At 38.7% G+C, this 288,358-nt stretch overlaps 8 protein-coding genes across 18 annotated transcripts in view; 4 read left to right on the top strand and 4 right to left on the bottom strand.

Moving 5' to 3' along the window:
- Positions 1-4,923: 4,923 nt before the first annotated feature.
- On the bottom strand, positions 4,924-96,736 carry mboat2b (membrane bound O-acyltransferase domain containing 2b). Its single transcript, XM_034018973.3, has 13 exons — positions 96,501-96,736; positions 44,504-44,649; positions 40,103-40,180; positions 27,524-27,619; positions 26,194-26,249; positions 15,809-15,863; positions 14,819-15,002; positions 12,740-12,932; positions 10,774-10,877; positions 10,607-10,671; positions 8,953-9,085; positions 6,920-7,071; positions 4,924-6,351 (listed from the first exon to the last, which is right to left on the bottom strand). The coding sequence occupies exons 1-13, from the start codon at positions 96,582-96,584 to the stop codon at positions 6,162-6,164; spliced, it is 1,536 nt and encodes a 511-aa protein (XP_033874864.1). The 5' UTR covers positions 96,585-96,736; the 3' UTR covers positions 4,924-6,161.
- A 477-nt stretch (positions 96,737-97,213) lies between these two features.
- e2f6 (E2F transcription factor 6) lies at positions 97,214-118,710 on the top strand. Its single transcript, XM_059025803.1, has 8 exons — positions 97,214-97,752; positions 107,090-107,208; positions 114,447-114,499; positions 115,023-115,239; positions 115,805-115,964; positions 116,387-116,500; positions 117,019-117,181; positions 118,081-118,710. The coding sequence occupies exons 1-8, from the start codon at positions 97,405-97,407 to the stop codon at positions 118,134-118,136; spliced, it is 1,230 nt and encodes a 409-aa protein (XP_058881786.1). The 5' UTR covers positions 97,214-97,404; the 3' UTR covers positions 118,137-118,710.
- Positions 118,711-154,483: 35,773 nt separating this feature from the next.
- LOC117411049 (arf-GAP with SH3 domain, ANK repeat and PH domain-containing protein 2) lies at positions 154,484-225,464 on the top strand. 7 transcript variants are annotated; one of them, XM_059025800.1, is made up of 30 exons: positions 154,484-155,075; positions 175,158-175,230; positions 195,679-195,824; positions 196,051-196,125; positions 201,080-201,129; positions 201,973-201,999; positions 203,319-203,448; positions 204,235-204,320; positions 204,405-204,480; positions 205,212-205,298; positions 207,124-207,227; positions 207,643-207,712; positions 207,829-207,924; positions 209,335-209,422; positions 210,769-210,817; positions 210,968-211,137; positions 211,842-211,975; positions 212,659-212,753; positions 213,612-213,801; positions 214,686-214,771; positions 215,640-215,755; positions 216,483-216,550; positions 216,663-216,770; positions 217,080-217,329; positions 219,137-219,295; positions 219,837-220,005; positions 220,356-220,411; positions 221,400-221,500; positions 222,257-222,376; positions 223,257-225,464. In XM_059025800.1, exons 1-30 carry the CDS (start codon positions 154,950-154,952, stop codon positions 223,329-223,331), a joined length of 3,180 nt encoding a protein of 1,059 aa, XP_058881783.1. In that variant the 5' UTR covers positions 154,484-154,949; the 3' UTR covers positions 223,332-225,464. The 7 variants fall into 7 exon arrangements, with proteins under 7 accessions (XP_058881783.1, XP_033873975.3, XP_058881784.1 ...); XM_034018084.3 differs by having other exon boundaries at positions 217,077-217,329; XM_059025801.1 differs by lacking the exon at positions 201,973-201,999 and having other exon boundaries at positions 217,077-217,329.
- Positions 225,465-226,066: 602 nt separating this feature from the next.
- On the bottom strand, positions 226,067-236,214 carry LOC117411487 (integrin beta-1-binding protein 1). Of its 2 annotated transcripts, none has more exons than XM_034019084.3 (7): positions 236,079-236,214; positions 231,345-231,464; positions 230,626-230,704; positions 229,404-229,534; positions 228,051-228,143; positions 227,094-227,243; positions 226,067-226,670 (listed from the first exon to the last, which is right to left on the bottom strand). In XM_034019084.3, exons 2-7 carry the CDS (start codon positions 231,414-231,416, stop codon positions 226,599-226,601), a joined length of 597 nt encoding a protein of 198 aa, XP_033874975.1. In that variant the 5' UTR covers positions 231,417-231,464; positions 236,079-236,214; the 3' UTR covers positions 226,067-226,598. The 2 variants fall into 2 exon arrangements, with proteins under 2 accessions (XP_033874975.1, XP_033874977.1); XM_034019086.3 differs by lacking the exon at positions 236,079-236,214 and adding an exon at positions 235,788-235,876.
- Positions 236,215-237,631: 1,417 nt separating this feature from the next.
- On the top strand, positions 237,632-249,105 carry cpsf3 (cleavage and polyadenylation specific factor 3). 2 transcript variants are annotated; one of them, XM_059025799.1, is made up of 18 exons: positions 237,632-237,749; positions 239,647-239,710; positions 239,915-240,012; positions 240,119-240,247; positions 240,537-240,714; positions 241,281-241,370; positions 241,863-242,013; positions 242,132-242,307; positions 242,569-242,727; positions 242,942-243,088; positions 243,493-243,645; positions 245,980-246,088; positions 246,207-246,305; positions 246,534-246,628; positions 246,837-246,924; positions 247,242-247,311; positions 248,102-248,198; positions 248,593-249,105. In XM_059025799.1, exons 1-18 carry the CDS (start codon positions 237,727-237,729, stop codon positions 248,692-248,694), a joined length of 2,028 nt encoding a protein of 675 aa, XP_058881782.1. In that variant the 5' UTR covers positions 237,632-237,726; the 3' UTR covers positions 248,695-249,105. The 2 variants fall into 2 exon arrangements, with proteins under 2 accessions (XP_058881782.1, XP_033873167.1); XM_034017276.3 differs by lacking the exon at positions 237,632-237,749 and adding an exon at positions 238,803-239,028.
- Positions 249,106-250,711: 1,606 nt separating this feature from the next.
- On the top strand, positions 250,712-255,783 carry iah1 (isoamyl acetate hydrolyzing esterase 1 (putative)). 2 transcript variants are annotated; one of them, XM_034017839.3, is made up of 6 exons: positions 250,712-250,841; positions 251,234-251,286; positions 251,937-252,088; positions 253,713-253,874; positions 254,355-254,476; positions 255,217-255,783. In XM_034017839.3, exons 1-6 carry the CDS (start codon positions 250,779-250,781, stop codon positions 255,403-255,405), a joined length of 741 nt encoding a protein of 246 aa, XP_033873730.1. In that variant the 5' UTR covers positions 250,712-250,778; the 3' UTR covers positions 255,406-255,783. The 2 variants fall into 2 exon arrangements, with proteins under 2 accessions (XP_033873730.1, XP_033873731.1); XM_034017840.3 differs by lacking the exon at positions 251,234-251,286 and having other exon boundaries at positions 250,734-250,841.
- A 540-nt stretch (positions 255,784-256,323) lies between these two features.
- On the bottom strand, positions 256,324-278,128 carry LOC117411384 (disintegrin and metalloproteinase domain-containing protein 17). 2 transcript variants are annotated; one of them, XR_009328964.1, is made up of 20 exons: positions 277,545-278,128; positions 276,088-276,223; positions 270,232-270,365; positions 269,930-270,018; positions 269,600-269,765; positions 268,077-268,213; positions 267,334-267,420; positions 266,548-266,661; positions 265,681-265,825; positions 265,344-265,432; positions 264,662-264,814; positions 263,554-263,753; positions 262,836-262,939; positions 262,394-262,537; positions 262,081-262,208; positions 261,585-261,663; positions 261,099-261,187; positions 260,705-260,761; positions 258,950-259,969; positions 256,324-257,789 (listed from the first exon to the last, which is right to left on the bottom strand). XR_009328964.1 is itself a non-coding variant. In XM_034018810.3 (19 exons), the coding sequence occupies exons 1-19, from the start codon at positions 277,729-277,731 to the stop codon at positions 259,619-259,621; spliced, it is 2,589 nt and encodes an 862-aa protein (XP_033874701.2). In that variant the 5' UTR covers positions 277,732-278,128; the 3' UTR covers positions 258,028-259,618. The 2 variants fall into 2 exon arrangements, 1 of the variants encoding a protein (XP_033874701.2); XM_034018810.3 differs by lacking the exon at positions 256,324-257,789 and having other exon boundaries at positions 258,028-259,969.
- A 4,359-nt stretch (positions 278,129-282,487) lies between these two features.
- ywhaqa (tyrosine 3-monooxygenase/tryptophan 5-monooxygenase activation protein, theta polypeptide a) overlaps positions 282,488-288,358 on the bottom strand; it is a 14,960-nt gene continuing 9,089 nt past the window's right edge. The window contains exons 4-6 of the mRNA XM_034018974.3: positions 285,120-285,283; positions 284,617-284,712; positions 282,488-283,539 (exon numbers count right to left, since the gene is read on the bottom strand). Of these exons, the coding sequence (XP_033874865.1) occupies positions 283,471-283,539; positions 284,617-284,712; positions 285,120-285,283 (329 nt within the window). The 3' untranslated portion in view covers positions 282,488-283,470. The remainder of the gene's footprint in view (positions 283,540-284,616; positions 284,713-285,119; positions 285,284-288,358) is intronic.

The raw sequence follows: 288,358 nt of genomic DNA, 5'->3' as shown, positions 1-288,358 counted from the left end.
TCATAAACAGAGCACCTCTCAACTGTCGCACTCGGCCATGGAACCCTAAGTGCGTCATTGGCTCGATGCATCAGGGGTATGAGCTCCCCAGGCAAGGGAATCAGAGGCAGCGAGTCCAACGCTGGATCCTCTGAAAAGAACACCTCACGCTCCTCAGCTCCTTCTGAAGCGAGGACAGAGAGAGCGTCCTCCATTTCCCCCCCCCCCCAACTCAACCTCTGCCAGTTCCGGTGGCGGAGGGGGGGAGAGAGAAGCCGCTTGTGAAGGTGGAGCAACAGGCGCTCGCATCACAACAGGTGCTTGCACCACAGCAGGTGCCTGCACTGGCAGAGACCGCACCTGCAACAACTGGGTCAGAGTTGACTGCTGTTGCTGGAACATCTCACACATATACCGCCAGCGGTCCGATGATCAGGACCTGTGCCTCCTTTTCTTACCCCTTGGGGAAGGAGAAGCAGGAGAGGACGAGGATGAGGAGGAAGAGGGACTCCACCTCCTGTGCTTCCTGGACTCCTTGGAACCCCGTGCCCAGGCACTGTGCTCAGCGGAGCGAGGCCTCTAGCTAAGCTCCCTGGAATGGCTGGAATGGCGCTCCGTGGAGCAGCGCTCTCCAGAACTGCGCTCCCTAGAGTGCCCCCTGCTACTACCAGCTGCCTCTGCAGGAGGTAACTGCACCGGGGTAATTGAGACATCACTGGACTGGCGCATTGTGTGCAGTGCGCTGAAAACAGCGCACTGCACACAAAAGGCAGGGTCTGCCAGAGCTCGCTCTGCGTGTTCCTGACCTAAGCAGCGCACACATCTTTCGTGGCCATCAGCCACTGGCAGCTTGGCGCCACAGTCAATACAACCGTGAAACATAGTAGTGTAGGTACCAACAGGCTTAGTAAACTAGTGTGGGTACCCAATGTAAAGTACACCCAACAGTTAGCTTGGTACCGAACCTGGTACTGAGCGTTTGTTCTAGGTACTGAGGGAGTAGGTACCAACAGACTTAGTAAAACTAGTCTGGGTACCAATAAAAGCCTGGTACCGAACGTCAGTTCTGGGTACCGTTGGTATCAACAGACCTGGTATGAACCAGTCTGGGTACCAAATACAAATACCTACCGTCGGTACCGAAGCGTATGCTAATGCGGTAACGTCCGTACCGAAGCGTCAAGGTACAAGAAGAGAAAACGCTAACCTTGTGCTAATGCACAACAGCAGCCAGCAATCCTACAAAAAAGCAGGAGATCTCACGAAGAGATGCACGCTAGCTAACTGTACAGTCAAACACTCAGTTACAGGTTATTCTCAAGCCTGAAAATAACCTCTGTACTACAGCCGTAATACAGTGTCCTGTGAGCCCACAGAACTGAATCCCGTTTTCTGTAAGAAAAAACAAGGGAAGGGGTATACAGTAATGTAAACAACACTGAATACACAAAATAATAATACAACAACAAAACTATCTCACGGGGATAGATTTTTTTTTTTTTTTTTTTTCTGGAACAGAGCCCTGTCCAGATGAGAGTTATCTACCGTAATAGTGAACTAGACCCGGGGGAGGGCGAACGCAAGTCGCAGGCTCCCGCTGGCGCACTGCCAGGTCGGGCTGACTAGATCAAAAACTAGGCAATAATATAATATTTTAAACAACGGTAGCGACCGTAGTAAAAACACTGTTAGAGACAGAATACTGCAAAACAGGTTAAACAAGGCAATACTACTAAGTAATAAGAAATACTTAGCTCACATGCTTTCACTCTTAGTGAAAAAGGAAAAAGAGAATTTGCAAATGGCTGCAATGTGCTTTTGTCGGGGCAACTCACATTCATGCACTCTCGCAAGAGTTTGTTGGCATAATGCTTTTCAGTTCTTGGGTTCTTAAAGGGGAATAACCCATTGGTGATGGTTAATATTTCGTACTTGAAAGAGAACTGCATCTGCACAGATTACTTTTAATACAAAGGTCATTAAGCAAAAAGCTTGACTGGAATAAGTGGCTTCTATTAGAGAAATAAAGTATAAAAATGTTGCTTACTCTGTACATTTTCGTAGTTGTGGTGCTGTATGTTTTAATGTGTTTGCACCATCCCGTCAATTCAGAATATCTAGAATTTTATGTTACATTAAAAACATATTCCTACTGTACATAAGCTTGAAAACCAACAAACATTTCGACAAATCATTTGCACCCGTGTTCTAAACTAAGTTTATTACAGTATTTTATCTGGGGAGTATTTGTAGAAAATGATTACTGAACATCTCTCTTTATAGGTATCTGCACAACACTGGAAGTGCACTGTTCTTCTGATGCTAGTTGGCACTGTGCCTCATGCAGAGGAGTATTTGCAGCCGGTCTATTTGAAAACCTCCCTATATCTGGTTTAGAACCATCTCTCCATTCCTAAACAGATTGTGTTTCACGACTTTCACCATAAAAAAAAAGCATGCAAGGGTTTTCAAAAATGCAAACAAAACCAGTGTATTCTATTTGCAATATAATGTCTCCCTTTTTGGTGGGGGAAAAAAACAGGCTCCAAACATAACACAATTGTTATGTAACATCAAAACAAACACAAAACAGGTTTAAGTAATTGATTGCAGGTTAGTTCAAGAAATGTCATTTCCAATTAGTCTTTGTTTACTCTTCTAGTAAAGAGTGCACAAAGCCACAGTTTTGAGGGTTATTATTAGGCTTTCAAGCCCATGGCTGGGAAGCTTATTGTTGTTGTTAAGATTATTAGGCTTCCTAGCTAGAATGGCTGGGGAGCCTATTGTTATTGTAAAGATTTTTATTACTTTTTTATTCTTCTCAAGACTTCAAACTGCACCTGCTCAAACATTGTGTAACCAATCAACATCAAACTTAGCAGGTATCATCCCGGGTTGAATACAATTCAGATGCAAAAACATTGTGCTCCTGTGTCAACCAAGATGGTGCCCTGACGCATTTTCTTGAAAAACCTTTCAAAATCTTCTTCTTGGGAACCGGTGAAGCGATTGATTTGAAACCTGGCATACGTCATCAACAACCAAACCAAACTTCCAAGTTTGCGAAACAGAAGTTGCTGCGATAAATTCTAATATCAAAATGGCTGCCAGCAAATTGGCCGAAATGCGCCCCAAACATCAAACTGCTTCTGTCTGAAAACCATTTAACCAACTAAATCTGAACTTGGTAGGCATCATCCTGGGGACAATGGAATTCAAATAGGGAAACATGTTGTTCTTTTGTAAAACAAGATGGTCGCCAGACCTACATTTTCTTGTTAACTTTAAAACCGCTTTGGTTTAAAAAATTTGCTTAAACTCCAAAGCTGACAAGCATTATCCCTGTGTCAATACAATTGACTTTTTCAAAAATGGTGTTTGTGCGTAAACCAATATGGCCACCTGACACATTTCTTTAAAAACCTTTCAAAATCTTCGGTCAAATGTAAAACTAGCTTATAACTCCTTAAAGTGCACATAGGGTTATGGTTACTATGATGTTTAACCCTTTGCGGTCCTATGTCGGACCTGGTCCGACATTACAATTATTCCTATCCGGTCCAATGTCGGACCCTGTCCGACATCATCAAAAAGACGCAAAAAACGAGTTTCTAGTCGTTTTTTCTCTGGAAAAAGCCGAGAAAACCATTCAATGGCTGAGTGGGAGCGACAGGAGCCGAGACAAGCCGAAAAAAAATAAAAAAATAAGGGCGTATCTCATGAATAGTCATACTTGCCCCTGGCATCAGATAACGGCGGTCATAAGGAAACAAGCTGCCTGTGACTGCATCAACGCTCAGAGAATATCACGGACATTTGCAGAGCTTTTTTGAGATGTTATAGTAATAAAATAATGACTTGGATCGCATCATTGAGGCGTTTGGTGATAAAACGAGTGATCAGGAGATGATTGATTGATCGGTATGTACGACTATTATTATTATTATTATTATTTATTTCTTAGCATATGTGAAAGCTATAGCGAACGAAAGGGTGGGGCTGGGCTGGAGATGCCTAGTGAGTGCTTTGTTGATATGCAGTGCCTTTTAAACCTGTTTGACTGTGAAAAAAAAAAAACTTTTAAACAGTGCGTCTAAAATTAACTTCACGTGTGAAAATGAATTGGACCTGACGCGCCTGACACGCACTTAATAAATGGACTGCAAAGGGTTAAAGTTATAGAGTATTGTGAGACAATAAACTAATGCAGTATTTTGAATTGAAATTGCTCCATAAAACTGATCTGTTGCTGATACTTGTGCTGCAATGCTACATCTTGGCAAAATTTCTAACTGGTACTGAGCTTGGAAGTCGTAAAACTGCCTGGCAGTTCTAGTTATTATTTTTCTTTCCACCAACAAAACCTCAAAAGTTGCATAAAATGAAAAACGTTGCACAAAAACTTGAAATTTCACAGAGTTGTTGACGCCAATGGGAAGTAATGTCCACAGCTGAATGAACGCGACTGGTCACATTGTTTGGCAGCCATATTGGATTTTACGACAAATTTTAGACAATTTACAAACATCTTCTTGTTGGAAACCACTTATCGCAGAGTTCTTAAACTTGGTATACATGGTTAGGGATTGTCCAAGGTGCACAGTGCTCGAAATGAAGCTTATTGGTTCAGTGGTATGGCGGCCATGCTGGATAACCTAATTAACACTCAAATGTCTTCTCCAAAACTGCTAATCTGATCAAAGCAAAACTTGGCATACGTGATCCAAGTATGGTTTTCTTTAAAGTTTGCCCAAATGAAGTTGCTACAGTAAAAAAAACATGGCTGTCGTGCCAGTCAAATTCCAGCATTGCTCTAGTTGCATATATTGCACATAAAATGAACACTGTTGAACAAAAACTTTTCACAGAGTAATGTCTACAACTGAGTGAATGGCAACCAATCAAAATGCCTAAATTTCACAATAACTCCATAAAGCCGTAAAGTTGCTAGTTACTATTGTTTTTATTAGAATTACTGTATGTATTTTAAGGATCACAAAGTATATATCAGCATAAATTAAATGTGTTTTTTTTTTCTGGAGACACTGCTTGCCACACAGCTTCAATAGATAGTGTTTATTGTGTTACCTTGACCCCACTCCCCACTTTGTGACATTGAACAACCTATCAAACTGCAACCTAATTTTCCTGACATGCAACCCTGGGTCAGCCTGCACTTAATCTCATTGGGACTGAACACTTCAGGAAAGCATCAGTGAAAGGACATGGTTGCCTTTTGATAGGGTCAAGATGGGCTGGTCATGATAAACTCCATTCGCTCCGACGCTTGGTCAGCTAAAATTGTTACAACCAACGCTTCCGACCGTGAAGAAACCTGCAATGAATTTTAAAACTGCATCTGCGAATAACTGATTAATATATAGCCAGGTATATATATCACAGATTTTAAAAAAAAAGAATAATGAGCCCTTAAAATGTATGAGGGGAAGGACTGGCATGAACACTATACAGTATACTCATACAGTTGCACACACGTTTGTAATAAACATACATTTTTGTGGAAATGTAAAAAAAAAAGGCAAAAGACAGATACTACCTAGGCTTTAGAACAGAAAATGGATTTAAATCAAAATGGCATGTACATTCGCCAAGACTAAAAATAGTAATACATTTTTTTTTTTACAGGAGAGCTTTTACTGTATTTTCACACAGACAAAAACCCTCTAAATACTGTTATCTGTCGGAGATGGCTTGCTTTCAAAAAACTGCTGCTTGTGTATGAACCTGAAAAGCTCTGCTACTGTCGACATCCCAACTTAAAAGGAACCTTATGATACTGTAAATGAATGTCAATCCGAGAACCGGTTAAGTAGATAGAGGGTTTAAGGCAATTTAAAAACAATTTGCATACTTCGGCATACTGGCTCTTTTGATTAGACCACATTAGTATTATCTTTTTATTTATGGAATTATTTATTTATTATTTTATTTTCATCGTTCCACGTTACTCTCTTTTTCAGTTGCAGTGATCTGTGTCAGTTTCACTCTATTATTTGATTTCTTTTCTTCAAGCAATTATGATCCCTCTCCATAGTGCTACTTACTGGAAGGGTTTATTATTAGAATTTTTTTCTTCTTAATTTCTTAAAAAAAAAAAAAAAAAAAAAAATATTCTGCACTTGTCCCAGTGTTCTCGTCCCCTATCGAAAGGGTCCTTATCTTCATGTGGCTTTCCGTTTCTGGTTGCTGTTGTTGTCTGTGGCAGAATGGCTATTGTTTCCGACTAGTCCTCCCTGCAGATGCTCCTGGTGCAGGCTGTTCTCCGTCGGTTTGTCTCGTATTTGTCTCGGCTTCAATGACAACATTGTTATCACCAAGAAACAAATGATGTGCAGGCAGAAGTAACATGACCTGGAAAAGAAAATGCACAGTGGAGGGGGGGGGGTGTATGTTTTCACGTTCCTACTACAAAGCATTCATATTTCAAATAATCCACACCAAATAAATGGATTTCAAGTTTTTCACATAGTCCAGCATATTATATTGGCATATTCAATAAGCTTGAAGTTTGATGCACAACAACATTTTGAAATGCTAATTTCTTATAAAGAAAAAAAAAACAAAAAAAAAACAACTGGAGACACCGTACAGGCACTTACACATGCAGAATTCAATTGTAATATAATTTTGATGTAGCACTGCAATTGTAAAGAGCAGGAGCGTTTCACTAATGTTTTGAGAGCATCTGGTCGCTAGCTAGGTTCGTTTTTGAAGGTCGTTTCTGTTTTATCCCCTCTAGGTGGATCTTTGATGCCTGTTTCTCCATGATCCTGCTGCTGGTTAGTCTGACCATGAAGAGAACTGTTACTGACCCACCTGCTATTCAACGCTGTTTAATAATTCATCCATGACATCAAAATACTCAAGCATGCATTCTTAGGAACCAAATTCTCTAGCTGAAATAAAGCGATGTACTTACTTGTAGAACTTCAGAGAGGGTGGCACAGAGAGCAATACGAATGGTACCACTGTGTAGCTTATAGCAACTTGAGTCCCTGCCCCTGTTATGACATCATAGATTAATTTGTGTGTAGAAGAGCCAAGGAAGTACTGCCTCACGTTGTGCCTTATCTGGAACAGCAAGAGAAAAAAACAACTTACTGTATGTTATTATTAGTTTATTTAGCAGACGCCTTTATCCAAGACGACTTACAGAGACTAGGGTGTGTGAACTATGCATCAGCTGCAGAGTCACTTACAATTACGTCTCACCCGAAAGACGGAGCACAAGGAGGTTAAGTGACTTGCTCAGGGTCACACAATGAGTCAGTGGCTGAGGTGGGATTTGAACCGGGGACCTTCGGGTTACAAGCCCGTTTCTTTAACCACTGGACCACACAGCCTCCTGTATGTTTGTAAAAGCATTTACTGTGTTCATTTATACACCTAAAAAAAGGTTCAATGATGTACTGTATTGTTGACTTTAAATCTAGTAAACTTATCATACTGTCCAAACAATTGCGTAAGGGATTTCTGTGTTCTTCTCTTTTGGATTGAGTCCAGGTCACAAGAGATTGAAGGTATTTTATAACTAGTAGCTGTGGAGGCCAATGTGAAACACTAGTGTGACAAAATACTGGATGGCACGGAGATTGCATTACCCTATCGGACCCTTAAGCTACATTTTGAACTTTTCTCTGCTTTCCAAAAGAAGTTTATGATTTTGACCCTTGATGTCTTTTCCTGCATGGCTGCTAAACCTGCCCCAGAATGCTATTCTCTGAGAACGGAATGAATCTGCTTGCAGAGGGAAGGGAGGGCAATGATTGGAACAGTGTGCTCATTGAGAGTGCGGTTCAGAATGGGCTTCATGGCAGTGAAAACATCAGAAGCAATCCCTCACACTGTCAGGGCAGTGTGGCAAGCTCGGTCCAAACAATCGGTTCATGCAGCTCTACTGCTGCCCTTTCTGTGCCTTCTCAGTGGCTAAACTGTGCTGTCATTCCCTTGCTGCAGAAAAGCTGGGCTTTACTCCCTTACATCTGGACTGAGGTGGGATATGAAAGCAATAACACAGGATAGGGTGTTCAAATAGTATACAAAATCCTCATGCCTAGAGGTGTCAGGCGAAGACAAATTCAAACAGCAAGGCCCGCCTTGCTCCCTCTGTTCTTTCTGTAAATATTTTATAATAATATATTTGGAACATTGCTGGCTTCCAGTTAGAGCTCTGAGTGGCAGTATCATCTGTTAAACACAGAGTGGTTTAATATTTACATCAGAACACCATGATTATGCTTTGAAATCTGTTTTGTCGGATTTAACTGCCGTAGATGGGCTACAGTAGGTGCATCATCACAGAAAGCTTACGTCATTCTGTAAAAAGCTGATAAAGTGGCCTTTAAACATCCATGTCTTTTAGCACTTAGTTGGGATGCAGTCAGGAGATTGCAGAATTACTTTAGTAACATTATTATATTAACTCTAGTATAACCTCAGTGGAAACAGAAACCAAAACAGCCAAACTTCATTAACCCTTCTCCCTCTTTTCAATATCCCACCAGGTATCAACAGTGACCATCTAAGAATGCTAATGGACAAGCAGTCCTCACAGACAGTTGCAGACTCACTGCAGCTCAGCATTTCTAAACAGATGCCAACTCTGAGAGGAGAGGGTTTTTGTTGTGCAACTGTTTTTGAGAAAAAGGAGCTTAAACCCTTGACCTTCAAAACATTTACAGTATGTAGATAATCACAATTCTGATCAAATGTAATTATAATTTGATACAGGTGGTTGCTTATAAAACATAACCTTCATATATTACTGCAAATACAAAACTACCCAGCTCCCATTTACAATAGTTATCACTAGCAGAAATTCGATTAATTTAGCTATTGTTCCAGTTGTTGTGGAAAATAAAACTGAAGAAACAATCTGAAGGTGCTGCTCTTTTTCCTGCAAACAAAGAAAGCCCCAGCAGATGTGTCCCAGCATCTCTACTGGTTACTTACTGCCCGTGCTGTTTTCGTCATTACGATCCCCGTTAAGAACGTCAGGTAATATCCTGGATACACTCCGTGCCAGATCGCTGACAGCAAGAAGGTTGCTGCTGTTGGGTTGTAGGGACATCTCTCGTAACAGACTCTGTACGGACAAGAAAGCAATGGTTACAGTTCTTCTTTAAACAATGGCAGAGATAGATAACGGCACTTTATTTCACTGTAAAGCACTACTTCAGTTTTGCGCAGAATTTACAGATTAAAACACTGAGAACAAACACATATTGACATCCTTGTCCCATTTTTATAAGTGGACATTCACTAATAACATCAGTAAGTTATAATCTACCCAACTAGTGAACTCCCAACTCGTGAAGGACGGCTGTACACAATTGCCAAACTTGAGGGTAAAAGGTGATGAATGACTTGAGTTGGAGTCTAGATCTGGTTGTTACAAGTAGTTTTACTGGCAATTAACTGCATGGGAGCATAGACACAATCGAGGGGCAGCTAACCTTTAGATGCATTTGTTTGTCATCAGTGTATAAGTGAAACCCACATTGATGGAACAGATTACCCAGTGGAACCATATACAGTGCTCACTCGCTATAAGGCTCTCAGTTATAACGAGCCTCGGATATAACGCTCCTACAGCATGTCTCCCAATTCTCTACACTAGTGACTCATGCAATATTTCTACAGTAAATACAGTACCAGTGTTGTTCAAATTGTAAACAACTTCTCAGTCTAACTTCCATTTCACTCTCTTTTGATACAGTATCTGAACTGTAGAAAAGCTGCGCTGGCACTTTATAACAGACATCTTATTCAACATTATTTTTATAACTAAATAAATATTAGGCCTATTATGTGGTTATCTTTCCTAATGTATTTACTTTTTTGCTGCGAGAGGAGCTGCGGCTTTCTCCGGGAGACGAGACGCTTCAGCCCCGCTCCGGCAGCCGAACCTGGGGAGAGCCCATTCCCTCTCCCGACCCGCTCTCCTTCTCGCACTTGGTTTGCTCGTCTGTCGCTTCGAACTGAACTCCTGACCGCCGTTTAGCCAGGCTATTTATAGTTTAAAAACTGCTAATTAAAATGATCCACGAGTGGGAATGTTACGTATTTTTTTTTTTTTTTAATATAGCGTTGATTACATGGTGCTTTATGCATGGTTAATTCAAGGAAAGTTACATTTTTTGCTTCACTATATGTGCATTATAGAGAGGGAGTTATTTTATTTTGTATTTTAGTCAGATGTGTGTTGTTATGTGTCCCGCGGCGCCCCCCACCCCCTCCCCCATTTATAACGCTCTTCGGTTTAACACTCATGTTGTGTGTCCCCCGAGATCTGCGTTATAGCGAGGGAGCACTGTACAGCAGACATTAAAAAGAAAAGATTGATGTTCAAAGCTTCTCTTGAACAAACTGAATGATTGTTCAATAAGCAGTAGGCTGTCCTGACTTGTAAAGAGATAAAACGCTGGCTTATTCGACAACCACAATTCTCTAAAGAGACCCTAACGGCGTATTCGGTCATATTTTATCAGGACAATCAACATAAGACATCAGAAATACTATCTTTCAAGAGTGGTATATAATATTACTACAGAGGCTATATGAATAAAGCTTTCCATTTTTACTGTTCTTTTTTTTTATGCCATACCTTTTAAGCCAGAGTGCTGTCTGTATATTCCAGTTATCAAGGAACGTCTTAAAACTTGTGGCGAACTGTAAATAATAATAAAACAAAAAAATATATACAGTTATCTTAATTGACTTGGCTCTGCAAGTCAGAACAGATACAATAACACTGTGCACGTCTGTCCAAACCTCAATGTTTGCTATTCTGATGTTTGAAACCAGGTCCCAGCGAGGTGTCCCGTCCTTGTTGTATCCATTAAAGCCGAATCCTGCTGCATTGTTGATAGCGTCCGCTGCCAAAAACAAAGCAAGCCACGAAAATGAATCATTGATGGGAATCAATTAATCAATGAAGATTCTGATTAGAAAAGTCATATAGAGAATCAAGGGCAGCAGTGTGGAGTAGTGGTTAGGGCTCTGGACTCTTGACCGGAGGGTTGTGGGTTCAATCCCCAGTGGGGGACACTGCTGTTGTACCCTTGAGCAAGGTACTTTACCTAGATTGCTCCAGTAAAAACCCAACTGTATAAATGGGTAATTGTATGTAAAAAAAATTATGTGATATAAGTATAATGTGAAATAATGTGAAATCTTGTAACAATTGTAAGTCGCCCTGGATAAGGGCGTCTGCTAAGAAATAAATAATAAAATAATATCATCACGGGAGACTAACTATGTATTGGGTGCCTAAAAAGGAAGAAAAAAAATAGTGCAGATTTACATTCTCTATCAGAACAACCAATCATTAGGATCTAAAGCAGATACAGTAATAGACCCATCTGGTAGTTGCAAATTAAATCTGTTGTGGAATGTTCATACCCAGGTACACATAAGTATTAATTTCCAATTAATCTTAATTGAAATAAAAGCTGTCTGCAAATCCTTTTCTAACCACATGGGAGCACTGTAATGCAGCACTACATTATCTATCCACACCACTGTTGAACAGGTACATCATGACTGCATTCAGCTCAACACCACTGCTTTTTTAAAGGGCTTAAAATAGATGCTTAAAAACAGATAATACAACTATGGCCAAATGTCTTGCATGACCCTATAGAATTAACTAATTTTGCTTCATAAAATCGAATGAAACCTGGTGAATAATGTAATATTAACATGTTGAATAATGTAAAATTAACATACTGAATTATATACTACTTTGTAGTTTACGATATATTTAATGAAAAACTGACAAACATTTAAAAGATGTGACATTTCAAAATTCAACATGAAATATTTTACTACTATTATGACTTTCGCAATATAATTTTGTAGTTTCTTAGATTGATCTAAATTATGTTCATATAGTTGTTTTTTTTTAATCCTAAAATTGTACAAATTCTGGCCTGAGCTGTAGTAGTAATTCAGTTACGAACCATGTCAGAGTCGGGCTTTAAGCTTTCTTATGTATATTTTTGTGATACATACAATGCACATTATTACTACTCTACCACAAGGCTGTCATAACAATGTCAAATAAAAATAGCGTTTGCCTGACACCCCAAATCACACCATGTGCACTCGCAAGTGATTGTGCTCAAACGAGATCTAGTAATAGTGGGTGTGTTTTGGGGATTTTTTGGGGTAGTGGTTTGTTTTAATCAATCCAAGAGGGAGATCAAAAGTTATAAGCTTCAAGATAATAAGAAACACAAGAAAACCTGAAAAGCAGCACGTGCACTGAGCATGCAGCTCTTGCACATAATAATGCTTAATTTATATTTAATTCTAGAAGTTTTAAAAGCTAGATAATGAAAGATAAAGATAAGATAATGAAACTGATGAGTGCTTCATTATCTATACCATTACCAAGGACACATGCTATTACTATATGTAACCAGGATTCAAGCAGCCTACTGTAAACACACTATCCTGCACAGTCACTGGAAGGGGCTGTTTTAAAACTGCTCTCTTCATCATTTCTTCAATCGGGAATATCAACTTCAATTTGCACATGTTGAGATTACAGTGGTACCAAAATGCTAAATGCAAAGGCTTTGACTACCCTTGTGTTTGGAACAGATTCCTTTGCTGTGACTGGGCTCCTACTGCTTGGTAAAGTTACATGTAGAGCGTTTTTACAGCCCGACTCCACCTTCCATTGGACCCTAAAACCAAAACCAAATGCTGTAACCCTGGAACAGTCACTTACCTAGTGTCCATGCAAAATAGTACTTGGGTCTGGTGGTCAGCATGGACAAGTACAAGTAGATGACCCGGGTGTAAAACGGCGTTGATGCAATGAAGGCGTCGTCAACGTTGCGTTCCACAGAAAAACTTTTCGAGACAGTCAGGTAAACTAGCAGAGATATCGCACAGACTGCTAGCTTGTGAATCACTTCCATCTGAAACATGAACAAGTATGAGCTATTCAGGATGGGTATAGGGGTTTTGTTGAGACACCATTTCTAGCATTTCCATTTACGTCATTCTCTATTACAGACTGCTAAGCCAAAACAGTGCCTTGGGATTAACAGAATACAAAATGACAGACAATTTTAACTAAGAGAGAAAGCTGCTCTACAACACACTGTAAAGCATCAGTTGGACAGCTGTGCTATAACGTACACACTTTTATGGAAAGTAGTTGGCTCTGGTAGAAGGGACTGTTCACAGCTATTCAGAAATGTGTAAAAGCTGCATCTCCCTGTCAATTTCCTGGACAGGCATTGATAAGCATTGCTAAGTTAGCAGATGCGTCTGTATCCAATTACACAGAAGAGTTTCAAGTCACAACACAACAGCACTACAGGACTATACTGTAGACTCCCACCCCCAAACAGGTAATTAGATATGAATAGACATGTAGCCATACACACTATTTAGACAGTTATGGCAGATGTTTTAGCCCATCCCCTGCATATTATTTTGAAAGCAATACTAAGAATACTTTAAGTATATTCCAAAGTTTGTAAAAGAACGCTCTGCCGCTCTCAGTCATAATGCAAGCAAACAGCACAGGGAGGAAACAGGCTCCAGACTAGCTTTGCACTGCAGGTACAAGACATTGTAAACATTACATAAAAGGACAAGGAAATACAAGCAGGTACGCTTCAATATTCTCTGTTTATTCTCTCTATGTGTACTAATTTGTTTTGGCTCCGCCAAAATCGAGATTAGTATCTTACTGTGTTTAAAAGTCACGTGTGCTCCGTCTCAAGCCTGTAAGGATTGTTTTTTATAGGTATGGGCCAGCATCTTTTTTTTCTTCATTAACCTACGCTGCTTGGTTATATACATAGATTTGTAACTGGGGTTAGGTGGCACAGTGGCAAATCACTGGACTTTCATCTCTGGATCTCAAGCCACAACTTAGCCCAATTCACAAAACCTCAAAATAACTGGACGGAATGGCAGGGGTAGTTAAGGTCAGGATTAAGGTGCACTCAGAGATCTAAGTGGCCCTGTATCTTGCAGCAGACAATGGGAAAGCAGTTTATATGCTATCCTGTATTTGTGGAGTTACCACTAGGCTAAGAAAATCTAACATTACATTTCCTCTGACAAGGATACAAGAATAGAACAACATTAAAAGACCATGCAAAGTTTGACTCTGAAAACACAGGAGCTTCTATTCAAATGATCTGAAAGGTGGCAGATAAAAAGAACACCTCCAGATCAGAAATAGCGGTCCACTCTTGTACCAAATTCTATGGAGAGCTCTATTTTATTTATTTCAACAGCGTTAGTATGCAGATCCACAGCTGTTCTGGCCAAGTGAATAGACTCCTTAGTCATCTCTGGATCAACCAATAACTATACTATGATGCTCTCATGAACTTGTGCCAAATGTAATGACAGTTGGATGAGCAGTTCTGATATAAATATAAGCGTGACACCCATTAAGTGGGTTGATTTATAGGGTACTGTAATCCATATGTTCAAGTCCACTACCTGGCTCCATTGTAATATGAAGATGAAGAGGAATAGATTAAACAACTAAATGCTGACACAAAGAGCTCTGACACATTGGGGTAGAAATGGTTTTGTTTCTTTTTTTTCTATGAAGTTATCGTGCCTACATTTCTGCTGACCCTGTTTGCACATTCAGAAACAAACCCTGACAGCCTCAGTCTGCGTAGTTACTGTATACACCAACATGTATGATCTGCACAGTTTCATAGGTGCACAGCACCATGAAATAGGGAAGGAGATTCAGGATGGTAGTCAGTCTGCCCTGTTGTCAGAGGAAGAATTTAACTTCATGGATCCGTTAAGAAAGCCTACCTACCTTCGGTGAAGGTTCACTCTGCTTATACTTTCCATTCTCTTTGCCATTGGTCTCGGAGTATTTCGAGTGATATGCTGTGCCTTCAATGAAAGCTATATAGTCCTTGTAGGAGCTTGTAGGCCCAACCAGGATACCCATGAAGTTGCAATTGTAACTGAAATACTCCAGCAGGCTTGGCATCCTCCTGAAATAGAAACCAGGAGATACCTCAGCCGACAGAAAGCAGAACAGGAAAAACCAAAATGATCACAATGAGCGGGTCTAGTGAAGAAAAGAAGAAAAGTATTTGATAAACTGAAAACTCACTAATTTAATAGTCAAATAATTAGCTGTAACTGTTGTTATCTGAAGAAGGCAGAAGCCGAAATTTGTAGCCAATTACTAAAATAGTTTTCTTCTTCATTAACCAGGCTATCCTCTTAAACACACCCTTGAGGTCTTGTGACATATAATTGAAATGGAGCGCCCCGAACAACAAAAATCTGCCTGACACTGAAACAGGCTATGGTTAGAGTTGTGTTCCTTCAGAGTTACTTAGTGCTAAGTTTTAGTAATTTAGTAACTGGTTTGATACGGTTAAACACCATTTGTGTTGATAAAGAATAAAGGAACTTACCTTCCTTGCTATTATCCAGCTTCCCATTTAATCTATAACTTGCCTCTTTGAGCTCATTGTCTTGACATCATCTTCATGCCTGGGTGTTTCACATTTGTCTCACTCTTTCTGGCACTATGCTGGTGTCTCACTCCCTCCCACTCTCACTCCCTCCTTTTTCTAGCAGATTCCTGTTTAAACCATGTCCCATTTGCACACCTGGTTTCCTCAGCTGATTTGGGCTTGATGATCTGAATCAGTAACTCGGTACATTTAAAATGTCCTTCAATCAGAAACTCCTCTATTTTTGGTTCCTATTAAATCATATATTGTTAATCTATATTTACTAAAGCTTTAACTTTACCCCCAAAAATAAACATACCTTTAAAACATACCTTACAGCTAATCTTCTCTGACTTGGTGTCAGCTGCTCGTCTTTCCGTGCTAGTCCTTTAAACATAACGTAAAAAATAAAGTGGAAACTTGGCTTTAGAAAGAACAAAGCATGAATTGTTCTGTCCTTTAGTGTTACTTGTTTTAAAAGACATTAAGAGACAAGACGTTATCCTTACTTAAGTTGATGTATTACATAGAGGAGTCAGAAAATCCTGGGCAGGACTAAGAAAAGATATAACAGTAAGGTAGGCATACTGGCTAGCATGATCAACTTTAACATGCAAATGTGTACAAGTGATCACAATGAACTTTTACGGGAAGGATATATATAGAAATCTGCTAAATCACAGTCAGTGACAACATTCAATCATACAGTTTGTATCCTTAACCTTAAACAAGCAAAACTAAACAGAACAGAATACAAAAATGTATTTTTGCAATAGAAACATCACGTTATGGAAGCACAAACAATATACCTTCCTAGTAAGTAAAACACTCATGCCAAAACATACAACTCATCTGTGTTTGTACAGAGCGACAGACTCTGGAATAATGCATGTTTTTCTGTTACTCTAGTGAATACAATAGTGTATGTTGCTTTCAGTTTTAAAGGATGACATATAGACTCAAGTAAAAGCCCAGTTTCTCTGTATAAAAAATATAGGAATTTAGGACTTCCTTCTCCTGAATACTGGAAACTGGCTGAGATATAAAACTGAACAATAATAATGAACACAGCATGTTTACAGTATATAGATGCATTGAGATCCACAGGGTTGCCATGTGTTAGTGAGGGGTTTAAGGGAATAAAACCTGTTGTTTTCAGACTGTTTTTTTGTATTATTGTTATTTACATGAAATAAGAACACCAGCTCTCTGTCTAAGTTTTTCAACAATACAGACCTGTAAAGAGATTTTAGGTATCTGTTGAAAGAGTAGACCAGTTAACTGGTCCAGGTTTTAGGTATGCCCCCTTTATCATTTTTGTCCATATCAGACACAGACTATTTAATTAGTTTTACTGGGCTTGTTTGTTCCCATATTGCCCACCATTTTTTTTTTTTTAATTTTACAGAACTGGCCAATCTGTATAGCATCAACTACTGTACCTCTCAGTGGTTATTCAGGGATTAAATGGTAAAGAAAAATAAATGGTTGATGCAATCTGGGGTGAACCACTGATGCTATAAAATGAAAATCTACAGCAGCTTTGGTGAATTAAATGATCAAATCGACCTAGTGCAACGGTAACCACGTAGAAATCAGTTACTGACACAGGCTTACAAAGTTGCTATTCTTTATGTGGCAATGTGGTGTGATAGGAACCAGCCAAACAGAGGTCCTGTCTACTGTGTGGACATTAAAAATCGCCAGCACTGTTTTGAAGATGAGCAGAGATGTCTTGAATTAGTCCCTTCCCTGTTTATTTCTCAAACAAGTCTTAAATGTGAATAAGGGCTTGACACCGTAATCAAGATGTTGCATCTGTGGGTCTATCCAGCTTAATTATATTCAAATAATCATAAACAACACAGATCTAACTTGATAAGAATGAACTGTATTCCCCATTTCACTCTCAACCAGTCCTCCAAGAGACTAGGAGGAGTAAGTCTCAAACCTTTTTTTTTGTGATGATGATGGAAAGGCAGAGCTGAACATTTGCTTGAATCTGTATATCTTCCCCCCTTTAACACCAAGTTAAGCCTAAAGCATGTAACCTATAGAAATAAGAGATTGTCGGCAAGCTAGTTGTATCTGTCTTGTTTCTTAATGCATTACCAGTCTAAGATGGCTTTCAAACAAGGCTGATGCTGTCAGGTTTTAGTTATTTTGGATAGTGTTGACAAAATGTGTAGCCAGTATGCATATGGCCTCTTTCATATTTCAATATAATAAAGGTCATGTTGAAAGGTGTGTTGCCAGAGTCTCTTGTACAGGTAACACCTTTGATGGTAACAGAACATTAGCTACGGCGCTGCTAGAAATTGTTCATATATGAATGATGATGTAATGGTGACGTTAGATGCCCATTTTAAACCTTTTTAAACAATCATTGGTTGCTTACCAAATGACTGACATCTCCAAAGGCTCCAACAACCAATCAGGGATGGTTTTATATACTTTCAAAACGAAAGTAAAGTTAGATAAACAAAAAGCTAGACGACTGAGTTTTATTTTTCTATTGGGAGATTTGGCGATCGAAGTACAAGCTTACCAGAAATCATACTAAATCTTCCAAAATGTTTATAAACCCCAAAATAAAATTAACAAAATATTAACTGTAGTAAAATATTCACAGGATAGACTTCAGGGATGACTTTCCAATCAAAATGCATTTCAGTAAAGCCCCAGGCCAATAGAGATGCCTTTTATTATGAGGTGCAGTTTTTCAGTATCTTTGGTTTTGATTACTGTATAGCACAGCATTACCGGAGAGCATACTAAATTCCTTTACATAACCAAGAATGCTTACTGATCCAAAAGAAAAAATATTTGTGTTGATGAGTTGACAGATCTATCTTATGGCGAATTTCTTCACATTATGCACCCGTCAAACAATTTGGTGTCAAATGTAAACCAGACACAGTATTTATAAAATTCTTTCTGATCCTAGTTCCTGAGAGTTGTGGCTATCAATGATGCTGTTACAGTTGTTAGGTAGGCGATCACTAAATTACAATAATACTTTCTCTGATACACAAGACGAAAGTCACAGTCAGTCAGACCTCAAACAAGTAAAATGTTCACCGGAGTGGAAGGATTAATAGGGAGTTGCCACGAAAAATGTATGGTAGGGTAAGGCAACAATAAACATCACTGTCAAACAGTTATTTTGTTGAATAAAGTTGAAGGCCTAACTACAGAATACAACACATTCAATTGCCTAGAACCAATTACTGCCAGAGACTTTTTTTGTGCGTCTCTGTTTCATATCGAGGGGCTAGTATGTACTTTTGCGTTATTTTATACATTTCTGCACATCATAGAGACATTTATTTAACATATGATCTGTTCTGAACAATAACTGTTCAAACAATCTTGTTAGGCTTTAATAACATCAGCTTACAGCTGCAAAGTATATTTAGAGTTGTGTCGAGTCACTTATCCAATGATTTAAAGGTGTTATCACAATTGTCTTCAACAGAGGCCATTCTGTAATGATTCCAGGCTTTGACATTTGATTTGTGGTGTGTCTCAAAACACCACCAGTGTTCCTATCATAGTCTGAAAAAAACTTGGGGGCTGCAGGCTACTTAATAAAACATGGATGCTTAGCAATTGAGAAATGGTGAGTGAAAGTATATATCATTTGAGATTAGTTTTAAGACAGATTAGAAATTTACTCTTTGCATATTTTGAAACCTTGTGCAAATGTGATAATAATCTTTGAAGAGGAGCAGTCATTTATCACATTCTGGTAAATGGAGCCGTTTTAACAAATGATTCGCATGATTTTACCATACAGGAACGGATTCCCATGACTTGAAACACTGCAAAGGGAATAGGAATTCTAACCTAGCTTTATGAACGATCCCATGTGTGTTGTATGCGCATGTGTGTGTGTTTGTCATTGTTACAGAGGCAGGAAGACAGACAAGGGTTCAAACAAAGCATTTTCCTGGACAAGCAGCAACAGCCGGAGTTTCGACGTGTAACCTCTAACATATTCTTAATTATTTATACCTACAAGCAGATGGTCTTTATCCTTGAGATAATCTTTCCCATTGATACTATTGACACCGATGCCTTAAAATAAAAAAAAAAACATTTCAAGTACAACAGTTCTCTTGAAGTCACATGATGTAGTTTTACAACACAACACAACTCTCGAACATTTGTCCCTAATGAACATTCGCTATATTGCCTAAGACATTTGACACAATAAGCACATAAGGGTCCATTTTCGAATGTCCCTAAAAAGCAACCTACAGTAAAACAGCTCCAGCAACTGGACCCGTTGTGGACTAGCATGGCTATAAGATGCAACCACAAATGACAAAGTGGTACTAGATGATCTCAAAGTTGTCATCATGCAACTCATTGACCCAGCTTTGATTCAGTGTATGCAGTAGGCTTTCTCCGACAGTAGAAAGCACCTAAGAAACGTTTACGCCATGAGCTCAGAGATGTACACCCACAGAACCTGTGGAAATGCTCTGAACTGGAGATCAATCCTGCTTTAGTTCATTGTATCTGTATGAGAACATATAAAGGCACTGCAGGGAGTTCAGGGGAAGCTCAGTTCAAACGCAGGAACAGAGGCGTTGATGTCAGAAGATTGTGACCCAACAGAAGCTTCTGATTAACATGTGGATAACTATGGCCTGATTTAAAAGCTTACTTCCTGCACTGACCACTTCTATCTCAAACAAACAATGTCAGTAACATGAATATTCCCACCAAGGCCACAACACATTCCTGATGTCAGCGAGTTTCAGGTCCTCATTACCGTTGAAAGGAAACATATGATAGAAAAAGCTCATTCAAAGGAGACTCTCAGAATGGTAGAAACCCTCAGCTTCCACCAGCAGCAGCTTCCAGTTGACTATGGAAGGAACATTAAAACAAGTGTCTATGCTTCTGTCTATTTAGTATGCAATGTATAACAATATGTTATGATATGTGATGCAGTTTGTACTTTAAGGAAACATTGCATTTGTCTCCTCAGAGATTTCATTCTGCGATTGCCTGCTGTCCTCCCGAGACATCTCTTACAAATAAGAGGTTTTGTCCCAGAAAGTGTAATAAACATCGTTTGGTATTTGTTTAATCTTTTTTTTTTTCATAAAAAAGGTATATGGTATATGGTATATGGTATACCGGTATATGCTAATTAAATAGTTATCTTCACGCATGGAACCCTGTAAGCTGATCTATAGACTGTAAATTCTACCGTCAATGAAATGTTCATTTCTTGGTGTTTTTGTTTAATCTTCTGGTTTAATGTTTTGGAGATCATAGGCAATTATTCTGTTATATTTTAACTCTTATGGATGCTGCATTATAAATCAATCGCATGCCTCTCAGCTAACAAAAGTGTGAGATTAGCAGACATTCCGCATCAGATTTTATAAGAGGCACATACTGTACCATTTTTCAAAGATGGGTGGAAGTAAATGTCTTATGACTCTCATTTAAAACATGGCTCTTATATAAAGCATGCACTAAGAAAGCCAGAGAGACCAAACCACTAATGATTACCAACCAGTTTTATAAAAAGTTAAAGGTCTATTCATACCAACTGGCTTGTAATAACTGGCAATTACGACAGAGAACATACTTTATTGTGTTATTTGCCACGTTACAAGGTCTCATTTACTGCCAAGGATTGTTTTCAAGCCAATAAGAGGTCAAGATTTTTGGGTCCATCAAACCAATTCACTGTATTCTCTTCATCACCTCAAATTCCAGTCTAAAATATAAATACTATTGTTTCCATGTGGCAAAAGCAGAACAACCTTTAACGAGTTATTCACGTTTTCAGCATCCATTCCAGTGCCTGGTTATTACGCTTCATATCTGATCAATGTGACTACAATGTGTGTCAGGAAGCCAGGGGTCCCCTATAGCATTCAGCAGTGTGAAAGCAAGGTCTTCAGCTAACAAAGTGAGGGCACAGCTCTCCTGGCTTATAATTAGAGGTTTGTTTGTTTTTAGTTTTTTATGAAAGAGTTTTTTGTTCTTATTTTGTAAAAAAAAAATAAAGAGGTAACCAATTGCCTTTTTGTGCCAGTTCTATCCATAACAATATCCTACATGGAGACAGCTGTAATTGGCTGATCTTTTTTAAGTTAATGTTTACATTATTTGCCTTGCTAAAACAGAAACAAAATCTTTGGATTAAAAAAAAAATAAGAATAATAAATAAATAAATAAATAAATAAATAAATAAATAAATAATAAAATCAGATTATTTAAGGTGTTGGTGGAATTTGCTGTCCCTTATCTTTTAATTGAATAAAAAGCACTAATGTTTGTATTAGAAGGCAGTATGAAAGAGCCAGTATCACACCCATAAAAGTTATACCTGTAAGATGTATCTGACCTTGCTGTGCTGTTTCCTTTTCTTCCCGGATCACTTGAAATAACTTGCAGTACTTTTTTGGCATTTATGAAAGGCTTCTGGAAACTTAAATCTATCCTGAAGCTTGGTGGTGTGTTCCATTTTTGGCTTCTGACCTGGAATTAGTCTTCATTCTATCTGGTCAGGTTGCAGTAGGTGTACCACAATAAAAGTCAGTAGATGCACTATTATTCTCACACAATTTCCTCCGAGATATCCTTAACAGAGAGTAGCTTTTCAGGTTCCTAGGATACGGTCTGCCCCTGGCATCATGTGTAGCAGGGTCAACTAGGATGAATGAACTCAATGGCCTATCGGTTTTAAACATTATTTTTATTTATTTTAGACGCCATTAAAATATCATTTTTAAATGTGCGTAAAAAAATGCCTACAGCAATGGCAATTGTATACAGTAAATTAAACACCAAGACCACTATGGTTGTATGCGGAGGTCAGAACCAGTGTTTGGTTGTCATTCCTGTCCTTTTCCAAACCAGAAGCCTGGTCATTTCAAACTGTCATTCTGGCATTTTTTTGTGTTACGGTAACGTTACTAGTGTTGGTCACGTTACTGAACAAAAAGTAACTTATTACTTGTTTCTTCAGAAAAATAACTAATATAATACCCTTACTTATTACTTAATAAGAAAGTAGCGTGTTATATATTACTCATTATATTTATTTATTTTGTCTGCAAAACAGTTGCGACTATTGTTTAGTGTTTAACTGCATGTCTGGTAATTCAGGTATTACGTGTCAAACAGGTTTTTAAAATGATTGTAGTATAACAAACAAACAACTTATAATAACTGATTGGATATAGAAAATAGTAAATTGTAAGGCTGAACACACTGAACAAAGCAGGGGCTTGACTATCGATAGTGTTCAAACGATACGACGCATCGCCTCAGCCTCAGTAAATTGTAATCATTACAATACATGCGAAAAAATAGTGAAAAAATAAATTAAAAAATAAACAAGTTAGATAAAGACTTTTTATAAGAATAGCGCGCGTTAGTTGGGAAAAAACTGACAATGTATATATTGTGTTAGATAAATGTACATAATAGATACACATGTGTTTTGAAGATGCATATTTATGCATCAATTATACTGTATTATTTTTCATATGCATGCAATTCAAACTATTTTAAACGTTTTGTTCATAAATCTAAATAGTTCTTGTTGTATTTCATCAAAAGGAGCTTAGGTTACTGAAGCATGAGTTGTTTATGTACCTGTCAGGATTTCTGTTATGCGTTTATTAAACTCAAGCCAGTTAATCCTGATTGTGCGCACCTCTTAAGTAATTTGCAAATGTTTACAACAAACAGGATTAAGAACTTATATTGTTGCTAGTCATTACTTGAATGACAGCTTACTTCTACTGAGGGGAGCAGGTAAATCTCGATTCCTGAGATCATTTGAAAATAAGGTAGGTAATATTTAAGTAGCACTTGACGGCTGGAATTTTAGTTCTGGGATTGAAAGTGAAAATGCATGAAGGATTTACTCAGCTAACACAACAAGGAGGTGTGTCTCTCTGAAAGGGGAACACGAGAAAACGAAAAAACACAGCACAGAAAAGTACAACAATATGAAGTTTAAACTATAAAACTGGATCTTTAAGTAGAGTCGAGTGAAGTTTGAACATCCTGGGGAGATGATTCAAGCTCATATTTGAACATTTTACACACATCAACTATGTCAATGCTCTTTCTCTCTGCTCCCACTACAGATACAAAGAAATGATTGCTGCACAGCACGGGGGAAAAAAAAACAAAGTGAACTGTGATCAAAAGATCATTAGTGACTGTGACATGGAATTGAAACGGATGCCAGAGATCAAAGCTTACAATTCCTTTTTTTCCTCCCACGTTATGCTCAAAATGTACATTCTGGCTTTCAGGGTTAAGCTTTGATGATCTTGTTTCAATTTAAAAAATCCAACAATTCAGATGAAATCGGTATAAATCTTAACCCCTTTACAGCCTTCATTGGCTAGTGGTCTTGGGGTAGCTGCCATCAGCTATATTAGATTATACACTCTGCTTGTACGAGGATGGGGCTGTCAATTAATCGCAGTTAACTTCTGCAATTAACGCGTTAATTTCTTTGGAGATTAATGCATGTCAAAAAAAATAATCACGCGTTTGTCTTTATTATTCTGTTTACTTGTTATTAGCATACTAAAACATAACTCCTGTACATATTGATAAAATGTGACTATTTTGTGGCCCACCTTTATCGTTTTTTCTGTGTACTTTGTTTGTACATTAGTTGGCCATCTGTAATGAAAAAACGCTGACATTGTCTCCGAGTATTAGCCTTTCCTCCACTGTTCCCGTCACATTGACGAAATAAAACCAATAGGCTAAATGTATTAAATGCAGCTGTTTTTATTTATTTAAGCAGTTATTGGAAGATATGTATATGTACGTATTAGTAAACTGTTATTATTAAACTGTGTATTGATATGATTGTGTGTTCGATGGGAGTGGTTTTGGCATACAGGTATAGTGTTCTGGTCTTCAAAGGAAGTGTTTTCAATGTGAACTCAAATTCGAAGTTAGTTATGTTGATTATTATAACTATAGATTCAATCATTAATGTCCCTAAAATCCCTTTAGTTTACCCCAACATACACAAGGTAGCAATTTCTGTTGAAATCCCTCTAGATTGTGTGTGTGTGTGTGTGTGTGTGTGTGTGTGTGTATATATATATATATATATATATATATATATATATATATATATATATATACACACACATTTTTTTAAGTTTTCATTTTGTAATCTTACAAAAAAAAATGTTCTGGCAAGGGTTTGGATTTTTTTTGGTTTTTATTTGTACTACTGTCTCAAATAAGTCTTTTTAAACCACTTCAAAAGTGTGGCAAAAACGGTCATAAAATGCTTGGTGACATGTCAAAACACACAAACGAGATTGTGCAAGACATTAAAAGAAGCAACCAATCATCATGGTTACAGCACATCACATGTTAACACATGCTCCAATGGGTAAACAGCACACTACAGCACATTGAGAACCCACTACACGATATGGCTTTGTTTCACTTTGTTTGAAGCTTGTTTGCTGATGGAGTGTGCCTCTTCACAAAGCAACTTGATAAAGTCTCTCCCTCCCTGTCTTTCACTGGAGTACTGCTTACAGGTGACTGATGACTGATGTGGTGTAGTGTCAGTAGTTATAAAAAGGGGTTACAATCTTGATTTAAAACCAAGTACAGGAAATGGAAAGATTTGACAATTCTCGTATATGGTTTTTATCTCCACTGCTAATCTGTATACATGTCTATGAATGATAATTCAACTGATAACTGCAGGCAGGTCTAGTTATAGGGGAAAGATAACTTTAGTCAGAATGACAGATCAGTACAGTCATTGAATACACAAATATGCATCAATGACAATTGTTATTCACAGGTTTTGTTGAGTATGAGACAAACTACTTAATAATTTATCCTAGGGTAGTATTTCTGTAAAGTTCGGTTTAAGATTCCTAAAGGCTATAGTTTAAAAAACGTTTCCCTATTATGTTTCTGAAAACCATTTGCAAGGGTTCAGTAGATGTGATAGAAGCAAGCAAAACCTCAGCTGGTTTCCTCATTATCAGAGGTTCTTTCAAATGGCACAGCGAGATAAAGAATGGCTCAGATGTCATACTTGGACCAGAATCCCTGCGGTCTGGTTGCTACACCTGATATAAGTAACAGTACAGTACATAACCCACAAAATAGCAGCTGGGAAGACTGTGTTGGAAGCCAGCCTCAAACTGATAATGCAATGATGGGAAGAGACAGCAGAGTGTAAGTGGTGAGACCATCTTTTGCAATAACTGGACATCAGCGTTTGAACTCCTGCTGATTTTGAATGATCTTTTCTAGACCTATATAAGTAATAGTACCTACGAATGAAACTGCATTACTTCAAATAGATGTTTGCTGTTCTGTATCTTTAAGGAGATGTTTTTGTGTGGTATAACTGCATAGTATAAACCTAGCATAAAATATTACAATCTTAAAGACATTTTCAAAGTAAACTTTTATATAAAGCATTGAAGAAGAAAACAAATACACCCTCTCTGCCTAGGCAGTTGGTTAGTTTATACTGATTTCGTAAAATCTAGTTTAGCATGATAAGCGTCTGCTAAGAAATGAATAATAATAATAAATAATAATAATAATAATAATAATAATAATAATAATAATAATAATAATAATACTCTAAGACATACTGAAAATGTGCTCCAGATTGTCCTTTGTTCTTAGGGTTTTATTTTTTTCAAATCTGCCTTACCATCGTGAATTTCAAATGCCAGACTTGTGATCTTCTGTGTAATTATCATCATTGGGCTATAAAAAGAAATAGAATATCCTTAATTCTATCTGTACATGAACAATGAAAACTAGTATAATGCAAATCAATGCACTTTCAAGTTTCAGCCATACAAGATAGAAATACCTACCTATACACTCCCTGAACAAGATGAACCATTCCATCTGCAAACTGACTTACTTTATAAGTGAAACCAACAACAGTAATACATTTTGTAGTGCGTATGTTGCTGCAAAATCCCACGCATACTAATGGTACTGTGATACTCTCATGTGGAACCCAGCACAACTGTTGGGGCATCATGCTGGCAGAAGTCTCTGTTGTAATGTTGTAAAGTGTTAGCAAATGTTAAGGAAAGAAACATTTGGCATTTATGGTTCAGTTGCAATATATTTTACAATTCTGGTAACAAGTACATGTTAGGACAATTTATTCATTATAATAATTATTCTACATGTTTTGCTGTGTGTGATTATCATTGCCACGGGCCCCTGGTTGTTCTGTATTTCACTGGAGTTTTCAATATAGTGAAGCCCTAGCAATCTCCTTCAGTCTTCAGGTGTCTCTGTAACCCCAGTGTTTCAGTGCCTTGATGCTATTGTACAATTAGTCAATGGAAAGAAAAAAAAATAATAATAAGCATTGATTTAACTGGCCCAGGGACTGTGGATGTGGCATTAAACATACCTGCGTCCAAAAGCTTAATCTATCTGAAGAACGATCTCTACTTTTGTAAGGTTAAGGTACAGAATGCCAACAGCTTGCATATATAACTAATTTCGTATTTTGCGAGCCAGTCCAAAAAAAAAAAAAGGGGGTATTCAATATGGATAACTAGCACAGGATAGCAGCACTATGTGATGATTCAACAAGGATTTCTGAAATCATTTTTAAGTAGAGTGTACGAGCACGCAATAACTCACAAGCAAAGGTGTTGACCCCAGCCCGAATTAACTATGAAAGCTGTTGGCTTTGGACTTGTACAGCCCGAATAACAAAAACATGGTGATTTATATTTATATCTATGCTCTAGGTATGGAGAACTCAACCAGAAATGTGACATGTCATTCCAAATATTAAATTTTAGTGTGACGAGTCCACCCCCCCCCCCCCCGATGTTAACAATACCAGGTAAATGTGTGTCAAGAAAGATAAGCCTGTTTCACATCCAGCAGCTGCTTTGGGTCCATGCTCTCATGCAGTAATGTCAAAGCACACCATGGGACGTCACACAGCAAACCTATTGCAGCCAGACTCCCTGATCGAACGTGGAATCAGCTAAAGACCTTACCCGGTGAAGTCAGCTGAATACATCCCATAATCAAAGATGTAGACTCGGGTGACCTGGCAAAGACTGAGGTACCCCAGAGCAACCACAAAACAGTACCTGCAAACAATAAAGAAAAGCATACTGTAAATGATGGTAATTGGGTTATGCAGCAGTTACCTTTAAAAGGTTCCTACCCAGCCTATTTAAAATAATTTACTCCCTTTCTGTTGACTGTAGTGCCAACCGTCTCAATCCTTGACATTTTCTGGATAAATGTTCAAATGTTTAAAAAAAAAAAAAAAAAAAAAATTATAAATTTGTCACAACCCCAAAAAAGCAATACACATAAGAACACACAATAATCTGCTCTGTGGCTGAATGGGGTGCTACAAAGCGAATGGTAAAATATATTTACAGAAGATTTTTCAATGTTAATTTACAGGAACTCTTTAAGCACGATAAGTCTCATTAGGTGATAACTTATGGTTTTAACTAGTGTCCTTGAAAGTTTAATCCATACCAATTGCAATTATATTAAATATTGTTACATTACAAATCAAGTATTTATAAATAAATAAATAAATAAAGCCAATCCTTTAACACTTGCATTACAAAAAGACATATTCCTTTACATTTCTGGCACTCTGGTGTGTAGTGATTATTTGTTCACTACAAAATTAGTTCACAAACCAGAACTTTCAGCCACTTGGGGACCTGCACGTTCACGGGCATTCTATGGTATTGCTGAGAAAACATTCATATATGTAAATGAGACAGACAGGGCATCTTCATATACCAGATCATCATGGACGTCCTTAGCAACTTTCATTATAATTGGGCAAGCAGTTCTTTGCATATACAGCATGGGGGAAAAGTTTAATACTTACAGCTGTCTCCATATACGCAAGTAATTAACAATAAAAAAAGGCACAAATGACACTAGTTAAAACAAATCTGTCTGGAACTTATTCACCTTTAATTAATGCAATTACATACCTTGTAAACATCTGTTTTGTATGTATTCCTTGATTTGGTTTAAATTAAAAACATTACCAACTGGTTAAATCATTTTAATTACGAGTGGGTGTTTAGAAAAGCTTGTGTTGTTTCCATGCGAGGTCAGTTTATTACTGTGCCCTCCAATCGCTCGGGCTTGTTTGTAGAAAAGCTATCGACACAGTGTGAATCATAAGCAGTATAAAGCCAGTCTTCACTGTAATGACCTGGGAACTCCTTCTGAAGTGGGCAGCTTATCATCCCAAACACACCAACGTATGGGTGTGTTTGTTAATTTGTGTGTCTAAGTATCACGACAAAAGCAGGCATACAATTACTCATCCAGAAACACCACGTACTGACATGCATGTTAAACCTTCCAATTTTCCATCTCACAACAAACAAACAAACAATGAAAAAAGCTTTCAGGTGCTGTCATTTATCTGTTGGCTTTAAGGATGTCACATGACTGAAGATTTAAACCAATGAGGACACACTTTCAATTCTAACATCACTGGTTTATGAGCATTTTACAGGGCGTGAAAAAAACAAAACAACGCTGACTGGTCAGGTTTGAAAAGACTAGGCTTATATCTGTTTAAATGAAACCCTCTGCTAAAATATCGAGGCAAAAATAGCCAAGAGAAACTACATAAACAGTAGTATTAGTAGTATTTGTTATGTATGCAATAAGCCATGACAGGGTGTTCAGTAAGACACAGTGATGGGCAGGGTAGCATTCAATGATAAGGGAAGCAATGAAAATGGCAGAGGTAAGAACATTTTAAAACCTTAGCAACACCTTTAACAAAGAACAGCGCCACTAAACAATTCTGATTTAGATTTAAAAGCTTTACCTAATACATAGTTTGAAGTAAGGCCAGATGAAATTCATTATTTAAAATGTACACTGCCTGGTGACTTTTTTAGGACCTGCACCGAATATCGGGTTGTGCCATTTGCCCACACTGACATGGCAGATGTGCGCAGTAATATCTTGAAAGCAGCCATCGCCATTAGGATACAAGTGTAGCATTGTTGGGTGGACTTGATACACAACAATGCTCAAGCACACTACAGCAGTGTGACAGGATAGCGTCACGGCCCAAGATTTAGAGACTCAGAGACAGAAGCTGCAGTTTAAAACCGCACATTTATTAAACAAAAAGACACAAAGAAAAAGGCACAAGGGCCATGCAACAGAAATAGAATGATTCTTGGTGGTAAATCTCTCTCCCGACCCATGAGGGCACTAAGTACAGGGAACAGAGTACCCTGGACCGGATGGCCTGACAATTCATTCCCAGGGTTAAAAGGAAGTCGGTCATCTGGAAAGTGGGCGGAGCTCCAGTGCACTAACTCATCGATCCGGAGGGGAAACGATGTGGCAGCCGCGGATTGGAGGAGTGGCTGCAATCGTTTACCAGGGGGTCATGAGTGACGGTACAAATAGGGGACGGAACAACGTGATCTGTTCCTTCGTTTATGGTTAAGGAAACGACCCGGAAGGACCTGTGTTAAAAATATTGTACGTGAGTGTTTTGTTTGTTTGGTCTCGTCTCTAATTGTTACTTCTTGTTATTAGTAGATGGCTAACACGTTCCAGAGCTGTCAGCAGAGGCCAGCACGAACCTGGACATCACAACACCCGTGTCACGATAATTATTTTATTAGCACCACGAGCACTGCAGCACCCACCCAGGACTGGTGACCCCCCCCCCTTGCAGTTCATGTGCAGATATGACCTACATAAGAATATAGATATAACATCAACCTAGCAAATACACACATCATACCTACAAAGCAAATGGGAGTGCATCTATGGAATTGTAATATTTTACTTAAACCCCCCTGTAACAGTACAGTAATAATCACTGCCAGTTGGGTGTTCATCTCATATATAAAGATACACAATCACTCTGCATATACTCTTCAATAAAATCCAGGTTACAGGATTATCAGGCTGTCCGATTTAAGGGCTGGCTTATCTCGCATATAAAATAAAGGGCTACCATTAAATAGAGATATCATTGATCTTCCTTTTTCATCAGAATCTAGCCTAGACCCTCAAACAAACTAGTGTCAATGTGTGCACAGCTGGGTTTGTTGACCAGAAAGTCTTGTTATCAATTCCAAAACCTCTTTGTTCAAAAGGCTTCACTTAAGCATCTACAGAAACTAAAATGAATGACATTGAAACTAATTGCACAGTGTTTAACTTTGGGCATTATAGTCTGCTTATTGTAAAGCCCCTACAGTATAGGCACCAGGCAGTGACAGGGCTCTTCTCTCTCGGTTAGAGAGTGGGTCAGGCTGGTACTAAAGGCCACCAGTTAGGCAGGACTTACAGTACCAAATGTGGGCATTTTTTTAAGTCATTATAAGACACAATAATTTGTTTCCATCATGCCTCTACTGCAATTATTTTTGAAGATTTCTTAATAAGGAACATAAGATTAACTTTAAAAGTAGTAATTCGATTCTCTGAACAAACAGACTTCACAAACATCTCCCAGTTGAGTACTAGCTTACATGTCACACAGACATAGAAATATTCTGGCCAGCAGGGCAGTGCACCGACAGGTTACTAGGAATGGATGTTCCTGCGAAGTTAGACCCTGCTTTTATGTTTTGTTACTGGCCTGAGCATGTTGGTTACAGGCAATGGACGTATAATATCAAGCAGCAGGGATAGCTAAATAGTGGCAAAGGAGCGTCCGTTCTTCCAGTATGGCTTTGAGATGAGTAAGCAGCTGCCATGCCCTATAGACCTGTGTTAGAAGTTAGGACCACTCCGAACCAGTCAAATACTTGTTTGTATTTAAACACTGCAACGGTTTCATTAAACCAGGATAAGTGTTTCCATCTGGTCCCCTAAGATAACAGTGTATAAGCATTTATTTGTTTAATTATTTTAACTTGAATTCACAAGTCCAGTCCAACCCAGCTTTATTGACTTGTGGATATGTTGCTTCATTTGCTTGGTGCCTCTCACCCACGGCTGGGAGTATTACTAAAGGTAATTGAGGAACTGGTACACACAGTTTATTAATGCCCTGACTTTAGCTTTTTATAGAATATTTAAACTGATTTGTCACAACATTACATATCTCACCAGACCACAAAGCTACAGTAGCAAAATCCAGTAGCATTATGTAAAATTAAGCAATAGGCTGAGGAATTTGCTGGATCATGCTAGCTGAAGCAAATGTCAACAACACAAACTTCTCAGCCAGAAAGAGACCCGTCCAAATGTATCTGGCAACAACGTGCAGTGCACCCAACCCAACAAGAATAATGCAACACCAGGGTGCCGCGTTAGCCAAAGTGTAAATTAATCAGAATGTGGGATAACACTGGCTAAGAAAATAGTTTTATATAACATGCACAATGTACTTTGCAGCAGCTGAAAAGGGCTGTCTTAAGCATTGCACACGAGCGCTGACTTTAACCACACCTGTCAGTGAATGCATGCAGCTCTGTGGGAGAGATAATGTATTCACACTGTATTTCAGTCTGTCGCTATGTATGTGTGAAATTGCTTTTTAACAGCATAGACAAAAACGTCATAACCCCATGTACCTCCTGACCAATTTTAAATAAAAAATAATGATAAAAACAAAAAAAACTTAAGACACTGAAGTATCAGATTGTGGTGTCAGTTACACGCCACTGAGAACATTGGGGGCTCAGGAATGCCTTAAAAATAAGCACAGCAAAGCAGCGAAAGCTGGCAGGAGCAGAAGCCCCAGGTGTAGCAAGATCCTGGGACTCTGTGTTTGTCCAGTGAGGCAACCTAAATCAGGAGTAATGCTGACAGAGGGGATGCTGAGGGATCTGCAATTGTACACTGAGATGCTGCTCAGAGGAGGAGGGGACACAGACCTATTCTGTACGGTTAGGAAATTACTGACATGAAAAGATCCTCTCAGCCCATCTGTCTAACTGTGGCACTGTTTTATTGCATCACAGCAGACTCTGACCTACCCAGCAAGCCAACGCTCTGGGCTTTTAATTGTGACTCATGTATCACGCTGTCAGGACCCCAGCCCTAAGCTCTCAAGCAGCCGGCACCCATTCGACAGGACAGGACTCGCATTCCCAGCTTTCTGGGGCAACACATACAAGACATCGTAACACAAACACACACACACACACACACACACACACACACATACATACAGTAGACATATTGTATGGAACTACAGTGAAAAGAATCCTTGCTCAATCTGGAATGTGCTTATTTACAGTATGCAATCCATTTACCTATTTACAAACATTACACTGTTGGTGTATATTCTAGACACCTGTTAAATAAAAAGCCACTGAATCTAAGAATCCGCCATGACTGTTGGCTACTGCTGCTTCCCTTCAGAAGTCTCCCTTTAGCAACGCCCCTTATCAATGTGCATTAATCCAGAAATACTTGCAGCCTTTTATAGTACTGGGGCCCCTTGCCATCAGACACAGCTGTGGCTGCTTGAAAGAAAGCTTACATCAGTGCACATACCCTGCAGTTTAAAATAATAGTCGATGAATCAATGACTGCTTCATCCTAAAAGCTTTACGCTAAGCTTTACGTTGAGTTTCACGAAAGCAAATGTATATTTATTGTACTATCACTTGCACACTTCTATCGCCACATTTACCTACACACTGCATTGAACGTATAGTACATGCAGTATTAAACTCTGACCATCCCAGGCAATTAACCAGTTAGAGCCCAAATCTGACTTCATTCAGAAAGGGACCAGCATGCACGCTATTTAAAATCAGGAGGTAAGGGTTTGGTTTAGGGTTCTTGTTTTGACTGGATGTGGATGGGAGGACTACGGAGAACTAGTTGCTAACTATATGACTAGCCTTGCCTGATATTTCTATATTTTTTGGAGGACTGCACACGTATTTAGACAACTTTTCAAAAGATAAATAATAAATAATACAAAACAAACAAAAAATCTACTCTGAACAACAATTGATCTGCAGCTTCTTTGAATATTTCTTCTTATAGTTGCAATTGCTTAATTGAGGGAATGAAACTGTCTCCACTGTCCTCAGAGCAGGTGATTGTTCCTCTGTAACCCTTGCCTCTGAAGCCTGTATTAATGCTTTGTTGAAAATCACCATAAAAACCGTTAAAGCTGCTGTGTCTTTAAATTAGCTACAGTTTGAAGCCTTATTCGTTGCTAGCTGTCTGTTTAAAGCAATTCCAATATTCCTATTTCTGGCTGGGCACGAGTGAGCCCAATAGACAAGCTCTAGCCACTACAACTGCTTAGCTCTGTTTGAACACAGAACATAGAAAAGAATGTGCCTTTGTACTTGCTTTCCAAGTTTACATAATTTTAATAAAATATAACAAAAACAAATTGCCAAGAAAAAGTGCCATTAGCCATGACCCATCCCACAGCAAGCGTATTTAAGTTTCAGCCTAATGTCTAGAAATTGATTAGAGTTTAAATTAAATTTTGTGTGGTCATCAATAAATCCACAAGATTTGGCAGCCATGCACACAAAGTATATTCATTCTTCAGCTCCTTTTTCTTAGGACTGTTGGAATGAATTTGGTGCAATCTTTTCTGCTGGACAGTACTGCTAATAATTCACTGTGGCTGGGCTCAAAACGAGGCTCTGTGCAGAAATCTTCAACTGGCACATTTCTATAATTTTACATCATGATCAGCCAATAGCTTTCGGCTTTACGAAGAACTGGGCAGGACGGAAGCCGAGTGAGAAGAGGCTGGACTAAGGGAGCAGAACGCAAGCAGGAAAAGAGAAAACAGGGGAGCTCTGAAAAGTTTCACCGCACTGCACGCATACAGTTTAGTTTAATTTAAAGGCTGCTTGAGTAGGACAGCTGGCACAGAAATAATACATTTACTCATATTTTCAATTTAATTTCTGTATGTGTGTGGGCCCCCCTCTGGCATCAGGGCCCACGGCGGTTGCTGAAGCCGCTCCTGCATGGTATAGCGAAACCTATATGTTAATATACCATAGCGGACAGACACTTACGGGTAATTAAAAAAAATAAAAATAACCCTTCATTTCATTGTCAGATCAGGGGAGAGTTTGAATTTATCCAATCACCAATTTAATCTCGAGGGTGAAGTGCAAAATAAAGCAGGAGGAACTACCTGATCAAACCTCTACTTACCTGTGTGTGATGCAGTTCAAAGGTTTTCGTCTTTTTTATCCTAAAATATGCAGTGCCACTGAAAAGGGTTGAGTCATCTAGAACGGTTTGGTTTATGATTTCAAAAAATAAAAACATTTAAAAACTAAATTAATTTTTAGTACAACTGTAAGACAAACATTCAGCAGCTGATACCAAGGGTGTGAAGACATGAAAAACATTCACTTGTGAAATTAGTTTTTAATAGATTTATTAAAAACTATCCACCCTTTTTATATAGCCAATACAATCCTTGCTATATAAAACACAAATTAACTTTAGTCCACTACTTTATCACAAAGCCCACAACACACCTTCATCACAGAACACACCCAGTCATTACAACGCACACACACCATGCTTGGTAGATTTAAAAAAAAAAAAACACTAAGAAGGGCTGTGACGGGGGACTGCCCCGTCTTTATGAACGTGGTTGGGACTGGTAGGGAGGGGGTTAAATTCCTCCCTGCCAGGAAAACATGTGAGAATGTGGCTGGAGCCCTAATTGAATAATCAGCAATTACTGATTAATTGGGCTCCAGCCACAGGGGATAAAAGCCAGGGAGAGGCCCTGGCTAGAGAGAATGTTCTGGAAGGAGAAGGAGAAGGAGAAGGAGAAGGAGAAGGAGAAGGAGAAGGAGAAGGAGAAGGAGAAGGAGAAGGAGAAGGAGAAGGAGAAGGAGAAGGAGAAGGAGAAGGAGAAGGAGAAGGAGAAGGAGAAGGAGAAGGAGAAGGAGAAGGAGAAGGAGAAGGAGCCAGTGTATTTCTGTGTATGCTGTTTTTCATTTTGAATCCAGTGAAGGCGTTGCCCAGCCGGGAAGCTTTATTTGTAAGTTTTGTGTCTATTTTGTGTTTTGAAACCTTTTTGTTTGGCCCTTGTGCCTGTTTATTTGGTGTATTTTGTTTAAATAAAAACTTTATTTTTGAACTTTCAAACTGTCTCTGAGCCTCACCCTCTACCAATCCTGCCACAAGGGCAGATATATTTAGGCATGGAAACTTGGACTTTGTTTCATCTATGAGCTGGGAGTCTAGCTGTGGGAGTCCAGCGAGGAGAGACCTGCCAGGAGAGGCTGTTGGAGAAAATCCAAACCTAGCAGCGCTCTGGAAGACGCCAACTACTAGACAGGTCTGTACCCTCCACCCACCGCTCCTGCTCCCACTACTACTGTACCTATCTGTCTCCTGTCCTGCTATGACTGTCTCTCACATCCTTGTTCAGTCCTCACTCCCGTCCCCTATCCTTTCTGTTCCTGCTCCCCTAATCCCTCTAACCTCATCCCTCTGCCTCGTTCCCCCACCCCTCCCACTCTCTCCCCTCCCACACTCTCTCTGGTGCACTCTGGAACTGTCACTCTTCTGCTAACAAAGCTGATTTCATTTCTGCCTTTGCCTCCCACCTCTCTCTCGAGTTTCTTGCTCTCACTGAAACCTGGCTCTCTTCTGATAACACTAACTCCTGCTGCCCTGTCCTCTCTCCACGTCCTGTCCCATACTCTGCGTCTCACTGGACGGGGAGGTGGGACTGGTCTTCTCCTCTCTCCCTCCTTACTCTTTTTTCTGTCCCTTCTGACGTCTCCTCACTCTCTGTTAACACCTTTGAATTTCACTGTCAAACTAACCTCTGTCAACTCCTGCTAATTGTGCTGTACCATCCCCCTGGACCTCTCGCTCACTTTCTCAATGAACTTGATTTATCTTTGATTCTTGATGTATTTTTGGTTTACGACTAAGTTGCCCTGGGTAAGGGCGTCTGCTAAGAAATAAATAATACACTCCTCCCTCCCCTCTCTGTCTACCTCGACTGTCCTGTTAGGTGATTTCAATACCCATCTCTCCAACCCCACCCACTCTGCTGGATTCCTTTCTCTCCTTCAACTTCTTTCTCCTTTCCCTCCTACCCACAAAGCTGGCTGTCAACTGGACCTCGCCTTCTCCAGGGCCTGCTGACCCTTCACCCTCTCTATCATCGCTCTGGACCTCACTGATCACTATTTCATCTTTCTGTCTCCCCTCTCTCCCTACTCCACCTACCCCCCACTGTCGCCTACCGCCACAACCTCTGCTCTCTCCCCCTCTGTCCTTGCCTCCACTGCTCTCACCAACCTCCTATCTACTCCTTCTCTCAACTCTCTGTAGACTCTGCTACCTCCACCCTCTTCTACTCACTCGACTCCCTCTGTCCCCTCACCTCCCGACCTGTCTGCCCCTCCCCAACACTAGCTCTCCTCTGTGCTCCACTCGGCAAGAACCAAACTGTGCTCTGCTGAAAAGACATGGAAGAGAACCAAACTCCCTGCTGCCCTAGACCTCTACCGCTCCCTCCTGTCCTCCTTCTCTACTCTCTCCTCTGCTAAACGCCCCTACTTCCAATCTATTAACCAATCCTCCACTAACAACCCCCGGAAACTATTCTCTACCTTCTCCTCTTTCCTCCTATCTCCTCTGACAACTTTGCCTTTCTTCTTCTCAAATCTGATATCCGCAAACTCTAACATCTCTCCCCCCCCCCTCCCTCCCGCTCCAACCCAAACACCCTCGGTCTCTCCCACTAACTCGCACTCCTTCTACTCCTTCTCTCCCCTCTTAGACTGACATTTCCTCCCTCCTTCAGGACCACAAACCCACCACATGCACCCTGGACCTCCTCCCCACACACCCCTTTCAGGCTGCTGCTCCTGCTCTACTCTCCTCCCTTAACACCTCTCTCCTCTCTGGCTTCTTTCCCTCTGCCTTCAAACAAGCCTCTATCACCCCACTCCTCAAACCTACCCTCGACCCCACCTCCCTCCAGAGCTACTGTCCTGTCTCCATCTTACCCTTCCTCTCTAAAACCCTTGAGTGAGCAGTACACCGGCAGCTCTCTGCTTTCCTGTCTAACCACTCTCTGCTCGACCCTCTCCAATCTGGTTTCCGCTCTGCTCACTCCACTGAAACTGCTCTCCTGTCTGTCACTAACTCGCTAAACTCTGCCCGAGCTGCCTCTCTCCTGTCCTAATTCTCCACGACCTCTCAGCTGCCTTTGACACTGTTGATCCCTCTTCTACTATCTTCTCTCGCTGACCTGGGAATCTCTGGCACCAGACCCTCATCTCTCCCTACACCCCCACCAGACCTCTCTGCTCCACCTGCACTAGAAGACTGGCTGTACCTCCTCTACGCTCCCCTGCCTCCAGAGCCCACTCCTTCTCCACCCTCGTCCCGCAGTGGTGGAGCAACCTTCCTATAGATGTCGGGACTGCCCAATCCCAGACCACCTTCCAGTGTCTCCTCAAGACACACTTCAGACAACACCTGTAAAACTCAACTCTTCCCTTCTGGGCTATATAGCACTCTGCCTTTTAATGCACTTTAACTTGCACTTATCCACTCCCTATTTTACTGTATTCAACCCTACACTTAACCCAATCTGTAGTATTTTGTATTTCACTTGCACTCGTATCTAACCCTGGTGTAATTATCAATACTGTTCTCTGCTCTTTAACTGCCCAATATCAAATCGTACTGTGTTTTGTATTTGCTTTTACTAGGACTGAAGTCATTGTATTTTGTATCTTGCTCTTAATTGTATTGTAATGCTTTATGTATTTTTTGTATATAACTGTAAGTCACCCTGGGTAAGGATGTCTGTTAAGAAATAAATAATAATGATAAAACCTAGCATGGTGGCACTACCTGGTAGAGAATGCAGTCCTTTACATTTAATATAGCATGTGAGGTTTTGAAAATGAACCTAATTTCAGCCCACAGGAGGCAACAGATACTAATAGTGTCCTTACTCTTTAGTGCCCAAAAGTAGTATGGCTTATTGCTTAACAGGATATTAATTTCACTGCCTGTAGTGAGTTTTTATGACTACAATAACAGTTTGATACTCATGACAAATTGTTACTGTTAAAAATGCCACTCTAAACAGTTTGTGAATTGGCTCATTGTGTTGGATGTATCAGTTAATTTGTATCTACTTTAAATGTAGTTATTGGTTTTGTATTCATTAACAGAGATATGGTTCCTTGGTCTCAACTACCTCTGTGGACTGGTACTAGCCATGTATGAAATGCGATTCAATTGCAAACTCAAAAGTGACAGTTTTTCCAGTTTGGCCCTGTGCCTTTTACAACATGTATTGGAACATCTGGATATTTGTTCAGTCACATCAATTCAAACTGAACTAAACTGCATTGCATTAATTATTTTCTTTACCTTGAAAAATCTTAAGATAAAAGTAGCCTGTTTTCACATGAGAAGTTACCAAAAGCACAATGCATGGCAATGCACCTTGTTCTTTCAATCACTTGCTTTGTGATATTGTAATATGCTGAGAGCTGCTTCCGTTGTTGAGTATGAGCTTCAGTACTGGTTAGATAATATTTTTTTCAATTCACCAACTCATTGCACTCTTGCACTTTACCATGCTGCACTTCTCGATGAAGGAACGCATCTGGCGTTTCCTTCCTTAGCATTTCCTTCCTTAGTATCTATGTTTGCTTTTACCATCATGTTTTATTTAATGTTCTGGGGTAGAAATCTACACAGCTACGTTATACAACAATCTATTTGTTGCACAGAATAAACATAGCATCATTGCCTTGATCACGAGTCCCACCCAAGCAGAGGCCTGAAAAAAAAAACTCAAATTCCAACTCTCAAATAGAGCTTTGAATTCTGAATACATACAAGAAACCATTGCCACAGCTTTTCCAGATACTAGATTAAGAGATCAAGGCATTAACATCTGATGCAAAAACAACATTTTAATACTATCCAAGCACACCGCAAAGTCCTTGTGCAAGCAAATGTGTGTCACCCTCTGGCACATAGCAACAATCGCATTACATTTAAATCAAGGCTTTAAAACGGTTATAGTAACAACCCATAGGTCAGCTGCCAGGCTTGTTTAAGAGAAAACAAAACTATATGAAATAGCAATCCTCTTGTTTGTCCATTAGTATACTGTAGATAGATATGGTTGCATTAACATTACACTTTAATGCTGAGGAGTCTACCCCATGGCTTGTTAAAGAACTGATGTGTGTGTTCTGTAATGTTATCTATTATTGTTTCTGCTTAGATGCTTATTTGCCATGTTTACTAACTACTCCAGCAAAGATTCCTTATTTAAGAACTCCTCAAGGCTGAGTATGCAGGATGCTTCACTATGAGCTTCACAGCACAGTGCTGGATCTTAGCTCTTAGGTACAGTGAATTCAATATAACCTACACAATCCTATTGTATTTGTAGCATTCTACTAAGTATACACAAATATTCTTCACAGTTCCCTTTTGTATGTCTCTCCTTCGTTCCGGTTATGGGAAGTTAAAGGGCAACATCTTCAGCGTCTAGAAAACACAATCTCTACCTACAAGAGGATTTGGATTCCTTACATCCCTGCACAAGCAAACATGAAAGATTTCTCAATGACTCTTACTTGTGCATGTGCTCCGCTCCTGCTAAGATCATGATGGTGTATGTAATCCCACTTTGAAAAACAAAATGTAAGGCATACCTATGAAAAACAGGAGAGAAAAAAACCAAAAGTTTAAATGTCATTTGTGGAATACAGAAATGCACTGCAAGCTGATTCACATGTTGCTAACCCATGCCCACAGGGATACAGTGGAGGTGTCTGTACATCTGGGGAAATCTACGGGTATAAGGAGACACCTACCCATCAGTCTTAATGCATATGTCACATTTAACATTTTTACAAGAACCGTTTTGTGATGAAACTTGGTGAGGACATTCTTCAGCATGTTGGTGAGTTACTGAGGGTGTATGTCATGTTAGTGGACCTTTTCACTATAAAGGAAGCTAGTTGTGTACAGCCATAGCAGGGAGCAATGTTACAAACATATTTGTTATATTAGGTTAACCCATACGTGATAAGGAATACAGTTGTCTCCACATATAGGAACACCTCCTAAGAGAACACTTCGGCTACCAGAACACCCTTGTAGTGAAACAGATTTTTCCCATTATAAATGCTCCGGCTAAAGGATCAGGAACTTCACTTAAAAGAACACCTTTTTGGCACTGATAGAGATTCGTTCACAACGGATACAGTACTGTTTTGTAACCTGACAACTCATTGTCAGACTTAAATTTAAATAATCTATTCAATCTTTTTAAAACTGACTTGTCATTGCGAGAGTGTCTTGAGGAACATGGATTAGTTTATTCAATCTTTCAATTAATCACTGAATTGTTTTGTATTCAGATTTCCACGAGTGCACCTCATCGCTACAAAATGGCATGTAAACAAACGGCAAAACGCGCTGCTGTTTCTCTTGCTCCAAAATGGTTGAAATTGTTTGAGCTCTTGAAATCAGACACAAGTCGCCGAGCAATTTGGTGTTTCTCGGTCTGGCGTGTTGCTTCACCATTCTGTTAAATAATAATACAAAACATGTTCGTGTCTTGAATATTGGTCCTGTACAGGTATTCATAATTAATCTAGAGCTGCTGCTGCATTTTTTTATTTTATTTTTTTAACGTGTGTAGGGGTGCTGTGTTAATTTAGTTTGACAGTTAATTTATTAATGTTAGTTTGTCTGTTACTTTATTATTGTAGTTTATTAAGATACACTAGATTCTGTTCATTTCATATGTTGATGCACGTGCAACGATGCAAGTAATACATATTTATGCATTTATTGATTCATATTGTGTCTGTGGTCAACTCCGTCTAGAGAACACTTTGGCTAAGAAAACACTTCACTTGCTTCCCGGGGGGTGTTCTCTTAGCCCGAGACGACCATACCAGGTAAGATAGCAGGTGCCATCAGTCAGGTATTTTTTTTATAGTATTTTTTATAATTTATTATAGTTTTATCAGCATTAGCTGTACTAATATACAATTAGTGCATCTTTATCAAACATTGGGTAATAATTAGAGGAGACCCTGTGACTTATCCCTGTTGCCTCCTGAGTATTACAAATTGAGGAATTTTATTCTGATTGTTTTTAATTAGTTTGGTATCAATGTCTGACAAAATGAGATGGAAAACAGAGGTCCTATTGCAAGTGATTCTGCAGCAGCAGTTGTGATGCATAGTTCAATCCCAAGTCTCTGTAAATCGCTTTGGATAAAAGCGTCTGCTAAATGACTAATTAATAATAATAATAATAATAATAATAATAATAATAAATCAGTGCTGCTTCCGTTAATTATTAGCAACACTGTTTCAATCATTCATACTGTCAAAGTGTAACAATTACAACTTTAGGTCAAAGATGTTTGCCTTGCTGTACTGTAGGCATGTTTGTTTTATCTCCTTCTTTGCAAACCACAGTTCCTCATCCTATCTATCCATTCCAGCATGGTCAGGTTTGATTGTGGCATCAGCAAACTTCACTCTAGGATTTATTTTCCTTTCCAACCAAAGGTGTGCAGGGTAACCACGTCACCACCTACTAACTATCTCTTTTTAAGGAAGCTTATGGGAACCAGCTTAAGTGAAAGGCTAGTGGTGTAGTGTTAACCTTAAGTAGACAGCATGGTCCACCTTTGCCGGCAGTCTCAAAGACAGGAGTTGAATGGACTGGAGCCTTTGTTCTGTCTTTAATAAGCCTGACACAAACATTCCCCCACATGCCAATTTTGCTTCTAAAGCCTGATTCGCACAGGGCTAAAACTGATCATATAAAACGAACGCCTGCGTCACGGACACCCCTGATAAATGTACCATGCCATGTCAGTTTCTCTGAGACATTTCACACCACTGCTAATGCTGCTTTTCACAGGACTCCTGCTACATTGACAACTCAGTTATTCTGTGATTATTTAATCCAATCCCATCAGGGAAAGCATATTGAAAAATGAACTTGTGAACACTGAGGAGCTGAGGCTGCCTAAGTGTACTGAACAAGTGCAAGGTAGTTGAATTACTACTACTAATTATGCAAAGATAATGGCAGTAATGGTTAGTTACGTTGGTTTTAAAACAGACCAGTGTGCAGAATTAGAAAGTAACAAGAGATCCCTGACACATTGTAGGTATCAGACAGACTATTCCACATGTAAAGAGATATCTAAGGCTGCCAGTGGGTACATATGAGCATGTTTAATCTGCCAACGGAATTTGGGGTAAAGTGGAGCTAATTGGCAATCTGAGAACTAAAGCCAGAAGCACTGGGCCCTGCTTGGGGACTAAAGAATTAAAACGGGCCCACAAGCATGCTGTTGTTAGACAAGAAGTGTTACAGTGAAACTATCTTTAAATTTGTTTTCTTTAAAAAGGAGAAGCAGCAGTCCTGTCACTAGGAGTATGATTAAATGGATGCAGTGCAAGGTTTTCTAGTCTGAATTTGCTGAAGCAACATGGCCAAAAACAAATCAAAAAAGGAGAGAGAGAGAGAAAAGAGAATATTCCAGCTGGAGACATGCCATAATTAGTGGCTTAGGAGAATGACAGGGAAGATACAAATGCCTGAATAAGCCATTTACAGTAACAATTCCCAGAGACTGCAAGTCACGTGAAATTATGAGCTTCGCAAGACAGAACCGAGTTACTGCTCCGGCAGATATACGCATGTGCACCAGAGTGAGGAACAGTTAGAGCGTGACTCTTCCAATCAAAGGCTCTTGTCTCTGCCAGAGCTGCTCCCTTGCTTGAAGAGTAAGCTATAAATACAGTATCACATCACTGAACACAAGTTACAGCCACAGAAGCATAGATGATGGAAACAAATCTTCCGATTTAAGCGGCTGTGCTTTGCACTGGGTTGCTGTACCTCAAGAGGCCTGCATTTGATTTATCAAAGTGAGCTTGGCAGTCTCGCATCACAAATCAGATGCACAGTATATGGGTGTATATTGTGTAGATGAGAAACTTCAATATGAGATTTTATTACTGTTACTGTCCCAACTTACAGTGCTGTTACATAGTAATGTGCTGTGATATTAGACCAATATTTTACTGTTAATTTTAGTTTGGGATATTTACTGTATGTCGTGACTCAGCAGCATTTACTGTTGAGGGAGTGCCCAAGTCTTCTACAGTATATGTCAGCACATTTGCATTTCTCTAACCGGCACACTTGCTGGTATAGTATATAAGCATACTCTTAAAGTGTTACAGAACACCCTGCAAAGGGTACAAGAAAAGCATTACATTATCCTTGCTGTGTCCCGTGTTGTCAGTATTGCAGCAGTATATTTCTAAACACATCTTTTGAAATTTGTAATTACACTGCGTGGGTTATTTAATCAGCTGGGCAATACATTTCTCATCATTCACTCGGGAGCGTTCCGAGAGAAGAAAGAAAAATCTTTTAAGGTTTGCTGTGTGCACCCAAATCACACTCCCTTCTTGCAACAACGCTTGTTTTCTGTTCCCACAATACACCACTCATTTCCATCTGGATACACTGCCATGTTTAGAAGAAAAGAAAAATCTCTCTCTCTCTCCTGGTAAGCATTCCCAAGTAAAAGATTGAAAAGCAGATCCCTCGCGTATTTACCTATGATGTGTGAATACAAACTATCAAAACTATGAGGAATATATGTTAAAAAATGGTTTTAAAAAAATAAAGCGCTATGGACAACAGTGGATATAGCAAAAGGTACAGTCACATTTTTCTTGTTACCACTGCAGGGGTTCTGTAGCACTTGAACTGGTGCTTTTAAATGCCAAGTGCCACTTAAAATCGCTTTATGAAACACTATGCAAGAAGATTTTGAAGGAATACTTTATCTCAACATTTTTAAATAATATAATTCATACACTACCAGTTTAATACCATTACAAAACACACAATACTATATTGAACACTTTGAAGTTAAATATGATGTAAAGGCAGATATTATTACAAAAAATACTGTACTTACCACCCAAAGCAAAATAGTGCAAAATAAAACCCCAGAAGAGTTGCCACAAAATGTCTGACAAAGGTGCTGGTTTTGCTTGGATGGAGATAAAGTCGGAACCAAACTGCTGTGAGCAAGGCGAACAGCTGACAAACTACGAAGTTAACCTGTAGAGGAGACAAAAAAGGAGGCAACGGTTATCATCAAGGTACATTCCCGCTCATAATGAGGAGGAAGCTCAACAAGCCTAGGCACAGTGCAGACAATATGGTGAAAGGCCTACTCCTGAGATATACAGCAGCCATGGAAAGACTTCCCACAACATACCAGTAGTTCATGTAATTCTGTACAGTTCCTCCTATAAAAAGCCTGAAATATGCAATAACAGGCTTTCGGGTTGCTGAAAGAGAAACCTGTGTTTTCACAAATTAGATTAAAATATGTAATGGACACAACAATGCTGTAGTTTAATCTCAGTAATCAAAAAGGTAAGGTAGAGCTCTGATGAAAGCTATGATTCATCCCAATAGGCAGAGTCACTGTAGCGGTGATGACAGCCTCGCCACGGCCTAACAGAGAAGTTGTGTGAACAGTGCAGATTGGGCTTGCATTCTCGGATCTTACAGGCAGGATTCAGGGAACACTGCTTCATTTGAGCAGTTTGTGATGATCCCCTCTAGTGGCTTGAGGAACAGCGGAAAACACAAGCTATACAATGCAGCGTGACTATCTGCCAAGCTTTATTTTGGAGTAGTAACTGCAAACCATGAGGACAGCGGTGGTTCACCTCACAATCCTGGCCAAAATAAAGGTGGTAGTAAAATATGATTTCCTTGTACAGTGTAATTGTACAGGGCTTCCAATTTATTGTTTTCATTCATTCCTTCAAGGACGTGCCTGTGAGGGCAGGCAAGGAAAGCATAGGACTCCAGTTGAATATAAAGAACACCAAATAAGAAAAAAAAGCAAGGGGCACATCTTGAGAAACTGATGTGGTTATGAAAAAAAAGGAGGAAATGAAAAATGGTAACAACAAAATCCAAGTTACTGGAATTAACACACTTTAAAAATATATATATTTCACAGAGATAGAGTTGGTTAATAAAATTTAACTATGCATTATAAGCTACAACTCAGACTAAATGGAGTCCAATGGAAACTATGACTAAGCCAGGAAGCACGAGATGTTCAGCTTGGAACATCTATAGAGGGTGGTGTGATTCAGTTTACTTCAGAGTGGGGTGATGCCAAGGCAGCTGCTTTATGAAAACAGGATGAAACATTTAATGTCTGGCTCTGCATTTACTCACAACAGCAGAAAATTACAAGAGGAAGATAAAAACGTGCCACGATAACTAAACTTAAATTATATCAAATGTGTACCATCGCTATGAATTATTGTGACGTTGTTACAAACTGCACATCACAATTATACAGTCTTTAATAGAGTTAGGAATTTGAAAAGTTTAAACAAGTGGTTAAACATTGAATAATATGCTAGACGTATAACTGGTCACTTTATACATCTTCAAATTTCACCAAACGCATACTTTTTAATGTATTAATTTTTGTAATTGATCACCAAATACAGCAGTCCGTCGCGTATACAACGGCTGTTGTGCCACAGTAAGGGCAGATATTACAAAAAGGAAGGGGTTTGGCAATTGCCACCAAATAGTTTTTCGAATTGGTCTAACAGAAATAATGACCCTGGGGCGGGTTTTATTTTCGGTCGATCTGGCACTTCATTGGTGCACTCTGTGTTCATGCTGTAGTAGGCGTGGTATGGTATCCAGTCCACGCTGTAATAAAGTTAATGACAAGCGGTTTTTTTAAAATATATTTTTAATAAAATGGCATCTCTAAACAAAGGAATGAGGTGAAGCTACGTTTGAAAGTATTTTGATGAACCGGACAAGAAAACAGTGATATGTACATAATTCTGCTCAATGCTCCCCCATTTGAAATATTCAGAAATTACTGTGGATGGAGTTACCGATGGCAGTAAAAAGCAAACATTAATAATAAACAGAACGCTGTAGATGGCGACTGACATTTATTTAGCCCTTACATCTCTGCGAATACGTATAACATGATTTTAAAAGGACTTTTTTTTTTTTTTTTTCATTACCGGTAATTCAGAGAACGCATGAGTGCAAATAAATTATGTATAGGCTTTACTTTACCAGTACACTTTTACACAAAACATTTGTTTAAAGACAAAGAACATGTCCTTGATATCTATGTAATCTGTCAACAAAATGGGATACTTAAAAATAAATAAATAAATAAATAGATTTTTTGTTTGTGGCACCGATCCCTGAACAGTAGCGTTAATATAACAATGTATTGGAATCTGTGCATTTGATAGATTCTGTAACAGCTGTGTTTTTATTATTATTGGTTTTGTTTTGTTCTTGGAATAAAAAAAATAAAAAAGGCTTAGTTTAGTTTATTCACTTTGTGCCCACTGGGCCAGCACAGGTACATCTCAATAGTGCAGTACAAATACAAAGACAGCCATTTACTAAGATAAAAAATAATAATACAAATGCTTTTAAAAAGACCAAATTCCCATTTTTTTAATTATTTTTTTTTTTTTTATACTACTGATTTTTTAGTATTACATGCAGGACAGCCGCTATAAGATCGTTACCTTTATTAAAAATATTCATAGATGAATCTACCGATTAATCTACCGGTTAATCAACTAATGCAAATTAACTGATAAAAAATTACATGTTTTTTTTTGTTTTGTTTTGTTTTTTACTTTGTAGTTAAGTCTTTGCGATGTTAAAACGTTATTTGCTTATTTAGGGTTTCTTTGCTTAGAAAATACTAACCAGGGCTGTGGGTATACATCAGAATGTAATATAAAGAGTGTGTGTGTGTGTGTGTGTGTGTGTGTGTGTGTGTGTGTGTGTGTGTGTGTGTGTGTGTGTGTGTGTGTGTGTAGATATGGTTTAAACATTTTTAAACGTCCATAAAAATGTACCAAAAGCACATCCCTAGTCTAACTGTTGAACCAGAAGTGCTGGAATGTCCGTGGTCATGTTTTTGAGCCCTGCTCTTAGTCATGTGAGAATTCTACAAGTTTGTTTATACCCTTATCATTTTCAAGGGAACGAGACATCCATAGAGATTCAGACTACAAATCACGCTACAGAGAACTTTTCAGTTAACCATTTATTTCACCACTAATTCTATACAAATACACACATTCTGCAATATTAGGGTTTCTGGACATCTGTTACACTTGCACTTCCTGCATGATTTCACCCCAAAGGTCTTCTGGAACAAAGCACTTTGCTGGCTGAAAGCATGTCAGTAAATTGGGGAAGCAGCTGGTTGGTAAATAAAAGGAAAGAAGCCATTGAAGGGGTAAAAACACTAAGAGATTTCTTTAACAAAGTGGCAACAGATATACTGACAACCTTTTTTGGCATTACAGTGGAATCCCAATGACATAAACCAATACATACTGCTAACCTACTGCAGACAGTTCAATACCATAAGCATGACACAGGTTCTGAAAACGATAGGGTTTCTTCAGGGTAATACACTGGTATTATCGTGGTATCTATATGGTATTTTTCTCGAAGGAATCACCACGATGCAGCCCATGCAGAAAGTCCTGTACTATTCAAATGCAAGAAAAATTACAATTGGCTTCAATTATCAATATCAGCTTCATGTTAGAATTGTCATGCTCTCTGCATGTTTTGATTATTCAATGCAGCAGTATAGGCTAGAACTGCATAGAGTCCATAAGCAGAAACAAGGCCATCTTCTACAAGCGATCAAACTGACAAGGCTGGGGCCTCGTTTAATAATGTCTGATGCATTCATTATTCCTTAGCCTGTATTTAAACAACTTAATGCTTAAATAAGCCTCTCTTGTCAGCCATGTCACTTGAGCCAAACATCCCAATTATCAAGGCCATTTGTTTCCTGCAAACATTTCTATTTTCACACACAGATCAGGCAGTGTTTGCCCTTGCGCTGTCAAGAATGATGGCAGTTTAACAATTAGGCCAGACTTTGAAGCCCTGAAAGTGACATGCTGCCCACTCCAAATGTTTGTTTTTTTTCTTTGGGGATCAAAGCCAGAGTCTGGAGTGTAAGCGACGGTAGAATTACAGATCAAAGCATATTTAAAGAAAAGCACCTGCAGTAAAATGCAAGTCAACAGATCAGACTACATCTGTCGCTCGTACACTGTACTGATCACAGGGTGGCTCTGTGCGTTCTCATTCATCTCGCACACAAACCAATCCACCAGCCTCACACATTCTTTACTCTGTTTTAATGGGAGCAATGAAAGTGTAAAGAATGTACACAGATACAGAAACAAAATTTCTAATGGACTAATAACAAGGGTGTTAGATTTTAATAGATGGAAATGATAACAACTGTCACAGTGGGGAGAGATGTTTGCAATGCTGTGGAGGGAATTCAAATGTAATTTGTTGTTAAACAGATAAAATAACCTTGCAAACTAATTTAAGCCCATTTTAATCAGATCAGATATATTTGTTACACCCAAGCATGTGGCCTCAAGGACAACTTACAGGCCCGTTTGCATAAACTATTAATACCACCTATGAAAAGGATTTAAAGGTTCCTTTTTTCTTGGAGAAAACAGTTTACTAACAAATACAGACTTATTTATGACATGCTTACAAAAATCAAATGTAGGAGAAACAATGGCTGGTCAGAAGTCATGCTTACCAGCTGTCAAAATAATTACTGATGCAGGGGAAAGAATATTATACTGAACTGTACATACTAAATTATTTAAAGAACACACACCTTCAAAAAATGTAATTAAAATGTATTGTGTTACCATACTGCAGTGTATTATATGTAGGCTTGCTACTTTTCATTATTAAATCAGTAAAGCTCATTAAAACGCCGAATCCCCAAAATATGAGAGTACTGAAATAAAATTTATATAGGATAAAACCTTGGTAAAACAACCTCGCTATTTTTTATTTTTGTACCAAAAATAACAAAATTTAGAAATCACATCTAGTTTGTTTAGTTTTTATACTTACTGTCTGTCCTGTCTCCGTTCGGCTTGGGGTCGCTGTCAATCACCTCAGTGATCTGTTAGTATAGTTTCACTGTCACTGTCATTTCACTCAGTTCTGACAGATCTCATTGACTGAAGCAGTGCCAGAATGCTCTCATTCGTTTAAATGACTGTCAATCATAAAGACCTGTACCGAATGTGCACTTTCATTTGCCAGCTCAAGCGCCTGTCATTTAATGCGCCTACTTTTGAAATTAGCGGGTTAAGGTGTAGGTAGGCTTTTGCTAGGTATACGTGGACAGTTACTAGTTTGATTTGAAAATGGGGCACAAGAGGAAAACACTTTGACTATTGTGCACAATTCCCTGACCGTGGCAGGACGAAGCGGCCCGTCTGCCTTACCTTCCAGTGACTCCAGCTGTGCTGAAGAATAAGGGCAAGTTCGTTCTGTTCAACTGTCTAATGTTTTGCTCTGTGCATATTATTTTTACTCTTAAATTTATCGAACCGGCGACGTCCAGGCTATAGAGCGCATCCTGCACTCCACGCGGAGCGCCTTTACCGGATGCGCCACTCGGGAGCCCCACCAAACGTTATTTTAATTAGAATGTTGGTAACCATGGTTTTGTTGCATGTTGAATATGAGAAAAGGGGCTTTTCTAAATGAGACGTTTCTCAATGGCATAAAAAGTCTGTGGTTTTATTTTTTATTTTTTTTAAAGCATAAAAGGTCGATTTCACCCATTCTCTGCTTGAATTGAAAAATAAAGATCGAAAAAAAACGTAGTAAATTCTCTCTAAAATAAACATTGATATTAATCATCGATTTGGTGAAAAAATAAAAACAGAATAGTAGCAAGCTTAATTATATGGAGGGACGGAAAATGTCTTTAAGCACAGCCGAGAGCTCTACCCTCGTATAACAATCAAAGCATTACTGTAAAGGTGCCATCTCTGCATCAGCTCATCTGAATTGGGTCTGTTTAAAATCCTAAAAATTTAAATCAAGCCTGCTCAATTAACAAACCATGCAAAGAGACTCCTATGGTGCACAGCAAAGGAAAATATTTGCCAGTATTACTCCTTGAGTTGTGAGTGACTTGTGCTTCTTAGCACAAAGCTTCACTCTTTGTCTCTCCCACACTTTTAAGAGGTTATTCTACCAGCATTAATCCTCATTAACACACTTCTGCAAGTTCTCTTGTGTTTAAGCCTCCATCACTGCTGAGCCTTGAAAAGAAAACACATAATTACCGTTTTCTGCATAATTATGTGTTAGCTGAAGTTTGGGAGGAGAAACCATCTAATTTGCAACAATAGCGGCAAGTACTTTATAGTTTCACTGCACAGGTCTTAACCCTTTTTACTTCCTGCATGAATAGTAGTGAATATTTACAGTGCAATGCTTCCTGCAATGGAGAGCTCACAAGGTTTGATCTCCATCTGTTGTGAAGAGCACTCCAGTACAGAAATCCTTCATTCTGAAACATGAGGATCTCTGCAATGCTGTCCGCCAGTACTGGGGTGGTGTTAAAACAACTGTGATTACATAGAAAAATCTATTACAATAAGACATGGAGCACAGCACTACAGTGTGTTCTCACACACTTTAAGGCGGCTCCAGTTTTGGTGAAGCAGTAGGCAAAGCCATGGTAATTGATGCAGACATTGTTTCCATCAGAGTTTTCCTGCAAAACCATTCCTGAAGGATGTCACTCCACGTTGTAATGACCAAGCCTTTTTGCACCTGCTCGCTTATTAGAGACGCTGCCCAGTGCTGCTTGCTGTCCCACTTAGACCAGAAAAGATTATGTGCCTTCCAATCTGAATGACTATCATTAACAGATTACAGCTATTTCAGTTTCAGTGGTTTCCCTTATAAAATTTCCCATAGTAAAAAGTATAGCAAAGTGTAATAAAGCATAGTAAAGTCCACAAAGGTATGGTAAAGCATATTTAAAAACCTGGCAATCTATGATAAACGCATAGTAAAACTACAGGAAAAGCAAGGAAAACTGCAGAATTACCATGGTCAACTTTTATAATGGTTTATTAATCCTGGAGGTCTTTAAAGGTTTTTGAATATTTTTTGTGCCGAATAAAACGAAGATGTGTCTAGGAAATACTGTTTGCCGTCTGCTCTGTGGGGAATAAGCCTTCAGAAACGAGAGACAAAAAAGATAAATTAGCTTTGACATGTGCTGTTCTGTGGTTTCATTTGATGCTTTTCAGAATCAATATTCATATGAAAAGATGAAATAAGGAAACCAGACACCAAGTGCTGATGCTCTGAATGTGGTCCATCCTATTTCTTCTCCTCAGCTTTCAATACTTTCATCCGTAACCTCTTCTCTATCGCTTTGTTTAAGTTTTAATGGATCTCGGGATCTAGAAAAAAAAAAAATGTATTCCCTACTGGCCAACACTTTGATTTTTAAAACAACCATGTGTTCTGCAGGCTCCGTCAGCAAAAAAATGCGCAAGATCCACTATAAAACTGGATGGGGAAAAAATAAATTAAAAAAAGGGATGTTTGTCTTTTATAAGCCAACGTTTCCAAAAGGCTTATCTAAAAGTTCTATGCCTCAACAATGCGTTTAACAATGCGTTTAACAATGCCCCAATGGCAAGTGAGGTCTCAGTAAGTTTCGACAGGGCCAGATTATCAGATTACATGTACTACAGTAGTGGAAGTGGGACTTTATTAACTGAGACGGCTGTTAAGATTTGCCTTGCTATGCAGTTGCTGCGATTCATCGTCCCCGTCTCATGTTAACATGTTTAAATCAGTTGCTGTTGAGAGAGATGCCTGGCTGAAAGCTATTCATGAAAATCGGTTATTGAAGCTGATGAAACACAAGGCTGAATATTCCCCGTGAGCAATGTTATAACAACGCCATCGTGATCTCCAGGCTATGGCAGGAGCTGCTGTACTGAGCAACTGCTACTATTGAATGTATGTGGGATGAGCTACCATTGGGAAACTTGACAGACTTCAGGTGTCGCATTTTAAAAATGCTGCTGTTCTTCTTAATGATAAATCTGATGAGTACGCGTTGATGTGCGTGGGCACAGAGGATTGTTTCTGAATTGCTTCTCAGAATGCTGTGCTTCAGGACTGAAGTATTCATTATTAAATAAGGAGGTGTAGCAAAACTTCTTTCTACATGGCTAGACTGGAGACAGCAACCAAGAAGTGCACTGATCAAATTATTTCCACATTACCTAACCACACACACACACACAATAACAATTAAACAAACACTTGGCCTGATAATTCCTTAAATTCGTTGGTAACCACCTCTCTAAAAGGGGAACTTTACTGCTCCACCAGACATCAACACAACCTCTCCTAGACAACTGCATCTAACAAACAAATACTCATTACAACTGTAGGTTGACACAGGCCCAAAAATATTACCACTATACATTTTTTTTTTCTTTTTGTTGGGAGAACTCCGAATCTAAATCAGAAACAGCCAAGAACAGTCCTGAATATCAAACCTTTATTTTATTAATTGAGGCTTCCCTGAGTGAAAAGAATCACTTTTACAAATATGTGATGCTGATAGTCTGCAGTGTACTTTGTACTTTGATACTTGAAGCATATTTACCTCAGCAGCATACGTTATCAAATTCAACAGACGCCCTTAATAAACCAGAATACAATAGCAGAATGATAGCACCAAAAAGTGGGGGCCACTTGCAATACAAACCACATTTATCATCACAATCAAGTACAGATAAACCCGCTTTATATCATGATTGCCGTGCAGGCATAATCCGCGATAAGCAGGTCATGATATCAACCAGGGTTCACGTTTGCCTATGAGAGATCATTATGAGAGTGAGAAAAAAAGAAAGAAAACTAATGGTGAATTAAAGAGCAGTGTTTTAATACTGTTCATTCAGTCATTCTTTACATTTAAACAAATGCTTATAGTTAACTACAGGACAAATACGTTTTGTATCATTAACTGGAACGAAAGAGTTTGTGTCATTATCTAAAAAAGGCATGAATTGTCGACTCATGAGAGCTATAAATTAGGCATTGCACTTGGTGTTTTTTTTGTGTGCATTTGTATAAGGCTGACTATGTTAAAGAAGAAACATTTGTTGAGGTTGGTGTTTTGTAATTGTAACTGAACTGTATCCCGTTAAGACTGCCCACGCAGCAGTTGATAGGCTGCACAAAATGTCAGTTCATCAGCCGAGATGATTATTGGTTGTTAGTTGCGTTGGAAATTAATTACATACTGTGAATACTTAGTTAAGCCCAGCCACGCACCATTTGACAGGCTGCACAAAACGTGACAATTAGTGGGTTTCTGAGATGATATTAAGAGAGGTCATTTTTCAAAAGAACCTATGGTGCATGGCGAATGGTTTTTGAAAAATCGTGAATTACAGTACTGTGCAAAAGTTTTAGGCAGGTGTGAAAAAATGCTGTAAAGTAAGAATGCTTTCAAAAATAGACATGTTAATAGTTTATATTTATCAATTAACTAAATGCAAAGTGAGTGAACAGAAGAAAAATCTACATCAAATCAATATTTGGTGTGACCACCCTTTGCCTTCAAAACAGCATCAATTCTTCTAGGTACACTTGCACACAGTTTTTGAAGGAACTCGGCAGGTAGGTTGGCCCAAACATCTTGGAGAACTAACCACAGTTCTTCTGTGGATTTAGGCAGCCTCAGTTGCTTCTCTCTCTTCATGTAATCCCAGACAGACTCGATGTTGAGATCAGGGCTCTGTGGGGGCCATACCATCACTTCCAGGACTCCTTGTTCTTCTTTACACTGAAGATAGTTCTTAATGACTTTCGCTGTATGTTTGGGGTCGTTGTCATGCTGCAGAATAAATTTGGGGCCAATCAGATGCCTCCCTGATGGTATTGCATGATGGATAAGTATCTGCCTGTACTTCTCAGCATTGAGACAAACCATTAATTCTGACCAAATCCCCAACTCCATTTGCAGAAATGCAGCCCCAAACTTGCAAGGAACCTCCACCATGCTTCACTGTTGCCTGCAGACACTCATTCGTGTACCGCTCTCCAGCCCTTCGGCGAACAAACTGCCTTCTGCAGTTTTTAAGTCCAAATACTTCAAATTTGGACTCATCAGTCCAGAGCACCTGCTGCCATTTTTCTGCACCCCAGTTCATGTGTTATCGTGCATAGTTGAGTCGCTTGGCCTTGTTTCCACGTCGGAGGTATGGCTTTTTGACCGCAAGTCTTCCATGAAGGCCACTTCTGACCAGACTTCTCCGGACAGTAGATGGGTGTACCAGGGTCCCACTGTGTTCTGCCAATTCTGAGCTGATGGCACTGCTGGACATCTTCCGATTGCGAAGGGAAGTAAGCATGATGTGTCTTTGATCTGCTGCAGTAAGTTTCCTTGGCCGACCACTGCGTCTACGGTCCTCAACGTTGCCCGTTTCTTTGTGCTTCTTCAAAAGAGCTTGGACAGCACATCTGGAAACCCCTGTCTGCCTTGAAATTTCTGCCTGGGAGAGACCTTGCTGATGCAGTATAAATACCTTGTGTCTTGTTGCTGTGCTCAGTCTTGCCATGGTCATGATGTTTGACAGTAAAATGTCTTCAGCAACCTCACCTTGTTAGCTGAGTTTGGCTGTTCCTCACCCAGTTTTATTCCTCCTACACAGCTGTTTCTGTTTCAGTTAATGATTGTGTTTCAACCTACATATTGAATTGATGATCATTAGCACCTGTTTGGTATAATTGTTTAATCATACACCTGACTATATGCCTACAAAATCCCTGACTTTGTGCAAGTGTACCTAGAAGAATTGATGCTGTTTTGAAGGCAAAGGGTGGTCACACCAAATATGGATTTGATTTAGATTTTTCTTCTGTTCACTCACTTTGCATTTAGTTAATTGATAAATATAATCTGTTAACATGTCTATTTTTGAAAGCATTCTTACTTTACAGCATTTTTTCAAACCTGCCTAAAACTTTTGCACAGTACTGTATAAAACGGGTATTATAGTAAGCAATGTGATATAAAACAGGTTAATCTGTACTTTTGAATCCATATGGCAAAACATTTAATTTTCTGCTTACTCACAAGAAATAAAGGTCATACTGGGAATCCTTCATGACAGCCCCCTTGTGGTCATACTGGGAATCCTTCATGACAGCCCCCTTGTGGTAATATTAAGATGAAGTTCCGCTCTCGCTCAGCCCTTGATACAGCCCTGCCAGACGACACACGTCCGTGGGCTGGATGTGGCCCACAGGCCGCCATTTGCTGGCCACTGCATCCAGCAATTGAAAGTTGAAGCACCCCATACTGCTGGAAATAGTTTTCACATAGGAAGGTTGTTACGTTATGTGTCCATTTTAAAAATAGCAGTTCTGTAGCTTTTCTTTTTCTGTAAAGGGATTTCACTTTCTAGTTATACTTTCAAAGGAATCACAAAAAGTTTCCTTAAAATATTTTGCACAACTCATAAATATGATACACTGAATATGTTATTCTTTAGAATTGATTCTCTAAAGTTGGGGTTTTCAACCTTGTTTTGAAACAGTACCCCTTCTGTCGTTTCAGCTAAAAGTACCCTTTACAATTTTCGCTCACTGAATGGTACCACAGTTGTAATAAAAGGCAGCATAATCTGGTTAAGACATTTCTTTTTTCTCCCATTTATTTAATATATAATTTTACACAAGAGTCTGGGACTGACAAATTGCTGAAACAGAAAACCAAACAGCAGGCTTCATTCTTAAAACTTAATTACATGTCTTTGGATGCAAAGAATTAAAAGGTAGTATTTAGGAATCTTTAGAAAGACTCATATTCGCTTTCTATTGAGAAAAGTCATTATAGATAATACAAAATAGTCTGCACTGTAAATGTTTATCACGTTACTATTTACTTCCCACCTCAGCATGATTATGTGTGCCGTTTAAAATGTTTACAATATCAAAAACATTAATCTCAAGACAAAACTATAATTACTATAATGTATAAAACACTGAACACATATTCAACCAGCCACTATTACTGTTAATAAAATGCAGCCGCAGTAATAAACAAAAACTGTCAAAGTATGAGTATTGTGATGACTATTTATGTTTACCAGAGCATTTATACTTCTAAAAAACGCAGAAACACTGCTTCACTGATATGACAAGTTGAAAACAGCAAAGATCATGAGCAGCACAGAGCGCTCTCCAGGCACAATCACCAGACGCCTGCTTCATCTATATATCAGAGTGGAAATCCACGCAATCGAAATCGCGTATGCGTACAGGTGGAAAATGTGGATGTGATAGATTCTGTGTTTTCTTTTGTTGAGCTGCTAAACAAAGATTAAATAAGTATACACCGTGATTTAGAGAATATATAATATTGTTAAAAAATATTCAAGATCATTATTTTTTCTTACTTTCATTTTTATTTGTGCATTTCTGAGTCATCCTGCGTACCCCCTATGACCCTTGGAAGTACCCCCGGTTGAAAACCCCTGCTCTAAAGTACAGACCTACAGTACAGTACAGTACAGAATGTGAAAGATTGGAAACATAATCCATAAGACTGAGACCAGAAGGGTCCCTCATTTATCCATCCTGACATCATTCACAGACAGAAAATAACAACAGACCCTCTTTAAAAGAGGAAGAATCATCACGCCTGCCCCGTTTGATCAATTTCAATTGCTAATAAATATGCATGCAATAAGTGGAATCACCGAAATAAAGCAATAAATTTACTTTGCACATTCTTTTACAACTGCATAAACTTCACTAACAATGCACTGCCAATGGTTCTGTCCTAAGAGGCAGATTCTACAATGGTATAAGCAGTTGCACAATTTTCAGAATTATACATTCTAATAGTACTACCATTCTGTGAACCAATACACACTGGTGCCCCATTGCACTAACATGGTCCCATATCGTACTGGTGTCATACAGTATCAGGACCAGTGTGCAAAATCGTGTTCTAAATCCATTGCTGGTGATGCTGTGGCCTGCACATCAGGAAACAGCTCAGAGCATTCTGCTAAGAAATTCAGATGCCAAATAGAACAGACATGTCCTCGACAATCACTTTAATTTGATATGGCATGATGTTGCTGCATGTCTACAGAACAAATCTGTGGTCTATTCTGGAAGTTGAGCTGAACAACAAATTTAGATTGATGGGGTCAGGAGACAAAGTCAATGTTTCTAAATATAGGGGTTAAACCTTGTGTAGTCTGCACATAGCCCTCCTTGAGGCACAGAGCTCTTCATTGTAATTACCGCCACAAGAGTTCAACCAACACTCAAACTCATGTATTTTCTCACAGACCTTTATAAAGCAGGTCAGTACAGAATATAATCCGGGGAAGATGGAGCCAGGCGTTGAGAAACTACATTTCGAGTTCTGTTTCCATGGTTGCAGATGATGCCTTGGCAAGAAGCTAATTTAGGTGACGTCAATTACTGGCGTTCTCTACCCAGTGTAGATCAGCTGAATGCTGTGTACATGTACTGGATTAAGCTGTCATGAACAAATATTTATTCATATTTTCCCATTACACCCAATGACAGCTCAAGTATTAGCGTGAAGACGCCTATTTCTTCTAAAATGTATTTGCAACACTGATGCAGAATTCCGTGTCTAATTCTTTGTTAGCGGGGCTATTAAAAGATTCATATCAATGGTGCTCAGAACAGAAACAGTTGGTTCCTAGGAGCATCTGTTCAGTATCTGACACTCTGGGCAATCAATAAATAAACAGGGAATCAACACATTATCCTGCGGCTCTGCCTTTGACTCATCACCAGCATTCATCTTCCGTGTGGTGGGTAGAAAATAAACTGAAGCATGAGCAACTGAAATCTACACTAGCCGTTGCCCACACTGCAGGGGGGAAATCAGATGTAACCCACCCTACCGCAGGGGATTATCTTTGTGCCTTCAAGGAGCCTGGGGCTGATTTAGTCAGTATTGTATTATTATTATTATTATTATGTATTTCTTAGCAGGCACCCTTATCCAGGGCGACTTACAACTGTTACAAGATATCACATTATTTTTACATACAATTACCCATTTATACAGTTGGGTTTTTACTGGAGCAATCTAGGTAAAGTACCTTGCTCAAGGGCACAGCAGCAGTGTCCCCAACCTGGTATTGAACCCACGACCCTCCAGTCAAGAGTCCAGAGCCCTAACCACTACTTCACACTGTCCGTGCAATTGTCCATGCAATTGGAAAGAATGAGAGGCCTTTCTCAGATTTTGTCTGGATGTGTGAGTAAGTACTGCATTTTTATAACATTTGTGTTGTGTACAATGCTGTTGTGTAGAGTTTTTAAAAGATGCAGTTCCTGATGCAGATGGTGCTGTTATGGAAGAGGAGATAGTATATGTGTGATTGTTTTTGCAGTTTATTTTGTTCCCTTATTTAATATATTAAAAAACACATTGCAACACATGTTTAAACTGCATTTTTAGTGAACTATCAACAAACATTATACTGGGCCGGTAAAATGTCTCTGAGGCCGATGAATTTTTCCATCCACTAGCCCTGGTGGCTAGTGCATGGAAAAGTTAATTTCAAGCCCTGTATTCATCTATGTCTTTTTCTAGTCATCTCAGTTTTTCCCTGCTAGATTTGCTAAACTACCATGTCTGTCCAGTCTATGTACTCTGCCAGCAGAGTAAAGCCATCCATGCTGTATTGAAAAGATTAGACACAATCCTACAAGACCAGGTCAAGCTTCATTTTCATAATGTTATCAATAAAAATGTGCTTTCTAATAAAACAGCGTCCTTGGCAGATGAAGCACAAACAGGTAAGCATTTTTAAAAGCGACCAAAGAAAGGAATTAAAGGGCTGAGCAGCTTTAACAAGTTTTGTGATTAGTTCTGTCCTCCCTGTTTTCAAATGATATTGCTTCACACGGTTTGTGAATAAAACATAAACACTCCTGCATTCTTTGCTACACGTTCAGTCAACTTTTATCACTTTCATTTGATCACACACACCTCATCTCACACATACTCACAAGGGGTTTCAGAGTAACAATGCCGTTTGATGACAAGGCTCATATGTGTAATGTGGATTTGACCAAAATGATGGTGGGATGTGTGAAACAAAATCTATAACGAGCTAGAGGTGTAAAGCTAAGGAAAGGCTATATTTGCACAGTGTGGAAACAGAATATTGTGCAGTAAGTGACATCATGTCCTGTCATTATTCCCTGTGCTAAGTAATAGCCACAGATAAATCAACACAAATAACATAAAGTAACCCTTTTGTCCCATCAGCAAAGTTTGTTTATTCTGAAGGAAACTGAAGTACGAGAGGGAATGCATAATTGCTTTCCTGCTGATGAGGACTGAACTGCAATAACACAACAGCAGATAAAGCAGGAACTCGAAAGTGAACTTCTAAAAACTCCTTACTGTGCACCTCGGCTGCCCTTCGAAACTGTTACTCCAAAAGTGACAATGAAAAGATCCGAACTTCTGCTTGAAAAGGCTGGCCAAACAGTGGCAGAAAAAAACCTCAGCAAAAAGTCACATGAAAAAAACTAAAACAATCCCATATCTGGTATTCAACAATGTAAACTATTATTTTTGCATGTGCTGCAGAACTACATCCATTAGGCCTTCATTTGAGTGGTAAGATAGTGGGTTGGCATGGCACTTTCACACACTAAAAGGGATTTAATGCATGAACCCCCCTACTCTCTGGAAGTAAGAGGCATGAGATTTTAGTGTGCATTCTGGCTTTGAAGATATCTTTCATGAGCTTTCTAGGGCTAAATCAATAATGAAAGAACTGAAGGGGCATGATTTCGCATTAACTGTGGTCCATCGTCCCTGCAGAAGGAAACACATGAATAAGATACAAATACACTTGACAACCCTGCAAAACATTTTTCTCTGTTTAATGTCAAAACCTGTACAGCAGGGACATGCAACCCGCGGCCCGTTTATAGTCTGATTGCGGCCCAGTGTATTAATTCCATTTCACTTATGAATATATATATATATATATATATATATATATGTATATTATATATATATATATAATAATTATTATTATTTATTTCTTAGCAGACGCCCTTATCCAGGGCGACTTACAATTGTTACAAGATATCACATTATTTTTTACATACAATTACCCATTTATACGGTTGGGTTTTTACTGGAGCAATCTAGGTAAAGTACCTTGCTCAAGGGTACAGCAGCAGTGTCCCCTACCAGGGATTGAACCCACGACCCTCCGGTCAAGAGTCCAGAGCCCTAACCACTACTCCACACTGCTGCCCATATATATATATATATATATATATATATATATATATATATTTAAACTTTGTTGACTTGCTTTTCACATTTTTCGCATAAAAAGCAGCACACCGTTTTAATTTGTACTGCGGAGGGTAATTGCCAATTGCCTCTCATCAGCTTGTCTGCAACTAATTTTATGAGTCTTCCTCTCCTTCCTTAAATGCACAAACACGCTGCATTGAAAGAACCCATTCCCAACATAGAAGGCTAGTTGCTTGGGAAGTGACGTCACTGTCGTGACTTTTGCTACACTGCTGCCTGCTACAACTGAACAATTTGTCTGCTAAAATAAAAACTGCTTCAGCAAGCAGATATTTTAATTGTATTATTGTACAATGTGTGTGTATATGGTATAACAGTACGATATTAATGCTTTGTTTTTAATTGGTTGTACATTTTTGTTTGTGATGTGTATCGTGCAGTACAAAATAAAATTAACAGTAATCCTAATGGAAATCGCCTATATTATATATATATATATATATATATATATATATATATATATATATATATATATATATATATATATATATACACATACATACATACATACAGTGCCTTGCAAAAGTATTCAGACCCCTGACCAATTCTCTCATATTACTGAATTACAAATGGTACATTGAAATTTCGTTCTGTTTGATATTTTATTTTAAAACACTGAAACTCAAAATCAATTATTGTAAGGTGACATTGGTTTTATGTTGGGAAATATTTTTAAGAAAAATAAAAAACTGAAATATCTTGCTTGCATAAGTATTAAACCCCTGTGCTGTGGAAGCTCCCAGTTTACACCAATGAAAGAAATTGCCCTAACGAGGACACAATTACCTTACCACTGGCCTCCACCTGTGAACCATTGAAGTTGCTGTCACATTTTCTGGATAAAAACCCCACTGTTGAAGGATCATTGGTCAGGCTGTGAATCTGAAGGAAAATGAAGACCAAAGAGCATTCTACAGAAGTTAGAGATAAAGTAATACAAATGCCTAGATAAGGGAAAGGGTACAAAATAATATCCAAGTGTTTGGATATCCCAGTGAGCACAGTTGGATCAATAATCAGGAAGTGGAAGCTGCATCGCACCACCCAGGCACTGCCAAGAAAAGGCTGTCCCTCAAAACTCAGCGCTCAAACAAGAAGGAGACTTGTGAGAGAAGCCACAGAGAGGCAAACAATCACTTTGGAGGAGCTACAGAGTTCAGTGGCTGGGATTGGAGTAATGGTGCACCAGTCAACCATATCAAGAGCTCTGCATAACACTGGCCTGTATGGGAGGGTGGCAAGAAAGAAGCCGTTACTCAAAAAGTACCATCTGAAAGCACATCTAGAGTTTGCCAGAAAGCATGAGAGTGACCCAGCTGCGATGTGGGAAAAGGTTTTGTGGTCAGATGAGACCCAAGATAGAGCTTTTTGGCCAAAACTCAAAGCGCTATGTGTGGCGCAAACCTAACACTGCCCTTGCCTCAAGACACACCATCCCTACAGTGAAGTATGGTGGTGGCAGCATCATGCTGTGGGGATGCTTCTCATCAGCAGGGAATGGGCATCTTGTTAAAATTGAAGGAAGAATGGATGGAGCAAAATACAGGGAAATACTGCAAGAGAACCTGCTTCAGTCTGCTAAAAAACTGAAGCTTGGGAGGAAATTCACCTTTCAGTAGTACAATGATCCCAAGCACAAGGCCAAAGCAACATTGAAGTGGCTCAAGAACAAAAAGGTGAATGTCCTACAGTGGCCCAGTCAAAGTCCTGATCTCAATCCCATTGAGAATCTGTGGCACTATTTGAAAATTGCGGTCCACAAGCGTCGTCCAACCAACCTGAACAACCTGGAGCAAATCTGCCAAGAAGAATGGGCCAAAATCACTCTGACACTGTGTGCAAAGCTGATACATATTTACCCCAAAAGAATTAAAACTGTTATTGCAGCGAAAGGTGGCTCTACCAAATAATAATGTGTGGGGGTTGAATACTTATGCAAGCAAGATATTTCAGTTTTTTATTTTTCTTAAAAATATTTCCCAACATAAAACCAATGTCACCTTACAATAACTGATTTTGAATTTCAGTGTTTTAAAATAAAATATCAAACAGAACGAAATTTCAATGTACCATTTGTAATTCAGTAATATGAGAGAATTGGTCAGGGGTCTGAATACTTTTGCAAGGCACTGTATATAGGCGATTTCCATTAGGATTAATGGTAATGAGACACGCCAATGCTTACAGCTAATGCAGCAGAATTCCAGCGACACATGCATTGTAAAAAAAAAAAAAAGCATGTAGGCTATGCCTAAAAACATCAATTATTTCTCCCTTATTTTTACAAATGCACATATTATAAATTGTATTACAATATCAAAAAGCCAAGACAGACAGACATAAGAGTGGCATATTTTCAAGAAAAGTAGTTCCACTGAATTACTGGCTGAGACAGACTTATTTGGGCTGCAAGGCTACTGTAAAATCTGCCCCAACAATGACCCAGATAATTTCAGTGAACATCTGAGAACTGATCTCAGCATTTAAACTGTGTGGTAATGTCAATTAGAGAATGAAAGCAGTTTAACCCATACAAAAACCCTTGTAATTAAAACAAATTTGGCTGATGATTTTTTTTTTTTTTTTTTTTTTTTAAATATGCTGCAAAAACTGAATCTATAGGTTGCATACTGTATACATGCTGCCCTTAACACTACCACTCATCCCAAATAATTACAATTATTACATGCTGACTAATAACCCCTATTCTCTCATTCTCTTTTTTTATTCTGCTTTCAGAGCCCTCTATCCTATAATGCTTCTCTTTTTTATACAGCTTTCACTATGGGGTGCCATGTGTAAAAAAAAGATTTAACAAATCTTGTATTGTTTCCCAGATTTAACTTAAATCTTGTATTTGTTCCCCAGATTTATAAATGTTGTGAAAATATATATATTTTTTTAAATGTGTACATTCAGATATAATTTATAAATCTTAAAATATTTAGCAAGTTTTCAACATTTAAATGCCAAATCTTTGTTTTAAAAATAAATATATATTTTGTTATGAAATATTTATTTTGAGAATCAAGACTTGGCTGTTTGCAAATAAATCTAAATTTTGTGAACTTAAATATTTAACTAAATCTCTAAAAAAAGATTTAATATTTAACTAAATCTTAAATCTCTTAACAAGATTTGACATTTAGCTAAATATTTAACTGGCCAGCTAAATCTGGAGTTTGTATGCAAATGCGCTCCACCCGTTTTGTGCTTTACGTCAGCATTCTTAGAAGGGGCGGGAGAAATACTGTATATCCATGGTCTTCGGTCAGGTTCACGTTCAGACAGACATCATGGCCAATTCCAATAATGTACATGACATTATCGAGCGTGCAGTTGCTGCTGGTGTAAAGGCCACCATACGCAGGGTGATTTTTCACAGCCCTCTATCCTAAAATGCTTCTCTTATCTTATACAGCATTCACAGCCCCGTATCCTATATTGCTTCTTTTTTAATGCCCCTTTGGTAAGGCCGATTTATTAGGATGTGGAGTTGGGCCTTTTGTTACTATGCAACCAGCGTGTTGATCTCAAGCTTAAAGAACACCTGATGCTTCAACAGCTGTTTAATTTCAGGCTGAAAACCTTTCCATTTTGTACAAAGCTATAGCTAAAGTGCCTCTGTTCCTGTGTGATGTTTCAAAGTACATGAAGTACTTTGGTATGCATGTTCCCGAATGGTGTTTTAGGAATCCCAACTGAATCACAGAGGACAGTCAGGCAGGTACAGTATATATTGCTGCAGTGCTTTGGGTCTCACCCAATTGATTGTTTTAAATGTTTTACATTATTTATTAATAATAATAGTATTTGTGGGTCCATAACCTAAACATAATGGATTCTTCAGGTTCACTTCACAACAAATTACCAGTACTAGACTCCACACTTGGTCACAAGCTGATCACAGTCAAGGGTATATTTCCATAATGACATAATTACTGAAGGTCATAAGGGCATCCTATCAGTGAGCTATATCAGCAATATTTACTTTTTTGCTTATAACATAATATCATAACTTGTTTTACATAGAGATTATCATAGATTACAAAACTGGTTTAACAGTGTGGTCATGAATTCTATGAAAAACAAAAACATGAAATACGAAATAACACCTGAAGATTGGATGTCGGTGTTCTGGGTGCTCAGAGTAAGTAACCAAAGTCAATTAAACACAGGGCTGGCATATTAACTGAAGGAGAGACTGTGACAGAAATAGAATGATTCTTGGTGGTAAATCTCCCTCCCGACCTGTGAGGGCGCTAATTAACAGGAACAGAGTACCCTGAACTGGTTGGCCTGACAATTCATTCCCAGGGTTAAACGAAGGTCGGTCATCTAGAAAGGGGGCGGAACTCCGGTCTACTAGCTCATCGACCCAGAAGGGAAACGATGTGGCAGCAGCGGATTGGAGCAGCGGCTGCACACGTTCACTAAGGGGTCATGTGTGACGGTACAAAGAGGGGACAGAGAGACGTGATCTCTTCCTTCGCTTTTGGTTAAGAAACAACCTGAATGGACCTGTGTTTGTGTAATCGTATCGTGACTGTTTTTTTTTTTGTTTGTTTTGTCTCTAATTGTTTCTTGTTGTTATTAGTAGACAGCTAACACGTTCTGGAGCTGTCACCAGAGGCCAGCACTAACCCGGAACAGCACTGCCTGTATCACGATTTATTGTATATGCACCACTAGCACTACAGCACGCACCCAGGACTGGTGACCGTGTTTGTTCTTTGTGTGTGTCAATTGCCTGTGTTTATTATTTGGGACTGCAAACCCTTTATTTGGGACAGTGCAATACACATTGCTGTGTATTGCCTGGGATTTATTATTTACGGTCACCAGACCAGGATTATAATGAAACCTGCTTGCACTTGGATTCTTGCTGTCACCGCATCACTGCTGCACCTGCAAGCCACTTTGCCACAGAGACATATCAGAAATAGAATGGCCAAAGGTTTGCATCACCTAGAATTTTAGGACTGAGACATTTTAAAACTGTATTTGTTTTTATTTTTTTTAACGTGAACATAATTTAAGTATTTTATTTAACACCATGTAAATCAAATAAACTAAACTTCAAAATGATATCACAAAAGGCTACCAGAAGCCATAAAAGTACTACAGTATTTCAGCAGTATGTAATTAAATATGTTAATGTAACATTATTCAGCAGGTTTTCAGCAAAATATCTCAATATCTCTCTCTCTCTCTCTCTCTCTCTCTCTCTCTCTCTCTCTCTCACACTCTCTCTCACACTCTCTCTCTCTCTCTCTCTCTCTCTCTCTCTCTCTCTCTCTCTCTCTCTCTCTCTCTCTCTCTCTCTCTCTCTCTCTCTCTCTCTCTCTCCACAACCTACCGCAAAGCAAACAGTTTCAGTTTGCTCATCGTAAACCTCAATATTTCACACTTGTACTGTATGTCTGCCAATGCACAAAACTACTGTTAATTTTCATTGTTGTTGGTTTATACATTTATTTATTTTTGTAATTTCCTATATACCTCTCATTGAATTTTAATTACTATCCCAGCTATACAAGCTAGGCCAAAGCTTATGTAACTTCAGTTGCTAGGCATCCAGACAATAAGATGCAGTTCACCCATGAATCTGGAAATAGTTGTATTGGGTAAAAGGTTTTTGGGTACAAATAATTGCACATTATATAGCCTTCCATGTGTTATTGTCTCACATGATACCTCACTGTTTTGGCAGGAATCAAAAAACAGGAACAGTCACATTACATATTTGTAAATCGCAAAGATATTTAGTTAGTACATGATAGCTTCAAAAGGGGAGCTAGACAGAAGCACTGTACAGTGTAGTGGTGTAAACAAGGAGGGCATACAACCAAAGGTTCAGTTAAAAGAAACAAATACTTGTGAACAAAAGACAACTTTCAACAAATAACTATTTACACTAAACCTGGATAAAATAATAATAATAATAATAATAATAATAATAATAATAATAATAATAATAATAATAATAATAATAATATTGGCCAGAAGACACATACCTAGGCTACCACAGAGGTCAGGTACTAACCTCCAGCCCACACACAGAGCTCCTCATACTGACCTCTTTATACCTCATTTCAGGTAGGTCCCTCACCCAGCAAAACCATTACTAGGCAAATACCAATAATAATAAACGCATAAATCCAGGTCCAGATTATTATTATTATTATTATTATTATTATTATTATTATTATTATTTAAGCAAGACTTGTAAAACTAACAGTCAGCCAATCAGGTAATAGTAAACTGAAATGCTTTGACCTTCAAGATAACAATGAGGCGAAATGACCTAGGAAGTGAAACAGAAATAAACTCGCTGACAGAAAGGTAAACAATCTGTTTTATTTTGTATTTATTTTTTGTATGAAGTTGCGTGTTTGCTATAACGTGCTTCTTTCTACATCGTGAATGGAAGTGCACGACAGGTAAGAGTTATGGAATTATTTTGTCAGCTACAACCTCTTTTAGACAGTAGATAATTGTTTGATACATTGGTTGCAACTTACTGATAGGTCAACAACTCTGAGTGTGCGAGCTGGTATGAGCTGTGAGTTTAAGCTGTTATTTAACTTAAGCTGTATGAAAGTAAAGTATACAGCTGGGAGTTTCTTTGATGCAATAATTCCCTTGATGAGTTTGATCAATGACAAGGTTTTTAAAATCAGTTTTAAGAGAGTCTTTAACAGGTTTTAAGTAATAGTAAAATGTTTTCTAATGTACATTAAAAATACATTAGCACAATTTATAATCCTTGTTTTACATTAGCTGGCACACGCTTACAGCTGAAAACTTGCTGTGCTACTGTAGATGAGTTCAAATCAATTCCTAGCAGTTTTACATATTTAGACAAACTGTTTCAAAAGTTCCTGTAATGTGTCTCTGGGTTTCCTGTCCACTTATAGGCTGTTAAGTATCTTGCAGTTCATCAAATCACATCTAAAATGAGCTTTAAATTACTTACAATAAGCACAAATCGAACAAGATACAGTAATATACACCTTGTTATGAATATTTCAAAAGCAAGCTGTTTCAGTGCACCTTCGGAGACACGGTCCTTTACAACTGGCTTAAACGTGAAGGAGTCTCCCCTAAACCACTTATTCTCTATCAATGTCCCCAAATGGAGAAACTCCATGGGATCATCTCAGCTCTGCCAGCACACAGAGGTACAACACTGTCACCCTCGCCGCCTCCAGCACCTGACTGAACCATCAGGCTGAGAGACGAGCTAGCTGTCTGAGCAGACATTGCAGCGAACTAAGCTGTACTTTTGCTTTATATCACAAGGGGAACTCTCTAGAAGAACATTTCCTGTCATATAAATTGTCACACTACCAGTCTGTTGCTGGTAGTAGTTAACACTGCGGAATGAGGAAAATCTCTCATGTCCCCATAGCTGAATACAACTTGCCTTCAGAAAATTGTTTTAAGCAAAACTAGTTCACTTCCTGCACTTAATAATAATAATAATAATAATAATAATAATAATAATAATAATAATAATAATAATTTCTTAGCAGACGCCCTTATCCACATGCAATTACCCATTTATACAGTTGCAATTACCCATTTATACAGTTTTTACATGCAATTACCCATTTATACAGTTGGGTTTTTACTAGAGCGAAATTCAGTTATTCAGAATTCAGTTATTATTATTATTATTTATTTCTTAGCAGACGCCCTTATCCAGGGCGACTTACAATCGTAAGCAAATACATTTCAAGTGTTACAATACAAGTAATACAATAATATGGACACAAATATGCTAGGGTAATCTGTGTAAGAATAACTGAATTTCGCACAATATTGCTAATATTACAGAAACTGTTATTGAGAATTATTATATTGAGAACTTCAAAGTAATATTTAGAATTGCTTTTTACAAATTACAAAAATATGTATGTCAGACAGACATCAATTTTCAAGAAGAGCTTTCTCAGAAAAATTGGACTGTTAAAAAAAAGGGGAGGTATACACCTCAAATACCCACACTGACACAGGAGGAGAAGGGATATACTCACCACTTCCAAAAGTCAAATTATGAAAGGTATCCGTGGCTTACCGGTAGCTGACATTTAAAAAAGTGGTACTGCTGGAATTGTCTTTTGTTCAGTACAGAAAAGAGGATAGGGAACAGCACTGGCTACAGCAATCTAGGATGTCTAATGAAGTCAACACAAAAACATGAGCATTCCCAAAGTCACTTGTGAGCCACTGTAACACTCAAAACCTTCGGACAAACCCGGATTGATGTTCAACTGGATGAGCAGAAATGCAGGGATAAAATACATCACAATGAGCAAGTAAGAAAAAATTGTGAGGTTCTTAAACGCTTGACTGATTCTGTTGTTTACCTTGGCAAGCAAGAACTGACATTCAGAGGGCACGATGAAGGCACCAATTCCTCAAATAAAGGTAATTATGTGAAATTACTTTCTCTGATTTCTGACTACGACAGCATGTTAAGCAATCGCTTGTCAAGAGCCACAGTATTATCGGGTGCCTCTAACAAGATTCAGAATGAATAAAAGCAGAAGTAGAGGAAGCCAAGCACGCAGCTGTAATGGTAGATGAAACACCCGACCATGGAAACGCAGCTCAGCTGTCTTGTGTTTTCAGGCATGTGGCTGACAGTGGCCGGAAAGAGTGGTTGTTCTGTGAAAATGTATTACATTTACTAAAATAAAAATAATAATAAAAATGCTTTTAAAAAGACCAAATTCTCACTGGGCTTTATTTTTTTGTTTTGTTTAGATTCTATTGAGTTTTTATTATTACATGCAGGACAGCCGCTATAAGACCGTTACCTTTATTAAAAATGTGCAGGGATGAATCTACCGATTAATCAACTAATGCCCATAAATTAACTGATAAAATTTTTTAATCAAGTGACAGCCTGAATACTAAAGTATTTAAGGCAGAAGAAATTGCTTTGCAGAAGAATTACTTTATTTCTGTTCGATATTAGGCAGGGTTTTTTTTTTTATGTGCAAGTCTGATTGTGAAACAAAAGTGCACTGTACTAGTACAGGAACAAAATTACATTTATAATGCGCCATCCCAAGGCAATGCAGCAGTAGGCAATAGTAAGCATGGATTGCATCTATGTTCAACATCATTCATTACAGCTGACTGCAGTACATCATCATACAATTCCCAATACCCCTCCCTCCAAAAAATACTCATGCTTACTGAAATGCAATGCACTCAGATTTCATTTTATTCACCCATTACACACACACACAAAAAAACCCTCAATGTTTGAAAGCAAGCAGCTCCTTCATCATACTCATGCAATTCCCAGCACAGCTCCCCACCATACCTAATTACAAGAAAAAGTACTGCATACAACACTGGTCTTGACGCAGGTATAGGGCAGAAGCTCAGATTGCAACCTCTGCTGTTCCCATAGCCTGCTGTACAGCGGGGTTTGTGCATTTGAGAAAGGAAAGGAAGAAAATCGTTGGAAAATTAAGTTGATGAAAAGCAATTGCCCTTCGCAGTATGAATTAAAACAATGTGCTGCTTTTTATGCAAAAAAAACAAAAAACAAAAAGAGAAAAAGAGCGTCAACAAATTAAAAGAAATATTTAGGATACATCTGTAAGTGAAATGGAATTAATACACTCGACTCTATCCTTTTGCACATAGGAAACCAACGATACAAGGTAACACTAGTCAAAGTAAACATTTTGCGTGTAGTTTAGTTAATATCTGAGGAAACAAGTAGAGCAAAACCAGCCTTCATTTTTTGTCCAGGTCGGTAATAGTAAAATTCTTAAATTGTCCCGGTTTTGCGATTGTAAAACTGCACTGATGTGCTCTGCAAGATAATAGCAGTCGTTTATTAGGTTGTGTTCACACCACTCAAAAATAAAATAAACAATCTTTGGATAATTTACTGTCAACACATTTGTTGTGTGTAAATTTGGAGTGTCTCTTCTTGTATAAAGGACATCATCTCTTGCAGTTTGGCTTCCCTCTTCTCAAATGATGTCTATCGTGTTCTATGCAAGGGGTGACAACCATTTTTTCTACACGTGATTGCTTGATTTCTCACATTGGATTTCAAATAGTCCATTGAAAAGAAGGCACTCCACACCATTGATCGTAAATATTGCACAAACTACAGTCATATACCAGTTGTATCCAGGGCAATACAAGGATTAAATGAACACCCCTAATGAGCAAGCATCCAAGGAAGAAATCTTACCCTCTTGTTCAGAGCTTAGCATCCTTCATTCATGTTGTAAAACATGTATTCAGGCACACTCTTCTATAAAGCTGCCAATATTTACTGTGGGGTGCATTACTGCATTCCAATGTGCTTGTCAGCCTGCTATTGAGAGCTGCAGAGTCTGTAATCCTAGCAATTGCTAGGTGTCTGTTTACCTTTAGCCGTTTGTTCACTAATATTACATTTCTCAAAAGTATCTGCAAGAGACCAAACCGCGTCCCCTCTGTAAATGTATTGCCAATTCCTCCCCCTGCGAATCAAATAGCCAGGTTACAAAGGACGGCAACAGACATTAAAGGGGCTTCTGCCTTTTCATTGATTACACTTACATTTAAAGCAAAGTATAAAACCATTTCAGCTGTTTAAAACTAGCCAACACAATTTAGTAGCAGTTTAATTATAAAAAAGCTGCAGAGGTACAAATGTTCCAAGTGTCCGATATAGACTCCCCACTGACAGAGTTATACATAAAGAAAAGCACTGTGGGGTAAAGGCTTGTTTTCCTGTTCCAACATGTTTTTACCAGAGCTACTGTACCGCATACACTGCAAAGGCAACCTTCAGCTTCTGACTTACCACTCAGTGAAGCAGCACTTTAGCAATTAAACATACAATGACAAGCCAACACTGTGACAGAGACCAGAGTTATGCACAAACCACTATCTCCAAATACCAGCTATATTTTAGTGCATCCTAATTTGCGATGCAAATCATTTTACAGAGGTGTTACATTTAATCCAGATAAAATATCCAGTTAAACTCAAAACCTTTTAAACTGAATGTTAAGATAGAGCAGACGTTCACAGAGAAGGACAAAGTTTGAACCAATTTCAATGTTTTTGCTATCCAGGTTCATGGGGTGTTTAACTGTTTCAAATCCCATTGTGGTACAGATTCCAAATATCGTGTGTGTTACACACAATAGCATTTAGCAGGGAACTGAAATGTAATATTGGCCATTTGTACAAGTTTATTAAATGTTAAATTAACTGCAAAGCTACAACAAATGTATTACTACCAGCATTCTATGAAAAGTATGGTGTTAGGTAAACCACTGTACAGAAAGACAAACAGAAAGACAAACAGCAAAACACGCATTTGCCAAAAATGATGAAGGATCACCAGGTGTATTAACCAGTGGAGGCTCCAGAGGAGGCAAGGGAGACAGTGTCTCCTCAAAATTTCAAAGTAAAAAAATATATATTGTGGTGTAGCATTTTAATATTTTAATGTTCAATAAAACAAAATAAAATTAATTTAAGAAAAAAATTGACATTTAAAACCTAAACCCTAGAGTCAACATTCCTATATTAACAGCAATTTTGGAGCCCAGAGAGGTTTTTTTCCTCAGAGGAGACAAGCCTCCGTTATAAACTCCTATCTGCACAGTACAGTACTAGCAATGGCAGATGATGTGGTCTGATCCCCACCCCCCCACCCCCCCGAGCGCAGATAAACTCTTTCACTTTCTTTTCGCCTGTACGGTATACAATTATTTTGTTAGTTATTTAATTATATACCTTTCTGCTGCTGTAGTAACTTTGTTTAGCAAATATTTTATGCAAAGTATGCTGGTTACGTGGTCTTGAAATCGAAACGCTATATTAAATGTTGTCTACAGTGCATTATTAAACGTACGCTGGCAGAATGCAACAGCAAAGTATATTAGAATAAACTATGTATTTAAATATTAATCTTGCATTGTAATCCTGTAACAATAAGTCGCCTTGGATCAAGGCATCTGGAAGAAAGAAGAAGAAGAAGAAGAAGAAGAAGGTTGTCAGTCAGAATACAATAATAAGATTCTACTGTTGCTGGGGGCTTTTCACCCTCCCGCCCACCCCAACAATACTTTAAATATTTTGTAGTTTTTTACGGTTTTCAGCTAGTGTTTATTTGTCAGTTTCTATTCCTTGCTGGTTTTAAGAAACAAGCTTTACGGCATGCCTGCCTGCACACACAGTTACATATAATCTCTTCTGCTGGCAGCAGTGTGGAGTAGTAGTTAGGACTCTGGACTCTTGACCGGAGGGCCGTGGGTTCAATCCCCGGTCTGGGACACTGCTGTTGTACCCTTGAGTAAGGTACTTTACCTAGGTTGCTCCAGTAAAAACCCAACTGTATAAATGGGTAATTGTATGTAAAAATAATGTGATATCTTGTAACAATTGTAAGTCGCCCTGGATAAGGGCGTCAGCTAAGAAATAAATAATAATAATAAATAATCTTAAAACACAGCATTTGAAAAAGCTCCAGGGAGGCATGAATGTGAAGTAGGGCTCTCTCTGGGCAATTAAAGAGTTCCCAATGCGAGCCAAGGGGATTCTTAAAGTGTAGTGGGAATCGATGCATTAATAAAACAGCAAAGCTAATGAAACCTGCTGTAGCTGCATCTCATCTGTCTTCAATATTGCAGAAGTTATACGTCAAAGGATGTCTGAGTGCGGAAATGTGAGCCAAGTTCCTGTGTAAATGGTACACTGTAAAGCCCCCTCACAGGCTGTAACCCAGAACGATGTCAAAAGCCTTGTGCCCAGCTTCACCTTTTCCCCATTATTGTTGACAACAGAAGGACAAACAGCCTCAGCTTCTGACAATCCACCAATCAGACTAGGATGAAGCTCCAGTGGCCCTACAGAGGTGCATGCAAGGACCGCAGAAGAGAGCAGTGAAACAGAGAAGAATAGAACTCTGAAAAGTTTAACGTACATAACAAAACACTTTTTTTTATAGCTGTTGCTACAACAAATGGTTATGGGGGTGTGCTGAACTGCCAGTTTAGTCCATAATGAGGTTTTATAGAACGGCCCCATCGTAGCATAACCATTTTATTTTGATCGCAAATATTCACACAATAAACGAAAAGGTCAAAACAATGGTCAATGCTGGAAGTGACTTCTTGAAGATATCCAGGAAACTCGTATTTTCAGGGGCATACAGACATGCACAACATGTAAAAGTCACTACTGACAACAGCTGTTTAGATTAGTCAGGATTCGGTTACCATCACAACCTGGGCAGGCCTTGCTATACCCATAATGCAAGCCAGTTTGCTTTAGCAAGAAAGCAGCAACAAAACAAAACAAACTTGTTTCCTGGTTCGCTCAAACAGTCTTTGCAGGCATTTATTTACATATTAACGGATTTATTTATTTAAGAAATGATTGGTATCGAGACACTGTTCTCTCATTGTCATCCAACAAGTAACTCTGTGCTGTTTAAATCTGAACATATTTGGAATGAAACGCTTGTTACAAAAATATATGTTATACCCTTAGCAACAACATACCTCCAATAAACACATAAAAAGGGAAATGTGGTGTTGTTATTATTATTATTGGTTGGGAATTCACACACTTTGATCCAGCAACAAACACAGCTCCAGTGAGCAAGTCAATGGCAAGGAGTGGCACAGAGACTTGAAGGAGAGGGAGAGCTTGCGTGCCTGCAGCTGCAACTACCTTTCTTAGACATTACCAATCCAGTGTTGTGCATAGAGGAGTAAACCGACAGTGATGAGTCCTATTTTAATATAAAAACTGTAAACACACACTGGTTATAGGGGGTTAAGATTTATTATGCTCAAGGCAAGTATGAAAAATATAATGTCTATTATACTGCAGCTGATAAACCCTTATGCTCCCTACCAATTAACTCAATTGACCACATACTGTACTTCAGCTGGTTATTATCCCATGCATATAATATAAAAAACACACAGTGAAAGCAGTGGTTGGAAACCCCCATGTTACATAATTTGTATTAAAATAGGAAAAAAATACAAAATCAGCAATTTCACAATGGTCCCTTGAGCCACACTCTCTTCCCTCCCTCTTTTTTGGTACAGCTTTACATTTCAGTACTGTAAAGCATAGCTTTGACTGTACTTCTTCAAATAAACTAACGCCAGGCAGTGAGGTTTTAGGAAGTGAAGCTAAAGAACTGAATGCATGTGTACCATGCATGCGTCACCTTGCAGCTGTGGCCCTACTGAAATGAAAGCTTTAGATTTAAAGTGAAAGTTCCTATTTCAGTACAATAGGCCTATAAACATCTTTGCTTTTCTGCCGAGCACACATTTTTAGGGTAGATGCATTGGATGGAGAAAAAAACACTCAATATTAAAATTGGTTTGCTTTTTCATTTTTACTGAGGTATGCTTTTGCAACACAGATAGCCAGTTTACCCTGTTTAAAGCCTTATTCTTAGATCCGTCAGTTGCCCTCATCTGACCATCACCCACTGTTGTGGCAGCAGAGACGAGGATTGTCGTTTTTTGTAAGTAACTTTCCATTCTTACTTTAGAAATAAACAGACTGTGCGAAAACACTTGAATTGTTTGGAAATTAAAACTGAGCTTCCCCCTCACTCCCCAAGGGGTGGTCTGATGCACTGCAGGCTTCAAGGCATGTTTGCAGGGCAGTATTGGGAAGCCCTCGACTCCAGTGCCAACAAGCTACCGAGAATCCCTATTACAGTAAAGAAAGATGCAGTAAATACAATTCAATCAAATAGAGGAGGTCAGAGGTCACTGTTAAGCAGCAGGGTTTCCTGCAGTCCTACCAGGAGTGTAGTTGCAACAAGGAGATTCGAGCAACAGTAAAGAACCACACAAAGATTTGGTTAAAACAAAGACAAGCCTGTGATCATGAACTGTAGCTATGTATTTCTTTTTAATACAATGGTAATGTTTATAGCTAATGTAATATATTATGGACTGTAATTATTATTAGTTTATTTAGCAGACGCCTTTATCCAAGGCGACTTACAGAGACTAGGGTGTGTGAACTATGCATCAGTTGCAGAGTCACTTACAACTACGTCTCACCCGAAAGACGGAGCACAAGGAGGTTAAGTGACTTGCTCAGGGTCACACAATGAGTCAGTGGTTGAGGTGGGATTTGAACTGGGGACCTCCTGGTTACAAGCCCTTTTCTTTAACCACTGGACCACACAGCCTTCTAATGAAAAATATTACTTTTAATATCTCTAAGATAACGGTTTTAATATATTATAAGGGTAGGGTGGGTATTTATTAAGGGAATTAATTTTAGTTACATTTATTATGCTGACAACAATATTAGTATTTGGTAGCTGCTATATTTATAATTATAATACAGTATGTGGGATTTTGTTTTACATGAACTAATCTATTAATCTTGTTGTATTTATTGTAATGTGCTGTTTGTGTTGGTTGTATATTATTTTTTTTTGGTTTCTTATGAGCCCAGGGACTTCTGATGTAAATTACTTTATAGCTAAGTCTGGGTACAATACATCTTGTGACTTGTCATGGATGTTAAAAATTGTACATTGACCCTGTTCAATAAAACATTTGAAACACACACACACACAGACATATATGTTTGTCAATGTATATGGTATCATCTTTTTGAATAGCTAGGCAATTCTATTTCTTCTTTTGGCTGAAGCTCACAGAGAAGTAGATGATTTATAGCATTTCGCCCAGTTCAACTTTGAGTAGAAAAGCCCTTGTGGTGTTCACATACTCCTGGCTGTCAACACAGAAACTGACCACATGAGGCATTTTTGTTGGCTACTTGTACAAAAATGACTTGAAAATAATTGTTTTTTATAGACAAACTTCGAAGCTGATGCAGTATGTGGTATCAAGAAGGCGCAAGACAGTGAACTTGTTGTGTTTTAAACAAAATCGGCTTTCATAAGTACACTCTACATGCTTTTACAATGTAGGCCTATTTCATACAAAGCCAAAGAAAGAGCCAATTAACACAAAGGAACAATTAACTCACAATATCCATATCCTTATTTGTTCAAATGTGCACATTTATTCTGGGATTTTATGGATTTTTTTATTTTTTTTAATAGTTAAAAACTAAAATTGTGAACCAAGTTTAGTTTAACCACCAAAGTGATTTATTTAGTATGTTAATTTTAGTTTAGAAATGGTGTAAATAACGGAAGCAACCTTTGAAAATCAGCCATGAATGAACCCCTTTACCCTTAGAATCAGCTACAAAAAATAAACCTGCGTTAGAAAGACTAAACAATGCACCATCTAATAACCAGTAAACACAACATTTTAGTGTACGGTGCAGTACAATTGCATTACATTTCCAGCTGTACAAATACATTCATTTTGTTAATCAGAACTATAACCATACACATGCTTTACAAGTGTACCACTGCATTGCACTGACATGTAGAACACATTACAGTATGTATTAAAGTCATTGAAAGTACTCCATACAAACAAAATGTTTTCTACATCGGGCCATAAACACTTTCCTTCTCTATCAGCTCGTTTTTCTTTGGCCATTTTAAGTTGGTCTTTGTTTCGTCTCCAGTCACGTACTGTTTCTTCAGCATTGCGATTAACATGTATTTGGCCAAATTCAACAACGCACAATTTCAAACCTGTTAAGTAGCATTTTCTTTTTTTTCTTACTGTCCTACTTTAAGCAATATAACTGATCATTCTCTAATTGTGTTTACCACCAGCTGAAGAAAGTACTTTATTTATTTTACACTATACCATTTATTTTTAACAAACAGCTGCACCACGTTGTTTTGAGCAAATTCATACTGTGTTATATATTGTGCAACTTTAGAGTTCTTTTAAAATTATAAAATTCAGTTTTCGCCCTTTCGGTGGGCCCCTCCATGAGAACTCATAATGCGAGCAGTGCTAACACAAAAGAAAATATGACAGACGCACATGGAGATTTTGAGCTGCTTAAATTCTGCAAAGCAAAGCCACATGTCTGGAATTATTTCTAATAAAACAAATCTAAAAAAGGATGGCTGTATCAATCAATCTTTATTTTATATAGCGCCTTTCATAATGGACCACCATCACAAAGCGCTTTACAAGATGCAGTAACAACAAGAAAATCCAATCAAATGTTGTTTATGCAAGGCTGAAGTAAAATATGCAGCGATGTCATGGCAAACTTCGCCCCTATGCCAGGTCCCATTTCGTTATATATATATATATATAATGTGCATTTTTTATTGCCATTTAATCGTAATGTTGACACTTTGCTTGCTCTTGTTCTTTATCATCTCTGGATGCTTTACATTACATTGATCTGCGTGTGGTACCACCAGCCGCACATATCACATTTGCCGGTATCACCCAGGGTCTTACTTGCAGAAGGAAATTCAAGTCCCAGTTAACAGGTTAAGGCTAGTAGGTTGCTTGGGTCAAATTATCCAGCTAATTCAGCAAGGGCAAAGATGATAACAGAAAAGTGCAAGTTTTTTTGTTTTTAATTAAAGGCCATACAGAATGGTTGATTCTGCAGAGTTAAGAGGCTTGGTGAACATCCTGGACCCATGTTACCATGCACCCAGCAGGAAACAATTCTCAGAGGTTATAATACCACAGACGTACAACAAAGTCAAGGCTGAAGCGAAAGCTGAAGTACAACTGCTGAACAAGTGTCAACTTATAATGACTGGCATTTATTCATGTGTCGAGTTCAGAAAAAAAAACATGTTTAATATAAAATGAAAATAGAGATATTATCTATAATACAAATTAAAAAATTACATTTACTTCATACTTGTCACAGCGTTGTGTGCAATTACTTCATCGATCAAATTCAATCTAAATTATAAAGGGCCGTCTGCAGAGGGCTAAACCAGGGTGCAGTGAACAGGAAGTGTTCAAGGTCCACTCACTCTTTCTGCTTTCAGATGGTTTAATGCTTTGAATAACTCACACATACTGGATAGTTTAAAGAATCGGAGAGGGGCTCACACCTTAAATACATTTTTATTTTGTTTGACTAAGCATCAGGTCCACATCTTGTTAAAGAAACATAAACTACAGATGAGACTGTACTTTGGGCTCAGAAATCATCAATAAATTAATTTATAACCTGGTCAGATCATGCTGCAAACCACCTGACCACCAATTACATGTAATTTGCATTCTAAAATAGTACCTGCAAAGAGAAAAGCGTACAGTGCATCTTTATTAGATGAAGTCACTGAGCTTGCTAAGAAACATCTCACGGACAGAATTGTGACAACACGCTCTCAGAATGAATCTGAAATGAATATGGACATCTCCACTGAATTACATGACTCAGACAGCAGGGGACTCTAAATGTTAACAAGTCCAGACAGCACTGGTCGTGAACACAGCTACAGATATTAAAAGCTGTGAGGAAATTACTATTTGTATTTAGACCAACAAAAGCAACCCCAGTATAACACATGGATTATTATTAGGGGTGGGAATTTTTAATAAATTTAGTGCTCGAGTACTTGAGCGTTAAAAACTTCGAGTACTCAAACCTAATGCCAGACAATATTATTCTACTACATATGCGCCACAAAAATGACCACGTTAACACTAGAACCGCTGTCACTATGACGGTACATTTTAAACAACATCGAATATTAAAATGAAAGCACGACATATCAAACATCTGCACAGTTGAAACGCCGTATTTAAAATGAACAATTAAACATAAAAGGGTTTATTTTCTAACTTACAACATATAAAGCGCTATTTTAAAAAATGAAAAAAATATAATAAAATAAACATTTCAAAATAAACTAGTGTGTAAACAAGTATATGTACAAACAAAACTGGTACATGTACATACAAAACTGGGCAAAAGACGCTACCATTTTCATGTCCTTACAAAAAAAGTGATACTCAGAGAAATGTTGAAAAATGTATTGATCTGTTCCATATAACTACTCACTATGAACTATGAACTAACTAGATTATTCCTGATTTGATTTTTTTTCCCCAAAGGCATATAGTAATAAAAACTCTCAATAAGTTGATCTTTAATGCTTCAAAAATGCTAGATAAGGTTCCTAAACTAATTCTACATGGATATTCTGTGCTACTATCAGATACAGTGTTCGAAAATTCATATTTCCAAAAGTATTTATTTTAAAAAATGGTGTCACCAAAATCAATGTCCAATGGTGTGATGACGAATTTTCCATGAAATTCAGGCATTTTTGAAGACCACCACACTTCATTTTTGACATCAGGAAGTCAGCAAACCTTAGGAGGACCCCCTGCATGTGCATCAAGGCACATTAGTCTCTTACAAATATAATTTATGTCGCTGTCTATGCCTCCCTGGACAGGTACATTTTTTGTGTCCTTTGGTGCGACACATAGAAAACGAATTTATTTTTTTAAAAAAAGCTCATCTTACATTGAAAATAAATGAATATCAATAGGTTCAAGGTTATGAGATAATGTATAGGCGACTTCTTAAGTGCCTGTTTAGAATCAGAAATAGAAAAAGTCCTATGGTGTGACAGGTATTTGAGCCAAGACCAAGAATTCCTGTAGGATTTTAAGTGATAAATGTATCATTTTCAAATATAGCTTATGCTTTGCTGGAAAATGTTTTACGAATAGAACATACAGTATAATGATACAGATGTTTTTCACCAACATCTGTTAACCTTTATTTATTCTATTTGCTTCCAGATGGCCACTAGCAAAGAGAGAACAGCAACGTACCGAGCAAGGATCAATAATGATCCTGCTAAGAGAGAGTCCTTGCTGGCAAAAAGGCAAATGAGGTATATTATGGAAGGTTTCTCATAGACATAGCCAGAGCCAAAGAAGTAGTCTGTTTTTTTAAATTGTATTTCTGTATCATAGGCCTAATTGTTATTAACCATAATTAATTAGGCTTCCAAGCCAGAATGCCTAGGGAAGCCTATTGTTATCTATTCATTTTTTTCCCCCAAACTTCAAACTGCTCCTGCTCGAACGTCGTGTAACCAATCAACGGCAAACTTGACATTTATTATCCCCGGTAGAATACAATTCAGATACTAAAAAAAACTGCACTCCCTCGTCAACCAAGATGGCAGCTTGACGCATGTTTTTGAAAAACCTTTCAGAATTTTCTTGGGAACTGGTGGAGTGATTGATCTGAAACTTGGCATATGTCATCAACCACCAAACCCGCTTCAAGTTTGCAAAGCAGAAGTTGCTTGTTCAAAACCGTGTAGCTAATGTAAGATAGCACATGGGTTGAATTTAATTATTTAATTTAATTTAATTTGTTAATTGTTTTATTAGTGATTATCTCCTGCACCTGGTGATCATTGTAAAGTACAGGGTATGAAAGGAAAGCAGCCAGTCTGTTCTGGGCTGCTGTGTGAAGAGCCCGCTTGTTAGTGTGCACAAGCGAATGACAAGAAAAGGTAGTGTAAACCTGTTTTGTTTTGTTTGAATCTTTTGTTTTTGTGTTACAGGTAAACAGCTTAGCTGTCCTGTTTTATAGTTAGGTCCTGTGTTGTGTTTAGTTAGTGCTCAAGAAAGAGCTAGGTGTTTTGTTTATTTTGTTTTTGTTTGTTTATTAAAAATAGCGCGTCAGCGCTTTACACCTCCATTTCCTGTGTCCTGGGTCTGGTTTTTAAAGGGGCAACGAGCCGCGAGTGGGTGAAGTTCTGTTACACTTGGTGGCAGCGTGCGTGTGTGTGCGCCCCTACGACCCAGAGAAAATGGATCTGAAAGAGTTGATTGAAAAGATCAACAGAAACACCGTTACTCAAGAGGAGCAGACTAAGAGGTGGAGAGTGTAGGGCTGCCGGAGCCTACAGAGCTGGACCTGCTGCTCCAGAAATGGGAGGTGGAGCTGCCGGTGGAGGCACTCCCGTGCTATCAAGTGTGGTCCTGTGCTCCAGCTACGTGGACACCAGCCCGGAATGCCTCGACCTCCCTCCACTCGACCTTGTGCCCATGTCGCAGGACGGCCAGGCACAGTCGCTTGCCTAGTCCCTTACTCCACTTCCCTTTGGAACCCAGACGTTGCTGTACAGGAGGAAGACGTCCCTGCGCAAAAGGCAGACGTCGCTGGCGCTCCCCCTGCTGGTTGCTCAGTTTCCCCTACCTACTGCTCCACTCCACAGACACGTGCCTCTGCCTGCCAGTCCTTGCTCCTGGTCACCGGCCTGCGCTACAGTCGCCCAGGGCAAGCTGTCCGGGTCCCTTCCTGAGTACGCCGGAAGAAGGACTGACCCACACTCAAGCCCGCCCGTGGAAGAGGGCGAAGATTAAAAAGATGGGACTTGAGGGTGGGTGGTCTTTTAAGGGTGGAGGGAAGTGGCCGTCGAATGGCCGGTGTCTTGGAAAGACAAGGGGGAGGATGTGTAAGATAGCAGTTTTATAGTTAAGTCCTGTGTTGTGTTTAGTTAGTGCTCAAGAAAGAGCTAGGTGTTTGTTTGTTTGTTTGTTTGTTTGTTTGTTTGTTTGTTTATTAAAAATAGCGCGTCAGCGCTTTAAACCTCCATTTCCTGTGTCCTGGGTCTGGTTTTAAAGGGGCAACGAGCCGTGAGTAGAAGCAGCTTTATTACACTAACTAACTGCAAACTTGTTATTAATGTCAATTGTGATTGGGATATTTATTTATTGTCATTAGGGACCACACAATCATTACTTACACTGGGGAGGGATTGAATTATGGATACAATCAGGCCAAAAATAAGACCAAGGTCTCTGAAACCAAAAGAATAATTTTGAGTTTCTCAGGCTCCGTCCCTTTTATATCACTAAACCCAAAAACAGCAACCGTAACACTTGTTGTCCCAAACACAAGTACTTCTACACTCTTATCAATAATCATCTGTAATACTGACAACACGAAGTGCATGTACAGAATGTGTAAACATTGTTGTTACAATGAGGTAGATCTAGGGCACTATGATCCAGAAGAAAAGGTCACCTGGTATCAGTGGGTGAAAGAAAGAAGATGTCACTGTTGGTGAGTATACTTACAAAAACGAGGTAAAAAAGCACAGGAAGGAAGCATGCAAGAGCTTGTACAAAAGTTTAATGACATGTTTGATGACCTGGCACAGCACCAATTCAACTGGATCCACCAGGCAAAAGAGTTCAGGATTCTCAAAGGAAATTCTAGAAATAATGAATTAGCTCTCCATGTAGGTTTTTCTGAAAATTATGCTTGTAAGCGGAGTTCATAAATACAGGCCTTCCACTTTGGGGGCAGTCGACAGCAAGCCACTATCCATACGGTAGCAGCTTACACATCAGATGGATGTCAGTCTGTTGCAACAATCTCAAACTGCACCCACCATGATGAGAGAGCTGTGTGGGCTCACATTGAGAGACAGCCATGGAAGAAACTTCAATACTCTACATGTGATGAGTGATGGTCCAGTCAATCGGTACAATAATAAAGTTAATTGCTGCCTCCTCAGCACTCTTCCATTCTCATCTGGCTTTAAGTCTGTCACCTGGAACTTCGCTGAAAAAATCACATGGGAAAGAAGCTCCTGATGGAGTAGGGGGTGCAGTTAAGAGAATGGCAGACATCCATATCAAGCAGGGCCATGAGCAAAGTCCTGAAGATCTGTACACTTTCTTAAGCAAGAAGTCATCCTGCAATATCAAGTTCTTCTGGGTTACTGAACCGCAAATCCTGACCTGTGATGAAAACCTACCTGACACATTGACGAAAGTACCTGGCATAATGAAATCACATCAGGTCATCGCGACAAGTCCTGGAGTGATTTATCACAGAGACAGAAGTTGCTATTGTGAAAGACCTAACATTTGCCGTTGCCATAGTCCAAAAACAAGTAGAGGTGAACAATGTGACAGAGGTGACGGAAAGAGAGAAATCTGAAAGTATCATCTCTAGCTGCAGTGTCAAAGATGAAGTCAATGTGGCATCAAAAAGCTCAAGTTCAGAAGCTAGGAAGGTGGACGTTGGTAGATTTGTTTTAGTCAAATATGACAACCATCCGTACGTCGGTCAAATTATGAAGAGCTATGAAGGTGAAGTGGAAGTGAGCTGCATGAAGCAGCTTGGTGTCAGCAATGCGTTTGCATGGCCACAGAAACCTGCTCAAAGTAAATACGTGTAAGTTAGACAAGTTTTACGAAGTGCCTTAAAAGAAAATCATTTGTTCCTAAAAGGGGCTGGCTGTTGCTATCCATACGTACTGTACTTTTATGTTCAGCATGTGTTGCTTTTAAAAATAAAACCAAATTAAAAAGCTTGATTTTATATAAAAATGTTTCACGTTGTCTACTTTGTATTTGCCTCATTTGTTATTTCACAAATCATTATATCATCCAAACGTAAGTGTAGCGTCCTATGGTGTGACGTTTAAAAATTGGTATGAAAAATGTAATGAATAATGCTTTATTCGGTAAATTTGCACAATATCAAGGAAAACAGAATAATACAAAGCTATTCAAATCATTGTCTTTCAGGTTGGAAGAGTTTTTGATTTAAGAAAATTAACTGATAGGTGTCAGCTATGGAAAAATTGACCACCTTTAGACCACAAATGTCATGTAGAAGACTTTCAAAAATGGAAAAAAATGTTTTGGGCAAGGTAACAACAGTTATACATATAGATTTGATAGCTACAGTTTTTAGCTTCCCAATTTTTTTTTTTATAAATTACAGTTTTATCTATTGTGGACAAATGTATTTTCAGAAAGGTAAGACCCTAAACAATCCAAAGGAAGGGGAGTTGTGGTGGTTTTTTAAACTTGAATTTTTTTTTCAGTTTTGAAAACCTCATTCGTCTTTTACCCAAAAATGAAAGTAGTTTTTAATTTAAAATGAAAGTAACATGTGCTAGCTCTTGTGTGTGTCACTCGGTGCAGCACAGAATCCAGGCTGAGCTGCTGCAGTCTGCAGGTTTGCAGTTTTCTGATCAAATTGTTTCTGCTGAAGCGCTGTGGCTAGCTGCAAGATTAAATCACTCCTACGGATATATTTCCTGGTGCATTCCTTGTGCAAAACAAAGGAATTGATGGCTGCCAGGTCCAGTAGAGATAACAGGATATTATTTCTTAGCAGACACCCTTATACAAGATATCACATTATTTTTACATACAATTACCCGTTTATACAGTTGGGTTTTTACTGAAGCAATCTAGGTAAAGTATCTTGCTCAAGGGTACAGCAGCACTGTCCTCCACCTGGGATTGAACCCACGACCTTCCGGTCAAGAGCTCTAACCACTACTCCACACTGCTGCCAGCTACACTGGATGGTATGTGTATGTGTATATATAAGAATATTGTAGTTTATATTCAAAATAAAAACGTATTAAAGTCAGTCAAAATTATAGCTTTGTTGCCAAGTGGGCGGGCTTTCAGCCTCCTTATTTTCGTGATCCTGCCTCTCAAACGCCATCAAGGTATTTATTCAGGAAAAGTCATAAATAGACAACCACATAACTTTCAGGCACGCAGAGTAATTTAAATTTGAAAACCTCAACCCGTCAAATTTGTAAAGAAGTTATTCACCAGTGAGAAGAATGGCACACTAAAAGCATCTAAGGTTGAGCTGGAGAGATATTTGGAGGAAACACATACAGATTCAAAAAGGCAGGAGCCTATGTAAATTCCGTCAGACATCCCACCTATCAATCTACCAGAATACCAAATGGAGGACTGTGCACCTAAGTGGAAAGAAGTAGAGCAAGCTGTGAAAAAAGCAAGGGCTTCATCATCTCCAGGGCTTAATGGAGTTCCGTACAGAGTGTACAAGAGTGCTTCAGGAGTTCTACGAATTCTGTGGAAATTGATGAAAGTGGCATGGGAAAAACAGGTTGTACCAAGAGCATGGCGCCGAGCAGGTGGAGTCTTTATACCTAAAGAAAAGGATTCTACAAGCATCAGTCAGTTTCGTCCTATTTCCCTATTAAACGTAGAAGGTAAGATTTTCTTCAGCATTATTGCTCAGAGATTGTCAACTTACCTATTAAAGAACTGCTTCATTGACACTTCAATACAAAAAGCGGGCATTCCAGGTTTCCCAGGATGCTTAGAACACATCAATGTGATCTGGCAACAAATTCAATCGGCTACAAAGGATAGGAAGGAGCTCCATGTGACATTCCTGGATTTGGCTAAATCATATGGTTCAGTGCCACATGAACTTCTTTGGGCAGCATTTGATTTTTTCAGTGTACTGATGACAATAACAAATTTAGTGAAAGCCTACTTTGGAGATTTGCAATTTAGTTTTTCAACTTCAGAATGCAGCACTACATGGCAATGCTTAGAGGTTGGAATAATGGCAGGATGCACCATTTCTCCACTGGCTTTTACCATGGCAATGGAAGTAATCATTACGGCATCAAAATGGGTAGTAGGAGGAGAGCGCTTCGAGCATACATAGATGACATGACAACCATGACTACAACAGTAGCCTGCACTAATCGGTTATTGGGCAAATTAACCAATAACATTGAATGGGCATGAATGCAATTCAAGCCCACTAAATCAAGGAGCATCTCTATAATTAAAGGCAAAGTAGTTGATAAAACATTCTTCATTAATGGTGAGGCAATACCAACAGTGTCTGAGAAGCCAGTGAAGAGTCTTGGGAGATGGTACGACGGGGATCTAAAGGACACAGTTCGTGTGGGAGAAGTTAGACAACAACCAGTGGAAGGGTTGAAGAGCATAGACAGCTGCACTCTACCAGGTAAACTAAAACTCTGGTGCTTTCAGTTTGGTCAACTGCCAAGGTTGCTGTGGCCACTGACTGTGTATGAGGTTTCTTTGACAACAGTAGAGAAGCTGGAAGCTTTGATCAGTTCATACATCAGGAAATGGTTGGGAGTTCTACGCTGCCTCAGCAGAGTGGGACTTTATGGTAAAGAAATACTGCAGCTACCAGTCTACGCTCTAACCGAGGAGTTTAAGTGCACCAAGGTCAGACTGGAAATGACATTAGTAGAGTCACGCGACAAATGCGTAAGGGAGGCAGCACCTGTGTTGAAAACTGGAAGAAAGTGGGGCAGCAAAGAAAGCTGTGGAAGATGTAAAGGCTGCCCTTCGAATTGGTGATATCATGGGGCAAGTTCAGCATGGAAGAGGGGGTCTTGGTCTCAGTTCAGCTCCTCCTACATGGCACAAGGCAGCCCCAGCTCAAAGGAGGAAGCTGGTAGTCAACAAGGTGCAAAAGCAGGAGGAGAGGATGAGGTGTACAAAGGCCATTTCCCAGGCCAAGCAGGGAGAATGGATGAGATGGGAGAGTGTGGAACAACGCAAGATTGGCTGGCAAGACCTATGGTCAGTGGAACAGAGCAGGATCAGTTTCCTCATCAGGTCAACATATGATGTTCTCCCATCACCACAGAACCTAAACCTCTGGTTAGGAGAGGATCCCTCATGTCCTTTGTGTTCATCACCTGCAACATTAAGGCACATTTTGACAGGATGTAAGGTGGCTCTTAGCCAAGGACGGTTTACTTGGCGCCATGACCAGGTGCTGCGATGTTTGGCATTTGCATTGGAAGACAAGTGTAACATGACCAATAAATTGCCACCTGTATCATCAAAACAATACACACAAAAGACAACATTCCTCCGCCCAGGAAAGAAACCACCAAAAAAAGGTGTAAAACCAATCCTCGCCCAGGACAACTGGAAGCTGCTAGAGACTGGAAAATGCTGGCAGATGTTGGTCAACGGCTTATTTTTCCACCTGAGATTGCCACCACTAACCTTCGACCAGATATTGTCTTGTGGTCTGGATCAGCACGCCTTGTTCACCTGGTAGAGTTAACAGTGCCATGGGAGGATGTTGTAGATGAGGTGTATGAGAGGAAGAAACTGTGGTATGCTCAACTAGCCACTGAAGTGGAACAGCGAGGATGGAGAGTCAGGGTTTACCCAGTGGAGGTGGGTTGTCGAGGATTTGTGGCACACTCTACAACCCGGTTTCTCAGAGACATCGGATTCAGTGGCCAAGAGTTGCTTCGCACAGTGAAGAACTTAGCTGAAGCAGCAGAGAGAAACAATAAATCAACAGGTGTTTTTTTTTCAAGATTCCATGTAAATCGCGTATTTTTTCGTAAATCACAAAAAGCCTAGATTTACCTAAATACTTTGTATTTTGTTTACACTTTGGCAAGTCAATATTTAGCAAACATTTCTAACAAATAAATCAGTGAAAAAGTACATGTAACTTCATTTTTTTTTTAAACTTGACGATTCAACATTTAACCTGACAGATAAATCTGAAAAACATTATTATTCAGTAACTAAATCTTGGGTTTTCACAAAATAAAGCATGCACACAGGGAGCGAAGCGAACGACACGAATACAGCACGAGTACAAAACAATGATGTAGCAAGTCATGAATAGAAAAAAAAACTGTCTCCTTTTGCAGAGACTAAATATAATCAATAAAACATAAAAGAGCATGGGTACACCACACACTTGTTAAATAGCTAATGTGATTATTATTATTGGTCAACATTATTAAAACAAAGAAGCGTCATTTTACAGAAATACGAAACCAGTGTGTGCTGCTCCCCGTAACTTTGACTAAAATTAAGGTGAAATAGAGAGATAGACATACTAATTTCCAATTGTTCAGTTATTTCTTGACATGTGGCATCCTTCTTTTTATTGTCTTTATCTTTAACCACGGACACTGGCATCATAAAGAACATTATATTTTTCGACTTTAATAATTAAATTATCATTGATGTCATCTTTTTTTTTTTTTCTGTGGTAATGTCTGCCGTGAGCACGTGAGCAAGACACTGACAGTCTGACAGCCACTACCTTTGACCTTATTTCTGATTGGTCCATTGCGATGCGAACAGCGCATAGCAAAATACAAATAAAACAAATGTATTTCTATATGTGTTCGCTTCATTCGCGCCTCTTGCTTTGCTTGCGTTGTGCATTACTCCATTTAAATCAATAGTTTTAATTTGGCATTGTATGTATGCTGCAGATCTGCGCTTACATTCCGACTTTTAAGAATGTGTTTGTTAACATTTATGTATTTAGGGTTTTTTTTTTTTTTTTTTTTACAGAACTGCCCCTTTAGTCATAGTCACGCCCCCCGTGACTCTCCATGCCCCCCAGTTTGCGCACCACTGCTCTAACCCACCCCTAATTATTATGTATCCGTATTCTGACATGCTCAGTAACCGTCCTCACTTCCTGGCAAGCTGTAAATCCACTATTAGATATAATTAATGATTTATTTACTTTCCTGTGGATGTCATGCAGCTATTACTGTCTGTACTTTGCTCTGACAACCTGGTTCATTCACCCATAACTTCAAAACCTGAATAATAAATAGGCTGAGTTTAAACAACTGAAGCTAAAGTAGTTAACCTGCTCCTTACCCACCAGTAATTGTGTACAGATGTAATTATAGCATACTTATACTGGCCTAAATAAGGTTGTTTAATTTTGGTTTAATAATGGTATTACAAGAAAGTATTGCACAATACCCTGCGATAAGTACTGACACACGATCAAGGTTAGACATTAACCATGACACGGAGGCCAGGGGCCGGTAGAGATTGCAGTTTGGCCTGTACTAGCTATAAAGCACCACAGGCCCGATTAGGCTGGCTACATTGAACTGTTAGGGCTCCGGGGTATTGACTGGAGGGTTGTGGGTTCAATCCCAGGTGGGGGACACTGCTGCTGTACCCTTGAGCAAGGTACTTTACCTAGATTGCTCCAGTAAAAACCCAACTGTATAAATGGGCAATTGTAATTGTATATAAAAAATGATATGACATCTATATAATGTGAAATAACGTATAATGTGAAATAACGTGATATCTTGTAACAATTGTAAGTTGCCCTGGATAAGGGCGTCTGCTAAGAAATATAGAATATAGAAATATTATATATATATATATATATATATATATATATATATATATATATATATATATAGTATATATATATATATTAGTATAGTGCACATGGCTTTCGTTTTCATGAACCCAGGAAAATGACCAGTATGCCAAACAGCTGAAAAAACTCATTTACAAACTATTTTTTTAAAGCATAACTACTGTACGCCCCCGCTTCCTCCCCCACGATAACAGCGTAATTAAACTAATCCGAACGTTCCCGCCGCACGTCATATTTAGTTAGAATCTGAGACTACGTACCAAAGTGCTGTTGGTAAGACTTGTTCCCTCGACATGGCACATTTTTACCATTTGGGTTTTCTACAACTAAGCAACCAACTGCACCAACAAGCCAAAAGGAAAGCGCTAAAATCAATAATGATGAAGAATTAAATTATTATAAGAAAGACTTGACCTGTCATGTTCGGCCTTGTTTGCTGTCAGTTTCACAGACTTGCAGATAAAACAACAGCTTTTTTTGTTGGGAATTGAACATTTTGCTTACATTATATCCAGTCTCGCACAGTAATAGTTCACAACATAGCAGGTTCGTCTGCTGTGGCTGCAGCGAAAAAAGATGCACCGATGGATACCCAGATCCGCCACATGGAAGCTGGACAACGAGGTCAAATTGTCAAACGTTTTTATTTGAATCCAGTGTGTTCAGGTCAGAAATGCAGTTCACAGTCTTTCATTGGTATCAGCAGTAAGATTAGTGCCGACTTTGGAGAGCCTACACAAGCGACAACGCTCCGAGAAGGATTGTTATTATTTAATTACTATTGTTTTCATAGTGTTTATTATTAGGATTATTATAATTCAGCTAACCTTTCAGCGTTGCTGTGACCACATGGTAACAGCTCGGTTGCGGTTTTGCTTATGAGAAAAGGAGTCATTTGTCCACATACATTTTCAAATCTTGAATACAGTATTTTCTGACAAGCACAACAATGTGTGCATGTTAAATGGCTGAAATAATGCAATAACGTATATTGAAAGGCCTCACTTAGCCACTGTTGAGAGATGTGAGATTTTCAGTTACCGTACACAAACATAAGGAAATTAAAAACCATGATAAAAAAAAAATGAAAATAAATAATAGTTTTTGCTTAAAAAGCCAACTTCCCAACGTTTGACATACCTTTATCAAGGGAAAGTGTGTTTGAAAACAAACATTGGAGGTATTTATAGGCTTTTTGATGCCATGGTAACCACACATTTATTTCTCTTTAATTCTAATGTCTTTATGATGTCACTCACTATGTAGCTAATAATGTATATATATCTAAATATATTTTAGCTCAAAGAGCTTCGATATGTTGTACATATCTTTCTCAAGGGAGCATGTGTTTGAATCAAAACATTGGAGGTATTTATAGGTTTTTGACGGCATGACAACTACTTGTTATTGTTTATATTCAAATCCATGATTTATTCTTACATGATGTAATGGTGTTCTATATATTGTGACATCATTTTTACTTCTATCTTTAAATATGTACTCATTCTAATTAACATTATTTTATATAAATTTATATTTATATTATCATGCAATACTGGCTCTGAGGATCAGCCTTGACTTGGCCTCATCAGCATGCACAACTTTTGAATGAATTGTGTTTGTTTATTTATTTAAATGTTATATATTTATTGGAGTTAATTACTGTAGTTCATTCTTTTCTGTTGAGTCCCGCTGGCACAATTGTGTTCAGTCTATTTATCCATTTACTTTCTACTATTCTTCTATATGTCGCATTGTCTCATTTCAGCTGTTCTAAGACTACAAACTTTACATCATTTATGTCATGTCTTTGACTGGTGAAGTGCTGTACTACTGGTTCATTTATGCTTTTATTTCTAATTAATGAAAGGTGGTTCTGAATTATTTTATATAAAGTTGTTCCAGTCTCTCCAACATATTTTATTTTATCACATTTTTCACAGGCTATTCCATAAACAACATTGCTATTTTTACAGTAGGTATTAGTTTTTAATGGATATGTGTTGTTCTTATGTTTAATTATATTTTTACTTGTGTCCATGTATTTACACACTTTAGATGTACTAGTGCACATATTTGTAGAACCTATTCTGTCAATTATTCTTTTATGTTTACTGTGAACTAAAATATCACCTAATTTGCTTCTCTTTGACAATCACATGTAGCGTGCAGCGACATAGTTCTTATGCTGCCACTTTTAAGGTGTGTTGTGGGAGGTTGATGGTGTGTATTTTGTGTCTGTTGGGGATTTCAGATTTTCTGAATGAAGCTATGGAACGGGTTCAGAAATTGTGGGCTCTGAGGATAAGGGTGCAGCTGATGGTCAATGCATTAATGAAAATGCTGCCCACCCACATGCGATTTAACAAACACAGTTGCTGTTCGGATTTTTAAAAAGAAATTCGAAGAAATCCAAAAAGATGTATACAATTTGGTGACAAACATTCTGAACGGACATTGAGAAAGATTCAGTCAAAACACTGGTTTACGGGTTTCTTTTAGTATCACTGTTAACTGGCAGTTCTTTTTAAATTATTTTACACACAATACCACTGAGTGTTTTTGCATACTACTGTTATATTTAGTATATTGCATCTAGCCATCACAAACATAAAAAAAAGAAAAGAAAAATGCACACTTACTCACAAAACAGTTCTCAGAAGTGGAGATTTCAAACTATTTCAAGTTATATATGTGATATCGGTACAAAGCCAAGAACTAAATAATAACCTCTATGATACAAAATATTTTAATGACAGCAGGCACTGTGTAACCAGAGAATGAGCATCCCTTTGCTTCAATACAAACGCTGTTGGTATGGTAAAGAACAGGCAGCACAAGCCCAGTTTGGACTACCAGGAACCATTCTATACTCCCCCCTTGGGGCTCCAGAAGGTTCCCAATTGTCATAACTGATATTTCAGCCTTTTTGACCTTCCCATCAGTATCTCAGTAAAAATCCTTTCTAAGACGACTTAGGATTTAATCTCTTTTCCATCTCTTTGTCTGTTTCCCCTTGAAAAAAAAGGACCATAACAAAATGTGAATATTAATGACAATACTATAACACTGCCAGGATATCTGTTCGCCTTTAACAAGTACATTGCTTTTCTAATAAATGACACATCAGTACTCTGTCACCGACTAACAAATTGAGTGGCAAAATATGTCCCACTAAACTTGGGGTTTTAGGATCCCAAGCAGAAATGTGACACCCATTGCATGGGTTTATGGAATACATCCGTGAGAACCCATAGCGTGCGACGTGGGGAGTGCAAAGCTTTCGGGTGCTTGTATAATAAGCGTAAAAACAAGACAAAGAAGTTATTTTGTGTGCCAAAGCCTATTAATTCAGAACGGGCGAGAACAGCAAAAAAATGGCTACTTAATTTGACGACTGGGCATACAGAAAACCTTTCCATTCGGTTGAAATTCTTTCGTGTGTGAGGACCATTTAGAACCTGAATAAAACTAGGAACATGCAGACACAGCTTCTGACAAGACAAGACTAAAACCAGATGCGATGCCAACAATATGTGCCCACAACAGCAAAGACTGGCATCGTCATTTATCACAATGAAATCATCAAAAGGTAGGTAATGGTATGTAACTCAATTGTACTTATTAACAGTAAGCAATAAACTACATCAAAGTGGGCAAGATAAATGACGAGACCAAAGGTCAACGTCACCAGAAGCCCAAGATACTAGTATTACAGGCTTTTTATTGGCCACCTTGATGTACTTGATTTGTTAGTTGTAGCTGTTTACAAAAGCTTGAAAAAGTAGAACACTTCTATGAATTACAGAAAAAAAGAAAAGTACTCTGCTTTCTCTTTATTATCAATTTCCAGTTTGGAAATGGTTACGCTTCAGTTTTTCACTGTTTTTGTGTTATAATTATTTTCTGTGGATACACTCCACACAACAAGAAGGTAGGGGGGACGTCTTACATGGCTTCCCAGGAGCTGCTCACGGTGGATGTATCTAGCAAACATACGATGGGCCATTAGCCTCTACTGTCTGAAGGGGGGAAAAATGTACTGTAACATTTGTCAAACAGTTAATATGCAATTAAGCCTATATTTTTATGACACTTGATATTAGCACATTTATACCGATTTGATCATTCCCCTCGGGTGCAGGTCCCTTTACTTGCAGCTTGATAATGGTGTCAATCCATTTCAATTCCATTGCTGGTTTGTGAACAATGTAGGTGTCCAGGCCAACCTTGTCAGTAACATTTACTACAAGTGCACCAAGTATTTGGAGGCTTCTTGGTTCAGTGTTCTCGGATTAGGCTGGGAGTGGTTGCAGACTCCTTGTTATTCTCGTCTGAATATTCACTATCGCTGTCTGACGAAGTTAAACTGGTGCACTCAACGGTTCATATAAGTACTCTTCTATTTGACTTTTTTCATCATTAATAAATCAGATAAATGTTGTTGCAAATGATTTTGTTAGCTGGAGCTACAGACTAGCAGTGTTCGGAAATAGTGAAATCAACGACCGGATGTCATATCCTGTGCGCCATGCGAGAGACTCAATAGAAGCATCACATTGTTTTAATGCTTTTATATTGTGAATTGGCCGAACAGGAGCTTTAAATTGTGTCAGTGGTTTTCAGCCACATGTTTCTATTGAAATTATTCTATATTCACTACCACTACAGGTACCCTTTAATGTACATTTTTACAGTGTAGGTGTTTTTAAAACAACAGGTGGAACTAGGGTTGCCAACTTTCCATTTTATCAAAACCACCAATGCGAGCAAAGCGATGCTCAGTAATCAAAGTGATGCGCTAAGCAGTGAATGATTGGGGGGGGGGGGGGGGGCTTATTTATTTATTTATTATTTTAAAAATAGATGCTCAGTAATCGTATCGCGCTAAGCAGTGAATGGCAAAATAACGCAGGATACATTTCAGTGTAGTTCTCGAACTTAACGGACCAATGATAACACAAAAAAGCAACATTGAAACAGGACTGGCTTACCAAGAATGGAAATACCAACGGCAATGAACAGTGAGTAAGCAAAATTCGCAAAAACCAGACTTTTGCTGTCCGGTTCTTACCGGATACTGTACAAACTCCCTTAAAACCGGATGTCTAGCTGAAAACCGGAAAGTTGGCAACCCTAGGTCAGTCCTTCAGGGTGTCACTGTTTTTCTTCACAGATGTAGTATGTTTATGGTTACTAATCTCTTAGACATTGCAATGCAAATGCATTTTTAAAATGTTATTATAAGATTTTATACCTAATTTAATATTACAGGCCACAGTGAAAATATCCTATGCTCGTTAATTAAAAACTGGGTAATTTTAAAATCATATGGTAAACTCTAAGACTGTGCCTGAATGCAATGTTACATATTACAGATGTATTGTGTGTGTGTGTGTTTAATCATGCCAATATGTTTATACATGTATTTACCTTGACTGTGTTTCTGAAATAATCTGTTCCATAAAAAAAGAAAAAAAAGGGTCAAAAATACATGCCACTGACTGATCCTAGATCCTGTAATCAGCTGTACTGACATGTTTTTATGTGTACTACATTAAGATGTGTTTCCCGGCAACTTGCTGAGGCTCTCTGCATGTTTTCTAACGGGTTATGATTTATAATAAATAAATTGTCAAGGAAATCATTATCAAACTAATAGTGGTAAATGCTATAAACAGTAAGTATTGCAAGTCCTAAAACGATAAGCGTTACGTTTGTCAAATATTTGCACACGTTGTTTTCCCCCCAGTGGCAACTTATGCTACGCATCTTTATTAAAAATAAATAAATAAATAAATAAATAAATAAATAAATAAAAGGCGTTTTACAGTTTTAAAATGTTCGGAAGCCACTTTTTAAAACCATACAGACAAATACAGTATGCAATTAGAGCTGAACGGAACACAAGTTCATAACAATGTGATGTAGAATACAAATTGCAAATACGTAATTATATCAATGTCAATTGTAACTGTGCGTATGAAAAGTTTGTCCAACTGAGATGTGGGCATTAGTAACCCAAATCCGTTGAGATGTGCAGTACACGTTTCAACATGCTCTTGAGTTTGGAGGTACAGTTCTCCTAGCCAGCCACAACCACAAATGCAATCACGATTCATGTTACAACGTAACAATCTGATTCACATTTTCACAATGACCGACATCGCAGGAGAGAAACACAGATTCGGACTGGGAGGAGAGACTATCTTGCATTGCAGCCAACTCCTACCCCTGCGACACAGCACTTCGGAAATCTGTAACTTTGAAGCCCCTTTATGGTAAATACAAAGTCAACTAATAGGGGCGTTTTCACATTAACTTCAGCAGTCAAATTCGTTTTAAGATTCGAAATCAAAGACCTATTTATCATACACTGAACCATTTCCACAAGAAACAATTCATGAAATCCCCAGCAAATCCCTGGAACTACCGTACACATTTACGAAAAACAAAAACATGAAAATGCACCCCATCCCGCATTACTATTACATTACCAAATCAGTTATGATGCAAATTACAAAAAGAAAAAAAGAAAAATAAACAAAAAAGGGATCGGTATGCATTGATACGGCCCTAATATATTACAGCATTGTTAGGGTATTGCATCCCACAAATAATCTCCCGTAACTAGATAAAAAAAAAAAAAAATACACGTATAATGCGAATTTAAAAGAAACCAAAGTTGTTATTTTTATTTTACCTGGTCTATGGGGAGGTTGATGAGATCGCTAATAGGCTGCAGTAGCGTAGAGCCAGTACATGGATTTATTTTTGCTGTAGCCATGATTCCGATAGCTGTGCTTCTGCGCTCGCTCCTCCCTTCTATCCCTTTACAGCAGACTCCTTATTCTGCCACCGACTGCCGCCGCTCACTTCACAGCCAGACTACAGCACCGCCAGAAACACACCGCCTTCACTACAACAAACCCTGCGAAGGCGGAGATTGCGGAGACACACAGCCCATCCCATCCAATGGTTGGCTGCGTTTTTTGTACGTCAACAGCAGTTCGCCCCAATAAGGACACAAATAACGGGCGCTTGATGTTGATTTATGGTTGGAACGTCTAATTGCTGGGTGCAACTGAGAGCGCCCTCGTCCTGTAATACCTGTGGGTGGGGTGGTAATGGGGCGGGGGGCACATCCAGATGTAGAAAGACACACAGCTGGTTTGTACAAACGAAACGTAGTTAAAATAAAGTCAAATTTAAAAAATATATATATATATATATATACAAAAAACTGGTGTGAATGTGTTTGAACTGCTTCCACATTTCAAGTTCATTTCTGCACATTAATCTGACAAAAATTGTTAGTGAAAGCTGTTTTGAGGCCTGCTTGTATATTTTGGGATGATGGGAAATACTCCGCTAGACATCGCTGCATCAATAATAAACCCCACTCCCCGCCTCGCTTTCCACTCTGAGCTGCGAAAAGGAAAAGGTGTCTGCTGTGGGCTGTCAGATTGGCTGCTGGGCTATCACATGCTATATTGCGGTTCCGGTTTGGACCCCCCCACCCCCGGGATAGCAGCTAACCAGCCATTGAAATCAAAACACTGCCGCCCTGCTGCGAGCTGCTCGCTGAGAAAAAAAAAATCTTCACCATGGTGCAATGCATGGTTCAGGGCTGCCCCAACAAATCTTACCCGAAAGCGGGCTTCGCAAACCGTGCTCACAAGCGCTTTTTCAGCTTCCCCAAAGACGCCAGCCGAGTCAAAGTGTGGCTGGCAGCGTTAAGGGAGACGGAGCGTATTTCTACTCTTAGTGATCACCATCGGATTTGCGAGGACCACTTTCTGAAGCACCACATAACGCGGTTTGGTGTCAGTAAAGATGCCATCCCCATCATGCCGCCCTACTTAGACGGACCGCTGACTGCCGACGAGGGCATAGATGCAGAGCTCGACGCGGAAGAGCGTGTAATATCACCGGTCGAGGAGGCGGGAGAAGAGGTAAGACAGGGAGTTTCTCAGCTGTGATTGTAAACACCAACTAAGGGACACATAGTGTAGTACTTGGGTTTTGTTTTTTTTTACTAGAGATGCTCAAAAAACTGCTGAATAAAAAAAGGTGGGCAGGTCTTCGAGACCATCCATGTGTGTTATTTGTTTTTTTAGTTGTAGTTATTAATTGCAACACATGTTTTGGAGACGGGTATAATTAAATCACTCCTACGGAGTTAATAGCTATTATTTTTTTTTTAATAGCTGTAGCGCAGCGTCCATATTGTAAACTTTACTTACTGCAACTGAATGTTGCAACACTACACTTGTACTAATCACATTTAAAACATAACCACTTATAATGAACAATGATCGCCGTTTAATAATAAATACAAATGTATTCCTGATATCTTCTTGACTATATTCAAACGACACCTTGCAAAAAAATAATACAAATCCCTCTGTAATACTGTTAAAACAGCATGCTATTCAATTTATTTGATTACAAATAGAAATCTTTGTTTTCAGAAAATGACTGCGCAGCAAGCATTCAAGTTTAATAGTTTTTGGTCTCTTACTGTATGTTCTCTCGCTGTTTTGTTGTATTGTCTGCATGTCTCTTGCTGTCTGGTGCTATTGACGTTGAATCACTCTACCTCGCAAATGTGTTTAAAATAAAAAGTATAATCGTGGTTCTTTAGATCAGTGGTTAACAAACAGTTGTTTTGGGTGGTCTCGGAGTGCTAATTGTTCCTAAAAATACTGTATCATACGAAAAATAAAGAAAATAGACATACACTTCTAAAGCTTTTCATTTACTTTTATAATAAAACCAAACTTTCTAAATTCTAAACATACAGCAGCTCCTCTCAACATCCCAGGCCCTTCTATAATAAACTGGAGACACAAATGTGGTGTTTGCAAGATTTATATTTATTTGTAGTATTGCTCTGACAACAGGTCAAACTTAATAGGTTAATCAATCATATACATTGATATAACTTACTACACCTAAGTTGAAGTACACTGCTAACGTATTTAAGTTAAATACAAAAACGACTTTCAGGTTCCTGTTCCAATCACATGCTGCACAATTCCCAGGTAAATCTAGCGAAATTAAAGCAGATTTCCAGTACTATTAAATCATAAAATGATATGTAAAACTGTAATATTCCAGAATAGGTTGTGAAGGCTTTATTTTGCTCCACTCAATTAACTATAAAGCAGAGGATGTCAAACTTTAAATTATAATCTTGTTTGTGTGTATTTCAGGCAGAAACAGAGCAAAAGTAGACATCGTTTGTGTTTTTCTTTCTTTTTTTTTTCTTTTTTTTTAGCCCTGCCATTGTAGTTTCTTCGCAATAAACAAAGTGGCAACTATGTCATTTATGGCGGGTACAGACGTGCATGGGGGGATGTGATATAATATACAGGGCAACCAAGTTCTGTGCTGGTGATGACCTTATAAAATAGAAATGAATACAAAAAAAACATGCATGATAAAAACAGACAAATCAAACAACCCCAAAGACAACATTTACCCGCTAGATGCTTTCAAAACAAGCCAAATTGGAAAACAGCCAATCAGGCAGCACTGATCAAGGGGGAGTAGCCTAAAAGTCGCATGCGAGGCGCATGCAAATGTTACCTTGAGTTCAATGCACAAATACAACGTGAATTAGTAATCATTTGTTTTAGAAAAAGCTATATTTTTAATGGGCATTCCGGTACTTTAAGATGTAGGACTACATGAGGTTGGTGGTACAGCCATCTTATTTTACTTAAGCCTTGCATAAACAACATACCGCAATGTTTGATGCTATACAGCCATCCTTTTTTAGATTTTTTTTGTATTAGGAAATGATTCCACACGTGACATCGCTTTGCAGAATTTAAGCAGCTAAAAATCTGTGTGCTTCTCCCATATTTTGTGTTAGCACTGCTCGCATTACAAATTCTCGCGAGATAATAGCCGACATTTTCCAATAGACGTTTCCCTGAATTGGGCAAGGATTACATAAAGATTTATATAATCATTGGAATCCGTTAAATTGTCTATCCAGCGAATAATATATAATTACTTTCACCATATGTTCCCCGCGGGTCCCAGCCCAGTGGGCAAAGTTGGTTGCAGTGACGTTGTAAAGACGTCAGATTCTGACGTTGGATATTGGTCAGAATAAGGTTCTATATGGAATCACAACGTCATATCAACGTCACAATATGACGGAATCACAACGTCATATCAACGTCACAATATGAACGTCAGAATCAGGTCAGAATCTGACCTAACATTCATATGCAAATATTATTATTATTATTATTATTATTATTATTATTATTATTATTATTATTAATGATTTTCTTAGCAGACTTACAATAGTATACAGAATTACAAGTGTTACAATAGCTTTATTATTATTATTATTATTATTATTATTATTATTATTAGGTTCTTTAGCTGACACCTTTATCCAAGACGACTTAACTTACGTTAAACACACAACATTATTAGATGTTACATTACAGTGAATAAAAAGAGTAACTTAAAGAGCAGATTAAAATGGTCAACAACTGTCTCAATATTTCAATATCTACAACAAATACAAACCGCATACCTTGTATAACTATAGCAAAGGTTATTTAACTGTGGGCCAGTATCATTATTAAGCATAACTAACATTTTCTATAGACAAAGTACACACAGATATATCAATTCAAAGCGTCATATAAAAAAGGACACTATTAGTAGATTAGTAGAAGTTTATTAAGAAATAGTAAAAGATAATTCATGTTACAACAAGAACAAGTACGATTACAGTGCACTGGAAGAATAAAAAAGAATAAATTACGTTTTAAATATAGTATCCCCCCCCTTTACCATTAACATTCATAGATATTCAAACCCCCATTCTATGTTTAGGAATACAATAAAACATCCTTTCCCATCTTCTACTCCTATAAACATCCACCATTCCCTCAGTTCCCATTGTATACATGAAAGACCCCCTCCTTTTTAGCTTTCTGAAAAAACGAGTTACCACCTCCCCAATTAAACACAATAACAAATAATAACAATAATACTGATAACAATTAAAAAATAAATAATAATGACTCCCCTACCAAAAACAGAACACAAACAACACCCCCCCCCCCCCCTTCTCTATCACTTATATTTTTGGAGGTTGTGGCTTTCCTCCTCCACCTCTTCTGTCTGGAGCATACTTCAGTACTTTAGACAGAGCTTGAGTGCTGTCCAGATCTGTAGATTTGTGGGTTTTCTTCACACTATCTGTAAATTCAACAGAAAAAAGAAAAAAAAAAGTTAACAGATTATAAACTATAAATTGTGGCAAAAACACTAAGTCTAAATTTATTTGTCAGACACCTATATACATAATGATTAACTTAAAGCTAAAATACCATTATTCATATTTTAACTGGTAATTAGAAATAGTTATGTAATGCAATAAGAATAATGACATGAAATTAAGAAATAGAATGTACAGAATGAGTCGGTAGTGATTTTTGTAAAGCATTAGATTTACCCTGCTTATTTATAATTGTAATTAAGAAATAAATATAGGGTAATTCCATATGATTGATTTTGATAAAACTTTGTTATAGATATTTTCACTTAATATTATGTTGATTACATTATGAAGTACAAATAAAAAAATTTTTTTAAATCGCACGCACACATTTATAGTGCTTAGTTTTATTTTAAGTGTATAACTCATTGTGCTTAAGACCTATACAGTACACAATACAGTAGTAAAATCAAATGAATACCTAGCGCACTTTCTTTTGACTTTTTAGCCTATAGGCTACCGGTAACACAGAATAAATCCTGCATTGTAGAGTTCTGAATAATAAAGGATTATTTTAAATTGAAACTAAATGATTTAAGCAGATTCTTTTTTTTTTTTTTTTTTTTTACCGTAGCCTACTTAGTACACAATTAACACAAAATAGATCATGGTGCCGCATTGACACATTATGATACTCTACAGTACCTTACATATACTGCACACACGTTCTAGAAATAAATCACTTTTAAATGTGCATTGTACATTTTACAGTGTAAGCCTGGTAGCAAGTAAACACATAACCTACCTGCTGTGTTTGTTTTCTGTAGGTAAGAGTCAGACTTCCTTTGCAAAAAGCCAATAGACGTCAGAATTCACAATTCTAATTATTGTTGTCCATATCTTATGTTTCGAACCACTGTATTTCTGAAAGCTTCTCGCCGTTTTCCAACCATTCAATCACAGTTAGTTTAAACTGTGTAGAGTATGAGTTTATTTGCCCTCTTTTAATCCTGTTGTAGCGATTTAGTAGCTACTTCTATCTGTTCTACCGTTTTGTTTTCATCCTCTCTCTGGTGTCAGTATAACAGACTTTTTTCCAGTGTTTCTCTTTGAATCATACAATTCACAGTGCCCAGCGTCACACTTAATTAGTCATTACTGGGACACATATGCTGTGTCTGGCATATCCGAATGTACAGCATAACAGTGTCTGTATTAGCGAGGGGCTACAGCAAAGGATTTCTTAAAGAAAATGTTGCATTTTAAGACAAAGAAATAGGTCATTTATCCTTCATTCATCACGTTTGAAATTCTAGCAAACCCAGCACTACTGAGAGCAAACCAAAGAATTTGAATTTGAAGACTTGGTAAGGTTTCTAAGTTAGGACAGGGTTTTTACTTGTATTTCTATACGTCCAGATCACCAAGGTTAACACCATAGGATGGGTCTATTCTATTGATTTAATGCCACCACCAGTTAAAACCTTCACGTAAGTGCTGTGCTTTGCTGTGTATATGAACCGAATGAACATGGCTTTATCCTCAAAATAGACGACCTGGAAATACATCTCATTCGAAAGTCTACACTTCCTAAAGCACAGCCACCAACACCTGATATGCATCAAGCACTAACCATGCCCTGATCTCACAAGATAGGAATACCAACTGGTGTGACTGTATAATTAATTGAGACTGAAAATGTTAAACATTCACGAATGAGCCTAATTAAATATGCAGGGATGGAAATAAGACTTCCATTACATAGGGGTTTGATCCACTCCCTAAACTTGTTACCTATACACTGTAGCAAATCAAGCTCCTATTAAAACCTGGAATGGGTGAAACTGCTTTGCAGTAGGAGGCTGATATTTATTTTAATCTGGGTAATCCCTGATTCTGCATCTCTGTTCAGATAACATGTTTTTAGTAGGATTCATGGAATTTAACAGCACTTCTGAGTGCATGATGTGGAAATTTAGAAATGAATATACTTCATATTTATTCCTACGCAAAGTGACTCCATTACAACGCACTGTTCAGTGGTGAATGTCAGATATGTGCGGAAGAAGAAGGAGCTACATTATGCTACTCTCTGGAATGTGATGATCCAGCATCTCGAAAGTGGGTAGGTCCATAATTATGCATTTCTTGGAGTCCAGCCATCTTTTTTGTAGGCATCCCCACCAGTTTCACTTCAACTTTACAAGCAACCTCATGTCTTTTAAAGGGGATTTAAATTAAATAAATAAACGCACAAACACAGATGCACACAAACAAAATGAAATGAGAAAACCGGAGAAATATGCTGTATTTCTTAATATATCTGTGGCAGGTAAGGGAAACAAACAAGGCCTCTGGCTTTTCATGAGATCAGTCCTTCCTTGGAAAGTGTATACTAGAGTACAGTTATGCTTTTTGTTATGTATTATTTTTTGTATACATTTTTCATAGATGATTTTGTACTGCAGAGCCTTGGTTGTGTGAGCCTTAGTAGTTAGAAGTTCTCAATATACACAGCCAACAACACAGCAGCTATAAACAGCCCCCAGAGCCAGACTGGCCTGGATTGTAGATCACAGTATGTGTGTTTTTCTTTTTGTTGTTTGTTTTTTTTAATTTAGAGGATACCAAATGATTCATTAAAACACATATTTCACTGAACTGATGTAGTAGTCTGTAACAGGTCTTTGTCCCACATTCCCCATTGTAGCTGTTCTGCTCATAAGGAAACAATTTAAACTGTACATTCAATGAAACTCACATTTCAAGTATTTAATATCCCTCCGTGTATCCTGGGACAAATTAAGTCATCTTGAATATGGAGTCTTGAGTTTCTTTAAGGAGCTTGTGTTTTCTAATTTCAAGTTGTGATATATACCATAACTCTGTCCCCAGCAAATGGATCCTACAGTAATAGCAGCTCACCTCTCTCTGGGGTAGTATTTGTCTGAACCAGCCAGTCAATATCATATTCCATCTATAAAAGGTTCTAGCAACAATGCAGTGTGAAAAAACCACAATAGCAAGATATCTTGGCACTGTACACTGAGGTCAGATGAGAACGTGAATTTGTCAGTTCATGCCAACTCAACTTACATCTGTTCTACTACCATCATGTATTTATTTACATACCTAACTGTATAATATTGAAAAATGTGAGATATTTGCCGTAAGAGTCAAAGTTGAGCGCTCCCATTCGTGTCACTTTAAAGTGAACTGAAAACAGTTGGGTTATGCATTCCAGTTTTGTAAAGATTTCACGACCTGATCTTCAAAACAGTTCCATGTGATCTCTGTTCTTCGAGTAGAACACGCCCCTGTTTAATCACACAGGACAGCACTTGCTGCTGCAAGTACTGACCAGATCCTTGTGGTTTCTGAGAGCTGGCCAGAACCAGATACTGACAAATTGAAAAAATGCCTTGCCCTATTCTGCCACAGAGAAATTAGGGCATGCATTCTTGGTGTAGAAATTGGAGAAATGGTCACATTTATATTTCTTGAGAAAAAGCTCAGAGAACAGCAAACCCCCCTTGTAAGACCGTTTCTGCATGCTAATGGTAGTTACCCATGGCATATTAAAAATGTATGTATCAGTAGAAGAGGCGGCAGTGGGGATTGGAATTTCAGAAAAAAATGCAGCCCTTTGGAATGCAAGTGCAGTGCTCTGCAGTTGTGTGTTTTGTATTGGAAGTCAGTTCTCTTGCTTTTTTTCGAGTTGACTCAGTCATCCTGTTATGGTCAAAAAACATGAAAACAGTGTGTGTATCATGTGGCAAGATAGCGCTGTCGGCCCAGATGTTTTTTGGCAGATATGAGAAAATAAGCTGCAGTTCAAGCACTAGTGTGCACATTTATTAAAACAAACACATAAATAAACAGGGCACGAGGGTCAAACTAAAAGGTTTAAACAAAAACAATACTACATAGGCTGGGCAATCGCCTTCACTACAAGTAGTCAAAATACATATAACAATACAGGTCAAAACACTTGCCAAACTCCCTTATATACAGGTGGTCATTCTCCAATTAGCACTCACCAAATTGGAGAATGCCCACACCTGTGATTGTTGGCAGGGACAGAATTAACCCCATCCCTGCCAACCTTACATTCCTCTCGTCACTATGGCAAGGCTTCTGCCCTGCCACAGTACGTGTGTAGAAGAAATAGCTGCTTGGATTTGTGATGGTTGCTGCTTTTCTAAGACTGTGTGTGTACATTAACCCAATCAACACCGTCAGAACTTGATTTCTGTGGAAAGCTTAATCTGAATAATCGAAGAAAACTTTCATTTTAAAGAGCCATTCAGGTTGTTTAAAATAATAATAATAATAATAATAATAATAATAATAATAATCATGAGGAAGCATAGCATACCAGGGATGGAAATAGGTCTTCCCATTGCATAGCAGTTTGATCCACCCCTGGTTTCACTATGACTTTGACGATACACCTAAGCTTGTTACCTATTCGCTGTGGCTAATCAAGCTTGTATTAAAACCTGGAATGGGTGAAACGGCTATGCAGTAGAAGTCATATTTCCATCCCTGCATACTATGTTGTGTGTTTTTTTTTTTTTTTAAACTGGCCAGTATCGTGACCTTGTACAAGTATATGCCTCAAATAGACATCATAACATTTTTATGAATTAAAATAAAGTAGCATGCAGGCCATGTCAACCATTTCTGTTTAGGATCATTTATATATTCCTGCGATGTGTTTTCATTTTCTTTTTTGGTCGATAAACACATCAGTGCAGAACCAAACACACATTGTGTTTCATCAGTATTGCAGCCTGTTCTGACGTGAATTTGTATTTACCTGTAACAATTTTAGTTCCCAGCAATTAATCTGAAATAAGCCCCTTTGTGCTTTGTCAGTTTCTGGATGGTTTGTAAAAGCACATCTAGCAAATTTACTACAGTATTACGGTAGTTCAAAAAATCCTAATGTGGCATTCTGCAGCAATATTCCAATTAGAAAAGCTTTATCTCTTCTGTGAATTGTTTATTTTTCTTTTCTTAGTCATTCCAAAACTGTGGGCGTCAATGATGTGACACTGTTATCAAGACAGGAAAGGGCATAATGTGAAAGACAGTTAAAACGCTTGTCTATTGTTTACTGTGGCCTAATACAAGATATGTTAAGATAAATCCTCAACGGGTTTAAGTACAATGTTGTAGGTGTAAGAAAGTACAAGGAAGTAGATCATGTACATTCACAGCATATAGAACAGCATCTTCTAACAATTGATCAGGATAGTTCCATTAAAACCATACACATGTTTCTCAAGATGCAGAGTTCAACAGCTCAAACAGTCAGGTGACTGTGGTGGTCACTGGGATCTCCATTCACAGTATGTGGAAGTAACAAACGCCCATGCAGTGTCTCATCACATTTGGGCAAGTGGGTCTGAAGATCTTGATATAAATGTATGGCTTATATTGGGTCAAGCTTGCAAAGGATAAACAGAACCATGGCAAGCTGAAGAATGCCTATGGTAAGTTTTTTGTAAAAATGAGTTGAGTGCAGCTAAAAGTTAACGTGTAAAGTACATATACAATGGACGGGGGCCTCTGCTGCATTGCCGACAGCAGGGACGTTTCTAACCAGGAGTAGTGTACAGCTATAAAGATGATTAAAAATCCTAGGGACAAAAACTTAACGTCAGAGATGTGATTCAGGTGTCTGTAGAGACCTTATAACTTGAACATGAAGAAACATCGTCATCCCCCATGATGTACTGTTTTTATTAACAACACAGCAAATCCCCATCCCTGCTTTACTGAAATTGAATGAGAACGGGTTCAATCCTCTTAAGCAGTGAGAGCATTTGGGGAATGAGATGCACTGTATACCACCACAGAGGAGAGGGTAGGTCTGTGTTGTACCTTCAGAGATCTGGCAAAGTTAGAGAAACCTAGAATTTTGATTGTTTAAAAATATTTTGTAGAAAATGGATCTTGAAACCGTGTTTACCAATTTTTTATTTTTTTTTTAAATGTAATGCTGACATTTGCCATTTGTAATGCAGGATAGAATGATGACTAAAGTATCCAGTGGAAGCAGCACTGAGAAAGACACTGTGCCATTGACATTCAGCTGGGAGACTGATGCTGAGCTTCCAGGGACCTCTAACCAGGAGTTCACAGAGTGAGTGGCATGTGGCTGTTGCTATACTTTAATATTGATAGCTCATTACTTGTTAGAACATTCAGGATTAGAGAAGTTAACCTGATCTTGTATTAGTACATTATTACTAATAGTAACGTAGTTCAAGTTTTATTTTATTATTTATTTGTACAGCATTCATGTGGGAGGAAAGAAAGGAAGGAGGGGTAAAACAAAATCCCTGATGTTTACCCTTTGACCTCGATGAAATGGTAAACAAGGTGGCATTAATAATTCTATTGGGAGTGCATCCATTTAATAATAAAATATAAATTAGGCATTTTCATTATTTGGTGACATATGAGGTCTTGATCCAGTAGATGGCGCAGATCAGAAACATCTCCCGCTGTTGGTAAAAACAAAAAACAAAAAATTAAAACGGAAGGGGGTCCACCTAGCGGGTAACTTGAGAATGTCAATCCACCGTAGTGGAGTCGTACAGCGGCCTGTGCTGAAGACAACATATCAAACATATCTTTGCTAAATGGAGTGTCGCTACTGTCTCGACTCGCAAACCACCAGTTACCGGCTTTTAAATGATGTTTGTGCACAACCAGACTGAACTCTTCACAAAACCAAAACGGGCTCCATTCGGATCTGAACTGATTTGAGTTTCCCCACACGAGTCTGATACAAGACTTCCGCTCCAGACAAGGAAGCAGCAGCCTACTGCTCTGTAGTGTAGGTTTGTTTGGGTGGAGATCTGTGTGGCATGCTGGCGTTATTGTACGATAAAAATTGTGCTTCGAAATGTAAAACGAGCAATGTATTGCATTTAACTAAGCAAAAGTATAACGCCCCGTTTGTGTCACTGCCTACGTTAAAATAAAGCACATTCCTTCGCAATAATCACATAGAAAATATAGGTTGTTTTGTCTACTGCTCTATACCTATACTTTTTTTTAACTAAACAAGTGTGTGTGTGTGTGTGTGTGTGTATATATATATATATATATATATATATATATATATATATATATGTATAATATATATATATATATTATAAAATATATATTATAAAATATATATATATATTATAAAATATATATACACACACAGTACTGTGCAAAAGTTTTAGGCAGGTGTGAAAAAATGCTGTAAAGTAAGAATGCTTTCAAAAATAGACATGTTAATAGTTTATATTTATCAATTAACAAAATGCAAAGTGAGTGAACAGAAGAGAAATCTACATCAAATCAATATTTGGTGTGACCACCCTTTGCCTTCAAAACAGCATCAATTCTTCTAGGTACACTTGCACACAGTTTTTGAAGGAACTCGGCAGGTAGGTTGGCCCAAACATCTTGGAGAACTAACCACAGTTCTTCTGTGGATTTAGGCAGCCTTAGTTGCTTCTCTCTCTTCATGTAATCCCAGACAGACTCGATGATGTTGAGATCAGGGCTCTGTGGGGGCCATACCATCACTTCCAGGACTCCTTGTTCTTCTTTACGCTGAAGATAGTTCTTAATGACTTTCGCTGTATGTTTGGGGTCGTTGTCATGCTGCAGAATAAATTTGGGGCCAATCAGATGCCTCCCTGATGGTATTGCATGATGGATAAGTATCTGACAGTACTTCTCAGCATTGAGGAGACCATTAATTCTGACCAAATCCCCAACTCCATTTGCAGAAATGCAGCCACAAACTTGCAAGGAACCTCCACCATGCTTCACTGTTGCCTGCAGACACTCATTCGTGTACCGCTCTCCAGCCCTTCGGCGAACAAACTGCCTTCTGCTACAGCCAAATATTTCAAATTTTGACTCATCAGTCCAGAGCACCTGCTGCCATTTTTCTGCACCCCAGTTCCTGTGTTTTCGTGCATAGTTGAGTCGCTTGGCCTTGTTTCCACGTCGGAGGTATGGCTTTTTGACCGCAAGTCTTCCATGAAGGCCACTTCTGACCAGACTTCTCTGGACAGTAGATGGGTGTACCAGGGTCCCACTGTTTTCTGCCAATTCTGAGCTGATGGCACTGCTGGACATCTTCCGATTGCGAAGGGAAGTAAGCCTGATGTGTCTTTCATCTGCTGCAGTAAGTTTCCTTGGCCGACCACTGCGTCTACGGTCCTCAACGTTGCCCGTTTCTTTGTGCTTCTTCAAAAGAGCTTGGACAGCACATCTGGAAACCCCTGTCTGCCTTGAAATTTCTGCCTGGGAGAGACCTTGCTGATGCAGTATAACTACCTTGTGTCTTGTTGCTGTGCTCAGTCTTGCCATGGTGTATGTCTTTTGACAGTAAACTGTCTTCAGCAACCTCACCTTGTTAGCTGAGTTTGGCTGTTCCTCACCCAGTTTTATTCCTCCTACACAGCTGTTTCTGTTTCAGTTAATGATTGTGTTTCAACCTACATATTGAATTGATGACCATTAGCACCTGTTTGGTATAATTGTTTAATCATACACCTGACTATATGCCTACAAAATCCCTGACTTTGTGCAAGTGTACCTAGAAGAATTGATGCTGTTTTGAAGGCAAAGGGTGGTCACACCAAATATGGATTTGATTTAGATTTTTCTTCTGTTCACTCACTTTGCATTTAGTTAATTGATAAATATAATCTATTAACATGTCTATTTTTGAAAGCATTCTTACTTTACAGCATTTTTTCACACCTGCCTAAAACTTTTGCACAGTACTGTATGTGTGTGTGTGTGTGTGTGTGTATGTATATGTATATAATATATATATATATATATATATATATATATATATATATATATACATACAGACGTGCTCAAATTTGTTGGTACCCTTACAGCTCATTGAAATAATGCTTCATTCCTCCTGAAAAGTGACAAAATTAAAAGCTATTTTATCATGTATACTTGCATGCCTTTGGTATGTCATAGAATAAAGCAAAGAAGCTGTGAAAAGAGATGAATTATTGCTTATTCTACAAAGATATTCTAAAATGGCCTGGACACATTTGTTGGTACCCCTTAGAAAAGATAATAAATCACTGGATTATAGTGATATTTCAAACTAATTAGTTTCTTTAATTAGTATCACACATGTCTCCAATCTTGTAATCAGTCATTCAGCCTATTTAAATGGAGAAAAGTAGTCACTGTGCTGTTTGGTATCATTGTGTGCACCACACTGAACATGGACCAGAGAAAGCAAAGGAGAGAGTTGTCTGAGGAGATCAGAAAGAAAATAATAGACAAGCATGGTAAAGGTAAAGGCTACAAGACCATCTCCAAGCAGCTTGATGTTCCTGTGACAACAGTTGCAAATATTATCAAGAAGTTTAAGGTCCATGGAACTGTAGCCAACCTCCCTGGGCGCGGCCGCAAGAGGAAAATCGACCCCAGATTGAACAGAAGGATAGTGCGAATGGTAGAAAAAGAACCAAGGATAACTGTCAAAGAGATACAAGCTGAACTCCAAGGTGAAAGTACGTCAGTTTCTGATCGCACCATCCGTCGCTTTTTGAGCGAAAGTGGGCTCCATGGAAGAAGACCCAGGAGGACTCCACTTTTGACAGAAAAACATAAAGCCAGACTGGAATTTGCTAAAATGCATATTGACAAGCCACAATCCTTCTGGGAGAATGTCCTTTGGACAGATGAGTCAAAACTGGAGCTTTTTGGCAAGTCACATCAGCTCTATGTTCACAGATGAAAAATGAAGCTTTCAAAGAAAAGAACACCATACCTACAGTGAAACATGGAGGAGGCTAGGTTATGTTTTGGGGCTGCTTTGCTGCGCCTGGCACAGGGTGCCTTGAATCTGTGCAGGGCACAATGAAATCTCAAGACTATCAAGGCATTCTGGAGTGAAACGTACTGCCCAGTGTCAGAAAGCTCTGTCTCAGTCGCAGGTCATGGGTCCTCCAACAGGATAATGACCCAAAACACACAGCTAAAAGCACCCAAGAATGGATAAGAACAAAACATTGGACTATTCTGAAGTGGCCTTCTATGAGTCCTGATCTGAATCCTATCGAACATCTATGGAAAGAGCTGAAACTTGCAGTCTGGAGAAGGCACCCATCAAACCTGAGACAGCTGGAGCAGTTTGCTCAGGAAGAGTGGGCCAAACTACCTGAAGTCTGATTTCTATTAAATATGGAATAAACAATGGTGGATGCCAATTACTTTTGTCAGTTTCAAGTTATTTCAGAGAAAACTGTGCATTCTTCGTTTTTTGTGGAGGGGTACCTCTGTGTGTGTATATATATGTATATATATATATATATGTATATATATATATATATATATATATATATATATATATATATATATATATATATATATATATATATATATATATATATATATATATAAAAATTACATATACATACACACACAATGTGCATTTACTTTCTTCTCACAGTACAATAATATATACGTCATTCGTTGCGAATAGTACGATGAGTTTTACTTTAGGTTCAACTTCAAAATCTGTGAAACTTCAGAAACGAGAAGGAAGCGCTTTGGATCATTGCTGTGTTCCACTGTGTTCAGCTTCGGCGCGTTACAACTCGGCTTTAAGTTTTCACTCCTTCCCTGTGAATGAAGAGGTGAGAGAAAAGTGGATCCACAACATCCGGAGAGACTGCTTCACGGCTACCAGATACACTAAAGTTTGCAGCAGACATTTTATTAAAAGTGATCTGATTGAAGCAACATATGGAGGGCGGCTTCGGGTACGACAGGGTGCGATTCCATTTCTGTTTCAGTGGAATGAATATAGTCTACTGCAACCAAGACCTAGTACTGTGTGCGAGAGGAGAGAGAGAGAAGCCTGAACCTATCGCCGAAGACGACGCAATGGATTCAGCATTACTGCTATTTGCAGGCTCAGATGAGGACATCCGATTTGACACAAGGTAAGTAAACATGCGTAGCTATCCTTATAATAAATCACGTTTTGTCTGTTTGGATAATCAATCAAACTGTAAGCGAAAGTGCATTATATCTATCTATCTATCTATCTATCTATCTATCTATCTAGTACGTTATTGCCAGTCTTAATGTCCGTGACACACACACACACACACACACACACACACACACACACATTTAGCGTCAAATTGGACAACAGTAACAGTGATGACAGTGGCAGTGAGGAAGCCTGTGGAGTCGACGCCAAGACAGCAGCGCTACAGATGCAAGGATTCATGTCTTGGTATGAACAGCAGAAGAATGCCGATTTCTGTAAAATTAGTTCTCCTAAGGCAGTTACTTAGTGAAGCCCAACAAACATATTTTGCCTCATTGAAACAAGACTATTATGGACTTTCTCAAGGTCCGAAAGAATGTAATTGTAAGCTATTTTGGTAACAGAAAAAGCTGTAGGGAAACAGGGTTGGAGGTGTATCGCATTTTGAAAAGATTTTGCTAAGAGACCCTGTCAAAGTAAACTAATTTTAAAACATTCTTTTGTCTTTGTAATATATTGTATTGCATACATCTTCAGTAAACGCTAATTTGGTTTACATTACTAGTTTCAGTATTTTATTCATGCATTCTAGTCACACGCAATGACACATCATTTATCCGTGGATTTCACACAAGGCACTTCCAGCTGCACAAGAACAGTGGCAGTGGACCAAGATCACTGGGCTTAAAACAAGAATACAAAATATAGGATCAAATTACCATTTAAAAAATGAATAAATACATTTAAACACTCAACACTTCAAAAACCATTATAAAAGATAATCATATAAGAAACAGTAGTGTTAGTCTGTTTTAGTAAATCACAAAACAGAAGGATTTGTCTTTTTATACCAGTATTAGTAAAGTCTTAGTAATGAAATTTGTATTTTCAAATATTCAGCACACCAAAAGAAACAATATGACCACAACTCTTAAACTGCTTGACTTTCTTTACAGGCCGTAATGCTGACTTCCCCGGTCACCTTGGCTTTGGTTTACACTGGTGAACGACTGATTTTTATTACATGAGAGTAGTTGTTATTTATTTCAAGCTAATATTGGACTCCGCGTTTTGCCCAGATAAAATGAGATCACAGTGGTGGGTACCAACCAAGACAAAGCTTTGCTGTAATATACAACCCTTCCGCGCTTCTCTGGTGGGTAATGTGGATTTCTTATTGACCCGGTGTTGATGGCTCCAGGAGTCAACTTTCCTTCCCTTGGCCGTCCATTCCTTTTCAATGATGTTAACTTCCTCCATCTCCTCTTTTTTGAGGTCCCCAGTCAGCCTCATTGCTCCTCGACCAGAACCAGTTGCTACTTCTCTGTGCCTCCTCGGATAGAGCCTTCACTGTACGCCGCAACTCCTGTCCACTGAATCCAGTATCTCAGAGGTTGGGTCATGCAGTGCGCGACAAATCCCTGACAACCCACTACTGGATCAACCCAGACACTCCATCCTTGCTTTTCCATCTCAGTGGCTAACTTGGCATAACAGAGTTTCTTCCTCTCATATGGCTCCACCAGGAGAATAAGGCATGCAGAGACTGACCCCAGTACAATGTCAGGTCAAAGGGTAGTGTAGCAATCTTAGCTGGGATCAAACCAACCCCTTGGTACTGACAGCATATCATTGTTGCACAGGCACCAGTGCTTCACCTATGGATGTATGTAGACTGCCGAACTTAAGGTAGTCTTTAGCAGACAAACATTTCTTGCCATCCACAATTGCAACTTTGAAAGTCAGCAGTTACTGCTGTAAAACTCAACAGCTTGTTCACTTAATAAAACAGTATGGGGCTGATTCTTATCAAGGTATTTACACCAAAATACAATTGATGCATTTTATTTTGTGTGTCTGTGAAAGGGATGTTCCAAAACTGGTAATCGATACTTTGTCGTGCATTTGTCTCTCTTAAATTTAGTTCTTGTTACTAATTTTGGTTTAAATGTCATGTCATGCATTTTCCGGTTTAAACAAAGTTAATGACTTGTGATGCCATTACATACAGTTTAAGGGTGTGGCCATTACAAACATAATACAATTGTTTGAATAACATTAGTAGGAATTGATAAAGTAATGTACTACTGTGCACATGTATTCCACTCCACAAATACAAACACCTTGCATTGTGACATTTTAATACATGTCTGGCTATTAAAGTTTTAAAGGGTATAAGGCAATGAGGAAAACAGTATTAGTCTGGTCTGCCTGCAATCCATTATTTCAATTGATATTGAAATATTAGGGGGCATGAATTTTGTCAATTTAATTCTGTTCCCAGTTAGTTCTAATGTGTTTTTTTTGTTTGTTTTTCTTCTCAAAAGCATTGTTTCAGTCATGGATGATGACCCCATGGATGGCACATATCTGGATCATAGTAAGTTTCTTAAACTTATGGCTCAATATATCATTTAGTAATAACCAGTGATCTGTGCTTTTTGGGGTACATTATTAACTTTTTATAACCAGGTCTCCAATTCCAGTCTGCGGTTTATCTGAGTATAGCATTTTCTTATTAATAATAATGAAAGTGACCTCCTTGGTCGTCATGTTTTCACTCCTCTATACAAGAACAGCTGTATAACAACAGCATATAAAACTGTATATGACAAAAACAGATCAAAGTATTACATTAGTCAAACATAGGAACAGAAAACTACTGCATTAAGAATTTAGATAAGCATGGATTACGTTGCCACTTTAACTTAATCTAGTCTAAGCAAATTAACTTAAACTATTGTTAGAAAACATCAATGATTGTGGTTTGTGCAACTGCTCTAATGTTAACTTGCAGGGAAACTTTAACTGAACTATGAGCACTGTCTGCTTCCTTTATTAGAGGCTGATGGTGTCCGTGTTCTTTGCTGACCAGCTGTTATAAAATGTTTGTTTTTTCCTAGGTATGGACAAACACCCAAAGGCACGATTTGATGCATCTCTTGTCCATCTAACCAAGAGGTTTATGGATATGGTGCGGGTTGCTCCAGAAGGCATTTTGGATTTAAATAATGTAGCACGGACTTTGGGAGTACGGAAGAGAAGAGTCTATGATATCACCAATGTATTGGATGGAATTCAGCTCGTTCAGAAACGAACAAAAAATCAAATACAATGGGTGTAAGTCAAAGTTGTTCTTTGTTTCTTTGTTTTTAAATTGCACGAAAACACTTTTTTTTTCAATTTTTTTTTTTTTATAAATTTAGTAGTTGCCAATTATTTATTATTTTCTACCAATTTGGAATGGCCAATTATTTTATTATGCTCAGCTCATCGCTACCACCCCTGCGCTGACTCGGGAGGACCAAGATGAACACGCACTGTGCCGTCAGCCGACCGCTTTCTTTCACACTGCAGACTCACCATGCAGCCACCCAAGAGCTACAGCATTGGAGGACAATGCAGCTCTCGGGCAGCTTACAGGCAAGCCCACAGGCGCCCGGCCAGACTACAGGGGCAGCTGGTGCGCGGTGAGCCGAGGACACCCTGGCCGACCTAGTCCTCCCTCCCGCCGGGCGATGCTCAGCCAATTGAGCGCCGCCCCCTGGAAGCTCCCGTCCTCAGTCGGCAAAGGAATAGCCTGGACTCAAACTCGCGACGTCCAGACTATAGAGCACATCCTGCACTCCACGTGAAGCGCCACTCGGGAGCCCCCTAAACCTTGTTTATCATTGTTTTGTTGCAGTGGTTCAAGTCTCAGCAGTGGTCTAAAATGTGAAATGAAGCAGCATGAGCTGAAAAATGAGCTGATGGACTTAACCGCAATGGAAGAAGCTCTAGATGAACTCATCAAAGACTGCGCTCATCAGTTATTTCAATTAACAGATCAAAATGAAAATGCTAAATATCCTTTTTTAAAAAAAAAAAAAAAAAAAGCATGTGTGGAATCTTTGCTAAAGCTTCAAATATTAAATGCAAACATTTTGATGCCTGTATGAGTATCAGGATGCTTCTGATTGGTTGGCTGGTTAAAGGCTATTGTGGGTGGGATATCTGTGCAGGGCAATCTGCAATGCAGAAATATTTAATTATGCAATTAGGGTGGTTCTGTGAGAGGTGTGTGGTGGGCTGCAATATCTATTGGTGTCCACTGGGAAGCAGCGCATACCCACAAATAATTTATTTTAACTCCGCTTTATTACAAGATGGCATTTTGCTCCTTTACATTGTTCAGCAGACTCAAAGTCGATTAATTCAATTTATTAGTGTCCTGGGAATAATGGAAAGTCCTGAGTTCTGCATTTCTTTTCCTTTACAATTCAATACAGCTGCTTATGTAACATATCAGGATATCCACAGAGTTCAGGCGTTCGAAGAACAGGTTGTAATTGCAATCAGGTCTCCAGAGGAAACAAAATTGGAGGTTCCCCATCCTAAAGAGGTATACATTTTTAAAATAATAAATACATGGTTTGTTTAATATTTCAACCTTTTTGAAGATTTTTAACTGAAGTTTTAACAAGAAAAGTATTTAAAAGGGGTTCTAGTTATTCATTATCTTAGAAGTCTTCTATGTCATGGACTTCCATTAGCTCTCTGATCTTGCATGCACTTTCAGAATACCAAATTGAATTTTTCCTTACTAGCATGTCTTTCAGGTCACCTGCTACTGTTTCACATACTGGGTCACTTCACCTCAGCAGTGTCTTCCGGGTCAAAGCATGTGTTTCTTTGTTTTAGATTAAATGACTTAGGAAGTACAAAACCACCCTCAGTTATGCAAGCCAAGCTTGGTTAACTTCTGGTACCAGATAGCATGTTTAAAATGAAAATGCATGTTTGCTTTAACATGCGTTTCTTTTAAAAATAATCATGCGAGACCTGAACAGAGAATGGTGCCTCGTGAAAAACTAATACTGTTTTCTGAATGTAGTTATTTGCTGTTCATTTTGATTTTAGGACAACATTCAGATTCACATAAAGAGTTCAAAGGGTCCCATTGATGTGTTCCTGTGTGAGGTAGACCAGAGAGATGAGTCCCAGCAGTATAACTCTGATGCCAAGGCCTCAGGGACCTTTTTAACACTAGAGAGCAGCATACACACACTGCCCGCTGACAAAGGTAACTTGGGATCCCATTCCTAACCCTTGCATAGCAGTGTAATAGATTTTTGTTTATTTATTTTCTTGAGGTTTTTTTTTTCACTTTGAATTATAGTTCATTTTAAAATTGACGAGTCAAGAATTACTTTTCTGAAGATCCCCATAGAGCCAGTATATTACTATGGAGCGGTGGTTGGTTGTGGGGGGGGAGATGAGCAGGCCACCATTGTATTTCAAACTAATTGAACAGTTGAGTTAGAATGCACATTCATCTGTTGAGATTTGGACCATGACCTTTTGAAAATCCAGGATCTATTTATTTATATTAAGGCTACAGGAGTGCTTTAAAATGCTGAGTTTTACAAAGTTACCAGTACTGTGTGTGTTGATGAAAGCAGAAAGTGATACAGTGTGAATCTAAACCACAATAATGCATCACTTTAGATAACTTATATAAATATATAATAATAAGGATCGCTGTGGTTAGCTAATTATGGAGCTGTATCAAGATACAGGATTAACCTTACTGTGCATGATCTTGCCAAGAGCCAAGAAATGGGCACTCAGACTGAAACCCAAACCTTGTGCTTTAATTAAAAAAAAGTACATATTAAGCCACAAACAGGGTCTTCTGATCGATCTTTTGGGCTGCTGAGAAGCATTTTTGCCGGAACTAGTTTTAAAGATAAAGGATTTTAGCTGGATCAAGGAGCTACATTCTAGTAGCCAATGAAGATTCACGTATCCTGGAAAGAAATAATTTTGTATTTCCACATTTTCATTTACTGGATTACCAATAGTTGGTTTCTTCAATTTGAAAATGCTGTAATGGGTTTTCAGGAATATTAATATTATCTTGATTTCAGAATTCCGGAGTATACATTTACATGCAGTCTTTTTTTTTATTTTCTCTTTTAGATCTGCCAATAAAATCATTAACTATAAAACGAGTGTGCTTGGAAAATTCAGAGTAAATTGTTTTCACCTTGCAAATGTTTACACATGGATCTAAGAAGAACCACAAGAAGACTATCGAAAGACCCCTGGACCCTGCGAAGGTTGGCACTAAAATGAACATTTAATCATTTGAGATGACCGGAAATCAATGACATTTTTTTTTTTTTTTTTTTTCTTCATGATGGGACGATCCTATCTCAAAATATAAAACCACAAGGACCTTGCCACAAGGCTGTTTTATTTGTAATATTGCTGTAGTATCAAAATAAGTATCCCAACACTTGTGAACCTAAATGTATGAATACGATTTATATATTATATTAGGAAGGATTATTATTATTGATAATAATAATAATTATTATTATTAATAAAGAGGTTTCCTGAAAGCAATACATCCCATTCTATCATTCTGCATCTTGGGCGTCGGGCAGACATGGCAAGTTAACCGATGAGGTCTCCACTAACCTTTTGACCTCAATACTGACGATCTGCTATTAGTTTACAATTAAAAAAATGTTGCAGCCCTCTGTTTGTTTCTGTCTTGTCGAGTACCTTGGTTCAGATTAAAACTGATTTCAGATTTCATTTTAATGATGCTTTTTGTTGTATGTCTGAACCAATTTGCATCCAAGGAACATGTAAATATGACACTGAAAACTTTATATTAAAAAATACATTACAAATACAAATACTCGTGTATATATATCCTGAGTTGTGATTACTGCTGTATGGCCATCATGTTTGTTGTATGTAGCTGTATTTACTAACTAATTTTTCGCTTCTCGCTCATAATGAACTGATACTGTAACCAGCTGCACGTGGTAGTTGCGAATGAATGAGGCAGAGGTCGGTCAAGTGAAAAGACAGTGTTGAGTTATCCACTAGTCTTTAATAGTTTTTATCCCTTCGGTACCGGTAATAAATGTCGAGTTAAAAAATTAAGAGGCAGGATGCATGTATTTTGTATGGAGAAAATTCGGGACCAAGACTGCCGAATTAAGCGAAGGTGTCCAGTCCACCAGTCACGTTATCCAAGGTTGAATGTAGATATTCTATGTTACCATGGCAACAGACCCCTAAACTGCAAAAAAAACCCTTATATTATTATTATTATTATTATTATTATTATTATTATTATTTATTTCTTAGCAGACGCCCTTATCCAGGGCGACTTACAATCGTAAGCAAATACATTTCAAGTTCCGTTCATACATATGAGCATGACTAATGTTTTTCATATTAGAAAAAAAAAAATATATATATATATACAGTACTGTGCAAAAGTTTTAGGCAGGTGTGAAAACATGCTGTAAAGTAAGAATGCTTTCAAAAATAGACATGTTAATAGTTTATATTTATCAATTAACAAAAGGCAAAGTGAGTGAACAGAAGAAAAATCTACATCAAATCAATATTTGGTGTGACCACCCTTTGCCTTCAAAGCAGCATCAATTCTTCTAGGTACACTTGCACACAGTTTTTGAAGGAACTCGGCAGGTAGGTTGGCCCAAACATCTTGGAGAACTAACCACAGTTCTTCTGTGGATTTAGGCAGCCTCAGTTGCTTCTCTCTCTTCATGTAATCCCAGACAGACTCGATGATGTTGAGATCAGGGCTCTGTGGGGGCCATACCATCACTTCCAGGACTCCTTGTTCTTCTTTACGCTGAAGATAGTTCTTAATGACTTTCGCTGTATGTTTGGGGTCGTTGTCATGCTGCAGAATAAATTTGGGGCCAATCAGATGCCTCCCTGATGGTATTGCATGATGGATAAGTATCTGCCTGTACTTCTCAGCATTGAGGAGACCATTAATTCTGACCAAATCCCCAACTCCATTTGCAGAAATGCAGCCCCAAACTTGCAAGGAACCTCCACCATGCTTCACTGTTGCCTGCAGACACTCATTCGTGTACCGCTCTCCAGCCCTTCGGCGAACAAACTGCCTTCTGCTACAGCCAAATACTTCAAATTTGGACTCATCAGTCCAGAGCACCTGCTGCCATTTTTCTGCACCCCAGTTCCTGTGTTATCGTGCATAGTTGAGTCGCTTGGCCTTGTTTCCACGTCGGAGGTATGGCTTTTTGGCCGCAAGTCTTCCATGAAGGCCACTTCTGACCAGACTTCTCCGGACAGTAGATGGGTGTACCGGGGTCCCACTGTTTTCTGCCAATTCTGAGCTGATGGCACTGCTGGACATCTTCCGATTGCGAAGGGAAGTAAGCCTGATGTGTCTTTCATCTGCTGCAGTAAGTTTCCTTGGCCGACCTCTGCCTGGGAGAGACCTTGCTAATGCAGTATAACTACCTTGTGTCTTGTTGCTGTGCTCAGTCTTGCCATGGTGTATGACTTTTGACAGTAAACTGTCTTCAGCAACCTCACCTTGTTAGCTGAGTTTGGCTGTTCCTCACCCAGTTTTATTCCTCCTACACAGCTGTTTGTTTCAGTTAATGATTGTGTTTCAACCTACATATTGAATTGATGATCATTAGCCCCTGTTTGGTATAATTGTTTAATCATACACCTGACTATATGCCTACAAAATCCCTGACTTTGTGCAAGTGTACCTAGAAGAATTGATGCTGCTTTGAAGGCAAAGGGTGGTCACACCAAATATGGATTTGATTTAGATTTTTCTTCTGTTCACTCACTTTGCATTTAGTTAATTGATAAATATACTCTATCAACATGTCTATTTTTGAAAGCACTCTTACTTTACAGCATGTTTTCACACCTGCCTAAAACTTTTGCACAGTACTGTGTGTGTGTGTGTGTGTGTGTGTGTGTGTGTGTGTACATACATACATACATACATACATACATACATACATACATACATACACACACACCTCACAGGGATGTCATTTAGTATTGAATTATCCAAAGTTTCGCGTTAACCACAGGTGCACTGAGCCATGGCATTAACATGCATATAAGTAACACAACTCACACGTTTACAGTATTTAAGGCCCCAGTTGTAGCATTCAAAAGAGAAGCTAATTATTATTTATTTCTTAGCAGACGCCCTTATCCAGGGCAACTTACAATTGTTACAAGATATCACATTATTTTTACATACAATTACATTATTTTTTTTACACTGTTTATATACAATTACCCATTTATACAGTTGGGGTTTTTACTGGAGCAATCTAGGTAAAGTACCTTACTCAAGGGTACAGCAGCAGTGTCCCCCACCTGGGATTGAACCCACGACCCTCCGGTCAGGAGTCCAGAGCCCTAACCACTACTCCACACCACTACCCAATTTAGGTGATATTTTAGTTCACAGTAAACTTGAAAGAATAATTGACAGAATAGGTTCTACACATACTTGCAACAGTACATGTAAAGTGTGTAAATACATGGACAAAAGTAAAAATATAATTAAACATAAGAACAACACATATCCACTAAAAACTAATACCTACTGTAAAAATAGCAATGTTTATGGAATAACCTGTGAAAAATGTGATAAAATAAAATATGTTGGAGAGATTGGAACAACTTTATATAAAATAAATTCAGAACCACCTTTCATTAATTAGATATAAAAAAAAGTAATGAACCAGTAGTACAGCACTTCACCAGTCAAGGACATGACATAAATGATATAAAGTTTGTAGTATTAGAACAGCTAAGACAATGCGACATATAGAAGAATAAAAGAAAGTAAATGGATAAATAGACTGAACACAAGTATGGCAGCGGGACTCAACAGAAAAGAATGAACGAATTAACTCCAATAAATATATAACATTTAAATAAGTAAATAAAATTAATTCAAACATTGTGCATGCTGATGCGCTGGGGAGGCCAAATCAGGCTGATCCTCAGAGCCAGCATTGCAAGATAATATAAATATAAGTTTATATAAACTACTACTATTAATTAGAATTAGTACGTATTAAAAAAAAAAAAAAAAAAAAGTAAAAATGATGTCACAATATATAGAACGCCATTAAATCATGGATTTGAATACAAACAATAACAAGTCATTGTCATGCTGTCAAAAACCTATAAATGCCTCCAATGTTTTGATTCAAACACAGGCTCTCCTGAGAAAGATATGTACAACATATCGAAACATTGGGCAGCTGGCTCTTTGCCTATGACAACATTGTGAGTACGAGAAAAAAAATTGAAAGAAAACTAACTGAATTATTATTTGTTTATTTAGTAGACACCTTTACCCATATGACTTAGAGACTAGGGTGTGTGAACTATGCATCATCTGCAGAGTTACTTACAACATCTCACCTGAAAGACAGAGCACAAGGAGGTTAAGTGATTTGCTCTGGATCACATGATGAGTCAGTGAGTGAGCTGGGATTTGAATCGGGGGGGCCTCCTGGTTACAAGCCCTTTTTTTTAACCACTGGACCACACAGCCTGCTCCAGAGTTAAATTGAAGAACAGTGTTTTAATACTGTACATTTAGTCATTCTTTATATCTGAACAAATGCATATATACTGATGCACAATGAAAACGCAACAGTAAGTTTTACATCAATAGCTCATTGGGCTCATACACAATGGTAGTTACATTTTAAATAGTGAGCAGATAGGTTTGTTGATTGTTTGTTTGAGTAGTATTGTTCCTTGGGATAACAAAATACTGAACTCAAGTCGTGATTTCATGAAAACGCCAGGTGCTCAGTGTTTGGTATTTGAGTTGAGTTAAAATTGCCAAAATTAGTTGATTAAGGGGCTCCCGAGTGGCGCATCCAGTAAAAGCACTCGCTAGGGTGCAGGATGCGCTCTATAGCCTGGACGTCGCCGGTTCGAGTCCAGGCTATTCCACAGCCGACCGTGGACGGGAGCTCCCAGGGGGCGGCGCTCAATTGGCCGAGCGTCGTCCGGGGGGAGGGAGGGTTAGGTCGGCCAGGGTGTCCTCGGCTCACCGCGCACCAGCAACCCCTGTAGTCTGGCCGGGCGCCTGCGGGCTTGCCTGTAAGCTGCCCTGAGCTGCGTTGTCCTCCGACGCTGTAGCTCTGAGGCGGCTGCACGGTGAGTCTGCAGAGTGTAAAGAAGCGGGCGGCTGACGGCGTGTGTTCATCTTCGCCCCTCCCGAGTCAGCGCAGGGGTGGTAGTGGTGAGCTGAGCCTAAAAATAATTGGGCATTTCAAATTGGGGAGAAAACAATAAAAACTAATTGGAAACGACTAAATTTAAAAAAAAAAAAAAAATAGTTGATTAAGAATCTGTATACCCATTCGAAAAGACATGATTTTAATTCACGCAAGAACCGTGAAAGATACGACCATGCCGTGCTTGAGTAATGAAGATCGCCCGGTTGCTATCGGCATGATTTGAAGGCGGCCTGTCTGTGAGAGAAGTTGCCCGGAGAATGAGATGTTCTACTTCAACAATCGGCAAACTAGTCCAGAGAAACCAGGAAGCCAGCTCTGTGAAGGACAGGCCACGTCCTAGGAGGCAGAGGGTCACCACATAGGCCCTGGACCGTTATGCTGACTGTTGTGTTCTTCAAGCCAACCGGTGGGGCGGTGGAAGTGTGATGATGTGGGGAGGAATCTCCTTTAACACAAGAACGGCTTTAGTGCAGATTGAAGGTCACCTTACTGCTCAGCGATCCATTGACAACGTTTTTCCATTCCTGGAAGCCAATCCGGAAGTGTCGATTTTCCAGCAGGACAATGTAAGACCATACAGTGCTAGGATTACAATTGCACGACTTCAAGAAAACAATGTCGAGGTCTTGCCATGGCCAGCTTTTTCTCCTGACCAATAGAACATCAGTGGGACCAAATCGCCAGTGCCATCCACAGGAGACAACCATGACCAGCAAACCTTTGCCAGCAGGCTGCAGCTGCACAGAAAGAGTGGCGGAACATCCCACAGCAGTCTATCCAGCTGATCAGGTCTATGTGTCAACGCTGCCAGGATTGTGTTAATGCTCAGGGAGGTCATACCCAATACTAACTTTGTAATGTTCATACTGAAAACTCATGATTCTTTGATCTGTATTTTAGTTCACATTTTCTGTGACTTTGTTTGATATCTATGTTTAAAATATTTGATTAAATAGTGTTGCGTTTCTTCTGTGCATCAGTATAGTTTACTACAGGACAAATACGTTTTGTATCGTTAACTGGAACGTAACACTTTGTGTCATTATCTAAAAAAGGCATGAGTTGTTGACTGATGAGAGCTATCAATTAGGCATTGCGCTTGGTGGTTTTTTTGAAGGTATTTGTATAACAAAAGACGTGACTACCTGAGTACACAAGCAGCAACGTGGCTGACTGCCGAGAAAAAACTACAAAGGCGTCTGCCCAAATACACAAGCAGCAACGCGACACTGCTGAGAAAAAACAAACCAAGCTTCCTGAGGAATACCAAAAGAAACGTTTACAATTTCAGCATTTCTAACAAACAGTACCAGCTTGGACAGATCGGAAATGCTGATTAGACCCCCATATTTTTTGACATGCCAAGCAATGTTCAATGCTGTTGTGGTTGCTGGGTTGTTACAAGCTCTGTGGTTAATCTACAACAACACTGTTTCATGTCAGTTTTATACGGTACAACAGTGTAACTGAGGTTGTGTCTTTGTAAATGCATATTTATTTGATTTATTTTTTCCTCAAAATGAGGGTGGTAAATTTGGGCTGCGTCTTAAATTCGAAGGAATACGGTAAGTTAAAATTTGGTGATGTTGGTGTTTTGTAACTGAACTGTATCCTGTTATGAACGCCCCGAAGCATTTGACAGGCTGCACAAAATGTCAGTTTATCAGCCGAGATGATTATTGGTTGTTAGTTGCGTTGGAAATTAATTATATCCTGTGGTTACTTACTAAAGCCTTTGACAGGCTACAGAAAACGTGATAATAAGCAGGTTTGTGAGATATTAAGAGCGGTAATTTCTCAAAGAACCTATGGTGAATAGCGAGTGGTTTTTCAAAAATCATGATAATAAACAGGGTATGATATTATGCGAGGTGATATGAAACCGGTTCATATATATATTATTTCATTTTGGCCTGTTCCAACCCTTGTCCGTTTTTCAGGGAACACAAAAAAGATACAGTATCAAAAAGATATAGCTGAATGGACTGTGTTTTAAAATAAGTAGGCTTCCATTTAGATGTACTGTATTTTCAACAGAAGTAGTAATTTATTTCAGAACAATATGATTCTAAAAATATAACTTGCCAAAACTAAAGAGACTGTTAGCTGTAATACAGTACATACTTTTAAATCCATACGTATTGTAGCGAATGTTCTCGTAAGTAGGATGTAGTGACTTAAGACTTAAAGGCAAACCATTAAAAGAAAAATTCAAGCCATACTTATTAAAACAATGGCGTGGTAACCGAAAAAGATCTTATGGTTTCAGGATGCAGTGAATCAACACGTACCTGAAAGGCAGACACAGGCATCGAAATTTGCAAAGGATTTAAAACATTTTGTGTGACCCGAGACAGGCAAGCATTCATTACTTTCACAAAACAATTTTTTTGTAAATGCATTATCTAAATGAATGTTGTTAAATTACATACTACCTTTTGTTCATATTACATCTGCTGGTTTTTACAGTGTATTATTATTATTATTATTATTTCTTAGTAGATGCCCTTATCCAGGGCGACTTACAATTGTTACAAGATATCACATTATTTTTTACATACAATTACCCAGTTATACAGTTGGGTTTTTACTGGAGCAATCTAGGTAAATTACCTTGCTCAAGGGTACAGCAGCAGTGACCCATGACGCTCCAGTCAAGAGTCCAGAGACCTAACCACTACTCCACACTGCTACCCTTATGTAAGACATACATAATTACAGGGAAGCATGTCGGAGAAAATTCATAAGTTATGAGCCCTCTTAAGAGAACAACTGTATTTGAGACCACTACAGATTGTCCCTTTAGTGGTCTCTTAATACAGGTTTGACTATATATATATCTATATATATATATATATATATATATATATATATATATGTATATATATATATATATAATGGGTCAGAATTAAGGCTGAGGCAATGCATCAATTTATCATATCATTTGACAACTATCGATAGTCAAGCCTGTGCATCGTTTTTGTGTAAAAGGTTTATGCAAAGGAAAGTGTTTTTTTTATTAAATTTGGAATTATTTTTTGCATTAAGCGCAGAGCTTCTCTGCCCCCTCTGGTCTGACACTCTGAATCTGCATGCGATTGAGCTCACCTTCTCCCCCCTACCCCGCCCCGCCCCGCCCCGCCCCCTGTGAGTGTTTACTGATGGGATTGGATCTGTGCAGGAGTCTTCAAAGTAACAGAGCAAGTTAAGAGCGTTGTGTTAGAATTACAAATACTGTATCGACCGAGCTACAAATACAATGCCTTCCGATGTTTGGCAATTATTTTCTAATAAAGACTGCGAGAAAGTAAAGAAAGTAATGTTTAGGATGCTCCGATAACACAATTTACACAATAACAACTACCCCTGAATAAAAATGAAGAAAAGCAACCAAGATCGTTCCAAAAGCTGCATCTCTGTTCAGAAGTATTAAGCACCCTGGCAACGTCATTCCCTACTGAGCAGTAATGCTGGGCAGAGTGTAAGCAAGTTAATTAAAACAAAATGTGGACACTGTCATGTTCCTTAACACAATTAAAATAAAAGCCATGGACAACACTCTTGTTACTAAACTGCTGTGGAGAGTGATATATATATTTTTTTAATTAGGTTTTTTTGTTATGGATTTAAACAACATTTATTTTTGGATTTTGCCTTGACCCCCAACTGGTACAAATCAACACGAATAAGAAACGAATACGAAAAAAAAAAAAAAAAGTTTCCTATATTTAATTACTATAGATAAACTGATGTAATCAATTTAATGTGCAGAATAGTTTTTAAAGCGATACTAGCAATGTTACACAGTAATCCAAAGCTCCTGTATTCTAGCACTGGAGGTTTTTTTGTTTTTTGTTTTTTACCCTTTCATAACATCGATGAATCAGATTTTTGGTAGAACAATATATTGATAGTGAAAAATTCGGCATTGCCCCAGCCTTAGTCAGAATATACCGGATTCTAACGAGTCAGTGCCCCGGTGTGAATGACCGCCCACCTAACTTTTAGCTGAAAAAGTCAAATTTTTACCATAAATTTCTGGTTTTTAATAACCATGCACAAATAATGCCTGAGGTGAAAAGAAAAAAAACTGCCTAGAAGTAGTTGCTCTGTGCATTAATGATTCAGACAATTGCTTGCATCATCAATGATGATGGTTCAGATAATGAAGACGTGGAGTTAGGCGGTTTTGGATCAGATGATATGACTCCATATTTTGGATATTTTTTTGGCACTGCAAGAGCTTGTAACTCAGGCACCATTTTTTTGTATTGAACAGTTTAATGCTGTTGTGCTACTTTGGATGTAAATGTATTATTTCTTGTAGTGTTTTCACACTGGACACTGCAATTTCTTACTTAGAGATTATGTAAAGCCCATTATTTCACAGGACCGAAAATTTCACGTGTTTATGTATTTTTTTAATGTAGCGACTTTTATTTTAGTGTTTTGTCGTGATGTGCTTTTGCACTGGACACTGCATGCTGCTTTAAAGTTTAATGTTTGTTTTGTAAAAAGATTTGAAGTGACAAAACAATGGACATACTGCAGCAACTCTGAATTGTATTTCACCAGTCATTAAACATGTTAACTGCACTTCTTGATTCTTTAGCGTGACTGTGTGCTGTGCTCTACCTTTGAATTTCAAGCATGCCTAATTGTAAACATAATATGTATTATGTATTTTGTAATATGTATTTTGCCCCTGCCTGAGTCAAACGCCCCTCCACACTACAAAACAGACAATACAAGAAAGTAAAGCATTTGTATAGTCGTTGGATTTTTTATAGTCATTGGGATTCTCCATTGCTGCTCAGCATTGTTCCCCCTTGTGTGCCAGGCCAGTTTTCTTTGGTGGGCAACTGATGTGAAATGCCTGCTGTGCAAAAAAAATAAATAAATAAATAAATAAAGTGTGGGAAAAACCCTGCTGGAAGCAGAAGTGCAAATCAGCTTTTCTTCTCTGTGACGAGCGAGTCACAGCCAAAGAGCTGGGGACTTTTTAAATCATTTACATTTTGAGGAATTTTAATTCAGAGTATTTTCAAGCATTTGCAAGAAATCATGCATGGACAGTTTATTCTTTTTTTTATTCACAAGTCCAGAAATTCTAATAATGGTTATTTAAGAATACATGTCATGGAATAATAAACAGATTTAAAAAAATGTAATGTATATTATGCAGATTTAGGAGGTACAAAGCATTTCATTAAAACAGACTTTACAATTACAGTAATCCATTTTTGTGTTTAGTGGCTTCTGCTGGTGATCATTTTTACAGAATGTACTATTTCCTGAAGGCTTACCGTAGCTACCTTTCCATTAGTTTACATTTCATCAGGTTTTCTATACGTACTTATCCAATTAACTTACAAAAGGGCCAAGACAAAAGGCTGGTATTTAAAACTATACCTGCCAACAGGGTGATTTTATGAGGCCAATTCATTTTCAGTGTTAAACAGTGTTGGAACATCTAGACCTCTCTCAACACGTGTGAGGCGAAGCCGAGCAAATGTCTTGTGTCGTCACTGTTGTTCCAACTTCTTGCTTGTGGCAGTAGCATGTAGTGGGAGTGTGGCAGTCAGCAGGAAAGGTTATGAGATGATTAGCCCCTGACTGCCTTTACATCTGCTCCACAAGGCTGTGATCTGGGCATTGTGTGGCTGGAAGAGTGCTTGCTGTGAATGGTAATGACTAATGGGATGAAGTTATTAATCATTTGCAGCCTTGGGGCTTTCAGTTAGAGGTAAAACCTCCTCGGATCTTCTCAGGTTTAAAGTAGATTGGCAATAATCCCAGCAGCGTTTAGAATCTCGAAACACTGTACTCATGATGTCTAATACGATCACAAACAGCAAAACATAACTATCACTGTGTTGCTTATTGAAATGTGCTGGGCTAACTGCACTAAAGACTGAAGCCACCAATTTACCTATAGTGCAGATACAAGCTCAACAGGACTATGTAATATTACCCAACCACTTTTCTGCCCAAAATATATACACTTTAAATTATACAATGGGTATATTTTTTACGACACCTGGATAGCTGTTCCAAAAGGTGCTTGGGAAGATCAACTCTTGAGTTTTTATTTAAATAAATAAATAAATAAATAAAAAACACATAACATAACACACAAAACAGTCTGCATTATTAGCATTTAATACAAATTGTAACAGTGTTTTTTGTTTTGTGGCTTCAGTTTCACAAAATATATTGTTGAAACCAGCAGAATCACATAGGTAGCAACCAGCAACATTCAAAATAACCTGTTTTATACAGGTCATCGGTCCACTTGCTCATGTACTCAAAACAACCTCAACAACTGGATATCCCTGGAAATTAGAATAAATACATATTGTTACTGACCTTTCTCTCTGGGGCTACCTTGGAAGCAAATTAACACACCAATCCCAGCAGTATGCAGTAAGTTTAAGCACAAATTACAGGGTGCATTGAATGTATGAGGAGATGAGTATGCTGGGTGGAGGAATCTGAGATCCAGTCAAGGAGGTCCCCTAGCAATAGCAATTTTAGTCAGTGCTGTTTTTTATGTAGTCGTCAGTTTAGTGCCTCTTCAACTGAATCAGTCACTTGTAGATAAGTTGTTCTGCTGTGCTTTCAGTGGAAACCTCTTTGTGATGCCCAGTGCATCAAAAGTGGACATGGTCCAGTATATCACCGGATACACAGATTTGTAATCCTAATAATAGTCAATGGCAAAGAGATACCACTTGCTAATCTGAAAAACTATTTAAAGAAATGTCATGTTGTGTTCTACAAAAAGACACACCATTCTAGAACATTATGTGTATCACCAGGTATTTTACTATAATACAATAAGATTTACTCGGCACATTTCTATTTTGGTTACTCTAGACCGGTGTACTAAAAAAAAAAAAGCAGACAGGACTTTTTATTAGTGAAGGTTTGGTGGCTGATTGCTCATGCTATAGTGCAATGTTGTTTTGCTGTTGCAGCACAATTGCTATTTAACAGCTAAGAAAATGTGGAATTCTACTGGCGTTCTTGAATATATTAACACTGTCAAATTATATTTATGACTTGGGACTTTTATTATTAGGAAAATAGAGATGGAATGGTAGTGTTTCATAGCAGAGCAAAAAAGTTAGTCACAGCACTTTGCTAAATTCCATACCCTGGGATAAGGGAGTGTAACTGATCTATCCTTTTGTAAGTGTATTCAAATGAATGGATGAATGATGTCACACTCAAAGGCGGCAAGGTAGAACACCAGTCACTAGGGGGTGTTTTTAACTAATGTATTATTATTAGAACTGAAGTCATTGTATTTTATCTTGCTCTTAATTGTATTAATACTTGTACTGTGATTCTTGAAATGTATTTTTGTTTACGATTGTAAATCGCCCTGGATAAGGGCATCTGCTAAGAAATAAATATTATTATTGTTATTATTATTTATTATTATTATTATTATTATTATTATTGCTTCACAGATTCTTATAGCTTTGTGTTCACAGTTTTCTTGTCTAGATTTTCAGCAGGGGCTTGTATCAAGAGGAATGGATTAAACATTTGACAGCAGGGAACTAAAATTAATAAAAACAAAGAGATTCCAATACTAACTGTTTTGTATTGAATATATGAAGACCGATCCACTGTCACTGGACATTTTATTTTCAGGCATGTTCTTTGAAGAACTGAAGGGAATGTTTACAGTTAGCTGGGATAGGGGTTTTAAAGAGCAAAGTGGTATCTGTCTGAAACAACATAATCTTAATTAATGAATGTGATAACTGAAACAGAAAATGATGTACAAAGTGATTGTAAACAACAAGATAAATACATTGTTGGGTAAAATAACTGATATTTTAGACCCATACTAAGTTACTCTTGAATTCAGGCTGAATTGTGGACCTGTATTTGAATTTGACCAGGACACTGTAGTTAACACTCCTTCTCCTGTGCAATGGAATCCTTGGGATGTCCTCAATTTAACCTCACAAAAATATATACGTGCCCACCACTGTAAAAGGCAATACAATTTGAAAGCAATAAGAGGTTTTAATAAATTATCCAACATGTGGTAGCTGGACACTGGTGCATTCATGTATGATTCTGCTGCTGGTAAGCAGCAGATTACCGAACTACCAATTATATATCCAGTCTGTAGCAAGGATTGCTGTCTCCATAGCAACCTGCCTCCAGCTGCTCGGCTAACTCCATCAATGCAGTTTGATGTTTTTAATCCCGCCCTCTGCAACTAAGAAATAAACCATCCTCCAAGAATGACAAAGACCATCCCACATTAAAAAATTAACATCTCAGCGCTACCACAAGAACCTTTCTGTACAATAGCCCGACTTATTATACAAACTGCTATAACATACTCTATGCAGATGAGCAGGGGAGGATTTTGAACAGTTCCAGCTGCTATCCTCCTCCATGCAGTTAGGATGACATCATATAGGAGAGCAGAGATTTTAAAATGCAATGCTTTATGTGCTCCCCCAGCAGTTTTCTGTATAGGATTTTATTAAGCACCGACAGGAGCTGGATACACAAGAAATCTCCAATTACACATAATCTCAAATTATAATAGTTCTGTTTAGAAATCAAGAGTAGAAATTACACCTGCACAAAATACAGCACAAGGAAGGGTGCTGTTGGATTTGTATAGATTGAAGGTTATTTCTAATGGCATACAAGATACAGTGAATGCACAATTTGAACACGACAGTCTTGATCTTTTTTTCAGAACAACACCACTAATGTGCTGTAATAACCATGCCCTGGAGGTCAGAGAGATCAAGCATGACGAGTTATTTTTGCTGAGTGGAATTTAATTATTTTGCTTTTATGCAACATGACATGAAGAGCCAGTTGTTGGGTATTTTTTTTTTCCTTCAATATATAGGTTGTGAGTCCATAAAAAAAAAACGAATACCTTTTTTTTTTTTTTTAAGTGTTTCATTGTTTATTTTTTGTGTTAAAGATCCAGTCTTTGGTTACAGTATAAAAAAAATAAAAAAAATTCTGCTTCAGAAATTGCAGCTGCCTTTCCCCTCTGAAACAGCACAGTTTTTGATATTTTGAGATATATAAAATTAAATAACTGAGGCCTTGTTACAAAATAAAGCCCATGATTAGTAAACACTGTATTTCATGATATCATGTTTGGTTATGAAATGTCCTTAGGGTGGAAAGAGGGCCTTGCTTTGGGAGGATTTGCAACAGTAGCATGTCTTTCCATCACAACTGCAATGGACAGCTCTTTCCTTTGGTTACATACAGTCAGGTTTTGCATTGTGTCATTTTAGAGAACCGTTGATACCTTGTTTCTGAGCTCACATCTGCTGACTCAAAAGCGGCTCACCTTTCAAACAGCTGTCCCATAAACCCGCAGGAGCACAGGAAAGAACAAACTGTGATCGGGTGTACGGTGACATAGGGGATGTGGTAACGCATTCCAGGACCAAAGAGGGCAGTCAGCAGTGTGTAATCATTACAGCACTTACAGTCTACTGTGCTCATGGGTGCTCATCAGACAAATGCTTGTCATTTCTCTTAATCATTTTAGTGAGCCCGAGGCTGAATGTTGCTGAATGCCAGTTGCACAGCACAAATGAAATCCTATCCTAGCTAAACAACACGTTGCTTTGTACTTCTTTTGGGTATAGACACAATCCAAGCTAAGATTCTCATGTTGGTGAGGTTGAACAATGTACCACAGTAATGGTACTTGCAGACCAAACAGAAGGTGGTGTTTTGGGGAGCTCTGTGAAACTTGGACAGTGCTATAATATTTTTTCATATGGGCTGTTGTGCGGGCAGGGAAATAAATAAGCATGTCAGCAGCTTGTGGCACCAAAACTGGCATTCTGCACTTTCTCGTTCCTGGTCCTTAGTGCGCGTTCGTCCTTTGAGACACCATTGACCCAATTGGATTGCCAAGGAATACAACTGGAAAACCTGTTCCCTGTTAGATTTTAGCAGAGGCTGGGACTACATTTTTGTTTCTATTTGGTACATGATTGCATTCTGTGACTTTCACACTGAAGTTCCATTAACAGTGTTGTCCCGTAAAACTAGATTTGTTTAAATATTTTTTTTCAGATTAGTAAGTGGTATGATGTTTTGAGATATTTCTTGGTAGTTATATTACATTAATATAAATAAACTGAAGGCTTATTGTTTTAAACAACATTATTAGGAGACAATGTATTGTATTATATCATGTTTGGAAATGAAATGTCGAACGCTTTATATTGCGTGGCATAAATTAATATTAAATAGATATGCAATTGGTATTAAATTTACGTTCAATTATTCCTCATTATTTTCCATTAACATTTAAGTCAGATTAACTGTATTTTCAATTACAAACATGTAAACAAAGGGAAATTATTACATATTTTCAAAGGTAACAAAACGTAATATAACTGGACGTGATATGCAATTACATTTTCAGTTGACATTTGGTTAACATTTAGCAAAAAAACAGCTATTGCATATTTATTAAATATTAATTTAACATTAATTTAATATGCAATTGCGTATGTATTTAATATTAATTTATGCCACACAATATAAAGCGTTACAGAAATGTCTTTAGGCTGGAAATAGGGCCTTTCTGGGGATCAAGGACTGTGGCTGCAATTGCACCATGTCTTGCTATCACAGCAGCAATATGCCAGCCTCTAAATACCCTGGTCCATTTTAAGCCGGTCTAACGAATTCATACTGTCGTTATTCTTTATATAAACGAGTTTAGTAAATGCAGGAGACGGATGACCTTCTATTGATGGTTTTTCATTCTGGACAGACCTGTCAGAAATGGTTGTGACTGAAGGGTTAATAGGAGGGTACACCTTTTGTCAGTCTGACTTCCTAACTGTGTTACTGTCAAAACTCCCACACACACTTCTCCTTGCAGTCTGTCAGAATAACAAAGGCAGGGCTTTTCAAGGTTATAACTGGTTCCTCCCTCTACCTCTGACAGTTTATATATGGATTCACATACATACAACCCGGTAGAGCTGTGCTTTGACCACCGCATTACCCCAGAACTGGAAAGACTCAACATGAGAACATGAGGAAAAAATTATTCTGGGAGCTGAGCTATTTTTGAGGTATTTTTGGCCTTTTAACCAACAGCACTGAAAAGTCATCCAATTAGCAGGGAAATGCAAAGTCCATGGCAACAGAAAATTGCGTGATTCACGAATACCAGCAGTTATTAACCAGCAGCACTGCCATGTAGTATAGTGTGTGCTGCTTCCATTTCTATTGGTTGATCGGCAGGTGACTTTTGCTGAGAGAACAGTGAACTCAGACGGAAACAGGGTGAAGATGTAGGTGGGAAGGTCATTTTTTTAGCTACTGCAGGCTGGAGATAATTTGATGTAGAGCAATTCAGGCAGAAAAGCAGATTAAACTATTTCATGATCACAATGACATCATTTGCGATGTCCCTTGTGTGAACTTGGTATGTCATCTTATTTTGTAAGCCTGCTCTGTGTGTTTACTGAATCTGTACCTTTCTATCTTCTACACGTTTGATCTAACAGCAGCTGTTGGCTTGGCCATGTGGTCTCAGGGCACAATATAATCATACTGGAACTTCCCACCAGAACACTCAGATCTCTGCACTCTACACAGTGTGACCTGCCCGGTTTCCTTTTGCTGTGAAATTCATTCATTTTAGGAAGAGGGTTTGTACCCCATGATGACTGTAACTATCTATGTATGTATGGATCTTCTCACTTATACCTCCCACTTGTCCCTTAGATTATAAATAGCATCTCTTCGTGAAGTTGATAAGATCAGTTAATCAGAAAATCAATCATTACATTTTGACCTCCTCTTTTAGCACTGTCATTGCTTTGATCACTAAACACTGTAATTCATGTGTAAATAAAGATTGATGCTGATGTTGTCAGAAGTCACTGCTTAATATTATTAAGCTGCTAAGAAGGGTGGTGGGGAACCTTTGAAAGAATGTGTAGCTAATATTACATTGTCATTCTCTATGGATATCCTTCAGTCTGTTTTGCTCATTTAACCTGTGATGGCATTAGTGTTTTTCATTTAGAGCTTCCACGATTCAGAGTGACTGTTGTGGGTCACCCTGAATCACACTGATGATGCGGCTGACCACTGGGAACGCAATAAGATAAAGCATGCCAACAGGAAGCTTTCAAAAGTAAAATATATCTCTGTTATGTTGATTCCAAATATGATGTTGTTAACTTCCAGTACACGTTTCACCAGTGGTTTCTTTGCCTACATAGTGCCCGTATCTTTGAGTTCTGTCAGTCGCTAAGTGTAAAAGGCTTTACAACTGTCAATTAGATGATTCAATTGCATTACCAACTACTGAAAGAAATGATTGATTAGGTCATGTTCAACAGCCATCGTTTACCAAATACACCCTCCGCTTTCAGACTAAAACCTCACTTACTGTACTACTTTAAAGCTTGCTAGTTATGCATGCCTTGCTGTAATACTTCACTGGCAGTCTGCAAGGCATTAGGTTTCAGTACATTACATCACTTTTGGGGGAAAAACAATCTGAATCCTAAATAACCTTGTCTGCCTTACATTACATCCCTCAGCAAACCCGTGTAAAATGTACTCTAGAACAAGCCAACCCCCCTCCACATTTAAATCCATTACATTAATTGGTTATGTGTAAACCAGCAGTTAAGATGTTAATGGAAGTGCCACAGGCACTTAGTTCACCTTCCTAATGGACTGTTCTTAAGCAGACGTAGTGATTGATGCTAGTCTCAGAATATGGCATACTGTATGCGTGCGTCACGAAATCCTATGTCTTTTGTAGGGCCTGAAATTAGCCCTATGGTGACTCATATAGTGACACTCACAACAGTAGCATGCACACATCCTGGAAAAAAAAAAAGAATACATGAAATACAGTACAGCGGTGGTCCTTAAGTGTTATCCCAATACAGGGTTAATAGGAATAATTCAATTATTATGTGTGTTAGAAATTATGAGCACCACTCCTGTAAAATTGCACAGCACTTTCATGGTCCATTTGCCAAGCTTTACCAAGGCTAACCATGGTTTTTATCTTTACTTTAACATATTAATCAGTGATTCATCATGCTTACATATGCTTTCTTGTTTTCTCTATACTCTGCTACACTGGGTATTCTCTATTATAAATGTTTCCATGTTGTAAGGGGACACAGACCAAAGAAATAAAAGAAAACATATTTTCTGGATAATCTTTTATCTTGGTATTAGGTCACCATTTTAAAAGCTGGTTTCAGCTTTTCAGTCTATTTCATGCAAGGAAGTTGTTTCCTTATTTATCCTTAGTTTTTTCATGCAGTGGCTATTTTTAAAATGTCTTTGTCCAGCTGTTCTGTTTCCCTTCAAGCAACCCTGAACACCAAACAAAATATAATCTTAGCTCAATGCAGTTTGACCTACAGCAATATCAATTCAGTATTTCAGGAGGAAGACAGAAAATAATGTAAAACGCAGTGTCCCCGCCTTGCAGCACATATATCATTTTAATTCAATTAAATTGAATCCATATTTTTTTTTAGGTGTATGCATTAATGTCATTCATATACAATATATACTGTAAATCCTGTCCAGAACAGCTCTTAAGATACATGGTACACAGTTATGTATTGAATATACAGTAGCAAGTAAAATACAGTAGAAATATATCAACATAAATAAAACATTACAAAATAAATGTTAAAATAAGATTAATCACTGCATTGGTGAAAATACATAACACAAAATATACACAACACAAAATATTTAAGGAATATATTATATTCCTTAAATATGTTTTTATAATAATAGAAAATCAGAAAACCTTGTGTTCCCTATCAAGTACGAAATGTAACCATTACCATATGGGTGTTTACTTCCTAAAGACCCCAAAACCTGAATAGCTATAACAAAGCTGCACACCAGTGCCTGTGACGCAGTCACGCCCGTCCCCCGAGGGCATAAGACAACTGCATGCACAGATACCAGCATCATCTTTCCTTTCAGAGGACTGAACCTGACGGGAGAGCCATAGACAGATAAGTACTTGTTACTTCTATCTGTGTATATTACTTGCTATTAAATGTAATCATTTTTTGACATTGTATTAGTTTACTAATTACACATCATTTTTGCACACAGCCTGTTGTTTGTTATGTCCCGCTGCGGACTTGTGCCCCGCGTGAAGCCAGCAGCTCATGTCAGCCCTTCCCAGGGACCAAGCGACTTGAGTTGGCTGACTTGTGCTGTCCTTACAGGCTGCTTAGCTCCGGCTGGAGTTAAAACGCTTTTATTATTATTTGAACTGTAATTGTGTGATTACTGTTTTCTGTGAGAAAGTTTCTTTCTTTTGTGTGTTTTTCTGTCAATCTTTTTTTTTTTTTTTTTTTGCAAAAACACAAGCACTGTTTGCATTATGCCTGGGTTTTATCCCTGTGACATATGCAAGGCCAGTCTCCAAGTTGAGCATAAGCTCGGTAGGTGCTCTTCCTGCCTGGGGCCAGGGCGTGCCAAACAGTCACACACTGACCGCAGCTTTAGTGAGTTTTGTGCGAGTTTCTCTAAGAGCACGCTACAGAAGCGTTTGTCTCACAGCTCTGCAGACAGCTCCACGTCCATTCCACTTGGACAGGGCTCTCCCCCATCTTCTGGTAAAGAGATGGCTGTGTCCTCTCCAGGCTCTCTGCCCAGGGAGAGTAGAAGAATTGCCTGGGGAAAGATCCCACATAGGAAGCTGTCTTTACAGTCTTCCTCATCATCCTCTGCCTCTCAGGGCACAGTGCTTGTTGAGCTGCTGCGTGAGCATGCTGCTCCGCCTGCCCCCCGCCCTGTTCCCTAGAAGCAACAAGGGGCTATAAGCACAGACTGGCAGCAGAATGATATTCTGTCCATCGCCGCCTCTGACGAGATGTGCGAAGCGGAGCTGGCTTTCCCCTTCGAGGAGGTGGATTCAGACAGCCCATTACCTGCAGTCAATCTCTCCCTGTCGTCAGAGCGTCTGCCATTGATTAAGAGGGCCACTGCACAGTTAATCTTTGAGGATGAGCATGCTCCCTCTCCTGTGTCCCCCCCCTGTGCACCCGGATTTTCTTTTTGAAGTCCAATCGTCCTGGGGTCATCCAGCTACAGCTCCGGTGGTTTTTTGGTTGATGGGCGTGTCAAGAAGAAGCTGGGTTTGGCAATTGCCTCTCTGGTGCAGGCATCTAAACTAGGACTCCTAACCAAGGACGCTAGCTGCCCTAACAAGCAGTGTCGGGTCTGAAGCGGGCTTACTCAGCCGGTGCGTTTGCTGCAAGGCTGGGTAATTATAATAGTATACTGGTAGCCTACCAGGCCTGTTTACTGAAGTCTCTTACTCAGAGTCACAGACCCTCACCACAGCAGCTACAGGAGCTGCATTTGGTGAATAAAAACCTGCTCTATCTCCAAACTGAACGGGCAGGCTGTGCTCTGGTAGCTGCAAGACGGCAGCTTTGGCTTTCCCAGGCACGAGTGCCTGATGGGGATAAAGCACCACTGTTAGATGCCTCCATTACATTGGGGCATGCCTTTGGTCCTGCAGTGGATGAGATGTCTACAAAAGAGCTGGTGCATCGGCTTCCCAAGCAGCCACCCTCAGTGTGCAAACCAGCAGCAAACTGGAGCCCAAGGTCCGAGCAGCCTCAAAGACTGGTACAGTCGGCTGCAACTACAGCTAGAGGTGGTTTTCATAACCGGCCCGTGGCTGCGCACTACGGGAGCTACACTACAAGTTCTGCTGCCAGGCGCAGAGGCAAAAACCTCAGGCTAAGCCACAAGTCCAGCAGCAGCCCCCTAGCAGTATTGGCGTCAGTGCACCACAGACATATGGGTGCAATTCAGGCACGGTCCCCCTCTCTTTCTGGGCTTGACTACAACCTTAGTCACGGATTCACAAAACGCTGCGGTACTGTCTCAGGAGGTGACAGCTCTGCTGCAAAAGTGGGGCTGTTTGCATGGTACACCCTCTCCACTTGATGGTAGGGTGGCCTCAGACCAATTCTTGACCTCAGACAGGTCAACCTGTATCTGAGTGGAACAGAGGTTCAAAATGTTTACCAATAGCAATAGTTGTTGCAGTCAATCAGGCCGGGCGACCACGGTGGACCTCAAGGCAGGTGAAAATCAGACAGGACCGGGCTGGGGTGCTATTCATAGCCCCTTATTGGCCCAGGAGACTGTTTTTCAGCTCTGATGCAGCTTCTGAGCGGCCAGCCGTGGAACCTGCCCAAACGCCGCCAACTGCAGTCAAGCGTGGGAGACCTTGTGGCATCCCGATCCATCGAGCCTACAGTTCTGGGTCTGGCCCCTGAACGGCTACATTTGAGCCGTCTGGGGCTTTCTAACAGGGTCATTGACACCCTGCAAAATGCCAGAGCAGCGTCCACGTGTTCCCAGTACAGGTACAAGTGGGGCGTTTTGACCCCATGACCTGTCCCATGACAGTTATACTACAATTTTTGCAGGACATGTTTGACGAAGGGAAATCTCCCTCTACGTTAGTCTATCTGGCAGCTATTTCAGCTTGCCATGTCAAAATTGACTCCCCAGGAGCTCACTTCCTGGCGGGGCAATTTTTGAAAGGAACTCGGCAGCTTCGACCGTCAATGAAGGATATTGTTCCTTGCTGGAGGCTTAACATAGTGCTTGAGGCACTCATTAAACCTCCATTTGAGCCCTTGCATTCAGCTGAGCTGAAATTTGTATCGCTTAAAGCAGCTTTCTTGCTTGCAATCACCGCTAAGCAGCCGAGTGAGAGATGCAAGCATTTTCAATTTGCGAAAGTCTGCTTAATTGTTGCAGAAGTCAGGACATTTTGTGTCTGTGGAATTGGAGGCTTTCCATCCACCTCATGTCCAGTCTGACAGGGAGCGACCGCTCCATACGCTCTGCCCTGTGCGGGCACTACGTATTATGTTGACAGGACACAAAGTTGGAGGCAGTCTGAACAGTTTTTTGTCTGTCCGAAGTCCCATGGTCAAGCCCTGTCTAAACAGTTAGATTTCGTACTTGAAAGGGAACGTTAGGTTATTATCATAACCTTGGTTCCCTGAAATAGAAATATAACCATTAACCTTCAAGGTCGCTGCGTCCATGATTGCTGCATGCTTGAAGAAAAGATGATGCTGGTACCTGTGCGTGAAGTCGTCTTATGCCCTCGGGGGGCGGGCATGACTGCATCACAGGCACTGGTGCACTGCTTTGATATATCTATTCAGGTTCCAGGTCTTTTAGGAGGTAAACACCCATACGATAATGGCTACATTTCTATTTCAGGGAACCAGGGTTATGATTACCTCACGATCAGTTCCTTATAAAGACTAGCTCACCAAGTGTAACAGGGTGGGTGCAAACAAGGTGACCCGGCACACCGCAAGTGAGCGTCTTAAACACAATGCAAAACTGGGCTCTTTTTGCATTTTTTTCCGAGCTTTTAACCTCATCTCATCTCATCAACAGGGCACAGAATCCATAACGACAGTGTATCACATAATACTGTCCATTCCACAAGCTGATCACTTTCTGTCAGTCCTGTCTGAAGACTTCCCTCTATTAGAAACAGCTCTCTATGAAGACCATTTTACAAAGTCCATTTGTTGGTCGTGGTAGTGGAATTCCACTGAATATTAAACCAGTTAGTTATGCCCAAAACAACGCACATAAAATTATGTTAACCCATCTTAGAATTTTTTTTCTTTTTTTTTTGTCTTTTTTGGAAGCAGCTCAGACTTGTGGTTTACACTTTATGTTCCTTTTTTTAATACAAGATTCATACAGATTGAGTCAGTGATATTGGATATGTTTTTCTTTAATTAAATGTTATTGGTTATTGAGACAAGGTGTTTGAATGCTGTACTGCAGTGCAGACTGCTGCACTTCGCTAATTGCATAATGGGGTTTTCTTTGTATGGCTGCTCCAGTTCAAAGAGAGGATTAAGCACTGGATGGAAGCTGCTGATTAATCCCAGTGGGGAATCCCCAGTACCTAACTCAGCAGTGGTGTGGAGCAATCAAATTCAGTACATGAACCTCAGAAACTGGGAAGAGACAAATCACATCAAAAGAGACCCTTGCAATAACAACACTCAAATCCTGAAAACATATGTTACTACCACTGGGAATAATCTTTGAGCAAATGGTTTAAAAAAAAAAAAAATCATCATTCTTTCCCAGGGAGCACTTTAACTTCTCTATTTCTTAGTAGTTGTTAACTTGTCAATGCCATTTACCAGAGAGCCCTGGGGTGTGTGTATATAATATATTCTGGCATGTGATTGGTTAAAACCTCATCACGTGACCAAAAATAGATCAAAATAGTTTTTTTTACAAACTCCCTCAAATTACATCATCACGCTGAGTGTCCTTCCTCCCTTCACACAAGAAAGCAGGATGGCAGACATCAGAAAATGAATTGCAAAATATACTACAAAACAAAGATGTTGCAAACACTAAAATCATCATAAAAAAATTTGCTTTCAGTATTTTATGACTTCCTAAAATTCAAACAAATCCAACTCGACAATGTAAATAAATACGACGTTCACAAACTCAACGGACTGCCGAGAATTTTATGTCGCATTGAGAAAGTCAGACGGACAATTGTATGCCAAAAACAAAACTTTAATGCGCTACGGACTTCAAAAACATTACTTTCTTGACTGATTCATAAAACAAATATGGACTGCAGACCTCAGCTCACAGTGGGAAACCAAAGGCCCCTCGGGAAGAACTATAGTTACCTCCAGGGGACAATGCCAGCCTGCAGCTTTGGCTTCGGGTTCTTTTGGGGTAAGTATGTACCAGCTTTGCACACAGTGTCGGAGTGATTTTGGCCCATTCTTCTTGGCAGATTTGCTCCAGGTTGTTCAGGTTGGTTGGACAACGCTTGTGGACCGCAATTTTCAAATAGTGCCACAGATTCTCAATGGGATTGAGATCAGGACTTTGACTGGGCCACTGTAGGACATTCACCTTTTTGTTCTTGAGCCACTCCAATGTTGCTTTGGCCTTGTGCTTGGGATCATTGTCCTGCTGAAAGGAGAATTTCCTCCCAAGCTTCAGTTTTTTAGCGGACTGAAGCAGGTTCTCTTGCAGTATTTCCCTGTATTTTGCTCCATCCATTCTTCCTTCAATTTTAACAAGATGCCCAGTCCCTGCTGATGAGAAGCATCCCCACAGCATGATGCTGCCACCACCATACTTCACTGTAGGGATGGTGTGTCTTGAGGCATGGGCAGTGTTAGGTTTGCGCCACACATTGCGCTTTGCGTTTTGGCCAAAAAGCTCTATCTTGGTCTCATCTGACCACAAAACCTTTTCCCACATCGCAGCTGGGTCACTCTCATGCTTGCTGGTAAACTCCAGACGTGCTTTCAGATGGTACTTTTTGAGTAACGGCTTCTTTCTTGCCACCCTCCCATACAGGCCAGTGTTATGCAGAGCTCTTGATATGGTTGACTGGTGCACCATTACTCTACTCCCAGCCACTGAACTCTGTAGCTCCTCCAAAGTGATTGTTGGCCTCTCTGTGGCTTCTCCCACAAGTCTCCTTCTTGTTTGAGCGCTGAGTTTTGAGGGGCGGCCTTTTCTTGGCAGTGCCTGGGTGGTGTGATGCAGCTTCCACTTCCTGATTATTGATCCAACTGTGCTCACTGGGATATCCAAACACTTGGATATTATTTTGTACCCTTTCCCTAATCTATGCATTTGTATTACTTTTTCTCTAACATCTGTAGAATGCTCTTTGGTCTTCATTTTCCTTCAGATTCACAGCCTGACCAATGATCCTTCAACAGTGGGGTTTTTTATCCAGAAAATGTGACAGCAACTTTAATGGTTCACAGGTGGAGGCCAATGGTAAGGTAATTGTGTCCTCGTTAGGGCAATTTCTGTCATCGGTGTAAACTGGGAGCTTCCACAGCACACAGGGTTTGATTACTTATTTAAGCAAGATATTTCAGTTTTTTATTTTTCTTAAAAATATTTCCCAACATAAAACCAATGTCACCTTACAATAATTGATTTTGAGTTTCAGTGTTTTAAAATAAAATATCAAACAGAACGAAATTTCAATGTACCATTTGTAATTCAGTAATATGAGAGAATTGGTCAGGGGTCTGAATACTTTTGCAAGGCACTGTATATATGTATGTGTATGTGTGTGATTATATATATATATATATATATATATATATATATATATATATATATATATATATATATATATATATATATATGTTATGGACCGTTGCCGAAATCGGGCAGTTGATGAAGTGCCCAGCTGCAGCGGGCAGATGCCGAATTAGCTTCGAATTTTATGTCATTTTGGCATCTGCCCACAGCCACCCGGGCTCATGGCGAAGAAAGACTTTTAAAAGCGCACCACCACCAAGCCACCCGTTGCAATGTATATTTAAATAACTTAAATACTTTCTGACAACGCTAAAGCAACGGAACTGAACAAAATATCAATGCACAGTTTACTTTCATCATGGGTTAGATATAGAGGTTAGAGTCTAACATCTTGTCTAACATTAGTTGACATCATATCTCAGACAATTAGACATTTGCCTCAGCATTTCATAAAAAATAAATAAACAAATAAATATATAAAAATATAAACCATTCAGTTGGTCCAATGATTAAATAAGCAGTAGATACCCAGAGGATGAACACTGCTGTGTTACTTTCCATTAGCCTTTCATTTGTTACAACAGGGCGCACTAAAGTCTTTCCTCACCATCAGCCTGGGTGGCTGTGGGCAGCTGACGAACTGCCCGGGCAGACGCCGAAATGACATAAAATTTGAAGCTAATTCGACACAACAGGGCGCACTAAAGTCTTTCTTCGCTATCAGCTTGTGTGACTGTGGGCACTTCGCCAACTCCCCGGGCATTACGGCAACTACCCGATTTCAGCAACGGTCCATAACATATATATTCTACCTTCTCTGAAACCTACATGACATTTTTCTTTTAATTTGTAAAAAGCAATTCTAAATATTACTTAAAGTTGTCAATATGATTCTCAATAACGGTCTCTATAATAAGCAATATTGTTCACAATTCAGCTATTCTTACACCGCTTACCCTAGCATATTTATGTCCTGCCTCTGCTTGCTAATAATTGGACAGCTGCAAAGCCAAAGAAGACCTTTGATTTTCCCATTGGCTAAACTCCCAAGACCTTCAACTGAAACGGAAAATAACTAACGGTTTATGTCCCACCTCTGATCACTCATGATTGGACACCTGCATAGCAAGGGGTAGATATTTGACTCTCCCATTGGTTAAACCTAGAGAATACCTTCAACTGTTTATGCCCCGCCTCTGGTCACTTATGATTGGACTGCCACAGAGAAAATGCTCATCTTCTATTGGCTTATTTTATTTTATATAAAAAAATAAAATTCTGCATGATTAAATTGTAAATAAAATGAACCGGCGATGAACTCTTTAGTTGATTTAAATGTATGCATACTATATAGTATTTTAATATGCATCATACACTTAAAACATTACTCTTTTTTTTTTTAATCATTACCCAAAAGTGTTTTTTTCACAGCGGGGACCTGGTTCCGAATTTTCTACCCATGCTGACCTCTCTCTCTCTCTCTAGAGAGAGTAGGGGGAGGATGTGTGCAGAGCAGAGCCTCTGCACATGGGTGCATGTGTGTGGGGGTCTGTGATGGAAAATGTGTTTAATTGAGTGACTGAGGTGGAAAAGTGTGGAATCTGGCCAGGTGGTAATGGAATGATTGGTTGGTTGCCAATTACCCATTGTCACGCTATAAAAGAGCAAAGGAATGAATGTTTGGTGAGGGTTGTGTAGTTAGGTGGTGCTGTGAGTACAAAGTGAGTAAGTGTGGAACACGGGATTGCTGTGCTTGGGTGTTGTACTTGTGCTGTGTTATATTGTTCCTGTGTTTTGTTTGTTTTGTGTTTATTAAAAGTGTGCAGAAAGCATACTGTGTGTATATATTATATATACTGTGTGTATATATTATATACATATATTATATTATATATATATATATATATATATATATATATATATATATATATATATATATATATATATATATATAAAAAAGAGATACATAGCCTGATTTGGAAGAAAGTGCAAAGGCAAAAGGCACATTATATAAAGGGAATTCATGAAGGAAATAAAACTATGTACTACTCTGAACAGCTAATTACTGGAGAGTAATGGCTTTTTCAATTATTTCAGAAAATGCACTCGCTTTAAACTAGGGCCCATGTTTGTGAGCAAATCATAACAGTATCGGTCTAAGCTACACTATATGACACACAGTAGCAACCTAACATTGAATACCAGAGCAAACAATTCCACATTGTTTTAAGAGAAACATATGTTTATAATGGCAGGATTAAAAAAAAAACAAAAAAACAGTTAAACCGAAAGTAAGAATTGTGTGACCCGGGGTTCACACCCTAACTCAGCCACTGTTTGCATGTCTTTGAGAAACTGTTCTGATGCGGCACCACACCTCCATCCCACCAATCAGCCAGCTCTAAAACTGAACTGAAACCAGGGCTGCAAGGAAAATGAGCTGTTGCTCAGGTAAATAATGCTCAAATAAATAACACATGTGTAGAAAGAAGTGGTTTGGAATCACTGAGCTGTCTGTGGCTGAGGGAGTCTCGGTCCTGGACCTTGACCTTGATTTAAGAGGAGTCATCCATTCTGAGATCAGACCAGTTAGTTTCAATCAACATCAACCAGCTGACAAATTTGCAGGAATGGATGCGCATGCCTGCAAGGGTGCTCGTAATGAATGTGGAATTTATCTCTAGATCAAACCAGCTTCCCAGCCCTCCTGGAGCAATCCCAGAGACTGATCACATGCTGTGCTTCCACCACCACCAACAGGGTCCCTCTTTCCAATGCTGCACTCAAGCACAGTAATAAAGCATATGACTCATACCGGGACAAGCATTCAAACAAACAATCCAATAAAGTATTTTAAAACAATACGGGACGATACTTGTGTTTCCCACAGGTATCAAGATTACAGTATCAAACAAAAAAACTTCAACCCTAGTGAAGTTAGTCCCTGTGCCACTAGAGGGTTTCTCCCCTTTGTTTTGAAAGTGAATAGGCAGGGTACAGGATTTAATTTCACCCCTTTGACAATTCTCTAATACAGTGTCAAATTATACTGTACATTTTATCAGGTCATTAAAAAATGAAATAGTCAAATATTCTTCAGAACTGAAATAATCTGTGTTAGTACTGACACAACAAATTTGACATACATTTCTTTCAAATTCATTTACAAGCAAGGATGCTTTTTTATTATATAAAATTAATATAGATAAATAAGCAGCAGGGTTGTTATGTATGCAGGATTCCCACATGCTTTTGCCTGCTTGTATTAACTGTTTAGACTTTCAGTAGTCGCTGTTTAGTCTAGTGTCCAGACCGCAATGAAAGAGCAACAGTAAACAGTAATAAGAGGGGGCTGCATGTATTTTACACTGTCCTCAATACTTTTGAGTTGTAAGGTTAGCCTAAGTGTTCAGTGTGAACACATCAGCTCTCAGTTGTGACCCCTATAATAAAGGATGTCAAACTTATTCACCTCTTACCCATTTTTTTAGTGTTTTATTGCTGCCTTGGTATATATTTTTTTCCCCAGCATTACCATGAACTGCGACTTTTGGACCAAGTATAAAACAATACAAAATACAGTACCGTGTGGCAACAAAGTCAAGCTTTGAGGAACAACTTTTAAACTGCAGTTGCTATCCTTGTTCTGCTTTCATTTCAGAATCAAATACAAACACCATCTGCTTGTTCATGTGAAGCCAACGTGACACAAACGGACACTCCCGTCGTGATTATTTTGTGAAGTGTCCTTCAAGTCATTCGGCAAACATGCTCGTTGGCTCATATAGGCGCTGCGCTTTTTAAAACTCCCAGCACATCGCCATATGTTTTTCAACAAAACGTATTGGTTCACAGCAGGAGTTGAAGGGTAACTTTGAATGCCCATGGTTTCAAGTCTCAATGGGCTGAATGGGTTGCTTTGTGGTTGGCTTCCTTTTTTCAATTCAGAATTCAAATAGTGAAGGGTGGACTGGTAAACAAAACCCCTATTTGGCAGAGAAACTGGAGTTTCTGGCTTCTGTTCATCGCAGCTGTTAAAACACGAACCTGAGATAACAGTAAAAGCAGATTGACGTGCTGTTCAATTTTCATTACGAAACCCTTTATGTATTAAAATGTGTCATGTCAGACAAGACACGCTCTACTGACACTGTCACAGCAATGTCATATTTTATTCAAAATGAAAACATTATTTAAAAATAAAACGTTGAATGCTGTCCTCTTCACATTGGGTCCCCTACAAACTGCCTCAGTTCAGTTCCTTTGGTTTAACCAGTGTGCTTGCTGTTCACTCTTATGCCTTGTTTCCACTGCCGGCGCAGCCCCTGTTCCTGAACTTTTTGCAAACTTGGCCGTTCTCGGAGGTTTTTCGCCTGTTGTAGGAGGTCCCAGAGGGATTGTGGGATAGTATTGTGAACAGAAAACAACTCTACAAGCCATGGAGGCTCGATGTGGCTATTTTTTTTATATGTGCTTCACGCTATTGTAGACAGCGTAATAAAAACCCAGGTCACTGATCCAAAAAGAAGACGTGTTGATTTTTCTACTTCGGGAAGACAGTGATGATGATTTCATTCGTCGTTGCAACACACGTGTGGCAAGTAATATAAAAAATAATGTTTGAAGTTCAAAAAGACTGTCTCTTTGTGTTGTCTACAGTTTGCAGTTATTTTACATTCTGGTTTGTTTATATATTATTCTGATACAACATGTTGTACATTGAGAGGTTTGATGCTTTTATGGAGTGCTGGTCATCCCCAAGTACATTTTTGTACAGAAAATGATCTTTCTGAATCAACACTTTGCTGTTTTGCTCATTTTTAAAATGTTTGCAATGTGGAAATGTATTGAGTAGTGTGAATGGCTACATTACAAAGTAAGGCAACCAAGCGACTTAAACATCATTAGCGCCAACGTGAAAAAAGCGTTTTCTTTGGTTGAGATGGAGTAAAATCACGGACATCAACAAAAATCACGGAATCCGTGACACCCATGATAAATCCCAGCCTTATGCAAGGGTATTCATCACTGCAAACAGCATTTATTAAATTATTTAACAAGTAAATGGGCACAATTTTGATCATTTATGAATACAAAGCTTAATGCTGTGTATGGACTTGTGCATTAGTAATTGTTTATTTATTTGTTTACATTTTTTACAGAGAACTTACAAGCATATCGTAAAACAAGAAGAGTGGTTTCAATGTGGTGCAGACCACGTTCATCCGACTGGTGGGACCACACAGCCAGTGGAGCTTTCACTGAAACTGAAGGGATAAAAAACTTCAGGTTTTCCAAAGAAACATTCAATTGCATCTGTCAAGCCCTCAGCCCTGCACTGGAGAAGAAAAACACCAATTTCCATATGTGTGTCAGTGTCAAAAAGCAGGTTGCGATGGGCCTCTGGAAATTAGCAACAACTGTTGAGTACCGGACAGTTGGACACATGTTTGATGTCAGCAAAACAAGTGTTTTTCGTGCTGTACATGACGTGTGCAATGCCATCAACAAGATTCTGATGCCCAAACACCTTCACATGCCAACCAGTGCAGTGTTTGAGATGGGGATTCCCGCAGTGCGTGGGTGCTATAGATGGCTCACACATTTCCATCATAGCCCCAGAAGACTTTCATCAGAACTATTTCAACCGCAAAGGATGGCATTCTATCCTACTTCAGGGGGTGGTGGATGGATATGGTAGATTTTGGGATAGGAATCATATCCTCATAAAGAACTGTCGGCGCGTACCAGTGGCAAGCATGTCGCGTATCAGTAAAGGTACGCGTACCACAGTTTGAAAACAGACCCAGATTATCACTAGTCCTAGATTTGCATGGTTAATACACACAGCTGTAGGGCAGTGAGCCTTTTTGTTTGCATTAGTTCAAATAAAAATGTAGTGTTAATACCTCTCTGGAAAGCTGCTGGTCTTGCACCCATTGATGACCCAGATGAGCTGGCGGCTCTTTCCACTCTTTCTTGGCACCCAGGAGAGCTGGCAGATGCATCTGGTAGCTGTGGAGACGATGAGTCTGACAGGTCTTCTGCAGAAGGAAAAACAATAAATAATGAGATTACAGACCACATGGAGAACAAAATAACTACAATGCCTTTTTTTTAAATGCATAACTTCGAAACGGCAATGAAATCGTGTGTGTATATATATATATATATATACTTTGTTTAATTAGTTATTTCAGCAGTAACTTCTCCAACAAATGATTACTCACGCTATAATAAATGGCACGTGCGAGACAAATTATGTATTGTTTTATTAAAAAAAACTATGTTTGCAGTATTTTAAATACTACATATTATGCTGGTGTACAAGGCTTTACAGTAAATTACAATTTATGAATGATATGTAACCTTACCTGTTGCTTGACAGACGGGATCTTGTTCGTCTTCCACACTGATGGTCTCCGCAGAGCTGTTGTACAAAAGACCTGCAGATCGTTCACAGGACGACAGCCTAAAACACTGTCCATTTGTTCAAAAACTGGGAAGGTTTTTCAACTGTTCCCGCTCCGGTTGTTACTGTCTTTAATTTTTTTGTACTCAGTCCGAAGTTTTTTTACCTTCTCACAGCACTGCACCGGTGTTCTGTGAAATCCATGCTCGGCAAGAACTCATGACTATTTTTTCATATACTCGGATATTTCTTAGCTGTTTTTGTACGTCGACTTCACTCCATGCTGCTAATAAAATCTTCATTTCTTCGTGATCCCACACGCCACCTGACAGTCTATCTTCCGACATAGCTGATGTGTGTCTCCATTTCCTGTCAGTCTACAAATTCAAGCACACGCCTCCACTGCTGAAAATGGCGTATTTCCTTTGTGGGCGGGTTGGCCGGTCTGGTAGCAGATAGCAAAGGGAGACAGAAAAACTGGACGCGTCCGATCGAGCCGTCAGTGGAAACACCCAATTTTACGGGCCCGGACGGCCGCCAGTGGAAACGAGGCATTACTGACTTGTTGTTTTTCAATCTCTGACTGCTGAAGATGAAACATATCACTGCTCTTGTAGATTACAGCTAGTTAAAGTTTTTAGTGGGGATATTTCCCATTCCTTCCCCACCCCCAATTCAATGGTATCACATTGGTAATAACTGATATACTCTGAAAGTACATTGCAGAATCAGAATACCATCCGAGTACCAGCGTTCAGCAGTACCAGGACCTAAAGCATTTCCGTCAATGATGTGGTCTGCTAATGGTACTAGTTTAATGGCGTCGCCACCAGTATTTATATAAAAAAAAAATAATAATGCTAGATCCCTGTGACTAGGCTGGCTTTGTGGTGGATGAAGTCAGACCAGGAAGGAAATCCAGGACAGAGTGTTGTGAGTAACACGTTTCTGCACACATTTAATTATGAATAAAAAGATTTAACAAAACACAAACACTAAACTACGTGGTGGCCAAAACTAACAAAACAGACACGAAACCAAACCAAACAACATTACCTTGCTGGTGCTTCCAGCACGAGTAGCAATTGTTATTGTTAGTTTAATTCTTTTTACCTCCTCTCTCTACTCCTGTTCTCTAGTCTGAACACCCAACCCTGCGTGTGTGAAACACTAGATATTTTATGCAGCTGTATCGTGACTCGATTGGTAATCAATCATTCAATTTGAATCTCGGCACATCTGCACATGAACTACTTTGTGCAATCCCCGTGCTCACATACTAATACACATTTTATCTGCACGTGACGTGATTGTGCAATCCCTGTGCCTACATACAACTATATATTTTAAATCACCCGTGATAACCCACACTCTGTGCACCAATACATACATACATACATACATATAACAGACAACATAAAACATAAAACACAAAATAAGCACAGGGGCGGGGCAATCTGCCAACAGTTTTTTATTTTTTTTTTCACGCATGTACAGTATCTAAATACTTAAGTTCAAGACACATTTTTGTGGTGGAAATCATTTGATACAGGATAAAGAGGATATTGAAGAGACATAAAACAGGTGATAAGCTAGGCAGGAAACAAATTGACTTGATATAAGTTATTTTTAGCCTTTGGAGAAAAATGAAAGCCACATCTGTGCCTATTATACATTTCACTGGAAGAGCATCTCCATGACTCACGCTTTAAAATGTACAGCTCTGATGATTCAATATTCATGAAGGGATTCAAATGAATAAGTGCTGAATGTGTCACGATCAGATGTTTACTGAATATGAATTATTTTTACATGATTATGTTTTAATTGCTGATACTTATTTTAAGTAACACACTGCGTTTTCCTTAAAGAGAATTCAATTCAAACTTACACAGCTGCGTTGGTAAAATCTTGTCATTAAAATAAACCCAAATCTATCTCAATATTCAATCAGGTGGAAGACTACAGCAGCTGTTATGTGGATTAAGGAGACTAACTCTTTTCATAGTATAACAGGAAGGAGGCTGGTCACAAACCTGTGCACCCCAAGTGAGCGTCTAAACCACAATGCAAAACAGCCAGGCTTGTTTGCATCTGTGGTTTTAGACCTTTTAACTTCATCTCATCTCATCAACAGAGGACAGGGCAGAATCTGTAACGGAAGTGTATCACACAACACTGCCCGTTACAATAGCACAGCCAAGTCAAGGAGATGCCAAAAAGGAAAATGTCTGTGGTTCGTAATTGAGAAATGCTATTCAGAATAATTAATTACCAGTGAGAAGTTCTTACACCAAATATTTTTAAGAAAGTGAAAAGACCAATCCAGTGGTTACTGAAATAGGCACTGAAAACTACCACGCAAGTTGATATACCAAGTATGTCAGTAAAATACATCCTTGCCATAGATGGAAATTCAAAGAGACCTATCAGTATGACAAAAATCTGATGATCACAGAATGGTATAGGATAAGAAATGCCGGTCATTTGGTGAGCAAATCATGGTATCAAGTTTATTCAAATGACTGACTTACAGAATGTGCAATAACTTCCTGTGTTCTCAAGATACATGCAAAAATGTGTGATATACAGTCTGACAGACATCTCCATATATCCCCACAATCGGACACTTCCAATACCTTATCCTAAATAATGCCATTACCAAGTTTTATCACAATTCAATAAGCAGTTTTACAAATATATGCAACAATGATAGTGTGACATACAGATGGACAAGTGTACGGACAAAGAGACACCCCTACATATCCCCACAATCTAATACTCTCATTAACTTACTCTAAATAATGTCAATAGCAAGTTTCATCTCAATTAGATATATAGTACAGTATGACATAAGTACATACGGACGTACAATTGCCTCCACTATATTTAGTCCTTGGGAGGGATAAGGTCAATTCCTTATTAAATGGCAAGACGTGTAAGATTGCAGTTATACAGGATGATCTCTGTGATGAATACACTTGAACAAAAAGTTTACTTGACTCAGTTTATAAGTTTTACCTTATAATCTCTGTGCAAGGCTTCTCTTTCTTTACCACAGCATTCCAACTATAGTAATCCGTCACATATCCGCCCTAACCGTTTATCCGCCATGATCAATCTCTTATTATTATTGAACAGAGAAGATTAGTTCAGATATTGTAGATCCAATACTTTTCGTACACTGCGTTGCATGTGTTCCATGCACTGCCATTGCTGGTAGTGTCACGTGAGCTGTTCAATGTGTGATCTGTAAATAAATCCTGTTTGCTTGCGGGGCGTATCAACTTCAGCCTCTGTCTCGATCTCCTGCCTGTCACTCAGCAGCGAATGCACGCACCCACACGGCACACGGCTACTCTGTCACAAGCATTAATACCATGTGTCTTTCTAAACAAACGATTTAGGGGAGCTCCCTAACAAAAGCTGAATCCCAAAACAATAATTGTGTAAATATAGTCCTTGGCTCAACGCACACCAGCGACCCCTGTGGCTGGCCCGGCGCCTGCAGGTCGGCCTCTACGCATTTCTGAACCGCGTGGTCCTCCGACGCTGTAAATTCTGAATATGGCTGCACGGCGTGCTTGCAGTGAAAAAAGCGCATGGCTGACGGTACTCGTTTCAGAGGTCGTCTTCTCTTTCGAGTTACTTCGGGATTGCAGCGGTGAACCAGTCTGAATAGTAATTGCACATTCCAAATTGGGAGAAAGTTGGAAAATGAATAAAAGTAACTGTTCAAAAATTAATTTTGAAAACACCCTTTTCCTGAAAACGTGAGAAGTATGCACAGCAAAACACATAAATTGATTCAAATAGCAGCATCTTTAATTAAAAAAAAAGATTCAATATAAAGGTCTATGGTTAGAAAAAAAAAACCCTGTTGTTTATCACAAACGGGGGTTTTAACCCTGTCAGTCAGATCGTAGCTGCACACTATAGCAGATTTCTCTACGGCGGCACAAGCACAGTGTTTTATTCTTAAACTTTGAGAATCATACATTAACTGCGGGAGATTTTATGACGTCATTCTTTAAAAAAAAAAAAATTACAGCAACGAGTATGGTACTTGAAATTACTTCGGATATGTGCATTAGACTGTAGAAATAATAATAATAATAATAATAATAATAATAATAATAATAATAATAATGTTGCTGTATAGATGTTGAGATATTTACAAATAGGTTCCATGTACAAAGTTGCGAATTCGTAAACAATTAAAAAAGTTACAGTATTCTCAGTTAATGTAGTAAACAGTACCGTGTGTCTTGCTAAATATTTGAAATTCAGTGTAGGCTTACTAATACATTAAAAAATTAAACTAGCAAATTCGCGGTGGAGACTCTTAAATTAATAATACTGTAATTTAAATGACAGGCTTCAGTATAATTTTGTTTTTAAATGATTCGAACACTGAGATAGAAGAAGCAGCCACAAAGCTCACCTGCACTGCAAACAGAAAACACGACTCCAGCACACCTGAGCTGAGCATGCACTCTGATAACCTTCACTCACTGCACCTTAAAGACACCTCGGCAAGAACAGAATGCTTCACAGAGACCACGCCTTACGCTGGCTGTGATTGGCAGGGCTAATGTATCTTCATTTTTATTGGTCGTGTTTCCTCCATGGGACCCTCCCCCTCCCTCCCTCCACCTATACGTTGTTAGTTCTGTGCCTTCATTGAAAATCTGTGTTTCTCGGGGCTGGGAACTGAAGCCTGTGCGTTTGCTGGCAGAGCGCTAATTCAAACGAGCGCTGTGTTTTTATTCTTGTATGGAGTCGTACGTAAACTCATAGAAAAAAGGATCAAATCCTCACGCTTTAGTTCCAGCGCGTGCGCGCTCCCGTAATATTCCCCAGTAAGTAAAGCACAGGTTTTTTTTCTTTCTTTCGCGGCGAAAGGAGATACAAGTCGGGGTACATCTGATCGAAAAGACTCCAAGAAAGAGAAAACCACTGCACCGGTTTGTTTGGGATTTCATATTCCATTTGGGAACAATCTCCTTTCCAGCACACTGGTCTTATTGGAGACGTATCATCAGATTGCTTCACGTTAAACTTTTGCAAGGTTTTAATTTAAAGGAAAGGCGAATTTTTTTTTTTTTTTTTTTTTTTTTTTTTTTTGGAATCGATACAGATAATACAAGGAAAAAATGCCGGACCAGATTACAGTGTCGGAATTCGTGTCCGAAACGAATGAAGATTACAAAGCACCCACCGCCTCTAACTTCACCACTAGAATGTCTCAATGCAGGAATACTGTGACCGCTCTGGAGGAGGTAAATCTATAACTTGTGTATTACTCGGTAGCCTTGTCATTCTTTTATACGGTGGCAGCACAGTTTAGCGAAGGAGATCGTATACCCTAGTACAGTACGCTGACAAACAAGGAGCTGCTGACGTTGGGAAACCGTGTAGTTCTGACAGCGCCAGTGCACACCAGCTAGTCTATAGCACAACTGGTATTAACATTGTTTTCACAAGATGTGCTATCGCATCACGTTTTTTGTTTTAAATTGGCACAACACTTGGCAAAAAATATTACACTAGCACAACCATCGGGGGTTCCCATCATAAATACAAGAGCGCAAAAGTATTATTATGCAGTAGCAATTGCAATATAGCCTAGTTTTTAATACAAACAATTATACGTCTATTTACATTTTGTGTAATGTGTTCAAAACTGGCCCATAAAAAAACGAACATTGTACAAGGGTCGTTGCAAAATGACTGTTTTCTAGAAATATTAATAGTTTGCATTTGAATAGTTACACGCTATATCTGCAAGTCTTGTAAGAAGGTGGTAAAGGGCAGCAGTGTGGAGTAGTGGTTAGGGCTCTGGACTCTTGACTGGAGGGTTGTGGGTTCAATCCCCAGTGGGGGACACTGCTGTTGTACCCTTGAGCAAGGTACTTTACCTAGATTGCTCTAGTAAAAACCCAACTGTATAAATGGGTAATTGTATGTAAAAATAATGTGATATCTTGTAACAATTGTAAGTCGCCCTGGATAAGGGCGTCTGCTAAGAAATAAATAATAATAATAATACCGTATTTAAGTGTTCGCAGTAAACATGTTTTTACTTATTAGTATGAAATACGGCTTTCTTTTCAAGATCAAGTGTATGATAAACGGGACCCCAAAAAGATCGATTGGTCGTTCCCCTTTTTACTCCAAAATATTCTTTCTTATAATGGTTTATGGTGCAAAGAAACAAGAGGCGCTTCCTGTTTGCAAAGCTAAGGATTTGTGAAACGATTACAGTAATCTACTACCGGTTCTGTTACTAGCAATACCATAGGGAGTTGAACCTCGCCCTGTCAGGTGATGTAAATGGAATTCCTCACTTGGGAAATTGGAGGTAAATAATTCTCCCATTCACTAATGCCTGACCTTCAGATCATACTGATATTGCTACAGCCCGGCTTTGCCTAGTTTTTTGTTACCGAGACCTGCAGATTGAACTATGTTTTCGCTGCAGAAAGACTGATACCACAGTTTACAGCTAGCTGAGCTGCACTGAGCGGGACTGCTTTTCACTAAAGCAACTGTTGTCGCTATGAATAGAAAGGTGATAGGGAACACATCTCATTTGCATGTCGGTGGTTTGCACAGATCTAAAATAAATAAACCTTGCCATGTGTACAGGCAGCTGCGGTTACTTTTTTAAACTTTTGGATCTGTGTTTCCTCAATTTTTATTTACAGGAAGCATAAGGCCATTAAATAATAATAATAATAATAATAATAATAATAATAATAATAATAATAATAAAACTATTAACGAAGTCAAATACTTTTGCTCCTTATTTTGCAGTTTATCAGTTGTAACTCCTTCTACAGTAATGTTTGGCTGTACTATTAAGTATACTGTTCTCTCAGTACTGTATAGGTTTGTACAATGTTACAAGAATGCAGCCTAGTTATTTCATTAGAAGAAATTTAGACACACTCACATTCCACAATTAAATACAAAGTAGCATCAAACATGCCAAGCTTTAAATAACAGCCTGTCATGTTACACCACCCTCAAACTTACAGCAAACTGTTACCCAGGGGCAAACGCAACAGTAAATAAACAGTTCATTCGTTTCAGTAAGGCGTCAAAGAGTCTATTGTAAAGGGTCCTTTCCCCCTTAATGTTTACAGGGTTCCCATTTGGTTGTGTTTAACAGCTCTAGACACTGGATTTAAACACAGAATGCCTCAACCAAAGAACTGCAAACAGTCGAGTGTGTCACTAAAACAGAATTGTGTTCCCGTCTCCCTAAGGGATGTTGGTAATGAAGCTGAGCTCGTTTGTAACCGCTGTGTGCAATGCAGTTTGCTTTGTGAAATATCTGGAGAAAGTGTGATGAGTGTGCTTCAGCTTTCCTCTGGATAGCAGCATTTATAAGGAAGCCTAATGTGACCCGTCCATTGTTTGGAACTTGCTATCAGAAGCAATATCTGGTGAGTCATCCGTAGCGATACAAACACTCCGTCACATAACGTTTAGGGCTGTAACACCAACCAGCATTGCCCAGTGTCTGTGATTACTAAATGCACCTTGAGATTAGTCATCCGTCTTAAAGATCTACTGAGGCCACAGGGTGCTTTAAACTTCAGAGTTTTAAACAGTCACCAGGATGTGTTGACCGAAACAGAAAGTGATATAAAGTGAACTTCTAAAGAAGACATCTCTTGATAGTCCATGCCCATACTCCCTAAACAAACCACTGGTTTAAGAGAGCATTCAGAATGCTGTCTGCAGGATTAGATTGGGCTGAATTCCAACATCGCTCCGTGTAGTAAGCTTGTGTACAATTCTTGTAATGCCGTCCTCTATGGTTTGCATGGGAAATGCTTTTCCTTGGATTAATCTGGGACAGGCTGGAATCCGTCACTCTTTGGGAAGGAAGCTGTCCCGTGCCTGAGTGTGTCTCATGGGGCCCTGGGATAATGGGTCAGGTACAAAATGCTTGCAGATTATTTGTTTCTTTCTTCCTTCCTTGTTGTTCCATGTATGCTGGCCTCTTGCAAAGCCAGAGGAGTAGATTCAAGCCTTGAGGGAAGTGTGTTAGCATGTGATTGTTAAAATGTGCAATTCGTTCTTGGGACAGTGACTAGAGTTCAGTCTGTGCTGACAGATGTTTTAGTCCTCCCTTTTTAAAATCTAAATTCTGAACTTGCACTGTTCCAAAAAGGTACTGAAACTATGCTGTATATAAAGAAGTGTTTTTTTTTGTTTGTTTGTTTTGGAACAAAGGAAACCTACGTGCTGGTACAGGCTGAAACCTAGTTCAGCTTTCAGTGTTGTTTTGAGACTGCACCTGCAGTGGCCCAGATTTCTGTTTTAAGCAGTTCTCTTTGTATTATTTATTGTACTGAACAGTAGAGCAGTCCTCTAAGTCTTATGTGGAAAACAATGCATGTTTAAAACAGATATTTAGTTCCTGGTTGAATCAAAAACATAGATCACTGGGAGTACTTGAGGACCCTGGTAAAAAACAATAAATAAGCCATTTGTTATTTTTTACATTAATCAGACTAATGGTAAGCCTAAGATTTATGGGGGTGATGGGTATAATACACAGGGCATCCAAAGGTATTCCAGTAGTTTGAAATGAGTTTAGTTTGTGTTTCGAGGATTGTGACAGTAGCAGGTTTCTTCTATTTTAATAACACTGTGGTTGGTGTGCAACAGTCCCACCTGCCAGGTAAGGGCTGTATCTGGTGAAAATTGTGACCAGGGATTTATTAAAGTTGGATTGGTTTATTACAGAGTTGCACGCCTTTGTATGTTAAGAGCATTATTGTTCAGTCTATAGAGGCAACACAGGAATGCGGACCTACCTACATAGCTTCAAAGTTCGGACAAGAGTAAGCATATCTGTCAAACGGTATGCCTATTGATCAGAGCAACTGCAGACAGAGGGACTAACCTACCTCCACACCTACTGTAGGGAAAGCCTTCATTACAGAATGATAAGGGAAGAATTTAGATAGTAATGTAAACTACACATATTGGGACATCTATATGTTTGTGCGTGTGTGAGGCTGAGATCTGATAACTGCTGCTATGATTGTATTAATCAGAGGTGCCTGGGATGTGGTGTAGGCGTATGCTGTGTATAGCAAAGGAGCTGGCAGATCCTTGGTTGTAATCCAGGCTTGAGTTGCTCACTCTCTGCTGGACCGTGCAGTGCTGGTTTGCATTACAGTGCTGCTCTCTTCCTTTTTAGTCACCAGACTTGCCCTTTTGTTATCTTGCTAAGACTGTACAGCCTGCTGATTTGTTGCATAATGTTATTTGCTATGCACAGTACCACATGTATACCATAGCTTCTTCATAATGCCTTTGGGGAATGTGGTGCATAGAGAGGATAAAAGGTTTGAGTGTTGTACAAGAAAGAGGACACCTATCTACTCATACTGCAGCACGGCACTGTATGAGGGGAGGGCCTTTGGACTGACTCATGAAACAGTCTGATTTGCGGTAGTTAATGATTCTACACATTTGTTTTATTTCAGCCAACTCCCAGTGTGGTGACGGCTTCATTTACGATGTATGCACGTGTTTTTATCATTTTAATATAAGCCCTCTAATATATCCTATGGATCTCCTGAGCCTATTTCAGGGTTAGTGTCACAGACCCTGGTTAATACTAATCTTGGACTGCCTTGCCTAAATTAAAGACTGGGTGCTAAGCAGGGACAGTGAAACCAAGACTTAAAAAAATAAATAAAAATACTGTTTGCTTGAATTTAAACCTTCACACTTTTAAAACATTAAATGGAAAATGAAGTTATGAATCCTTCAGGATGTCATACACTAAGTATTTGGATAACTTACAGTAACAACGCTTAACAAAACACTGTTGGTGGTTTTCTGTCCTGTAGCTTTTTAAAAAAAAAAAATGTAGAAACAGCTGTGCTTTATAAATCGTTCTGTCCTTTCAGTTTGATGTCATGCTCTGGAATTGACGTGCAACAGCAGCAACTGGTCAGTGTTTCCAGGTTCCTATTTCACTAATGGCTCCAGCTGGTCTTTCCTTTTTAAGCTGGTCTCTCTTAAATTGGGGCTACAAAGGAAAACAGTTTGTGTTGCTCTGTCTGTACAAATGTGACTGGTGTATGTGTTTTGGCACCTAATGAGAGATGCTTGGTAAACCCAGCTCTGTCATAAAGCTGACAGGTGTCATCCTTTGTGGGTGTGTTTCTGCTTCAGCTAAAGTTTTTAAAAGCATTTCCCTGTTGGCTTCAGTATCCCTTTCCCTCACCATTTTGTACTTCATTTCTGTGAAGGTTTCCTAGCTGTGGTACAACAATAAAGTCCAGCATTGTCCTCTGTATTGGTATTCATATACAGCAGCACCCACAATGCTATGTGTGTCTCTCTCTCTCAAGATATTTAGGGCCATATTTTCATCTCCAGTCTTCAACTCCTATTCTTTGAAAAGTATTTAAAAAAAATAGAAATAAATAGCAAAAATGTAGCAAACACTTTGAAAATGTGTCCCATAGTGTTCCCACAATATGTGTGAAGGAAAGAAAGCATGCAGAAGTCAAGAACACTTAATAGGTGTGGGTCGGCACGGTATAGCGTTGTGCCTACTGTAAAGTATTAGAAATACTACCGTGTACAATGATAAGGGGATGGAGCTGTGAAAATCATAGTGAATCTATTCAAAGGTAAGAAAAAAATATTTTCAAATAACTTTTAAACTAGTCCTTATAGGGCATTTGCTTAATAAAACCTGCTGCACATATTTGGCACACGTTCCTCTTTCTTTTTATAATCTAAAAACGGTACACAATCTGAAGTCCGCATTTTTGCACAGCTCTTGTGCGTACGTGTGGTATGGTCTAATGTGTGGTAGAAATGACTGATCTCTCATACCTCGTGCTGTGTGTGCAAAAAAAATAAGCTTGGGGAACAGATTCGTGTGTGGTTTGTTGTGTTTTTTTTTGGTGTGGTTGTGTCATGATAACATCAGCCGTGAGTGATTCGGCCCATTTGCTGGCAGCTGTTGGAAGAACAGGTGTGGTGGTGGGAGGGAAGGCAGAGATGTGCAAGTCATGTTAAAGAGGGAATTAAGAAACAATCTTGAATTTAATTGCCATGGTGATGCATTTAGAAGTTTATTAACAAGACTCAAGCACACAATTCCTCTGGGCCTGACTCTTCCAGTAAGAAGCTTAATGATACCTTAGTTGTAATTTCAGACTAAAGTGCAGGAAACCTGTTTAATCCCCTCTCTCCTCCCCCGAATTTAGCCACTCCTGTGTACTTCACTATCAAGAGTCTGGTTTGGGAATTTAGCAAGTGTCAACGTAAGCTGATCGCTGTAGTGATTACTGTTCAGAGGACTGCATATCCATTGTTTGGACGACACAATGCAAAATGGGTCACAAAACAGCTTTTTGGGTATTTTTAAAGACAAGGAAGCTTGTGAATTTGTACTTTGCAAAATACAATAGATACATTCCTAGGGATACAGTATGTGGTTTAAGCATTTTGACTTTATGTTGGTAAGAGATCTTTCTTGGAATTAACATCTGTTCAGTGAAGCCTTTGATCCTGGGGCAACAACCGCTGTAGACTCAAACACCAACACATAATTTAGGTGATAGACATCTGGTTTCACAAGCTGTGATTAGCACAAATCTTGGACTGTCTTGCCTAATATAATATTAGATAGCCCAAGATTAGTGCTAGTCAAGATATGTGAAGCCAGTCGAATAAGTATAAACTGAAACAAGCTGCCACAGCCCAACAGTATACCAAACAGAGTGACGTTTCTGCACTTGTAAGATGCTTCTAACAGAATGTCTTTACGTAGATGTATTGTTTTTTTCATCCACAGCAATTAATCATATCATAAATATGTCACATTACAGGAGCAAGCCGTGTAACCTGAATTGAAAATGGCTTGAAACAAAACTCAATATAATCGCCAAATTGTTACATCATTTAAGGGCTATTCACACTATAGCATTTATGCGCTGCATTTTTTATGCCTGACGTTTCACTGCTATTTTTGTATTCAGACTTGCGTATCAAATATCACAGGCAAGATGGGGTGGCGTCTGATTTATAGCAGTGCAGAATATCTTGTTCTTTATGGTAAGCAGCATAAGAAATATCTCTAAAGAATACAAACAGAAATTACGGGAAAATATGAGGAAATGGGAAAGTAAGCACTATTAGTATGTTCAAATAAACACAGTGTTTTGACTACAGGTTTTCATTAAATGTCCGAGTGTAGCTTTTAGAAAGTGCCTGCCATGAGATACCGCGGCCCATTATTGAATATAGATTGAACTACAAAACACAATCACGTATCTAATTATATCCAGTAGCATACACAGGTAAGTGGTATTGTATTTACAGCAATTTAAACTGTCTAAAACGGTTTTATGTCAATCACATATGTTAGTATACATGTATTTTTCCCCAATAATGTGAAACACTGTCTGTGCTGTCTGACGTTACATCTGCATTGACCGTACCATCTACCTGCATTTACTGTATTGTTTATTGAAGAAAAAAAAAAAGGATCCATCAAAATGATTGCGTTTGCTAGTCCTGTCTCAAGACGCTGGTACACCCGCAACGAATTTCGTATTTTTTTTTTCACAGGCGATTACTGTCAAGTATGATAAGTAGTATTCAGTTCCATCGGTTAGATTTTTTTTACCCTAGAAAACGCAGCGCATAAACTCTATAGTCTGAGTAACCCTTTAGTGTCAGCAATATCTGTTTTAAAAACTATATATGTACTTTTAAAGAGCAACCTATTAGCTATTTTAAATAATGACTATTTCTAGTATTATTAATATTCCTTTGTATCATTTTCTGTTTATCATCTCATCCTGGTGATTTTTTAATACCGTTATTAAAGCACTTGTATGGCCTCAATATAGTTCTCATAACCATGTCTACCCTTTTGGTACATCAGGTATACTGAGTGTAACCATTAACCTGTCCCCCTGCAACACTCTGCCTCTAGTAATTTCTGGCATTGGAATGAGTCAAGAGTTTGCAATGTGAGCTTGTCGCAGGAATAAGAACACTGTTTTGAAAGTTAAACACACAATGCTAAACCTGTTTTTTTCATTGAATCAGCTTTTTTTCCCTTGCTCTAACCCTAAAACCTTTCGATGAATCAATTGGAAAATCAGGAACTCTCTAGGGTGTCTGTGCCGGATAAAAGGTTTGCACAGGAGACCCAAGAGGTCATGTTAATTCAGGCCTGTACAAATACCATTCTGAAGTTTAAAGGCTGCTGCAATTTGCTTTCCACTCCATAAAGGAAAACCAAGTACTAGGCGATAATCCAGTCTATTTAGAAGGCCACAGGCCATTGATCTGTATAGCTTGCAGTTAGCTTCTTTAAATAAAAAGGTGACTTGGTCTTGTGTATGCTGCTAAAATATGCATCACATTATGGGCTACTTCCAAGCTTGAGACTGATGGTTTCGACGGTTGCCAAAAGTGTTTAATAAAAATACATTTTACAACATTCTGCTAAATGCTTAATAGAACTGCTTATTTATTAGTCTTTTATGTATCGATTTTCTTCTCTTGTGGTGTTGAGTAAATAGTTTTCTGCTTATCCTTTTATTAATTTTCTTTTAACCTCCTAGCTGTGTTTCTGTTGCACAAGTTTGATGGTTTGTTTCGAATGGGGTTATTTAGTGCTGTTACATTGGGGGTTTTATAGGTTCATTAATTGATTTCTTTACACAAGTTGACTGCTCGGTTCATGGGGGTGCATTGACCTCACTTACTCTTTTCAAAGGTTAGTGCAGATGGTTTTACATCCATCAAATTAACTTGTACAAATGTGTTTCAGACAGCTGTATTGTACTGGGTTATAGAGTTGACTGGGATTGTCTTATGGTGGGTTTATAAATGCTGCTCTTCGGAGAAAGGATGTTTTTATATATATAAAAAAAATATTTGCTGGTTTTAAGTGAGCTGTGTGAAGACCTTATTTAAAAGGCTTATTATAACTAAGGCTGTAAACTATGAGTCCCATACCGTTCCTCTGTAGATTGTTTTAGTCCAGTGAACCAACTTATTATTTTTATTATTATTTATTTCTTAACAGACGCCCTTATCCAGGGCAAATTACAATTGTTACAAGATATCAAATTCTTTTTACATACAATTACATTATTTTTACATACAATTACCCATTCATACAGTTGTTTTTTTTTACTGGAGCAATCTAGGTAAAGTACCTTGCTCAAGGGTACAACAGCAGTGTCCCTCACTGGGGATTGAACCCACAACCCTCCGGTCAGGAGTCCAGAGCCCTAACCACTACTCCACACTGCTGTCCAGAGATTCATACCTTGTTTAACAGGTATTAGGACCTCACCTGGTACTCCTTTCAACACTATACAGCTCTAGGAAAGATAAGGGTCAGTCTCTAATACTTGGTACCAATAGACACTGTAACATTTGTTCAAGTGTATACTAATTTATTTGCTAAGTATAAATATCTGTGCATTCAGAATGCAATACTTAAAATAATTTTATAAAATGTGCATGTTTTGAGTTCTCATCAAATATAAGTATTCAAATCCAAAATAAGAACATTTTAATTACCTACTCCACATTCAGGATATGTAACATATAAACTGCAGTTTGTGTTGAAAATGTACATACTTTTCATAATTACTTGAATGCAGTGTTTTACCACAGTCAGTTTTTTTTTTGTGTCTCCTTCAGTCGTTTCTCAAAGCGGGAATCTGTTTTACCTGAGCATTTTTCACATTGGTTTCCAGCATTGTTACATCAGTAGATTTGAAATGTCGGGTTCACTAAAATAAAGATGGAGAATTGTAGGGCGGTCATTGAATGAAACTGTGTGTCAATTGAAAATGGCATTTTTTTAAATCTTAAGACTTACTCGTTATATAAATTCATACCTTGCACAGCTGATAACTAAAGAAATATGCAATGAAGTCATTTTTGAATTTTGACTGTGTGTTCCCACTTTTGGTACCAAGTGTTTGAAGAATGACCCATAACCGCTGTTTTTGAAGTGTAAGATACTGAATGAGTTATTCCAGGACTAAATTCCTGCTGCATCACCAGTGCAGTATAAATGAGCTTCACCCAATTCAAAGTGAAAAAATGCTTTCGCTTTTGTTCACATAAAAAGCATCTGGTTTTAAAATGATATGTTTAGGTATACAGTAGAGAACTGCAGAATTGTAGAATTGCGTAAACTGCATTATTCTCCTACTTTAGGCATTCAATACATGTATTAATGAAATTACTGAAGTTCTCCCCCAGTGCTTTCTTCCACAGCAATATACAAGAATCTGATACATGCTATATTAAAAACCCAAGCAATACATCAATAGCTGCCATCTTTCAATAGGCCTTGCAGGATATCGTAATCATCCAGTTCACACACTATGTAAACTAACCGAGTTCACTTGCAAACTGCACTGTGAACACAAAAGAACTCGGTTCTGAAAAAAATGGAAAAGGACCAAAAAAAAAACTTTAACTCGTATCCAAACGAACTCGGTCCCTTTGCTCGCAGATAAGTGTGAACAGCAAGCACATTGATACATTGTTTCAAACTAAACGAACCAGAACAAGTCTGTTTGAAACGGACCCAGTGTGAATGCAGCCTTGGACTGTAAATGAGAGTTTTTAGGTTTGTGGCCATGTAAGCACGTTTTCCTCGTCCTCTATTGCAATATCTTGATTTATTTAATTAAACTCCCCATTAAGCTCTTGCTTTCACATCCAGGTCCAGTTTAATGCAATAGATTTGACTATTCCCATTGTATTTATTTATTTATTTATTTATTTTAAAATAAAAATGGCCATATTTAAGTATCTTGATTGGTTTACCTGTCTGCTGTCCTGTTTACTTGCTGCAGTGTTGAACAAGTTAAACTAAGGAAGTAACTGTTCCACCTTAAGGGACCTTACTTATTTGTACATGGGGTTGGCTCTTTGAGATGCATCAACAGCTGCTTTTTTGTTTTAAAGGAAAGCTTTATTTCCAATAAATGCATTCAGGCAATTTCCTTCCTTCCTTCCTTCCTTCCTTCCTTCCTCCATATTTCACTCTATTACCCATACGCACCATATTCCCCATACACACTCTTACCAGGCTGTCCTTTTAAAAATGGATGAATTAGGTGAAACGGTTTACATGTACAGTAAAGATGCATGTAGCGGTGGTGAAAACTGTCAACCGAAAGATTCATGTTGTCACTACAGTCACCCCCTTCCTTTTAAAAACACAAAAAATAACAAAAAAAGAAAGTTTAACACTGAGCCTTGAAAGCGAGATGAAAAGGGAAGTTGGGTATTATATACCTCAAGTAATGATTTCCTTTTTAGTTTTGCTGTCGGAAGCTGAGAGGTTCTAAACCCATGTCAGGAAGCAATAATGACCTTGTAGGTGTGTGCCATGTTTAGTTGAGGCTTGTTTGGCCTCTGTATACAGTAGCTACACTTCACACCAAGAGCCTGTATGTTGCCATGCTGCTTTTTACACACTATCAAAAAGCAGCTCTCTCAAGCCCTTATCACAGGCTAGCACCAATTAATGGGGAAGTGGTGCTTGCTGTCACTGCATTAACATTTGTGCAGCTTGCATTAATTAAAACAGCTGGGCATTCATACCCAAAGATATTCCCTCCATGTGTTACAATTACTTTTTACATGTTGAGAAGCACTTCTCTAATTGTAATGCAACCTGCTTTACACAGTAGTTTAGCACAACTCAATGATTCATTTATATGGAGGGATTTCAGTCTGGGTGTTTCTGGTGAATTGGTCATGTTCCTGAGAACTCTCATTTTATACGGGCATGCTGGGGATGTATGTTGCTGACATACTTGTTGACATGGTAACAGTTGACGAATCAGCTCGCTTTCCATTTGTGATATCTGTGCAGAGGAGACATTTTATAGAAAAAACAAAAAACAAAAGCTTATCTGGTGCCTCAAACATACAGTACACTACTTAAACCTGCCTTCCAGAATGCTAGAGCATCCCTAGAAAAGGACATCGAACTACCTCAGCAACCGTAGCCGTGTATAAAGCCTAGATTTGGGGCCATTGGCATTTACTGGGGGGGGGGGGGTAGGCTATTTTATATCTTTGCCTATGTTGTTAAGGTTTGCTGCGCTGTTCAGTAGATATGCCTTGCGGTTTTGAGGTTTGCAGGTTCATGGGTTAATCCGTTTTTATTTATCCTTTTGGTGTTTCCTAACCCAATTTCTCTTTCAGGAAGGGTCAGACTCCCTTCAGTAACTCAACAGAGTCTCCCTGCTGGTCCACTAATCTCTCGCTGATGCTCCTCTTTCAGCTTGGCTGTAGGGACAGCCCTGGAAAGGAATACAGATTCCAATGGAATCTCAGTAAGCAGCTTCATTCGTAGCCCTGTGATACAGTGCTGAACAGTAACTCAAAGATTCCAATGGAATCTCAGTAAGCAGCTTCATTCGTAGCCCTGTGATACAGTGCTGAACAGTAACTCAAAGATTCCAGTGGAATCTCGGTAAGCAGCTTCATTCGTAGCCCTGTGATACAGTGCTGAACAGTAACTCAAAGATTCCAGTGGAATCTCAGTAAGCAGCTTCATTCGTAGCCCTGTGATACAGTGCTGAACAGTAACTCAAAGATTCCAGTGGAATCTCAGTAAGCAGCTTCATTCGTAGCCCTGTGATACAGTGCTGAACAGTAACTCAAAGATTCCAATGGAATCTCAGTAAGCAGCTTCATTCGTAGCCCTGTGATACAGTGCTGAACAGTAACTCAAAGATTCCAATGGAATCTCAGTAAGCAGCTTCATTCGTAGCCCTGTGATACAGTGCTGAACAGTAACTCAAAGATTCCAATGGAATCTCAGTAAGCAGCTTCATTCGTAGCCCTGTGATACAGTGCTGAACAGTAACTCAAAGATTCCAATGGAATCTCAGTAAGCAGCTTCATTCGTAGCCCTGTGATACAGTGCTGAACAGTAACTCAAAGATTCCAATGGAATCTCAGTAAGCAGCTTCATTCGTAGCCCTGTGATACAGTGCTGAACAGTAACTCAAAGATTCCAATGGAATCTCAGTAAGCAGCTTCATTCGTAGCCCTGTGATACAGTGCTGAACAGTAACTCCCTCTTGCTGGTGTTTTGACTTGCTTGGAAGGCACAGTCTGAAAATTGAATTATTAATAAACAAGAAACCTCAAACCAGATAGTTTGCCTGTGCACTCGGTGTGCTCCAGGAATATCATAGTTACTGTGGGTGTCTGAGACATGTTTTGTCCTGCCACTTGAGGTGAATAATTTAACATTTTCAGTTAGTAGCATTTTGCTATGGATTTTCTTGTTCTGACTTGCCATTTTGAAGTCTATCCTCTTAACCCTATTTGTAGTTTGTATAATGTTATGGACATCAAATAACTACAGATGGAGCATTTTGATATTACATCCAAACAGTTCAGTTGGGTTTTAAATAGTATGGATCCTTATTTGCTGTCTTGGCTTCATAAATGCCTTTTATTTATGGGGGTACCGTAGATAGGCGTATTGGCACCGAAATGGTTTCAAAGCATAGAACAGTGCTTATTCTACAGAAAGATCCCTTGGACCTATAGCATATTAAAACTCGGCAGCTTAGTTTAAAGCAGCCCGATTTTGGTAAGCCATAAAACACTGTTCATAATAGTATTAATAACAGATGCAGTGGCCATTCCTGCTTGATGTTTGATCTTTCTGCCTCAGATAGTAACCCTTAAATACAATAGATGACCACATGACCATTGAGTAAGTGACTTCCAGTTCTTGAAAGTTTTACTTAGCGGCCTGTCTTAGTTGGCCAACGGTTGATTCTAGATAGTCCCAGCTAGTCGTGCTTGAAATGTCTTGACACCTCCCTGATCAGCAGCATGGAAATGTGTTAACTTGGTAGCAAACGTCAAAGAACATTTACATTTCTGCCTATTTTTTGATGGCTCAGAAGTTCAAACACTGCAGCCTCCGTAACTGTATAAGAGCATGTCATTAATGAGATGCCTGTTTAAGGATGACCAATCATGTGGAATTGAAGTGGTGGCCCCAAGGGTGAAAGGCCAGTGAACATTGCAACCCAGCAGGTTTAATCTTTAAGTGGTTATTACTGAAGCTTTCTTGTCTGTTAGCGGTGTCTGTTTTACATGGGGGGATTAGTTGTAGTTCAGTATTGTTAAGTCCATGAAGGATGTAAGAGAACATGAATTATGAAAGTGCACGCAGTAAAACTTCTTTTTTCAGTATTTACTGTGATGCAGTGAAGAGGTTTATTGAAATGGAAGTGAAGTTGGGGGTGGGGGTGAGGGTGAGATAGACAGTCGCGTTGTTTTTCTTGAGGTAATTGACAGCGGTCTTGAGGTGATGGAGGGAGTCTGTGAAACCAAAGCCATTGGCAGCTGATCAAGTCCATCTCAATAAGAAAGCCTTTTTGTTTTCATTGGCCTCCCTGCTTGGGAGCTGTATGTACAGAAGGCTTGACTTGCGCTCCCAATCAGCCCATCCATGGCGATGCATGCTATACCTTAATACATTTCAAATGGTCTTCTTTGAAATATCTGCCTTGGCATAGAATACACAACATGGCAAACCTTTCTGCACTTTAATTTTGGCAGTAATTAATAAACAATTGTATAGTCCTATCTCTATTTGTTTTGTTGGTTCAAACTATTATTGTACATCTACATTACACTAGAGTGCAGTAACTGTTTAAAATGTTTTAAACCACCATGTACAAGCTAAAGAAAGTATGCTGTTGCTGTTTAACTTTTTATATTTGAAATGTCAAATGTTGCAGTCATTCTCACATACAGTATTACAGTACAGTGCTCTATAATATACATACGCATACTGACAATCATGTAAAAAATAAAATGATATTCATAAAAAATTGAGCATGACGTTGAGTTTCTTCTTGTCCTGTTTACACATTTTAAACTTTTACAGCTCAACTTGTAATAGCCGTTAGATGATAGCCTGACTGCTTAGCTGGATGCTTTCCTGATTCAGTCAATAGACTAAACCTGACCTCCCTGTGCCTCGCACTCCCACACAGATGTTGGGCAGAATCCAACTGAATTTCTTTTGAGCTATGTTGGGAAGGGGGGTGGGGATGGTGGTCTAAATTTAGCTGTCTGATTTTGTGTGGCTGCCTGAAACAATGCATTCATACAGCTCAAAAAGATGAATTCAGCTTTAGGGACAGTATGGGCTGCATATGTCTGTAGCTATGCCAAATATTTAACAGTAGATGAGGTAGAAAAGTTTGTGCGCAGAATTTAAAAGGACATTTTTAGTTAAATCTAATTTAACAACAGAACTGTACAACAAGGAAACAATGGGGCAGAACCTTCCAAATGATTGCATTGATTTGTGGGGATGTGACATGATTGAGTTGGTTTGTTGCTTTTTGTGTTCTTGGTTTTATTGTAGAGCGTTTTGAATTGATGTTTTTCTACAATTACATTATTTTATTCTCTTTTTTTATATGGGGAAGTACCTTGGGATCATTTGTGTTGAAAGTTGTATTATTATGATGAATTGGCCACTGCAATACTTCAATATGTGTAAAATCACACCAGTTTCAATTGAAATGCATAATTTGCCTTGCATTGGCAATCCTCTGGTGTTTCTAAGCTCTAAAGGGGCTATTGCATGACTTGCGTTTTGTTGCTATTTTATAGAGATTGATTCATTTTTCTTTTTGTTGGTTTTTATGCCTTGAATGAAAAGGCCTTATCATTCAAAAAACCTACTACAGCAACATTAAAGGTAGCAGCCAAGAGATTTCAAAATGTATCTTCCAAGGCGTGTGTATATCTATAGCAGTGTAAAGCATGCACACTCTGAATTATGTCCTGTTGTTCTAGGCACACATTACACAAATAACTTTAAGCCCTTAACTAACTGAATATCCTTAAGTAATGCGTTTTATTAATGGGAGTACCCATGCATGATTTTCCGGTCCACCAAGTTAAGTGAAGTTACCTAGACCTACATAAAGGTCTGCATTGTTGAAGGTATAAAGTACTGACATTTATTTTACATTTTTCTGTTTTCCTCTATGGCTCAGTTTTAGGAAAACGGTTGCTGTAAATCCCTACAAAGCGTATTCTGTGTGCGCAAAACATGTTGGATCAGGGCTCCTTTGTGTATCCAGAGGGGGCTGCTAGACATGCTGTCATCAAATTGTTCCATAGCGAGAACAATGGGATGGGGTCAGGGCTGATGTTACAGGCAGCCACCCAGAAAACCTTGTGTGGGCAATAGACCAAAAAAATGCTGCGCAATCAGGCAAATCGCTAACCAAACTCCTGCTCGTTCAAAATGGGGGAGGGGGGTATTGTATATTATATATAGAGCTTTTGATTTTCGGTTTTAACCAATCGAACAACCTCGATTACAAAAAAAAGCACCGGAAAAACACTGGGCATGGTTTCTGAATTCACGTTGACTTGACCCCTTTCCCTGTGAAAGTAAAATACTTACCAAAAAAAAACTTTTCCCAGTGCAGTTGGGCAATGCCCTCCTTCCTGACTTGTATCTCACATTGAGATAAAGCCACCCCAACTACTGTGTGGCAGCAAATTTCTATTGGAGGACTTTTCTGAAGATGTGCGTTGGGGTCGCGGTGAGGGGCATACAGCGCCATGTGACACTCGCTAGATGTGTACCTTAGTAATAATGATTGAACCCTCTCAGCTCTCACCAGTGAGGAGGACTGAAGTTCAATGGGACGGCCTTCTCTCCTTGGCCGTATGACCAGTAGGGGGTCACAGAATCACTATGAGGTCACCAATGCCCAAATGCTTTTCTTCCCCAACCAACGGGAGCACAAAAGGCAATGTCAAGATCGGGCACTCGACACAACCAAAATTCAAACAAGCAGGCTTTAAATGTTGCCATTGTTATTTATTGTCATCTAACTGTCGCAGTGATGTGTTATCCAGTATGTAATGTCAGCAACAAATGGTATCACTGAAGGGTTTTAAGTAGAAGTCATACAGTAAGAAGCACTGCAATTTACTCAAGCTTCTTTTTTAGTTTTTGTTTAGGTTGTCTAAAGCCAGTTCTTGCAGTACAGTATTTTTTAATTAACCTTTTTTAATTGACATGGTTAACATTTGGGAAAGGTAAAGAAGGCAGTCGGTTTAGAGTTGGTATATTATTACTTAAGGCTAATGTGCTTGCTGTGCTTTTTGGCTAGGATTGCACTTAGTACGAACACTGCATAGCAATAATGTCCTTGGAAAAAACACTAGAATATAAGATCAATTTGGACTTAAACTCTTAAAGAGATTCCATAGTTCTTAAGGCAGCTGTGTGCTGCAAGTGAAGGCTGTTAGCAGTAATGCATTCAGGAGATTACTACCAAGTCTGTTTGAACAAACCATTTATCGTGTACAATTTGAAACTGAAGCAGAAGATCGATGGGAGCTGGACTGGCTAATGTCAGGGAACAGAAGCAGCAAGGCTGGCACATACAGTATATGATATCTGTCTGTGCCTCCCATGGGTGAACTATTTTTATTGTATGGATCACAAGAAAAATAATTGTAAATGAAAGTTCCCTGCATTTTACTGAACAACATGCTGTATTTATTCAAGAATGCATAAAGGCAACAGACTAGTATCCAGGCTTAGGTGTTTGTAGGATTTGTATTTTAAAACCCGATAAAAAGCGCTTTCTTTTGATCTTTTTTGTTTTGGTTGTTTTACTGGTGAAAACACTTGAAAGGGTTGGTCAGAGATGGAGAATACTGTTGGTATACTATGACATGGAGAATTCCCTTTGTATACTGCGACAGCCCATTACAGCGTATACTCTTGCAGCACGATGAACTTTTTCGGACCATAGTGTGTTTTCAAGCTTTTATCTACAGTACAGTGCATGCTGAATGGGTTTAGAATATCATGTTTTTGTGTTGTTATAATTCAACCCACAGTGTTTGTTTAAGTAATATATAAGTAATGTTTGTTTTATTTGTTTTATGTGTTTAGCACACACGGTTCAACAGAGTACTGATACAGAGGTTTCCATAATTATACTTTTCAAGCGTTAGAGTTGGTTATTTCATGCCAAATTACATACTAAGTGGTCTAAACTGACAGATTTGGATTACATTTGTCTCAAACTTTGGGTGTGGTTATGGGGGTCATTAGTGAATCATGTGTGTTGCTATTTTGGGATATCTTATAAGAGGAAGAATTTAGAAATTTGGTGTCCTAATAATTTTTTGGGGATCCTAAGTCTTTTTTGGTGGATGTTTGGTATTAATAAAACTGTGGAAATACAGTGCAATATCAAAATGTATTTTATTAACAAAGCATTCTTTTAAGTGACTCCTGGGTAAAGCTTCATAAATAGGGTGGCTTATCTACAGTATATAGAATGTGCCTTATTCAATGTGTCAGTCCTGTAAGACATAATGTAATCTAAGAGCAACTCACAGTAATGAAACTTGTTTTCCAGCCTTTTTTTAATTTTTTTTTTTTTTACACGTCTCTACTTGTAATAAGATAATTTGCATCTGAAGCAGCGCAAATTGCTGAATTCATTATAATCTTGAATGCAAGGTAGGAAAATGTCCGTATGTATGCCCTTGCTGATTGGTGCAGTAGTCATTTTCAGGGAGAATGAAAAGGAGCAGATCTGCCTCGCCTGTGACGGAGGTGTTGGTTTGTTGCTATGGTTACACAGGCCTTCAGAGAACGGGTCTTCCCTTTTGAAATCACACTTGCATTAGTTATTTAAACATGCTAAAATATGTGCAGTAGTGCTTTGCTGTTATAAAAAAATGGTGCCTTTTATGTTAAAGAAATGAAACAATTTGAATGTCTTTTAAAATGAACGAGTTTCCAATTTCTCGATCACTCACTAGGTTTCTTTCTTTGAAAGACAACAAATAAATAAGGCTTGCTCATACTGATCATTTCAGCTACCACCAGGGTATAGAGCAGCCATAAAAACATCACTCACAGACAAGCTGAGCTGGTATTGTACTATGAACTTAACAAAGTCCAAGGTGGGGGTGCTTGAGTTCTGAGCGTTTCTTTGTTGTATCTTTTAAAGCTGTCTCTCAAAAGATACAACACATTTTCAAAAGGTTTCACCATGCATATTTTCTGTTGTGTGTTCTCATACTGTAGTACAATACAAATACAAAACAATAATACAACCCTTGTAATGCTTTTGTTAAAATATTTAAGTGAAAGGCAATGTGCTTGAAACATTCAGGTCTTTTTTTGATGCAGTAATAAGCTCTTCAGTTATGACGGGGTCTAGGAATGCCTGTCATGGTATGTTAAGGTCAGGACTCCTGTCAACGGAGTCTGGGTTCTGGTCTCAACCCTGTCACTGAGAAGCTTCTGATAGACCTTGGTGATCCTGCACTCAGCCACAATTTAATAATGTAACGTGCATTTGTCAAATAGCCATATAACAATACACTAAGTTATGATACAATATGTACCACAGTATGCAGGCCATAATACGATGCATATTACAATACTGGCGTGCTACTTTGTGGAATGTGTAATAAGAAAAAATATCCTGAAAGACAAAAGGTAATGGACAGGAAGAACCAGTTTTTGTACCACTGCAGGGATGGAAATAAGACTGCTATTGCATAGCAGGTCAACCAGCTCAGGTGTGTCTTTTTAAACTCGTAGAAAAACCAGGAATGGATCAAACTGCTATGGAATGGGAATCTTATTTCCATCCCTGCAACTATCAAGACGATTAACAACAAGGTACACAATGCACACCTTTTTTGTTGTTGTGTTGTAAAGGCAGTATCTTGATTCATTGATACACAATGATGCTACAATACTATCCATACCCTATTCCAGGGGTCTCTAACCGTGGTCCTGGAGAGCCCCAAATCCTCAGGTTTTATAGGTGTCTTGTCATCAATAGCTAAAGATCTGGAACACCTGTTAATCTGGATGAATTAAGACAATAATTGGTGCAATTAAGTAACAGAGAGCTTGGTTGAAATGAAAACCAGAAGACCCAGTAGCTCTCAGGACCAGGGCTGGAGACCCCTGCCCTATTCTGTCTTGGTCATCTTTTGTTGACTATTGTCATGTTAGATTGCTCTACAACACAGTTTTCCCCAGCATTTCTGTGAGCTGGTCAAGACACAGTGTCACTGTGACAGGCAAATAAACTTCTTGTTGGAATGATTGAACACCCATCTGTATATTCTAAGTTATAAAAGGCTGCTTATCTCACGCATTGCAAAGAAAATCCCAAAGCGTGGGTGTTCTCTATTACTGGAGGCACGTAGCTCTTGCTTTAATGATGTACTCGTTCACTTTCTTCCAGGCGCTAGATGTTGACAGAGGTGTCCTATACAAAATGAAGAAGTCCGTCAAAGCAATTTACACGTCTGGCATGGGTAAGTGGCAGGATCTTTTAGCATTTCTGTGCTTGCACCCTTTGGTCCTGCAGCGTGGATACAGGATCGTACAAGAATTACATGGGATAGACTCATTCAAATAATGGCATCGGTAATGGATTGGGTTTCAAACAGTTAGCAGTCTGCAGCACGCATTAAACAGGATAGGAAGCAATAGGAGTCAGGAGGGAGAGGATTGAATGGCTGAACAACTTGGCGGGTTGCGGCCCTTTCTTACCTGTCACATTCTTGGAATAGCTATCTGTATACCTGTTGCAACAGGCGTGTTCTGCAGTGTGTGCTAAAGCTATGACAATGATTAGTATTGATACTCCTGCCTAGTATTGCTGCTTTTATGATGAGTTGCACAATAGCGTAGAGAGACTGTGGAGTGCCAAAGACAAGTCAAGGGAGTATTCTGGTATCCATCTTGCTCTTACAAGTTTATTTACATCTATAAACAGTATAGCGCAGGGACACCCAAACCTAATTCCATGGGCCAGGCTCTTCCTAAAGGCTTACTTCAGTTGGTCTGAGAAGACACTTTACTCGTACCTGCAGAACCTCTAATCCAAGTTATTGAGTGTATCGGAATATGGGGGTGTATGGATGAACCTGTTACAAATGTAATGCAGTTTTGTATCGACATTGACTTCCCTTTAGATTAAAATGCTAAATGATGTCCTAATTCTATGACCTAAAACAAATCATTATCATTGTTATGTTAATCCAATTAATGCTAATACTTTTAATGTTAGAAAACTGAGTTTGAAACCATCAAAGCAAGAGTAACACAACAGAGTATCATTTTTAAGGGTCATGGATTATTTCATATGACATGATTCAATAAGCACAAAAATATCTGTTCTAAAAAAAGCTAGCAGTATAAAATGATTGTATCAGTGTGTCATTTTGTTGGTTACTCTTTCCACTGAACTCTAGGTTATTTTGAAGGAAGTATTTTGGATTGTATCAGAATTAGTTTTCTTCAGAAATGGCAGTATCTGCCATGAAAGAGTTTCTTATTTTTAGGAACAGTGTTACTTTTGTTCTCTGGGCAGCTGCTTTGTGGCTGTAGTGTCCAGTGACAGCTGGGCATGAAGTGAGCTGCTGGTTTAAAGTTGTGTGCTGTCCTGCTGGGGTAGGAGGGGTAATAGCTTTGGTGTCGGAAGGCAGCTTTTGCTAAATGATCCTGCAGTGCTATAGTAACATGATCCAAAAAGTTCACCAACTTCTTGCTTGTTTCCCCAAATAGCCTCCCTCCTTTTTTATATTGCAGGGCACAACTGTGACGGCTATAATGTTTATTCACAATAATGACTCCAAATAAGTGAAAATCTTCTGGTAGTTGAATTTTCTTTTGATTGGCAGCTGTTTTGAGTTTAGACTTTTTTTGAATACACTGGGTAGGGTTCTTCTGAATTTACATTAGATACAAAATACTCCAACTGTAAAGTCTGAAAGCTGGTGACCTCCACGCCCCTCTTATTTATCTGTTACAGTAGTTTACCAAAAGGACAGTGGGGGAGGGGGGGGGGGGGTCGCGAACATGATAATACCACATGGCTTTTTCCATGCATTATTTCTGTCTTTCTTGTTTTTAATAATAACGTTTATCCCAGGTACACGGCCACACCTCTATTGCGTTTTTCCAGCTTGCTCCTGTTTCCATGGCTGCTGCTGCTGCTATGCAGCGATTTTGCTTCTTTGTCTGCAGATTTTCTGTTTCACAAACTTGATTCACAGATTTTAAGCATTGCAACGACATACATCGCTGGTGACATCACATATCCTGTTGTCATGAAATTTTATTTGGCAAGCAAAATTATCATTTAGAGAGATCTCAAATTAATGTATAGCTAGTAGATGCCAGTTATTAGCAACCCTGATTGACAACTTTTGGGTATTAACAACATTTTCACAGGAACCAATCCTATCCCATAGACTTTAATGTTAAGGGCAGCAGTGTGGAGTAGTGGTTAGGGCTGTGGACCCTTGACCGGAGGGTTGTGGGTTCAAAAAACCTTCAGTAAAAACCCAACTGTATAAATGGGTAATTGTATGTAAAAATAATATGATATCTTGTAACAATTGTAAGTAGCCCTGGATAAGGGCGTCGGCTAATAAATAAATAAATAATTAATGTATTTCGGATATTAGCAACTGTATGCAGCTTAATGCCAACTTTTTTTTTTACAATTTCTATGGCTATGGCACACACACGAATGCATCGCAGCATCTATTTATGTATCAATTTTCATAACGCAGCTCTACCTCTATGGATTCCAGCTATCTTTTAAATTGAGCTTTAAATGATTTTTAATTTAAAATGTATTTTCAGATATCTTTAAATCATTTTAAGATATCTGAAAATGTTTGGAGATCTTTTTAAGTCCTTTTCAGTTATTTCAAGATACCGTGAATCCATAAATATTTGCAATCCTTTTATTGTATCATTTTTCCACTAACAATACATACTTCGTATATTGCAACAGGTCGCCATGTTTCTGGAGCAAAGTTTTTATGGGTGTGATTCACCAAATATTTATGGCTTTACAGTATCTCTAAATGGCAATTTGACGTACCATGCTAGCAAAACATTTAAAGATATCTGTAAATCAATTTTGAGATAACTTTGTTTCATTTTTAGATATCTCAAAATGAAATTAAGATATCTTCAAAAGGGTTTATTTACAGTTATCTTGTTCATTTAAATATACATGTATCTGCAAATGATTTACAGATATCTCTAAATATTTCAAGATATCTTAAAATGCAATTTGAGATATCTCTAAATGATCATTTGGCAAGTCAAGTGAAGGCTGTATTGTGAGAACCGCTCCCCTGAATTTGATGACAATTTTCACTGATATTTGTTACCGAAATGTATACTTGTAGTGAACATTAGAGTAGTTTATTGGCCTAGAGGTGGTAGTGACTAATATTTTGTGGCGTGTGTATTCACATTTTTGCGCATAGCTCAGGGTTGAGAACTCAGTTTCTTCAGCCATTTGGTATACCAACCGTCTGGTTCACATATATATGATAGGTCACTATTGATTATGTTCAAATCCAAATTCTCCCTCAATGAGTCATGACATTAAAACTGAATGGAAAAGTTTAACACATCTTTGGTAATGCAGTGTGAGTTCATTGAGCAATGTATTTATTTATTCATGGATTGGTTTTAAGCTGCACCGCTTCTGTCATAAAATCACTGTTAACGTGAATGTAATTCTTTGCTTGAGAGAGTGCTGCCTCAGTAGAAGTGGAGATTGAAACTAAAGCTCATCTCCTGTAGATTTTGATTGCATGGAACAGATAGAGACAGGTGCTGTATGAAGGTGATGTGAAAGCATTTAAGGTGGTACTGACATCTCTAATAGTCCGTTAGGCAGTAGGATTCATGTAATTAATTGAAGTAGTTCATTCAAAGATAAAACATTTTAGATAAAAAATATTATCCCTTGTCATGTTTAGATAAATGGTAGTACAGAATTAGTGCAAATCGGAGCCATTAATTAATTTCCATGAATTGATCTGATGAACATAAAATAAAAATGTGTAGTATAATATAATTTCCTGTTCAGTGCACCACATGTCATTTCAGTCTCTGGTAGAGACATTTGTTAATTGCTCCTCTGGAGTTGGTTAATGAGGTGCTGCACTGTGAAGTGCTCATAAACTAGGGCCCTGTGAAATTCACGGGACAATTAGAACGACATGACTAACCTGCAATTGAGTCCTAAACCTCAAGATGACCATGTAGCCACTCCAGCTAAACTGATCCGAAGAATAATAAAGTAATCAACCCATTCATTAGAAAACACCCCCTAATTACGAGGGACAATTATTGCCATTCTAGAAATTGATGCGTTTTAAAGAAAAAGCTTACCTGGAGACTTGCTGTTTTAGAACAAATAGATGCACCAACAAACTCCAAAAGCATTTTTTTTGTTTTTGAGAGATTGCATGCAGCAATGTACACCTGGTGTGCTGCACACTTATGGCTATAACTTATTTTGAAAGCCGTAATGTTAGAATTCATCAAACGTATAATAAAGTTGAATTAATAAATGTATATTGAGCACTGGCATAAGAGTTGCACAGCACAGGTGGCAGAATAAACAAACAGTGTTAAAACTTTTCCATGAAGTTTATGAAAAATTGACGAGTTACTACAACCTTGATCAATGCAGAATAAAACCACATTTAACCAGCTCACAAGTTTCTGAAGGCAGAAAGGATTTTAAACCCACAACACAGAGAAGGGGTTGTAGCATTCTGTGGCCTGTGGTCCACTCAGTGCTGTGACGTCACAGTGGTCCGGACCACTCCATGGGACTACTCGGACCACTGGGACCACTCGGCGCTTTGATATCACAGTGTTCCAGACCACTGGGACCACTCCATCAAAGTGGTCCGGACCACTGGCTGCCGCTGTTATATTATGATTTCACAGTTGTATTATTCATTTTCTTTATGGCTAATTTATTGTTTCATTTTCTCATACTTTACACCAATATAATTAATACAAGTGTTTATATCTAATAATAATGGGCTCAGGGCACAGTGGTCCCCACTCGGGGCGATTTTAATAGTGTGTTTGGAGGACTGATTTTTGAGTTGTACTGTCAGAAATGTTCTTTTTTTCTATTGGGTAAATATTTCCTTTTTTTAAAAACCTAACATGCTGTTTATAAAAGGGTTGTATTTCCATCACAAAATCTAAAAATAATAATAATGTTTAATATAGAAGAGTAATAATAATAATGCTGTACTGAATTTCCTGTAGAGTTTTATAGAGCTATAGTTGTCAAAGATATTTTATTTGGGTGATTGTGGCTGTGTATGAATAGTTCCTGTATAATTATATATTGCTGATAATTGCATAGATGCATGTCTTCATGCTTTTAGTATTTTTTTACTTTGAAAGTAAAAAGTCTGGACTATCTGAAAGAGCAGACCAAGCCTTGGTATTCTATATAACTTGTTTTAAATCAATATACAAACCACTCACACTTATGAACATTTGTACAAAAGTAATTTCCATAAAATCTGTGATTTTAAAAAAAACAACAAAACAAAATGTTAAGAATTACTGGAAAATGTAAGAGAATGTAAAATGAATGGTCAATAATGTGGTTGCACAGTTGTGCTGTCCTGCAGGGATTAGAGTCCCACCCATATAAAACAAACTAAATGTATTTAATTTCCTTTAAATGCTTACTATTCTGTCTTTTTTAACTTTCTTATGCATTGTCCAATTATGTGACAGTATATGTTAATTGTAGCATGTCACTTATAATGTACTGTGAGATCTCTGTCCTCTCCCAATAAAGACAACACAGCTGAACACAATTTAAGGCCACATGTTAGTAGATGAAATAAAATGTAATTAACATAAACCTACTTTAAGATCTTTCGTATTGGACCTGCAGATGCTAATGCCACTAATATATAAACACTTGCAGTACTTCTATTAATGTAAAGCTATATAGTGAAAAGTGTTTAATTTAAATGAAGGGAAGTAATGTTAAAACTTTACAATGCATAAGTAAGACCTCATCTAGAATATTGTGTTCCGTTCTGGTCACCTCGCTAAAAAAAGGATATTGCTGCTCTAGAAAGAGTGCAAAGAAAAGCAACCAGAATTGTTCCTGCATTAAAAGGCATGTCATATGCAGACAGGCTAAAATAATTGAATCTATTCAGTCTTGAACAAAGAAGACCATGCTGCGATCTGATTCAAGCATTCAAAATTCTAAAAGGTATTGACAATGTCGACCTAAGGGACTTTTTCGACCTGAAAAAAGAAACAAGGACCAGCGGTCAGAAATGGAGATTAGATAAGGTGGCATTCAGAACAGAAAATAGGAGGCATTTTTTTACAGAGAATTGTGGGAGTCTGGAACCAACTCCCCAGTAATGTTGTTGAAGCTGAGTCCCTGGGATCCTTCAAGAAGCTGCTTGATTGGATTCTGGGATCAATAAGCTACTAACAAACAAACGAGCAAGATGGGCCGAATGGCCTCCTCTTGTTTTGTAACCTTTCTTCTGTTAAGTATGAGAAAATTAATCAATAGTGAGCCAAAAGGAAAATGAATAATAAGTAAAACTCACCGTAAATCCAGGGAATTTCCAGGTGTAAACAATCACTTGGTCTATCCAATCAGACGCACCGTTGCACGTGATTATTTCCTTTTATCTTTCTTTTAACTGACAGGATGGCTGCTCTGTAGCACCTGCTCCAGTAAAAAAAACCCAACTGTATAAATGGGTAATTGTATGTAAAAATAATGTGATATCTTGTAACAATTGTAAGTCGACCTTGATAAGGACGTCTGCTAAGAAATAAATAATAATAATAACAGGAAATAATTAGTTTACACGAGGATTCTTTCTTCTCACTAATGATTGTCTTTTTTTTTTTTAACACATCATTTCTCTCACGCTGCAGGTAAAAACAAACAAACAACATTTAAGTGTATGTCAAAAAAAAAAAAGTGAAAGAAAACAATAAAAAAAATCAAACCCAAACATTGAACGTGGTTAATATGACTAATACAATTTAAAAAAAGAAAAATAGCCTGTCTGATGTGTGATGGATTATCACCCTGTGTGACATGTGGTCCCAGTGGTCCGGACGTCCCATGAAACTCTACAGGAAATTCGGCAGAGTATTATTATTATTATTATTATTATTATTATTATTATTATTATTATTATTATTATTATTATTATTATTATTTAAGGCTATCATAATACAGTGCTACCCCGTTACAATGCCACCCGTTCTAATGCATAATTGGTTATATCACGGTAAGGTTGTGACTCCCATTTCTGACCCATTTCCCCCATAATGCAATTCGACTTGCAAATGTTGGGTTTTATTGTTGTTTTACATTACCGTATTTAAACCCATTTAAGCTGAAATTGGGACATGTAGTACTTATAAAGCTCCCGTGCTTGCACTATATTTTTTTCTAAAACTAAAAACAAACCGTTAATGTTACAAAACAAGTATGAAACAATTCAAGTGTGTATAAACGTCCTTGGATTCTACATATTACATATACAATTAAATTAGTGGTGTAAACTTCAAACTGTTGGAATAGCAGTTTCTATTGCAACGACCCTGGATTTATACTGTTGCACGATTGCCTCAGCAAAGACTGATTGACGTGCGGGAAGGCAGGAACATGAAAGCCCACATGAATGCGCACAGCTGTGTGATTTGCAAGACTGTTTGTTGTTTTTTGTGTGGCCCAGGCTGATAGGGGCCAGGAATAATCGTCCCAATAAACTGTGGATTTGAGTGCCTGCAAATTGTGTGAGTCTCCTTCCTTCATTTTCCACGGTACACTACAATATTAATTTGGCCATTTAATAATTTAGGGAACAAAAATGTTCTAAGGCAAAACACAACGCAGTCTCCGGTTATGGACCCCAACAACTACGTATAACGGTGGGGACCACTGTGCAGTATAACTGCTGGAGTGGTCCAGAGCCCATTATAATTAAACATAAGCACTTGCATTAATTCTATTACTGTACATTAAGTATGAGACAATGCAACAATTAGCCAAAGGGAAAATTAATAACTGAAATCAGAATATAACTGTGGCAGTGAGTGGTTCGGACCAAATTTCTCCTGCGTATGCTTGGGTAAGGACTCAGTATAGTATTGGTGTTTACGTACTTAGGTTTTTTTGGTTTTGTTTTGTTTTCTAATAATAATAATAATAATAATAATAATTTATTATAGTAAGCGGAATTATATAGTATATTTTTCTTTCATTTTTCTTCTTTCTAGCATTGGCTAGTTTTTCTCCCTCTGGCTGTCGGTGTTTGTTGTACACATGCCTTCTGTTTGTTGTACATGAGCCTTCTGTGTGTTCACTGTGTGGTTCTCCTCTTTCACCATCTTGTGGTAGAGAGTTTTGTCTAATGTGTGTTGACATGTCGACACACCGACACAAAAGGAAAAAAAGCCTATACAGAGAAATAAAAGGAATTTGTTCTTTGGTGCAACTCAATCTTTGCACCACACAGATATAAATCTACCAAAAATGTATCTTGCCTGGGCCACCTCTTCCACAAGGGTCTTGCGCTATCCTCCCTCAAGGTGCACATCGCTGCAATATCTAGTATTTTACTGGAGTGGGAGGATCACTTGGTAGGTTCTCACCCTGCAGTGTCCAGATTTCTTAGGGGGGTTGACCACCTAAGGCCCCCAAAGAAACATATCTTTCCACAATGGAGCCTCAGTCTTGTACCAGATAAACTCATGGGACCACCATTTGAACCTACAGCAACATGCAACCAAAAATTCCTGGCATGGAAAACCGCATTCCTGGTGGCAGTAACATCAGCGAGAAGGATAAGTGAGCTGCAAGCACTGGGCATTGATGCACCCTATTTCCAGCTTTTCAGGGACAGGATTGTCTGCAGGCCTAATCCTCAATTTCTACCAAAGGTTGTAGCACAGTTCTGTCTGGATGAGATCATAACTTTTTTTTTCCCTAAAACCGCATTAAGCAGAGACCAGGCAACACTTAATTGATGTCCAAAGAGCACTGAATTTCTAAGGTCATAGGACTATCAAAAAAAGAGCATCACGACAGCCTTTTGTGGCTTTTAACTTGCAAGCTCAGGGCAAACCTGTCTCCTAAACAGACAATCTCTAGGTGGATTACATCTTGCATCAAGTTTTGTTATAACCTGGACAGGAAACCGGCTCTAGAACCTGTAAAAGGCCACACCGCAAGAGGGGTGGCTACTACATGGGCACAATTTAAAATCCGTCCCAATTCAAGACATTTCAATAAATGGTTATAATATCTATAGTGTTCAGGGATCGGTGCCAGAAATGGGAAATCCATTTAAAAAAACATCTTCTGTTTACGAAATATATGTTTGTACCTGGTGAGATCCAGATAGCAAGAAAATGTAATTAATTTTTCACAAAAGGATTTGCGTGAAAGTGTACTGGTAAATTGAAATCTATAAATAATGTATTTACACTTATGAGTTCACAGGGATGTAAGGGTTAAATAAATGTCAGTAGCTATCTACAGCGTTGTGTTTATTAATCTGCCAATACGTACTTTGTAGTAATGGGATGAGCAATTCAAATGGTTAAAGTAATGTGATGGGATGATTGTTTAATGGTTGCTAGTGATGCAATTGGCAACCTAATGTCTTATTCGACTATCATATAGGCATTTATCAACGATAATCGATGCGCCGACGTTTTATTTTTCAAAATAAAGAACAGGCACTAGTTTGTTTGTTTTTTGTTGAAGATCCAATAACTAAAAGGTACAACTTGCATTCAAATGAGAACACTTCCGATTTTATAAAAAAAGAAATACAAAGTACTTTTTAACAACTGAAAATAATATGCATGCACACCTGCTTCAGATGTCCCTTTTAACATTGTAATAATAATAATAAAAAAATACTATATTTTAACAGAAGTCATTTCTATCTGAACTATGGGTGTTCATTACTGTTAACATTTTAATCCCACAAATCCTGACTAATTTAACTACCGTACTAAATTCAGCTGCTTCTTTTTATATAATATTGCCATATAATCCAAACACAACATACTTTGAAATAAAAATAATCAGTAGATTTAATATTGGCGTTCTTTTGAAATGATTACGCATAGCGTAAAAGTATATGCTGTGTTCCTGTCACTTTTTAGTGCAAAAAAATGCACAGACTCAACTAATTTTACACAGAATATGTCCAACGCGAATGTAGAGGCCTAAAGTGTGTATCTTAGCAACGTGCTGACGTTTATCTACCGTAATAGAACTAAAAGAAGCGCACTCAAAGTTTTTAGTGCAAACCAGCAACAGGAGACTTCAAACTGGGTTCTAATTTGATGCATTGATTCACCAATATGTAATCGAAGCTCTGAAAATTTAAGGACAGATGAATAATAATCGATGTATCGATTTCTTTTTTTTTTTTTTTTTTGGTACCACTAATGATTGCTCATTACGTGGCTTACTGTGGAGGCTATATCGACATCTTGTGGCTGTAGGACTAAATTACAGGTTAAAAGACAAGTTGTGTAAAACACAAGGCCATATTTATAACCCATGAGTTTTCTGTTCGGAGACTCCCCCACACCCCCCCCCCCCCCCCATTGCAGCCTGTGCTGTCTGCCCTGAGGCAGCTCATATGCTTTCCATTATGAGAGTGTTCATTGAAAAGATCACTGCTAGGTGTATTTTTCATGACGGTGGTCTATGCTGGGCTCTGTTGATGTAAAGGCTGATTAGAAAGTAAGTTTACCACATCAGTGATATGTTGCATTGATGTTGTAAATAAACTTTCTAATCACCCTGTATTTGTAGTTTATACCAACACTTTTAATAAGTGTTTTTTGTTAAATAAAAGAAGGCGCTGGGTATTCCCAGCAATAATATTGAATGACAATGTTTTCGACTAGAAGTCTTCTCCAGGAAGACATTGAAAAAGATTTCTAGTCGAAACATTTTGTCATTGAATTTGAGTTTCTGTTAGTATTTCTTAATTCAGGACTATTGCGTGTTTAACAGTTGTGGATGATACTCCCAGCAATCCTTACTACTCCCAATCCTTATGTTACACTTACATGTTTTGAGAACTGTTCACCCAACCATGGTGAAACTTGGCATACTACTGTGGCAGGGCATGAATTTAAGTTCATGACGGGCAAGGCAATATTGCCTTTGGTGGGCATGAAACTCCAGGGGCACCAAGGCAGTTCTAGGGGGCAAAGAGGCAAAACTAAAATCCAACCCAAGGGCACCAAGGCAATTTCATACTCATTCATAAAACAACTAAGAAGAAATACAACAAGCCTATAGTGTTCATTATCTAAGCGGGGATTGCTGCATGATCTGAAAATAAAAAGTAAAAAGGGCTATATGGAAGTGATTCATTTTTGTCAAAAAAATTAAATGATAAAGGGTGGATAAGGGTGTCTGCTAAGCAATTCATAATATTTATTATAATAATTATTATTAATAATAACACATTATTATTATTATTATTATTATTATTATTATTATTATTATTATTATTATTATTATTAATAGTAGACTGTTATTAACTGTAGAACTCCTCTGTTTTTCCCTCTGGACACTTATCACTCTTCCTTAAATGCGCTTTACTTGCTCTTATCTGCTCAGTATTTTAGTGCATTTAATCCTGTACTTTTAGAGTACTGTAATCTGTCAAGTGTCATTTAATCTGTAGTATTTTGTATTTAATTATATTCTGATGTAACTATCACTGACACTGTTATCTGCTCCGTTATTGAATCGTATTTTGTCATATACTTGTACTTGCTTGAACCAAAGTTACTAGTGTTCTTTCCAACTTGTTTCATAACGCAGGAGCTAGTAGCATGTCCTAGCTACTAGCTCCTTGTGTAAGAATTTGAACACAATTAATTATTATTTACTTATTGTGTTCATATTTAGCGTGGGTGTTTCAGAAGACTAACCCAGCAACAGTCATTGAAGTATCCATATAAATTAGCAATTTATATACGCTGAAGACCCAAAAGGAGTTATAATGCATGTTTCACTTTGAAAGTATTGCAATTTTAAGCATAGAATCAGATCTCCTTATACCACATATGATCATAGAATATATTTGTGTAATGTGATATACGATAGGTGATTTTTACTAAGCTGTAAATTTTATATATATATATATATATATATATATATATATATATATATATATATATATATATAGTCACAAATCCATATACAGATTGCTTTACTTCATTTAGTATAATGTGGTCCTGTGGAACATTCTGATTTATATACACTGGTAATTTGCTTTATTCATTAAAATTAAAACAGCATTATTAAGTCACTACTTAAACATTTGAGAGGGGGCTGGGAGGGGGTGAGATTTGTCGGTGAAATAGCAGTTATTATTATTATTTGATGTTAGTATTGGGGAAAAAATTATTGTACACCCATTTCCTAGTTGAACATCACATCCATTCTGGAACACTTAGCTGCTGCTTTAGCCAGCTCTTCTTCCTTCTTTCTTTTAATTTGCTGCTGGTTTGGCATTGCTCATGGTCGGGAAAAACCACACAACTGCAGTGACCCTGCCAGACAACAACTCTGTGACTGAAATCCCTGGAATTTAAGTGCGGTCAAATTCAGCTTGGTCTTACAACTAATCGCACCCCTCCCTCTGTTAGCCCTTTATTAACCAATGATACGTCATTCTCATGGCTTAGTGCTGGGAGGTGTATAGTAAAAAGAATGGCAGCAATAATACATCATAATAATGAGTCATTTTCTCGCATGACGAGATTAGCCGAGACAGAATTGAATTGTGACAGAACGGGCCAGCTGACGTTGAGTAAGTTTGTGACTGGGTTGTAGATCAGATGTGTTGGTGACGGCGGGCACGGAGGCAACTTTTGCTGCAAGTTTTTTAAATTTGGAGGGGCATTGCGGCACAACGGGTTGGGGCAGCACGGCAATTGCCGTTGGTTATTTCGCGCCCTGCTGTGGGTGTACGATCTACAGCAGCTCACGGGCACAGACAGTGCTTATTCTTGAGCTCTGGGCACTCATTGCTTGGATTAAGGCTGGCTTTTCAGAACAGCAGGAATTTGATTAAACTCTGCCTGGAAGACAGTCAATCAAAAGAGACAAGAGCAGCTGTGCATATTAACTTAATGTAAATTGTCTTTAATTATACAGTGTATGTGTGTGTGTGTGTGTTTGTGTGTGTGTGTGTGTGTGTATATATATATATATATATATATATATATATATATGTGTGTGTGTGTGTGTGTAATGTATATACAGTACATATGTTATCAGATCTTCAACCGAAACCTAATATTAGATAAAAGCGACCTTGAGTGAACAAATAACACAAACATTTGATACATATTTCATTGATTTATTAAAGAAAATTATGCAACACCCAATGTCCCCATGTGAAAAAGTAATCGCTCCCTTAGACTCAATAACTGGTTACGCCACCTTTAGCAGCAGTAACTGCAACCAAGCGCTTCCTGTGGTTATTGATTAGTCTCTCACAGCGCCATGGAGGAATTTTGGCCCACTCCTCCATGCAGAACTGCTTCAACTCAGTGACATTTGTGGGTTTTCGAGGATGAACTGCTTGTTTCAGGTCCTGCCACAACATCTCAATGGGGTTTAGGTCTGGACTTTGACTAGGCCATTCCAAAACTTTAAATTTCTTGTTCTTCAACCATTCTGATGTAGACTTGCTTGTGTGTTTCGAATCATTGACTTGCTGCATGACCCAACTGCGCTTCAGCTTCAGCTCACGGACAGATGGTCTGACATTCTCCTGTAGATTTCTCTGATACAGAGCAGAATTCATGGTTCCTTCAATGATGGCAAGGCATCCAGGTCCTGATGCAGCAAAGCATCCCCAAACCATGACACTACCACCACCATGCTTGACCGTTGGTATGAGGTTCTTACTGTGGAATGCAGTGTTTGGTTTTCGCCAGAGATAACGGGGCCCATGTCGGCCAAAAAGTTCCACTTTTGACTCATCTGTCCATAGAACATTGTTCCAGAACTCTTGAGGATCATCCAAGTGCGTTTTGGCAAACTTGAGATGAGCATTCATGTTCTTCCTAGTGAGCAATGGTTTCCGCCTTGCTACTCTGCTATGAATCCCATTTTTGCCCAGTTTTGCAGCCTCTCACCATTGGTCACCCTTGAAAATCAGGATCAGGATTCTCACTTGCTATGCAATCTAAGCTCCATTAATCCTTTCCTTGAAAGTGGGCTACTACTCCATCGGGATGCAACTTCCTACATGCTTTTTGCAATCAGAGTTCTGCCGACCCTTTATTGGGGGGGGGGGATTCCTTCCCCCACCTCCTCGTGTTGGGGTGTGATGCTTTCCACCTGCAGTTTGTTGAATCAGGATCTTTAATATCATGTGCAATATTTCTATTTTGTCTGTCAATCATAGCTTTAGTGACTTTAGTGACCACAGCACTGTTTGATCACTACAGCATTGGATTAAATCCATCAAATGATATTGAAAGTTATCAATTAATTGCAAACATTTCAGGTGCTTGCAATGTCATTTGTACACCCTTCTTATCTTAAACTTGGGGTCTGTTGTAACGCAATTCCCTATACCAATATTAAATCGTGCTTCTGCTTCTTAATCAAACTTTTCAGATACCAGGTGAGTGTGAGAAGCATAGGACTCATATTGCAGAAAGAAAGACCCCCTTTTAACATTATATCCCAATAAGAAGACCCATATTTAAATTCAATGTCTGCACCATCCATCTGCAACTGTATTCCTTCGCCTTGTATGTGTTGTGCGATTACAGCTAGCCTCCTCAATTCAGAGTTGCCATGTCTCGGTATGGGATTTTAAAGCTTCTACTAGACCCAGGGCTTGAATTTCAGCGCATCGCATATCTGCAACTTTCAGTGCGGGAAAATCCTGCAGAGATATTTTAAGACCCCAAGATACTGTATTTTTCACCTAATTTAGAATGCCTGAAACACTACAGCAATCTCTTAAGGAACTGGGATTCAGTGACGAAAGCACTATGAGCCGCATTCTGAGTAGTTCTGGTTAAAATAAATAAATAAATAAATAAATAAATAAAAGTAGTGCTGGATATTTTAAGTGCCGCAAGAATTTATTCTCTCTTATGTGATTCTCGGCCACTATCTTTGAGGATTATAGAAACTCAGTACACTGCAGTAAGTAAACAGTTTTGAAAAAAAAAGACGATATTAAATCTTGGTGTTGTTTTGCAAGCGGTGACTTTTGCTTTAACTCTTAAAACTCAGCCCCATTCATTTTGGGGTGCCAGCGCACCAAAGGTTACACACATATTACTCAGGCACCATAAAAACTTGGTACATTACAGACTCCGGGCTTTCCAAAGACATATTCAGTGTGTGTATGCGGTACTCCTAACCAGAACTACGATCACCTGAAGTTAAAAAGAAAAGCGCTTTTTTCTGCTGCATGCATAAACTTCACTTCAGGCAATGGCAAAAGCAATGGAGAGTGCTCTGTCTCACAAAGATGAACAGCTGTTAGGTCTCATGAAAGCAGCTTATTTTAAAGCAACACCAGTGTGAATGATGATGCAGTAAAATATATATCGTTTTTTATATCCAAAAGTGCCTTTTCTTTTGCCATCCCCCCCTAAAATTTTGGAACCCCCCCCCCTATTGGCTGCAGCATAGGGGGGAAATCCCCCCAGCACACAAAAATGAAATTCAAGCCCTCAGGCCTCACATGTACACCTCAGAATGGATCCATGTTCATAACAGAAATCGCATATGATCTAACGTTATCCATGTGTGATTCTGAATTCTGACTAATCGAGTGAGGAACTGTGTTTACTAGGTCATTTTCAATAAATGTGCCAGTGAATATGTGTGGGTTGTAAATTACATCCTGTGGTAACAAACTCCACATAATCAAAATGACCTTGCCATGGTGGCAATTCTATAGGAATTACTTCTTCCAGAGGGAGTGGCAAGACATGGCAAGCTGCAGAACTATCTCTACATTCTAGAACACGAGACAGGTTAGTCCTGTCATATTTAACTCCTGTACAAATCTGTGGAACAGTCCCCTGCTGCCACCATCATCTATGCGATTTCCCTCTGATTTCAAATACAATTGATCACATTTTTCTGGTTCCATTTTTACATTACTCAATGTTATCTCATGTTTCCATCAAGTCCACAGAATATTAAACCATTTAGAAAATTCAAAGTCCCTGGTGTACATATAACATTTTGTTTGTTTTGTGTCGGTTAATGCCAGTTCTTCGTCCGGTCCGGTCTGTCTAGTTGGACAGTTCTTTCGGCTCCAGAGCTGGTAAGTTGACATCTCGAGGGTGTTTTGTGGCTGTATTCCATCGCATTTCTAGGTTTTCCCCTCTTGCAGTTGGAGTACGTTATCAGTTGTAGAGCACCAGAGGCTCCTTGCGAGTTGCCCTGTGAAGACAGACGTGTAGTATTTACTTCCTTGTTAGCATCTGTTGCTTTGTCGCCTGACGTTGGACCGGTGACAGCTTGATATAACTTAACATTTATCTGAGTGCTACCACAAGCATTTTTTTTTTAGCATTTAACCCATCTGACTGTCAGGTATGTGTGAAATCTTTTCAGGCTGCTCTGGTCACACCGATAAGCTTAGTGTAGGTTAGTCCCATTTTGTAGGGCTTGTGTGACCTCCTGTATTTTGTAGGGCTTGTGTGACCTCCTGTATTTTGGACTCTGGCTGATGCAATTGCCACCGGGAGCAGTATTTTTGCTGCACACTGGAACTGTGGTAGTTTATTCATATGGCCAGCTCCTCTGCCCTGTGCACTCCTGAGTGTGGATTCAAGTTATGCAACTTTTTTTGTTTTGTTAAATCAAATGAGTATAAAACAAATTTAAACAATTGTTACAATCCTTCCCTTCCCACAGTATCTTGTAATTTGCTAATTCATAATTTCTGTGAGTTTATTTTTGAAATCCAGTTTGTTTTCTCAATTCTATCATTGTCTGCTGCTACAAACAAGCAAACAAATAAACAAATGAGCACACTTCCTGCACCCCTTTAAACCAGTCTATAACTAGTTTCTCAATTCTATCACTGTCTGCTTCTAACCTTCTGAGTTTTATTGCAGGCTAGCAGTATACAGACCATGGCTTTGTCAAACAAACAAACACCCTACCTGTGCCACTTTAAACCAGTCTTTAACTAGTTTTTAAGCAACTCAGGTATGTCGTAAACAATTTAACCTTTTTCTTTGTCTGTTCCTGTTTGAATCTGTTTTTCTTGACTCACTTGTGCTATCAAAGCCTTGATGCCATCTAATAACAGTGATACTTTATTCATGCAATCTAATAACAGTGTTACTTTATCTTAAGGTCCTTCCTTATTCTCCATCTATTGTTGTTTGAAAGTGTTCTTTATGGGGTCTTTCCCTTCGGCCCCACGGCCTATTGCCCAACAGTGCTTTTGAATATGCCCGGGTGTACCACAGTTATGGCAATACCTTTCAAATCTGTTCTGTATAGGTCCTTTCCCTTCGGCCCCACCTCCTATTGTCCAGCAATTCTTTTTAATATGCCCAGGTGTACCACAGTTATGGCAATCCCTTTCGAATCTGTTCTGTATAGGGCCTTTCCTTTCGGCCCCGCCTCCTTTAGCCCAGCATGCTGTTTTTAAGTGTCTGATTTTGCCACAGTTGTGTCATGCCATCCTATTCTGATATGCTACATGGTTATGGAACGACTGCAACAACAGGTTTTCCCTTAGTGGTTGATGTCTGTCAGCATCTTGCCAACAGGAGACTGTGTCTATGATATGTTGACAAGTGAGATCATCTGCACGCTGGTGTTGTCTCAGAAACATTTTTGGAGCTTTGGAGAGAACAGTATCATATTGTTGCAAAGCGAGTGCTAGGAAAGCTGGATGTTCACGAGAGGGCTCTGGGATTCCAGAGTGGAGAGTATATACAATAACGAGTGAGGGCTCTGCCCTTTATCTGGTTTAGTGGCTTGCTTGATAGCCCAGTTAGGTGGTTGTTTTCCCACTAGTTTCAATATAGCCTTATCACACATCCCTGTTAGCCCAAGGTTGTTCCTCACCTTTCATATTATCTACACATACATATATATATATATATATATATATATATATATATATATATATATATATATATATATATATACATACATACATACATACATACATACATACATACATACATACATACATACATACATACATACATACATAATATAGTTATAATGTCAAATCACTTTATATTGAATGTAACATCTATAGCATACATAAGCTAGACACAGCATCACTGGATATTCATTTTACTGTCACTCCTATGAACAATAGTGAGTTGATACCTGTGGCAAATATGTTAAGCAAAGCAATTTTTTTTTTTTTTTTTAGCAATTTCATTAAATGACTTAATCCTTGCTGTGGGTATGTTGTAACAATATAAATCCTTTTTCAATTATTATTTTCTTCCAATTTAGAATGGCCAATTATTTTTTTTTTAAGCTCACCGCTACCACCCCTGCGCTGACTCGGGAGGGCGAAGACGAACACACACTGTCCACCGAGGCGTGTGCTGTCAGCCGACCGCTTTTTTTCACACTGGGGACTCACCATGCAGCCACCCAAGAGCTACAGCGTCGGAGGACAACGCAGCTCTCGGGCAGCTTACAAGCAAGCCCGCAGGCGACCGGCCAGACTACAGGGGTCGCTGGTGTGCGGTGAGCCGAGGACACCCTGGCCGACCTAACCCTCCCTCCCCCCGGCTGACGCTCGGCCAATTGAGCGCCGCCCCCTGCGAGCTCCCGTCCAGGGTCGGCTGTGGAATAGCCTGGACTCGAACTCGCGACGTCCAGACTATAGAGTGCATCCTGCACTCCACGTGGAGCACCTTTACTGGATGTGCCACTCGGGAGCCCCCCATGAATCCTCTTTTTAATGATACATATTTTAGATTCATTTAGATTCATTTAAAAGAAAAGACATACCACACTTGTGACAAAATACTGTAAGTAATCTTCTAAAGTGCATTTGATTTATTGTAAAAGTTACGTTTTTTAGAGACAGTGTTTTAGTGAAAATGACTTCCAACGTCTGATACTGCAAGTCAAAAGGCTACTGCAAATAAATAAATCGCAGTGCTTACCAAGGTACCAGGAAATGTTCCTGTCAGGACAACAGGAAGTAAGCACCTCCGGTCACTTTTTTTTTTTTTTTTTAAGTAACAAGAACACTTATTCTCTGCCAAACATGAACTACTTTAGATGTGTAATGACTGCAGTACAGGATACTGACCTTAGGTTTAGGGTTTTGGTGTAGGGAGAGGATTATTCATTATTTTATTAACAATAATATGATAGACAATCAGAGTGCAGTGTCCTGACAGGAGAATTTCGTATTACCTTTGCAAGGACAGCAAATAAATCACGACATTTTTTTTTTTTTTAAATATGAAACCAAAAATCATTACCTCCAACAATCTAAATTGGTTTAATCTTTGCTTTGCTTAAGCTTTGCAGTTTGGTCCTGTATTTCTGCCCTGTGTAGTAGTTTTTATTTAGGTATTTCATTTTATATCATTATTATGATAAACCCACAACTGTCACCACAGTTTTATTCACAGCATTGCCATTTTCTTTCATCAAAGGGAATAATAAAGGAATGGAATTGATTATCGTGTTGTAGGCATAGACAGAGTTAGGTTCACATTACAAGTTCAGTCAAATCCCTGGAGGTAAATAAAAAAGCCATGTCGATGAGGAAGTACAGGCTGATTGATTTAGTAACAATGAACTGAGCTCTATAATGTGGCAGCTCGTCTTGATCCATGTGCCCCTCAAAAGTGTTTCTGCAGGGAGCGCCTCTTTTTTTTAAATTGTTCTCTTTTATACTGTTTTGCATATCAGCGTTGGCACTCGACAGCAATACATTACGTCTGACCGCAGTATAATTACCAGGGCGCACTGTAATTGCTGGATTTTCACGCTTTCTGTATTTAATTAAATATCCTTAAAGTTTATGTTCCAGGGCATTCCATTTGGACAAATCCCCAGACACATTGCACAGTTTTTTTATGATCTCCTTGAATCTGATGGTTTCATAATTTAATTAGCATAGTATCGGCAGTAACCAACTACCCCCCGTGGTGTTGGAGTTATTTAGTCATTGTAAAGCCAATTGACTTCTGTGTTTTCTGTTGCATTGGTCTCCCTTTGCAAAGGGCTTTGAGGCATTTTGGGAAGGCAGCATAGTACAGTATATTATTATTATTATTATTATTATTATTATTATTATTATTATTATTATTATTATTATTATTATTATATGTTCAATATATGAATTGTAGTCCTTAGTTTTATTTTCTGTCTCTTTATAGTTGTCTGTTGGTAGTCTCCCAGTTTGTTTGAAGAAAATAAAAATGGCATTATTTCCCAGAGCAGAGCAGCACATTGTCCCAGCTAACTTTGGAACCGCGAATAGCCTTGCCTGCCTGCCTGTATTATAGGAGCAGTGTCGCTGCAGTTTAAGAATAAAAGAGATGATGTTCTGATCTGATGCTGTAGTTGAAGCAAATGGAAATTGCATTGAAAAGCATAAGAACTGAGCCCCCTTGTGCAACACGGAGGTTCTGACAATGTCAGTGCGCCACTTTTCTCCCACAATGCACCGAATGCATTATCATTATTTTTGCGAACTGTAATATGCCACAGAGAGTAACCCCAGCATCTGCTCTCTCTAATACATCTGCTGATCTTTAATGTGTATATTTTGTATATTAAGAGTCAATGTACCATACTGCTGTCCCCCCTTATTCCATTGAATTGCCTCAGTACTATGTTTTTCTCCTCGGTTGTTTTGCAGCACATGTGGAGAATGAAGAGCAGTACACCCAGGCGCTGGAGAAGTTTGGAGATAACTGTGTCTTCAGAGATGACCCAGATTTAGGATCAGCATTCCTCAAGTTCTCTGTGTTTACTAAAGAGTTGACTGCACTTTTCAAAAACTTGGTAAGGGTCTACAACGACAAATTCACTGTCCTAGATACTGTACTATTTCAGTTTCAGTTTTTAATTGTGCCAATAAATAATTATGTTTTTTTGTACCTTTTTTAATATCATAAAATATTGCTGTTAAGATTAATAATAGACCCTGTATCTTCAGTAATTCGAATCTTGGTGTTGCCATTACAGAAGTGGCAGTAACTTGATAGTAACACTACCTGTTTTCTTTCAGTTTCAAAACATGAACAATATCATCACTTTCCCACTTGACAGTCTGCTAAAGGGAGACCTGAAAGGAGTTAAAGGGGTAGGTGTTTCCCTTTAATTGTCATAGAATGAAACTGGGCCTGACAAGCAGAAAGACAATATCAAGATGAAACCCCCATTTTACAGGTTTGTTTTTTATGTGTAAGCTGAGAGGAATCTAATTATCCAGTGGCCCTGGGCAACTTGAGGTACTGCTACTCAGCCAGGAGGTATGTTTTCATCACCCAAGAACAATGTGGACTGGTCTAAGTGCTTTCAAATTGAATGACACAGAATAAGAATACGTTTTCAGAAAGCTCAAAGCGACCTTATTGTGAAAAGAACAAACACTAGGGGATCACTGCAGCCTTTCAGAATAAACCAAGATATTGGCTGTCCATGGTTAATTAAAAATACTTTTTTGATTTAAAAAATATATAAATCGCAGGAAACATTTTCAGTGTCTTCATACACAGTTTGTTTTGTTTTTTTGTCCCTAATAGCATACTTACCCACCACAACAGGCATTTGGCACAGAACCAATATCTGTCTCCTCTGTCAGCTCTCTGGCAGTTATGCCCACTGTGGAGAGTATTCATTCTTAAATTGATCTGGATGACAAAAGTGTACTGGGTCCATTCAAATCTCTCTCGCTTTTATGCAGTTTAACATTATTCTTCTTGAACTGTGAACCAAAATTCATGCTGTTATCACTGCGTAAGCCGCTTTCCATTTTCTACTTCACTGCATCATCCAGCCTCAATGAACCCTCCGCTTCACAGTAAATAATCCCTACAGTCGTTATGTTTTTCTCTACATTTTTTCACTGTCAGATCCTTCTGTTCGATTAAAAAGGGGGTCAACGAAATGTGTGCAGAATAACCCTACCGTAATGTGTGTTAACAAGTACCGTTGTGATGCAAATGTGTCCCCTGCACAGTCGATTATTACATCTTCAATGCAATTAACCTTATTGCTGCAGCTTAGACATTGCTTAGGTTGATGAGCTTGGTTTGTACGACCAGTTCAGACAGTAGCATGATACTAGAGTAGTTTTACTCTAAAATAGAGTCCCCCTGTGTCTGTTTATCACATTGTTGTGTAGTTTTGCAGTTTGTACCCTCAGCCTTATGTACACCAAAGTTTGCCCACCGTTTTAGCTGTGGGAGACTCATGGTTTCCACCCCTCACCGCTCACTTTCCACTGTGAGCCAGAGAGGCATGTCACTTCTATAGCCACTGCAGGAGGCTTTCTAGGATATCCTCAAATTCTTTCATGGCTCGAGAAGCAAAACCAATATTAAGAGGTTTTGTCTTTTACTTTCGGATAGCAGTTTATTTTTAAACAAGAGAGGCTGCAGTCGTGATGTCACAGTGACCCACTTACCTTACTGATGCTTCCTGGTTCTAACCAAGCCTGTATCTACATCTGGCATTAGAATCAAATACAATTTAACACATTTAAGACAATTTATGTATATATATATATATATATATATATATATATATATATATATATATATATAATATATATATTAAAGATTAACAATACTGATTTCAGGACTTCCCTTTCAACTAAACCTTATCTGTAACTTGCTCTCAAATGATGATCAGTACCTGTTTCAGCCACAGGTAAATCATTTATTGGTAATCAAATGTTGTGTAAAATAATGTTTACATCTCGTACAAGATAATTGAGGAGCTGGCCCTTAGCTACATCTACATATTAGATTAATCCTGTCTTAAATAATTGCATATTCTTCTGGTACAGTGCAGAAAGAAAGACAGTATTTCAAAGCCACATTTAATAAAAAGGGTCTTGTTAGCAACCCCACAGGAAAGACTGATGCTGTGGAAATTATATGCAAACGTCTATAGTGAATTAGGTATACCATTTATTTAAATATAAATTAGTCTGTAGTCGTCGACTCAGGGACGTCAAAATGTAAGAAATGAGACATACCATATTTACAACTAATCTAATATTACAGAAAGGAAAGGCGATTGGTTAGAGATATGCGTGAATAGTATACAGTTCATTGATTTCATAGTCAAACGATTACAACGACCATAACATCATTAGCATACATGGTTAATATACTAATATTAATTATGGCTGATCACACAAAGTGTCTGCTTTAGGAGTTTCTCGTTGTAATCTGATCATGTTTCATATCAAAATGCTTGAATTAATTAAACTTCCCATTCCGAACAGAATCCAACATTCCAGTACCTAATTTAGCAAATTAGTTTTACTGTGTTAATTTATTTAGTTTAGATGTGATGTACCAAACTAATAATATGTTATCAACCTCAGTTGATGATATATTCAAATTGACTCAGAAATGGGGCAATGATCAAATTCTCTGCATTTACGAGGCAACTCCTTTGAGTTGCACATTTGAACAAACAAAATTCATTTCTTACACACTCTAAAACAGGAAGTTATATTCTATTCCTAGAACAATTTATCCACTAACTTAATAGCATTTGCTACAGTTAATTTCTTGAGTCATAAAGTATTTAATATGTTGAATACTTATCGATTTTCAACAAAGAAGTCAACCTTCTTGGGTGATGAACGCTGCAGCTTCTCTCTCTGGATCTGACGGCTCACAATAAACAAAGAGATATTTTCAAATGGAGATCAGCTTGTTGATTTCCAATAGTCTGCCAGCATTATCTTTGTTGTCGGCAAACCAGTTCAGTTGATCAGACGTAACTCAGTTCAGATAATGCGTTGCAATTGAAAAGTTATGTAGTTTGTAGAAGTGTTCTACTCATTGCAATTCTTCTGTACGGCTAGTGCATGACCTTAGGCCCAGCTTCTGGCTATGCTTCTGTCCGTTTCGTGGAGCGATGTGGAAACCAAGACCGCTTTCAGATCAAGGCAGTGTCCCGTTTACTGTTTCAGTCTCTTGTAGGGCAAAGAGCTACGGCTCTCTTCAAAAGATGATTTTAGCCATTCTTCAGAACATTGGTTCTTCTTTGCCTTCTGTGAATTCAAGCAAATATGCTCCCATGACTTCAGAAACTTTCTTCAGAGCAGTTTAGCTTTAATTTCATTTCAGACCTCACCACTTCCCCACAGAAGCACTTCTCCTGATTGTCAAAGTTCAGAGACTTGGTTCTCTGTGTGGAGCCTTAGGTCTCATGTTGGAAGCATTCTTTTTCTTGTGTGGAGCTCGCTCCGTTTCCTGTCTGGAGCTTTCTCAGTGTGGGAATCTCGTTATTTGAAAGTCGAGCGGCTGCTTTTGTTGTTCTTTCTTCAACCCTGTGATTGGTTAGTTTGTTTATTTTGGGCTGTGCCCAAGTCCACGTGAAGTGTTTCCCATTTGGTTGTTCTCGTTATCTGTCCTAGGTGTCGAAGCACCCAAAACTGTCTGGCTTGCGGCGCCAAAGGATCCATTCAGAGATGGTGGAGATAAACCCCTTGTCCAGTACTTAGTTTACGACTCTTTTTAAAAGCATTCCTTGTCAGTGGGGGGAGTTTGTGACCAGAAACCAAGTAGACACAAAGAATGGCTTAGGATCCCCCTCTGTATATTTTAATTCTGTTAATTTCATACACAGAATGATATTCTGACCCACTCTGACGCTACACCTCTCATCAAAACCTTCAAGGTCATACCCATGAAGTGAATGCAGACCAGGGGAAATGTGCAGAGACATCTTAAACATAACAGCAGTACAAGCTGAGCACAAAAGACATGACTCAATTGACAATGCTACTTTATCACAGTGTGGGTTTGCAAGCCGAGTACAGGGTTGAGTCCAGGGTGAGTCGTAGTTGGAACAGGAGCTATCTAGTTGGAATTCTGAGCTGTCGCACTTTGCTGGAGGCCCACAGGCGCACTGCTTAACCTTCACACTGCTGTTGATGGGAGGAAAAGTGGCAGTGGTTGGGTCATCTCTTTGCACTTCTGCGACCCCTACAGGTCAGGCACCGTAAGAGTCCAGACATCCCAGGTTGGGCTGTTGGCTCCAGGCTTCAGTAGCCTGTGAAATGGATAATTGGTTTGGCAGTGGCAACTGAGCCTGCATTTTGGACTATAGTCCTTCTGCTTGGCAAGCAGGTTGTTTGAAAAGCATTTCAGAGAGCTTCTAATTCTTGGGCATTGGTGATAATGGTATGTGAAAGCATATTGTGCAGTGTTTTATTAATTGGAGAGTGTTTCTGTGAAGGCACACCAATTTGACTCTTTGAAATTCTGTTATTCAGTATTTGACTGTGATTCTAGCTTGCCATTGCTATACCACCTCCTCTTTATTTTTAGTAACCACTTGCACACTTTTTAGAGTTTCTTTTATTCATTTTCTTTTTCCCTGATGACTTTCACAGCTGATCAAGCTCGAGCACTCGCTTATTTCAGCTACTGGATGAAAGCGAAGATAAAATAGTTTCTTTCAGTACGTGTATTTGAAAGGGCAGCAGGGAGCTTCGTTGTTTTTGTTTTTTTTTATCATTCATCGTGTAGGCTAGCTCAGTTTGCAGTGATGAGTGGTGCAATTAGATTGGGAGTGGAAGCCCATTCACTCCTCTCCAGAGCGCTGGATGATGTGCTTAGTTATTTAAGCATTCGTAATGTGGATATTTTCATGCACTGTACCACAGTGAAACTGTTATAGATGATGAACATGAAGATAAACTTAAATTAAAAAAATAAATGTAATATTGAGCTGTTGAATATCAGAGGTCTTTTATCAATAAAAATATCTGTGTATTTATTTCAGGGATGGAACAAAGATTCAGATTGCATAGCAGCATCACCCATTTTATGTTTTAATGCCAGTTTAATAAGCCATGTGTATAAATAACAAGCTTGGGGGTGTCTTGGCACTAGACAAATGTGTGGCCACTTGAGTTTTGTTATAAGTTTTCATGTAATTTTTAAAGTTGTGAATGTCATTTTGATTAACAGCGGCTGATCTAAATAAAGTCACAGATAAACTATTAAAATATATGACCTGAAGGATTTTGATGATTTATTTTTTGTATGTTTTTGTCTCTGCAGGATCTGAAAAAGCCTTTCGACAAGGCCTGGAAAGACTATGAAACTAAAGTGTAAGATCCACTTAAAGCAGTGTCATTTTATTGGCCCATTCTTTAGAAATCATTGTAATGGTAAATGCATGGATATATATCTGGTTAATTGGCTTTTTTAAAGAGTAAGTAGCGGGTTCCGAAAAATATAGTATTCTACATCCCCACGTGTTGCTACATCTGTTTATATAACGTACCTGTAATTTCTTTTCATTGTCAACATCCTGACAACTTTTTACACGTATAACTTTAAACTCTGCTTTCCAAGCTATTTTCAGAATGTCTGCTCTGGAGTTTGAGATCTGTCCTCTAAACCACTGCAGGAAGAGCAATTAAAAAAAAAAAAACATAACAAGTGCTCTGGTTTTTCTGTTCTGTTCCCCATCATGGATTGTTATTGCTGTGTTATCTGTTTGACAATGTGGGCAATAATCCTTACACTATCAGTGCACTAGAGCGGACATTTTGAAAAGAGCTTTGAAGAAGTTATAAGTGTAAAAAGTTGTCAGGATGTTAACAATGAAATGAAAAGAAATGACAGGTACATTATTTACACAGTTGTAGCAGCACGTGCGGACGTGCAACGTTATATTATTTGGATCCCCGCTGAATCTTCCTCTTTAAGATCTTATGTTGTCTTGAACATGTTAAGCAATGTGAATTTTTTTTTTTTTTTTTACCGGTATATTTTAAGAGCAGGCATTAGACTTTCAGTATACCTCAAAACGACATGTTTTAGGCTGCCCTCCTTAAGATAAAAGTGGCACTGCATGAACAAACTTTTTTGTGACATTTGAAATTCTTGTAATTTTGCATGTAATATTGGACAAGTTATTTGATAGCAATCTGTATATATTTTACAAGCTGCAAAGGACATTCTATACTGAGAGGGTAATTTTCACTTCTTTTTTTTTTTTTTGATTGAAAATAACATCTTCTTGCATTTTGGCCTGAACATTTTGATGGTGATTTAAGATCTTTTTGACACACTAACTCTGCTACAGCTAAAAAAAAATAAATAATAATAATTATAACTTGGCATAATTTTATCACAGTAATTAACAGGATTAATATATTATTATTTGATTATTTAGCAGACGCCTTTATCCAAGGCGACTTACAGAGACTAGGGTGTGTGAACTATGCATCAGCTGCAGAGTCACTTACAACTACGCCTCACCCGAAAGACGGAGCACAAGGAGGTTAAGTGACTTGCTCAGGGTCACACAATGAGTCAGTGGTTGAGGGGGGATTTGAACCGGGGACCTCCTGGTTACAAGCCCTTTTTTTTAACCACTGGACCACACAGCCTCCTATATGTTCGTGAACTCACACAGTACAGTGGATTTGTTTTTTTCAGACTTATTTTATGAACAGTGCAGTGTAATGTTTTCTTAGTTACCTGTGCCACATAGCTTACATTGTGTTGTGCATGAAACCTGGATGGTGAAATAGAATTCTCCTTCTCTGGGTCCTTTTTTTTATTTACAGACAAAAAGGGATTAAATACTTCACGGTAAACACAAGTTTGGCCCCCACTGTGTTCAACTGGTTTGAAACCATTCCACGTTTTTCTTGTTAGTTTGAATTCAACTTCATGTCTGTACACCTGAACTGTTCTTGTCTATTCTGCTGTGGGTATCCCAATGTGCTTTAGCCAAGGACTGTTCAAGGGATGTGCATTAACCTTATGCAGTACTACTGATATTGCAACGATCTGTTTTTCTTTGTGCAGCTCAATGGTGTTTTAAAAAGCTCAGTGCCGTTTCTGTCTTTGCGTAGTGATGTAACTGTTATATATAAATGTAGCTGTATATGTCGTGTCAATCTTATTTGATTTCAATTTCGAAGACCTTCAGAGCTGCTGTGGAGTAGAATTCAATTTTGAATAATTGTTCATCAAAACAACAGCAAGAGTTTCATGCTTTGCACGTATTTTGTTTAATAGCTATTCATTGTAGTAGTTTATTAAAGCTATATAAACAACCAATGCATGATGGAGTGAAATCCTGTGTTTCAAGTTTACAAACACAGAATTGACTGTTATTTTAAAATTTGAAATTGCATATTTTCTGTTTGCCCATTAAAAAAAAGCAAAAGAAACCTATTGGAAAGAATGCTTTGATGCATGTAATGCTTTTGCATTTTTTTAATTTTTATTTTTAGTGTTTTTTTAAAACAAAAAAAAACCCTTTGTACTTCATTTGCAGTACAAAAATAGAGAAAGAGAAAAAAGAGCATGCGAAACAGCACGGGATGATCCGGACAGAAATCAGTGGGGCGGAAATAGCAGAAGAAATGGAAAAAGAAAGGCGGTTCTTTCAGTTACAGATGTGCGAGGCAAGTCCTGATTTCTACACCAGCACATAGGCTTGTATACACGGTTTCTTTTGTTTCTCCACCATTAGCAGCAGACTGGCATAGCCCAGCTGCATTCTGCATACTCTACTGTATATACACTGCAGCGTAATCTTTGAAACTCCAGCTTTCAAAAAGCTTTCTGTGCTGAAACATCTTAATGTTGTGTTTACTTCTAGTAATGCATTGTGTTTACTTCTAGTAATGCATCAACTAGTTCTGTTGCAGTGGTCTTTTTAATCTGCTTTTCCAAGTCATTCCAAATACAATAGCTGTATGAAGTAATACTAATTACAATGGTTCTGAATAGAAAACCTAAGATGTATTATAGTCAAAACAGATCCAATATATTCCTAGAGAAAGTTAGAATACGTTAGGTAATTATCATAATCCTGGTTCCCTGAAATAGAAATGTAGTCATTAACCTAATGGGTATTTAACCTATTAGGTAATTGTTACATTTCGTACTTGATAGGGAAACACAAACATATCCTTATTGTGTTGTAGTTCATGCTAGTATCTTTCATTGTCCCTGATGGGGGAGGATCTGGAATCTGAGGGTATAAGGAAGTTGCCTGTAGGCTCTTATGTATATTATGTATGTAGGTCATAATGGTTTGCTTTTTCATGATCCTGGTGTCCTCAGATTTTATATTTACGTCCAATGCGGGGAAGTATTTCACAGACATTTTTTTTTCTTCTCATAGCATTAAATTCCTCTTCATTTGACATTTGAATTGACTTCATTTTTGTAATTGTTTTTTAAAGTATCTTCTCAAAGTCAATGAGATCAAGGTGAAGAAAGGAGTCGATTTGCTTCAGAATCTCATCAAATACTTCCACGCCCAGTGCAAGTAGGTTAATATTGCCTTTGTTTCATTCAAGAGTTCTGTGTGCTGATCCTCTACACAGGGGAAACAATAACGGTTGGATATTAGTTTCTTTCAGGATGGATTAAAAGCTGTAGAAAGTCTTAAACCTTCAATCGAGAAACTTGCAACAGATTTGCACACGGTAAGATCTTGTTTCTGTAACCAGTAAACATTTTTTTTTATATAATATAGTTTTTATTTATTTATGTATAAGAATGATTTTCTTTCTCCTAATCTTGCCTAGATATGAGTGACCTTTTTAATCCAGCTTCAAGCTCACATATATATATATATATATATATATATATATATATATATATATATATATATATAGCATTTTGTAACACAAATTTAAAAGTTAATATATTAGTTAAGCACACAAGTTTTGCAGTCCCAACTATAAGGATGTGCGGTTAGCTTTGTAGACCTGTGGTACTGATAGCTGCCTATGCAGGATTACTTAGTCAAAAAGCTGCTTAAAAGCATATATGTAGTATGATGCTGATTAGTAGGATTAATTTCTTTAAAGATTAAACATTTTGAAACTAACATTGTGAATCTTTGTAACCAATCTGAATCCCTCCATTTTTGTGTAGTTTATAAGTTTGTACAACTTTTATGTCTATGGAGAATATTACTTATTATTATTGACAAATATTTACTCAGAAAAAATATTTTCCTTCTAGATTTGGCTTGCATATTTTTGACAAAGCAAAGTTCTAAACATTAAATACTTGGCAAATGTTTAAACTGCAAACTATTAACACCCCCAGTACTGAGCTACTGTTTTGTTGCTGTTCTTGTGACTTCTTACTTCACACAAAGCATTGTTATAATTGCACATACTAATTTCCTCCCAAATACGCCTCCCAGATCAAACAAGTACAGGATGAAGAGAGGAAACAGCTCACTCAGCTGAGAGACGTGTTGAAATCAGCGCTGCAGGGGGAGCAGAAAGAGGTAAACACTGTTTACTGCTTTCAGATAATCCTTCTAATAAAGTTAATAAAGTACACGTTCGAAGAAACGTTTTGGCTGATGTCTCTCTCGATGTGATGAAACTCACCTGTTTACAGATTAAAAGGCTACAAATGCCTTTTATGTCTTGACAATTTTCCTCTATGTCTTAACATTTGGTATAGAAAATTGCATTTTGCTATTTATTTAAATTACCTTTTTCATTTAACTATGCATGGCTAATTAAAATATTTGTTGAACTAAGTGTCTGTACTAAATAAATACATTGAGAGGTTAAAATACTATGTTCAGTAAAAAACATGTGTAACTCAACTGCTTTCCTGTTGCTTTTTCTAAAGAATGTTTTCCTTTCCTCTTAACTGCATTATCCCTTTTGTGAACGAAGTCTAGGAGAGTAAGTGCATTTGTATTCTTCGTAAATCGTTATTTTGTTTGTCATAACATTGTCCTTTTACTGAATAGTCTGTCAGTGCAATCACTGAAAAAACACAGAAAAACAAATTAATTGCAGATTGATACTGATTCTGTAAAGGAACCCTTACTAGGGAGCTTGTCGGTCAGTATTACAGCATTTTAAAACGAAAAGATTGTTTATTCTTTACATGAAAGTACATGTGTTACTTAGCTGTGCAGGGTATCAACAGACTGGTATTCTTGTCTGTTCCTGTAAGACTGAGAGCTGTTGGAAAGCTAATCGCACATTTTGTAATATCATTTCTTAGCATTGTATTGTCAAATATGCATGACATGTACTGTACATACAATAGAAGTATGTTGATTAGAGAAAGTGGCACAATAGATTGTGTGTGTGTGTGTGTGTGTGTGTGTGTGTGTGTTTTATAATATACAATGCTCCCTCGCTATAAGGCTCTCGATTTATAACACATCTCAGATATAATGCTCCTACAGCATGTCCCCCAATTCCCTACACTAGTGATTCATGCAATATTTGTACAGTAAATACAGTACAGGTGTTCAAACTGTAAACAACTTCTCAGTGTAACTTCACAGTATCTCTCTTTTGATACAGTATCTGAACTGAAAAAAGCTGCGCTGGCACTTTATAACACAGACATCTTATTCAGCATTCATTTAATAACTAAATAAATATTAGGCCTATTATGTGGTTATCTTTCATAATGTATTTACTTTTTTGCTGCGAGGGGAGCTGCGGCTTTCTCCGGGAGACGAGACGCTTCAGCCCCGCTCCGGAAACCGAACCTGGGGAGAGCCCATTCCCTCTCCCGACCCGCTCTCCTTCTCGCACTTGGTTTGCTGTCGCTTCGAACTGAACTCCTGACCGCCGTTAAGCCAGGCTATTTTAGTTTAAAAACTTCTAATTAAAATGATCCACGAGTGGGAATGTTACCTTTTTTTTTTTGTAAAAAATATAGCTGATTACACGGTGCTTTATGCATGGTTAATTCATGGAAAGTTACATTTTTGCTCACTATGTGCATTATAGAGAGGTAGTTATTTTATTTGATGTTGTATTGTAGTCAGATGTGTGTTGTGTCCTGCGGTGCCCCCCACCCCTCCCCCAGGTTATAACGCTCATATTGTGTGTGTCCCGAGACCCATGTTATAGCGAGGGAGCACTGTATAGACAAAAGACATTAAGCGTGAAAGTTGCACACAGTGACTTGCAGAGGAATGTGTTTTTCTTTGTGTAGTATTTTTTTTTTTTTTTTGAGCATGGAACAATTTTAATGCATGTCTTAAAATCTATGTAAAAGAAAAGCAAGTAAACAGACCCACTAGTTGTTTAGTATTCAGATTTATTTGTATTGTTGTGGTTTTTTTTAAGGATTCTCAAGTACGTCAGAGTGCAGCCTATAGTTTACACCAGCCTCAGGGAAACAAAGAGCACGGTACTGAGAGAAGTGGAAACCTCTACAAAAAAAGTGATGGGTAGGTATGAGGAACTCACACAGCTGGGATAATCAGACCATCAACCCTGTGATTACCCTGTGCCATTGTTAAATTCAATTTCATTAAACTGCCTGTTCTGAAACTTGCTTCTGTGTGTTGAAAACAGGACATTTTTTATGGGAAACTTCCTGGTATTCAGATAGTTTAGCCTTTACAAAGCAGACCTTGTCTGTTCATATTCACCAAAGGTAGTGCAGTGTAGGGATGCCAAACTGCCGAGCCAAATACTGTATACTTCTGCTACTATCTGCAACATGTGTAAAACTGATATCTCCAAAGATTCTTATAGAGCCGACACTGTGTACTGTTTCTCATTGCATTGGATGTATGCAGCTTCTGGTTTTAAAGTACTGTGTCATACAATGCTAACTGCTGTTTATCCGGGTTTTTTTAGCATACGCAAAGTATGGCAGAAAAGAAAGTGCAGCGTTAAAAATGGGTATCTCACCATATCTCACGGGACGGTAAGAACATTTTCCATTCTTAATAAACTGTGGGTATATAATGTTGCTGCAGCTGTGATGACACTAACACGGAAACAAGCCAAATGATTTCAAATGTTTTTGTGGTTTATTCCCAGCCATATCGGGCATTTCCCATAACAGCCAGATACTTTGCTGAAGGCGACAGCAGAGATCGCTTTTCAGCAGGCAATTCAGTTTGTGTTAACAAGCTTGTAAGTGGAAAGTGTGACCAGTAATACTGTGTGTGTATATATGTATATGTTTGATGTTGGCACAGGTACCCAGAAACCCAGGTACTTGCCTTTTGTAAAAGTACCTAAACTGTTTAACATCCAATTGTGCAGCATTAGTTAAAATTTGTCATACTTTCCAATAGTAAAGAGGCTGCGAAAGCAGATAATCTTATAACAGAAGGGGAATACAGTATATTCTTTATCTGTGTTTATTTTAACACTGGGCTTTATATGTGAGCTTTAAATTGCACAAAAAGGTGTCTGGATACCCATGTGCTGCTATTTCAGAACAGTACCCTGGGTTCCCGCTGCCTGCCTCCTAGTATATGTGTCTATATAATTGTATGCATGCAGATCTATTTCAATGTAAAGACCACCTGTTTATAGTGACTGCTAGGTGTTAATCTGGACATTAGAGTATTTTTGGACGGCCCCTTGAGTTGGTGTAAGCATGTTTCCTATATTGAGAACTGACACTGTTGCTGTATTAATATAAGTGGGCAGCCATTCACTGAAAGGAATATAGATATCCTGCAGGGTTTCTGGCCACACTTCCAGCACCACATGTGGGAGCCTGTTCCGTGGCACACTCTGTAGCCTGTGCAGCTCCCACTGTTGTGCTGCTACGTTGTGTCCTGCTGCCCAGTAGGGCTTTGCATGACAAGTGTTATCTATATCCTGAGAGCAAGCAGGTTAGGAGATGGTTAGTAGGAGAATGGTAGTCTGAAAGTGTGATTTTAAACTGTCGATTTAAAAGGAGGAAGGACAAGGACTGGTTTCACAGACCCTGGTTAACACTAATCTTATACCCATTTTCCACCGGCTCATCTGAGCAATGAGGGCCCTAGGCCCTCACAGTACGGATGGTTTTCCACTGGATATTTGTCGAACCAAGTGATAACCAAACCGTGAAAATCTGGCCTCACAACACATCTGAATTGGAGCACTGCCAGGGACAGGGTTAATAATTTTCGTCATTACCTTGCGTCAGTCATTACGCTCGAGGAAGACTAACAACATGGCATGCAGCGTTTAAGGCAGAGTATTTTGTTCGTTGGATCCAAATTACTGCTCTCTCCACCCTGATTTAACATTAGTCTTTGAGTAGGTAATATTACCTTTGGAACGGCAGTGCATAATTAATGCATGCTAATCGGGTTCTGTGAAAAACAGCCATATGTAAGGTAGTCCAAGATTAGAGATGTATCAACATTTTTAATTACTCACAAAAGGCAGTACTTTGAAGCTTTGAATTCAACCGTGAAAACATTTTAAAATGTACTTGCATGTCTTCGCCTCTGTGTCACAATGGCCTATTTAGACACTTGGTTTACGCAGCAGGGTCCGACTTTGCATGTGTTTTTACTTATTTCTGCTTCTCTCACCCAGGCTAACAGACCACCAGCAAAGCTCAATCTATTAACTTGCCAAGTGAAACGCAACCCGGACGAGAAAAAAAGCTTTGATCTCATATCACGTAGGTTGATGCACTTCAATGCCTCTCCAGAGCTCTGTTGCTCTGCTCCTCTCCTGGGTTCTTCCTGTACTATACAATGCAATCAGGGCCAGTGGTGCTCAGGATTGTGTGCTACTGTGTATTGTCATTGTACAGGTTCCTTAGTGAAGACCTTAGCAGAGGATTAGTGCAGCTTTTCAGTGACGACAGGAATATCCAAGTCCTTGATTAAGCAGTAAAGTCTTACTGATCGCTTAACCTTCACAGTGCTGGATAATAGGTAAAGTCCACAGTTTTTATTGTGATCAGTGAAAATGTAGGCGATTTAGACATATCTCGGGGAAACAAACAGTGGGAAATTGCAAAAAACACATGTTAAACTGTGCTACCAAATAAATCCTTTGGGAATTTAATTTATGCAACCCATTTGAATCCTAGAATGCCAACATGCTCCCCACAGCACAGCCGTTATCTATTCATTTACAGCACAGCCTTTATTTAACTCTGGAAACCTCTATGTAAAATATGGGTCAGTTTTAATAAGATTTTTTTCTCAACACAAAATTTTAAACCTTAATTTTCTGGAGTTCTACAACAGATAGCAAAGAGCAATGTTCCATTTCCCGCAACAGAAACCACGTTAAAGGACAAGTTTCTAAATCGAAAAACAATAAAGGTTGTAAGAGAATGCTATCCTTTACTAAATCCACTCCTGTATCTTAAGTGATCTCTGATAACTCTTCCTAATGCCCTTTCCCTTCCCCTCAGGAGAGTGTGTTGGGTTCTGTAGAACTCTGAACATCCTATGAAAACCAACTTTCCGAAGGAATTTGTTTGTGCAAAAGAACTAGGTCAGGACCTTGATTGGTGTTATCGACCCCAGTTGGAACGCTGTAACTTCTATTTACAAGTGCCTTTTTAAGTATATAACACAATACAGCTATGACCAAAAGTTTTGCCTCACCCTGTAGAATTAACTAATTTAGCTTCATAAGTCGAATGAAACCTGCTAAATAATGTTACGTTAACATACTGAATTACACGCTGCTTTGTAGTTTTCCATATACTTAACGAAAAACTGACAAATCTAAAAATGTTACATTTCAAAATCTAACATGAAATATGTTACAACTATTATAGCTTCCAGTACACTTCTGCAATATCATTATTTTAGTTTCTTTGATTTACATGATGATAATTCCCCCCCCCTAATCTCGGTCCTAAAATTCTAGGTGATGCAGAACTTTTGGCCATAGTTTTAGTGTCCTGGGATACAGTGATCATACTCTATGTAAGACACATTTAATGCATGTTAGCAATGTATCTGTAACTGTCTCCTCTTCCTCTTCCTCCTCCTCTTCAAACAGATGACAGAACGTACCACTTCCAAGCAGAAGATGAACCAGAATGTCAAATGTAAGTGATGCATCATGTCATAGAAAACTTAACACCTGCTCGTGCTGTACGATCTGTGCAACCTCCTCTGTCATGCCACAGCTTGTTTTTTTTTTCAATGCTTGATGTCATGTGCCTGTTTTAATGACTTGCTGTTTTGTGCTGTATCAGATGGATGTCCGTGTTACAGAACAGTAAGGAGGAGGCGCTGAACAATGCTTTCAAGGGCGGCGACCACGATGTGGGAGAAAATAACATTGTTCAGGAGCTCACTAAAGCCATCCTGGCAGAGGTGACAAGGATGACGGGGAATGACGTGTGCTGTGACTGTGGCGCCACAGGTGAGACACCTAATATTTGCCAGTTCAGTTCCCATAAGCTAGAAGATACAGTAATTGTGTTTATAGTATTTTTACCAGAAGAAGGAATGTGGTTTAGTGTGGACAAGTACAGTAAAAAGAAACGCTCAAGTACTAGCTGTAGATCAGAATTCATAAATGAGTGTCTTTGTGCTTGTTGGAGAAGTTGGTAAAAACCATGAAAGTTTGATAAAGTGAAATTACTGCACACCAAACTTGTTTTTATTTATATACATGGGAATGCAAGTATGTTTTTAAATGGGAAATATGGTCAAAAAGAACATTTCTCAATGTCTGTGTAAAAAGCTTTTTCAAATGTATGTATTTATTTATTTATTTATTTATTTATTTGCTTACTTGTTGAAAATCGGAAGCCTTTGTTAAGGTCCATTGCACACAAGGGTGGTATTATTTTACATTTACAATAGAAGACCCAGCAACAGGGTAATACATTTTAATACTGGAGCTTATTTGACCCTGAAAATTAATAGACTGGCTTCAGGTGGAAACAGTTCAATGCACTTATTACGACTTTTATGATTTTCTTAAATTAAATTATTTACCAGCAATGTGAAGGTTGTTCGTAGCCAAGCAATAATTTATGCTGCAGTCCTTGCATGCTTTCAGCTTGTCTTGGACTGCTGGTTTGCACTTGGGTGTTAACCCTTGCAAATGCTGTCTTGCAGATCCTACATGGCTTTCTACAAATCTGGGGATTCTAACCTGTATCGAATGTTCTGGAATCCACCGAGAGCTGGGTGTCCACTATTCCAGAATACAGTCTCTTACACTGGACAAGTTAGGAACATCTGAACTCTTGGTAAATATTCATGTATTGCTCTTTACTTGTTCAGTTCATGCTATAGATGTGTGTCTGGGAATGGAGAGATAGAAGTAAGAGGTAATCAACCAAATTACATTGGGTTCCACAATCCATTCACTAAAAACCTCCAAATGCATAGGCCTGATGTTCCGCATTAACACTGCTACTGCCAGCAGCTAAAAAAAGCATTCTGTGAATAGCAGGGAAAGTATTTCAGTTCCTAAAATGTAATGTTAATAGGAGTAGAAGATAGAAATATGCTGTGGGCAGCAGTGTGGAGTAGTGGTTAGGGCTCTGGACTCTTGACCGGAGGGTCGTGGGTTCAATCCCAGCTGGGGGACACTGCTGCTGTACCCTTGAGCAAGGTACTTTACCTAGATTGCTCCAGTAAAAACCCAACTGTATAAACGGGGAATTGTATGTTAAAATAATGTGATATCTTGTAACAATTGTAAGTCGCCCTAGATAAAGGCGTCTGCTAAGAAATAAATAATGCTAATATGGATTCTGGGAAAAGCAGTACTTAAAAACACAGATTGAGAAAAGCGTTCTTACAAATCCATTTCCCCATTGGTATTTAATTGTATCTTTTTATAATTGTCTCTTTGGGTGAGCACTCAATCTATTCTTGCAGTACACAGACGCCACAAGGCTCACGCTCTACATTTCTGTTTTGGCAGCTGGCCAAGAACATAGGGAACGCTGGATTTAATGAGGTAATGGAAGCTTGTCTGGCAGCTGAGGAGGTGATCAAACCCAATCCCGCCAGCGACATGTAAGTGATGACTCACCAGCTACAGAACTACAGGTCGGGTTTCATCATCCTGCCCGCCCATCCATCTCGTGGATGCCAAGGACAACTAATGCCACCTCTGGGTGCTCATGTCTTTCACTCATTGAAAATTGTTGTTGTCCACTGTTATATTTGAAGTACAGGGGTGGAAATAAGATTTCCGTTGCATAGCAGTTTGATCAATTCCTGGTTTTACTATTTAATAAGACAAGCCTGAGCTTGTTACCTACACACTGTGGCTGATCAAGCTCCTATTAAAATCTGAAATAGCAAAACACACTGAATTGTGACGTTCTAACGTGGGATGGCTTCACCAGAGGATGTGCTAGAATGTCATTCCTGTGGCTAAATATTCTCAGTTAACCCTATTGTATACAGAGACCTCTTCTGTTTGTGTGTGTTGGCATGGGAGATGACCTTACTATACCCTTTTCAATGGTGTCTTTTTCCCCATTTATGTGTTTAGTACTCCACTGAAACACCAATTAGACTAAAACACAAAACGTTTCCCCAGGTCTGTTTATCAAACATAAGCGATGCATTGAGAGGTGGTTCTGCACTGTATTTACTAGATTTAGTCATTTCTACATTTACTAGATTTAGTAATTTCCAGAATTTACCGCCCACAGCTATTTTTGAGCGTAACGCTGTTCTGCCTTGGAAGACAAATGGATAATAGACAGGATGTTTGAATGGAAATTGTAATGTTAATATGCAAAATATGGACAATTTTGTAATTTATGCAATATTTATTTTATTAAATAAATAAACCCAAAGATTTTATGAACAGTATTATTGGAAAGTATTTCATTTAATGTGTTGTTGTTTTTTTAAATACAGGAATGCACGAAAGGACTATATCACAGCTAAGTACATAGAAAGGAAATTTTCCCGTAAGAAGTGTGTTGACAACGCAGCTAAGCTCCACAGTCTTTGTGAAGCAGTAAAAGCCAAAGATATTTTTTCTTTGGTTCAAATCTACGCAGAAGGCGTGGATATGACAGAGCCAGTTCCACTGGCAAATGGGCATGTAAGTACCAAGCTCTTTGAGAAAAGCATTTTGCAGCCTGTTGTCAAAAATCAAGCACTTAGAGATGGAATTTGAGGGAGTGGGGGAAAAAACCCTGCTGCTGTTAATTCTATTTAATTGGAGGGTGGCTGTTCGCAACAAAAGCTAGTAAATCAAAGACCACATTAAATAACAATTAGTACTGATTGCATCTTGTAGGAGTCTGTAACATTACCATAGGGCTATGTATTCATTATGTCTTTGTAGTTTTGTCTTTAAGCAGGCTTTAACAAAAAAACAACAGCTATTGCAGCTTTTCTCAGGGAGGGGGAAAGGTGTGTTATCCTTGCTTTTTAAATGTTTTATTCCGACTTGTATAACCAGCCTAAAATAACACAACATTTAAAGTGAATACAAAGCCATTGTCCCTGTTTACTGATCAAAATGGCAGAACTAAATATAGCTGCTGTTTTGTGTGTGTGTTTAATAGAATTAAATAGCTGTGGTATTTAGATAGGCCACCGTCTGATCATGAATGTTTGTTAGTAGAACCCTGATGTATTTCGGGGGCTGGGGCCGGGACTCCTCCCCTGTGTCATCCCGCTAAAATATCTGTCAGTCAACCTTTAATTACCTGTCAGTCACCCTATTTAAACCGCAGCCAGTTTCCTAATCTCGTCTTGCTTTTCAGTTTGTGGTTAGCACGCAGACTTTCAGACCCAATCTTTAAAACTAACCTTGTTTTCAGCCGGTAAAAAAAGAAATACTACTCACCTGAGGCAGCTTTCTTTTTCATCTTCAGGTCTTCCTTCAACAAATAATCCACAGTCCCTTTACGCAGGCCTGGCTCCTGCATCGGGAAGTATCAATATGCCAGTGATGATGACGAATGCTTGTTTTTTCAGGAACATGGAGAAACTGCACTGCATCTTGCAGTTAGACTGGTGGACCGGACTTCTCTGCATATTGTTGACTTTTTAGCCCAAAACAGGTGAGAAGCTGGAACTTGAGGGAAGGGGGGGTGGGGTTGAGAACAGCAGAATGTAGCTTGCAGCTAGGTCACTTTTCAGTTTGTGACATTTTACTGTATATTGTTTTTTATTGAACAAAGTCAGAACAAGTAGTGTTTAAAAAAAAAAAAAAATAATAATAATAATAATAATAATTAACATGGATTTTTAGACAATAATTTTTTGACAATAAGAGCCCATGATATATGAAGGCAAAGTATACAATGTACCTGGTCTTCACAACTCTGTGTTGGGCCTAAGAACGTAACACCAGCAATGTGGAGTAGTGGTTAGGGCTCTGGACTCTTGACCTGAGGGTCGTGGGTTCAATCCCAGGTGGGGGACACTGCTGCTGTACCCTTGAGCAAGGTACTTTACCTAGATTGCTCCAGTAAAAACCCAACTGTATAAATGGGTAATTGTATGTAAAAATAATGTGTAAATAATAATGTAATTGTATGTAAAAATAATGTGATAGCAATTGTAAGTCGCCCTGGATAAGGGCGTCTGCTAAGAAATAAATAATAAAAAAAAATAATGACATTTTCATTGAGGCTTATATCCTTGAAGCTGCTTTTAAAAAGTACAACAAGTATGATAACCATGTGCAATTTAATTTAATGCCTTATTAATAGCCACCGTATGTTATTGTCGGCACTCAAAAATACACCCCTTGTTTGTGAAGCTGGTATGTTCGTAAAGTCTTGGTACTCGGGCAGCGTAATGAACTCAAACGACCGTCTCTCGCTAGTATAAACTCTCAAGTATCTCTCTGTGCACCTCCCATTAGGAGTAAAGTCTGTACTGTCATTAACTCTTTTTATAACAACCACTTCATGTGTTCAACAGTGGAAATCTTGATAAACAGACAGCGAAGGGCAGCACAGCTCTGCACTACTGCTGCCTGACGGACAACATAGAGTGCCTGAAGCTGTTACTGAGGGGGAAGGCTTCCACTGAAATAGGTAAGGCAGTGACGAGTGGAAAATGTCAGGCAAATCTCGGAGAATTGAATCCTCGCTGTCTTTTTTTAGATTTACAAGCTTTATCAGAATTCAGCTTGTGAAGACTCCTCACTTTTGACAAATTCCTGAAATGACATCCTACACTGAGGCCTGCTTTATATTCATGTTCAACTGAGCCTGACTGTCCCAGTGACTCTGACTGACACGTAGCTTTTCATTTGAAACTGAAATTTCACAGAAGAGGGAGTTAGTGGTTTCTGGTGTTAAATAATATATTTTAGCATTAATTGAATTGGTTCAGAGGAATTGACCCAGCACTGATTCATCAAGACTACCCCCCACTGCCCCCTTGTCAAATAGTCATATAAATAACAAAAGCTTGTCTTCATTGAGGCTTTCTGAACTCGTGGCTAGATTTTAAAGATGTGATGACTCACACCAGTTTTCTGTTTCTCCAACTTGAAAAGCAACATGCAATTAGTTTAAAACGGCCATTGAAAATCACTGTGCAATTAGTTTAAAACGCACGATGAAAATGGTCAAACTGATTCGGCTGACAGGGTGTGTGTGACAGGATTTTCTTATTATGGGCTGGCCATTGATTTCTTTGGTGGGGAATCTGCTTTGGAACACCCACGTGTGGAGGAGAAAGTGTTTAATTTAACAGAACCTCTGTAAGGTATTAACCAGTTCTTTTTTTTTCTTTTTAATTTTGTATTTATTTTAGCCAATGAAGCTGGGGAAACTGCCCTCGACATCGCGAAAAGACTGAAACACACTCAGTGTGAGGAGCTGGTATGGACTTTAGAACTGATTTTTATGTGTTTGAGAGCACCCGGCTTGTCACAGTCAAATTGAATATGCTGTGTGTGATTTTTTTTTTTTCCCTCTCTTTTCAATCTTCCAGCTCGCTCAGGCATTATCTGGGAAATTCAATGCCCATGTCCATGTGGAATACGAGTGGAGATTACACCACGAAGATCTGGATGAGAGCGACGATGACGTGGATGAAAAGGTCCGGGCCTCTCTCTGTACTTGTCTGTGTTATCTGTAAATTAAACCTACAAGTGGGGCTGTTTTTTACTAGCATCGGTTTACTTGGCCACTGAACAACAACACAGACAAGGAATGGGATTAATACAAATTGATGCTCAGATCTGATTTGCATATGCATATATATATATATATATATATATAAATATAATATTCAGTGACATTATCAAGTCCGTCATACATAACCTCAAGGGATTAATTTAAAATGGAACAACTGTTGAAGCTGTTTTCTTTATTTTAAGAAGCCTAACCTCAAATTGTTTCTCAGCAGCCCAGTCCCCACCGCAGGGAGGAGAGGCCTGTCAGCTGCTTCCAGCCTGGTACCAGCCAGCTTCAGCCCACCGCAGCCGCTTTGGCCAGGGATGCAGCCAACCTGGTGAAGGACAAGCAGAGAGGCTACATCACCAGTCTGGTCAACAACGAGACCTACGGGGCAATCCTGAGTGCCAGTCCACCTAACCAGACCACCGTCCCTGTGACTACCAACGCCCCCCCGCTGCCTCCGAGGAATATCGGCAAAGGTAAAGAACTGGCTTGTTAACAATGTTTGTGTGGCACTTTCTCATAAATGTGAGGTTAACGAACGCATCCGCTTCTCCAGTCCTCGGATGCCACGCTGTTTCCCATCCGAGTCATTAAGTTTGGGTACCGTAGCTCCATCGCCTTCCTAAATGATCGACTTCCAAATACCCTAAGGAATAAATTGTCGTGCCATTTAGTTAAGGGTACTCTGTTCCTTTTATACAATGCCCTCACAGGTCAGGAGGGAGATCTAACACCAAGAATCATTCAATCTCTGTCACAATTATACACACACACACACTCACATACACATAAAGATGCATGTGTCAGTCTAAATGCTGTAGAGTCGACGCCAAGACAGCAGCGCTACAGATGCGAGGGATTCATGTCTTGGTATGAACAGCAGAAGGATGCCGATTCTGTAAAATTAGTTCTCCTGAGGCAGTTACTTAGTGAAGCCCAGCAAACATATTTTGCCTCACTGAAACAAAAGACTATGATGGACTTTGTCAAGGTTCAAAAGAACTAGTTGCAGCAGTGAATTTTTCAAAAAAGCTGTTACGTAACAGAAAAAGCTAGGGAAACTGGGTTTGAGGTGTATCGCATTTTGAAAAGATTTTGCTAGGAGTATCACTGTCAAAGTAAACACATTTTAAGTCATTCTTCTGTCTTTGTTCTACATTATATTTAGGGCTTCTGATTTTCAGTTTTAACCGAAAAAACCCGATAAAACACCCCCCGATGCAAAAAAAATGAAATCGGTGGATAGCCAATAAACACCGGAAAGCACCGGAAAAAACTGCAGAAATGGTTAATCAATTCACGTTGACTTTACCCTATTCCCATTAAAAAATAAAACCTACTACAAAAATAATAATAAATACTTTTCCCAGTGCTGCTGGGCAATGTCCCGCCTTCCTGACTTGCATCTATCATTGATTCGTTCTCAATACTTTAAAGCCGCCCCAACTACTGAGTGACAGCACATTCCTACATTTCTATTGGAGACTCCGCTTGCGAGATTTAAAACGAGATTACAATCAGGATGGAGGCTTGTTAGCGGGATTTCAAGCTTTATTACAGTTGATACGGAGGATTTAAAACAGAATTGTGGCGAAATGTACAAAAATGCCTACGCACAAAAACCCCAGAAGAATGTGCCCGTGACCACAGGGATTTCGTTGTGGAAGACAGCAAACACTGTCTTCCACAAAAACACTAATTTCATACAGTATATCAAAAACAAAAGCCCAGAAAAAAAAATGTTTACATAAAAATCGAAAATAGCTAAAAATAAGCACCGAACAATAGAATTAATAAAACCTGAAAAACAGAAGCTCTAATTATATTGCATACATCTCCAGTAAACGCTAATTTGGTTTACAAATGTATTTTATTCATGCATTCTAGTCACACGCAATGACACCTCATTTATTTATATTGTGGGAATAGCAGACGCAGAGCCAGAACACTTGAGTTCAGTGTGGCTGTGCACATTTACTTAAACAACAAAACAGAACATCCAAAATAAAGTAATGCACCCAAGCAGTGCAGAGACAGCAAGCACAACCTGCTGCTTCCAGCCCTTTCCCAAAACTAACTAGAGAGCTGTCTCCCAGTTCCTCTTTTATACAGGTGGCCATCCCCAAATAAGAAATCAATTAACCAATTTGGGAATGGCCATATTCCACACTTACTTACAACAAAACACCACACATAACATTTACAAGTGCAGGGCCTCAGCCCCATTCTTTTGATTGTGTATTTTTGGCTGCAAGTTTTATCTTAAGTTTTACTGTGTTGTAGTTCAACTGTCAGTAATGGGCCCTGGTGTACAGACCACAAGTTCAAACTCGTGGAAGTCTGGCTCTGGGAGTACAGAGGGTTTGAGCAGACAGAGGTCATCATCGGAACCACCAGATATTCACCCGCCTGTACCTCCACTGCGAGGAACGTCAACAGCAAGTGAGTGTGTGGAGTGGCTAAGGGGGGGGGGGGGGGGCATCATTTCAGCGCAATATTTCTCCTAAAGCGAGCTTTCACTGCTGTTTTCAGTGTTATGTGTAGTCTTAAATATTTATGAAACACATTTTTACTGTGTGATGCTTTCTTTGTGTTCTAGAGGAATTTGTTTACATTGAGTTACAAACAAATGAAGGGCTCATAACTCATTTCACATGTTTCACAGGCCAGTTGAAGTCTACAGCAGGCGCCATAGGCACGAGAGGCCCGCGGCATTAGTTTGTTATGTCAAGGTGAACAATGCAGTACCGATTCATGGGATTAACAGCAAAGATCTTTGTCATTTTAAACAAAAAAATTATAATTTTGTTTGCAATGAAGTTGTCTCTTTTTAAAAACACTTCACCTTTTTGCTGTCCTTGACTAAGTATCATGAAAGCTGATAAATGTATTTCCTTTGAGCAGCCACTCTTGTGTCAGTGGGTTGGTTATAGATTCTGCAGAGGAAATTAATCCTTGTTACTCTTTTTATATTGTTTGTTAGATCCTCCGCCCGTGGCTCCACCGCCCCCTGTGGCTAAAACTGGGAGTGTCATGGAAGCAGTGAACCTGCAGTCTAAACAGACAGGCCCGCCCCCCGTCCCACCGGTCAAGCCTTCCCCTCCGCCACTGCCCCCTCATCCCCCCGGCAGAGTCCCGCAGCCTCCAGCCAGGTAAATATCTGACGGACGCTCCCTGGGGAAACAAGGGTGCTGTTTACATAGGTGTACTCTTGCTGGCTTGTGCGTTCTATGCATTCCTGGAAACCCTTTATTGAATAAAGCAAATGGATGCTTTTATGCACAAAGATGTTTTTTTTTTTTTATATATATACAGATTTTACTGGAATGTGAGTAACAAGGATCATGTTACAACTCTTTCTGTAATATGTGCTGGTATCATTTCCCAGTAGCCCGATATATTATATTTATACAATGACAGATTTGTGTTCATTTTTGCCTGTGCAGTGACTCCCTGACCATTATTTCTCCTAACTACATTTAATAGTATTTCTGTTTTTCAGCACTGAAAAAACATTCAACAAAGGAGCCGTGGGACACAGATCTGTACCAAAACCAGGTGAAAAGCTATTCTGTAATTGTGAAATTAGACCACAAAAAGACTAAACTGGTTCATTTAAAGTAGAAATGATTTTCTAAAATTCTGTCTGCAGACCACTTCCGTTACATGGCTGTACCTTCTGTGGCCCCAGGGCCTGAAGAGGGTATAGCAGTTTGTAAGGTAGTTGTGTGGTTTGTAAGGAGGCTGTGTGGTCCAGAGGTTAAAGAAAGGGGCTTGTAACCAGAAGGTCCCTGGTTCAAATCCCACTTCAGCCACTGACTCATTGTGTGACCTTGAGCAAGTCACTTAACCTCCTTGTGCTCCGTCTTTCGGGTGAGATGTAATTGTAAGTGACTCTGCAGCTGATGCATAGTTCACATACCCTAGTCTCTGTAAATCGCCTTGGATAAAGGCGTCTGCTAAATAAACTAATAAGAAGAAGAAGAAGAAGAAGAAGAAGAAGAAGAATATGTTTAATTGGTAGGTTAATATCTGCTGTCTTGGCAACACAAACCCCAAACATTGCAACCAGGCACCACTCATACAATTTGTCTTGAGCTGCCGGTACTAATAGTTTGTTCTCGGAGGTTTCTAGTTTCTGCGAGTGCTGCACATTTGCTCTGTCTTTGAAGCAGCACACACTGTAAGTCCAGTGTCCATTTTGAGAGGTCATGAGACAAAAATGCTGCTGAACCACAATGTCTCTACAATGATCAGGGATCAAAATAAGACTCCTATTGCATAGCAGTTTGATCTATTCTTGGTTCACTAGGAGTTCAATATGACACACCTGAGCTTGTTACCTATACACTGCGGCTAATCAATCTTGTAGTAAAACCTGGAATGGCTGAAACTGCTATGCAACAGGAATCTTATTCCCATCCCTGAATGGTAAACCAAACTATTGTAAATGAATAAAAGGAAAGAAAGTAACTTAAGCATTTTCCCTTTAGGAGTATATCCAGAAAAGCAAGTGATTTTAATAATAATATTTTTTCTCTTTCAGTTAAAGAAGCTGCAGCTCCAGCAGCCTCACAGTCAGGGCCCTCTCAGAACTCGGTGGGTCCGATCCAGCCGCCGGCACCCATGCCAAGAAAGTCTTTTCAAGTGAGCTACAGACCATCCGAATTTAAAAATGAATGATACCCAACATGTATATGTTTTGAATATACTTCATTTAGCTTTTTGAAATGTGCTGGAATTAGACAGTGAAGCTCTCCTGAATACCTTCTCAACAGGAATTCTTAATAGCCACCCAGCTCCCATCCTCAACGCAGGGATCCAAGGGGATATAGTTATTACCAAGCTTCATGATTATGTTGTTTTGAGTTGGTGGAAAATATAGTGGTTAATGATTTATTTTACTTTTGTTACCACAGCTGGGTAGAAGTGCCAGTGCTTTGCAACTCTTCAAAGCTAGGTGTTGTAAGCTACAGACTTCAAATATATATTCTGGAAGGGACTGCCGCCTTCCACTCAGGCAGTCACGTTAAAATAGTTCACACTTTGAAGCATTAATGTATACAATTCTTTTTTGAAGAGATTTACTGTTAAAAAATGCTTAGGGTAATAAATATCAGGAATGTAATGGTTAAGAAGATGTTTACGCCTTGTACTGGTAAAACTATAGAAATGAATAAAAATGTTCCTTCATTCAGAAATCATCACTGGGAAAAGACAAAGACCAAAGACCATCTGGTGCTCTGCTTCAACAATAAGGTCTTTGCCTAGAGTTACTGTTGCCATAACCCTTGTGTATGATGCTGGTTAGGAGACAAAAGGCACTGACTTGCTGGGAGGGACAGGTTGCCGTATACAGCCCATTGAATCGCCACTAAAGGGCTGGTTTCTTTTTGTTTGCAGAAGCAGAAGCCTAAAAGAGTAAAAGCCATTTATAACTGTGCAGCTGACAACCCCGATGAGCTGACGTTCTCCGAGGGCGAGGTGATCATAGTGGACGGTGAGGAGGACCACGAGTGGTGGGTAAGTGACGGGTGGGGTTTCCAAATGGAAATTCGCTGTGAAGAGAGAGACTTTCACAAGTGAGGTTTCGAGAGAGAGAGAGAGAGAGAGAGAGAGAGAGAAAGAGAGAGAGAGAGAGAGAGAGACAGACTTTCACGAGAGAGAGAGAGAGAGAGAGAGAGAGAGAGAGAGAGAGAGAGAGAGAGAGACAGACAGACAGACTTTCACGAGAGAGAGAGAGAGAGAGAGAGAGAGAGAGAGAGAGAGAGAGAGAGAGAGAGAGAGAGAGAGAGAGAGAGAGAGAGAGAGAGAGAGAGAGAGAGACTTTCACAAGTGAGGTTTCCAAATAGAAAGAGATTCAGTGTGGAGAGATTTTGACAACCTCCCAGGAGCCTGGACACCAAGCACAAAGCATAGCGATGATCTAATACTGGCAATGGAGTGCCATTGATGGAATGCCAGTAAAATGGAGAACAGCTGTGCCTTGCCCCCCCCTCCGCCGCCACCACAAATAATACACTCTGTTAGACTAGTTTCTGTTTCAGACTGTTTATCAGACTTTTATTAAAGGGTCTTTTACTACATTCATTGAAAGGAGAAACAAGGTCCATTTTTGTTCTACAAAAAATAGCTGATAATTTATAATATGTACTTATTTTAATAACTCCCCTATGATTTGCTGTTAAATTTAATGTTGTAAAATGTGACTGTTAGTGATCTTGTTCAAATCGGTAAAAGAAGCATACTTTTTTTAATACATTGTCTGTTTTATTATGTGTTTACCAGGGCAGTTAAATCATATAGAGATGCCTTAAACTGGACTAGCGTAACTAAAAACAAACCGATTAAGTAATGTGCACTGTAGCCGCTTGACACCAGGGATTTGTATTTCTTGTTACAGCTCGGGCACATCGAAGGGGACCCGACGAGAAGAGGAGCTTTTCCTGTCACGTTTGTGCACTTCATTGCTGACTGAAAAGCCTTTCAGAAGGAAGGCCAAAAAAAAAAAAATAATAATAATAATAATAAAAAACATATTTTAGCTTTTGTCACTGTTTTCATCTGCCTGCGTGAGGTGTACTGCACCAGCGATTTACAATAAGAGGCATCAGTAAACCGAGGTGGGGTCCTTCTGGTCTGTCGCAGTTCATTTCCAAGCTCCAGAACGTACGTGCGCACTGATCCATCGTTCATCTACAGTGGAAGCACTGAAGTTCTCCAGCCATTGCTTCATCATGACCAGGAAGCACTGTATGTCTGTAACAACTAGATACTGATCCGCCTTGTTGCAATAAACGCACTTTTTATTGGGGTTTTCTGTGGTTTTAAAATGTAAATCCAAGCAATGTAAGATTTTATTTTCTAAGCGGGGGGTGGGGGATAATACTGGAATATGTAAAAAGGCAAAAGGAATGTCCTTTCCCTTTAATGGAGTAGTAAAGATGTATGTATATCCTGTTAAAAACAATGATCTGTACTGGGAAAAACACTGGAAATTACAGTATGTTGCACACCTCTAACTAACGATGCTACACCAAGAAAACACAATATTAAGCCTGTCTGCACATCCAACGAGTGAATGCTACTAATTTGAATTTTCTGGACCTTATTTGAGCTGGGTTTAGAGGACTTTTTTAACAGGCACTTTTTTTAAAGCAATGCTGATGAATAGATTGTCAGATGATACAGAGCTGCGTTTCTTACCTGTTCAAAAGCTCTTTTCAAACTATTGTCTCATTGACCGCAAAATGTAATTGAATGCCACCGTAGGCAGGTCACAAAACCAATGCTTTTTTTGCCTTTAAATTTGAATTCTCCCTATGTAGCTTTCACTTCCTGTGGGTATGCACTTAGTTGCTAGAAGTTCATATACACATTGTTGGAATTACTGAGAGAATGCTTGAACTGCATTTTCCTGAATTTAGTGATACAATACTGAGTATGATGGGTTTGCAGGGCACCTCTGTTTTAAGACATTACATTTAAAACATTCCACCAATTGTTTTTTGTGGGGGCAGCAATATATTCCAGATTGCATTTTCAATGTGATGCACGCTATACCGACTGTGCTAAATATTTTTAAATGAATGTTTGAGCTATATAAAGACATTCACACAACCCCATGTTAAGGTTAATCAAATTCCAGGCTATATTTTATTTAAAATGTTCCTGATTGGTGGGCAAAACACTGAATGCAATCTAGGCAGAGGACGATCACAAATCAGCTTATGCAATGTTGAACTTTCTGACTACACATTTTATTTTTTTTTAAATCGCACTGCTTGTGTTAGACAAAATAAAGCCTTTTTTTAATGTAAAAGTTGACTACTTAAAATTCAATAACATGATATTGACACTTGGCATATGGGTATTCAGTGTTGCTTTGTGATGCAGACATAAATGAGTCTTAAATTATGTGGAAGAAAATTACAGATTAGTGATGTACATTCCATAAAACTGCAATGAAAGCAGAAATACAATCTGGGTGAAAAGCACATATTTAAAGGCCTGTTGTTTCTGGTTTCCCCCTCTCTCATTTTTTTTAAGACCCAAAGTAGGTTTTCTGGGGTACCACAATTAAGGGGTAACAATGAGATCGATTAAAACAGCCTACCTAAACATCCAAAAATCAAAAACACTGATCATAAACTAATTTCCATTTCTGTGAATTCACATGGAAGATCTTTATACGTTTAGGTTTTAGAGGTAGACGATTTTAAGGGACCATAAATTAAATTCCAATTCAAACAGGACAGTATCACCCTCTCCTGATTTTGCTGTTTTTAAGGCTTTAAAGCAACAAGGGGCATTTGAAACGCAGCAAAAGTACCTTAAATATATATTGTTTTAAAATAATTATGTAATGGATTTGATTTGGTAGCAGAGCAAGTGTGTGTGTGTGTGTATATATATATATATATATATATATATATATATATATAGTATAACCTTAATTCTAAACAAAATATTCCCTTCACTGTACCGACTGCAGTAAACCAAGATTGAAAATCGAGCATGCGTATCTGTGTATGTGCCACACTATTCTCATTTCTGCTGTTTTGCTGTTTCTCCACTGGAAATGTAACAATAAAAGTGTTACTGAAGTATGTACATTTGGTCTGTGTCTTATATATTATACAAGCTGCAGGAGGAAATGAGGATTTAGGCTGTTAACAAAAAATAAGGTAATGTGCACACTGCTTTTTATTTATTTATGTATTTTAATTGGCAACCATCCCCTACCTACAGTGGTATTATATAAAAACACTATTAAGAGTATCAGAATTTGGTATCTGTCTGCATGTCAAATGTACACTTTTTACATGTACAAACAGTGGATATGTAAGTCATGGTGATCAGGGGTGTAACATTACATTTTTGTCCTTTTAACAAAATTATCATTTGATGGTATTATGTAAATGAAGTAACCCACCATGTATCACTTTACATACCCTACGTGACATTACTGGAACGTTACACTCCTAATAGTAATCTATTTAGTCATGTTACCGATGGCTCTAATTTTGAATTTACAGCCGAATGTCACCGACATTATTACTGAAGGTGCCTACATCACATTTGTTTCTTCACGGTGCATAGTATTTCAGTTTGAATATAACGTATGTGTTTAAAATGTGACTATTTAGGGAAGAAGTACAGAAAAGGTCCCACAAAGCCAGGCTGTTTGGCATTAAAGAGGTCAGACGGCAGTGCAGCTTAATACACTTTATTGTACCTTGGATCTGACACCACATGGACAACACACATTCTAAATACAACATTTAAAAACGTATAAGGGGTATAAAAATGAATGCATTAGTATAAATAACATACAGGCTTGTTTCACCAGCTCTTTAAAATGAAATCACACTTGGTCTGTGCATAATAACCACTTGGCTGATCATAGTACTGACTAACCAAGCGTTGCCACTTCTCATTAAGAATGACAGAAGCCACCTGTAAGGCTACAGTTACTACTATTGAACATAGAGTCATATCTTCATGAAACGAAACTCAAGACTACGTTTCTTGATGGCAAACATGGCTTGAGGTTCTAGATTTCACATTAAGATTAGTTACACAATTCTGATTAACGACGGTATCTATCTGCAGTTTCACAGTCACCGTGCCACAGAGGCATTGTTGGAAATTTCCAGCTCACAGCTGTTGGCAGCATCTCCCTTGTTATTCCACTGTTACCAATGATGCTTATTAATTCACACGGTATCGCTCACAAGAGGGGTCAAGATTTCTCAGATGTCAAAACGGAGTCGAAGGCTGTTGACAGCACCTTGCAAATGGCCTGTGCTTGTTCCTGTCAAACAAAAAAAAACACCACAGTGATGGATGCAATCATGCAAAACAAGACGTTTATTTTATTAACCTCAGTTCCGACATGCTCATTGCACAGTGCCTGGATTTAAGGGCTTGCCAATACCCCTAATTGATGATTATTATTTTTTACTGACAGCCCTTCTGACATTTTGAGCGACAGTTATCTATTCTGTAGTGCTAAAGCACGGGGAATCCTGCTGGACTGCATTAACCACAATTTTGTATCTCAAAAAAACAGAGGGGGTAATCTGGGGGGGGGATCTCAAGTGCTCTAAAAGGCTCCAAAAGAATCCAGTTTTAGCTTATCCTGGTGGGGTATAGGCTGATCAAATGAATCCCTTAGTGGAATAGACTAACAACGTCAGGGCCAATGCATTCCTCCGTGCTGCCGTCTCACACTTACAGAGCCGTTACACTGGTACACCCAGATGTTGCATTCTTCCTGGTTGGAATCTGTTGTTTTCAGAGCCAGGATGTTCTTGCCAGCTCCCAAGCCATCATCATAACACAGCATGTGGACTATCAGATACAACGGGTGCCGGTGCAGCGCACCCTGTCAAAACAAGAAACTATTTTAGATCACAGTACTTATGAGACAACTTTGTAAACCGAGCCCATGAGGCTTCTCCCGGTAAACAATAAAACAAGCAGCAACCAGAACAATTCAATAAATATGCAAGAAAATGAAAATAAATCAAGAAATCAAAAAATGCAGTAATTAGAACCTTGAACTGGCATTTCCGAATGCGTCTATCCTTGACACTAAAATGAAAGGCCTTTTTTGTTCCACTGTGCATTTTTTTTTTTTTTTTTTTTTTTTTTTTTAATTTAGTCGTCGCCAATTATTTTACCCCGGTTTTCACCCCAATTTAGTATGCCCAATTATTATCTGTATCCTCGGCTCACCGCTCGCAACCCCTCCGCCGACTCGGGAAACGGAGGCTGAAACTCACGTCCTCCGAAACGTGCTCCTGCCAAGCTGTCATTTTTCGCACTGCAGATCCACAACAATGCCACCAGACCTATAGTGCCGGAGGACAACACAGATCTGGCGGCTCCACTGCAGAACCACAGGCACCCTATCGGCCACAGGGGTCGCTGATGTGCCGACCTATGTCCTCCCTACCCGGGCAGTGCTCAGCCAATTGTGCGCCGCCAACTAGGAACTCCCGGTCATGGTCGGCTGTGACATAGCCTGGATTTGAACCTGCGATTTCCAGGCTATAGGGCACATCCTGCACTCCGCGCAGAGTGTCTTTACTGGATGCGCCACTTGGGAGCCCCTTCTGTGCATGTTTTCAAAGCAGAGCAACCGTGGGTCCTTTTCTTCCAAAGACAACATTAACACGAAAGCACTCACACACTGATCCGCTGTGGCGACTTTTACCCCGTATTTTGAAACTCCCAGGATCATCTCCTCCTCCATTGGCACAAAGGGCAGCTTTCCATCTTGCTTTAAAGAGAAACAGAAAAACACACACAAAAAAACATCTGTTAAAAAAGGATTCCAGAACCGCCATCATATCATTGAATTGTTTTATATTCTTATTTCCACGAGTGCACCTCATCGCTACAAAATGGCATGTAAACAAACAGCGAAACGCACCGCTGTTTCTCTTGCTATAAAATGTTGGAAATTTTCGAGCTCTTGAGAAAAACCTGAATCAGACACAAGTCGCTGAGCAATTTGGTGTTTCCTGTTCTGGTGAGTTGCTTCACCATTCTGTTAAATAATGTGCATGTCTTGTATCTTGCTGCTGCATTGTGTAATGTGTGTAGGGGTGCGGTGTTAATTTAGTTTGACAGTTACAGTTATTAACGTTAAGTTAACCCTAAGTAACGCCCATTATTTTTGCCTCTGCCATTGTGATAGCCCGCAACACACACGTTACCTAATTTCATAGTACATAGTGATTTAAGATTTTTGACCGTGTTGTTTTGCTTCAGTTTTATTAACGTTAGTTTGTCTGTTACTTTATTATTACAGTTTATTAACATACACTTGCCTATTGTTTTGCTTTTACTTATTCAGTTTATTTCATATGTTGATGCACGTGCATCATGACAAGTAATACATATGTATTTATTTATGTATTCATTCATATTGTGTCTGGTGGCTAACTCCGTCTTAGAGAACACTTTGGCTATAAAAACACTTTGCTTGCTTCCCAAGGGGTGTTCTCTTAACCTGAGACTACTGTACTAGTGTGCAGCCCTTTGGTGCCACCAGCAGGACAAACCATGAACCAAAACTCCACAGATACTCATCCTGCCAGCAACTACACTATAAAATTGGGTAACCTATTTCACTATCAGTATGCAGCATTTCAGGTCACTGCTGGAAACAGTAAAACTCACCACTTTCAAATTCAGAAGTCCGCCACAACTGCAGCCTCAATGCATTTGAAATTTAAATAAATATCTTGGATTACAAATGTTACGAACAGAGATTTAAATACCAGTTACTGTATCATGATTTTAAATTAAAATGCATGTTTGCTAAAATATGAGTTTTTCTTTCAAAACTGCACAATTGAATGGTTATGTATGGCAGGGAAAACGCAGAACTAGTTTGTCAGACACAATCACTTAAAGACTCATCGAACACGAACACCTAAATGAGGTCAAATTCTTTATTGCAGCGTACGTGGTCAGAAAATTCACAATTCAGTATCCTTTATTCAAGGCTGGGTGTGTCACACAAGGTACTTACCTGGGCCACATCAATATAGTTCACCAAGTCCAGAGGCTCCTGTAGAGTCCTGCACATTTCAAAGTGCAGTTTTTCTATCGCCCCAACATACTTCACACGGAACTCAACACAGGCATCTGAAGCGCTGTTGCCTGAAATCGAGTGGAAAACTACTTATGAGAATAAACAAATATCAGCATTATTAAGCATTTGTGTAATCAAACTAGTCTGTTTGTTTTGTATCTATGTTTACCAGGCATGGTAATGCTAAGTATGTGTTTCTATTATTTACACTATAAAATAATAAAAGTCGAAACATACAGTATATCTGGCATTTTACTTGCTCTTAAAGCACCAAAAAGACTCTCATACAGTTAGATGTTGGTTTTCACAAAGTGCCCTTCTTTTAATGATTTAAACACAGCAGCTGTATTAGAAACCAACTGAATAGACCCCATAATCTCAGAGTTCAAGGGCTTTCCTGGTAAAAAATAAATAAATCAATAAAAAAATAAAAAAATACACCTCTAAACACACCTCTGCTTCTTTGAAATTGTACCACAGGATATTTGATGTCCACACAGTAGAAAGGCCATCTGTTAACATCTTACTCAAAACAGCAACCTTTCCAACAGCACCATGCTGAATGCTCAATCTGTTTTCTTTTAAAATAAATTTAATAACCTGAGAGACCAATCTGCCTTCTGGGCAAGTCAGTTGCTGAAAAGGCAAGGGTTACTAAAGCCAATTCCAGCACATGGACAGGACTGCTTCATGAACAAGCACACCAATGCATGTGCGAAGGACGCCCTGAAGGAGTGCCGTTTCATCACATGACTGAAGGGACTGAAGGACGCTCTGAAGGAGTGCCGTTTCATCACATGACTGAAGGGACTGAAGGACGCTCTGAAGGAGTGCCGTTTCATCAGATGAATAAAGGGACTGAAGGACGCTCTGAAGGAGTGCCGTTTCATCACATGAATAAAGGGACTGAAGGATGCTCTGAAGGAGTGCCGTTTCATCACATGAATAAAGGGACTGAAGGACGCTCTGAAGGAGTGCCGTTTCATCACATGAATAAAGGGACTGAAGGACGCTCTGAAGGAGTGCTGTTTCATCACATGAATAAAGGGACTGAAGGACGCTCTGAAGGAGTGCTGTTTCATCACATGAATAAAGGGATTGAAGGACGCCCTGAAGGAGTGCCGTTTCATCACATGAATAAAGGGATTGTCGTCAGTACCTGAGCTCTTGGTGGAGTCGGTGTCAAGGCTGGCTACTGTGCTGGATCTGGAGAGACCGCCCAGGCTGGAATCTACAGACTGATCAAAGGGACAGACATAGACAGCGTGAAGGACTGCACAACACAAAACAGTTACACCAGCGGCATCAGTCCTGGAAGAGTAGATCAGGAGTCAGGAATATTACTCAACACAAACCTTTCCGTTTCTAAAACCTGTGTGTACTTCTTATCTCTCAGGATCGATCCAGAAATCAGAAGAGTTCATCTTAAATGAAGAATTACATGTAATGTTTGCAACCTTAAACATTCTAAACTGTAAAGGTAGAACACAAGTGCTCCCCCTGGGTCCTGAATTGTTCTGCTGCTGCAGGTGTAGTTTCATCAGTATGTAAAATGCACGTTTAGTAAGCAGATGTTTTTGACTGCTTAAAATTCACTCCGACAAGCACCTGTCAGATGTTCTAATTGACAGAATTCAAGCCTTGACTTTGATGAGTGCACTCTTTATATACGACTCAAACAAATGAACAAACAAGTGTCCTGTGAGCAGACTAAGAGCAAGTGGATTTTAATTGCATGGGTGGATGATGGAAGGGTTTTACTGCTTATTGGGTATTCATACTTCTAGTATTGTTTAAAAGCAAAGGGACTTGTACAGTATGTATTGAAGCTGTAGTTCTCTGCCCCATTTCTATGTGATGCTAGAGGAGTGAACCCACCTTGCTCTTCGTACTGACTTCACTGCTTTGGGAGCTGCTGCTGCTGTGTCGCTTTTTGCCTTTCCGAAACATTCTTCACCATGACGCCAATGCTTCAGCTCTCCAGCAGGGGTCAGAATCCTGCAGAACACTCAGGAGTTAGCAAACACATTACAGTTCAGAGAGCAATGTCAGCCCAGAGTTAAATACAAACAGAGCCTAAATCTGTGTGTGTTGCCAAGGAAACACTCGAGTTTTGCAGATTCCAAATAGCGCAGCACACAGCCATGCATTGGTGGTGTTCAGATTCAACGGAAAACCATTTACTGCAAGCAAATACATAAGAAAGGGGCACATGGTAATAGAAATGACATCTGTGAATGTATTTTTAAAAACATGTCAAATATGGTTGTAAACTATAAGTAGTAATATGAAGTATTGGAATTAAACAAATGTGGCTACAAAAACAGTTTTCATAATGGACGGGTGAATCGTAGAAAACGTGTGTAATTCAGTCTGGATGATTTCCATAGCTCAGCTTGACAGAGAATAAAAATACGGACAAAACAATTTTACAAGACAGATTAACAAACACAACCACAGTTTTCACTTGATGCAGGGTCTCCTTTTTGGTTGTTTTCTAACCATTTACAAAGGAACAGATTACTTTGCTACGCCCCTATTTTATACCCTCCCTCATGACCCCTTGGTCAACGAGCGCATCCGCTTCTCCAATCCGCGGATGCCACGCCGTTTCCCATCCGGGTCATTGAGTTCGGGTACCGTAGCTCTGTCCCTTTTCTAGCCGGCCGACTTCCACCTACCCACGGGAATAAATTGTCATGCCTTTTAGTCCAGGGTACTCTGTTCCCTTTACCTAGTGCCCTCACAGGTCGGGATAGAGATCTAACACCAAGCATCATTCAAGCTCTGTCACAAAGCAGTATTTCAAATGTTACAATTATGAATTCAAAATCACAAAAGGTTTCTGAGCTACACCATAAGTTACAACAAACGTGGTCTCAAAGTGTGTGTCTCTATCACTGATCCGGCCAGTGGTTAAAAACAACGTGTCAGCAAAGCAGTTCATTTTTACTGGACGGTACCCAATAAGCACAGTATAAAGTGGTTTATATCAAATATGAAGACCAGATCTGAACAGTGTGATGCCACGACCAGGTAGAAACCTAAAAAGTTACATGACCTAACTGTGGCAGCCATGTTGGGTCAAGGTACCCAACACATTTAGTGGAAGGAGAAGAACATAGCCAACATCTATTCAACTCTCCTTATCTAACCCTAACCCCCTCTGAAACCAGGCTTCCATATAGTTCACACATAGACAGTAAACTCACAACATAATTTAAATATAACAATAAGTCAACAATATAACCATGGGAGAACATAGTTATCTATTTGGTTGAAATACCAATCATTTTTGCTACATCTTCCAACCCTCAAACTGCCCTTAGATGAGATAAAAACTAGAATTTTGAGGTTCTAACTGGGGCTGGCATTGATTCTGCAGCACATTGATTCTGAAACTATTAGCAAATTACAAGTGCCCTTCGTCAGCCAGTTACAGCAGAAAACACTTGCACTGTAAACACGTTTCCCCACGGGCATGCAGAAATAAAGCTCCCACCCAATCTGATAGAGAGAGCTTTAGATGCATTTGAAATCGGTTACTGATACACTGGGCACACATTCAGCAGTGTATCAACGGCAACATTAAGGCTAAGTACATCTGGTGTTAAAACAACTGTTTCCAAATGTTTTATTTTTAAAAGACTGGTAATAATAACAAACTAGCAATATACCAGGGCTCTGCAATTCCATATCTAATGGGCATTTTGCACACAATCTATATGTTTCATGTGATTAAATGCAAAGTTAATAACTATTATACAACCTTTCCAACCAATCAGATCGCTCCCTTGCCGTAGGCTATGTCACGATACACAACAGATTTTGATTTCTGCAGTGTATGAAATGGAAATAGTTTAATCTGAAAAAAATCCATTCCATCACTATGGCAACCTTGGAGATTACCACAGACGAGAGCAAAGAAAAAATCAAGAATGTCTAAAACAAAAAGCAAAAGAACGATACAGCAGCAGAAGACATTTGAAGGTATTTTTCTATAAAGTAATGGAGAATAACAGCGAGCTTGTTTTTCAGTGCAGTGAATTTGGAGGCAAACATTCCAAATTCTAAAATAAACTACTCAGCAGGCCTCGCTGTTTATTAGAACTGGGAATGTTTACCTCCTCATATACGACGCTCAAAAACAAACTATCATTTAAGAACAGTGTACCCACAGGAAATCAGACCAACACGGTTTGGAAAACAATAAGAGAATAACACATCCTATACTTTATATAGTCCCTCACATGACTTAACTAATGGACCCGTGACATGAATAATCTGCCTGATGCTTAATATAAAATATGCATCTCTATTTTGAAGTTAGTGTCCGTCCTGGTGGTTGGTTGGCTGGTCCTACTATAGAAATTATATATATATACACATATACACACACACACACACACACAGTTGCAGACTATTGGCACCCTTTGCTTATTACACCATAATTCAAGGGCATTTAGTAAACTGTAACCACTTTTTTTGTAAAACAAAAAACAAAATACTCAGTTTCTAGTAATTTAACAAATAATCTTTATAAAAAAATAAACAGATTTAATTTTAAAATAGTTGTTCATGACAAAAGTATTGGTATCCCTGCTTTAGTATTTCACATGTGCTCTTTTATTTGTATTATGGCTTTCTGGTGTTTATGATGATTCTTAATCAGTATGTTACATCTTGTTGGTGAAATCTGGGCCCGTTGTCTTGTATATTTCCTTCAGCTCGGACTGACTGGATACACAATGCTTGGCTATAGTTTTTTTTCAGGTCAGTCCAAAGCATTTCTATTGGATTGAGATCTGGTGATTGCAAAGGCGAAACAGTAGCAGTTTGGTTTTCTTCAAGAATTCCAGAGTTGACTTAGTCGTATGCTTTGGGTCATTGTCATACTGGAAAATGAACTGTCTGCCAATCAGCCTACAAGCAGATGGTATCATTGTACTGTGTAGAATGTTTTGAAGCATGCTGCATGCATTCAATCTTCAATCACATGAATGTCTCCAGTCCCTGAACTATTTAAACACCCCCATATCATGATCAAACCACCACCATGTTTATCTGTAGCTACAAGGTTTTCTTCATTGAAGGCTTTCCCTTTTTTTTCTCCAAACATACTGTGGTCCATTTTTGGGACAAGTTGTTTTTTTTGTCTCATTGGACCAGAGCATTTTGTTGAAGAATGCTTCAGATTCCTGATCATATTTCTTTGCACATTTTAGACGGTTTGTCTTATGAATTTTCTTTAAAAGTGGTTTGCAGTGAGGTCTTCGTGCATACAACTCTTCTGTGTTCAGGTGTCTTTGTACAGTTCTTTCATGCACTATGATGCCTGATGCTTCTAAATCTCTCTTTGTCCGACCTGCTGTACCCATAATTTTCTTTAGATATCCACTTCTTTTTAAAGTGTTTTAGGTGAATTTATTCTGTTGATCATTGTTCCGATTGTGGATTTTGGTATTCCATATTTCTTTGAAACTGTTCTGTAGCCATTTTCTTTGTTGTAGTTTGCTACCAGTGCTTTTCTCAAACATGAATCCAACTCTTGTCTTCACCATCATCTGCTGTGTTGCCAAAACGTTCTTCAACAGATGTTGGAAATAATGACCTCTTTCTCTGGCTACTGACTTATAATGCAGTTTAGTTACTGTGCAATGGTTTTCAATCAATACATTTATTTAAAAGTTAGTTGTATTACATTTATACAGATCTTTAATCTAAAGGTGCCAATACTTTTGTCATGAACAATATTTGAAATTGCTTAAGTGCTTTTTTTAATTTATTTTTTTTAGAAAGATTGTTTGTTAAAACTACTAGAAATAATGTATTCTGGTCTTAGTGGCTAATGTTCACTAAAAGCTTATATTTAACATGTTTTCTGTAATTATCTTAAATTAGGTGTAGCTTGCCAATACTTTTGTCTGTGATTATCTATGCATATACTGTACGGAAAACACTGTACGGTACCCGTTTGTTGCTGAGGCCGGCCCGCCCAATTTTTCATGCGTTAGCTTGGCAACTATACACACACACAAAAAAAAAAAACAGCCATTTGAATCTTAGTTAGAAACCGCACAGAAAATAACAGTAACATCTGTCGGTTGAACTTGGCTTATAAACAGTGGAATAAGATGCACTATCATAGCAATTAGGGACTTGCAGAACTAGTTCAATCAGAACGAGGGCGAGGGGCTGCGATGGAAGGTTTGACGGTCTGTGCCACAAACAGCCAAGCTGATCAAATGTGCTCAGACGGTGTAGCCGCACAGAAAACTACGGTAACAGTATTTAAAGATAATAAAGATGTATCCCACCTACCTACCACATCCGCATCCGCGTCTGTGTCGGGGTCAATGACCCAACTAACCTGTAACTTTAAAGGTCACGTTTATTTAGCCCTCTTGTTTAATAGTGAATAGCTTATTAATGAACTGAAATTGGTTCCTTGTCGAAACTGTACCCCACCCCTAAACCCTATCGCATCCTCTTGTTTCATGAAACGAACAGCACAGCAAATAACAAAGCTATAATTACATTCGAAAAACTTAACACCAAAATAAATAATCATAAAAAACATTCTTGCCATAAAAGGCAAGTTAGAGGGCATACCTGTGTGTATTCGTTTTAATTCAGACCTGCCGTATTCCCCGGTTCTATCTGTTTCTGGCGAGTCTCCACCAGACGCTTCGCTTCCTATTCAGCTCCACCCACACCGCTTAAAGGCGCCGCATCTCTGTGAGTAAGCATTGGAAACATTACATTTTCACTTAAATGATGTAGGAAAATTATTGGGTGAAAAAATATTTAAAGTTTTCCATTCTTCTTATGTTCTTGGTTCAAATCTGGCTTGTTAGGTCACAGTTAAAATCGTGTCTCCAAAAACTTTGAATACAATTTATATCACACAATTAAATAAAAGTTAAGAAAAATCTAGTGTGAACATCCAAGATGTGAAACTTTGTATTATGTTTCTGCACAGATCTAAGGGTGTATGCCATTAAATAAATACATAAATAAATAAATAACACTGTGTTATTCCATGTTTAAATAATATGAACAACTTTTCCAGGCAGATGGTACACGTGTTTCTAATTTGGGCTATGACAGTTACACAAGCTTTGCATTTTTTTGCTATTGCAGAGCAGTGTTCAGGGTGTGTCCAGCTAAATTTGGAAGATCTTTCGAACTGCACCGTAGAAGAGGAAAATAATGACCATCAAGAACTGCGTAACCAGACAACAGTGGAAAAAAAGGTTTGGTTTATGAAGAAGCAAGCACCAAGAATATGACATGTAAAAAGTAGGGAAAATTAGGAAATCAACTTTGTTCTTAGACTAATGCTGACTGTTTGTGGATAATAATTACTAAAAAAACAAGTGGGCTGTCCAATAAAACCAAATGTGTTTGAAGCTGTTGTGTACGGAAATGCCCAAGCTGATTCTGGTAAACTAGTCATGCACCTTTATGAAAATCCTAACTAATACCTTCATTGATATGCAGCTAAACTGGTTCTGAACATTTTGTCAGATTAACCCTCTATTTTATTTAAAGTGTTGCATGTGATTACTAAACATTTGAACATTTCTAATCCAGTTAAATAAGTATTAAATTAGTAAGTAGCGGGGTTAATAAAAATATAACGTTACACGTAAAAACTTGTCAAGATGTTAACAATGAAAAGAAAAATTGTTATATAAACAGTTGTAGCAACACGTGGGGACGTGTAACACTATATTTTTGGAACCCCGCTACTGACTCCTGAAGTTGTAAAATTGGCACACTTATTATAATAATAATATATCAGCAAAAAACCAAGCCACAGATGTATTCTTATTAAGCAGCTGTAAGGGGGGTTTATATTTTGTGTAACTCTGTCACCGAGGTCGGGTTTATATTTTGTGTAACTCTGTCCCCGAGGTTCGGTTTATATTTTGTGTAACTCTGTCCCCGAGGTTCGGTTTATATTTTGTGTAACTCTGTCACCGAGGTCGGGTTTATATTTTGTGTAACTCTGTCACCGAGGTCGGGTTTATATTTTGTGTAACTCTGTCCCCGAGGTTCGGTTTATATTTTGTGTAACTCTGTCCCCGAGGTTCGGTTTATATTTTGTGTAACTGTCACCGAGATTGGTTTGTTAACTGCTGTAGGGCAATATGGTTGAGTTGGGGATCCTCCTCTGTCTCGATGGGAGTACCTTGAAGAAAGTGAGGCCCGGACCTTCAACATCCAAGGCAGAGTGCTTTGCTTCTCCTGCCCCATGAGGAAATCACCATTGCAGAGGTGAGAGAGAGAAAATTGCCCGAAAAAAAGTGAATGCTCTGACTTGGTATCAATAGGGGATCCAATTTATTTAGTAGGTGTGAGCCCTCGCTTCTTCTCCTGAAGTGCACCCAGGCTACACACATCAAAATCATTTGAGATGCTGACTTTACTTACTACAACTCCTCAGGCAAAATCGAAGTCTTCTTGTTGAACTGTGACCACTAATATAGTGGTCAAGTGACTGTGTGGTTTTCAGATGATAAAGACATCAGGGTAACAACTGTAATACAGTAGAGGATTCTCCAGTGTAAGTCTGATCATGGGTACAGCACAACAAAAATAAACCATTGACGCTGATATCACCATTTTTAAGTCATCTACCTTTTTAGGTGTACGCATGGTAGAGACAGCACACTCAGAGATATTATCTTTGCATTTGGTACACAGCTGTACTCCATGGTTCTCTCAGTCAAGCCATTACAGGTGATGTCTAGTAAACATGTTTCTTTTTGTGCCACTTTGTCTGCTGAATAAGTTATTTAAATTGGGAGACAAATAGATCACTGTATACTCACGGCAGTATTTCTTTACTTAGCATTGAGACAGTGGATTACTCAATTATAAACACCAAATTAATACATGAAAACAAAGAGAAGGCTTAGGAAAGGAAACAATCCATCAGCTTATCAGATGTTAAATTAGTTATTCATTTAATGTTACAGTATCCATTTCACACAAATATGTTTAGTTACATCATTGATATTTTTTAGTTATCTACATCGTTCATTATATCTAATACAGTACATGCATAACATAATACACAGTGAACCTTGCTCACAAACACTGTATTAAGAATCTTGTTTACATATTTAAAAAAAAGTGGTGTAAAAAAAAAAAACATAGTCATTGAGTTGCAACTTAAACAGAACGGTATCAGGTTAATGTTACAAAATGTAACCTTTTTTTTAACTTTCCCTTTATACCGTACCCCACACCAAAGGCCACTGACTACGGAACAAAACGATTTAGAATCTTTTTGCGGAACTGTTTAATAGGGATTTGTTTGTCAGTCGGACGTGATTGGTGTGATGGAACGGAAGTTTACTAGCGGGTCCTCGCGTTTGTTAGTGCATAGCTTAGCGTAGCACAGCTTTAGTTTGGGTTAAAATTGTGCTTCGAGTATTCACTTCTATGACTATCTAATTATACGTTTTATATATAAAAAAATGTCCGCAAAAAGAAAAGCAGACAGTTTGGTTCCCGCGGAGGAAAGCGACCAGCTCCTGATCAGACCTCTGTGAGTAAATGATCATTTACTTGATGAAGACAACAAAGATCTAAATCTGGCATAGAACAGTGTGTGCGTTTTGGAGTCTTTACAAGATCTACCACAGTCTTGTATTCCCACAAAGCTAGCCCAATGCATTTTTTTTTCTCGATGTCGAGCTGTTATCTATTATATTAGATCTACATTATAAAAACAGTTAATTTTTTTCCCCCCAAAATGCGTATACAAATAAATGTATAGAAATCATACTTACATTTGTTTCGTGTACTCTTGGTGCACGTTGGTAATGGTCATCTACGTTTTCATGATTCTGTTCTAGTTCAAATCTTGTAATTACAGATGTGCCGTGATGGAAATAAGACTCCTGTTGCATAGCAGTTTCACGCAGTCCAGGTTTTACTACAAGCTTGATTAGGTAACAAGCTCAGGTGTGTCTTATTAGACTTATAGTAAAACCAGGAGTGGATCAAACTGCTGTGCAAAAGGAGTAATTTCCATTCATGTTGTGTATCACCCTTAGCGGTTTGGTGTACTCCTGATGAAGGTCACATTACTGAAACTGTTACTGAATTAATTCTAAGACTTGTTTACTGTACTAAAACACATTTCTACACTGTCTCCTCACAGTGGTGCTGGACAGGAGGTGGGAAGGTCATGTATTATCCTGGAGTTTAAGGGAAGAAAAATCATGGTATGTAAGAAGTCTGTTGCAGAAATCACTAATTCTGCTTCTACCTTCTTAGATATATGGGTCACAATTGTTTCTGACATAACTTGTTATTACATTAAAATCATTATTCCTGTTAAACCTGTAGTGAAGTGGCTGTCCTGGAATGGACTTGCCTTCCACAAGCCAAATCATTAAAACCCACACATTTCTGTATTGTCTTTACAGCTGGACTGTGGTATCCACCCTGGTCTGGAGGGGATGGATGCTCTCCCTTACATTGATTTGATTGACCCTGCAGAGATTGACCTTCTCCTTATAAGCCAGTGAGTCAAAGTGGTATTACATCCTCTGGGTGGATTTGACCTCCATGTGGGAAGTGGGAGGGTTTGGAATAGGACCTGTTCATTTTGATTGTTTTTTTTTTGTTAGTTTCCATTTGGATCACTGTGGGGCCTTGCCTTGGTTTCTACAGAAGACCAGTTTCAAAGGGAGGACGTTCATGACTCACGCAACTAAAGCGATTTATCGATGGCTCCTGTCAGATTATGTAAAAGTCAGGTATGTGAAACAACTATACTCTTTACAGTAAATAAGTTGGGACTGAAAGAACGGCTTCTCCTGTGATGTAGTATTTAATGTACTTGACATGAGATCTGTCAGTCAGTGTGCTTATTTATTTTCCCCTGCTGGGGATATAGCCCAGTGGAGGCACTCATCACACCAGAATTGAAGGCACGCTTACATTTTGTGTTTAGAGCTGTGGTTGGAGGATGTATGTCAGCAATTTTTGTGTAAAACATGTATTTTTTTCACTTTAATGCCAATCTGTTTGTGTGTGTGTGTGTAGTAACATTTCAGCAGATGACATGCTGTACACAGAGACAGACCTGGAAGAAAGCATGGACAAGATTGAAACCATCAACTTCCACGAAGTGAAGGAGGTAGCGGGGATCAAATTTTGGTGCTACCATGCTGGCCACGTTCTGGGGGCAGCCATGTTCATGATTGAAATAGCTGGTGTGAAGGTAAGGCTTTGAATTTTTTTTTGTTGATGTCTTGTCTGGTTTTTGGTGGAGTGTCACATGGGGAGTAGACCTGTGCTTTCAGGATCAGGCAACAACTAAACTATGTTAACCAGTTTAGTGTGCATTCAGAGCAGTCCAGTCTGTGTGCTCTTGTTTTTAGTCTTATTTGACTAATGCAGAGCCTTGGTTAACTCTGTTTTACTTGTAACATTATTTATGCATATTATAAATTAGGGGTGTATTTGGAAGTGAAGGAAAGGACATACAAGTGGATAATGTGGTATGTCCACAGTACACATACAGTATCCTTTTAGAGATTGAAAGTTAGAAATTCTAATTAGGACCAAGCATTAATATCTGGTTTCAACCTGATTAGGACTGGTCTTTCTTCCCTAACGGAATGTTTTCCAAGATTAGTGCTAATCATGGTCTGAGAAACCAGTTGCACTGTAGGTTTAGGAACCCAGAGATAAGTAAAGAGTAATATGATCCTACTGCATGTGGACTTGCTTGGGTGTGCCCACAAGAGACACTAAAAACAAAATGGTTTTCTTTCTTCTTTACAGTTGTTGTACACAGGAGACTTCTCTCGGCAAGAAGACAGGCATTTGATGGCAGCCGAGATTCCCAGTGTCAAACCGGATATTCTCATTATTGTACGTGACTTCAGATTGCTGTGGGGGACTACCTCATGTAATACTTAGGAACATTTCTCATTAGAGATTTATTTGGGCATTTGTAGTGTTTGGGGCTTCAATGAGTATGTGGGAGTAGCAAGAAACACATTATTTATTTATTTGTTATGGAATAATGTTACTGACATGCCTTTCTGGTATGAGTGGAATATTTTTCTAAAATGCTCAATGTTGTCTACAAAAATCTGGGTTCAGGTTACTATAATCATATTCATGATTTTTTAAATGATAAACAATTTACCCTTGTTTGAAAATTCTGCGGTTATTTTTACATATGTTCTAAGTGCAAGAAAATCTCACGTTACAGTAACTTGACAGGCTCCATATTGGTATTCTGCGATCATTGCCCTTCATATAGTAAACCATCTTTGTATTCTTTAAATTATAAAAGTACCTTTTAAAATGGTAGCTGCTTTCAGGGCTTCCCCTTCTCAGTACTTTCCTCCTCCCTAGGAATCCACCTACGGCACCCACATCCACGAGAAGAGGGAAGAACGAGAGGCACGCTTCTGCAACACTGTGCACGACATTGTGAACAGGGAGGGGAGGTGCCTCATTCCTGTCTTTGCCTTGGGGAGAGCCCAGGAGCTGCTGCTTATTCTCGGTGTGTGTGCCTGCCTGTTTGTGTCTGTATTCGCGCCTTCATACAGGTAGAGGGTATAGGGAGGGGAATCGCTTCCTGTTAGCTCCCTGTGTCATGTGTTTCTTGTTTTAATTTGCAGATGAATACTGGCAGAATCACCCGGAGCTACACGACATTCCCATCTACTATGCCTCGTCCCTGGCTAAGAAGTGCATGGCAGTGTATCAGACTTACGTCCATGCCATGAACGACAAGATCCGCAAGGCTATCAATATCAACAACCCCTTTGTTTTCAAGCACATCAGCAACCTGAAAGTTAGTTCTGTTGATTGTTTACAGTTACTAAAAGAGTGTGTGTGTGTGTGTGTGTGTGTGTGTGTGTGTTTTGTGCTTGCACCACCTCACCCCCTAACCCACATAGACCCATGCTTCAGTTACTACTTATATCAGGTTAAAAATAACCTGCAGTATAACGTTGTGTTGTCCCTGGCTTGTGAAGTAAATTAATATCCAGTCAAGTTGAAGACCACAAACAAACCTAGAGCCTCTAAAGAACGTCAGTCATTCTTTTTCCAGAGCATGGATCATTTTGATGACATCGGCCCCAGCGTGGTCATGGCCTCTCCAGGTATGATGCAGAGTGGCCTGTCCAGGGAGCTGTTTGAGAGCTGGTGCACTGATAAGAGGAATGGCGTCATCATTGCAGGTTACAGTGTGGAAGGAACCCTTGCCAAGGTGGGTAATCAAATGAACAAGTAAAGCTATTGAGACACAGTTCTTTCCAGAGGGTAGAGTACATGCTGTAATGTGATGCTATCAAGTTCAGCTGAATTGTCTTGAATTCTCAATAGTATGTCCTAGGTGTCTTTTATGCATCTGTTTATTAACATGTCCAGTAAGTGCTGCCACATTTGTTTTAAATTCATCTGAGTTTCTTCCTTCCGTGCAGCACATCATGTCTGAACCAGAGGAGATCACCACTATGTCCGGACAGAAGCTGCAGCTGAAGATGTCTGTGGATTACATCTCCTTCTCTGCTCACACAGACTATCAGCAGACCAGCGAGTTCATCCGGGCACTAAAACCGCCTCACGTGGTAAGCTCCATTCCTTTCAGATCAGCCTGAATACAGGTGTACAGCAAAGGTAAAGAAAATGTGTTTCTAGTAAACCTTTTTATAATAATCCCGAATTTTTAAGGCTATGTGTTTAATTTAAACAAATGAAAATGTTCACAGTAGGTGTTAATACATAGATATCTATATGAATTAATTTTAAAACAAACTTATGAATGATTTAGTGAAGGAAAAAGATCCAAGAGGTCTGGGGTTTGGATTTCATCATTGAACTGGTTGACCTGCTTGTTTCTCTGTTAGCCACGTTGAGATGTAAAATCTGTTGGAAGTGGGATTTTGCTTCTGTTTGCTATTTCCTTGGTTTTAGTAGAAATGCTGTATTTTACTTGCATAAAAAGCCTGACTTCATCTTTCCACATTCTCAGATCCTGGTCCACGGTGAACAGAATGAAATGGCCAGGCTGAAGGCTGCGCTGATCCGTGAATATGAAGACAATGATGAAGCTCATATCGAAGTACACAACCCACGCAACACTGAGGCTGTGACACTTAACTTCAGAGGAGAGAAACTCGCCAAGGTAGGGGGCTTCGCAGAAACAGATGGGGGAGTGTATTCTCGGGCTGTCTCCTAAAGGGATTAATGCCTGTTGACTTGGAAGCACTGGAGACGGGATAGTTAAGGCACTGATGATGTGGGAACCAGCTTATTTAGGGGGTGAGGTAGCACATTGCTGGGGACTCCTTGGATTCTTGAGGCCTGTAATCCACCTCCTTGGATTCTTCAGGCCTGCAATCCACCTCCTAAAGTAACAGCAGAATGGAAGGTGAAATGGTGATGAGCTGTGGTTTGTTTAACCTGCGAAATGTATATTGTAGTAAATGCTACCTGCTTTGAGGATAAGTTTATATATGAAAAATGTATCTCTAATCAGCCTCTGTCAGAAAGTATTGTCTCCCTTGAAAGACAACTTAATACACTGAGAAGTATTCATTCAAATGAGCAGTTTATAGATACCAGTTTCAGTCAATGTAATAATACATGGCTGATCCTGGACTCAGAAGGAGAAACCGCTAATGATGCCAGGTTTAATTTGTTTAACCACTCTCAGATTCCTGGTATTACAAACTGTGAGCCAGAGGAACGGGTTAGTCTTGCTCATACAAGGGATACAGAAGAGCTTCCAAAGGGTCTAGCTGAAGAAAAAGGGAACTGGGTTTCTACCAGGAACAAAAAAAGAAAGAATGCATTGTAACGATGTTGTCGAAATATCTGACGGATTTGATTCTTTGAAGACAGATCAAGATTTTGAAGAAAGCAAAAGTGAGGTGTTTTTAATAGGTGATTCCACTCTGTGCTATGTTGATAGTGATTTTTCCTGCGTAGACCCACTAAACAGGACTGTTACTTGTTTTCCGGGTGCTAGGGTCAAAGATGTGGAATCAAGAATGGACAGTCTTTTAAGGACCTATACCCCAGGGCTCTATTCTTGGTCCAATATTATTTTCTTTGTGTATGCTGCTACGGGGGGGGGGAGGGTTAGGTCGGCCAGGGTGTCCTCGGCTCGCCACGCACCAGCGACCCCTGTAGTCTGGCCGGGCGCCTGCGGGCTTGCCTGTAAGCTGCCAGAGAGCTGCGTTGTCCTCCGACGCTGTAGCTCTTGGGTGGCTGCATGGTGAGTCCGCAGTGTGAAAAAAAGCGGTCGACTGACGGCACACGCTTCGGAGGACAGCCATTCCAAATTGGCCATTCCAAATTGGGGAGAAAATAATAAACAAAATAATTGGCATCGACTAAATTAAAAAAAAAAAAAAAAAAAAAAAAAAGATTTGGGCAAACTTGGGGGGTTATATTTGATTCTGGTTTGAGTTTTGAGGCACATACTCAAAAAAGTGTGAAAGTGTCTTTTTATCACCTACATAACATTGCTAAAATTAGGTCTTTTCTTTCTTTGGCTGATGCTGAGAAACGAATTCATGCTTTCGTTTCAGTAAGATTTGATTATTGCAATGCTTTTTTGCTGCACTTCCATATCGCGCCTTACCACGTTTACAGCTTGTTCAAAATGCAGCAGCTAGGGTTCTGACTAGAATGAAAAAACTGGCTCATGTAACTCCTGTGTTGGCCTCATTGCACTGGCTTCCAATACATTTTAGAATTGATTTTTAAAATCTTACTATTAACATATAAAGCACTAAATGGCTTAGCACCAGAGTACCTAAGAGAGATTCTGTCCCCATATAAACCTGTGCGCACTTTAAGGTCGGCTAACGCTGGCCTTTTGTGCCTCCCAATGGTAAAATTGAAAAGGAGAGGAGAAAGTGTGTTTTGTTTTAATGCTCCCAAGCTGTGGAACTCTTTGCCTTCCTCTATTAGAGATGCTGCTTCGGTCAGGATTTTTAAATCAAGATTAAAGACTCATTTTTAAAGATCAGCTTTTTTAACCTATTCTATTTTTATCTGCTAACTTTGTATTTTATTTGTTATTCTTATTTTTTTATTTTTTTATTTTTACTTATTTCCTCTGTGTGTTTTTTTTTGTTTTTTTTTAAATTGTCCTATCTAGATATTTGCTATTTATTGTTATTGTTAATATAATTATATTTTGTTAATTGTGTGATTATACTGTTCTGTCTTGTTTCTTGATCATGATACATACTATCTGTAAAGCGCTTTGAGATATCATGGTATGAAAGGCGATATATAAATTAAATAAATAAATAAATTGGTCTCCATATCTCCATATGTATCCACTGGACCTACAGAGGTTAAAAGCTAATAAATGAATTAACCCACTGTGCTAGCTAGCCATTTATTCAGGTAATATCTTGATCAGAGTGTCTTTTTAGAATAGACTATTACCTTTTTTTTTTTAAGCTTTGCAGGCTTTTAATTTTTCCATTTTTCCTTTTAGGTTATGGGATCCCTGGCAGACAAAAAGAGTGAACAAGGTCAGAGAGTTTCAGGAATACTTGTGAAACGGAACTTCAACTACCACATAGTCACTCCATCAGATCTGTCCAGTAAGTATTGCATGCCTTTAATGCTACCTATACATATCTCCTCTTTTGGGGGTTTGTAGTGGTGTTACAACAGCAATCTCTGCAGATCTTGTTATGAATGTGTTTCTTGTCTTTTCAGATTATACAGAACTATCAATGAGCACAGTTAAACAGACCCAGGCCATTCCTTTCACAGGCCCATTCACACTGCTGGAGAGTCAGCTACGCAATATAGCAGGTTTGTAACTCGGTACTTTAAATCTTGGTTTGCAGTTCAATTTCCAGACATCTATCATGTTTTTTCCCCCTGAAGCAGGAATCATAGTTGACCTTTTATTGTTAAGTAATGGACAGACAAAATGGCAAATAGTTGGAGGTTAAGGGGGTAATATTGTGTTTTGTGCTACTGTATGTTTTGGATTATGTGCCCCAGTTTACCCTATGTGTTCTTTCCTTGTTTTTTTAGGGAATATTGAAGAAATTGAGAATCACGACAGGCCTGCACTGAAGGTTTTCAAAAACATCACACTGGTGCAGGAACCTGGAATGGTGGTATTGGAGGTGAGGTTAGGGGAGAGGGGTCGGTGTGAAGGAAAGCAGACATGGGTAACCTTAAGGCTGGGTTTAAATATTGATCAACTTTCAGATGGCAATCAGAAATAAAAATGGGGGGGGGGGGGGGGGGGGTGGAGCAAAGTTATAGCTGGATTAGGCGAGAGAGCTGGTGCAAGAGATGCTCACTCACCATTGTGTGTTTTCTGTTTCCCAGTGGATTGCCAATCCATTGAATGACATGTACGCTGACGCAGTGACCACCGTCGTCCTGGAGGTGCAGTCCAATCCCAAGGCTCAGAAAGGTCAGTTGGGTTCTGCTTGTCACATTGTTGCGAGGGGTGCCAAAAGACATTCCTGACCTTTCTAAAGTAATGATTAGAAGAAGAGCTTTTGTAAATTGCAGGAAAACAATTAAAAATATGTGATGCAGTAGCCTTTTATTTTACCCATAACCTGTATAAGTGCATAGCTCCTGACCTTCATGTGATGTGGCATTGTTTTTATCAGTTGGTCTTTTAGCTGCAGTGGACCACAAAAGAGATAACAGTTCATCTTATTAGGTGTGCCAATGCAGTTTTGTAGGGAACTGACCTGTTAACAGTATGCTCTTCGCTTACAGCCATGGCAAATACCAAACAGGATAGAGTTGATATGGAAACCTACCAGAAGAGACTGGAAGTTATGCTACAGTAAGTGCAATTATATTTTTAAAGGCCTGGCAATTAAGCTTTTGAAATACATTTTCCAACCCCTAAAGAGCATTGCATCATTGTCAGTGCAGTTGAATCAATTTTCATAACTTTGAAAAGTTTGTGATTTCAAGAACACTTTCAGAGATACATGCTGTTAGTACAGTGTGGTTATGAAGTCACTCTGCCACTTGCACTGCTGCTGTGGGGGTTGGGAGTGGCCACAGCAGAGCAGTGAAACGTGACGGGTAGAAGTAGCAAGTAGCTGTTGTCTAAATATTGTTGCATTAACTAATATGGACACAATTCGTGTAAAGGGGAATTGCCATTAAGATTCTCTCCAGCTGTCTGCTGCAAGCAGTATTTAAGGGTCTGTGTCAATCTGTAACTGGCAGATAATGACCTGAGGGGGTGGTTGGGCTTTCAACAACCCACAGGTCATTCTCTCAATACTAACTGTCAACACACCAATTCCTCCGGTTTATTTATCTTTTTTGATTATATATTTGATTATATATATATATATATATATATATATATATATATATATATAAAAATTCAAGCGGAATTGATATTAATTAGAAATTACACTAGCAGGCCTTCCTTGGTAGATAATGGCCTGAAATGGTGCATCCTGATAGGCTAAGGCAATGCCCAACGTTCTATTAGGGTTATAATTGTGTTTGTTGCATTTCCTGTATGATGCAGGTATGCAGGTAGCCCTTTAATCTCTGTATCTACATCCTTTTGGAGTTTCTTCATCAGGTTAAAACTCTTTTAATCTCTATAGGGACATGTTTGGAGAAGAGTCTGTACATTTCAAAGATGGCAAAGATCTGTCAGTCACTGTGGATGGGAAGACTGCTTATATTAATCTGGAGACACGAGTGAGTATTGAGGACAAGGGCTGAGTATAAGATGATCCCGGATGAAACTGTTTTTAAGGTAGCAAATCATTGCTAATATGTATATAGGGATAGAAATAAGATTTCTTTTGGAATTGCTAATATGAAAGCAGTTTCACCCATTGCAAGTTTTACTTTATTAGCCTCAGTGTGTATTTAACAAGCTCAGGTGTGTCTTAGCAAAACTGGGAATGGGTCAAATTGCTTTGCAATTCCATCCCTGTGTATGTTTCTAATTCACGTTTAGGGAGTGTAATATTTGAGCTCAGCACAGGCCGTTTGCCCTGGCTTTCACTTTGGAGTAGCTGGAGTGTTGTTTGAGTGTTGTGATGGCAGTGGTGAGTGGTTTCAGCCCCAGCATTGTGTTTCATTCCAGACAGTGGATTACGAGGAGGGCAGTGCAGACGATGAGTCCCTGAAGGAAATGGTGGAGCTGGCTGTGCAGAGACTTTACGATGCCCTTAACCCTGCCCTCTGAGGAGAAGCCTTATTAAACTATAGAAGGCACACTGCAGGAGACTGTGCCCCCATCCTGCTGGGACAACAAAATGGCTTGCTAAGAATAGACACACATCTTAGGAGCTGTTCTTGCATGAGCCATTGTGTTAATCAGTAGATGACTCCGGGCTAATTTTCAAAACTTTCTTTTTGTTCCCATTTTTCTGAAAGCAATATTTCAAAATTAGTAAGAAACAACTTGGGTCCACTTGAGTCTTCAAATTAACCCCAGATGAAGTGACAGACCTTTTATTTTGCTTTTGGGAAACAAAAAAAAGATAAATATACATCTTTTTCACTGGAGTAAAAAAAAAAAAAAAGGCTGTTAAAAATTGATAATTGATGTCTAAAAAAAGATTTTATTTTATGGAATAAAATGAATAAGTAACAACGTGGCATGTCTTTTTTTATTTGTTTTCTTTTATCAGTTGTATGTACATTTTTTTCTTTTAAAAAATTGAAATTTTGTATTACACCATAGCTTAGTTAGCAAAGGAATGTTGTTTTTGCGACAGAACCTACAGTATGTAATTTCTGATATTCAGGTATCATCCTCGACAGTATCATTTTCAGAGATTTGAATGATGCAATTATTCAATTAGTGTAGACTATATTAGCTGCAGCATCTGAGGAATGACTTGAATAAATTGCTTTTCAGATATTGTATTTTTGTTTTCTTCTACTCAGTTCTTCAAACAAATACCTTCTAGAATACCATTTTCCAAGTGGGTGTATAGGTCAAGGAGTGTTGCTTATTTTATCTTCTGTTTTCAGTAGTTCCTAACCCAACCGACTAGCTTCTGGTAAATGCATAGTCCCATTAGTTTTGCAAGAAAATTGGCAGAGAGCACTTAAGTACCAAGCTTTTATCTGCCTATATTATACATCTGACTCTTGTGCTTCTTGGCCCTTACACTGCCAGCATCGCTACAATATTGACTTCCTGATGGGATGTGTGTGTTTTCAATACCACACCTTCATTAGACTACCTGCTACAGTAGGTTTAAGGATGACCTCCACACACACACAGACTATTGGAAAGATCTAGGTTCTTGTTACATGACAGAAATACTGTGTAATTTTTAAACCAACAAAATACTTGCCAGCACATGAAATCTGATTTTGGTGGGCTTTTTATTTGAGTTTTTTTGTTTGCAGCAGGAAAGGCTGTTTACTGTAATGGCCCTGGGTTAAACCTGAGCGCAGTGCTGTGCAGCCTGGAGCTGGCAGAAGTTTCCCTAGTTGCACAGTTGCAGGAGACATCATAAATTTAATTTAGAAACAGACGCACATGAGAAGTCGTAATATTTCTATATGCAGTAGATCTTACTGCAGTGTTGTGTATAGCTGTGGAGATCACACCCATCAATTCAGGACCTGAAACTAGCAGTTCATGCTTGAAAACCCACAAAAGTCACTGAGTTGAATCGGTTCTGCATGGAGGAGTGGGCCAAAATTCCTCCACGGCGCTGTGAGAGACTAATCAATAACTACAGGAAGCGTTTGGTTGCAGTTATTGCTGCTAAAGGTGGCGTAACCAGTTATTGAGTCTAAGGGGGTGATTACTTTTTCACATGGGGGCATTGGGTGTTGCATGACTTTCTTTAATAAATAAATGAAATATGTATCACATTTTTGTGTTATTTGTTCACTCAGGGTCCCTTTTATCTAATATTAGGTTTTGGTTTCTGATAATATTCAGTGTCAAAAATATAAAAAAAATGCAGAAAATCAAACGGGGCAAATACTTTTTCACGGCACTGTAGGTTACAGCCCCATTATTGCATATCTTTTGTTGATGTTTTGTTCGCAATATAAAATATGTTACAGCGTTTTACATGTTAAACATGGCTTACATTATCTTATTTATTTATTGCATTTTATTGTTTATCATCAATTTTAGGGTGAACTTAAAACATTTTTGTAAATGGTTCGTTCAGACACAGAAGTTGACAAATGTTACTCTTGTCATTTTCGGTTTGAACACAAGAGGCTCTGTGGCTCCGAGAGGGGCGTGGAAAAGCCGCTGTGCCCGAGCTGTCGGCATAGATTAGTTTGTCAACAATGTCGAGCGTTAAGAGCATTGTATGGCCCAAGGTCATTCTTTATGGCGACTCTATCACACAGGTAGGAAGAACAAATGAACAAACGTAATTAATATCGAATCTAATATGTAAATATAACTGCTGTAGTACGTAATGGCAATAAATAGCCACCTAAACAACATGCCAACCTTAGGTTTTGGAATAATTTTCTTATGTAAAAGTGAAAATGCGGCAAGGCCTGTTTACGGTGTTTGAGAGCATTGGTACGACAGTGCTCCTAGGCGATTGACCGCGTCAGAGAGCAATTCGTTATACCGTTTAACAATATTAACTATTGGTGCTCGTTTTCCGATGTCCATTGAACGAAACTCTTCAGACAGCATTCATAGTTTCTCTAAAGGAGTTAACTGTATTTGGCAGTCACAGTATTATTTATTGTTTTTTTTTGTTTGTTTGTTTTTTTAATAAATGTAGTTTTCTTTTGAACATTTCGGATGGGGGTCTGCCATATCAAGTAGGCTAGCTCGGTGAGTTTTTCACAGTCTAGTCCATTCCATCTACTTGTGTTTCCTTTTTCCACTGCTGTAAGACCCTACTGCATAGCAGTTTCACCCATTCCAGAGTTTACTACACGCTTGATTAGCCACAGTGTGTATTATTATTAAACTCACAGTGACACCAGGAATAGCTCAAACTCTATTTAAAGGGAGTCTCATTTCCATCCCTGCACTGTTCTGAAAGTATATTTGGAATTGCACACCTGAGATGACACACGAGTGGTCACATTACAAAGTCACACAAAACTGCTTCGTAGACATTACTTGTTGTGCTACAGGACTGCTGTTTTCTGAAATTAACAAATTATATTTGTCAATTTTGGACACAGACTATAAATTATTTGTACAGTTGCTCTTTGGGTGGGAGAGGGTCGTAAAGCATCCATTATGTACACAATACAAGGTGGTGCTGTTATATGAAACAGGGTCAGTTAACCATCAAAGAGAAGTTTTATTTATTCATTTTTTTATTTTTATTTTAGTCTGTTGATTGTTCTACACCCCCTCCCTGGTGTTTTACATATTTTTACAGTCAGGTATACACTAAAGAGATATGTTTCTTATGCAAAGTTGCAGAATTTTGCAACTGGATTTTGGATTTATATTTATTTTTTTCGAAGGAAATGCGATGTAATAAATCGTGGTCTGTCGGGGTATAATAGCGAATGGGCTAAGATTATTCTGCCACGGGTTATCAACCGGGAGAACATGGACACACAGAACATCGCAGCAGTCACCATCTTCTTCGGAGCAAATGACTGTGCCTTGAAAGGTAGTATTGAATTTTACTGTGCATCTGTTTGTGTTTCTTTAAGTGTTTTAGTGACAAATTACAAGGTGACAAACTTTGAATTGAACTATGAGAATAACAGGTTGGCCAGCATCCAACAACGGCATAGTATTGAGGAGCAAGGTTTTAAAAACAGTTTTCCTCTTGTCTGGAGGCGTACAGTGGGGTAATGCGCTGTCGAGGTGTGGTACGAGTTAGTAAGCAAGCTGTCTTAAACAGTGTTCTTGAGATGATAATAGACAGTATTGGTGAGAGGGAGCAGGCATGAGAGTCACAAAACAACTCCAGATCAACTAATAGATCATGTTTCCCGGATGGATATGTATTGTAGAGGTGCAGTTAACACCTGAAAGCCCACGGTGACAGCTTGTGGCAAAGTGGTTAACAGTGTGCAGGTGCAGGAATGCAGCAGTGATTAATGAACAGACAGACAACGGTAATCCAGATGCAATTATATTTTATTTGTAAAGTCTGATGACAAAACGTCAGTAAACAATAACAATGAGAACAGGCAATACAGCGACGTGTATTGCACTGTTGTTAATCCACGGGTTGGTCCTGAAATAATAGTCCCGATATTTAAACACCCACACGTAACACAAACACAAGTCCACAGTGCGTGCTATAGTGCTTGTGGTGTAAATACAGTTATTCGTGAAATAATGTGCAGTGATGTCTGGGTAAGTGCTGGCCTTTGGCGACAGATCGTGTTCAGCCGTCTAATAGCAACAAACAAGTGGTTCTTTAGACACGACAAAACTAAACAAACAAAACACTCATGATTACAATACACAGTCTCTTTCCGGTTCAGCTTTAACCATGCAAAGGAACAGATCACTTTGCTACGCCCCCTTTTTGTACCGTCAATCATGACCCCTTGGTTAACTAGTGCAACTGCTCCTCCAGTCTGTGTCGTTGTTTCCCTTACGGGTCGATGATTTAGTGTATCGTAGCTCCGCACCCTTTCTAGATGACTGACTTCCTTCTAACCCTGGGAATGAATTGTCTGGCCATCCAATCCAGGGCACTCTGTTCCTTTTACATAGCGCCCTCACCGGTCAGGAGATTTATCACCAAGAATCATTCTGTCTCTGTCACGCAGCTCTATAGATGTTTCTTGTAAAGTGAGAACTGTGTACGGCAAAAACACAAATTCCCAAGACATCGCCCTGGATAAGGGCGTCTGCTAAGAAATAAATAAATAATAACATTACACAGCAGGTACAACAACACCTGGCCTACCTTGACTCACAGAGAGACTTTGTGGCAATCCTTTCAACAGACTTGATTGTCAGGTTTCTAAAGTAATGCCCAGAAGGCTAAACTTGTGAAGAATGCAGTGAACAAATACCAGGCAATTGTATTAAAGTTCAAAATTGAACACAGCAGCTTTAAATACGTATCGTTTGTCTTCAAGTAACACATCCTTAACTGAATAAAGCTTGATATTCATTACATTTTTCTAGACTATTGTTAAAGTCTAGAAATGTTTATTAATACCATATTGTATTTGTTAATTGTGTCTGTTCCCTTAAAACTATTAAAACTGTTTAGTGCCTTAAAGGTCAAGGTGACACTAAAAGTTGTTGGCATTTATTTTTTACAGAAAAGAACCCACAGCAACACATCCCTATTGAAGAGTATGCTCTGAACCTTAAGAGCATGGTCCAGTATTTGAAGACTGTCAGTATCCCGGAAGAGAAAGTTATTCTAATAACATCACCCCCTCTGGACGAGGCAGCTTGGGAAAAGGAGTGCATTGTGAAAGGTGAAAGAAATGTTCAACTTACATGCAAATATACCAGCTCTGGTTTATTATCTGCAAGCTACTAATTGTTGTGGAGGGATAAGTGGCAATTTAGAAATGATTGCTGCTTTATAATCCCTTCAGGGAATTTGGGGGTGGAAATTTTGAGCCATTCATTTTGAGGCGGTTCCTTGTGAAATACAGTAATTTGTGTACTGGATAAAGAAGCACTTGCCAACTGAATACCCATGATCAGTCCTGTCAGATCTGCTGCCACTGTGACTAAAACTGACTTCCATCATTGAAGTGCAGCTGTTATGTATCACAGAATACAAGGGGGATTCAGTTTGCATAACGTAACACTGTAATACATTTTTAAAAACTCAGTTGAATTCAGAGTATTTGCAAGTTTACCAAAAAAGCATAAGCAAGCCCACATTTGAATGAAAATAAATCATTGTTTTCTGTAAACCTGGTATAACTCTGTTTCCCCTGGTTTAGGGTGTGCTCTGAACCGTCTCAATGCCGTTGCTGGACAGTATGCCCAAGCCTGTGTTCAGGTAGCTGCAGAGTGTGGGACTGAGGTCCTTGACCTCTGGACCCTGATGCAAAAGAATGGCCAGGTAAGCACAGGCAAATGGTGGCACAACGCTGTAATACTGAATGTAGTAAAAGCTCATTTTTGTATCAGTTTTGCATTGTGTTTGTTCCTGGTAGCTGTGAGGATTGCAGCATAAACATGTTAATGCATTGTAGAACACCTGTAATAAACTGTATTACTTGACCTGTTCACATTGTGGTTAGGGCTCTGGACTCTTGACCGGAGGGTCGTGGGTTCAATCCCAGGTGGGGGACACTGCTGCTGTACCCTTGAGCAAGGTACTTTACCTAGATTGCTCCAGTAAAAACCCAACTGTATAAATGGGTAATTGTATGTAAAAATAACGTGTAAAACATAATGTAATTGTATGTAAAAATAATGTGATCTCTTGTAACAATTGTAAATTGCTGTGGATAAGGGTGTCTGCTAAGAAATAAATAATAATAATAATAATGAAGGTAGTCACCATCCAATCGGTAAAAGAAAAGTGAAAAAAAATCCTAACCGTACCATAGATAAAGTTGTCCAAGATTAGTGATAATAGTGATATGTGAAACAAGTAAATGTTTTTATAAATTATCCACAGAGGATGCATGGCACAGAAAGGTTTTGACCCTCAGGCTTGCCTGCTTTGCACTCGAGTGAATCTTCTTATAGAGGGAGTGAAGCCAAGAATAATTTAACTTTGCAAATGGAGCTTTAGTTGAGCTTGTGGCCTTTAGGATATGGGAATTGAAAGCTCTTGTTTTTCTTTGCTCCCAGGAGTTTTCCTCGTATTTGTCTGATGGACTTCACTTGTCAGACAAAGGGAATGAGTTTGTCGCACTGCACCTGTGGCGTCTACTGGAGAAGCGAGTGGCCAGCCTGCCCCTGATCCTGCCATACTGGGCGGACGTGGATCCTCTCAGTCCTGAAACGAGCCTACTGAAAGATTCCGGTCAAGAAAAATAGCAGCGTCATCTGGTCTTTTGAAACCTACCAATCGTGCAATTGTTTGCTACATGCACGCCCGAGAAGCTCCCAACCTGCTAAAACCACTGTATGCGGGAGATGCCCCATTTCAAATCAATGTTGAGACTATATGTTTGTTTGTCTGTTATGTAGTACAAGATATATATATATTATTTGCTCTTGCATACAGTTAAGAAAAAAGGTACTTTGGGATTCCTAAAGCAGACAACCACGTAATGTTTCATTCAGGGATGTTTTAAAATGAACATGGGGTTCAAAATGAATAGTGATCCTCAGACGAGTATTTCCAGGAAAACTACTGATACTTTCAAGTGAATCGCTCATTGGATTTGTTTTGAAGTAAAATGGTTTTCACAAGTGCTTGGAACTTATGATTGCTTGCGGAAATGCACTGATGTAAGCAGGAAAACATATAGAGGTGTCTTTTTTTTTTGTCTATGACAAATGTAGGCCAAACAGAACGCTTTCAATTGTCTCCTCTGTCACTTTAGTTTCGTTTAGTGAGGTGCATGAGGACTGTTCAATCTCTTGAGCTGCCTTGTCTTCCTGGTAGGGGAGATCATGTGAGGATCACATGGCTTTAGCCACTGACTGCTTTATATGTCAGTCAAGAGAGAGGTATACTATACTGTACGTTAAATTGGGAAGGGCAAAAAAAAGCCTCTGAAAAAATTATTTTTCTTGGTGGGGGAAAAAAAGTCATTTGCTTTAAATTTGTATATACAAGTGTAAAAGTTGTATTTAACCAAAACTAGATAAATACTGCAGTGCACAATAAGTCATTTTTAATTAATTCACTTTCTTGGGCAAAATGGGTTTTGCCAGGAGGGCTTAGTTTTTCCTGCCTGTGGTGATTTTCTATGGCTTGTTACTGATAATAACTTCCACATATGTGTATATATTTAATACAAAAACAGCTCATTTAATAGCATACTGGCAAACATTTCTGCTTTTACAAGTAATTTATATTAATTACAGGGGAAGAGAGAAACCTGCACCAAATGCAGTGTTTTTTTAAAGCAGTATTTATACAGTATAGTGTAACTCTAAATGCCACAATGCTATTTCATGTGTTACGTGAAATTTCCCCCTTCATGAAAATTACCAATATTTGTTATTATTATTTGTTTATTTAGCAGACGCCTTTATCCAAGGCGACTTACAGAGACTAGGGTGTGTGAACTATGCATCAGCTGCAGAGTCACTTACAATTACGTCTCACCCGAAAGACGGAGCACAAGGAGGTTAAGTGACTTGCTCAGGGTCACACAGTGAGTCAGTGGCTGAGGTGGGATTTGAACCGGGGACCTCCTGGTTACAAGCCCTTTTCTTTAACCACTGGACCACACAGCCTCCAATATACCCATTTATTTATTTATATTTTTTTAAATGCAAGGGTAACAGGTGTAGATATTCTTAAAAATTGTGGGTCGGCTTGAAAGGGCCTGGCCATTCACAGCATGCAAGTCTGTCTTACTGTGTCCTCTTCAAAAGCAGGGTACAAACATCTAAGAAAGTACACATTTAAACCAGGTCGGGCTAAAGGACTCCTTTTAAAACAGAGGATTTGGGGGATCAGTGTGGCATTATGGTTTTACAAAGTAACACAAATATAAATTGTCCTCTCGCTGACCTGGGAATCTCTGGCACTGCTCTGGCCTAGTTCTCCTCCTACCTCTCCAACCACACTTACCAGGTAACCTGGCGTGGAACAACCTCCACACCTTGCCCTCTCTCAACAGGAGTCCCCCAAGGGTCAGTCTTGGGTCCTCTCCTGTTCTCTCTCTACCCCCGCTCCCTGGGCCCCCTCATCGCATCCTATGGTTTCTCATACCATTTCTATGCTGATGATGCTCAGATTTTCCTCTCCTTCCCCACGTCTGACTCCACCATCCCTCCCGTATCTCTACCTGTCTGTCTGCTATTTCCTCCTGGATGCACTCGCATCACCTCAAACTCAACTTCTCTAAATCTGACCTCCTTTTCTTTCCCTCCTCCTCCTCCCCCCCTCCTCTGATCTCTCTGTCTCTGTTCCTCTGGAATCTACCACACTCTCCCTCTTCCTCTGCTAAGAACCTCTGAGTCACCCTGGACCCCTGCCTCTCTTATTCCCAGCACATCTCCACTCTGGCACGCACTTGCCGATTCTTCCTGAGCAACATCCAAAGAATCCGACCCTTCCTCACAAACTACGCCACCCAGCTCCTGGTCCAGGTCTTGGTACTCTCCCGCCTAGACTACTGCAACTCCCTCCTGGCTGGCCTCCCTGCATCCGCCACCCGTCCGCTCCAGCTCATCCAGAATTCCGCTGCTCGCCTGGTGTTCTCTCTGCCTCGCTTCTCCCATGCAACTCCACTACTCGGCTGAATACAAAAAAACAAAAAAAACAGTGCTTTAAGAAGTTATTTAAGAACTTCTTAAAGCACTGTTTTTTGTTTTGTTTTTTTGTATTCAGCCGATGAAGGACTTGTAGTCTGAAAAGTCCTGATAATTGATTTGTAATCAATTATTCTACCTTTTTAAGTACCTGAAATATCCTTTTCTCTTTTTTCTTTATATATACATTATATACACACACAAACACACTACAAAACAACCAGGAATTGAAAGATAGTTTTAAAATTGGCATAAGATGCATCTGACATTTTATAAGAATCTTGACAACAACAGAACAGAGTGTACAATTACAATCAGCTGTAGACTACAGTAATATAATTCAACTTTGCAATGCTACTTCAAGATCATGGCATTATCCCAGAGATACGCATTTTTCACCAGTGCATGTATAGAGATGATTGTATCTGCAGTAACAGTGTTGTTCGTGCATTATGTAGATGTCCCTGATCGGAGTGGTCGTCCGCATTGTCATGCAGCAGAAAGGTTTTTTTTTTTTTTTTGCAGTTTAAAAAGGCACTAATCTGCAATTAGACATTGGTTATTATATTTGGAGGGTGCATTTGGCATTGAGAAACAGCCATAGAAAGGATTGTTCTACTTATGTGTTAAAATGCTTAATAATAATAAGACTTAATATGAAAGAATTACTTTTGTGTTATATTTCATTTTCTATCAAGCCTTTATTTGGCTGTTTCTCCAAAATATACAGTGACCCCATGTATTTGAACTACCAATAAAAGACTGTGTACAATAATATAACAGGCAGAATGAAAATCAATTATAAAAATAGTACACACAGTATGGAATGGGGGTGCTGACCATAATACCAGTCAGCAAGAACAGTTAAGGCAAACGAGTAGTCAGAGAATTGGCAAGAACAGTGTATATTTAATAAAGAAAAGAGGATTTTTTTTTTTAAATTTAATTCCCATTTCTGACTAAATACAGATTGTGCTGTATGGATAAATCACCACAGCTTTTCTTGTTAGACCAGTGCACTTAATATTAATCCCAGCTGACACAGCTGCTAGGCCTTTTTTGCCCGATAGCTGGTAGTTTCAAACATGTAAGACCTTGTGAAGTGGCTTTACATGTTTTACATTTATTGATTTATTCTGAATCTCACCGAGCATGAAAGATTCAGATAGTGGGTTTTTCCTTTATCCCAGTTCCATAATACAGGCCCACCAAACAAAGTAGATATCATACCTGAAACATATTAGCATAAACAATAAATGTAATTGCTGTTTCAATTCTTCTGTGGACAAACTACAGCTATGGCCAAAAGTTTTGCATCACCCTATAGAATGAACTAATTGTGCTTCATGAAGTCGAATGAAACCTGCTGAATAATGTTACATAAAAATAGTGAATTGCATAACGCTTTGTAATTTTCCATATACTTAATGAAAAACTGACAAATTGAAAAATGTGACATTTCGAAATCTAGCTTGAAATACCGTACTACTTGTATGGCATCCGGTAGACTTGCAATATCATTTTGTAGTTTCTTTGATTACATGATGTTAAATAGTAGGTGATGCAAAACTGTTGGTCATAGGTGCACATCAATTTGGAGACCCTTTATCCCGAATACACATTTTTTGTTGCATTTTTTTTTTTCCTTTACAAAACAAACTGTTGCTAACAAGTCACAGCCTAACAGACCAATTTTATTATATGTATATAGTAAAACCTGCATTATGTACATCACAGTTAAGCAAATATGTACACGTCCTCCAAACTAAAAGAAATGGTAAATAATAATGAAAGGCGGTGTTTGGCGAGTGCGAGGCTAGCACTCTGTCTCCTTGCTGTTGATGCGGGCTTGCCGCTGCAGTTTGAAGGACAGAGCCTTGCCGCTACGGGTCAGGGGGTTGTCGGTCAGGTCCTCGAAGGACTTGGTTGCCGTGCCGCTGTTGGGGAAGTCCTCTTGAAGCATGTCCTCGTCGAGGTGAGAGTCGCTGCTCGTGTCCTCCTGGATGGTGGCCATGCGTGGGAGGTCTGGTTTGGGTGCCACCGAAGCAGAAGGTGGCCCTGTGGCTAAGGGCTGTGTGTGCGAGGGCTGGAACCGGCCAACTGACTGGGAAGGGGGCTTCACAATGCGCACAGAGGCAGAGTCCATGCTGCTCAGCATCTCTGCGTTCTGCATGCAGGAGAAAACAAACAGAAAGAGCGAGAAATCCAGTTTAAAGCAGTAACATCTGCATTCCCACCAAGTGTTGTAATACACCACTACTGAAATAAACTGTACAAGAATTGTACTGTTTTATTTTGGTGCTACTACTTATCTTGTAAATTGAGCGTTTTATAACTGTAAATTAAAACAATTGCATCATATTCACTTTTTAAACCTCCAGCCATCTGATACAATTTGCCCAGAACAAAGCTACCATAAAATAGTTATATTTCAGCAAAACCTCCAGCATACACCAATCCAAGCTTTGTACAGGATAACAATGGTGTGCGCCAAATAGAGCTTTTTAAGAGACCTGTGCTCCCTATCAGTAACAAGACAATTCAAAGGGATTCAAAACCAAATCAGCAACCACTTTATTAAATCAAACATTAAAAAAGAGACCGTGTCCAATGAGTTGTCAAAAACAAAATAAACATACTGAATACAATAAAAAACTTAAATGGCTATTAAAATGTGACATATTGCTGCAATTGGTTTTTTTTCCCCTTCAGTTCTATAACTTTTTTATAGCCTTGTCAGTACATGTCCATCTTTATCACACAGCTGACAAATAGTTTATACAGCAAACTGTTAATACCACAAATAGATCTATTCAGTATTGATCAGCCGTCACTCATCCCTGAAGACTTTCGCCACCAGCCCCCCTATACAAGGGTTAATCAAGGGATTCTTGGAACTTACACTCGGATAGAAAAGCGATTTGGTGTTTTCCTCGTACTGCCTGTCGAGTCTCTTATCCTAGATGATGGAACACAAACAGTATGTAAAAACACAGTTTACACATACAAGGTCATAAATAACTTCATGGAACATAACCAGTTTGCATACATCACTGGATGGGTTTCTAAACTGGACTGAAAGCTTTTGGGGATCGATGGGGGAATAAAATGTGGTTAGCAGCTGAGCAGGTGTTCAAAGCTAGATCACCATCTAAAGCATATGCTCAAAACTAGTGGTGGTAGTGAGTAGATCCCAGTCAACTCAATTCAGCAGAAATATAGAGCCTCTATGGATTAGAAGACAGTCGAAGGAGTAAAGCAGTTATTTTTTTTATTGAATTTCAATCTGCACCTACCACACAATGGACGAGAATACTGAGAGGGATCCAGAAAATGAGAGAGAACACCACCACAGAACCCACAATATTATCTTCAAGGAATTTTGCTGCAGGAGATGAAAAACAAATCAGTTTAATGCCTGGGAAATGGTACAAGGCCACGATAAAAACCAAGCACAGACCACTTGCAACAGCTGTAGACACCACTGCTGTAGACACTTGGATATTCTAAACCTCACAGGTAGAACAGTCATTCTCTCACTAGTAGATGCAGCGATCATTACCTGGTAAGAATCCACATATGGAGCTGCCTGCTAAATCACTGCTATTGTCAATTACTGAATAGGTCATTCTCGCCATACCAGTGGGTACACCACAGTAAAGGTTCATGAGGAAGGAAAACATCTTTATAGGTGATGATTTAAATATTTTTTAATTTTAGTGCTATGGCACTTCACATTCATGCAAACAATCTTCTATTAAAACACACACATGACAACTCACCAAAAGTATTGATGTCAAGTTTTTCAATGAAATCCCAAAATCGCTCAACGGCATCCTGAACTTGCTTCATACATTTGCCCTGTAAGGAAAAGAATGAAGTCATGTTAGTATTTAAAAGTGATAATCAGGGTTTTAACTGTTGTTTTTCTTACCTGTTATTAGTACCAGCAATACCACTGGTCCCTTATTTCTTTTGGTTTTATATCTTTTGGTTTACTTGTATTTCACAATTTGTTTTAGAATATGCAGATATTTCAAGACAACGCTACAGATGAAAAGTTGCAGCAGGTTTCTGCTGCTTCCTGGTGCCTAATCATTTCATGTATAGTATAAAAGTTCTAGTTGCAACCAGACATAATCTATAGCAAAGGTACCAGAACAGAGTTGTATTAAAACACTGGTAATGGAACCTAGCTGAGAAATTCAAGGGTACTGTCTTTATACCCAAGACACACAAGAAAACCACACCTCTATATAATAAAGCACTGTCACTCACACTTCCGTCACAGAATCCTACAGTGCAGGGCTTTCCTTTGCGCAGGTACAAGAACTGTCCAAAATCTTCATAAGGCTTGCACACTCCATTTGTATCTCGGCAGCAAACTTTACAAGAGTTGTCTGTCTCTGTAAATACAGAAGGAAATAGCATTTCAGTTGTCAATATGTATACAGTCTATGAAACAAAGCTCAGGTTTTTTCAAGGTAGCTCAAACCGTTATGCATAGGGAGTCTATACTACATCAATATAAACAACTACTAAGATCTATGTGATTAATGCAAAGCCATTTTCAACTTAATGGTCCCCCTACCATTACAAGCACAAGACCTGAGCCCCTTGAGCCCCTTGAGCCCCTCACAAAACGGGATGCATTCCCCATGCTGGCACTTCCCCTTGTCCACACAGGTAATGCCATCGGCTGCATTAGCTGGAGGAGGACATTCACTGCTCGTGCCTGAAGATTTAAAAAAGATAAAGAAGGCAGTATGAGAAATGGTTTAAAGCAGGCTCTTCCACATACCTAGTGGCCTTGCTTGATAACAATAATGCAACACTAAGCATTGGATACATTTTAATACAAAGATCTACCACACAGCTGTTACACATAAGACAAGGCAACAAAGAGAAGGGCGAGCGTTGTCTGTGGACCTGCCATGTAAAGATGGGCCGTCACAGCTGGCTGCCCTGTTTTGTTGTAAAGGAATTTAACAATTCTGAAAACAGCTGCAGATCTGGCCACTGCGGTGACTGACCTGTGCAAGCAGACTCTCCTTTGCAGGTGGCATTGATGGCTTCTTGGCAAATCTTTCCAGCTTGGTCAAACTTGCACCCCTTGCAACAGGGACTGTTTCTGTCACTGGGGAAACAACAAAGAACAGTGGTGGTCGAAGTGCCACAAAGTCAAACTGGGTTTGTTAAATTACCATCAAGGAAAGGTTGTTTTCTTTTACGATACCCACAACCAAACTTTTAGCCAAAGGAATCACAGAATATAGCTGTGTACCAATATCTAAAAGTGTCAGGTCTTTAACATCTGGAAAACCAAACAGTCACATTACCCAAATATGGAAGCTGTGTTTCTGCAAGATTTTGCCTTGGGATTTTCCATAGCACTGATAATATGAAGATAGCATCTGAATATTATTAGGAGATATTAGCAGTTGAAGCAGCACTGGGATACTTAATAACTGCTCCATGGTGTAGTGCTGGCACCATTTCACTGTCTGATCAGTGATTCCATTGTGAAGTTATTTGAGGTCCTGCTTCTTTTATAGCTGTGATGAACCATGAATCATTCTGTTTTAATATGGGAGCAAGTAGTTGCTACACCGATAACTACTATGGTTATGAACAATCAGATATGGTTTTTGAGGTTGTTTTGTATATTTGTAAATTACAGACTGCAGGTTGCAGCCTGATGACATGACTGGAGATGAGAAGGTGTTTAGTGGGTTAGCAGGAGACCCTTACCTGCACTGCACATTGGGTCTGAACTTGCAGCTGGATGTGCAGCAGGTGTCGTCGTTCAAGTGCACGATCCCTGGGTCACATTCCTCTTCCTCGTCCACGCGAGAGTTGCCACACACTCTGTTGTTTCTCTCTTTGAAGCAATCAGAAGCCTTGCTGCTCAGAGTCTTGGCAATTGACTTAATGCTGCATTCGGAAAATCTCTGGGGGTTGGGGGACAAGCAAAAACCATTGCATTACACCGGCAACATCTGAAATTGTTATGTTTTGTATATACTTCTGTAGTCTCAAATTTCATTCCTCTCATGAGTTTTATTACCACCATCAACCCGGGTGTCCAGGTGTCACTATTGTGTGCCACTTCCTATTGTTCTAAGCTGTTGATACATAAATGATTTGACGTCCAAGATCGACCTTGCCTCCTCCAATAGCTGTGAACAGCCCAGAGAAAAGGGTATTCTTCATGGAGCGATGGGATACAAGTAGAGAAAACACAAAAAAGCAGATTTTTTTTTCTTCCTCTAAGTAGTAGATAAAAGACTTTCTATCAAAACACTACTTAGTTGAAAACTAATATCCCAGTATATGCTTTCCAGGATGAAATTTTCTCTTAACTGAAAACGCAAATTAAAGAAAAGCTATTTGCAATGCTTGTTAATTTACTAGAATGGTCCATTATTCCTACTTGACAATAGAAACGTAGCCCAGAATGTTTGTCAGCAAGTTCTTTAAAATCAGCGGGTTGCTCGACTAACGTTATCCCTTCATTCCACTGTACATGGACATTGCTGAATTCAGCCATCTTGATAAAGTGTCTTCATAGAAATAAGAGCCAGCGCAATCTTTGGATGAAATTTCTATTTGTTTTGCTGGAAATACACTGCAGAGGGTCCTGCACCTTACTAATATAGAGACACTGGGGCTGATCTACTTTACATTGCAGATGTCTGACAATATTTGAGTAATTTCAATAAGAACCACTCGGAAAGATTGGAAAAATCATAAAAAGCTAGGGGAACACTAAAACATGCAATTTGAAGCTGCTTACTCCAAGTTTACTGTACTAGTGAATCTGACTCAATGCACACACGCATGACAGTGGAGAAAGTACCTTGTTATTCTCATGATCTCCGCTGACTGCGATGGGGTACATCAAATACTTCCCTCCATTGTCATCACTGGGGGCACAGTGTAAGAGGTTATCAGGGTCATGCTCAGCTCCGAAGTTGTGGCCCAGCTCATGAGTTGTAACCAAGTCTGCTTCCTGTTCAAAAAGACACATCCAAGTCATTGGAATTCCAAACTATTGGGCAGGAGGGTCATTCTTCACTGGGCTGCAATACACCAATCTCAGTGAGGCAGCTCTTCACCATTCAAACTGAAAAATGTAATTATAGAAAAAACAACAGTAGATTGTACAAACTGAAACAATTAGAAAATGTTGATGAAAAGTATACACCTCTACAACAGTATTACAATATCAATTTTGTTATATATATATATTATATATATATATATATATATATATATATATATATATATATATATATATAATATATATACACACACACACACACACACACACATACATACAGTAGTTATGTTGCATTTTTATTTTCTTAACTAAATAAAATGATGATTGTAAAAAATTCAAAAATCTTATTCTCTCTGTCTATACTGACTTTGTATTGAAATGCAACACATAAAATAACAAAATATGCTGAACATGTTTGATCCACTTTCTGTTGTGTTTACTATGATGTACACCGTCTGTTTGCATCAGTTTAACTAACCTTGGTAAGAATGGTTTTCCCATAGTTCTTGGTGCTGGTCAAGCCTGTGTTCAAGTAGATGGATTTCCCCAAAGCTTTCAAATTGTAAGCTTGGGGGGGGGGGGGGGGGGGCGGGAGAAAGGTGCAAGAAACTTAGACAATTTATATAAAATACACAATCACATGTGAAAAATGGTTACCTTTAAAGGACTACAAGTAGACTACATTGCTCGCACACCCTCTATGCTGGTGACCGTGTGGAGAAGCACACATGGCCACTTCTTGTGCTCTCATGTACTGAACAGAATGGACTTCAGTCTCCAGTGCTGCCATAACATAAAACTTGCTTCCTTATTACCTTTAGGACAGATGCCTCCAAGTGCATGTGTTTTCGGAGACCCAACATATGCCAGTCCCAGGGTTCCCTGGTCAAAATCTTGGTATGTGAACAGATGGGCAAGGCAGACATTGGAGGCCTGGTCTGCAATATCTATACTAAATTGCTGAATACAAAAACAGATGAAAAACATTATACAAGGTACAAAGCCAAGGGTTTAAACAAAACAAAAAAAGAAGAAGATTTGAGTTTAATAAAGGAAGTTTAGAGATTAAACAGGAAGTTAGTAAATGACCTGGTACATTCTGCAGCAGTGGTTCTAAATAGCTGGTACAAGGAACCAGACCATAAGGCTACAAGAATGCTCGGTTCTAGGACAGAGTAAAACAAAAATGCTACTGCGGAAGTATTTTTTTTTCCCTGTGAAAAAATTTGAACATGATACTCCTTAACTATGCTGTATTTCCCAAAATGCTTTTGCAAATCTGAAGGTAATTGAACTGGGACCTTTGTTGGAAATGAATACTGCAAATAGAAGGTCACTGAATTTTTTTTAATGATATTGAGCATGTTACAAATAAACAAACCAGCCCACACACAGTGTTGTAATTGGTCAATTCATCTGCCTACAGATTGAAAAACGCCCATTTATCTGACAGCTAGACTTTGCAGTTATACATATCAGCTATCTTACAGGAGACTACTGGTAATATTGGAGCTAGAACCAATGAAAACTATTACTGACATCAAAAAAAGTACACATTTCCTTTAATTGAGATTTGATGCCACTTTTGACAAAGAACAAGTAGATTTAAAAGGCATTAAAATCACTCTAAACTAAAACACATGAACCCAAAACCTATAATATTCCAGTTTAGACTGGCTAACCTCCAACAGTAGCTTCACATCCCATGCGTCCTTCTGTTCATCCGGAGCGCTCCGATTCATATTATAATGCTTTTCGCCCTTTTTAGTGTGAGTGGGATGTTTGTTGACAATAATCTAAAATTATGGTTTAAAAAAAGAAAAAAAAAAAAAAATAATGAAAAAACCTTTGTATCTTCAAGAAAACATATTTTGAAATCTCTCCCAGAAAGACTGCAACATGCATACACTTCACACGTTTCCTAAGGACCAAATCATTTTTGTTGTTCCTAATACCAAACAGAAGGGAGCATATTTGAGATTGTCTAATATACAGTCTTCCATGAAATTTCAAGATTAAAACACTTTCACAAAAGTGACATTATCAGGTCAAAGTACAAAAAAAAAAAAAAAAAAAAATTTAATACATTTTAACTTTCCTAAACAATAGTGGAGTTGTAAGTCTTATACACCTTTATTATTATCTTAAATATAAAACATTGATTTATCCGATTGGTTTTATTCTGTTTCCATGTACTGTGAAACCTCAATAATCTGAAGCTGTTCATAAAAATCGATATGTTTGAATAATTTTATTACTGCACTACTGTAAAATTGTTAACATTACATTTCGCATTGGGAAACCTCCAAAAATAATTCCAATAAACCCCAAGAACATTAAACTATGTAATGTACAGTACTGACATTTTGGATTTCTTCTATGGGAAAGTGAAAACAGGAATCCCTTAAAGGATTTATAAGCTTTCATGAACAATAGGGAATGATCAGTAAAGTGCTCCTATTACAGACCTGTTCTATTTGCACACCGTATCCTTGCATATTATAGTCCCAGGTTGTGTTTCTATAAATGTCATCCACTCGATCAATTAGTTCAATCTGTAAGGGGGAAAAAACAAGACTTGATTTAGTATCAGACATGTTTCAAAAGTACAAAAAATAATTCTATAGCTACAGCCACAAAAGAGCCAATTATTATTTTACGGTACCCAGTTTTGCACCAATCGAAAAATATCAGGGTACCGCACAGGAAGCCAACATCTAAGGGTCTTTATCTCTAAGGTGTTTATCTTCAATCATATGAACATAAAATGGATTCCATATTAGGTCACAGATCAAACTTAGATTTTGCCCAATGAGATTCAAATGGTTTATGAGGTGTTAGCAGTTAAAATACAAGAAGATAGAAGAACCCCCCAAGTGGATGCATAATAACAGATACGTGTGCTCTGTCAGAACAAGTGTAGGAGGCTGTGTGGTCCACTGGTTAAAGAAAAGGGCTTATAACCAGGAGGTCCCCGGTTCAAATCCCACCTCAGCCACTGACTCATTGTGTGACCCTGAGCAAGTCACTTAACCTCCTTGTGCTCCGTCTTTCGGGTGAGGCGTAATTGTAAGTGACTCTGCAGCTGATGCATAGTTCACACACCCTAGTTTCTGTAAGTCGCCTTGGATAAAGGTGTCTGCTAAATAAACAAATAATAAAAGTGTTGCTCCTGCATAGGTACAGGATTGGTGTATTCTGGGGGTCTTACAAGGTAGTTGATAGTGGTGCTCTCCTCGCTGCGCCCCATGTTTTGGAAGAAGCGGTAGTCGGCCACCACCAACAGCTTACAGGTATTCTTCTTGGGATCAGGGGTGCTTTTCTGCCTTTTCTCTCTATGGAGATGCTCTGCACAGAAACACACACAAGTTATGACAGGGGAATAGAACAAAGATACAACTCTAGTCGTAGTTTTAACTGCATTTATATATATATATCTATATATATAAAAAATAATAATAATAAACAGATTTAATGTATTTCTGCTGAACTGCAGTAAAATTCCCACACAGAAGATAGTTAGAATTAAAAACATACGTTGTATAGTTTGTTCAAATAAAAATAAAAATGTACAAAGAAAATACTTCAGGATACAGCCAAGCTTGTGTCTTTTCAGTAATATTGTCTCAATACAATAACTGCCTATTTACAGTAAACACTGCCCATGCCCTCTATAAAAATATAAGATAAAATAAAATATATATATATATTTACACTGCTCTACTATTGTGGGGTTGTCATAATAATTGCACATACAGCAATGTACCTATTAAAAAAACCATTGGAATTGTATTTCAATCCTATTTCACTGAAGCAGGGCTGTATACAAGCTTGGGGTTTCTCAGTATTTAAACACTAAGCAAAGCAGATTCAATCATTCAAAACTAAAATAGCATTTGCTCCAGTGCGAAGTTTGCACCACTTGAAATAAAACAAAGACTTAGCATATTAATGCAAATATAAGCAAACAAGCCATAGTTTCCCCCAAAGGAATAAATAGCTAATGCTTAACAGTTGCAAAATCTGCACATCACTATTTTGTCACCGTCAGCTGCATACATCCCCTCATGCTCAAATTCCTTGCAACGTTGTTTAATTGTTATGCACAGTTTAGGCATTTTAGAAACAAATGTCTCTTCTCTCCATCACAATTTGAATTCCAAATTATACATCTACGCAAGTGCTAGTCAGAGCTTCCGTTTCCCTTCAGACCGTGTCTATGGTAACGGCTGAGCCTTGATAACTATGCAAGTACTTATTTTCAGTATTTTTTTGTATAAACCTCCCGATTTAAAAATGTAAATCTGTTTGCTTTATAATGATTTTTTGTTTTATTTCATTTTATATGTTGCATTTTTGTTTTATTGTGTGCTATTTCGTATTTGCGAAAAACACAGGGTTCTAAAAGCATTAGCAACACACACCAATCCGTCGCTGAGAATCTATAAGCAGAGATGAACTCACTGAATAGCCCAGTTTTCATGAGCTTTACTTGCAATAAACTAGATTAGATGCTGTGCCTGCCTAATCAATAACTTGACAAAACACCTTTGAAATGGGTTTTTATCAATCACGGATATAGATTTATGTTATTAAAGAAAAGACAACAGAATTGTTTTGCTTACAACAAATACAAAATGATTTAAATAATGTTACTTTATTAAAATTAACCAGCGAGTACAACACAAGCTTAAGGGAGCAGAAATGACCATCAACTCTTCAAAAGACACCAACCTTTTCTGTCTGCCTCTGCTTCCCTGTACCACTCTGGCAGCAACCCATCTGTTTTAACAGAACCACAGACACTGGGGGAATGCAGACGCCCAATATCTCGGATATCCTCTGATTTGTACACCAGCATTCTGCCATCAGGTGTTGAGTTAACATATCTCCAAAGAGGCTGGGAAGAGCAGACACGGGAATGCCATTAGAGCAGATATGTATCCAGTGTCATGCTATTAAAAGATACTGAGTTGCATAGGTTATCTTGGGTAAAGGGTTGTAATGAGTTACCTGTATATTAAACACAATACAAAAACAACATTCAGAAATGAAACTGCATACCTCTATGTTATACTCTCCTTCATCTGTAAGAATGTGGGCTGTGAAGTCAGTATCATCGATGTGCGCTTGCACTCGAGAGTCCTGTTCCCCTTTAAAAGAAACAACAGCCAAAATTATTAAGAGAAGAAATATAATTCATTATGCCGGTTTGAACCCTTTATATTCACTGCTTTCAGGCGACACATACGCGTTACTGGCTTGCTGGAGACCCAGAGATAATATAAAGCCAATTGTGAATGCATTTGTTACGAAGGGTCACACAAAACTTTTGTTCTGAAATGCAAATAAAGTGAACTGCTAACCAACAACGTGTCCAGTAAAGAAGTTCTGCCACTGGACGGGATAGATTTCTTCTTTGCCATTTTCATCTACCACCACTGCTGTAAAGTTTTCTGAAAAGTGGTAGGGGCTTGATGTCAAATAAAGTTTGAAATGTCTGGAAAAGAAAAAGGAGAGACAAAAACAGAACTGAATTAAACTGGGCATTTAAAACAAAATACAAGACATCTGGATTTCATAATCAGTTACCTTACTATACAATTTAAAATGACTGTTTTATTATAGGAATATTTATACTAAAGCATTATAATAATAATAATAATAATAATCATTTATTTCTTAGCAGACGCCCTTATCCAGGGCGACTTACAAGTTATCACATTATTTTTACATACAATTACCCATTTATACAGTTGGGTTTTTTACTGGAGCAATCTAGGTAAAAGTACCTTGCTCAAGGGTACAGCAGCAGTGTCCCCACCGGGGATTGAACCCATGACCCTCCGGTCAAGAGTCCAGAGCCCTAACCACTACTCCCCAATTAGTGTTGATGCACAGCAGTGTGCTTTGTATCAAGATAATAGAATATACCAGATCCAGATAAAACTGCACATTTGCATAAATGGTTAAAATATTACACCACTTGTTTACCGTTAATGTTCATCTTATATGGGATGGTGAAAAATATTACCTTAGACCTCCATTAACGAAAACCGCAGAATATTTTATCTAACTAGCATTGTAAAAGCAATTTAGTTTTCCTTAAAGACCCACTGACACTGGTCCAAACTACTTTTAAAAAACACACAATGTATGACTAACAAGTATTCCCAAACGGGATTTAAAATTTATTATTTATTTCTTAGCAGACGCCCTTATCCAGGGCGACTTACAATTGTTACAAGATATCACATTATACATTATTTCACATTATACAGATATCACATTATTTTTACATACAATTACCCATTTATACAGTTGGGTTTTTTTTTTTTATTGGAGCAATCTAGGTAAAGTACCTTGCTCAAGGGTACAACAGCAGTGTCCCCCACTGGGGATTGAACCCATAACCCTCTGGTCAAGAGTCCAGAGCCCTAACCACTACTCCACACTGCTGCCCTAAAATTGTTGGCAATGATCTAGTTTTTTTAATAAAATGCAAATTTTAATGTGACTGACGCAACATCCCTTCTCGGTTTTTAAGCGGCTGGAAGATACCGGAAGTGATGTAACACAGGGAGAAGGTGTATGAACGAATACATACATTTTGATAGAGACAGGCCACTTTTTAAAATTTTTTCATATTTGTATTGTAGCTCGTTGTTCCAATCAGGCAAACAAAAAACGAAATATTAGTATACATAATTTCCCCCAAGACAAAAAAATGCAACGTATATGGGAGAAACACATTTTAAAAACCAGAGGAAAGTGGTGTATGTCGTCACGGAAGTATACCTATGTAGTGCGCATTTTGCGCCAAATTGTTTTGAAGAGATCCCAAATATGATGGCAGAGATGGGCATAGATGTGAAAAGAATAAGATTTTAAAACCTACCGCTGTTCCAACTATTTAATAAAAAAGGTACTGTGGGTCCCCAAACAAAAGACCACCTGGAAGTTGGTGACTTATTCCCGGTTCCTTATTTGCGATGTAGTTGACAAAGCAGCGCGTCCTTTTTCTGTGTGTTTTAACTCACTTACACATCTTCCTCAATTAATATATTTCTACTATTTCACAAATAATCGCTCCTTTAAAAAAAAAAAAAAAAAAATATTAATAACAAATCTGTAACAGCAGCATAGCGGTACCCTATATTACCCGCTTGTTTCGCCCCATTTACCCCCCTTAGACGGCTTGCTCACTAAATATCAAGGTATGCCTAGATAGGTTATAACACCCTCTTTGCAAAGCCACTAAAGATTTTAGTGAGCAAGCCGTACCCCACGATCAGCAGCACCCCAAAGTGTAGCCCATTATAACCTATACAGAACGCATGGGGGCACGTCTTTGGATGCCCGGTGTACCCCCTTAGACAGCTTGCTCACTAAATTTCGGGCTATCCCTAGATAGGTTATAACACCCTCTTTGCATTAGGACAGTATTTTGACTTTTGAGATTATCTTCAAACCGTTAGTACCTTTTAAACCTTACAGTGGTGTATTTATATACAGTGCCTTGCAAAAGTATTCGGCCCCCTTGAACTTTGCGACCTTTTGCCACATTTCAGGCTTCAAACATAAAGATATGAAACTGTAATTTTTTGTGAAGAATCAACAACAAGTGGGACACAATCATGAAGTGGAACGAAATTTATTGGATATTTCAAACTTTTTTAACAAATAAAAAACTGAAAAATTGGGCGTGCAAAATTATTCAGCCCCTTTACTTTCAGTGCAGCAAACTCTCTCCAGAAGTTCAGTGAGGATCTCTGAATGATCCAATGTTGACCTAAATGACTAATGATGATAAATAGAATCCACCTGTGTGTAATCAAGTCTCCGTATAAATGCACCTGCACTGTGATAGTCTCAGAGGTCAGTTTAAAGCGCAGAGAGCATCATGAAGAACAAGGAACACACCAGGCAGGTCCGAGATACTGTTGTGGAGAAGTTTAAAGCCTGATTTGGATACAAAAAGATTTCCCAAGCTTTAAACATCCCAAGGAGCACTGTGCAAGCGATAATATTGAAATGGAAGGAGTATCAGACCACTGCAAATCTACCAAGACCTGGCCGTCCCTCTAAACTTTCAGCTCATACAAGGAGAAGACTGATCAGAGATGCAGCCAAGAGGCCCATGATCACTCTGGATGAACTGCAGAGATCTACAGCTGAGGTGGGAGACTCTGTCCATAGGACAACAATCAGTCGTATACTGCACAAATCTGGCCTTTATGGAAGAGTGGCAAGAAGAAAGCCATTTCTTAAAGATATCCATAAAAAGTGTTGTTTACAGTTTGCCACAAGCCACCTGGGAGACACACCAAACATGTGGAAGAAGGTGCTCTGGTCAGATGAAACCAAAATCGAACTTTTTGGCAACAATGCAAAACGTTATGTTTGGCGTAAAAGCAACACAGCTCATCACCCTGAACACACCATCCCCACTGTCAAACATGGTGGTGGCAGCATCATGGTTTGGGCCTGCTTTTCTTCAGCAGGGACAGGGAAGATGGTTAAAATTGATGGGAAGATGGATGGAGCCAAATACAGGACCATTCTGGAAGAAAACCTGATGGAGTCTGCAAAAGACCTGAGACTGGGACGGAGATTTGTCTTCCAACAAGACAATGATCCAAAACATAAAGCAAAATCTACAATGGAATGGTTCACAAATAAACATATCCAGGTGTTAGAATGGCCAAGTCAAAGTCCAGACCTGAATCCAATCGAGAATCTGTGGAAAGAACTGAAAACTGCTGTTCACAAATGCTCTCCATCCAACCTCACTGAGCTCGAGCTGTTTTGCAAGGAGGAATGGGCAAAAATTTCAGTCTCTCGATGTGCAAAACTGATAGAGACATACCCCAAGTGACTTACAGCTGTAATCGCAGCAAAAGGTGGCGCTACAAAGTATTAACTTAAGGGGGCTGAATAATTTTGCATGCCCAATTTTTCAGTTTTCTATTTGTTAAAAAAGTTTGAAATATCCAATAAATTTCGTTCCACTTCATGATTGTGTCCCACTTGTTGTTGATTCTTCACAAAAAATTACAGTTTCATATCTTTATGTTTGAAGCCTGAAATGTGGCAAAAGGTCGCAAAGTTCAAGGGGGCCGAATACTTTCGCAAGGCACTGTATATATGAATACACCACTGTAAGGTTTAAAAGGTACTAACGGTTTGAAGATAATCTCAAAAGTCAAAATACTGTCCTAATGCAAAGAGGGTGTTATAACCTATCTAGGGATAGCCCGAAATTTAGTGAGCAAGCCGTCTAAGGGGGTACGCCGGGCATCCAAAGACGTGCCCCCATGCGTTCTGTATAGGTTATAATGGGCTACACTTTGGGGTGCTGCTGTTCGTGGGGTAAGGCTTGCTCACTAAAATCTTTAGTGTTTTTACAAAGAGGGTGTTATAACCTATCTAGGCATACCTCGATATTTAGTGAGCAAGCCGTCTAAGGGGGGTAAATGGGGCGAAACAAGCGGGTAATATAGGGTACCGCTATGCTGCTGTTAAAGATTTGTTATTAATATTTTAGTTTTTTTTTTTTTTTTTTAAAGGAGCGATTATTTGTTAAATAGTAGAAATATATTAATTGAGGAAGATGTGTAAGTGAGTTAAAACACACAGAAAAAGGACGCGCTGCTTTGTCAACTACATCGCAAATAAGGAACCGGGAATAAGTAACCAACTTCCAGGTGGTAAACAAAACGACCAAGACCATCGAAGGCGATTGAGAAACGGGAGAAGTCTCGGGTAAGTTTTGCATTAACTCTACTACTAGCAATTTGTTTTTAGTTTTTCAGAAAAAAATACAGTGCAAGCACAGGGTCTTTAAGCACAATGTGCAATATAATGATGTAATATATAAATTTGGTAATATAAAAACAACTTTCAAGTTTTGTGTAGCAGTTTCAGTTTCTAAACTGGTTGCTAAGCAACCTGGCTCAGAGATTTTAGTATGTCAATGCCACAATAAACTGTCAGTGAAATACAGTATTAAGAACCATTCATTAAAAAAAAAACCCATGGTATTGAAATAATATTTCATAAACGTTCAGGGAGTATCCATCATTTATTTATTAAGAATCGTAGTATTGTACCCCTTCAACGTAGTGCCGAAGCAGAACCTCCAAAATAATAGCTGCTATGGCCAAATCGTAGCCATTGGCATCTCTGCATTATGATTAGGGGTAATAATCATAAAAACCAAAAATGTGCACATCCTTAATATACTGCACATATGTATATATAGAGAGCGATATGTTAAATACATGCCAGTAGCAATCCACAGCGTTGGGTTATTCTGAATATCAGTAATTCATGTATCAATATTGTTAACTAAAGGACTGACATAACTATACAATTATGGGTAATACGAAATATTTTAAGTATCCATCTATGTTAAATGTAAGGGTTTTTATTAACCATTCACATTGCCAAGACGCTGATTCTCCGGACATCTGCTGTCCCTCTGGTCCGTCCGCGTTGGTGTTGTTGGAGTCTCTCTCCGAGTTTGACCCTTCTGATTCAGAGGCATACGGCTCGAATTTATAAGGGAGACAATCCCTGTTTTCTCTCTCTACGTCAGATCCATCACTACATGATTCATATTCATAAGAGGTGTCTGAAACTGATAAAATGAGGCTCCTCTCACTTTCACTGTCGCTGTCAGCCATACTGGCAGATGCAAGGAGCCTTTGGGTATCTCCCTCTGTGACGTCACAGTCTCGTGGCCTCAAACCAGGAAATGGAGATCTCCCTCTGTGTATTTCTGGGTATTACTTGATTAACTGTAGCGCGATTAAACATAACTTGGTAAAATGAATGTGATTATATGTTCAAGTGAGACCTGTTAATATTATTTTTTATGTTTTTGGTAAAAGTCAAATTTCATGTCATAGGCTCTTTAAAATTGTAACCCTGTACTATTACTGGACAGCCATCGGAGTAAGAGTTTTTTTTAACTGGCTTTGCAGAAGTATACACATATATATGTTTCCAATAGATTTGAAATACATACCGAGGCAGACAAAAAACACAAACATATCCTGCCGTCTGGGAATCTATGTGGTCTTTTAAAATCAAAACAATGAATATCCATCTCCTATTGTGACTGATGGCTGATCATAGAGGACATGTTCACCTTCAGTTCAAGTTATAGTCACAACAAAAATAATATAAATGCATGTCAATGAATTGCACCAGGTTACCTGTTCAGGGCTGTGAAGCTCAGCAACCGTTCAATGTGGGACTCAGGCTGCAAGTCTCTTTTTCTCACAGAGTGCTGGCGGACACTGGCCAGTGAGATAACATCATAGTCTGATAATACGGAGCTGAGCTGCGATTCTGAAAGAGAGAGCAGGTGTTAGTATCATGAAGGATATACTCGTGGATATCTGATAAATATCTCATTAAAACAGTAACAGTGGCCACTATACAAAACGAAGGACTTCATCTCTTTAAAAAATGCTGATACAGCAGTTTGTTCCCTTCCCCTTGTCCAACCCCCCTACTGGGTAGCCACTCAGCAGAAGAGGTTTATTTGTTGTAAAACCCCATAACGTGTGCGAAGTAATGTAATTAAAAAGTAAGGCTGGCACCAAACTAGGCTCAGCAAACCGCATCAAATCCAATTTCTGGTTTCATGCCAAAATGTAATTGTATTTGCCAGAATGATACGCTTTAACCAGTCACTTCAATCAGATTCGAGTTAAGTAGAGGATTTTTTTTTTTGAAAACTTAAATGTAGCGATTCTCTGATAGCAAGACATCCTAATATAGTAACTCGAATGCTAGAGTGCTGTTTCTGCTGATGAGAAACATTGCAACACATTTGCTTATTTAAATCGCATGAACCTTAGTTTCCCTCAACAATCCTAGAATTCAGTTTTCAAATCTGTAGTTTAGATGTGGAACAATTTAAATACAGGAATTCGCAAATAACAATAATACAGAAGCAAACATGAAGAAAATGGAGGAGAAGGTGCCTTGCGCGTTTATGAGATCTTGTCTTTGAGTCAGATTGTATTAGTCACTCAGTTTCCGTACACTGTCATTGTGAAACTGACGAGTCAATGGTGAGATTTTACTTCTACTTTTTATTCTAACTTACAAAGTTATCTTTAAAGTCTAAGAGAGTCTCAGCTCATCGTGGGCTTTGTGGATTTCGTACATTTTAAATAAACTCATTAACAAATAAATAGCCGCTGATGACTTTGCCACGTTTGCCAAACAATAGCCCAGCATGTATTTTTCCAGTTCGTGAATTATTAGTACAGTAAAACGTCAATGTGATTGTCAATTACAACGTGAACTAATGTATACATAGCCCTCATCCTAGGTTAGAAAAGTATCCTTAAAACATTCCAAACTTCCTGCTGCACTGTTTAACAAGCAACTTAACTTCCTAAACACACACACCCGCACATACCGGGACAAAAGGAAAAACAGTTTCGCTCCCCTCACCCAAACAACATAATTTACTCATCCAGGCTTCTGTACCAACATGTATTTATTAGTAGTTAGACGATCTCATTTATCAATTCCCTCACCAAAAACAAAACAATGCAGGCCTGTAAAACAACAAGCAAAAACTGTTTTTTTTTTTTGTTGTTTTGTTTTGTTTTAAAGAAAAACAGCCAATATTTCTAACCCTCCCTATACTCACCCAACTCGTGGTCGTTTTCCAATATTGCGGACTCCACGGGACTTATAGCTCCATCTACCCAAAAGACAGAAGTCAGAAGTAAAAACGAAGTTAAAAGCAGTGTCATCGGGGCATTGACAGGCGCGACAAAGCTGGCCTGAAGCCGTTTCACTTCAGCACAGGCTCCTCCAGTTTTTCTTTTCAACATTGCGTTGAGATGTTAATTCTGTCCAATATAGATGGCTTTCACCAATATATAATACTGACACTTTCTAAAGATTTATCTAGCTCGATTTATTTTCACTCCCATAACTAGCCACGATTTCTGCGGTGGATACTACTGCTGTGAAACGACCACTACCCGTACGTCCATTGAAGGCGCCCACACCCGGAAGTACTGCGTGTGGAAGGATGAGAAAGCGCTCTCTGGCTGGGATTTCAGTTATAATATCATAGTGTTATTTATATGGTTCGAGCGTGCCATGAGTGTTATATGAAATATTCTTATGGTCCTGGAGATGGCTGACGAGAGTTGTCAATACAAGTTTTGTAAATTGTAGATAGTACTACTTTGCTGTGAAACGATTCGATGTGTAGACTCGACACCGGATGTGCTATCTATATACAATTAAACATTTAGTTGTCTTTTGTTGGTATAATGCTAAAAATAATTTTAGTACCGTTAACTTCTTAAGAAGCGTGACAAAATGCGACCCTTTATCGAACTACAAATGTGGTGGGGGTGGGGCATTCTCTCCCGTAAATGAACTGTTAATAATGTTGTGAAATCTCAGTATTCTAGTGTAAACAGTATAGATGCCATTTGTATATGCAAGCAACGTAATTCTAACCCACTTGGATATATCTAAATGTGGGCCTTAATCTTCAGATCAGAAAACAAACTTCTTACATCTTAGCACTAGCAATACAGTGGTAGAAAACAAATAGGAGGTAAAGAATGTGTATTTATACAGGAGTGCAAACTGGTGTATGTCAGCGGTAAAAAAAAGTTAATATATGTACTGCTACAACCTCAAAGGGTGCATGTTTCAGTGTTAAAAGCTTTACTAGACAGTAGCTTTTCCATAAACAAACAACTTTCTCCACTGAAGGACATACAACCAATGTCTTTGTGAACAGAGCAGTAGTGGGTCACAAGAAACACCAACTAATTGTGTTAGTACATTTAGAGATATGCATTAGATCACATTTCCATCATTTGTTAATAAAAAAAAAAAAAGGAAATTGATTAAAGGCAAGATCTATTCCTGTACACTGTCTGGTTTGTTTTATATTTGCTTTGAATATAATGTGATTAGCAAGATTAGAGAAACACAGCAAACTATTCATAACCTTTTAGCAGCAGACCTATCTGATAGACAAGAAAAGTACAACCGTGCACTTTGCTGAGGTCTACTTGAATCGTGCCTTTGTATTAAATAACAATCAACCATCATTTCTTTAAAAAGCCCAACCTGTTGATTAACACAAAGCTGCACTGGTGTGGTGCAGTTACAGAGATATATGAAATCGGAAGATGGAGAACTGAAAAAGTGTAATGTAGATGGAGATACCTTTAACTGTACTACAGGACTGCTAGCCAATGAAAGCGCTTTTCTAACATCTTGCTAGCATTAGCAACATGATCGCTGGTCTCATTTGTGTGTTTTTTTTATTTTTTTCAATTCTTTGCATTATTGTTTTAGTACTTAAATTGGGTATATGCTGATTTTTCAAGCACCATACTGTGGGAGGATTTAGCCTGATACCATGAGTCTACCATAGGAAATAGAAGTGCACCAAGAAGAGTAGTTGACTTCTTACTTTTTAGAGTGGTTCTTATCCCCAACTGAAGTTAAAACAAGCTAAAAGCAAAACAATGGTAAGGGACCAGTTCTGATGTGACTAATGATAAACTTTTCCTGCCTGGGGATTGCATTGAAACTCAGCTCACCTGTTTTCTGGAGTGTCATCCTTCAAGGGGTTACAGGTAATGAAATGCCATACATCTTACCTGCTGTGCACTTCCATTCTCCATCAGTCTCACACAGTTTTGAAAGAAGCCGTTTCTAAAAACGTAATTAACTGGTGCCATACACAATACAGCTCCCAGGCTGCATGCCTTTTGTTTAGGTAGCCTGTCACTATTGCACAAGGTCATTTCACCCCATCAGTGTCTCTGGGATCACTGTCTGCAAAGCATTCCAATCAGGAGGGGTGCAGCTGGCTGGTTAATGACAGGAAAGAAGGTTTAAGGACTGCCTGAAAACATCGTATACTACCAGATATCACATACATGTATTAATGGATAAACACAGGAGTGTACAGAGACTTCTTCAACTTGTCCAATGACTTCTGAATCACCTGCATATAACAGAAAAGTGATGTATATAAAAGCACCTCATATACTTACATGGGCAGCTGTGTGCAATACATCATTATAGGCAATTTTTGCAAAATGAAATGCAGCTGTTTTCAATACTGTGCAGCATATACACCAGTTAAGAAAATCAAAGTGTAGACCAAATTCCCATCTTGTTACTAGTCTGGATTTTGGCTCATATCTTTTGCCCGATTGCTGTGCAACTATTTTACCAATAACACACAAACTATAACAATGTGATCTAGTATTGAGAGGGTGCTCATTTTGGTCTGCTGTAGGGTACAGCTCAACGTAAAATACATAATTCATGTTTTGATAACATCATTAGTGGCATGTTTATTTCATAGAGCTTTTGATACTGAAGAAGAATTAGTGCCAAAGTTGAAGCTGAATTTCATTGTAACATTTTAAGATCTGAAAACTGGGTAGAATTTTCCCTACCAACAGCAGCCGTTAATGGTTGCTATATGTTTACGGACCATTGCAGACACGCCTGCACACAAAGAAACCTACAGTAAATAAAGTACAAATTAATTTAGTTCAGTTTAGTATTTTTAGTACTGTTCTAAATAGTGGAAATTGTCCTGTATACCCTTTCTTTTTAAATAAAATGTAGCGGTCAGAGGTCTCAATTGAACATTTATTTCAACTTTTTATGACAGATCATTGCATTTATTCTATTTTTAAAGGTGCAGCTCCCTTTGGTTTCCTGTGTAATGTTATCAGGAATAAATAAATAAATAATCATAGGGATACACGGGGGGCTAGCAATGGTTGCTTTCTGATGAAGTACCAAATACAATGCATAGGTAGCAAAACTATTGATGACAATTGTAAACTGATACCATAGCATATCTGATGGAAAATAAGGACCATGCATTTAATTTGACATACTTCAATAACATTGGAAGTCTTTTTTAAAGTAGTTAAAATAGGGAAACACCAAAATCAGAAATATGCAGATAAATAAGTGGATTAAATATGATCTTATTTCAGTTGACTTATAATCCATTTAATCATATTCCAAGTTATCAAAAGGCAGTTTTAATTAGTTGGTGACCCAATTTTCATTAATTTTAATTCATTTGGGCCTTTAAAGATACTGCATATTATTCACCTTCCAGGCTAACAATTTAATTGAAGCTATTCCCACCGAGTTTAAATAACCTATTTTCAAAAATCTATCATCTTTATACTCAAATAAATCAGGCAGACATTCAAATGTATTGTTCCCACTGCTGTAAAAATGTATTTCAAGTTTAAATCTTTTTAAAAATAACCATGCATTAAAATGAATTTGATTGCCTAAAGGATAGGTTTCAATAAGAATTGGACTTGGCCCCAGAAATGTTGATGTAAATAAAGGAGATTTGACACTATTTTGCAGAGCACCACCTTTGAAGAACAATACAATAGTCATGCGGGCAGTTTTGCTTGGATTGAAAGTGGTGTTCAGTCAAAGATTGGAGATTAGATAAAGGGGCATTCAGAACAGAAAATAGGAGGCACTTTTTTACACAGAGAATTGTGAGGGTTTGGAACCAACTCCCCAGTAATGTTGTTGAAGCTGACACCCTGGGATCCTTAAAGAAGCTGCTTGATGAGATTCTGGGATCAATAAGCTACTAACAACCAAACGAGCAAGATGGGCTGAATGGCCTCCACTCGTTTGTAAACTTTCTTATGTTCTTATCAAATCTCACCATTCTGTACCCTCTACCCCATCTAGACCTCATTTATAATAATAAAAAAAAAAGACAGACCAGTTAAGTAAAAGCCCAAACAACCCAGGGTTAATTTACAACATGGCGCTCACATATTTTGTTAGTTGACATAATATGGTTCACTTCGTATTACCAAAGCATTTCGTTCTGAAATACTGTTACTGTAGATCTAATCCTGCAACAGCCAAATGTTACTTAATTTGAAAATAAGTAGTCTGTTTCATATGAACAGGTCATTTTTTTGTATTGGTAATTGGAGTAAAATAGAATTTGTAGTTTCAGGAATAACTATCCAGGTTAGGCAACATTGAAATATTTGAAAAATAAAACCCGGTACTACACTACTCTGGGAATGTGCTCGATTTTCATAAAACTGGATTTGTCATACTGCTCTGCACAACTTGTTTGGTCCGGAAATGCTTGGCATGGGTCAACATCCTGCAATCTGTATTCGGTGTAAAGATTGCTACTTTTCAGTTTCTGCACTGCAGGAAATTATGATCTTGCAATTACTACAGCAACATGGCCCTGCAAGTACCAACTTACTTATTTATTGTAACAAATTCCCAAATGCAGTTAAATTGTTACTACACCAATAATAAGAGTGGTATCAAATTTGAAGCCAAGATCGCAAAAAGTTTTGTTTTCTTCCAAGTAGTCTTAAACCCTGTATATCAAATAGTTTAAGATTTAGGTATAGAATGTGTGCAACATATGAGCCAGGTTATGTAGTGTTGACAACAGACAAATAAAAGTAGATTTAATCTTAATCCATCAACCAAATGAGAGCAGACTGTCAGAGGACAATTTTAGAAATTACATGCAAAACAGAACGTACAGGACAGACAGACATCCAATTGGTTTATAAAATGTAATTTTATTTCATGTTGTTACATAGGTCATTAAACATATTTCCACAAGGCTTTTGAGGACTACAATCAATGATTAGCAACACACAACAGTGGTCCAAATCTCTAATATCAAATCACTGGACAGACCAAACACCCTTGTACATGTGCACAACCCTGCATTGAAAAAGTACCCAATTGGTTACTTGGACTTGGTGTATAGTATTGATTCCATTCCAGTGTACTTAAAAAGGACATGCACGTTGACATTTTTTTGTCTTAAGTAAGCGCCACCTTTTAGTCCGACATGCTGCAATGTTACACATTGAAGGGAATCAGAACTAGGCAGGAGTGTTTATGAAGGCTTGAAACCAATGACAGCACCTGGGTGTGAAATGCTTGTCGCCTCCCCAGTTTAAGCAGACACTGGCCCCTACAGCAGCACGGAACAGAAAAGACAGGTTGCCTTGTAAACAAGCCAGCATAATACACAGGGTCATTTTGATGGTTGTGCCTCATAGCTCCTTACAGAAATCCAAAGGGTACAGCAAAGGCTATGAAGGGACAACATTACCTTAAGTCTCATTTGTATCTCCCCCACCCCCCCTCCATGAAAGTCTACAACTTAATTAAAACAGGACCAGAATTCAAACCACTGTCACTTAAAGACTGGATTCCATACTTTTAATATCAGAGACACTTTAGTCCTTTACTTGTTTTTTGGAAGTTACTTAAGGTTTATATAAAAGTTAAGCTATTATTACTGTTCTAAAGCAGTAACCGCACACCAGGAAGGCCAGGACAAACAACACAAACCAAGGAATGGAGGTCCCCTCCCACAAGCTGCAGTGTGAGAAGATTACAATTGTTGAATTTCCATACACAGCTATTCAATAAAATGGGATTTAATTGCTATAAGAATTTTGAGTGGAGCAATAAGGAATGGAGACGTGTAAAAAAAGTTTGTTTTGGGAGGTGACCCCGTGTGTAGTTTAGTTCTCGCCACCTTCTCCAGCTTCTCCAGCATCCCCTTCGTCTGCTGCATTGTCGGACGTCCATAACTGAAAGGGAAAGAACACTTACATTGTCCTCCTTTTTATACAGGCACTTCAAATTATTGTACACATGTATAGTCTTAATGATCTCCAAATGCCAAGTAAACTGACAGCATTAAAACAGATTAACCTGATGAGAATCAAATAACACAGAAATACAACATTTCAGGTTGTTTTGTGAACTATTGTACCCGACGATAATGAATTTGACTCTGGTACTTCCAAGTAGGGTTGTGGTGTACTTTTTCCAATTAAAAATGTATTCAATAGTTTGAACAGTAAGCCACTTTCTAAGAAAAGGGTTTCATTTTAAAGCCTTTGCTGTTTGCTTCAAGTTAAGGCTCAAAATTCTGATTTTCATTGCATAAAAAAAAAAAAAAAAGCATTTTGGGTAGGGTTTACATCCAAAGAAACCCCTATTGACTGGGTTTATTAACCCTTTGCGGTCCATTTATTCAGTGTGTATCAGGGGCGTCGGGTCCAATTTATTTTCACACACACAATTTATTTTAGACACGCTGTTTAAAAGTATTTTTTTCACAGTAAAACAGGTTTAAAAGCCACTGCATATCAACAGGACACTCAGTACTGCATCTCCAGCCCCGCCCCACCCCTTGTTCGCTATAATTAACATACCTCTTAATAGTAGTACATACTGATAAATCATCTCCTGATCACTCGTTTTATCACCAAATTCCTCAATAATGAGATCCAAGTCATTATTTTATTACTATAAACATCTAAAAAAATCTCTGCAAATGTCTGTGATATTGTTTGAGCGCTGGATGCAGAAGCAGCTATCTTGTTTGTTTGTTTATGTCCGTGTTATCTCTGTGGTGCTGGGGCTATCTGTACTTATGAGATACGCCCCTTTTTTTCCCCAGCTTCTCTCTGCTCCTATTGGTCTCACTCGGCGATTGAATGGTTTGCGGCTTTTTCCGGAGGAAAAAAAAAAAAAAAGACTAGAGACCTGTTTGGACAGGAAAGGGAATTGCAATGTCGGACCAGGTCCAACATAGGACTGCAAAGCGTTAAAATAAATAAATAAAAAACCCACTGTAGAATAACATAAGTAACACTTACTGTTAGATTGTCTCTAAGCAACTGCATGATGAGGGTACTGTCTTTGTACGAGTCTTCGTTCAGTGTATCAAGCTCTGCAATAGCTTCATCGAAAGCCTAAGACAGAAAAACAACATTTATAAAAACTAGTCAAAAAAAGAAAACCAGCTTTCAAAAAGTTATTACCAACACCTGTAAACATTCACACACTCAAAACAGACTTCCTGAAACCCAAAATGTCTAGTTTGTATTATGGAATCAATTTTGTATTATACAGTGTGCCATATGGGAGCAAGGAAATACTTCACAAGGCAATTTCCCTTGTTGATCAGTTTTTTGACCAAACATGGTTCTTCACATGCTTCAGAGATGTGAAACTCACTAGAAAATGATTCATAAAATGCATTTTGTAGCATATACATGGGTATGTCCACAATAAATTACGTGTCTGTGCAATTGCTTCATCACGAAAAAAAAAAGGAAAAACATTAAAAAAATGTACCATTCAGGTTTGTAGTACTTACAGTTTTTGCCAATGTGCAGGCCTGCTCTGGAGAATTGAGGATCTCATAATAAAATACAGAGAAGTTGAGGGCCAGACCCAAACGGATCGGATGTGTGGGCTGCATGTCTTTCTTGCTGATCTCAAATGCCTCTTGATAAGCTCCTTGAGAGCTCTCTATCGTCTCTGTGAAACAGAAATGGGACGTTAAGAATCACATTAGAAAAACACCTGCATTAAATTTGTTTCAAGGAAGTTGGTCTAACAAGACTTAAATGCTGGGTTAACTTTTTTTAGGCTGAATGATGGGTCTTGCTTAATAGAAGTACCAACTGGTGGGTGGGTGAGTGAGTGAGAGAGATTAGGGCTTCTGCAATTCATTTTGGGTTTAATTATTAACACGCGTTAATCGGCGTGTCTCCACCCTCTCAGCACACGTAAATTCATTCCCTGCGGCACTATTTTAAGATACCTGAGTGCATGCAACACAGTAAGGGCAGTCGTCGTTTGAATTGTAAAAGTCACGGAACTGCATTATGGAGCAAAGCACTAAACTTAAAAGCACTTCTGAATGAGAAATGTATTTATTTATTTTTTTACAACTGTGACAGTTCATTGGATAGAAAGACTTGCTTGCATACATTCATTCCAGTATCACAGACTGCATTAGGCAGCAACAGAACAATTCAAACCCGTCAGTAACTTGTATTATTTGTATTAACAAGGATTCTTGTACATGTCTGTGCCTGCTCCATCATGTGATTATGTATTTATTTGTACATTGTAACACTTCCTGAGCTACTTTCAGAGGGACACCCTGTGTAACTAATGCTGTTGCAAAGTGGATAGCTACTGACTTCATTTTATTTCAAGGATTGAATATATACAGTCTAACTTCACTAAAATAAACCCACTAACGATCCAAGCAGCAAGAACTGTTTCCCCCTGCCCCCTATTGGACTGATCACTTTTACAAAATTTACCCAGATAAAACGATCTCTGTAGTGACTGACACTGAACTTTCTCCAGTGTGACATATTCTCTCATTGAAAACAAAGACCTTGGTAGGTTAATTCAAAGACGAGGCAGACTCAGATAGCCTACTGTAGTGCAAGTCATGCAACATATGCAACCATTGCCATCATCACACAAACTGCAACCATGGCAACAGGCGTGAGGAGGTAACGAGATTGAAACAGTGTGCATTGAGAAAAGCATGACAAATTATTTAGCAATCTATGCTTGATTTGTTTTTCAAGAGAAAGGGCACATAATTACTGTATTCAGCATACAAGTACTTTCCATTTTAAGGTTTCACAAAATTTCAAATTTCACCAACTGTTCTCACCAAATTCAATTTGTGTGTTTCTTCACTATTCTGATCCAGCAAATTGCCAAACCCTATTACAGTGAACAACCCGATATAACATTTCTCCAGGTCCCAGGGGGACCATTAAAATGAAGTTAGACAATCATGTAAAATTTTTATTTATTTTATTATATATATATATATATGAATGAAAATCAGTTTGAGTACAACAGCTACCCTTTTAACCCTTTGAGTAGTGAGTTCTAAAATGCACTGCCAGTCCTACGGGAGTAAGGCAGAGAGAGAGAGAGAGAGAGAGAGAGAGAGAGAGAGAGAGAGAGAGAGAGAGAGAGAGAGGAGAGAGAGAGAGAGAGGAGAGAGAGAGAGAGAGGAGAGAGAGGAGAGAGAGAGAGAGAGGAATAAATCATATCCGGGTAAACAGGTTGTGGGGGCAGAGTGAGTGTATACTCCTGAAGCATGGAGCAACGCACAGAGATTGGCGCCACCTCTTCGCTGTCACTTGATGTTGATGGTAAATATTCTTCACTTATGTCTTCACTGACACACTCACCGACATCCAATTTAGTGGAAGAATTGTATGTATTTGAATTTAAAATCAGAATCTGAATTCAGTATTATTACGAATACTTTTCGCCAGTTTACAAACACTGTTGACATTGTGAGAATTGGTTTATTACACGTAATTCAGTCAATATCTGGCAGAGGGCGCAAAAGACCAATAAAAGGTGTTACAGAAACCAAGTTTTAAAATATTATGTGATCAAGGGTTTTGTAGGCTCAGTAATTCAAGTTTAAAGTTGCAGAACGTACCAGTAAGTTCGTACTCCCTGGGGACCAGAGAGCAGCGAACATACTGGTACGTTTGTACTACTCAAAGGGTTAAAAGGAAACAGATAAGAATAGGTTTATTTGAAATGCAGTATGGCGATTAATAAACTGACTCAGTTGGTTCAAACAATTTCTGCATAATTCTGTGTAAATAAAAATAAAAAGTTTATGACTGGCTGTTTTTGGATGATAATGATGATATCAGTAATAACACATTTGAATGCGATGGATGCAGTAATTGTATCAATTAAAATCAAGATTAACAGATTTAAAAAATATATATATATTGAGAAAGATATGTACAACATATCAAAACGGTGGTCAGCAGGCTCTTTGAGCTAAAATTTTTTTATATATATATATATATATATATATATATATATATATATATATATACACACACACATCCATATATACATACACACACACACATACATATACATACACACACACACACATCCATACACACACACATTTTTTATATATATATTTTTTTAAATCACCTCGACAGCAGAGACACACAGGTATACATATCTATATCTGAATGGCAACTATGGCTGCCATTTGAGTCACATCAGAAAGAGTTAAAATGGAAACGGTATCTCGGCCAGGGAGGGCAATACTGACCGACAGGGATTAGATTAGGAATATTGTCCCTGGAGGTCAGTATTGCCTTCCCAAGGGGGAATAATTCTGATACTTGGCGAAAGTGGCAGTCTGTATTTGCTTTACGAAACCTTTCGCAATTCGGGACTAAAAAAAAAAAAAGGGTCGGGGGCAGGAGCGTTGCCGGCAGCAGAGACTGACAGGAAGCAAAAACGAGTCCGAACGGAATTGGGAGGGAAACAAATATTGAAAATGGTGATATCAAAACAGTACTTTAAAAATAAATAAAATAGGAAAGGTTTCAATTTATTCAATTATTTATCGTCCTGTTATTTATTTCAGCAGGAAGCAAGACTGCTGCTGAGACATTCGAGGGGGCAGGGGGGTGACGGGGACAGAAACATTTAAAAAATATTACACTTGCACCAAAGGGGTCCTTTTTTCCTTTAATTGATGAAGATATGTTGTATTTTTAAATAAAACGTTCGGACAGTGGG

The sequence above is a fragment of the Acipenser ruthenus genome, chromosome 6 (assembly GCF_902713425.1).
Source record: "Acipenser ruthenus chromosome 6, fAciRut3.2 maternal haplotype, whole genome shotgun sequence".
NCBI lineage: Eukaryota > Metazoa > Chordata > Actinopteri > Acipenseriformes > Acipenseridae > Acipenser > Acipenser ruthenus.
The sequence above is the reverse complement of the archived record's forward strand: the minus strand, read 5'-3'. Positions and strand labels throughout refer to the sequence as shown.

Excerpts from the sequence above, each read along its gene's own strand:
- cpsf3 (XM_034017276.3), top strand. The coding sequence starts at position 238,958 with ATGTCCGCAAAAAGAAAAGCAGACAGTTTGGTTCCCGCGGAGGAAAGC. Across the intron at positions 240,715-241,280 it reads TTGAAATAGCTGGTGTGAAG|TTGTTGTACACAGGAGACTT; the intron begins GTAAGGCTTTGA and ends TCTTCTTTACAG. Across the intron at positions 243,646-245,979 it reads GAGGAGAGAAACTCGCCAAG|GTTATGGGATCCCTGGCAGA; the intron begins GTAGGGGGCTTC and ends TTTTCCTTTTAG.
- LOC117411487 (XM_034019084.3), bottom strand. The coding sequence starts at position 231,416 with ATGTTTCGGAAAGGCAAAAAGCGACACAGCAGCAGCAGCTCCCAAAGC. Across the intron at positions 229,535-230,625 it reads CGACTCCACCAAGAGCTCAG|GCAACAGCGCTTCAGATGCC; the intron begins GTACTGACGACA and ends ACTCGATTTCAG. Across the intron at positions 226,671-227,093 it reads TGTACCAGTGTAACGGCTCT|GAACAAGCACAGGCCATTTG; the intron begins GTAAGTGTGAGA and ends TTTGTTTGACAG.
- LOC117411049 (XM_034018084.3), top strand. The coding sequence starts at position 154,950 with ATGCCGGACCAGATTACAGTGTCGGAATTCGTGTCCGAAACGAATGAA. Across the intron at positions 207,925-209,334 it reads CAGTTTGTGTTAACAAGCTT|GCTAACAGACCACCAGCAAA; the intron begins GTAAGTGGAAAG and ends TCTCTCACCCAG. Across the intron at positions 211,976-212,658 it reads TAGGAACATCTGAACTCTTG|CTGGCCAAGAACATAGGGAA; the intron begins GTAAATATTCAT and ends CTGTTTTGGCAG.
- LOC117411384 (XM_034018810.3), bottom strand. The coding sequence starts at position 277,731 with ATGTTGAAAAGAAAAACTGGAGGAGCCTGTGCTGAAGTGAAACGGCTT. Across the intron at positions 268,214-269,599 it reads AGCAGAGGCAGACAGAAAAG|AGCATCTCCATAGAGAGAAA; the intron begins GTTGGTGTCTTT and ends GTTTCTGTGCAG. Across the intron at positions 260,762-261,098 it reads GTATTCTCGTCCATTGTGTG|GATAAGAGACTCGACAGGCA; the intron begins GTAGGTGCAGAT and ends TCCATCATCTAG.
- iah1 (XM_034017839.3), top strand. The coding sequence starts at position 250,779 with ATGTCGAGCGTTAAGAGCATTGTATGGCCCAAGGTCATTCTTTATGGC. Across the intron at positions 252,089-253,712 it reads AAATGACTGTGCCTTGAAAG|AAAAGAACCCACAGCAACAC; the intron begins GTAGTATTGAAT and ends TATTTTTTACAG. Across the intron at positions 253,875-254,354 it reads AAAGGAGTGCATTGTGAAAG|GGTGTGCTCTGAACCGTCTC; the intron begins GTGAAAGAAATG and ends CCCCTGGTTTAG.
- e2f6 (XM_059025803.1), top strand. The coding sequence starts at position 97,405 with ATGGTGCAATGCATGGTTCAGGGCTGCCCCAACAAATCTTACCCGAAA. Across the intron at positions 107,209-114,446 it reads TCTAACCAGGAGTTCACAGA|CATTGTTTCAGTCATGGATG; the intron begins GTGAGTGGCATG and ends TCTTCTCAAAAG. Across the intron at positions 115,240-115,804 it reads AAAAATCAAATACAATGGGT|TGGTTCAAGTCTCAGCAGTG; the intron begins GTAAGTCAAAGT and ends GTTTTGTTGCAG.
- mboat2b (XM_034018973.3), bottom strand. The coding sequence starts at position 96,584 with ATGGCTACAGCAAAAATAAATCCATGTACTGGCTCTACGCTACTGCAG. Across the intron at positions 26,250-27,523 it reads TATTCAGCTGACTTCACCGG|CCCAATGATGATAATTACAC; the intron begins GTAAGGTCTTTA and ends TTCTTTTTATAG. Across the intron at positions 15,003-15,808 it reads CAGAGAAGATTAGCTGTAAG|GAGGATGCCAAGCCTGCTGG; the intron begins GTATGTTTTAAA and ends TTTCTATTTCAG.